Source organism: Canis lupus, chromosome 7 (assembly GCF_048164855.1).
Source record: "Canis lupus baileyi chromosome 7, mCanLup2.hap1, whole genome shotgun sequence".
NCBI lineage: Eukaryota > Metazoa > Chordata > Mammalia > Carnivora > Canidae > Canis > Canis lupus.
In genome coordinates, this window is record NC_132844.1 from 1262161 (window position 1) to 1550518 (window position 288358).

At 37.2% G+C, this 288358-nt stretch overlaps 1 long non-coding RNA gene across 1 annotated transcript; it reads left to right on the top strand.

Moving 5' to 3' along the window:
- The first annotated feature begins 34369 nt into the window (after positions 1-34369).
- LOC140636199 (uncharacterized) lies at positions 34370-145067 on the top strand. Its single transcript, XR_012033495.1, has 5 exons — positions 34370-35112; positions 91229-91321; positions 109098-109253; positions 109381-109531; positions 144715-145067. It is a non-coding gene; the product is annotated as an uncharacterized lncRNA (long non-coding RNA).
- The last annotated feature ends 143291 nt before the right edge of the window (positions 145068-288358 follow it).

A 288358-nucleotide genomic window follows, 5' to 3' on the forward strand; every position in this document is an offset into this window, starting at 1 on the left:
TAACAGATGGCAACAATGTATTCTGGGTGACCACAATTTCATTATACTCCTGATTTTACCGTTTTATTCCACACTTAATTAAAGTCAGAAGTGGTTTTGTTGATCTGTTACTATTTTGTCTGAATAAAGCCATGTAAGGATTTCAACTTTTAAATACACTTATTAGTTCCATTCCTTATTGCACTCAACTATGTTAATCCCAACAATCTTTTTCCAATTTACATTAGAAGTGAAAAAATTACTGAAAATACTTTTTCTCCTGTAGAATAAAATAAACAATGCTGTCTACACACACACACACACGCACACACACGCACACATGCACCCACACACACAGAGAATCAGTGCTAAGAGATGATTCTGCGCGTTAGCAATCCTGAGAAGCAAACAACTTTCTAGCTCATACCTGGAAGGATGGTGATTATTTTTCCCATTGTATGATGTGGATTCTGTGGTGTTATCTCACAGATTTTTGCCCAGAGCTTTTTCCATTTTTTGAATACATGTCATTAGCATTATATCCAGTTTTATGAACATCTTATATATTTGCTACAGAAAGTGAGACTTTTAAAATTCTATGTTTACTCTTGAAGGACTAGGGGAATGTATTATGGGATGAGACAATTCAATTTTCAGAAATTAATCCTCTTATTTCCAATTTGCAATTTTGTTTTTGACTATCGAAAATAATCACCTTTTCAGACTTATTTGACCTAGCATCCATTGAATCATATTCTGTAATAAGCCTGGAGTCTTTCTATTTGTGTCCTTAGCGTTATTCTGAGTTTAAACATGTACTTTAATGACTTCATCATATGTTTTATTTCACTGAAATAACTTCAAGGCCTTTGAGTCATTTGGTGAAATCTGAATGTAGAACAGTATAACAGAAACACCACCGACAACAATAAATAACACACCAGTGATAGAAAATTGTTGGGTGGGCATACTGCACCCTATTAACTGATTTTGCACAGTTTGTGAAAAAAAATTAATCATATATCTCAGTCATTACAATATAGTGAGGTTTCTGTAGAAATACAGTAGTCCCTCATGATCAGCATTTTCTGCTGTTTCAGTTACTCATGGTCAACTATAGTCTGGAAACAGATGATTCTTTTCTAACATATAGTCTGAATGTCCCTAGTGACATAATTCAACTCCAGTTACCTCACTTCATCTCATCGCACAGGCTTTTACTCCTCTTACATCATCACAAGAAAAAGGGTGAGTACAGTACAGTAAGACATTTTGAAAGAGAGACCACATTCACATAGCTTTTATTACAGCATATTGTTACAGCTTTTCTACTTTATTATTAGTCATTGATCTCTTGCAGTGCCTAATTTATAAATTAAACTTTATCATAGGTATGTACATTTAGGAAAAAACATAGTGTGTATAGGGTTTAGTACTATGCTGTTTTCAGGCACCACTGGGAGTGTTGGCATATACCCCATGGATAAAGGGAAGCTACTATAGTAATTACTGGATTCCAAGAGTGTAAAACATATGTATAGTGGGTTGAGTCCTCCCCAAATTCTTGATCACTTGGGAGCTCAGAACATGATCCTATCTGAAAATAAGATCTTTGCACGTGTAATTGAGTTAAAATAAGTTCATACTGGATTGAAGTGGGCACTAAATCCTATGGCTGATGACTTTAGAAGATGGAAAGACACACAAAATAAAACACAGGGGGAGGGCCAGCTGGAGACAGTGGCAGGGGTGATGGACAGATGCAAGATTCCAAATATCTTTTAAAGGTAAAAGTGACAAATACTTTCAGATAAAAATGAGAGATGAAAAATAAAGGATGAAAGAATTGATCGCTAGCAGACTACATTTTAAGAAATGTGGAAAGAAGTTCTTCAGGTAGAAAGGATATTACATTAACATTAGATTTGGAAAAGTCACGCAGGTGAGAAATACGTATAAGGTTAAAAGGAAAAAAGATTTAAAATACGTTGTTTCTCTTAAACAGTTAAATATTTTAAAATATATTTGTTTAAAGCAAAAATAGCATGTAAGATAGGGATATATGCATAAGAAATAATGAATATAATTATAGAAAATGGAACATTAAATGAAATATGTTTATACATTTTATGTGTTCAATGAAGAAAACAAGTTCTAAACACATATTGTAATCCCCATTGTAACCATTAAATATACAAAATTATACAATCAAGATACAAGGAATAATAGATGACATTCCAAGAAATGAGTAAATAAATAAAATGAACACTGATTTTATCTTATTAGCCAAAAAGAAAAGAAAGGAAGAACAGAGAAACAAACGAAAAAAAAAACAAACAAACAAACCAAAAAAAAACAGGTGGGACTAAAATTAAATTAAAGATCAGTACAACTAACTTAAATAACTATTTTTAAATTAAAAATCTCTAAATAACATGATCAAGGAAGAAATCACACTCTCTTTGAAAGGTAAATTTAAACTTAACTGCTAATATTAGGAAAAATAAAAATCATTTAAAATCAATGATCTAAGCTTCTACAATAAGAAACTAAAAAAAAATTAACGTAATGAAGCAAATAAAATATTAAGTAGAAAAAGCAATAACAGTAAACGGATAAACGATAGAGAAGTTTAAAAAAAATCTCAATTTTTGTGTTTTAAAAGGTCAATATATTTGATAAGCCAATGTAGGATGACGGGGTGGGGGAGGAGAGAAAGAAACCACGGGGTCCCTGGGGCGCTTAGCAGTTGAACCTCTGCCTTTGGCTCAGGGCGTGACCCCAGGGTCCTGGGTCAAGTCCTGCATGGGGCTCCCGACGTGGAGCCTGCTTCTCCCTCTGCCTGTATCTCTGCCTCTCTCTCTGTGTCTCATGTCTCAAATAAAATCTTAAAAAAAAGATAAACCACAAATTAATAATAACAGGAAGGTTAGAGGGGATATCACTGTAGCTCCTAGAGGTATTATGAAGACAATCCTTTTGTCAATAAACGAAATCACTGATGAAAGTTACAGATTTATTGAATTAAATAAATTATTAAAAATAGCCAAAGCAGAACATCTACATAGCTCAATGCATGTTGAGTGCTTAAAAATACTATAAAATATTTTTTCCGGAAATATCCTAGATACAGATATCTTACTCATGAATTTTCTTTTTAAACCCTGAAATGGGCAGGGGCTCTGGGCAGGATCTTGGCCCCGCTCCAGCAAGTGGGCCCTGGGTGTGCAGACCCCTCCACCTCCGCCCCAGCCCCTGGGCTCTGGCTCTCTGTGCACCCTCAGCATTAGGTGCAGTTGGCTTCAACGGCTTTCCAACCAAATTGTTTTCTAAAGTTTGAGTGTTCTGACCCGAGTATTCGACATCGTTTGAGGGTCTGCTGTGTGCCAAGTTCCTGTTGGTGCAGCAAAGCACAGGGAAGCAAAGCACAGGGAAGCAGAAATGAGAGACAATATCCCAACCCCACATCCAGGATCAGTCAGCCTGGGGCCTCTTGAAGTAATTTAGCACTTGTAAAGCCTGAAAAAACCCAAGGCAGTAGAAGGTTACCTCACACAGATGGCAAGATATGGACACCCCACTGGGAACGTATCAGAACACGGTTTACTAGAGATCCTTCAAAAAGTAAGCCAACAGAGAAGAAAACCACAATTAAATTCAACAGAAGAAAACTCATGGACTGTGATGGAAAGGACTATTATTGAATTTAAGATGTTTAGAGATTGAAACTTCGTGGAAGAGTTCTAGGACAGATCATACTTGGTGCAAGTGAAGATCTGATTGACTATTTACCTTGTTTATTGTGTATATGCCTTGAAAAGTAAACTTCTTATGCAAAATAAAACCAACAAACACTGGAACTGATCTAAGAAACTATCAATAAGAAAATGAATTAATGGATCTTCGTATTTTTATATGTTTGAACATTATCCAGCAGTAAAAGGAATGAACTAATTGTGGAAGAGGCTCAAAAATGACCATGTTGACCGAAATAAACAAAATACAAAAGAATATATAATTTGTGATCCCATTTCTATGAATTTCAGGAACATATAAAGCTAATATTTGATGACAGATTTCAGAATGGTGGTTTTTTGTGGGGTTAGAGGTGGTCGAGGTGGAGATTGATTGGAAGTCGGCACAAATGGACTTTCCTGGTAGTTGCATAGTATAAACATTTATCAAAACTCACTGCTTTATATACTTAAGAGCTGTACATTGCACTGTATGTAATTTTTATCTCAAATAATAATTACATGAAGTGTCTCATAACCTGAGATTGCCTTCTAGGAAGGACTATATCTATGGAAGTAATAATATTAAAATAGTAGGAAACATCACTTTATTTTTCTAATAATCTAGTTTTAGACATAGGTCAAGGCATGTGTGGGTTAAATATATAGACTTTTAGGAACCATGCACATGACAATTAACAAACTCAAATTGTTGATTGAACTTTTAAAACAAAATATCAACGATCATTATATTTAAAGAATACAGACAAACACCCCTTGAAATCACTTAGGAAATATGTCTATAAAGTACCTTTGCGATCTTACCACACTAAAGAATGAAAGGTTATTTCCTATTGCTTTATTCCATTTTAAATGAGCATAGGTTAAGGTGATTCTTCAGATGATCAAGAATTTCCTTATCAAGGGAATCAATAATGCTTATTTGAAAGAGTGTTCTTTTCCCTCTGAATAGTGAGTGTAAGGTACTCATTTTTATTTCACCGATAATACCCGATTTGGGTTGCATTTAAGAGAGGTGGTAGGATTTACAGTATAAACCATTTTACAATTGAAGAGAAAAAGTTTTCTAGAGAACTTTTATGTATCATGATTTCATTCTTCAACATAACTATAAACATAAAAAGAAAAATAAAAACTTTCTGTACCAATGATACCATGTTGGAAGACTATTTCAACAAAAACCAGAATATAAAAATATCTCCTAAGTAAATGATTACCTCAAGCTTTGTAGTGAATTATAGTTATTTCCAAGAAAATGTTGAGTTATTGCTCAATTGGAATGAAGCATGTGATTTCTGTAGGAGACATATTTTGACGCCTTAAGAATTCTCATAATCTCTGTATATGATCAATCCTGAAAACACAACTTAGTGATAAAATTAGATGTTCCTTCATCTGTGTTCTTCACATGCCTTGTTGCCCATAACCCACACACATCTGAGAATCTGAAGTGTCATCTGAATTAAATCTCAAAAAAAAAAAAAAAAGAATTAAATCTCGAGGTTCGGCGGTGGTGATTATAATGATATGTATCAAGGGAATTATTTGCTTTATTTTATTTTAAAAACACTAAAATAACACGCATCAGTAATGCCAGAGTGCATCCTTCATATTATTAGTTTATATTTTTTTCCTGTGATGGAAACTTTTGAGATCTACTCTCTTAGCAACTTTTGAAATATATGCTACTTCATGAACGACAGAGTCACCACGCTGTACATTTCTCCCCCAGAATTTATTCACCTTATTACTGGAAGGTTGCACCATTTGACCACCTTCATCCATTTCCCCAACTCCCTCCCTCCCACCTCGGGGAGCATCCCATCTGTGTTTTATTCTTTGAGTTCATTTTTTAAAGATTTTCTATATAAGTGAGATTACATTCCTTGTCTTTCTGCTGACTTACTGAACTTAATATAATATAATGTCCTCAAGGTCCTTTACGTTGTCCCAAATGGCAGGATTTCCTTCTTTTTATGGCTAAATAACATTCCATTGTGTGTACATTCCATGTTTTCTTTATTTTTCCGTAGGTGGAAACCAGCTATTAGAGGTCTTGGCTATTGCAAATAATATGGCAATTAATGTAGGGCTGCAGGTATTTTTTTTTAATAGTGATGCTGTTTCCCTTGGATGTATATACATAAGGGGAATCGCCGGATCAAATAGAGGTTCCCTTCTTAATTTCTTGAGAAACTGTTTTCCATAGACGTTATACCAGTTTACACTCACACCAACAGTGCACAGAGGGTTTTCTTTACTTCACATCCTTGCCAACATTTAATATCTTTTGTCTTTTTAATGACCATCATTCTAACAGGTGTTAGGTGATATCTTATTGTAGCTTTGATTTACATTTCCCTGGTGATTAATAATGTCGAGTACCTTTTCATGTACCTGTTGGTCATTTTTATTCCTCTTTGGTAAAATTTCTATTGAGATCCTCTGTTTATTTTTTAATCAGATTGATTTTTTTATTTGTTTTTTTTTTAATACTCTTCAGTTGTATGAATTCTTCATCTATTTTGGACAGTAACCCTTTATCAGAGAGATAGTTTGCAAATATTTTATCCTATGCAGTACATTGCCTTTTAATATTTTTGATTGTTGGGATGCCTGGGTGGTTCCGTGGTGGAGCATCTGCCTTCGGCTCAGGGTGTGATCCTGGTCCTGGGATGGAGTCCCACATCGGGATCCCTGCATGGAGCCAGCTTCTCCCCCTGTTTATATTGCTGCCTCTCTCTCTCTGTCTCTCATGAATAAATAAATAAAATCTTAAAATATATTTTTTATTGTTTGCCTTTTAGTTTGATGTAGATTTTTGCTCTTTGTGACTTCACGTTTGTTGTCAAATCCAACAAACTAATGTCAAGACCAATGTTAAGGAGATTACTCTGTATATTTTCTTCTAAGAGTTTATGGTTTCAGGTCTTCTGTTCAAGTCTTTAGTCCATTTTGAGTTAATTTTTATATATGGTATCAGGGCTCCAGTTCATTCCTTTGCAGGGTGTGCCCAGTTTTCCCCACACCATTTATTTAAGAGACTGTGCTGAATAGCACCAGTTTTAAAAAATGACTTTTCAAAAGATGGCAAAGATTAACACCTACTGGCCAACCAGAAGCTTTTGGGCCATTTGGCTAGAATCTGATCTTTCACATCAGTAAAGATCTTCTTTCGAAAACTTTCTTTGTAATCTACATAACATAAAGCTTATAAAGATTTTGTTTGTTTTCTTATTTGGTATCATAGGCTTTAATCTCAGTGGCTGATAGATCATCTTAAAACTATCAGAACAAGAAATTATTGATCAAATTTAAAAAAATTGTGGCATTGGACCAGGGGACAACCATGTAAGTGTTTGAGATTTCCCCCTCACTTTACAGCATGTCTTATAAAATGGTGCACAGATAGTGAGAGTAGACTGTTCTGATATATCACATGTAAAAAGAGAGTCAGGAAGTATAGATTAAAAAAATGTATTTAGCTTAAAATATCAGGAAAACAACAATTTCTCTTGCCAAACATGAATAGTGACTTTGTTTTGATTGCTTCAGAAACTGCCTTCCTTTTTCTTGATAGTCTTTGTGGCTGCTTAAGTACGTTTATTCAAGATAGTAACTCTTATTTTCATCACTGTCAAGTGTACACCACAGTTAGATGGATCAATTGAGATGATAGAGAATGTTTCTTGGCCGGTTTCTATGAAAGACATCTCTAGTTGTGTATCCTCCTACTTGACTATCGATTGATTATATTCCAACTTCTCAATTGTCTTCACCTTCACTTTCTACCAAATGTTTTTCAAAACTCAACTTGGATGAGAAATATCACTCAAAAAATCGTTGGTGCTATTCAGTGAGACACATGGCTATCATCTGGGAGACAGGAGATGCCCACGTGCTTTTTGTTTTTTAGTAACCAGTGCTCACACGAATAGCCTGGTTTTCGAAATAATGATACAGCCTTTAGTTTTGTTCTGCAAATCAATCACGAGACTTTAGGATTTTCCTGACTCCTTCAAAGGAAAATATCTGTTTGCTATTTTACTCAGGATGCTGGACAGGAAACTTAAACTTCCCATTGTAGAGATTTTAGGAGAAAAAGAAACTGATCTGGGTTCAAATACTGATGACAATAACGGAAGCAAACACACGTATGTGCACTTTCTATGTGCCAGAGCCGAACTACATAACACATATATTATTAACACTCCCCCAAATCCTATCAGTATGAGCTAGAGCTCTCTCCATTTTAAAGATGAGAACATTGAGGCTCTGGTATGTAACTACAAAGGTGATTCAGAAGCTTTTCCAAAGTCTCACATCTACTAAATGTCAAAGATAAATTTGAACCTTGGTGGTCCGAGTCCAGAGCCTGTATTCTTAGCCACTAACATTTTTTTTTTTTTTTTTTGCCACTAACATTTTGTAAAATGTTCAATGGGGTGCCTAGGACACAGGTCATCATCGATACAAACATTTGTTCTCTTACTTTCTTCCACTTTTGGGAATTTATGCAATTCGTTCTTGTAAAGGTGCTTTTATTTATCACCCTTACTTATCATGTCCTTTGAAAGTTCTAATGAAGTTGGTCACATTCCTGAGGCTTGAACAAAATCTACCCTGTATCACCAATGAGTTCTCTGCAAAATAGAAAGAAATGCAACACACTAGAATTTCTATTTGCAAATCTTCTAGGCCATTGGTACATCAAAATCCTGAAGTGATGGTGTATGTGGAAGATTTGGCAGGATTTTCCCTTGAGGAAAAAGAAAATTGGTGGCTAAAAGAAAATATTTTGAATCCTCATTGAGACAAGAGAAATATAGAAAACTTTTCATTTTCAGGACCAAATTTCTCTCAAATGCATTTTTTTTTTGTGGTAAGGCACAAAATAACGTCCTAATTTCTTTCTCAGAAAATAATTATGAAGATGTAGGGACGGGAGAGAACTTGAATTACGTATCCACATTTTAGTAAATATTTAACTGCCTCTGAAATGCATTATTTTCATTCATTCATTAAACAAGGATTTCTTCAGGGCTGCTGGGTGTTAGAGTTGGTGTGGAGATAGAATAATAGCCAGTGTGCTACTGCTCTTAAGGGAGTATAGAATATTAGGGAAGACATTAAAGAAATATGAATAAATAGATAATGGGATAAAGGCCCTAGTCCATGCTGCGATTGCATAAAGAATGGACATCCTGCTTATCACCTTTAAGATGAATAGGAGGTAGTGAGCAGCGGGGAGAAGTGGCCCCGGGAGAGGGGACACCCTATGCAAAGTCCCTGAGTCCAGAAAGAGTTGAAAATCTAAGGCGTGTCAATAATTTCAGCTTCTGTGTGATGAGCTTTGGTTTTCTTTTCCAGTGGCTTAAGCAATATTTATCCAGTAGAACTTCATATTCAGAAAATGACTGACAATTTTTTTCTCCCTCTGTACAAGTTCACACCCTTACAGTAGTCTTTCCATTTCCAGATGTTATCCTCAGGATGGCTGTACTTGTTAACACTCAGTATTTCAGCACGTTTCCCTTCCTATCTATAATCTGGCATCCAGTTGGAAGCCATTAGTTAACATGTGAGTGCTATAATTAACTGAAAATGATTGAACCAGATTTTAAAATGTCCTTTAAAAACAGAGTGAAGCCTGCCAGGGTCACAATTGACAAAATATGCGGTGATAAAAGAGACATTTGGGTTGTACTTGGCAAATATATGATCTTTCATTTTCTGAAAACGAGATGGTTCTCTGTTACTTCTTTAGAACACAAATGCCTCATGTGCTACTTGACAACTATTAGAAATGGAAAAATCTTCTTTCCCACTCTTTACGTCAGGCCATAAGTACCGTGGCATTAAGACCCGAGTGGGTATTGAGTTAGATAGAGTTTCACCACCTGGCATTTGGGCTGCAGTACTTGACGCTGTGGATACTTGACCAATGAGCCCCTGGATGATTTAAAACAAAGTTTCTGAGCACTTTAAAAAGTTCATAACTTATCTGCCATAATAAAATTTTTGCTACAATTGCTTATTAAGCCATCAATTGATTTTTTTAAGGTGTATCTTTCTAGCCACGTAACATGGACTCTTCATGTACCTCACTTTTTCCTGAAGTGAATGATCCTGAAAGAGCTTTGCACTTTCTGTTTAATAGGACTGACTCGAATCTCGACCACTCTAATCTGCTTTTCTCTATGCTTTTTATATACTCATAATTTTCTCCTAATAGCATCTTGTCTTTTATTTGGCTTTCTGTTTGAACCTACTGCTTGGTTAGAGGCGCACCAGTCCTTACGATATTGCAAAGGAAGAGGTATGGAGATGCTAATATATAAGAGTGCTACAAAGCATTTTTAAGAAAAAAAAATCTCTTTGCTAGCAATTTAGAGACTTTTGCTCAACTTAACAAAAGCAAGGTCTTAAGCATGAGAGCTTTTTGTTTCCTGAAAGTTTTATCATTGTCACTTAATATTACATTTTTACCCCAAGTTTGGTTCTCTGGGGCTCCACCTGTTTCTCATACAGCTCCTTGAAAGCTGTGCTACTCTTACCCAAGACAGCACTGCCTCCGCTGTGACCTCTTTTGAGGGCAGCTCCCCAGCCTTGGTATAGTCCCACTGGGGGACATGCTACGTAGCACTTCTTTCCCCACAGTATTCTGTTTTTATTCTCCCTCTGAGTATGAGGGATGATTACTTGAGCTGAAGGGTTAGAGAGACTACTGGGTTCCTTTTTTTTTTTTTTTTTTTTTTTACCTATTATTTGTTTTCCTTTTCTTTCTTAATAACAGAATACTAATTTAATGGAGTGATGGTGAGGCACTGGGCTCCAAAACCATTTTATCCAGCCTCCCTTATATTTAGGGATGTCGCTAAGATGTGAGAGAAGTCCTTGTTTGAGGTTTTAGGAAACCCCCAATCCCTTTCCATTTTTCTGCCTGAGACACTAGACATGATAGAGTTCTAGAAGAAAGTTTTCATGTAACTTTGATGGAGGAAGCAATGCACTGCAACTTCAGAAGCAATGCACTAAGGGTAGCAGGGGAGAAAATAAAAAGGGGTCCAGGTCCCTGATGACTCTTCAGAACTTTTATATTAGCTTCAATGTCTCTAAATATGGACTTTTTCTAGAATAATACCCAAAGTTAAGATGTGGCATTCAAGTCTCTGCCAACCCCAAGGATACACAGCTTTAGTACTTCTAGAGCCAGGATTCAAATTTTGATGTCACCCCTCCAAAACTCTTGCCTTTTTGGCTTTGGTAAATAACCACACAAAATCATGATGTTTTTTTATTGTTTTTTCTTAATGCTTACATTATATGTCTTTATGCATATATATGATATCTAGTACATCATATATATGTATGTATGTAGCTCTAACAGAGTAGACCAAGTACATCAGAGCTCAACAAATTAGAAAGAATAGGGATTTCCACTTTTTATTTCTCAACAAGGTGGCAGCTTCTGCATCTCATTAGACCTAGTTATAAATCATAGCATCCCCACATGAACTGTAATAAAATTAGATGAGGAGAATCTCACTGAAGTGGAATAACAAGGACACCAGATGTGAAGCAACTGGAGGAATGAGTGAATGAACATCTTCTCCTTATTAGTCACACAACTCTAAATTTGTCAAGAAATAGGAGTTTTGAAAACATCAAGCAGAGTCTCCAACATTTTGCTCCTGAAATCACAGAAAACTGTTGATACTTAAAAAATATAAAAACCAGGTCCTATATTATCCTATATTGTCAGTACCGGCAAGGAAAAAAAAAAAAAAAAAAAAGAGCAAGGTCAGTAAGATACGCTGATTTGTGGCTAAAAGTATTCACCTTTGCCATTTGTGGGGCCTGTTCCAAAACTGGGGCAGACACAGCTCCACAGTTAAGGGTCATCTAATTAATCAGTTCCGCCGTTGTTTTCTTCTTTCTTTTTTGGAAGCAGATTGTATTTAATTTGCCTTAGACGCTGCAAAAGTGGAAAATGATTTAGTGGCTGCCCATGGGTGAGATAGGAAGCAACTCTGAAATCTTAATCATGCACCTTGAAATAGACTTATTAATAAACCCTAAAGGGCAAGGACTTAGGAGGAGTTACATCTAAATTTGAATCCTGGCTCTAGAAGTAAGAATTACAAGGGCCAAGAAGTGAAACAAGAATTAACTATAGGAATGGAGTGAAGATCCAAGTCACTTTGTTGTGTTTGCAATAGAGCTCAAACCTCACAATGTCCAATAATGCAGATGCAGCCCATAAAGCTTTAGATAAAAATGAGATGGAAGTGAGAGTGTTCCTTAAACAGGCTTATCTTTGCATCCCTGAAAAGTGGTTTCACAAGAAGACCATATTTTTAAGTAATTCATGTTTCTAACAGAGAAGAGACACTTTAGCTATTGAACAAGACAACTGCACTGACTCATCCCTGCCCCACAGAAACACCTTCTTTGTTGTCAGCCCAGGAGTGCCCGAGGAAAGGGAAAGAAATAGCATTCAACAAAAGGAAAAGAAATCGTTATTAAATTCTAAACCAAGATACTGAAAGTAAAGAGATGAAGATAAAATGAACAATATTCTAGTAGTTAAGTAAAACACTCCAAGAAAAGTTGCTCATAAAAAATGTGATGATTTTTACTTAATATTTAAAAAATAGCATTATAAATATTATAAGGCACAAATAAGAAGTTTTGAAATGATTTGACTAAATAATAGAAGGATATGAATCCAGAAATAAGGGACCTAGGGGTGCCTGCTTGGTTGATCGTTTAAGCATCTGTCTCTCGATCTCAAGCTCAGATCTTGATCACAGGGCAATGAGTTTTTAAAAAGGAAGAATGAAAAAAGAAAATTGAACAAAGAAACTTTAAAAAGCAACACTAAATAGCAATTTGAAGCAGACAGACATAAAAGAAATCATAGGGAGGGAATGAAAAGGAAATAAATAACAACAAAAAAAATAGTCAAGAATGGTTTGGAGAAAATGTAATAGATATAAAAGATATACAAAAAGATCCAATGTTTGTCTAACCGAGTGCCCAAAGAGGAAGTGCAACACAATTAAGCATAAGAAATAGTTATAACTGTGATTCTGAAAGCTTATTTGCACTAAAGAAAATTGGAATCTGAATTTTATAAAGATATACTATCTATCTTGGAAATTCTATTCAAAATAATAAAAACTAAGGCAATTCTTAGAACAACAATTAAACCTTAATAGAAACAAAATAATTTCTTGGGATCTGGAAAAAGAGTTAGCTAAGAGAAAAATGTCAGGATGGTATCGGATATAACTCTGATATCTTATTTCATTGAAGTTTTCAAGATATTCAAGAAAAGAAAATGCGAGCTAACTAGAAAGCCACAGGCAAATATTAATGAATTTTTTTTAACTTGAGAAATTTTGTTTGAATGAGCTTCTCTGGAGAACAAATTTCTGGTAACCTTAAAATGACCAACAAATGTTGATATATGTTTGGGGTGAACCAGTACATATGTTTATGAGTGGATTTAAAACTAAAATATAAGAATGAGGAAAAGATGGTAGAGTGTGTTGTCTTTTCTTTTAAAATAGACAAGATAATAATAGTGACTAAAATTAGAAAGGGAAGGATAAGGTGGGAGGGGAGAAGAATGCCTAGAGTAAAATGGTAATATATAGCATTTAAGGAAGGGTTGACTAAGGATTTTATATAGGGATGTTAGTATCAAAATGCACCTTGGAAAAATGAAAACTTATCCATCATAGAAAGTAGTCCCCCTCTAAAAAATTTTAAAAAGCACAGGAAAAAAAAATAAAGCATTATAAAGTTTTATATAAAGACCAAATACGTCGTGAAACAATATGACAAAATTAAAGAACAAACATAGTGTTTTTATAAAAAATGTAAATGAGAGTAACCAACCTAGAAGAAAAAAATCATATTCACAAACAAAGTAAAATACAAAAATGTGCTTTTTCCTAAATACACATCAAAACCAAGTGATTCCAAAAGCTGAAAAATGAATGTATGGGGAGGTGAGATGAGGTCAGAGCTCCCACTTTATACTTCAGTCACAGGCCAGAACAGGCACATTGGCAAAGCCTGGGATGACCAAGCAGGTACAGGCCTGCAGAACACTCACCCACTAGGGATGGATTGTTTGAAATGCAGAAACAAGTAGAAAAAGAGTTGTTGATCATAGAACAGCTTCTAAAGAAACTGAGAGAGGCTGCCTCTGTTTTCAATACACATATAAAGCATTTGGTTAAGACTAAAAGCCTAAATGACATGAAAATGAAGGGAAATTTATCCCCACACTCAACCAAATAGATAAGCTTACTGAAAATAATTGCTTACACAATATCCAGGAGCTATTTTCGTCCTTCCTACTACGATCACTAGTTGCTGTGAGAAATATTGCACTTGGTTAGCACTCCATCTCCCTCCCGAGGACAGAGCCCCAGGTGCCACTGTCTCTGAATGACTTCCTGTGAAAAGATCAGACTACCGGGCATCGATGTTGAAGGAAAGTCTAATCCATTGATTGTGCATATCAACCAGAAGCATGTTGATATGACTGCAGAGACCAAAAGTCAGAAGCTGAGCACAGATGGTTATGGGTGAGATTGCCTGAAAGTGGTGACATATCCAACATGAATAAGTAAAGTTCATACAGGGTCAGGTACAACAATCACTTCCAAGTCACTTTGAGAAGTGTTCAGAAAGGTCTAAAATATTACACCTAGAGTTACTTCCAGAAGAGGATGGTCCAAGAAACACCAGACAAATGCAAATAAAAGGCAAGCAATAGCCAAGAATTTGATATCAGACAAGATAGACAAGAGCAAAAACAATAAACAAGACAATGGATAACACTCTATAAGGTTGAAGTGTAAAATTCACGTCAAAAATTTGATATTAATTAATATCTATGGACCAAGCAGCGCATCAGAAACTTTTGTGAAGTAGAAACTGCAAGAAAAGCAAAGATAAATAGATATATTTTAGATACAAGGATTTTACACACCCTTCCAATACCTGGACACATGAAGTAAAAAATAATTCAGTAAAGATATTGAGATCTAACTGATATAAACAATAGGGTATCAATTTCTGCTCTCCAGTACGGATGTTATATTTTTCACATGCGTATGAGATATTTTATGGAAATTGATTGCTAAGCCACTGTAAGGCAAACAGCATTTCCCTGATCACAACTCAATAAAACCAATACTAAAGAACTTTTACATTTGGAAACCCAGGACTGCAGTGGTAAGCATACCTAGGATCAAAGGGGGAAATACAAAATTAAATTGCAGAGTTTTTAAAAAATAATGATCAAAATATATAGAATTCTTAAGATGTAGTAAAACAAGAAAATATAGCATTAAATATATTAATTACAATGAGGAAAAGAGCAAATAAATAAACACCAAACTTTAAAAGCTGGAAAAGGAATTAAAAAATTATAGGGCACCTGGGTGGCTCAGTTGGTTAAGCATCTGACTGGATCTCAGCTCAGGTCTTGATCTCAGCTGCATGTTTTATGCATGTGTGTGTGTGTGTGTGTGTGTGTGTGCGTGTGTGTGTGTTGGGTTCAAGCCCTGTGTTAGGCTCCATGCTGAGTGTGGAGCCTACTTAAAAAACAAACAAAAAAATCCAAGGATTAAAAAAGTTATCTGAAAGAAAGCAAAAAAGAAAGAAAAAAAATAATGAGTAAGAACTTAATGAAAACCTATTCATTTGAAAAATGAACAACATACAACAATAGTATTTATGCATTTCTAGGAAAATAAATTTGAAGATACATATAAAATAATCTACCAAACGTAATCTTAAGAAAGATGCATGTCTCAATATATACATTTTTATATTAAAAATAGAGAAAACTTTCAGAGATGCCCCATAAAAGAGAACCATGCCCAGATGTGTATAACAAATCTTTAAAAATCCAATAGTTCCAAATTTGCTGAAATTATTCTGGAGAATACTGAAAGAAGAAAAACTTTCAAATCCAATCTGAAAAAAAAGATTGAATCAAATATTACTAATGAAGATCAATGCCAAAATTTAGATGAAATACTAGATAATAAAATCCTACATTATATTTAAATATAATACATATTGTCCAAAGAGGCCTATTCATAATGGCAAGAAAATTGATCAACACTGACCAAGATAGCCTTCATGTTCTCCTCAGCTGACTAAAGGTTAGATTTCTTCCTGCTATACATCTCTGAGCTTCTTTTTCTCAGAGCATTTACTTCAGAAAATTTGTAATTGCAAATCCTTTCTCTGACCTTTTCAAGTATAGATAAATCTCCCAACCTCCTGCCAGTTTTACAGCCCAGCAATGTTTTTCTCAAGGACCTGGCAACCATCCCCTTGAAATGTAATCATCAAGAAAGATAGGTCTCCGATCTCCCGAGAAGGTAGAGGACCAACTTCCAAAAGTACCAAAAAGCAAACACAGATGGTCTAATGACATGGACCAAGCTCCCCCAGTGTCTTCCAGGACCTTTTCACTAACTTCACAGGGCTTAAAAATACCCCACGTTTTGTTTCAACTGAGTTGGATTCAACGTCTTCCCTATTACGTCAAGGAATTAAAGCCTTCCTTGACAATTTAACACCATCGGATGCAATTTTTCTTTGATGGATATGTTTCATAGTAAGATATTTAAAGAGACATATTAGATAGCTATTTCCATAGATGCCAATAAAAGAATTGCGTGATTCAACACAGATTCCTCGTAAAAGAACCACCAGATAAAAATGAATCTATGCATTTGCAGATGGACACATACACACATGCGCACACACACACATATCAGGCCATTAATGTAAATTGTGGAACAAAATGAGATGCTCACTACTGACAGTGAACAAAATAAATATTCAAGAAAAATGAACAAAAAGAAAAAAAGACAATAAACAACTTAAGCATAAAGATTGGTAACACAGGAGAATAAACGATAAAACTAGTAGAAACAATGAGATACTTTAAGGAGGCTGAGTCTTGAGCTGGTATACAGAAATTAGCAGCCTCATATTTACAGGCAATAGCCATTAAAAATTAAAATGGTAGGGACGCCTGGGTGGCTCAGTCAGTTAAGCATCTGACTTATTTTCGGCTCAGGCCATGATCTCAGGGTCCTGGGATCCAGTCCCCATCAGACTCTGTGCTCACCGAGGAGTCCGCCTGTGGATTTCTCTCCTTCTGCCCCTCCCTGGCTCCCACGCTCTCTTTCTCTCTCTCTAAAATAAATAAAGAAAAAAATGTTTAGAAATTTAAAAAATTAAAATGGTAGAGCATTTATAATAGTAAACATTTTGAAATGGCTAGAATAAACTTAGCAAGAAATATGCCAAGCCTGCCTAAGGAAAACATTAAAACATCTTTGAAAATTATAAAAGTAGACTCGAATAGAGAAGAATTTTATGTTTTTGGAAATCTCAATTTCATGAAGATCTGAATTCTCCCAAATTGATATACAAAATCAAAATGATCCAGCTAGAAATACCAGCAGCTCCTTTTTAAATTGAAGATATATACATTGGTCTTAAAGTTCATTAGACAATAATCAAGGTACAGTTTGTTGTAGTCTTTATATTGTTTATTTTTGCCTTTGTTGCATGTGATTTTGGTGTCCTTCCAATTGTGAAGACAAATGCCAAGGAACTTTCTACCTATGTTTTCTTCTAGTGCTTTTATTGTTTCAGGTCTTTCATTTAAGTCTTTAGTCCATTTCAAGTTAACTTTTGTGAGTGGTGTAAGGTAAGCATCCAGTTTCATTCTTTCACATATGGATATGTAGTTTTCCTGGAACAATTTATTGAAGAGATAATTCTTGATTCTTAAGTATTTTATTGTTTTATATTCTACTGTAATGAGATCAATTTCTTAATGTCTCGCTCAGTTTGTTGTTAGTGTATAGACACAACTGATTTTTGTGTACTGATTTCGTTCGTATCTTGCAACTTTACTGCATTCATTTATTAGTTCTAACAGTCTTGAAGAGTTTCTGCCTAAAAGAACTTACTGTCTGTAGACAATTTTACTTCTTTTCCAATTTGAGTGCCTTTTGTTTATTTTTTCCTACTTAATTTCTGTGACTAGAGGTTAGCTATGAGCTTGTCACATATGACACTTATTATGTTGAATTATATTTCTTCTATACCTGTTTATTGAGTGTCTTTATCATGAAAGCACATTAAATTTTGTCAAATGCTTTTTTTGCATTTATCGAAGTAATCATATAGTTTTATTCTTTATTCTGTTAATGTAGTGTATCACATTTATTGATTTTAGTATGTGAAACCATCTTGCATCTCAGAGATAAATTCCATTTGTTCATGGTGTATAATCCTTTAATATGCTGTTAAATTCAATTTGCTAATATTTTGTTGAGGATGTTTGCATCTATGCTCATCAAGGATATTAGCCTGTAATTTTCATTTCTTGTACTATCCTTGTCTGGTCTTGGTATCGGGATCATGCTGGCCCCTAAAATTATTTTGGAAGTATTTCTTTCTCTTCAGTTATTTGGAAGATTTGAAAAGAATTGGCATTAATTCTTCCTTAAGTGTTTGGCAGAGTTCACCAGTGAAGCCATCTGGTCCTTGGCTTTTCTTTGTTGGAAGACTTTTTATTACAAGTTCAATCTCCGTACTAGTTACATGTCTATTCATATTTATTATTTCTTTATGATCCAGAAAAAGCTGCACAGCAAAGGAAACAATCAACAAAGTGAAAAAATAACATACAGATTGGGAGAAAATATTTGCAAATCACATATCTAAAAAAAAGGTTAATATCTGAATATATGAGGAACTCATATAACTCAATAGCAAAAAACCCAAATAACCCAATTTAAAAAATAGTCAAAAGGGGCCTGGGTAGCTCAGTAGATTGTATCCAACTCTTGACTTCAGTTCAGGTCATGATCTCAGGATTGTGAGACTGAGCCCTCCATTGGGCTCCACACTGGGCATGGAGCCTGCTTGATTCTCTCCCTTTTCTTTGGTCCCTTCTCCATCTCTCTCTCTCTCTCTCTCTCTTTCAAAAAGAAAAAATAGTCAAAGGACCTGAATAGGCATTTTTTCCCCAAAAAGACATACAAATAACAACAGGTACATGAAAAGGTGCTCAACATCAATCATCAGTGAAATGCAACTCAAAACCACAATGAGATATCACTTCTCACATATTGGCAAGGAGATGGCGAAATATATACCCTTGTACTCTGTTGGTGAATGTAAATTGGTACAGCCGATATGGAAAACAGTGCAGAGGGACCCTTCAAAATTAAGAATAGGATTACCATATGACCCAGCAATCCAACTTTTGAATATCTATCTGAAGGGAGAAAAAACCCAAATCTACTACTCTGAAGAGGAATCTGCACCCCTGTGTTCATTGCAGCATTGTTCACAATAGCTAAGTTTCAGAAACAAGTGGTGTCTATGGATGCATAAATGGAGAAAGAAAATGTGTTCTACACACAATGGGGTATTATCTATAAAAAGAAGGAAGATATGGCATTTGCAACAACATGGATGAAACTGGAAGACATTATGCTAAGTGAAGTAAACCAGACAGGAAAAGACAAATACTGTATGATATCACTTACATGTGGAATCTAAAAGAAATGGAATTCATTGATGCAGGGAGTAGAATGGTGGTTGCCAGAGGCTGGTGGTGGGGAAAATGGGAGGTGTTGGCTAAATGTTACAAACTTTCAATTATTGGATGAATATAGACTAAGAATCTAATGTAAAAGATGATGACCATAGTTAATAACACTGTATCATATACTTGAAATTTGCTAAGATAGTAGATCTAAAGTGTTCTCATTACACACACACACACACACACACACCAGCTATGTAAGGTGATAGATGGGTTATTTAATTTTAGTGTGGCAAATATTTCACAGTGTATATGTATATGAAAGTATCACCTTGTAGTCTTTAAATATATACAGTTTTATTTGTCAACTATACCTCAATGAAGCTGGAAAAATTAGGCAAGTATATATAATTAAGAAACTTATTTTAAAAAGAAGCAAAGATATATATATATTATATATCTATATAATAGATTATTTATATATATCTATATAATCTATATCCACATATAATTATCTCTATATAATATATACTAAATATAATATATATAATAAGGCCTTTAAGGCTAAGGAAAATCTCAGAAATAGATCTCAGTGAATTTGATAATTTATGAAGACTTAACATAGAAAATCAGTGAGACAAGTTAATCTTTTAAATCATTGGATTAGTTATACAAGTACTAGAAGGAAGCATGGGTGAATTACTTTGTGCCTGTCTATAATAAAAACTTCCTTAATTATGATTCAGAATTGATAAGAAATAATAAAAAATAAAATATTTGATTAAATAAACATAAAAATTTGAATTAAAAATGTCAAAAGACATGGGAAACCAAGAAATAGCAATTTATATCACAAAGAACTACTATCTCAAATGCAAACAACTTCTTAAATGAAAAGAAAATAAAATCAGCAGCTTAATATGAAATCTAATTATGAATAATTTAGAGAAAATAGCACACAATTATCCATTAAATACATGAAGGAATGTTTTAGTTGACTCATAAAAATAGTAGTAGATAAAACACCACTGAGATACCATTTCTTACACACAGATTGGAAAACAAAATGAAACAAAAGAAAAAGTCTTACAATATACAATGTTGGTGAGTATGTAGTAAAATAGTCACTCTCATATATTGCTAACAAGACTGCAAAGTGTTACAACTCCCACAGAGAAGATTTTGGCAAAATTTAGCAAAGTTATATCAAAGACGGAGCCATGCAATTTCACTTCTAGATATCCATCCCACCATCCTTATATATAATATTATTCGTTAAAATTATGTATAACAGTGAAAGGGTAGGAATAACCATATTCTATTAGTAGGGAATGGCTTGAATAAATTATGGTATTACCATAGTGAACTATGAATCTGCAAAAAAAAATTAAACAGATGTCTGCCCACTGGTATGGAGTGATGTTCCGTGTCTATGTGTGCAGCCGTGTGCATAGCTTGGTATACTTTGTGTAGGACATGGATGGGAATCAAAATAAGGACACTTCATTTGCTTAAATTTGGAAAGAGAAACAATGAAAAACTAAAACAAAAAAATGAATGAAAAGATTACCCATCGGAGAAGAAAAAGGAGGAAAATGGAAGTAAGAAGAATAAGACTGAGATTAGAAGTGTATCTAATTTATAGTTTATCTTCGAAGTCATGTGAGGTTTTATATAATAAAACAACAAAACCAAATAAAACTTTAAAAATCTCTAAGAATTAAAAAGACAAATCTAAATGTTTATCAGTTTCGTGACGTAAGTACTCATAGCAAAGTGTTGCTCCTGCTAAATTTAGAACACAGCACTTTTACGATGAATACTAACAGGCTTTTACTCTAAAGAAAAAATGAACTATAAAGAAAACTTAGCTGTATGCAGTCATCTTACTATTAGTGATAATATTGATATAGTTATTAAGACATAATTACATGTGTATTGTAAGAGAGATTTAAAAAGTCGTTTTCAGGAGCAAAGATTTTCAGCATCAGAGATAAAGTGTTAAGTGAAAGCTCTCTAATCTTGAGGTTAAATTTGAAATATCAGTATGAACATTATTACTCTCTTTATGAAACTATTTCCTATCTTTATCCATTGGGGGAAAAATGCTAATGACAATGAATGAGCAATCCACTCCTAACAGGCAGACTGTGACTTTTAAATATCATTCTGAACCTTAAAAAGAAAAAAAAGATAAATATGTGCTTTGAATAAATGGTTTTTTATAATTATCGGTTAAAAATATATCAGATGAACCTAGAATGTAAAATAAAAAAGAAAGAGGTCATAAAGGCTAATGTAATATGTCCAAAGAACACATGGATAAACTTGAAATGCTCTGGCCAACATGGTGCAACTTGAAAACCAAAAAAGAAGAGCTATACTTTGTGAAAACAATAAACATTAAAAAAAACCCACAAGTCCATAATGATAAGGAGAAAGGAGAAATAAAACTTCCTGGACGCCACTGGGGATTACTAGAGCACCATCTCAGTACAATAAACACCAATAATTACAAGAAAAAAATCCCGCGTTCATTTTGATATCCAGTGTGAACTGTATTGGGGGTAATCAAATAGCTGAATGGGTCCGGGCAAGCCCTACACACCGTAATCCTGTCCAAAAAATGCGGAAGAAATGATAACACCGTTTTTACTCCTAATGAAAAATTGATCCAGGCGAGTCATCAATGGATCGTAAAACCATTAGGTGAAAGGTCAACTGGAAACTTTAGACCGACCGGGTCTTGCTGTCATTTTCTGAATTCATTAACCTACGTTAACGTCACTACAAACCACTAACATGCAGTGACAAAACCCAAACGTGTGTGTCTGCTGACGACAGGATGGAGGACCGAGTACCCTACAGATCCTGGCAGTGTTACGGCACCAAGGACACAAAATGAAAAGAACATGAACCAAATCCAACTGACAGTAAATTCTTGGGTGAAAGGGACAACTCAAAGGACGTGGGAAGGAGCGCTCGGCCAAGGACAAAATGTGGGCCAATCAGGGAAATACAGATCCACCCGGAGATCCCACCTCACCCCAGTGAGAATGGGGAACATTAGCAAGGCAGGAAACCACACATGTTGGAGAGGATGCGGAGAAAGGGGGACCCTCCTGCACTGTGGGTGGGAATGTGACCTGGGGCAGCCACTCTGGGAAACTGTGTGGAGGTTCCTCAAAGAGGTAAAAATAGAGCTGCCCTACGACCCAGCAACTGCACTGCTGGGGATTTACCCCAAAGATACAGATGCAATGAAATGCCGGGACACCTGCACCCCGATGTTTCTAGCAGCAATGGCCACAGTAGCCACACTGTGGAAGGAGCCTCGGTGTCCATCAAAGGATGATGGATAAAGAAGATGTGGTTTATGGATACAGTGGGATATTCCTCAGCCATTAGAAACGACAAATCCCCCATTTGCTTCAATGTGGATGGACCTGGAGGGTATGATGCTGAGTGAAGTAAGTCAATCGGAGAAGGACAAACATTATAGGGTCTCATTCATTTGGGGAATATAAAAAGTAGTGAAAGGGAATACAGGGGAAAGGAGAAAAAATGAGTGGGAAATATCAGAAAGGGAGACAGACCATGAGAGACCCCTAACTCTGGGAAACGAACTAGGGGTGGTGGAAGGGGAGGTGGGCAGGAGGTGGGGGTGACTGGGTGACCGGCACTGAGGGGGGCACTTGGTGGGATGAGCACTGGGTGTTATGCTATATGTGGGCAAATTGAACTCCGACAAAAAAATAAATAAAAATAAATAAATAAAATAAATAAATAATTCTGTCCCTGAAAAAAAAAAAGAAACAAACAAACAAAACCCAACAAAACAAAATGTGGGCCATTCCTCGAATGTCCAAGGTCATTTTCAAGAGAGTATCACCTACAAAAGTTACAAGGGATGAGCAAAACGGACCCCCCAAACCTGTTTTTAGCTCGATAGTCACTTAAAATGCTAACATGAGCCAAGAGCCAAGGGGGTGAGGCTCATCGGTCCGGCCTGAGTTGGGTGAACTGACCACACGGGGGGAGTTTTGTCCTCTGGGGTCACTCTGAAAGCTAAGAGTGAGACAATATCCGGGCACAGCACTGATTTTGTTCAATGCGATAAGGATGTTGGACCAGTTAGGAAAAGTTCTCTCTGTTCTGGGGGCACCTTTCCTGGACGTCACACCTGTCCATCCGCACCGTGAGGCAGAGGAAGCCCTGAGCTCACCTGTCCCGGAGCCGGGGACACCTGTCGCCGCTGAGCGCACAGGGGAGGCCGCGGAGGGCGAGGGAGGCCTGGGCGTCGGGGGGCACCTGCTGGATGCAGAGGGGGGGTGGCTGGGGGGAGGGGCCCTCCTGCTGCTCGCCCCCCCCCCCACCTGGCCTGCAGCTTAGCACCTGGGGGGGAGGGGCCCTGGGACCTGGCCTGCAGCTCCGGACCTGGGGGGTGGTTCTGGGGGAGCCCTGGGGGCTCGGTCCTCCACTGGGACCGCGGGCACAGCCAGGAGACCCCAGGGGACCCCGGGGGACCGCACAGCGCCTGGGACACGCGGCAGGGGAGCTGTCTACCAATCCACAGCTGGTCAGACGGACAGAGTCTCTGGAAGGTTCCTCCAGGAACAAGGCAGCGGGCAGGTGCCACTCCCCGGAGACGCGCAGGCCCCGGCTCAGGGCCCACGTTCACCCCAGGTCGCTCGCTCCGTCCCCGCCCAGCCCTGCAGGTGCACCCGTGGGGTGGCACAGACCCCTCCTAGGACCCGCCCAGGGGCGCCTCGGAGCATCCCTCGGCATCCGGGGCCCACAGGCAGCACCGGCGCCCCGCGGGGCCCTGCACACCCCGCCCTTGGGGGCTTCGCCCTCTGGCCCAAGCTGCCTGGCCGGGGGCAGCGTGTCCCCTCTGCCCAGGACGGCTTGTGGGGTCCTGCCCCCTCCAGCCCACGGGCGGCCGGAGCCCCTCAAACCAGGGCCCCGCGCCTGGCGGTGTGAGAGCAGCCCCCAGGGGCCGGCACCGCTGCAGAGTCCCGGGACCGGCGGGGAGGACCCCAGTGGGGAGGACCCCCGGACCCCAGCAGGGAGGACCCCCGGGGACCCTAGTGGGAGGACCCCCGGGACCCCAGCAGGGAGGACCTCCAGACCCCAGCAGGGAGGACCCTCGGGACCCTAGTGGGAGGACCCCTGGAACCCTAGTGGGAAGGATCCCCGGACCCCAGCAGGGAGGATCCCCCGGGACCCTAGTGGGGAGGAACCCCCCCCCCAACCCAACACAGGGAAGACCCCTGTGTCGCTCATGAATAGATAAATAAAAATCTTAAAATCTTAAGGGAACCTACATGCCAACAAATTAGACAGCCTACAAGAAATGAATAAACTCCTAGAAGCAAATAACCTAAATAACCAAAACCAAAGCAGGAGGAAATAGGCAATTTGAACACATCAATCAGCAGCAAGGAAATCAAGTCAGTAGTTAGAAAATCCCAACATACAAAAGTCCAGGACCAGGTGACAATAGAAGAGGAAGGAAAACTTCTCAATTCACCCTCTGTGGCCACAACTGCATAAAGAGGCCACCAGAGAGCGAGCGAGCGAGCTACAGGGCGATATCCGATGTTGAACATAGATATAAAAATCCTCAACAAGATACTAGCAAACCAAATCCAACGACACATTAAAACATTCGTTCATCATGATCAAGTGGAATTTATTCCCAGGATGCAAAGGAGGTTTAATATTCACAAATCAATCAACATGATGCATCGTATCAATAAGAGAAAGGATAAAAACCATTTGATCATTTTGATAGATGCCAAAAAACTTGATGGATGACATTAATTCAACATAATTTCAACACAATAAAGGCCACCCATGAAAGATCCACAGCCAACGTCATAGCCAATGGTGACAATCCGAGAGCCTTTGCCCTGGGACCGGGAAGGAGGCGGGCCGGGCCTCCCCCACTGCTCCTCCACCTGCCCTGGGAATCCAGCCTCAGCCGCGGCCGAGCCAAAGGGACAGAAGCGACCCACACCTGTAGGGAAGAAACCGAACTTCCACGGTTTGCAGATGACCTGATGCTATGCACAAAACCCCTGAAAGACTCCACCAAGCCAACAATCTACCAGGACTGATGAATGAATTTGGTAAACTCTCACTACTACGTTCTACAAAAAATCTAAAACATCCCAAAACTTACAGCTAATAATTTAATGATGCTTTTGTGTATGCTTAGATATTTTTCTCGATCATTTTAATTCCTTCATAGGCATCCAATCAACGATCTAGGTAATTCAAAGGTCATTTTGAAATATTTAATTGTTTCTGGATCCTCTTTCAAAGATGTTAAAAGCGCTTAAGCAAGGCTGTCCCAGAAACCTTTTGTCTGTCAGGGGTACTTAGGCCGAGGACACCAAGGAAGGCTTCTCGATCACACGAGTCCTGTAAGATGAGGCCACCTGAAACGTTTGGGATACAATGTGGAGAACACAGCACGATGGGCCAAGTGGTCTGTAGTGACAAGGGGATTGTCTAGCCCCAAACTGCCACGGTCTTACTACGCTGAGAGGCCAGAAGGTTTGCTTCCCAGCGCGCAGCTCCTGGAAGCCCCGCAGGCCCCGGTCCTGTCCCCAAAAGTGCGGGCCTTGCTAGGCGCCAAGTGTCCCGAGGGGTTCGTTCACCAACAATCGAGCTTCGTGACTTAGGAAAAACCCCTCTGCTCTTTCCATCTTCCTTTTTTTTTTTTTTTTTTTCCATCTTCCTTTTCAGATCTGCACCTTATGGGCTGTCAACACATTGCAGAGGTGAAATCTCATGATTGAATGTTTAGGGACGCCCACAGGATGTTAACTGTGGCTGGTCCCGGGGCCTTTTCCCGTGTGATTTAACAACCTAACACCTTGACATCACTTAGACCAAGTACCTGGGGGGGGGGTACTTTGTTCATGGAATTACTACACGATCAGGCTGTGTCCTGTGCTGAGTCATACGAGACACCCAGGATTATTTCACGAGCCGCTCACTGATAGCACCATGTAGAGCAAGCAGCGTGGGGGGAAATATGCCTTATATTTTTTATCCTTTACAGGAATAAAGTCTAGGAGTTGAGTTTTCTTAGTAGTACCACGAGTAGCTAAAACTTATTATGGGTCCCGTCCTGTAGGAAGACATGTCAGACATTATTTTGTGGAATAGTCACAAAAACCTTATAAACTGAGTACGATTACTGCCCTTTGCAGTACGTACAGCATCCAGAACATCACTGTTGGGTACAGTCTGTCAATAAGTAAATGAGTGCGCTGATGGATAGGGGAAAATCATATTTAGAAGGTTTCTGGAGGGATCCCTGGGTGGCGCAGCGGTTTGGCGCCTGCCTTTGGCCCAGGGCGCGATCCTGGAGACCCGGGATCGAGTCCCACGTCGGGCTCCCGGTGCATGGAGCCTGCTTCTCCCTCTGCCTGTGTCTCTGCCTCTCTCTCTCTCTGTGTGACTATCATAAATAAATAAAGATTTAAAAAAAAAAATAGAAGGTTTCTGGAAAATATTTTATCTTTTCTAAACAGCTTCTTTTATCCATTGGCTACGTTAGAAGCATAGGCTCCTAAGACAAGAACGCAGTAAAGCATGTTGCAGTTTTGTGTTTTTTTTTTTTAATTTTAGGTTTCTAAGTGTGAAATAACAATTGAATTGAATGAAACATAATCTTTGGCACTTTGGCAACTGACAGAAAAATGATAAGGTAAAATAAGGGACCTTGGCTCTGTTTTCGTAATGTTATTCTTAAAATCATAGTATTCTGGTTACATAGGGTGATGATGGGATCTATGCACTTGTGTTTGCTTCCATATTCCCTTTTTCTTTCTCTGTGGACACGAAGTTTTGGATTAAAATCACTAATTATTCTGCAATTGATAAGCTGAAATCTCTGAGGTTCAAACCATATATATAGTCTTGATCTGAAATTAAATTTTTTTACATTTATTTTTTTGTTTATTATTTATTTATTATTTATTTATTTATTTATTTATTTATTTATTTATTTATTGAAATTGAATTTCTTTTGGATTTGGTGATAAAATTGATCCAGCCCAGTTAAGTTAGGTAGATGATGCCTCTTTACTATCTGCCTCTGAGGCCGCTGCTCAGGTTTATTATTTCTCTTAATGTTATTTCAGCTCATGCAACTGGTTCTTTGTGTGGCATAGGTTAGGCTTAAATTCTATTCCAAATGCTGCTGAACAACCATCAGTATGTATGTAGCATTACTTTTTTTTTTCCTAGTTACAAAAGTAATATCTTCTCATTACAAAATGTCGTATTGCTTAAATTAAAATCACTATCATATTTGTGTGTGTGTGTGTGTGTAATTGCATTTATATGTGATCAGACTGTGGATATTATTGTTAAGATTTTGTTTTTTCCTGTTCAATGTCACGGACATTTTCTCTTGCCATTGGTATTATTCTCCAGCATAAACCTAATGGTCGTATAGGATTATGGAATTGAATTGTTTGGATATATAATCTGATTTTATACTGTTGGATTCCAGTTTTTTCACCATTTTACTTGTTTTAACAAAAGTCTGATGAACAGACTCTTATATTACCATGCTTAAAATATTTCTTTATTGGAAATAATTTTCTGGGTCAAAATACATTAAGGCTTTTGTAGGACCACCTTTAAATGTAGAAGTTTTTCCAATAGAGAATAATCCTAGACTTCTTCACAAACGTTTTGTATACATGAAGAGCTTCACGTGTTTGCATCAATGTATGGGCTTCCTCCTGGAATGTCACGTTTTATAGGAAATTTTTCATTCTTATTTTTCGTGTATGCCTTTGACTCCATTATTTGTAGAGTGATTCTCTCTGGAGATAGCCACCACAGTTTTTCAAGTTATCTTGTGACCTGATAAAAATTGCAATTCTTCTATCTTTACTGTCTCATCCCATTTATCTACCAGAATTTTTCTGGTAAACAGGGTACCTCACATTTTTCCAAGCAAATTATTATCTTTCAGGTATTTCCTGTGATAAGCTTAAAATAAAGCCTGACCTTGTCAATATAAACATCTTTCTGTAATATGCATTTCTTGCTTTGTAACCAAAATCAAATTTCCTTGTTTTACCTTTCTCTAGGAAAAATCAAGACTGCACCGCAGAAGTCACTGGTTCTGTACACTTCATAGCAAATGGTATTTTTGGCGAAACACTCCCGGTTAACAGCCTGGTCACTTGCTAAATCTTAAGCCGTGAATGCTGCAAATGTGTATGAACTGATTTATATGAACCAACTTGTGTGGGATAATTAATTATTTGATCAACATTCTCCAGGCCAAGTGAATCCAGCAACGAATTTCACAAGTTGTTTTCCAATGACTTAACAGATTTAGCCAGGGTTTTGCTGAGGTCTTCTTATGGATTGGGCACCAAACCGAGCATTCTCACTGAAGATATCTCACAGCATCCTAATAGGTAGTGGCAGGCAATTTTATACCCAAATTACTGATGAGGAAACTGATCTCAGGGAGGTTAATTAACTTGTTGAAGTCACAATCTATAAAGGTTAGCACCGGGGATGGAGCACAGATGCTTTAACCCAAAAGTTACTGCTTTTCCCATCACCCTCTGTACAAAGTATTTTGTTTTCCTGTGTTTCATTCTTAGGAAGTATGTACTGAATTTTAACTTCCTGCAGGCCCTGTGCTTAGTACTAGGCAACAAAAAAAGAGCGAAATTAATTAATTAATGAGTTGGCAGTATGTAAAGTATATGGATCTTAGGTTTTTAGGATGAACTGTGTAGTGGAGGGAGACAAATATTAATCAAATTCCTCAGAAAGAATGTGCATGACAAGTATTCCTCAGATCTACAGAAAGAAAGGAAGATTACCATAAAGGGAATAAGTGAAGGTAAAATAAAAACAAAAAAACTTTTATTTATTTTATTTTTAATTGGTCTAACACACAGTAATATGTCCAAAGCAATGACAGCAATGTGTTTGATTACGTATGTTTAATTGAATGACTACAATGACAGAAGGCATGGGAGAGGGATTAGCAATAGTTGGCTATAAAACAAGCACTACCTGTGAAGTGGTCTAGTGTTATTTGAAGGTGAACTTGGGTTAGTTGTAAATGTGTACTGCAAATTTTAGGGCAGTCCATAAAAAAAAAAAAGTTAAAAGAAGAAATATAATTGATATGCAGAAAAAATAAGAAAATTTTCAAACTACAAAAGGCAGAAAAAGAGTGGAAGATGAAAATAGACACAAAGAAGGATGACAAGTAGAAAACCAACATAGTGGTTTAGAAAATAATAGAAATAGAAATAATAATAGAAATAGAAAAATAGAAAACCACAGTAACCAATATAGTGACTACTAATCCAACTATAGCAATAATCAATTAAAACTTCAATAGTCTAGGTAAATGAATTAAAAGACTGAGATGTCAGAGTAGGTAAAAAAAAAAAAAAGACTCAACCATAGGCTGTCTATAAGGGACCCTACTCTAAATAAAGACACATACATAGAAATAGTTTGGGGAAAACTGGACAGTTACATGCAAATGAACGAAACCGCACCACATTCTTATACCTTAACCCTTAACCCTTAAAAGAAACCCAAAATGTATTACAGACCCGAATGGAGACCTGAAATCATAAAAATCCTAGGAGACAACCCGTCAGTAATTTCTCTGACGTCAGCTGTAGCAACACTTTCTTAGATACATCCCCCGAGGCAAAGGAAACAAAACAAAAATAAATGAGTGGGACTCCATCAAAATAAAAAGATTCTGCACAGCAAAGGGAATAATTAGCAAAACAAAAAGACAACCTATTGAATGAGAGAAGATATTTGCAAGTGGCAGATCCAATAAAGGGTTACTGTCCAAAATATATAGGGAATTTATACAGTGCAACACCAAAACCACAAATAACCCAGTTAAAAAATGGGCAGGAGGTACCTGGATGGGCTCAGTCAGTTAAGCATGTGACTCCTGATTTTGGCTAGGGTCATGACCTTGGGGTTGTGAGATCGAGCCCTACACTGGGCTCCACACCAGCATGGAGCCCGCTTGAGGTTTTCTCTCTTCCTTTCCCTCTGCTCCTCCCCTCCGCCACTTAAAAAACAAAGAACAAGCAGAAGACATGAACAGACATTTCTCCAAGGATACCATACGGACGCTCAAAAGATGCTCAACCAACAGCCAACAGACCCACGGAAAGACGCCCAGCATCACCTATCATCAGGGAAATGCAAATCGAAGCTGGAAGACTATAGGTCGATGCTAACAAAACTCTGGTGGAAAATAATTTCCAAGCAAATTTTGCATCTCGCTGAATTTCCACTCGAGTAAAGAAAGCATACGGATATTTGAAAGCATGGCATGTTGTTAAAATTTTGCTTCTTGTGTACTCTGGCTTAGAAACCTGGGGAAGACTGTGTTCTGTCTTTATGAAGGATAAACCAAGTGTGAGGAAAACACGGTATCCACAAAACAGGGAATTCAACACAAAAGACGATTCAACGCGAGAGAGGTAAAGCAATTCTGGGTAGGAGAGTGGGGGGGTTCCAGGCACAACAGTCGTGTGGCTGACGGCGAGGACCATCACTGGCAGACGCTTTCAAGAGGACGTTTTCTTTTTTTCCCCCAAAGTGCATGCATTCAGATGATTTGAAGAAATGAGAGCTTTATTTTGAAGTATTAGTATCACCCTTAAATCCTTGAACATTACACGATCCTTTGCATTATTTAACATCTATATAGCGCTTATTAAGTGTTTGCCCCTGTTTTGAGCTTTTTTTTATTGTTGATTCATGAAATCCATCTTAGTCCTCTGTTATACATATTATTATTATTATTATTTAATCCTGGGAATTTAGATCGCTGTTTAGTGGCAGAGTTAGGATTCGAACTTAGGAAGTCCTTCTCCAGATTCTGTGCAGGGAACCACCATCTATCTGCTTCTCATCCAGACACAGCTTGTCTTGAAATTTTCCCGGTTATAAGAATGTCGTCATTCTTTTTTCCTTTCTGATTTTGGTCTGCTAAATGGGTCTGAGCATTAAGATTGTGACTTTTGCTGCTTTATAAAAATGTAAAAATGGAGTCTTCTTGTTGGATTTTTAGCAGACGTGTTATATTACGTATTTTTTGCCTTCGATGTGAGAGAGAGGGAAATTAGTAAGTGCAGCCAACCTCCAGGGGTCGTTTCATAAAACAGCGGAATGCTTTATTGCTTCCCAACACTACATTTCAATGTTAAGCATTTAGCAGAGTCTTTATTATAGATGACGGTGGTTAGAACAAAGGCATTTTATATTTTGCTGTTGGGATTCAAGGTAGAATTATTTCATATTGGAGTCACAGAAGTCAGTGTTACGACGGAGCCCTGGTATCATAAACGTCTCCATCTGCAGTTAAATGAGTTGAGAGAACGCTCTTCGTCTATTAAAGAAGCCTTCCAAGAGTTTACCTCTGACACTAACTAGCTCTGTCAACTCTTGAGCCAAACCACTTGTTCGGTTTGTATTCCCTGGTTAACCAGCGTTTCTCTGCACCTGTGGGGTATGACTGGGATCAATAATAATAATGCTGTCCTCCAGGGTTGTTTTATGGTTTTCAAGAGGCTAAAAACACACATTGGTGAAGGATTCCACAGGGCATATAAATGAGTGCATACTATGTATTTATTTATTTTTTCTGGACCAAAAAAGGATGAGAAGTAATGCGGCAGGCAGGCTCCTAACGAGGATTATTCTTACTCTGGAGGAATTCACAGTTTCATGAGGGGAAAGAATGAAACGCAACTGCAAGGCGGTATGAGGATTCCTGAACTATCTACTGAACACAGAGACCAGAATCCCTGACTCAGTGGGTCCCTAGGCTACTGGTTTTCCCACTGTCCTAAACCAAAGCCACCACCTCAAATTTCCGACACCTGCTAACCCGCCCACTCGGTCAGCTGAGGAGCTGGCGTTTTTAGTCACTCTAAAACAAAGACAATGCCAAGGTGACGTCGTCTGCCAGCATCCGCATCCGGGTGCTCTGCGAGTGTGGCCGCTTTCATAGGGCAGCTACCCTGGCTCATACCTAAATCCCATTTCTATGTGGGCATTATGATCCCATCCCTTCTGGAATCAAAGAAGACATGATTTCAGCAGCATAAGATATATTGTCTTGTACTCATTTCTCCTCTCAGAAGCAAAACCTTTTCTTAAAGCCACTGGGCCCGATACCTACCGCTTGAGGTTTCTCCCTTTGTAGCAACGGTCCTCGGGAGTTACCTAACTTCGTGGTCTCTAAGCCCTATTCTCACGTTGTCTCTTCAACGAGCTCCAGCACCACAGCGTCCAAGCCCCCACTGAAACTGCGCTCCTTACTAGTGACTTACGTTCCGCTAAATCCAGTGGACAAATATCGGTCCTCCTCTTGCTTAACTGGTCAACAGCGTATGACACAGTAAGTCCTTCCTTCTTAAAATAACCTTCTTCACCTGGCGGGCAGCTGTTCTTCACACGTTCTCGTCATTGTCTCCTTCTCGCCTCTTGGCCCATTCCTCCTCGTCTCTCTTACCTCTTAACTTTGGAGCCCTCTCGCCTCCTCCTGGCTTAGCCCCCTCAAAGCCCTCTCCAAACTCATATCCACACCTTTATCGCCTCATTCCAACCACTTGTCTATCACCAATCCCACATTTGCATATCCACCCAGGACCTCTCACTTGACCTCCACGCCCAAAGGTGCATTATTTTAAAACTAAGGTTAAGCTTCGCTCCTCACTCGCATGAATTGCTCTCGGGGTTCTGGAAGGTGGTCTAGAAATGTGATCCTAGAAGTGTGATCCAACCATTTTCGTAAACTGCGCGAAACACTCTATGTAATGGCAACTTGTTATGATGCAGAGTCTTTCATGCCTCTCTTGCCGTGAGGAATTGAAACAACTATGGACTTTTTGCAGATATGAGAAGTGAGATTTCAAACAAGGAATGAGTTTCTAGTCATAATGCAAAGTGGGTTTTTTTTTTTTGTGTGTGTGTGTGTAGGGTACATATCTGTTGGAGTTCTATAAACAATGAATATATCCTTTGTGTTTCAGGTGTAGAAAAAAAAGGGGGAAGAATAAGGGGAAATGCAGGCATCTTGCATTCGCAAGAAATAAACTGAAAAGATAGTTTCAGCGACATGTCACAAAGGGATTTTTCTGTTAGTTTACGGCAAAAGGTAAATGATAGAAATGTTTCGAAAAATTCAGTAATTTGCTACAAACTGGACATTTATATCAGTGCTAGATGAATGAAGAGGCCCTTGTATTTCTGGCATGCAACCATCCTTCCATGACAGCTAAATACCTGGGAACACGCAACATTTGAGATACTTCAAAAGACATATTTTTACGTACAAATGATCAGTAAATAATGGGAACATACAGTATGGTCAACATATTCCTTGAAGTAGTTATGAATTCATTTAATCAATCATTAAAGAATTATTAATTTAGTGCCCACTATGTTCAGAGCACCATGCATATGAAGGAGTGTCCGTACATGTCTCTCAAGGAGTCTTATCAAGGAGTTTATAAATCTGTTCAGATAATAACATATAGACACGTAAACCTCTCACTAGACCTCTTCGTAAGAGTAACGTTATCATTAAGCCCTGTGTGGCAATCCCTCACGCACTGCTGTGATGCCCAGAGAAGACGCGGAGACCTGGAAGCCCAACTACTTCCTTAAAATAATTCAACTTTTTTATTTTTTAAGATGTATTTATTTAAGAGAGACAGAGAGAGAGGACATGTGAGTAGGGAGAGGGGCAGACGGAGAGAATCCTCAAGCAGACTCCCCACTGAGTGGGAAGCCTGACCTAAGGCTTTATCTTATGACCCATGAGACCATGACCGGGGCCGAAACCAAGAGTCGGACCCTTAACCAACTGACTAACTCAGGCACCCCCCAAATCATCCAACTTTTCAATGATCATCCAAAAGGCTTCCCTGTGGGAGTAGATAACAATGCTCCAGGCAGATGCGGCAGATCGGCATGTCCCTGCTAGGGGAAGCTGTAGTGCTGCGGGCAAGAACGTCACGGTTCACGAGGCCATCTGAGGGCATCTGCAGAATATCCCAGCTCTGGAGAAATGGTCGCTTCATATCCGAGGCATATGGGCTTTGTGTTCACCCAGAAGGACCTCACTGAGATCAGGGACATGCTGCTGGACAACAAGGTGCGAGCGCAGCTGTCCATGCTGGTGGCAAAGCCCACATGAAGTCACTGCACCAGCTTGGAGCAGCACATGGATCCAAAGAAGTCCTCTTCTTCCAGGCTTTGAAACCGCCCTTCCTCAACCCCCAGGAGAGCCCCTGAAATACTGGGTGATGTGCAACTGAGGAAGGTTGGAGACGAAGTGGAAGCTGGTAAAGCCATCCTGCTGAATACCTTCCCCTCTCCCTTGAGCTGATCACCCAGCAGGTGTTTGACCAGGGCAGCACCTATGACCCTGAAGGGCTTGGCCGCATTCTCCCTTCCTGGGAGAGCTTTGCCGCGGTGCTAGCGTCTATTTGCAGATTGGTCATCCCACTTTGCATCAGCACCCTGTTCTATGAGCAGGGGCTACAAGTGGGTTTCGCCTGTGTGGGAACTGATCACACGTGCTACTTGCTGAAAAGGTCAAGGCCCCCGTGTCTGATCCACCTACTCCTGCGGCCACGGCCACGGCCACTGCAGCTGCTCCAGGCAAGGTTGGGACAGAACAAGAGCCCGAGGAGTCAGGTGAGGATGCAGGAGTCGGTCTCTGATCACCAGAAAAACAACCAACTCAGCCAACTTTATTTAGGAGGCAAGGAAATAAAGGCTTACTTCTCTTTAAAAACTAAAGTATAGGTGTATGAGCACAAGGCAATGCATGAGGATAATTAGATAACAAGTTTAGGAACCGACATAGCAATCAAGCAAAGATGCTCTAGGGTAAAGTGGGCAACTGCTTAAAGTACAGAGTTGAAGAAGAAAGAGTAGTGGAGGGTTTTATTAACCGTTCAGGAAGGACAAGAGCCCACAGAACCTGGCAGAGTGATTAAAGGGATTTTTTTTTTTTTTTTCAGGGCGCCTGGGTGGCCCAGTCAGATAAGCATCGAACTCTTGATTTCAGCTCAGGTCATGATCTAAGTGTTGTGAGATCGAGCCCCGTGTTGGGCTCTGAGCTGGGCCTGGAGCCAGTTTACGATACTCTCTTTTTCCTTCTCCCTCTGCTCTTCCCTCACCCTTTTAATTTTTTTTAAAGGACTTTTTTTTTTCTTGAAGAAATAAACCTTCCTTAATAGTTGTGTAAGAAGATGCAATTTATTTTTCATTAAAATAGAAATATTTTCAAAAGTTAGATAACCAGAAAATTTACTTACCTAAAACAAGAAGCAGTTCACTTTAAATACCAAAAATTGTTGAAAAATATATCTGTTTAAAGAATAAGTAAAAGTGGCAGTTGAAAGCCACATGCTATGAAGAGGTTTTATATTTTTTTTCTTTACTATTTATAAGGGAAAAAAAGATAGACGAATGTTCCCAAGATGATAAGAATATTTTCCCATTGGGAAAAGAGAGAGAGGGGGCTTTGTTAAATTGTTTCTTCTACAGAAAATGGAAAGAGCAGAAGTTGAGTTGCTATTGAATTTTTTTCTCTAAAATGTGACTGTTACTCATCCCTCCATCCTGGCCGTGGGTAAAGAATTAAAGATCAGATACAATCTCATAGTCTCTGTTAATCAAAGTCCAGAAACTATTCAAATAAAAATTCAAGTAAACAACGAAATCGTATTTGTGTTTTGTAGAAGATTGTTCTGTCAAAGGGTCTCAGGCCAAGAGTAGAGGCAAGGATAGCAGTAAAACTTTGACCTAATTCATGGAGAAAATAAGAGGAATTTAAGACAGACAATTGCTTGAATAAAAACATTTAACATTATTAAAATCTTATTCTATTCAAAGAGAGTCTAAGTGAATTATAAATAATTTAGTCAAGTTCGACTATATCTAACAAAGCTGAGATTTGAACCCCTGCAGTCTGGCTCCAGAGCCTTTACTCCGAATCATTGAACTGAACTGTTTCTAAACATGGAGTGAATTGAAAGGGCTTTTAAAAAAATAAGAATTCCTATTAAAAATAAAAGTAGACAAAGTTTCATGATTAGAAATTTGAACTAAAAAAGCCTAGTGACTTTGGTACAATTATTGCCTTATGAGACATTTGTTTGAATTGCGGTATCTACTGTTTAAAATTCCTGCAGCCTTCTCCCAACTATTTAATTTTTAAATTTCTCTAACTGTCAGTCATATCATCAATAATACCTGGAATAATAATACCTATTTTGGTAGAGATGAGAGAGAGAGTATGTGTGAAGTATTAGCTCATGGTACACATGTATATGGCATGTGATGCCGCTGCTGATTGTTGATTCTAAGCCTGGAGAGCAAACTGAATCATGGCATTATTGTAGAATATATAAGACTAAGAAGGACAATGTGTGGGAGAAAAAGTCGTTGAGACTTTCACAGATATAATAAATTATTATTTCGTTTAATTGTGAAGAAATCCTTCTGTGTGAAAGAGGGGAAAAAACAAGAAAACACATAAAACAAAAAGAAATGAATGAAAGAAGAATTCAATCATTTTAAAGCACACTCCAATTTCTCATTTAACCTTAAAAATCTGGGGCCTGGGAAGGAGGAGAGGTGTTGTAAGATAGCGTTTGTTGATACTGGGACAGCTGTAAAGAATAAATCTTATAAAGTAAAAACTAGAAATAGCATTCTTTGTGAAACAGATAATATCTGATTCCTATTTAGTCTTAGGATTGAGTGAATTCTGTTGAGGCCAGTGTATCTGTCACCCCTAGAAATTACTTGTTAAATTGAATGACATGTCAGACCATGTAACCAGTTTTCATACATTTGCATTTACTGTACCAATAGATGTTAAAATGCTGAATGGATGGCTAATAAAAAGGTGAGAGAGAAAAGAAGTCATCAGTGGACATACTAATAATTGACGATTTGGTTTATGAGAGAGGATAATAGGGAGAATAAGGGATACCACTCCTGGTACAATTCCCTTGAAAAACAGAAATAATAGTTTTTAAAAAATGAGGAAGAAGGCCATGCTGTGAGAGGGGAAAGCAGAAAAGGACTGTCATTTTATCAAGGCCAGTAAGATAAGTGGGAATCCTAGTTGGAAAAGGAATATTGCAGAGTGGAACGCTGAGGGATTATATGTAGACTTTCCTTAAAGAATCTTATATTTCAGATTTGGCTTTGAAAACATGGAAATATCTTACATAATTAGGAAACAACCTCAAAGCAAAACAAGGCAAAGGAAACCACTTCTAAAAAAAATCGTAGCTAAATAAGGCAAGTAAACTTCGCTCTATGACATCAGTGGCTTAAATAGAGAACCTTTATTTAGAAATTTTTAATGAATTGTACACTCCTTGTGAGATTCATATCCCAAGGTCAAACTGCAAAAAACAAACAAAACCCCCCCAAAACCAACCAAAAAAAAAACAACAAAAAAACACTTAAACCGATTTTTGTAATCATATTGTTACTAATATTGGAACATTGACTTGTTGATTCTGAAAGCATGTGCTTGCACCTCTACACGTACACACATGGATAAGAAATCATCTTAATGTTATTAATATGTTAGCTTCTTACTACTGTTGCAACAAATGACCAAAAATTTAGAGGCTTAAAACCACAAAAATTTATCATCTTGCAGTTCTGGAGGTCAGAAGTCTAAAACAGTTTCATCAGGCTGCTTCCCTCTGGAGGCCTTCGGGGAGGATCTGGCTGTTGGCCTTTGTTAGTCCTGGAGGTCACCTACCTTCCCTGTTCACGGGTGCTGCTTCCGTATTCTAAGCCCACAGCATGAGAGCCCCGAGGCCCCTTTCTCTCTCTCCCCGTCCCTCTGCTGCCAGCATCGCGTTGTCTTCTGTGTGCGGGAGACTCTTTTGCCTCGTTCTTACAAGGATCCTTGTGATGGCAGTGGGCCCACCTGGCTAATCTAGAATAATCTTCCCATCTCAAGATCCTTAATCTCATCTGAAAAGTTCCTTTTTGCCGTATATGGTAATCTGTTCACAGGTTCCAGGGACTGGGAAAAACGTTATCAAGGGGGCATTTTTCAGTCTACCACAGCAGAGGACTAAGAGTTTTAATATATATGTAAATGCATGTAAATAAATAAATAAACAAAAATTAGGTTTATTGAGCTTGCTACATGAAGGGAAATGGTCTTCAGAGGATCTATGCAATTTCTTTTTCTTTCTTTTCTTTTCTTTTCTTTTTTTCTTCTTTCTTCTTTCTCTTTTTCTTTCTTCTTTCTCTTTCTCTTCTCTCTTCTCTCTCTCTTCTTTTTCTTTCTTTCTTCTTTCTTTTTTCTTTCTTCTTCTTTCTTCTTTCTTTCTTTCTTTCTTTCTTTCTTCTTTCTTTTCTTTCTCTTTCTTTCTTTCTTTCTTTCTTTCTTTCTTTTCTTTCTTTCTTCTTTCTTCTTTCTTCTCTCTCTTTCTTCTTTCTTTTTCTTTCTTTCTTTCTTCTTTCTTTCTTTCTTTCTTTCTTTCTTTCTTTCTTTCTTTCTTCTTTCTTTCTTTCTTCTTTCTTTTCTTTCTTTCTTCTTTCTTTCTTTCTTCTTTCTTTTCTTTCTTCTTTCTTTCTTCTTTCTTTCTTTCTTCTTTCTTTCTTTCTTTCTTTCTTTCTTTCTTTCTTTCTTTCTTTCTTTCTTTCTTTCTTTCTTCTTTCTTCTTCTTCTTTCCTTTCTTTTGCCTATGGCATATCTTAAAACAAGAGAAGTTACGTAAGATATATATAGTGTTTGGGAGCCTTAAGGAATCGTTGATAATTTGTAAACTAAGCAGGTGCTGGTGCATCCATATTATATGAAGTTACTGTTAGATCAATTTATCGGTAGCCTTAGTCTTAGGGCTGAGACTGAGCAAAAAATACATCTATTTGAGTTAAGATATTCTGTGCTATGCATCATGGTTGGGTTTCTTAAATATATCTCCTTTATTAGTCATAGCATAGTCCACTTTGCATATGTGGCTTCTGCTTTAATTATCAGCACCCTGCCTCCAGGTATTCTTCAGCCTGAGAAAACAAATAAATTATTATCTTCTTAGGACGTGATCAGTTCAAATTTATACTACTGTTTGATGGGTCTTGATTATTTGTTGAGTTTTTAAATGTAAGCCAAAAGATAGTGAAGCAATATCTTTAAAATACTGAAAGAAAGAAACTGTTAGCCTAGAATTCTGAACACAAGGAAAATATCTTTCAAAAATGAAGAGGAAATAAAGACATTTAAAGACATAAAAGTAAAACCAATTAAATAACACCAGACTAGCTCTACCAGAAATCTAAAAAGGAATCTCTTAGAAAAAAGAGAAATGACAACAAGTGGAAATTTGAATTTATGCAAAGAAATGGTATATAAGGTATAAAAGTAAGTAAATTAAAACAGCTTTTCCTTATTTTATAAATGTCTTTGAAAGATAAATTGGGATTAAAAAATAGATTAGGACTGCTGATTTCTGATCATTCAAGGATCTTAGAAGTTGTTACTCCATCCTAACAACAAGTTGAAAAAACTGAAAAATCAATAAGATTTTTAGTTCTATCAGAGATCTAAACTTCTGGTTCCAAAGTTGGAGAGACAGACAGGCAGACAGGTAATAATTTATTAGAACAGAAACCAAACTTTGTGGGAACACTACAAGGATGGGAAAAACCTGAAGTATAATCAACAACTTTCTGGAGTTTCAGTGTGGTCCACTCTGGGGCATAAAATCTCCAGGGGGATTCCAGTTTGGACAGGTTCTTGCACTTTTGCGAGTTTAATCTCCACTTTAGATCCCATGGATATTAACAGAATAAAAAAATGATAATATTATCAACTCTATGCCCACAGATTAGATAGCCTAGAGGTATGTAATGGACCAATTCCTCAAAAGACACAATCTGCTAAAATTCAAGAAACAGACAATCTGAATAGATCTATATCCATCAGAGAAATTGAATCAATGCTAATAATTTTCCAAAACAGGAAACTACAGGCTTAGATGGTGACTTCTACCAAATATTTAAATTTTTTTTACCAATCCTCTACGATCTCTTCCCAGAAGACAGAAGTAGGATTACTTCTTAACTCAGTCTACGAGGCTCTCATTACCCTAATACCAAAGCCACACAAAAATGTTAAAAGAAGTGAAATATTTAGATCCATATGTCTCATGAACATATATGCAAACATCCTCACCAAATACTTAGCAAATAGAATGCAACAATATGTAAAAACAAAGATATGCTACAAAAAAGCAGGATTATTCTAGATATGCAAGATTAGTTTGACATTTGAAAATCAGTTATGTAATCTATTATAGCCACAGAAGAAAAAACACATGATCATACCAATAAACACAGAAAAGACCCTGGACGAAATAGGATACCCACCCACGATAAAAACTTTCAGTACATTTGGAATAAAGGACGACTTCCTCAGTTTGGTGATGAACATCAACAAAACATTACACCTAGTATCATACTTCATATTTTGAAACTGAAACTCTCCTACTGATGTTAGGGACAATGCAAAGATGTTTCCTCTTCACTCTGCTTTTCAGCATTGTACTGGAAGCCCTGGCTAATACAGTAACGTAAAAAAGGGAAAAAGAAAAGATATACAGACTCTGAAGGAAGAAAGAAAACTATGTTTGTTGGCAGAGGACACAATCATCTATAAGAAAATCTGAAAGAATCACATAAAAAACCCTACTGGATCTAAAGAGCAGTCATAACAAGGTTTCAGAATATAAGGTTAATATACAAAAGTCAACCGCTGGGGTGCCTGGGTGGCTCAGTCGTTGGGTGTCTGTCTGCCTTTGGCTCAGGGTGTGACCCCAGGGTCCTGGGATCGAGTCCCACATTGGGCTCCCTGCATGGAGCCTGCTTCTCCCTCTGCCTGTGTCTCTGCCTCTCTCTTTGGGTCTCTCATAAGTAAATAAATACAATCTTAAAAAAAGAACGTCAAAAAAAAAAAAAAGAAAGAAAGAAAGAAAGAAAGAAAGAAAGTCAACCACTTATCTATATACCATCAGTGAAAGTGGAATTTGAAATTAAAACATACTATCATTTACATTAGCATTCTCGTCAAAATAAAATATTTAGGTACAAATATAGCAAAATATGCACAAGGTCTATGAGGAAAACTACAAAACTGGTAAATAATGGGAAAAGATCAGACATTTGTCCTTCCTTTTTGGTAAAAAGTTACCTTAGGATAACCAGAAGTCAGTAAGATTCTCTCTGGCTGTAAAAATTGTAACTAATAAAGAAGGAATAGCAGAATTAAGTGTTACGGTTATACCATTTATATATATATATATTTTAAATATTTTGTTTATTTATTCATGAGAGACACAGAGAGAGGCAGAGGCAAAGGTAGAGGGAGAAGCAAGTTCCTTGCAGGGAGCCCGACCTGGGACTCGATCCCGGGATCCTGGGGTCACAACCTGGGCCAAAGGCAGGCGCTCAAGCGCTGAGCCACCCAGATGTCACTATTAACTTGTTTTTAATGAACTAATGATATAATTAGAATAATTCTCTCTTTCTTCTTAAGCAAGTTTGAATTGGGTTTCTGTTACCTACTCTGTGCTATGCAGTGTGATGGGTGATACACAAATACTTCCTCAGGCATCACAGTGGGTATCCGGCAATATTTATTTTTTAGCAAGTCTCTGTAATAGAAGAGCCCAGTCATCCATACAAAACCTGGCTTAGGCTCAAAAAGACATTTTTGATAAATTGCCATTACTCCATTAAATGCACTATTAAGAACACAGTGGAAATCAGTGAAAGGGAATTCGCATCCTTGGGAGCTGTATCAATGAGAAAATAGAAAACAATATTAGACTGAAACAAAGTCTAACCTTTGACACAGACTTTAATATCCTATACTCTGTTTTGGAAAACAGTCCCTCCCATGTCACGATTATGGAACACCCAGTACATTTTAAGGGTCTTAGCCCATAAACAAAAGAGAATAAAATACCTAAAGGCAGTACTACGTTCCTCATATATTTCTACTCTTCAATTCTTTCTATCATTCTTTAATGACATAGTTTTCCGGATATTTTTGTATCCCTCTGTATGCATATTTTTGAGCACCTCACTCCCCAATTTGGCTCTTAGAATAGAACAAAATGCTCTAAGTATAATCTGATCAGTTACACCTTTGGGGGCTATTACATGGTTTCAAGCATCCTAAAGTAGAGTTTTCTAGTGTTGGTATCTGGTCACAGAAATTCAAGATCTGGGCAGGCATGGGAAATGAGATCACATAATTCTATTAAACCAGAAATACAAGGCTGCTAAATTTGGATTATTTTCTATTAGATTGATTTTTATTTAAATATTTTAAGTTTGTCAAATGCTCGGTAAATATTTTCCCCCAAATTATAATTTAATCTTTGACTTTGTTTGTGATACATTTTACTTTGTGTTAAAATTACTTATAAATAAGGAATCATGGCGCTCTTTTATTGTACAGCTTCCAAATTTCTAATCCTTATTAAGAAGAGCTTCCCAATCCCTGGATTATACATTTATTCTCCTAAGTCTTCTTTAAGATTTTGTAATTTTACTTTTACATGAAAAAATTCTTATTTTTGTTTATAGTGTGTAAAAAAAGGTCCAAAGGTCCTGCTTCATGAATAGCAACTTGAACCAGCATTGTTTAGTGTTTTTTTTTTGTTTGTTTGTTTTGGTTTGGTTTTGAATTGAGATAACTTTTTTATATGTTAAATTTGCATGTACCCTGGGCTTGAATTCTGGCCCCTATCTTCGTTTATATATTTTTCTTCTCCTGTGCTATTTCCAGAATATTTTTGTTATGTGAAATTATTGTATATGTTAAGCAATGTCCCCTTCTCAAAATAGTTGCCTTGGTTATTTTCAGATAGTTAAGTTCTCCTACACTTAAACTAATTTTAAAATGTAAAAACCAAGTTAGAATTTTACGTGGTATTATAATAAATTTATAAATTAATTTCGGGAATATCGAGATTTTTATGATATTCAATCTTTTTTATTTAAGGAAAAGAAATAGTCTTCCATTTACTCTTATTACTTCCATTTACTACATTTGAGATCTCATTTTATATCCTTCACTAAAATTCCATCATTCTCTTCCCATGCATTCTATAGTTTCCTTGTTCATTCTTTTTTTTTTTTTTTTTTTTTTTTATTTATTTATGATAGTCACAGAGAGAGAGAGAGGCAGAGACACAGGCAGAGGGAGAAGCAGGCTCCATGCACCGGGAGCCCGATGTGGGATTCGATCCTGGGTCTCCAGGATCGCGCCCTGGGCCAAAGGCAGGCGCCAAACCGCTGTGCCACCCAGGGATCCCTCCTTGTTCATTCTTGAGAGTTTTATAACTTTTATTGCTATTGTGAATTAAATATTTCCTTTTCTGTTTTTAAAATTTGTTTTACTGGTATATATTTTTATGAACCTACATTTCAAAGTTTTCTCATTAATAATAAACATATTATATAACACAATTATGTGTATATTACATGGCTTAAGACAACACAAATTTATTATCTTAGAGTTCTGGAGATCAGAAGTCTGAAACCTGTTTTCTTAGTCTAAAAATCAATATGTTGGCAGGACTGTGTTCTTTCTGGAGGATCTAGGAAGAAAACCCATTCTCTTGCCTCTTCCAGTACCTAGAAGCTATCTACACTCGTTGGCCTGTGGCATCCCACCACTCTGACTTCTTCTGTTGTCCCATCTTGTCTGACTCTGACTTTCCTGCCTCGTTCTTAGGAGGACATTTGTCACTGCAGGGAGCTCACCAGCTAATCCAGGATAGTTTCCTCATTTCAATGTCCATTACGTTAATCACATCTGGAAAGTCCCTCCTGAGTGTAAGGTAGCATAGTCATAGATTCCGGGGGTTAGGAGGAGGACATCTATGGGAGGCCATTTTACCAGCCTACCACGTGCCTGTGTGCATGACTTTCAGGACTCACCTTTTGGAACTCAGTCACTGCTGCTACCTCAGGCTCCAGGTACACCTGACAGTTACACCTGAGTGCTGGGAACCTCACCCTGGATCACGTTTAGCATCCGACCAGTGCTTCTGTTGCAGGACTGGATGGGCATAGAGGATACTGCTCACAGAGAGGTCAGATGCCTGCATCTTGTTCTATCCCTCAAGTTCTCTCTTTGACCCTCATGGTGCCTGATTACTTGAGTCTCTCCGGCTTGTGCTCATCTGGCTGTGACACAATTCTTTCTCGTAGGGCCTGCCAGCATGCCTGCCCCCTCGGCTAGGCTCCCAGTGGCTTGGAACAAGCCCTTCTTCCTTTTCCCTTCCTTCATACTGCCTGGCTTTGAGCATCCCACACCCTTCATTTCCAGGATGGATTCCTGGCCATGTTCCTCCAGACTGTCTTGTTCTCAAGTGTAAATGAGGAAGCCCTGATCATTGCCACAGGTTTGCTTTGTCTCCCTGAACTGAAATGTGCTCCAAAGTCATCCTTCCTTTGTTTTTGTTTTTTTTTTTCCAGCCTGTATGTACCTCTGCCCAGCTCTGAATGGGATCCTCTACTGCTTTTTGAGTCCACAGGTCCTAAGATCTGAGGCTCAGGGAGGGCACTGTGGCATTCAAACCATAGCTGGACCACCAAAGGTGGGCGCTCTGAGAGCAGGTGTGCAAGGGTCCCAAACATGAAGTTGAGGTGGTTGACTGCCAAGATCCTCTGGATCTATGGGTGGTGTAGTCCTTTCCTTGGCATCTTCCTGCTACAGATCTTCTTAGATAACCTTTGAGCTTGTAACCTTTGGTGAATGGGGCCTATTCAAGGTCTTGAATGGGGTCTATTCAAGTCCTTCTTTCCAGTTCTCTCAATTCCCACCCCTCCTCCACAGAAAGCTGGTTCTCATCTTGCTGTTCTCCTGCTACAATGACCCTCAAGGCCCCATTTGAGTGAATGGAATTACCCCTTAAGTTAGAGCCTCCAATGTTTAGTAACATAAAGTTGTCTTTCCCAAGCAGGGCCTGCTTGGTTGCTTAGAAGCATGATGCTCTGTTTTTTAAGCAGCAAGTAAACAAGTAGAATTTGGATATAAAAACAGATTGACTATTTTTTATCCTTCTATATAGATCCTACTTTCTCACCCTTATGCAAACAAGAATGATTGCCTATTCTTTACCACTTCCACACATTCTTAAATCTGTTTTTCATTTTACTTTTTAAAAATTTGCTCAAGCATTACTGAACCATCAGCTGAATATAGAGAAAATATTCACCCATGATATCACTGCCATCCCTGACAAATTAAACTATTTTTATTTGTTCCATATTCCCCTCCAGTTTTTGTCCCCATGAACATATAATTCAAATAGTCATAATCATAGTGTAGCTCTCATTTTTGTGTTTTGCATTTTTCTACTTGGTATTAATTATAAACATTTTTTCCATGTTGCTGCAGAGTCATGATAATTATCATTTTTAATGACTATAGGAGTTCATCAAGAGGGAAGTAGATTACTTAACCCTTGCTCTGTTATGGAGCCTTTTGTGACCCTTTCAGAGTTCTGCTTCTCCTTCAGGGTTGCCCTTGATGCCATGTCTCTCTTCTGTTCTCTGGATAAGGGAGGGGAGTTGAGCTAAGAGGTGGGGAATGGGACGAGGAAACACACACACACACACACACACACACACACACACACACAACCCAGGAGAAGCAAGCAGAGGAAATTGAAAGAAGCCTACTTTACACATATTCATAGTTAAGACTCCTAAAGAGGAGAGCTGGAAGGAAACAGGCCTTTACCTTTTAAGTTCCTTCACTAATGCGTATTTTTAAGAATGACTTTTCCCTTTACATTTTGGGATGACTTCCCAAATCTAGAGGAAAGACAGCTATAGGGAACTGATTGACAAAGCAAACAACCTATCAGTTTTAACTTTTCTTGCCATCAAAATTAATTCCCAAAGGCTAATTCTAAATACTAGTGATCTAGATATAATTTTTGTTAATCAAATATTTAGTACTGATTAGAGTTAACATAATAATTTGAGAGGATTTCAACTCAAGTGTTTTTTCAGTTTTACAAGCTCTAAGCCTACAAGATATTCCATAAGAGAAGGGTCCCTTGACAAAAAAACATTTGGGAAACAGTGATGCTGCATGTTAGATCCCTTTTTAGGGTATTTATGATACCCAGTAATATATACAATGTTCTTAAAAGTCCTGTAGGAAGGAAAACTGCTTAACTTTGATTGACTTGGTGTTTCCTAAGGCCGCTGGGCCCTTTTGTTGTATGGTACCTCTACTAGCCAGAGTTTAATAGAGGAAATGAAAATAAGCTAGAGAATTCAGAGAGGATTGACCACAGAGGCACATGTTAGGAAGTGCTGGGAAAGTCGAAGGAAACAAAAGGTGTTGTAACCTAGAGATTTGCAGCTACAGGAAGGACCTGCAACTCCAACAGGTGGACATGGTGTTCCCAGAAGTTTCTTGTCTGCAATCCTGGAAGTTCACAGACACAAAACGTGGTGGGATGCAGAGGGTGGTGGGACCACTGGGGAGATGATAAGCTTTGGTGCTGGATGATGGGCGTGGCATGAGCTGAGTGCTGGATCTATGGAAGGACCTGGAGCCCACAACTATTCCCTGGAGGGGTGCCGTCTTCTGTGATAAGCAAATGTCTCCATAATCTCTGTCCCCTGGCGTCATGCTCATGAACATGTCATGTTACACGGTGAAAGCGACTTTGTGGATGTCACCAAAGTTACTAACCAGTTGACTTTATGCCAGGGAGCTTACCCTGGACTCCCTGGAATGGTTCTTTATAACCTCATGAGCCCCTAAAAGTAGAAAAGGAAGGCAGAATTGGAATCAAAGAAATTCAAAACATGAGGAGAGTCAATGTGCCATTGCGGGCTTTGAAGATGGAGGGGGCCCTGGGCCAGGGAACATGAGCAAAAGCTGAGAACAACCACTGGCTGACAGCCAGCAAGAAAACCTCGGGGATCTCAGCCCCACAACTTTATGAAAGTGAATTTTTTTTTTTTTAGTCTTACTGAGAAATAATTGAAATACATCACTATATAAGCTTAAGGCATGCAGCATGATCGTTTGATTTACATATATTATGAAATGGTTATCATAATGGTTTCAACTAGCCACCATCTTTTCATATAGATACCAAAAAAAAAAAGAAAAAAATTATCTTTGTGATAAGAACTCTTGGTATTTATTCTCTTGATAACTTTCTTAAATATGACACCGCCGTGCTAACTATAGTCATCATGATGTGCTTTCTATCCCTAGGACTCATTTATCTTATAACTGGAAGTTTATGGCCTCTGACCATGTTTTTCTAATTCCTTCTGTCCCCACCCTCTGTCTCTGATAACCAGAAGTCTAATCTCGTTTTCTGTAAGTTTTTTGTTATTTTTGATTCCACATACAAGTGATCATACAGCGTTTGTCTTTGACTTGTTTCACTTAGCGTAATGCTTTTTAGGTCCATTTGTGTTGCCACAAGTGGTAAGATATTTTTCCTTTACTTAATAGCTGAATAATATTCCATTGTGTGTGTATGTGTGTGACAACTTCTTTAGCCACTCACCTGTAGGTGGTCACCTAGGGTTTTCTTTCCATGTCTTGGTTATTGTAAGCGATGCTATATGAGCATGGGTGTGCAGATATCTTTATGAGTTATTGTTTGTTTCCTTTGGAAATATTCCCTTCAGTGGAGTTGATAGATGATGTGGTAGTTCTGTTTTTAATTTTTTGAGGAACCTCCATACTGTTTTCCATAGTGGCTTTACCAATTTACAACCCACCAACAGTGGACAAGGCTTCCCTTTTCTTCACATCTGTATCCACATTTACCATCTGTTGTCTTTTTTATAAGGACCAATCTAACAGGCCTTAGGTGGTATCTCATTGTGGTTTTAATTTGCATTTACCTAAGGACTAGTGATGTTCAGCATCTTTTTGTGTCTTTTGGATTTTCGTATATATTTTTTGGAGAGTTGTCTATTTTGGTCCTTTGCACATTTTTTTAATTGGGATTTTTTTTTTTTTTTTTTTGCTTTTGAATGAATTCTTTACATATCTTTGATTTTTACATCTTATCAGCTATATGTTTTACAAATATTTTTCCCATTCCATAGGTTCTTTTCACTTTGTTGATGGGTTTTTTCTTTCTTTTTTAAATTTTATTTATTTTTTATGGTTTCTTTTTCTGTGCAGAAACTTTTAGTTTGTTTAGTTTATTTTTGATTTTGTGGTTTGCACATTAGGTGTCATATTAAAAAATATCATTACCAAGATCTATGTTAAAGAGCTTCATTCCATGTATTCTTCTAAGGAATTCCATAATTTCAGGTCCTACATTAAGTCTTTAATCCATTTTGTGAGTGATATAAGATATAGATCTAGTTTCATTCTTTTACATGTGAATATCTGATTATTCTAATACCATTTATTGAAAGGACTGTCTTCTTCATTGTATATTCTTGGCTCCCTTGACGAAATTACTTGATCCTATATGCTTAGATTTATTTCTGGGCTCTTGATTCTGTTCCACTAGTCTATGTGTCTATTTTTTATACCAGTTCTGTACTGTTTTGATGACTATAGCTTTATAATATAGCTTGAAATCGGAAAGTGTGATGCCTTTTCTTTTTAGGATTCCTTTGGCTATTTGGAGTCTTTTGTGGTTCCATACAAATTTTAGGAGTGTTCTTGGAATCCATGAGAGGGGATTTCAATTAATCTATAGATGGCTTGAAGTAGTGTTGACATTTTAACATTTAATAATATTATTCTTCTATTCCATAAACAAGATACCTTTATATTTATTTATATCTTTATTTCTATCTTTCTCAATTTCTTTCATCAATATGTTGTTGAAAGACAAGTTTTTCACCTCCTTGGTTACATATATTCCCAAGTATTTTATTGTTTTTGGTGCCATTGCAACCTTTTTTATTCAGAAAATTGATGGTTAGCGAGAAACACTACTAATTTTTTATGTATATTTTCATTGTATATTTTGTATATTCTGTATATGCCTTTTAGTTTCCTTTAATCTACAGTGTTGTTTAAATATGCTATTTCCTTATTGATTCTCTGTCTCTTTCCTGAATGATCTACCCTTTGTTGAGTCTGGGTATAAAAATCTCCAATTACTATTGTGTTATTGTTTATTTTTCCTTCTAGCTCTGTTAGTTTTTGCTTTATATATTTAGGTGCTCCAATGTTGGGTGCATAAATATTTACAATTGTTGTGTTTGCTTGATGTATTGAACTCTTTATCATTATATAATAACCTTCTCTGTCTCTTTTTTACCATTTTTAGTTTACAGTCTGTTTTGTCTAACGTAAGTATAGCTACTACACCTTTTTCTGTGGTTGTCATTACCATTTGCTTGAAATGTCTTTGTCCATTCCTTCACTTGTAGACTTTGTGTATTTTTAAGGCTATAGTGAGTTTCTTTAAAAAAAAAACAGATTTTATTTATTTATTCATGAGAGAGAGAGAGAGAGAGAGGCAGAAGAGGAGGGAGAGGCAGAGGGAGAAGCAGGCTCCCTGCAGGGAGCCTGATGTGGGACTTGATCCTGGGACTCCAGGATCACGCCCTGGGCCAAAGGCAGATGCTCAACCACTGAGCCACCCAGGCATCCCTACAGTGAGTTTCTTTTTGAATTGTTGGATTTTTTAAAAAAATCTGGTCAGACATTCTATGTCTTTGAATTAAATAATTTAATCCATTTACATTTAAAATAATTACTGATAGGTAAAGACTTATTATGCCATTTAATTGTTTTCTGGTTATTTCGTATAGGTTTTTTTTTTTTTCTGTTTTGATGTCTTTTGGTATCAGTGTATTTTGGCTTCTTAGCATGTTATATTGTTTAGTGAATACAATATTTTCCCTGTGGTTAGCATATGGCTTACATAAAATATCTTAAACTTATAGCACCATTTTAGAAACTGATAATAACTTAACTTAAATAGAATTCATAAACTTTACACTTTTATTTCTCCTCTGCCTCACAGTTTAGGTTATTGTTGTTATAATTTATATGTCTTCATACTATATAGCTAATAACAGTTATTATAGCCATGGTCATTTTTATTGCTTTTATTTTTTTTAACTTAGAGTTGTCAGTGATGCACTGTTATTACCATATTGCAGACTCTAACTATGACTACATATTTACTATTAATGATGAGATTCACACTACCTTTTTGTGTTATTATGATGTTAATGAGCCTTATTTACTTCTACTGTAAGAGCTTCCTTGACATTTTCTGTAAGGCAATATAGTGGTAATGAATTCCCTCAGCTTTTCTTTGTTTAGGAAAATTTATCCCTTCTTCATTTCTTGTTATTTTAAGATTTTATTTATTTATTTATTCATGAGACACATAGAAAGAGAGAGAGGCAGAGACACAGGCAGAGGGAGACACAGGCACAAGTATCCTGTATGTGGGACTTGATACCAGGACCACAGGATCACACCCTGAGCCGAAGGTAGATGCTTAACTTCTGAGCCACCCAGGTGTCCCTCCCTTCTTCATTTCTTTTTTTATTTGTAATTTTTTTTAAATTTTTATTTATTTATGATAGTCACAGAGAGAGAGAGAGAGAGGCAGAGACATAGGCAGAGGGAGAAGCAGGCTCCATGCACCGGGAGCCCGATGTAGGATTTGATTCCGTGTCTCCAGGATCACGCCCTGGACCAAAGGCAGGTGCTAAACCACTGCACCACCCAGGGATCCCTCCCTTCTTCATTTCTGAAGAAAGCTTCACTAGGTATAGAATTCTTGGTTGAGTTCTTTTCTTTCAGTATTTTGACTATATTATCCCTTTCCTGTCCTGAAAAGTTTAGGAACCTCCTGATAATCTTTAGTTTTCTTATGTGTAACTTCTCTTTTCTCTTGTTGCTCTTAAAATTCTTTTTTGTCTTTGATTTTGACAAATTAATTATAGTCAAAGTGCAGTTCTATACATGTTCAACTTATTTGGGGTCCATAGGGCAAATTCTAATAATTTTAATAGGATCTGTTGAATTTTCTCTTACTTTTCAAGAAAAAAATAAACATTTCTCTTCTATTTTCATTGATTGTTTAAATTTCTTATTGAAGCCCATATAATGTTAAATGCATTGCTCTGACTGAGAAATTTAAAAATATTTTGGAAAGTTTGCTCAGGAGATAACTGGTAGGATTGCTGCTGATTTTTGACTACCACTTTCTTTTTACTGCCTTGCTCTACCTCAAGTTCTGTGTCATATCACCTACAGGACTACCTTTACCAGTTCTTGACTGCATTTCACACCTTGGCAGCATCCTATAACCATATACTCACAAATAGGTGGTTTTAAAAATTAACTTCATGCCTCACTGTGAAGCCAGTTTATGTGCCTGGACTTCTGCCTCGATGTCCTCTTTCTCTGCTTCTACTGGGTATGATGGGGCCCTGAAGATCCCACCTGGCTGCTACAGCCTAACCATGCAGGAGGTTCCCGGTGATTAACAACTATATTCTCTACACCCAGTTCTAAATTAAAAAAAAATGAACAGGCAAATAATCCTTGGCTTGGCCCTATGCATCATCACTACTAATATACCCATAGATAGAGTCATGGTATAAGTCACACCTGAGTTTGCTAAATTCCACTAGATATAGTAAGTTGAAATACTGTCATTCAATCTCTTCCACTCTCTGGGGACTTTCTCCTAATTCCCATCTTACTCATTTTCCCATTCCCACTGGGCGACCACCGAACCACTAAACATCCTGTGAATCCATGTCAAGTACGGATAGATTTGGGGATTTACAGAATAAGTATATAAGATAATAATCATAATTAAAATAAAATGAATATTAATCCTACTGAATGATTATTATATGTTAGATATTTTCTAAATGCTTTACATTAACTAATTCATTTTATTCTCACAACCACCATAGGTACTACCCTAATTTCACAAATGAGGAATTAACTGACATATAGAATAGTGTTCTCCTCTTGAAAACCGGGTTTCCCTTTTCAATTTGTTATGTGTCATACATTTTAAGATACTAAAGAGTGTTTCCAAAATCAGCATAGTATGTGTATATCCTTTCTGCTCTCTCCAGTCATGGATTACTCTGGACTTTTAATTTTTCTTAGCACTTTATAATCTAGCCTTATCCAATTTGTGACAATATTTTCTGATATTCTTAACATTTTGTAATATTCCTTTCATTTATTCTATTTATGGCATTTTTTGTTTCTATAGCTTATTTATAACTATAAGCTATAAATTATTGATATACCTGGCATAGAAAGAAGATCCTAAGAGCTTCCAGAAAGAAAGGCAGTATGTAATTCTGGATATTGTCAATCATTTATCTCAAATTAGATTTCAAAATATATAAATAATACTGTGGCAAGAGCCTTTAAAAAATATGGCTTGAGATTGTAGAACCTACTAAATTTTTTTATTATGCAATTCACTGAAAGAAAAGAAAGGAAATCAAATTAGAGAAACCAGTGTGGATGCACAATAAGCTTATAACTCCAACTCATCTGTAAGCTTATTGTGCATCCACACTGGTTTCTCTAATTTGATATGTATATCAATAAAATGTGATTAGCTGTGGGTTATTTTTTGTTTATTGTACAGGGCTTTCAGTAAGTCCATTCAATCAGGAAACTTCAATCCTTCTGGTTGGGGAAAGTTGTCTTTTATTAGTAATACTATCACCACCCAATCTCTTTTGCTCTCTTTCTTTGAAATTCATATTAGTCAAATGCTTGCTATCTTGAGTAAATACTTTTATGTCAATCTTTTTTTTCTTTCTCTTGCTTCTGTTATCCTTCCCAGGGGTTTGGAAACACTCTGGTTTATGTTTCCTTTCAAGTATACACTGGAGAAGAAGTCACTTATCTAGTTGGTGTTGGGGAGGTAAGTGAGTGTTTAAGTGATCCTTACACAGGTATTCATACATGAGTCTCATTTTCAATCACTATTTCATCTCATATTTCTAGATTCCTGGCATATTTGGGAGCGTTCTCAAGGATGAATCATCGGGCAGTTCATTCAATTCTTTCTTTACCAACATTGAAGTTTGTCTTTCCCTTTTTTCTGATGAGTCATTGATAATCATTTAATCAATTTTCTTTCATTATATATTGTGTTTTGGATTTACAAATGTTTCCTCATTTGTTGATGATGGGATTAAGAAATATTTCTATTTCTTAATTTCTTTGAAATTTTAGAGTGACCTTTAAATCAAGATTGTCAAAATTATTAAAGAGGCACCACTTTCAGTTGACTATTTCATTTTTCTCTTTTTTTATCCCCGGACTTGGTACAGGCTATTCTTTCTTCAGGGAAAGACTTCTCTTACAGTGCTCTTTACTTTTCTGTCATAGCAAAGATCAGTCTCAACGGTTATTATCTAAATGCTTGTCTGAACACAAGCTTGTAGACCCCATGAGAACAAAACTAGGCTATATTTATGACTGTCTCCACTGGCAAGTGTCCCTCAATAAATATATGTTGAAAGGATAAATGTATTTTTTTGTGACCCTATCCTTCATCCTCATACGGACCAGTGGAAGTAGTGAGGAGCAAGGTTGATGACTCTGGGCAGACTTTCTGTCATGTCTTGGATTCACACTCCAGAAAAAACAGCATAAGAGCCAATTAGCCATGCCATCTATGCATATGGCTGTCACCATATGCCTCAGCAGAAAGTCACCAGACACAAACACACCATCATTTCTTCCTGGAATTACAGCAGTGTTCATGCATCTGTTATTGCTCACGTATTAAATTATTGTTTATTGCTATTTTGTAGAATGCCATAATTAACCCTCTAGAAGAACCTCATACATATTACGTCGTTTGGAAATTGTGTCTATTCTTGTCATCTAGCTACTCTTTCATTATCTTATTTTACTTGTCAACCTCTTCATGTTTCTGTTCATTTGTTTAAATTTTCCCTTGCTTCTTCAGAAACTTCTTTCCACCTTTACTCACCTTCCTGAAATATTTCTCCTGTCTAGTGTAAGAATTCTTCATTTTCCTTCAAGAAATCAGAGGATGGAAATGTTTCCTAAATGTTTTCCCCTTTTTAGCTAGTCAGGCCAGCCCCCATCTCTAGCATTTGGAACAGGTGATAGCCTTAGCAGGAAGCTGTATATAATACATCTTCTCGTTTCCAGAAACAGTTCCACCTGGGCCCATATGAGTCTTGCTGGCCATGACTATCCATAGGGAATATGTGGTCATGTGAGTACTAAGTTTTTAGGCCTTTCAGGCTTTCTCTCCCTGTCTCCCCACCCTTTCTTAAAGCATTAACGAATGTATGTCCATGTCGTAAGTCACTCTCATCAACAAATACACTAGCATGTACAACCTTGCAGATCTGCCCTAGCAAATTTGAAAAACCCTCTCTCACCTCTAACAGGCCTATTTGGTTGTACCTACTCACCAGGGCCTTCTAGCAGGTCACCTTTTCCTTCTACAAAATAAGGCTCTTGAAACTGTAAAAGCTCTCACCTTGCCACCTCTCTCATTTGAACTCAAACAGCTCTAAATTATCTGATTATTTTCACCTTTTGAAAGCTGAGTCTGAAAAATAGAAGGATTTACAATGGCTGTCTGTTGCTATTTCTTTGTCCTGAACCATTAAAAAATGAGGCTGTAACTCACAGGGATGCATGGATTTCCCCTTTGGCACATTCATCCGCTACAAGTCATCACTGAGTGAGAGTATGGGCAGGTGCTCTCTTCAACAATTTTCAACCTGCTGTTAGAGGGCTCACAAGTTGGCTTCTAAATAGACCCAGAGATGATTAAGGATTTATTCTTTGTAGCATTTTTCTCATTTATCCCAGCTAAACTAGAAATGAGTTGACAGAAAGAAAAAAAAAATTGATTAGCAAGATAAACAAGTGCTGTGTGTGTGTGTGTGTGTGTGTGTGCATATAGGGAAATCACCTTTGCTCCAAATGGTAATACCTTTGTTATTTAGAGAATGCAAAGAATGTATTTATTTATTCTTACACATCCTACAAATGAGAGCCCCAATCAACGTGGAGAATAAACTGTTTGAATCTTGCAAAACACCTTCAGATTAGGAAGCTGTGACACTTGCCCTTCCTCTTTAGAGCCTTTGCCCTTCATGGACATTAGCCAAACTGATGCTGATGCATTGGAAGGAGGCAAAGAAGCCCCAAGTGCCACCTTCTTTGCTTTGAGCCAATTGTCAAGTGGAACAAGGTTACAAAGGAAGAAATATCTTCCTGACCCCTACAGTGTTGAGCTTATTTCTGAAGCATGAGATTTGATTACTCTGATTTCTTCAAGTAAAATCACCTATAGAGGTTGTCAAAAAAAGAGTTGAGCTCTTTTTCTGTTTAAAGAAGCACACAAGATTTTTAAAGCTGTAAATTTCACAAGGAAATTCTTTTCTGGGTGGTAGAGAATTTTTTTTTCCTACCCGCTTTGCTTGCTGTTGCCTGTGTTGACTTACTTTGCTCTTATAGTATTGATCCACCTAAGCTTGCTTTTTAAAGCATTGTCTTGGGGGCCAGATTAGAAAGTGTGTATGTACAAGAAATGTGAAATAACATTTTGGACAACAAACTTTCTACTTCTTGTCCTATTATCAGCCATATGATATTAGAGATAGGAAAAATAGGCCTTAAAAAAATACTTTCTTTTTTTCCCATGAAAAGTGTGTATATAAATGGCTTTAACATGAAAAGTCTGTACATAAATGGCTTTGAAAATTGTAAAGTACCATACAAATACTCTGGCTCACTGGAATATGATTATATTATATTATATCATAAGTGTTAGTGCCTTCAATCAGCATTGTTATAATTGGTATTAAATGTGTACAATTGTCTTAACTGAGTGATTTGGAAATTTGGAAATGCATCGTGGGATTCTAACAAAACCTCACCCTTTTGGTAAACTCTTTCACCAGGAAAGGTACTTACAGTCACACACTAAATTCTTTCATAGCCATCCCTTCCAGGTTTTTATTTTTATTTTATTTTTTATTTATTTTATTTTATTTTTTATTTATTTTATTTTTATTTTTTTTTCCTTCCAGGTTTTTAATCCAGTTTCTCCCCAAATTCTTCCTAAGAGACGAAGCCTATTTTTTGAGGCAACCAGCAATATTGTTGATACATTAGCAGTCATTATTAGATTCTTTCATTCATTAAGCCAAATCTGCTTCACTTCCATTTCTACTCCAGCTTGAAATCCTATAAAATTATAAGTACCAAATTTCTCCGTCTCCCACAGTATGTTATTATATGCTCAGAACTGGATCAACTATTTTTCATACTATATTTGCCTAGCATGTTACAACGTACATAGTGCATTAAGGTAAATGATTTCATTTGACCTGCACAACAACCTTAGGAAGCCGACAGTATTATTATACTAGTTTGATAGGTAAGGAAACTGGATCTTAAAGGAACAAAATGGCTAGTCCAAAGCTGTTCAACTCTCATCAAGCAAAAAGTGTTCGAACCTAATCTTTCTGTCTCTACTTCTGGAGCTCTCTTTAGTCTGTAACACTGAAAGATTTCTAGACTCTTCATTAGTCCCGTCGGATATCTACCACTCTCACCTTCTAATTACATAGGTTACAAAATCAGTTAGGTGAGAGGTGTCTAGTGTAGAATTTAGTGAGATGATCACCGTTTTGCCTGAATTGAGAACAACATTGTTTAGCCAGTCCAAGGTCACATTATCTTCCTTAGGCTCCCTTTACATTGTTGACCCATGCTGAACCTGTAATTAATTTAGAGCTTGTTATAATAAGATCACTAATAATTCATGACTCCTTTTTGCTGGAAATGTATAATTACTTTTGAAATATAAATTGTCACCATAGTTTTTTATTTGTTCTCCCAATATTTCTAGATTTTTTTTTTTTAATTGGGCTCTGTTTTGGGTTTATGGTGCAACTGAAGTAACAAGTTTTTTGTTTGGCATCTAACAGAGCATTTTCCAATGGCTTACAGATTTATCTCCTCTTCTAATATTTAGTGTTCATCACCAGGGCTCAGTGAGCAAGAACAAATGACATGTTTTATTTTATCAAAAGCTTTCAATACCTCGTATTGAAAAAACATTTGGAAATTTTAGTTGCTTTAAGTACCCAATGATACAGATGTATTTGGTTAGTAATTCTCTTTAACAATACTTCTCAGTCTTCTATCTATTATGTTTATCCTTTCGATGCACAGAATGGCCTTATAGATAACAAAAAATAAATGAGAGAGATATGGACAAATATAAATTATAATTAAGGCAGCATCGAGTTATAATATATAAAAATAAATGTCTTACACATAAAAGAATTTATTATTGGATTCACATCTTGAAGGCAATCTGAATTATTTGGAAGGAGCCCTGTACTTGTTTTCAAAGCTAATAAGTAATATGAGATAGCTATGGTATAAAAAGAACAAACATGTTTTTCATTAAGTGAACTATTTTATGCTATCTTTTTAATTTTTTTCTTCTATTTCTTATTAAAATTATTTTTCAAAAATCCTGTTTTAGCTGTGCTAAGGGAAATTGGCTAATGGAAATATGGGCCTATTGGATGAGCACCCTTTCAGGATCTGGCCTAAGACAGGATGTGGGATATAGAAGTGAGCAACTAATAGGAAAACTGAAACTCAAGGGAGAGATGAGGCATTTGGACGATGACCTGTTTCCTCCTGGATAATCCCCTCTCAGAAGATATCCTGAAAACCTGGAAAGTCATGGGTTTAGCTTCATGAAGGAAGGGCATTTTCTATGTGAAATTAAATCACAAATACACCTTTGAGAAATCAGCATCATTCCTGAATAGTAGCTATGATTTAGAATTTAATCTGTGCTCATTTTTTTTTTTTTATCCTTTTATACTTCCTTTGTTTGGTTTCCGCAGGCTGGCTATGGTGAGCTTCCAGTAAGAATGGATTCTCAGCCTACTCGTCTTCTGAGTAGCGGTCATCATTTGCTACCTTGGTTTTAGTGCCAGGGGTCTTTTGTGTGGGTGTGTGTCTTGTCTAAATAGATAAACTCTAAGTGTGCAGATTTTTTTTTCTCTTTTTATTAACCCTTCTTAAAAAAGCTAAATGAATAGGTGACACATAAGAGGAACAACATATTCTGTGTAAAGTGTGAATCCTAAATAGGGGATTAATCCTGACAATTATTGCCTGGGGTTGTGTACAAGCTTTGGCAACACCCAAAACTTTGTTGATCAATAAGACTCCCTTAATGGATTCACTAATTATCAGAGTGGGAAGGCTCTCTATGCCAGCAGGGGAACACTGACTGGGCATATGGAGTATGTCAAGATGTTTGAAAGCAACATTTGCCCAAAATTCAGAAGATTTTGTCCAATAGGTGGCCAATGCTTTTACCTAGCCGCCCCAGAGTGACAGGGTGCCTCTAGCCCAGCTCCAAATCCACCAGTGATTTCTCCATTACATTTCTTGTAACAACTAAAATCCCAAAGGAAAACTTGACATATTAACCATGTGATGAATCATCCTAAACCTGAGATGTCATATCTATCTAAAAAGCTAAATACCATTTAATTCTCTACTGGACCGTTCATCAATTCTTAATCATTGTCATTGAGAGATTAGTTTCTAGAGAGTAGAAGGTATGAAATCACTTTAAAGCATATGAAGTAACTCCTATATCAGGAAAACTATTGTTATAAAGGAGATCATTCAGCTAGAGCCATCAGTTTTCTTTCAAGGTTGTGTCATGAAACTCATGCAAATGTGCATGTTGAATTGCAAACTGTGATAGCTGATAACTTTATGAATTGGCATCTTTTTTGTTTGTTGATCGATTTTGTAGAATTTGCAGCAGCAACAATAGCTTATTTTCATATATTTAGCATATACACATCTCTCAACCAAAGATAATGTAGTCGGAATAAATTGTAATTTCAAAAATGAGCTGGTGAATTTCGGAGTAACCATCCTTTAGATCAAACATGAATTTTCGATGTTATTATCTTTAACTCCTTACTTTTCTCAGTAAGTAAATCACCACAGAGTTTTGAAAGGACTATTCAGTTATGGAATCCATGAATAGAACAACTAGAACTTAAAAGAAGTTCTCTTAATTATTTACTGATCAGGTTGAAACCTCAAGAGGAGATGTCAGATACTCTGGTGGCATTTATATGGCAAATTGGTTTAAGAGCATGGGCTTTGGAGCCAGGCAGACTTGCTTTTGAATATTGCTCTTGTTACCTAGTAGATATATTATCTGGCAACTTTCTTAAACTATCTGAGCCTCAGTTTCTTCACATCTATATATTTTATAGATATAGAAATAGTAATGCACAGCCTAGGGTGATATTTCAGGAACTAAAGGAGAATGACTCAGTAGTACTTAGCTTCAGTTCATTTTTTTTTCACCTTACTTCTTTTCTTATTCCCAAGGCAAATATATTTCATAAATAAACACAACCCACATCCCAAGTTAACAATCTCTTTCAGAGATAAGTTTAATGCTTATTAATTTAGTCATTCATTCAACAATTATGTAATGATCATAAAGAGTGTGATCTGAGATGGAAAAGAAAAAAAGTCTCCTGCAAAAATAATTAGCTCTCAAAAAACAAAAACAAAAACAGGCTTTAAATGTGGTGCAGAAATTTTCCACCCTGGCAGCACACAGTATAAAGTTAGAGCTAAAAGCACTCCTGAATGCATGTGATGCATAGTTCAGCCACTCACCCGCTATGTAATCCCAGGTAATTACTCAGCTGTCTGGGCCTTAGGTGTGTTGACAGCAAGACTGTAAATAGTACCTGCAAGGTGGTGAGGCCATAATCATTGTTATATGCAATTTGCACGTATTAAACACAAATGCTTACTTGTAAGCATACGAATACTTGTATACTTACTATACATACTTTACTATATATTACAAGTATACTTACCATGCAAATAAAGTATTTTCTAGGCAATACTTCATAAACAACAAGTGCTTACTATTAATAATGTTATTATTACATGGAGATTAAAATGTGACTATGAGTGTATAAGAAGGTATGTGTGAGTGTGGGATATGTGTAGATGATCCCAGCCATCTGAGAGCAGAGAATAGGCATCCTTTGCGATTTACTCCACTGTATAGAGGTAACTTCAACACATCCCAAAGAAAGCATAAGATCAGAAGTAGGTAAAAGAAATGGGAGAGAGGTATGGAGAAGAGACTCATAATCAGGACTGGGGAATAGGAGTGGAATGATGTTTGACAAAAATAAATAAAAGTAAATTTAAAAATGTGCTTTGAAAAATATAAGATTAATTTTTTATTAATTTAAACTATGTAGAGGTAGGCCTATGCCACTTGTCATTCATTTGGCTATTGCTCTCATTGAACACATCTTTATCAAGGGCAGGATTATGAGGACGATGTCATATAAAAGGCAAGTGTGGCTTCTGCTCTTATGAAGCTTGTAGCCTAGTGGGAGTGCTACTTCTTAGCTCTTAACCCTAAATCATCCATTTATCTCCTCAGGCCCTTTAGTCCATGTTCCTGTGCTTTTCCAAAAAGAGAAAAAGGAAAAGACAAATTTCCTATATATGTCTAGGAGTAACTTATGATTACGTTGAATTTTCCTAAATTTGGTGTGTAATAACAATCATTAATTATATGCTATTGAATACAATTTAGTATGCATTTAAAATTAGAGAAATGGAAACATTCAAAATGAAATGTACTTACTTATAGTTTAGTTGAATGCCTAAATGCAGCTTTTTTTTTTTTTTTTTTGGAAGTGTTGATCAAAATGCTTTCATACAGTTTCTGAGAAAGTTCTATATGAAGATTTTACAAAAGAGTTTTAATATGTTTTATTATGAAGGTAACTAAAGATTTTCATGGATGTGAATTTATTTAGGAAAAAATATTTTGTGTTAATAAAATGAGATATTTGTATAAATTAACTGTCCCATAGGACAATTACACAGTTGTAGTTTGTGGTTGTTGATATTTATGGAAGTCATTAATGTAAACATTGGAAGAGAAAATAATCACTTTAAATAAGGCATTATAATGAGAATCATGATCAATATGTGCCAAAAAAATTGAAAAAACTTCTGGAAGTTTTATTGGAACTAGAAATTTTGATTATCACAGTTGCCCAATTACAAAGTAACTATAAAATTTAGAGAATCATAAGTGTTTTTATGCATATATATTCCCCTCCCTTTATATTCCTAAGATAGTGACAAAATCATGTTAAAAAATATCTTTAATACAGGAAATTTAAGGGATCCCTGGGTGGCGCAGCGGTTTAGCGCCTGCCTTTGGCCCAGGGCGCGATCCTGGAGACCCGGGATCGAATCCCACGTCGGGCTCCCGGTGCATGGAGCCTGCTTCTCCCTCTGCCTATGTCTCTACCTCTCTCTCTATCTCTGTATGACTATCATAAATAAATAAAAATTAAAAAAAAATACAGGAAATTTAATACAGGAAAATTTAACCTCAGATTTTCAACGCACCTGTGTTTCACAAGGAAACCAAAAACTACTTTTTGTGTTTCATGTCTGAAAACTTTTCTATTGCTTTTTCCTAGTAAAAATTAAAAAAAAATCCTTTAAATATATTCTAATTAAATTTCACTATATAATGTTATCAATTCTATCTTAAAACCTTACAGACACACAAAATTAATTTTTATCAATTAAATAATCACTTTGGAGTTAATTAGCTTTAGTTTCAAATTCCTGCTTCTTCAGGTGCTACTGCTGTGACCTTGGGAAAAAGACTAAATCTCTCTGAGCATCATTTTAATTTATTTAAAATGAGTTGATATTTAATAATATTGTTGTGGTGTTTAAACGATGAGAAGCATGATTTAAAGCTTAGTACAGTGCCTTGTACACAAAACAAGGTTAAGTAAATGGCAGTCATTAGCTCTTAAGTTTATTGTCAATAGCATATTTATAGGTCTACACTCCACTTATCTATAAAAACTACGAGTAAAGGAAAAGTCTGAGTATATAATATTCAGTCAACACGAGTTTCCTGTTCAATAGGGTGTTTGACTAGTGAACTCTGATGGAGCTTATCATTCATTATCTTCCACTGAAAAATGATCTGTGAACACAAAAAAGGAAAGGAAAATGCAGAGCACTGAAAAACTAAGAAAATACAATACTATAATATAGGAAGGTAGAATTGGAAGAGGGTAAGTCATTGATGATAAAATCAATGAAGTTTCATAAAGAATTGCAATCTATGCTTTGCCGCATGCTTTGATTGAGAACAGTACGTGGAATGTTTCATTCCTCTTCAATTTCCTATTTATCTTGGAGACACACTGTTTGTAGCCATCAAAAAGCTAAACAGAGTCTCTCCTGCTGTTTTGGTGTTGATATTGGAGACAGCCATAATACTGTTTTCATGAGCATCTCCTTTCTTTTTCATCATCCTTCTTTCTATACCACTTCTAATAACAAAATGCCTAGAAAATAAGTGGGCAATGAATAGATAGTTAGAATTTGGGCAGACTATTTGGACCACACAGCCATGCATGGTACTCCAGGATGATAGTTTATTTTCAAAATTATTATTTGTTATTAACAAAAACAGAAAATTAGTAATTTATGCAAGACTCTTTCACTGCCGGTAATGCATATTTTGCTTAAAGTTGTGGTAAAAATAATAGAACACAAGAGAAATGAGAAAAATCACAAATATTAGAGAGGAGAAAACATTATGGACAGATACTGGGGTTATATAATTAGAAAGTCCTATAGCAGCACTAATAGGACGACACTCTGCAGTGACAGAAAGATCCAGCAAGTGCCTGTCCAAAGCAGTAGCTATTAACCACATGTTGTTATTAAGCATCTGAAATGTGGCAAGTGTGACCAAGGAACTGAATATTTAATTTCATTTCATTTAATATTAATTAATTTAAATTTTATAACCAAATGTGGCAAGTGGCTACTATATTGAACATCACAGCCTGAGGGACTCAGTTACAATTCCAAATTAAAAGGAACATCCAACCCAAGTGGCAGCTACAATATCAGTATTTTTTACATGACTTTTTCCATACATTATCATTAAGCAATTCAAATTATAATTGGAAAATCCTTTCAATTCATTATTACATTAAAATATCCAACATTTATCTATTATAAACAGAATAAAATGAATAATTCTCTTACAACTATTAAAAGCATAGAAACTTAGCTGAGAGTTTTGAGGATGAGATTTAAATAAATGAAGAGAAATGTGTATCTGGATAAGAAAACTTGATATTGTGAAAATGCCAGTTCCTGTTAAATTAATTTATGGGTTTAGGATAATATCCATCAAAAGTGCAATGGAATCTCTCTTGAATTTAATTAAATTATTTAAAGTTGATTTAGTGTAGACTTGTACCTTGTGTTACATTGTGCCTTTCTCTGTAGGAAGGTAATAGATTTCCATTCTTTTGAATTCAGGCCTTGCCTTGTGACTGGATTTGGCCAATAAAGTGCAGGTACAGAAGGCATTCTAAGAGCCAGCTATTTCTTTTCCTTCAGCCCAATAGTGGAATCTGCAACGCTCCAAAGTGAAAACATTCAGAACTTCAGCCAACCCAGACAGACATGACACATGAGCAAGACGTAAACCTTGGCTGGTAAGCCTCTGAGATAAAGACACATCTATCAATATTTCCTTTGTGTTTCATTCATTTTAGTTCACATTAAAATGCATTCTAAAACTAAAGATATTATGACAATCTGGTATTGGTATAAGATGCAAAAGGCTGGTTATAGGAGCAGAATGTAGACCTTCAGTAGACCACAGAATAAACAGAAAAGGAATACTTTATCAGGTGCATAGTATTTACTATTAAGAATTTGGGAAAATATACCAATATATCAACACAAAAGAAAGCCTTTCAAAATAGAGCTACCTAAAAATATCTTAACTAAATAAAAATAAAATAGCTGAAATTAAGAGAAACACGACATTTTAGGAACATTTTTCTTGTAAATAATAGGCTAGACTTGATTTTTTTGTGTCTAAATAGATAGATGGATAAAGTAGATAAATAGATGATAGGTGATAATTTATTTCATTTATGTCAGTAAGAGAACACATTTTATATAACGATGTAAAAATGATATGAGCAATTTGTAAAAATGAAGAATGTATATAATATCTTAAGTATTTCTTTTCAATATTTCAAAGGGGGCTGGATTTTATTTGGAAGGTAATACTCAAAGCTGAGGATGGTTTATTGAATGAAGCACTCCCATGTAGTCAGGGTAGCAGTGTGAATTGGTGCATACTTTCTAAAGAGCAATTTTTCATAAATGTATTGATATTATTTGCAACACTAATTCCACTCCTAGAAATCTATCTCAAGAAAATGCTCATAATTTCGGAGTGCCTGGATGACTCAGTCAGTTAAGTGTCTGCCTTTGGCACAGGGGGCTCTCAGGTCATGATCCCAAGGTCCTGGGATCAAGCCCAGTGTCTGGGCCCCCTGCTCAGATGGGAGCCTGTTTCTTCCTCTCTTCCCTGCTCATGCTCTCTCTCACTATCTCTGTCTCTCCCTTTCAGATAAATAAAATCTAAAAAAAATTTGTTTTAAAGTTTAAAAAAAATGCACATACAGAATTTTTACAGAATCTTTTTTATAGTAAAGAATAAACAAGAAATAACTGAAATATATAATAGTGCAGCGTGCGTACGGTATCACCATTTCAGATAATATGAATCATTCATTAAAACCAGGGTTTTAAAGAATTCTTGAAACCCTAAACTTTTTACCATGAAATATATGATGAAAAAAGATTAATTCTTTATAATCTGAGCTTGGGAGAAGCATACATATATGGAAAAAGAAAATCAACTGGATTAAAAATATTTTTAAAATGTTTATTCCTGTGTTTATTTACTTGGAACTATTTGCCTTTCTTAATCACAGTTGCTTATACAAAGGTGAAATTGAATTTATGAGAACAGGATATTTAACAGATATTTCAATAATAAGACTAGTATTTACTTATTTATTTACTACAATAGTCAGAATAGATCTTGTGCCAAAAACCTGTTTTCTCAGTACCTTTTGAATTTAAACTTTGATGAGTGAATAAAATCTCTTTTATTGTATTATTTAGGTATGGTGGCTTCTAAGATGTTTGTTCAAACATCTGGTTGCATTGAATAGGGTGTTTATCTTTGGGTTGCTTATTATCATAATTATTGTAATGAAGTATGACCTATGCATTAGTACCTCTTTTGAGATTCTAATTAAAAATGGCCAAACCAACTGGGGACAGACAATAATAAGCATTTATCCTTCTTTTGGTTCTGAGTTGACTGAAAATGGATCTATATAACTTCCATAGGATTTACGTCAAGCATCTCAGGAAATTCTTGGTCTACAATGTGAGCAGAATTCTTTGTTTTTATGGAAGTAATGGTGGAAGGATAATACATTTTAATACAGGAGGAAGATAGAACAGATTTTACAACGTGTTGCTTCAGGGTTAAAGAATTTAAATGTAGAGCAGGAGAAGTCAAGTGAACACACACCTGACTTAAAGCTTCCATCTTAAATTTTGAGCTGTTCCCTTAGCTCTCTTCTGGAGGGAGCCAAGTTGATAGATGCCTGCTACTGAGTGTGTGTTGTGCTGCCACTACAGAGGACGGGCGTTGTACCTAGAAAAGCTATTAGACTTAGGAGACTGTGTTCTCCAGATTTTCCAGGTCAGTGGTTGTTCAAATGTCGTTACATTAACTCAGAAAATAGAAACTTTGCCATTGACCCTAGAGGATTCATGAGCTGGGAGTTGGGAATGGATGTTAGGGCGGGGGATGGGGAGGAGTAGAACTATACACATCAAGCTTTTTTTTGTTGTTGTTGTTTTTGTTTTTTTGTTTTTAGATCTGCCAGCAAGTTAGTTTCTTTTAACTTAAAAAATGAGATATCAATAATTATTGCTAGATCATTGTGTTCTGTATCTAATATGATTTGTCTATATAATAGTCAATGGTTATATTTTACTGGAAAACACATTTTTTGCTTAGGCTTTCTAAACTAGAACCTATTCCCCCTAATTTCTAAGTGGTTGCATAGAGGATTTTATTTTAACAAGATATTTCTGTTAGGCGGAGAGACAGACACTAACTAAGAAGCGTGAGCCCTCGCAACTGGTGAGAAATAGAGAAGGCCAAAAGAGCAGATTAATTAACCGGCTGTGATGGCTGGCCTTTGCAATGGCAGCCAGGCTATCTGGCACACAGCAGCAAACTTAGGTGTGGCTCAGCTTGTCATCCACAAAAATGTAATATGGTGAAAAAAGTACAAATAACATTCAAGACTTTAAATTCAACAGGGGGCAGGAATGAATTTTCAGGCCACCCATCCATTCAAAATAAGACCAATATTTAAGATGAAGACAGTAGAATCTACTCCCAAAAACAAAGGAATAAAAAAAGCTAGCCATGGTTCTGGTCATGTAGGTGTCGCTGTTCTGTGGGCAAAAGGAAATTGAAGTAATAGGCAAAGTAATGTAGGATAGTTAGAGTTAAGCTGGAAGAAAGACCCTGAAGATCAAATGATCAACCCCACAGACTTGCTGTCGTCTGGGACCCAGCCATACTGAGTACTTGGACTTTAGTGAACGAAAATAATGCTAGATAATAGGAGCTGGTAGGGTGAAGATACTAAAGGACTATGTCTTCATTACTTTCAGCTGAGGATGACAGGCCTCAACCTACAAAGATAGAATTGTTGGAGGGGAGGCTTTGACAAATGTTAATAATAAAAGGATGGAAAGAGGGAATAGGAAGGGAAAGAACTCAACATTTTCCAAATGTACTATAACTAGATGCTTGAACTGTATTAGTTCACTTAATGTTAGTGAATGATGGGTGTTATTATTTTCCTATTATAATTGATGGGATGAGATTCAGAATGTGAGCGGCATAAGTATTATTTGCTGCTCAGTGTGTCATCATGCTGACATACATATTTTTGGCCCCATATCATGATGTATCCACCTCCTGAGGCCAAAGGTAAATGTTCTTAGCATACGTGCACATACATGTCATTTGACTAAAGAGATTTGACATAAAGTTTATTGGAAAGTCTCTAGTGCTTTATGGAATTATAATGAGTAGATTCCAGAACCATTTTGTGTGGTCAGTCATGTAGATTCAGAGTATACTAGTCCATATTACATGCCCTTTAGAGAATTCAGAAAGAACTTCTTTGTCTTCAAGGAAGGAGGCAAGTAGGAAGAATGCCCAGAATGCCCTATAAACCTGTCCCCTTAAACATGCAAGATGCATTCATGGAATTAGGATTGAGACTGGTGGAATGAAGAAAATTAAAAGTTGGATATCCTTGAAAAGGAGCTTAAAAATCTGAGTTACAGTGAAACTATCCTTGACTCTTTGAAGGCATTAAGCTGAAGAAGCATATGCTGATAACCAGTGTGAAATGGGGACAACCAGAAGCATACAAGGAGATTAAAATGCCAGTTACAGGAACAAGTGACTTCAAAAGGGATTAAATTAAGATATCAAAAGTAGAGGGATTTGTGCAACCCAGGTTGTTGGCGCAAGTCATGAAAGTTTTCTTCACTAACTTGTCAGCCCGAATGTAGTTTAGGCCGCTACGGGCAAATTGGATACTAATAATCACCGTTCATTTGAGCTTTTACCTCAGATGTTTTACCTCAGTGGATGATTTCCAAATCTGTAAATACCATGGCAGCTCTCAAGTTCCATTCCCTCGTTGCCCTGAGAAAAGGTTGGCAAGTGGATGTTTCCTGTAGTTGCTACTTCGTATGCTTAGTATTCACACAAAGATTTGCCAAAGATTTTACCAGAAATACTCAAGCCAAACTGAAGCTATTGGGCTATAGAATAATTAAAGAGTCACTCCTTCCTGTTATTAATATTTATGGAATACTTACTGTATGCTAAACCCTAGAGTAATCACCAGGCAGCAATGGTCCATGCCCTCCCTCATCTTGCAGTCTAGTTTTATCAAATAACCACATTATCTAAATGTGAGTCTGCAACTATGGTGAGGACAACGAAGAAGAGTGCTTCTTTATTCCCTAGGAAAATGATGCTCATTCTTGGATCCTCTGAAGGATGATTGGTGTTAACTAGGTGGAAAAGGATGGAAAGAAGCATCCCATCAGGGTTCATAATCTGCGACGTTTCCCTGAGGCAGTGGGGAGCAAAATGAGTTTGCAAAAGTTAAAGGGGTGATTCAGAGACATCAAGAGGATGGAGGATTGGGTTTAGAAAATGGCTTGAGCAGTGGTAGAGACCACATGATGCAGCGGACATAGTTTTGAGCTATCGTGCTCAATCTGGATGCCACCGGATGATGTGATTGCTTAAATCTGGATTTAAAGGAATTAAAATCAAATAGAAGTAAGAATTTAATTCCTCAGATGAAGTAGCCACATTTCACATGCTCAACTGCCATTTGTGGGTGGTGGTTACTAGACTGGCAAATGCAGGGAACATTTCCATTATTGCAGAAAGTTCTGCTGGATAGAATTGTGTTAGATTTAGCTTCCTCCTAGGAGCAATGGGGAGTCACAGAGGGATTTTCTTCAACATTGAGGTGTGGAGGGATATGATCAGAAGGCGTATTTTGAGAAGAAATCGAAGGATATAGACTGGAGACCAGTTTACCTGGGGAAGAGCAAATTGCATATAAGTAGGCAACTTAAAAGGCTATGATAGCCTGTAACAAAAACGATAGTAATACATGGAGATGAGAGACGTGAACAGAGTTGCATGATTTTAGCAGCCAAAATGAACAAGATTTAGTGGTGGATTCAATTTGGGAATTAAAAGAGAGGTTTTGGGAGGGGGGTGCCTGGGTGGTTCAGTTGGTTAAGCATCGGACTCTTGATCCCAAGGTTGTGAGATTTAAGTCTCAGTGTTGGGCTCTGTGCTGGGCATGGAGCCTACTTAAAAAAAAAAAAAAAAAAAAAAAGAAAAAGAAAAAGAAAAAAAAACAAAGAGAAATTTTTAGTTTCCAAATTTTCTGGATGACGGTGTCGGTCATTAACAGGAGGAATACAGGAAAGGATGAGATCTGTAAAGGGAGGTGCTCTATTCGAGGTACCTGGACAATCCAAGATGTCAAGGAGCAGATGGATGCAAACTTTCCTTTTCTTCCTTTCTTCCGAACCAGCCACCCTACAACTTATCTCTTTTATCTGACTATGCAGCTTAGAGGAAGGCCCTGAGGTTTTGGTCACACTCCTTCTAATAAGATTCGGACATTTAACTGACCAGAAAGGTATCAGATGCAGACTCTGAGAGCTGAATGGGTCTCTAGAGATCCCACAATGCACTTGCATTACCTCCTGGATGTAAAGACCAAATGCTGGAGAGTTTCCATCTTTTCTCTCTTAATGGCAGAGACAGCTCTGCCTTTGCATACTGTTTTTCTTCCTACACTAGGTTACTTCCCCAGAGTGAGAAAAGTAAGTCTTTTCTGGGCCTAAAACTTCTGCAGTAAGCAGTTGTCTGAGAAGTATCTATGGAATTGCCTCGCCCAAAGGCAGGCGGCGTAGAATTCCGCTTGATAATGAAAGAGAGAAAGATGCTGGCTGGGTTTCTTGGCACAATTTTAAAGGCATAATTCTTCAACATTCCTTCATAGTATGGCAGTATATTTTGATGGTATCTGTGAGTTGCGCAGAGAATTTCAAAGTAGTTTTAAATTTCCTTAGCCACAAAAAGCTTGTCAAGGACTGCTGAACGACTATGAAAATGTGAAAACAAACACTCCTGGTGAATATAAAAAGCTTACTGATTTGGAACAGGTTTCAAAAGACAAAATCCAGCATTTCTTGTTGAGATAATATACTTTCTGCTGTTTCATTCTGTTCATTCGTTCTCTTGCTTTATTTATTATTTCCATCTGCCTAGATATGCTCTAAATTTCCATTGGGTTCCAATGTTTGGTTAGTGTGAGCATAAAATAAAAGTCAATTACCTGAGTAATTAATTAATTACAAATGTCATTGTGGAATGTTAATCTTACATAAAACAGATTTTTACAGATATTTTAAAGGAGAGAGATCTACACTTAATTTAAGGCAAATATTTTTCACTTTAAAATATCCTGTTTTTAAAAATTTCCTATCTTTATAAGAAAAGGACTCTGCATTGCATATTACAACAGAACAGAATGCAGATTAATCCTTTCATTTCGTTTATGTAAATACCCAAAGCATTTGGCATTTGTCCTAAATAATCTGCTTAAGAATCTGATGACATACAAAAACATGGCCACTCCTTTGTAAACACTAGGAAGGTAAAATGTGGGCAAAGTACATTGGCAATATCTCCTAAGAAATTAGTTGATAAAACCTAGAAGAGTTAATGGTTCCTGTTGAATATTGGCCTTAAGTTAAGCATAACTTTACAAATATATAGCTCTGCATCAGCACTGTAAATCTACTCATTTATGTCACTTCTACTAACTATTCTATAGTCATAAAGTTTTATTGACACTTAGGATTCTGGAAATAAATGATCAGTGTTAATGTTAACGTGATTAAGAGTGAACTCTATCCTTCAGTTGCTGACACACTGTGGTTCATTCCAAAACATTTTATCTATAACAAATATCAAGGCTAGAATACATATTTCTATTTTTTTTAAAGATTTTATTTCTTTATTTGAAAGAGGGAGGGTGAGAGAGAGTGTGAGCATGAGCAGAGAGGGGCAGAGGCAGAGGGAAAAGCCAAGGGAGCCTGAGGCAGGGCTCCTTCCCTGGACCCCAGGGATCATGACCTGAGCTGAAGGCAGATGCTTAACCAACTGAACCACTCAGGTGCCCCCATATTTTTGTTATAATGACTACATTAAAAGATAACATGAAATTTTCAGAAATTAAATTTAGGAAAAGCTGAGATATGTACTTACAACCTTATCAAGACAAGTAAATATAGAAATGATTGTTCTTTTTTTTTTTTTTTGAAATGATTGTTCTTATTTCTAATTTAAACCCCATATTATTTTTAGCATGGCAGATATTACAGATGACAAAAGAAAGAATTCAGTTATTGGAGTGCAGGGTAATAAATACTCTGCCCTGTTACTTTCATTATATATTTTTTTCAATTTCAAATGAGAAAAAAATGTAGTCATGGAAGTCACTTACTATTATATCAATTTTATACAGACTTGACCTTGACCAAAGAAACATGCTTTGAAAAGTAGAAATGTTCCCAGCTAAGTAATATACATTAGTCATTAACATTAACTCAATTTTCAGATAAATAATAAATCTCTTCTGATTTTATAGCTAGGAGTTAATCCAGTAGAGTGGTTATCATCAACTCCAAGCCTTTTGGGGTTTTTAATTGTTCTATTCAAATGAAAAGCTTTATGCCAGCTTTTGTTACCACCCAATTAATTTTCAAAACCAATTAAGATAAAATCATACATAATAATCTCCTACTTATTACTAAGTGTATAAAATTTGCCTCCATCACTTAGTGCTTTTGACCCACCATTGACAACTCCTGATTAGTGGAGCTTCAGTATTTTGCCTCTTTGCTTATTAACATTAACGGACATTTGAAAAAAGACACTCACTTCAATTTGTTAATTCAAATCGACATTGCACATTTTCTATAATTTGAATAGCTTCACAATTGTTTGTCTGAATATCTGACTTCACATTATCTGGCTTTTTAACATCGCTTCTGCTTGAGAACATCATGGCATGTGATTAACCTAGCTATTGACTGGTCATCGCTCTAGTTCATATAAATCTTCTGAGAATAAAAACCTAAATATTAGAAGTAACCTTTTATTTAGGTTTGTAAACTCAACGGTGTAAATTATATTTCTGATTAGTTTTGATTTGGGCAGTTAACTATTGTATTTCTTAAATTCTGGATACTATTCTATACATTTGAAATTTAACACCCTTTCAAGTAATGTTACTGTAAAGGATTAGAAAAAGATGCTCCGAATTGCATTTGATTATTGTATTCTTTCCATGAACATAATTTAACATTGTATAATTTGAAATGTATTACAACAATATTGTGAAATTTTGTTCTAAGATATTTTTTGCCATCTGGATTTTAAAGTAATTAGTCAAGTTTATATCAGGAAATTAACAGCATTCAAATGCATTTTTGTATTTCAACTATATAAATGAATTCAGTTAAAGTATTTTAAAGGAATATATATTTTAAAAACATAAAAAAGGGGCAGCTGGGTGCCTCAGTTAGTGAGCATCTGCCTTCGGCTCAGGTCGTGGTCCTGGGGTCCTGGGATCGAGTCCCACATTAGGTTCCCTCTGGGGAGCCTGCCTCTTTCTCTCTGCTTATGTCTCTCATAAATCCATCAATCAATCAATAAAATATTTTTTAAAAAGATATAAAAAATAATAAATTGGTATTCTTGCCCACTCTGGGATAAGCTTAAATGTTATTAGCTCCCTAAAATTAGTCTGCCTATACATCTAAAATGGTAATAAATTAATTCATTTTATGTCCATCTTTATAATGCTTCATTAATGGGATATTTCTCAATTCTCATTAAATGAGCATATAAAATATTTCATGTATCTGATATACTTTTTCTAGTGAGTGTAATAATCATCTACTAAGGCAGTGGTTTCCAACCATGATTTTAACAGGGAGTGGGGACATTTCTGCAATCTTGTGAAAGCAGTTGGTTAAGATGTACTATGGGAGGATCATAAAATAAAATAAACAAATATTTATCTTAACTTCAAAATGTGAATGGTTGGGAGAAAGGTGAATTAATAGGACATGCAGTTAAAGAATAAGTTAAAACAACAGAACTCACAAATGCAAAGCAGCTTCTATTTTCTCAAAGAATTAAAAAAGAAAGACAATTTGTTAGAAATGAGGATTTGGTCATGGTTGAAGGAGATGAGCATGGTAGGGCAGGATTTAAAATGTGGTTGTAGGGGGCACCTGGGGGGGCTCAGTCTGTTAAGCCTCTGCCTTAGGCTCAGGTCATGATCTCGGGGTCCCGGATGGAGCTCTGTGCAGGCTCCCTGCTCAGTGGGGAGTCTGCTTCTCCCTCTGCTCCTCCCCCCCATTCTCTCTTTCTCTCAAATAAATAAATACAATCATTAAATTTTTTTTTTTTAAATAAAATGTCATTGTGTGTGTTTGTGTGTGTACCATCTCACTCCCAGGTAATAAACTACTTTCTTCATTTCATGTGCACGGTGGTATACATTTTAAAAATGTATATTTTGCTAGACTGATGATTTCGTTTCATTTGGATAAATGGGAAGAAATGAGTCAGACTGTACTATTTTCCACTGAAACTGCCAGCTGCCCTCAAACAAAGTCTTAAATTGGCAAGTAGGAAGTTACACAGCTTAAAAGAAATTCAGGTAACATTTCTTAACACAAAGTAAAGATAAAATATAAAACAGCATGTCAACGATATCAACAGAAACAATGATCATAGGCCTGTTTGAGACACCTGGGAGTGCATCTGGAAGAGAAATCTGGAGCCCGAAGTGGCTAGGGAACACGATCCTAACAGGGACTTTTATCTATGTTTGACTTCACTTTGATCAACTTAGAAGAGACATCTTTTTCAAGTAAACTGTCTCTGTATTTGGAGCCACCTTTTTCCGTTGGAAGCATTTCGTCAGCAGAGGCACGAATACATTTCTTGAACAGCGTTTTGATAAGGAAATGGCCCTCGAGGCCTTATTTCCCCTAAAAAAGTAACAACACACACACTAACGCCTTTGTCAACAGTGCCATTTTTAAAGCTTCTTATTTAGTGGTGGAAATAAGGAAAATCTCTTTATATTGTGTGGTTCCACAGCTCTGATGCTTCGTTGCCCCCGGTTTGCCTAGTGGGGACTGAGAGTTCACTACTCAAAAGATGCTGGAAAAAAAAAATTCCTGTTGGTAATGCTACTTTACCTGTATTAGAGAAGTCCACTAGAGAGATGATACCCACCTCCTATAAGTTTTGAGTTACCAAAGAATTTTGATTCATGGAGTTACTACAGTTAGAATTTATATATTGATGTCATTTCTCCATTAGTGTTTGGCTTCCTCACTAGCCTGGGGGCAAGATATGTGTTTTGCTCATCATCATATCTTAAGATCCTGGTACAATGATTAATATATAATATATTATTTTAATGAATATTGGCAACTGAATGATTGGATAAATTAATGATCAATTAGAGGCATATTTTAAGATATGGCAAAAAATTCAGCCTACTTTTAAACTCATTTGTATATGTGATCATAAAGTCAAATATATATATATATTTGACTATTCATATATATATGAATATATATATGTCATATACATATGGAAGATAATGTTGAAAGTATTTTTTAATAAATGACTGGACAATGAAGAATATGGCTTATTGAAATGTCAAGAACTTTTTACCTTGTCTTCATTTGGGTTATACTTAAAAAAAATCAGGCTAATTAGAGAATATCTTAGATTTCATCATGAAGAAAAAAAATGATGCCAAGTTCCGTGAGATTCTATTATAGCTAAATTCAATAAGTGGTTTTAAGAAATTGCTCTAAAAAGTTTTTGAAAGGTTACCACATGGAAGCCAAAGAGTTGATGTAATAAAATACCATATACTATACAATAAAAATGTCTGTTTTGTTGACCTTCTTAAATCTATTACTCATGGAGTACTCAGCAAATCTTGTTAAAGCCTTGCTACTAAGGCCTTTGTGAGAGGAAACTTTCTTTTATAAATTCATTTACTAACAGCCTGTCCTAGTAGTAACCCAATAAAGATATTTCCTGGGAATTCAACTTAGACTAAATTGAAGAGGCTCTGGACCAAAGTCCGGCCTCCCCCACCAATGGCTCTGTGCCTGGGACAACGAGAAGAGGTTAAAGACTAGAAAATGTGTATTTCGTCTAGCTCTCGTGTCTGTATTATTGTTTGTTTTCGATGGAGATTTGGTTCTCTCTTCCATGTAAAGACAGAGATATGAACTCTTTGGACTGAAAACTCATAAACATCATCATATTTGGGAGCATGAAGACCTCATTGTACTCACAGTGGGTTCCAATTCAATATTTTCCATGTATAAAAATATTTCTAGTTTTTTGGACCAAATATTGGGGGCTAGGACAAATGCAGTTGAACCACTTCCTAGCTGTTACCTTTCACATCCGTGAAGAAGTGAAGATAGTGGTGCTAACCTCACAGGTTTGTGGCGAGGACCCCATGTGTTGATATTCATAAATCAATATATGTAACCACATCTGGCATTTAGTAAGAGCGCAAAGCATTTTAACTATTACCATTATTGTCATAGGATTTTGAAAAGATAAATCTATGCCCTTGAAAATCTCACAATATGTTTGGATAAGATTTTAAAAACACAAGGAAAATGATAGCAATTTCAAAATAACAGTTAACACATTAGTTGAAGAAAAGTCACAAGGCACATACAGTAAATTGCCAAATGAATCGACTTTTTTAATATTGTTGTAGGAGAACGGAGGTTGAAGAGACCACCCTGGCTGGGGTGGCCACCAAATATGTTTAGAAAGAAGATCAGTTTTGGCTGGGGCCTAGTAAAATTAGTAAATACTGGTCTCACCTTCAGTTAGAAATTTATACCAAATGTTTGCTTTTTTTTTTTTTAAGATTTTATTTATTTATTCATGAGAGACACAGAGACATAAACAGTGGGAGAAGAAGGTCCTCACAGGTTGCCCGATGTGGGACCCCATCCCAGACCCCAGAATCACACTCTGGGCCAAAGGTAGATGCTCAATCACTGAGCCACCCAGGTGTCCTGTGAATATTTGCTTTTAACTATATTTTAGCTTGCATCCTGCCTTGATCCAAAACTATTGGGACAATTCACATTAATAGATAAGAGCACATATGTACAAAGTGTGGTGAGAATACTCTAGAGGATCATCTAAATAAGCTATTACAAGAAAAGTCAAATGCCCATATTTCTGGGGTGGGTGAAGGGATCTAAAAATGACCAAAAGTCTGTTTCTCTAGAGTCCCTACCAACACTGGATTAGTCGTGTGAGCAGCCACCCGGCCACTCAGAAAATGGAAGACACGCACGGAGACCATTCTAGCACAGACCAGGACCAGAGCCAGACAGAAAGCATTGGCGGCACCATGTGTGGATTCCCCAGCCCACGATGCCCCTGTGGTCTTTCTTAGATCTGAACAGTCCAGCTCTAGGTTGCTCCCATGGAAAGAATCATAAAGAGAAATAAATGTCATGGGGTAGCCTCGATTCCTAGTGTCAAGAGAACCTTCTATGGGGAAGGAGAGACAGGTCTTTCCTCTCTTTGAAAATACCTCCCCAGACACTGGAGACTGAATCCTGCTAATCAGGCTCAAGGGTCTAAGCAGTTTCTGTTAAGACCAGTCCTGAGGGCCTCCGGGGGGTACTCAGCAGAGGGCCTTCCGCTGAGAGTCGCTTGTCTTAGCAAGAAGGTAGGCAGTAAAGTAACAATGGAAATAGTCACTGTTTTTTGAGGCCAAGACGCACAAACTCAACTCTCTTCACCTAATGGCAATGTAGGAATGGCTATGACCAAACTCATTCCCAATGTATGCTACTTAGTTCCAATGACAACGAAGGGGATATTTACCTCATACTGTGTTTGGGAAAAACTGAGTTAGAGGCACCTTATCATAGTCAAAAGGACTAGAGATAAGGAGGCCCAGGTTACAGACAGCTTAAAAACATTTAGTAACAGCTTATTTTAGAAGTCACTTCAAAAAATTACAATATTTGTAAATCATCTTTTCGTGAAGCTGAAATACTCAATATGACTCCAATTTTTCAGTATAAAATGAAGGAAACGGTAGAAAATTGCATTGTGGATGGATTCTCTACAAAAAGTCATTCTTCTTCTGGTCCTATTTTTGCTCTCCGCATCACGGACATGATTTTTTTAGTGTGTGTGAAATTATCAGATCTACCACCAAGTAGAAGGAAGCCCTGAGCATAAAGAAAACAACTGCCAAAATTTTGAGGGGGAAAAAAAATCCTCACGCACCTAGAAGAAATTAATTGCCCTGTCTAACTTGTTGATAACAGTGGCAAGAAAAAGATGCTACTCTCATCATTTATTCAAAGCTGCCAAAACGGTATTGGAGACATTGATAAAAAATAACTACATTTGCAATTTAAATAACATAAAATATTTCATTTTTAACTGCTCTCCTCCTTTTATTTCTTGGGCAAATTCATTCTTCTTTTCAGCTTGACTGGGCTGATTGCTCGCCTTCGTTATATACTGTTTGGAATGATTTAAGTTCATTTTTTTTTTTTTAACAGAAACAAAATTGAAAATGGAATTTTTTTTTAAAAGCCCACATACATTGGTATACTTTGACATACAATTCTTTTTTTTTTCTCCAAGACATGCAATTCTTTACTCAAATTTATTATAAGATTTTATTTCGAATCGTAAGCTTTAGAACTTGTACACGTGGAGAAGGGGAGAAAGGGAAGGATTTGACTTATAGCATGAAATAGGATGTCTCTCCTAGAAAAGTCTTCCTGGGTTTCATTTTAATTAACCTGCCTTCGTTTTTATTGTTGTATTATTCAGTTTCACTTTATGGTGCCATTTAGACAGTAAACTTTTCACACATCTGCAGGGACTGATAACAACGAGTTTAATTTAAATTAAAACTATCAGTACAATTTAAAGATACCAGTGCCACTAAGAATATTTTTCTACAATAGCATATATCAGTTCAACGATTTTTTTTTCAAGAAGCCTATAGAAATACTGGAGGTCATGCTGAGAATTTTTACCATTTTCCTTTTTTACACCAAACTGCTCATTTATATTAGGATTTGGAGATCTTTAAGAAACTAAATAGTTCTTGATTCTCAACTAATTTGTTCCAGCTTCTGTAGGACTAGATTAATCCTGAGTTCTAGAAGCTATACTGATTATTTGGGATTGTTAGTGTTTAATTGCACTCTTCATTGGAAAAAAAATAGGAATTTTAATTATGTCTTATAAATAGCATTATTTAAATGGCTTTGGGCAGCAAATATATAATCAAGAAGGTACTTAGTGAAACAAAGGAAATACATTTTTCAGCAAAATTGGGGGATAAAGAAATGAATAATATGAGGTAATAAAATACTTTATGGGAAAAAATAGTGTCTGATTGTGTTTCCACTACTTGGAATATTGTTTCACATAAATATGAATTTTAGACCATCCTCAAGTCTGCTAAAATCTCACCTCTGATTATACAACCGTATATTAACATTAGCTTTCTCCGGATTCCTTCACCCTTGCAATTTTAAGCATATTGTTGATTTAAATAACGTCTTGGTTTTCTTCAGATCGCCTATATTCCAGTGTAGGCAGGCATCATGGTTTTCACTGTTCCAGTGTTTTCAATGCTGCATTTGATGAATTGAAAAAAGTGAAGTAAACAGATTTTAATCCATGAATTTATTTTTAACTATACCCTGAAGGAAAATATTACCAGATATCAATGATAGGTGGAAAATATTCAAATAAGCAAAAAATTACCACCTGAGTAAATGAGTCAATAATAAATTTAAAGCCTATTTAACTGCAACACATACAGAGATAACAAATTTTAGCAACAAAAACATACGAAGTAATATATCACAACATTGTGCTGTGCACAGAATTGGGCATTTTCTAGCATTCCTTCACTCATTAAATGAATATTCACTGAGTATCCATTATGTTTTAGTCATTATTTTTAATGTTAATGAGTGCTTTCCTTTGTTTTGGTGGACATGTATGCGGAAGTAACAGAAATAAAAATAAAGCAGCATGAGGGCACAAGGAAAGTTGAGGAGTTGCAATTAATGAGTAAGGTTTTCGGGGAGGATCAAAATCATTTAAGCAGAAATCAGAATAAGGTCGAAGAGTGATCAAGGGGATGTCTGGAATATCAAAGAAAGTGTTCGTTATGCAGTGTGGAGGCAAAGCAAAACCTGTTAGAGATGGGAGTGTCTCTGTTAACAGTGACATTTCAGAGGGTTCTAGAAAGTAATAGGTCATGGATAAAGGAAGAGGAGAAGTAACTTTGCAAGGGGGAGGAAGTCCAGAGGGAGATGTAAGCTTGGCGGTGGGGTGGAGTGATGCTCAGTTGCCCCAGAGGTTCACTCAGTGATCAGGTCATTGCTGAAGACCCACAGGGAAAAACCGGAAGAGAGCGAGTCAAGTGGCAGACCCAGAACTCCTGGAAGAGCAAAGGAGGGTAAGAAGGGCCTCAGACGTACTTGTTGAGAAGCACCAACAGCCAAGAACACAAGGAGCTTGGAGCAGGTGGGAACCCTGGAGCTCTCCTAAGACAGCTTACTTGTCCTCCTCTCAGTGCTGAGAATCGTTCGGTCTCCGATGCTCTGTCAATTTCCTTTTTTTGAGATATTAAAAACAATTAAGTGTATAGATCAATGAAATTTTACATATGTACACATCCATGCCATTATTAATCGAATCCAGATGTGCAACGTTCCCAGCACCTTGCAGGCTCTATTATGTCTCTTCTGAACGCCCCCACACAGAAGCAACCACTTTGGGATCTTAGACTGCAGGTCAGTATGCCTGTTTTGAGGTCAGATGAATGGGATCACGTAACATTTACTTTTCTGAGTTTGGTCTTATCATGCAACATAATGCGTATAAGATCCGTCCCGTTGTTTTCATTTTAGTTTGATTTGATTCTATTTTATTCTTTTATTACTGTGCACTGTTCCACTGTGTGACCAAAACATGGTCTATTTTTTCCCATTTATTATTGAAAGGCATTTGGAATGTTTCCAAGTGTGGGTTATAATGAAAAATACCTGTAATAATCATCCTCATGCAAATCCTTTAGTGAACACAAGCACTTGTTTTTTGTTGGGCATATGCCCGGGTATGGCACTGCTGAGTCAAAGGGGTAGCATATGTTTAGTTTCAGTAGGTATCGCCAGTTTTCTCCAAGATGCTTGTGTAAATGTGTGCTCCTTTCAGCAACGAATGAGAGTTTGAACTGCTCCACATTCTTCATTGTCTATCTAATTTTAAACATTCTGCATTTAAACATTTAAAGACTCTGTGGTATCTCTTTGTGTCTTTAGTTTGCATTTCTCTGATGAAAAATGATGTCGAACACGTTTTTACGTTTGTTGGACATTTCGGTATCTTGTTTTGTGAACTGCCTGCTTGGGTTTTCAGCCCTCCCTTTACCATGGTGTGTGATTTTTCTTAGTAACTTGTAGAAGTGCTTTTTATATTCTGGGTATGGATGCTTTGTCAGGACTGATTAAAGTGTCCATTTTTAAATTGAAATTAATGTTTTTTAGATTGAGATGTAATTGACATATAACATCATATCAGTTTCAGTGTAGGACATGATTTGCTATGTTATATATTGTGAAATGACCACCGGGGTAAGTCTAATTAACATCCACCACCATGCATAGTTAAAATATCTTTTCTTATACCATTTATTGAAGAGACTGCTTAAATTTTTTTTTTTTTTAGATGAACTGCAGTGGTGATATTGCCATAAGCCAGGTGACACTATATGCATAAGTTTGTTCTCGTCTCTCTATTTTGTTCCATTTATTCTTGCCAGGATTGTTCCTTGCCAGTACTTTTAGTTTTCCAGCTTTGTTCATCTTTTATGTTGCCTTAGCTATTCTAGTTTCTTGGAGTTTTTTTTTTTGGAAAATTCAGAATCAGCATTTCAGTTTCTACAAAAAAATGAACACACACACAAACAAAAAGTACGCTCGGATTTTTATAGGCAATGCTTTGAATCTATAAATCACTTAGGAGAAGACTAATGTCTTAACGAGATTTAGGGTTCTAACCCATTAATATGCTATGTTCCTCCATTTTACTTAATTTTTTCTTTAAGTATTTTGCAGTTTTCAATGCAGAGGCCTCATCTTTCATTACATTTGCTCCTAAGAATGCAGTGCTGTTTAGTAATTTGTAAAAGGGGTTTGTTTTTATTATTTTCTTTGGAGCTATTTTTTGCTAGAACCTATTGTATATTGATCTTGCATTAGAATTACACTGACATATAAATAGTAATAATTAAATAATTTTGATTTTCTACATATAAGTCAATAGCATATAATAAAAGTTTGTTTCTTTTAATTATTTATATCTTTTATTTATTTATTGTTCTAATTGTTATACTGGGTAGTGAGTGCTTCCAATAGAATGTCAAATAAAAATGTCTTGTTTTCCATTTCAGGGTGTATTAAATTTTTCACAATTGCCTATAACATTTTCTTCAGAATTTTTTTTTAGTTATCTGTTGTCAAGTCAGAAAACTCCTTTTTATTCTTTGTTTGCTCATAGTTTCAACCATGAATGGATGTTAAATCTAACCAAATTACTTTTTTTTATTTATTGTGAAAATAATATTATTTTCCTTTCCATGAATGTATTGAATACATTGATTTTGTATGTTGCACCAAATTTGAATTATTGAAATGAACTCCATTTGATTATGACATATTATCCTTTTCATATATTTTTGGTTTTTATTTGTTTTAATCATGTTTAGGACTTTAAAAAAAATTATTTATTCAGGAGAGACACAGAGAGAGGCAGAGACACAGGCAGAGGGAGAAGCAGGCTCCCTGCAGGGAGCCCAAAGTGGGACTTGATCCTGAGACCCGGGATCACGCCTTGAGCCCAAGGCAGACACTCAACTGCTGAGCCCCCCAGGGGCCCCCCATGTTTAGGACTTTTGTCTAAGATAATGAGGAATATTGTTCTATAATTTTGTTTTTGGTGATGTCCTTATCAAGTTTTTATGATAAGGTATTTTGGTTTCATGAAATATATTGGGGAGCATTCTCTCTTGCTTTTTCTCTGAAATATTTTTGTAAAATTTATCTTCTTTCTTTCTTAAATAAATGTATAGAAGAATTCACCAGCACAGCTACCTGGACCTGGAATTTTATTTAGAGGAAGATTCTTTTTTATTAATTAAATTTCTTTAACAGTTTTAGAAACATTTATGTTTTTTGTTTCTTGTGTCATTTATGTGAATCTGTTTTGCAAGGAATATGTCCATTTCATCAACATTTTAAAATTTATTGGCATAGAGTAGCTTATAACCTTATTAATGGTTGAAAGATCAGTAGTGATATTCTCTCTTTTGTTTCTACTTTTGATGATTGGTTATTTTCACTTTTTTTTCTATTTATTACTAGAGTTGAATTTTTTTCATTTTTTCTCAACTAACTTCTGGCTTTATAGATTTTTCTTTCCTTTAAATTACATTTATTTCATTTATTTTTGTTTTATCTTGATTAATTTATTTATGCTAGCTGTTTGAGTTTACTTGGCTCTTCTCTTTTCTAGATTCTTGAGATTGAAGCTCAGACAGTTTATTTTTATTTTCCTTCTTTTCCAATATGCATTAAGAATAAGAATTTCCCCATAAATTTTGCTTTAGCTTTATCCAACAAACTCATTGCTTTGTCATTTTGATTACTAATGTAAACTCTGTGTGTCTTTAACCTATATTTGTCCTTGTTACTAATTCTGTAGCTTCCCTTCTAACACATTACTTCCTGCTTATAATTTCTATTTCCCGCTTTCTTTCTTAACATCTTTCAGCTTTGTAGTCTAACTACCAAACAGTTGCTCTCTATTCTCTGTTTTCTGTTCCAAATCTATGTGAGCAATTGTCACAGAAATTATCTGTTAACTACTGAACATTGGACACCTTATAATTTGTCTGCCTTTCTATCAGTGCATATCTCTGGTCTGAGTAGCCAGCATGGGTAGAGAAATCAAATAATGATTCCTGTCTGTATTGCTTGCCAGGCCTATGGCAATAAAATACCACAAAAGGGGTGTTTAACCAACAGAAATGTATTGTCTCACACTTTTGGAGGCTAGAAGTCAAAATGTCAGCAGGGTTAGATCCATCTGAAGGCTGTGAGTATGAGGAAGAATGACTCTCCCTTAGTTTTTGCGGTGTGCTGGCGACTTTGGCACTCCTTAGCTTATATGTATCTATCTTCATCCTCACGTGGTGTTTTCCCTATGTGTCCATCTGTGTCCAAATTTCCGCTTTTTATGAGGATGCCATTCATTCACCTGCAATGATCTAAATTCCAAATAAAGTCATATTCTGAAGAAGTGAAGGTCAGAAATTCAGCATATGAATTTGAGGAGTCGGGGGCACAAAGTCAACCAATAGCATCACCCACAGATGTTACTCCTGAGAAAAAAGGGTCATGAAGTGAATCCTAAATTATCATTACCATTATTAGTATTAAGCACTTATTTTGTACAAACATTTTAAGAAATAGCTCAATCATCAAAAGGAATGCATGAGGAATTGTGATTATCTTTCTCTTGTATCAACTTCAACTGTACCCTCTATACTCTGTGATCCTAGTGCTATGATTCTAAGAGCTACATTCCTCATACTCACTTGCCATTTGGCTTCCTGTTTGATTCTGCTAAGAAATCATTAAAGGAGGATTGGCATGTGGGATGTGTTACATGTTTAGTCCAGGCACATAAATAAAAGGGACTAAACCAAAGCAGAAAGTGCACGCTGAGGCATGTAAAACAAAATGGAATCTTCAGAAGAGGAAGAGAGTCACATGATGATGAGCTGGTGAGTAAGAAAAATGTGGCTATTATCTGAGAGGGTAAGAAGCCCAAAGAAAACTTGCAAAAATGAAAAATAAGTATGACCACATGTGGTACTGGTGACTGGGTGATGCTAGTTCGGTTGAACCATCGTCTCAGTGATGGAAATGGATGTGCCTGGAAATAAGGTGCTTCCATTATCCACTGAGTGGCTTTTCTTCTGTGCTAACTAATCAACTGAATCAATGTGTTAGATGGATGTGAGTGATAGGCCACAGTTTTTTATTTATTTATTTTTTTAATTTTAATTTTAATTTTAATTTTAATTTTAACTTTTAGGCCACAGTTTGAGTGCAGTATTGTTTACTAGCTGATAGTGAGATGGGGAAAAATCAAGTATCTAGCTTCTATTGTAGGTATCAATTAAATGTGGTCTTCTTTAAACTTTAGAGAATGACTCAGATGATGACAAAATCCAGTAAAGATCATTAAGATGATCAGAGTTCAAAGTAGGTATTTTTTGCTCCCAACCAGGGATGATATGTATCCCCAAAAAGCTGATGGTTTTGTTGTTGTCATTAGAAGTACAGAAACTTTAAATCTGTAAGTAAGTAAAGCCATTGATTTTACCCTCAGAAATTTGTTGGAAAATTTTCCTCTTCCAACAGATAAATGTTATTTCCATTTTCATAAACTCTCACAATTTGAGGTATAAAGTTCTCTTTTAGTTAATTGGCATGTGTTTTATTTTTTGATGTGCAGTGAAAATCCCCGTTAATTACTTTTTCTATTTAAATAATGAATCTCCCCATTGCCACTTGAGTAATTTACTTATATATATGATAATTCCTGGATCACATTGAATTTATTTATATTCTAGGGTGTGCTTCTGTCCTATAAGTCCTCTTACATTAATCCACCTTTCCATTTTTTTCTGGTACCAATGACTTTCCTTCCATAGATAATGTAGACAAAAACATATGAAAACAAGAAATCTCTAAAATATATTTTGACTCATAAGGCACATTTTAATAATGAAATTAGTATAGCAGAATGTATCAAAATTTATCTCAGAAACTAATGCACTTTTTATACTATTGTCCTTAAAAGTTGACAGTTTTACATATTATAAATGAAAGTGTGTATAATCGATTATCTCTTTTTAGGGATATGGAAAAGAAAATTAATAAATGCTCTAGTTTTTTTACCTGATTGTCTGGAGTGCAGGGATATGGCAGGAGATGGCCAGGGCAGACCCCAAAACTATTGTGCTTCAACCTAGAATATTGGGGGATTTGAGATTCTGGCAGAAAATTTTATGGAGTGGGACCTCACACCCCTCCCCAGCATGGTAGCGATTCCTCAAACCTATTTTTGCAAAAGCAAAATCAAGGAAAACAGAAACCCACTAATGAGCTTAGCTATTAATGAAGCCTCTGCTAAGGGAAAGGGAGAGTTCACACACCCCAGAAGAAAATGGAGAAGAAATCGTGTCACCCAGCGATTTCCCATAACTTTATCCCCCTACATCCCTGAGACGGGAAGCTCACCTAAATAAAACCATGGAGCTGCCAGATGTGACTGGGACACCTGAAAGATCTAGATATTTTGGCTTCATTTTCCTCATTGAATCCACAGCCTCCCACCACCTCCCACACTGCAGCAATGATTATAGCACTGAGGTACTGACAGTGATTTTCTAGAAGACTCAAGAGATCTCAGGGGAGGTACTAACACTAGGGTGCCAGTCACTGAACAATTGGAACACAATCTGCTTCTCATTTATCTCTCAGAAAAAGCAAGTTACTTAGGAAAAATCAAAAAGTCCTAAACCCAGTAAAAGGACCTCTATTTTCGAGGGCATTGCTCCTGAGATAGTTTTAATAAACCCACATCCGAGGGAGGGAGTAAGGAGGAGAGAGTTATTGGGGGTAGACTTTTCACACTCATTTATACGTTCATATTATGCAAAACTGAGGTAACAATCATTATTTATATGTGTTTGCATCAAAATTCCAGTCCTGAAAGAGTTTAAAGAATTATTCTCATTCAAATAAAGGCAGTGATTATTAAATTATCAACTGATTAAATGATTACAATATTTCAAATAACAGAAATATGACTCTTGACTCCCTTCATATTTAATATTCTATCTATAAAACCAAACTGCCTCATTGTTCATTATAAAGTAATAATGGTTCCTGGGTTGTAAATCCCTTGACCTGGTCAAGCTCATTTCCTACATTCTAAATTCTGTGTTCAAGAATTACTAACCTCCACAAATCTTCTAATCATAGTAATTATAATAGTAAAACTTTGACAAAATTAGATGATGGGCTTTATCAAATCAGAGAAAATTAGGCAATATAATACTGCAATCTTTATACGAGCAAATAGAACAACATAATATTCCTCTACAAGTTCTTGATTAGAAGAGATTTCTGGACTCCTCTTATAGGATTTTTAAGACAGTCAAATTGGAATGGAATATTGTTTAAGTGAAAATATGAATGTATGAAAACTAGTTTAGGATGAGTTTTTTTTCCAGTTTTTGTTTGAACAGCCAGATCTACAGCCTCCAATAGAATGCAGAACTTTTCATTAACTGCTTAGAACGTAATTATTCTCTGTCTTATCTAAATATTTAAGAAACTATTTAATGGGACCCACATATATTGTGTGTAGTGGGAGTGTGTGTGTTTATACATGATAAACATAGGTTTCTCAACTATCCAGGTACCTATTTTAGTCTTTTAAAACCATCTATTCATCCTAAACATTTAAACATATCCACTACATGTTAAGAACACAGAGCACATTTTGAAGTTTTGGTACAAGATCACCTTTTTGTTCTGAAACACTGTTGTCTCATTTCTAGCCTCATACTGTATGTTTTCTTTTCCTCATTTTATCTTTGGATAAGGATTGTTTCTGATTAAAACTTTGAGATAGGATAATTAGTGGGATAATAATTGGTATTCTTTCTTTCTTTCTTTCTTTCTTTCTTTCTTTCTTTCTTTCTTTCTTTCTTCTTCTCTTTCTCTTTCTTTTTTTTTTTTTTTATTTTGCCTTTTCCATTTTTAAGAAAGTGATCAAGACTTTTTGAGAACATTTTCCTTAAGGTAAGGCCAAAATGAGAATTTGTATACAAAAATCTGCCTTTTTGGATTTTTGCTTTATAAACTTTGGACTAACCAAAATCATAATTATAGGATATTTCAGAAAAGGAGGTGAAAAAAGGGTACAATTTAAAAAAGAGAGAGAAGATGGGGATTGATTCTGAGTCCTGGGAAGAGTTTGACTATGTTTCCCCAGAGTCTTAAACTTACAAGAACTCTATAATGCCCCATGGAACAATTTAGGAAGATGGCAGAAAACAAAATTACTATCCTTGGAAGAGAAATGAAAAGACGGTACATTTCAGGGGACCACTGTAAGATCAAACCCTGAAGATGTCAGGGTCAAAAACAATGTACTGGAGGCCAATAGAATACTTTTCTAGTGAAGATTGTAGACCCATTTTCTACTTTTCCACAGTCTTTTAGGTTGTGAACAGGACATAGATGAAACCCGACAATGACTATAGAATGGGTTATAATTTATTTAAAGGAAAATATTAAAAGAAGAATATTTCTGGCAGAAATTACTTTGGGTTCCAATTAATATACAATCCCAATTCATCTTCTGTAATTGAACTTAAAGAAACATTTATCTTTTTTTTTTTTTTAATTTTTGGTAAGGACTGATGTTGGTGTAATACAATATTAAGAAATATTTAGTGGGGAGGCACCTGGGTGGTCCAGTCAGTTAAGCGTCTGCCATCTGGTTAGGTCATGATCTCAGAGTCCTGGGATCGAGCCCCACATTGGATTCCGTACTCAGCGGGGAGTCTGCTTCTCTCTCTCCCTTTGCCTCTGCCCCCCACTCATGCTTGCTCTCTCTCTCTCTCAAATAAATATTTTTTTTAAAAGAAATGTTTAATGAGTTTGTCAAATGATCAAAGAAAATTCAGGACTGTAGCTATAGTTGTCCTGTGAATAAATTATATGGTAAGTCATTTTGTAGATATAGCTTAATATAATGTATAAGTATTTTAGTTTCATCTTAAAACTTCAGTTAAAAAGGGTCAAGTCTTTAAATGTTCTCTTTGAATGGTTGGTTTATAGTTAGGTACTATTTCAAATAATGTAACTCTTTTATTTCTTTACATTATTTACATACATCTCTAAAAATGTCATCCATCTTCTTATAATTTTGTATAAGAAAAAGTAAAAAAATGGGATCCCTGGGTGGCGCAGCGGTTTGGCGCCTGCCTTTGGCCCAGGGCGCGATCCTGGAGACCTGGGATCGAATCCCACATCAGGCTCCTGGTGCATGGAGCCTGCTTCTCCCTCTGCCTGTGTCTCTGCCTCTCTCTCTCTCTCTCTGTGACTACCATAAATAAATAAAAATTTAAAAAAATTAAAAAAAAATATTCTAAAAAAAAAAAAAAGAAAAAGTAAAAAAAAAAAAAATAGTAGCAAGAATGGACAAGAGTTGGGACTCCTGGGTGGCTCAGGGGTTGAGCATCTGCCTTCGGCTACGGTCATGACCCCAGTGTCCCGGGATTGAGGCCCACGTCGGGCTCCCCACAGGGAGCCTGCTTCTCCCTCTGCCTGTGTATCTGCCTCTCTTTGTGTCTTTCATGAATAAATAAATAGATAGATCTAAAAGAAAAAAAAAAGAATGAACAAGAGTTTTTCTTCTTTTTCCACTTATATCATTTACTCTGGTGCTTCACATCATTTTATAATTTCATCTTTTTAGTCTGTTCTTATCTCTTTAAAAATGTCTTTGCTATACATGTTGCTTCATTTTTGTCTCATGATTAAAGGTTTTACTAGAGAAAACTATCAGATTTGGTAAGCTTAGTCTAGTTCATTTGTTATACGTAAAAATATTTTTTGTAAGAATAAACACTCCACTATAGATAATTTTCATTAAGTGAAAAACTCTGAATAATGTCATGTTCTACGAATAGTTATGAAGATAAAGGAAACCTATAAATCATATCGGATGTAAACGTAAAATATATTTAGCATGATATGCAGCCTGAATCATAGTAAAATAGATCTAATTTTTATTTAATGGAAGTATTTAATATTTAATGGAAGTCAATTTCCCATAGAAAATATATTGCTTACCGTAAGTATTTTATAGTGCTTCCCTAGCCTATAAAATCTTGCCTTTGCTCTTCCAACTATTTGGAAGCTAGTTTTCTTCCATAATTTGTTTAATCTCTTTTTACAACAAAAACTTTTCCTGAGATGTTCGATTATATTGATCTCTTCCTTTCTTGAATTTCATTAATGCTGTCCATTTTATAGAATTTATCACTTAATACAATGCTAGGTGTATGCTTTGGAATTTTCTCTGCTATGTGGAATTTTAAGCAGTTCTTATTTCTAGAACTTTGTTTTTTCCTCTTAAATACAAAACAAAAGCAATATAATAAAATTGAAATAACTTATGTGTGTACAGAGATTTTCACCAAATTTAGTTGAAGAAAGTATGTAAAATTAAATATGTACAATTAATAAGAAAATATTTTTGTTGAAAATGGTCAGTGAGCAGATTTATTCATTTATTTATTCAAGTAAAATTTATTGAGGGCCTGTTATGTACCAACCACTGGATTAGTTTCTAGGGATTGATGATCTCTGCTTTCATGAACCATACTTTTCTATGGAAATACTGATAACTTAAAAATAAATAAAATTACATTAAATGGGATAAGTTCTATAAAGAAGCATTTACATTGTGCTATAAAGATCTAAGAGGAAGAGGGAGGAGACCAGGTAACATTAATAAGATCTACACAATGAAAAGATCAGGCAAGCATTCACAGAGCTTGAAAAAGCACATTTCATGTGGATTTATTAGAAAATAAAATTAATTATTCTAGAATTCTCGGAGGGTCAATGTAGTTAAGGCTTCATGAGCCAGCCAGATAGTGGTGGTACATGGAGTTGATCAGATAATGAAGGTTGTTGTGTCCAGGTAAGGAGTTCGAATTCCACATCAGTTACAGGAAACTTCTGATGGCTTTTTAAACAGGAAAATAGCATGAAGCCATATTCTTAAGGGATTCCTTTTGCTGCTTGAAAAGAATAAGTAGATAACTATTGCCATAGCCTAGGTAAAAACTTATGGCAACTGGGACTAGGAAGGTGTGTAGAAAGATGAATAAAAGTGAATATTAAAGTAAATTTTGGTTGTAGAAACATGAAAACTTGCTAAAAATTTGGATATGAGTAAGAAAGCAAATGGAAAAGTCAATGATTAGCCTAAGCTTTGTCTTTATCACATTAGTATAAATCGCAATTTACCAAGATGGCTACTTGTAAGGGTGGGGTTACGTTAGCGGATGGAATAATCAAAGGCATAGTTCTGGACAATCTAAATTTAAGATCTTAAAATCTTTTCTAAGTTAGAATATGAAATAAGCTGTTAAATATGTATAAAAGTAACTCAGGAAAGAGGTCTGGACAGAGCTCAATTTGAAAATTATAAGTCTAAAAAAAAGAAAATTATAAATCTATATATGGCCTTCAAGTAAGGGGACTATATAATATTAATTATATTTAATATTTATTAAGGGCTTACTCTTGCTAAACACTGTTACATTCATTGTATTTATCATCATATAGAATTCTCATAATTTTATCATATTTGTTCTATGCGCATTGTACAATGAAAAAAATCTTAGTTTTAAAGGGGACAAACCAAGGTACCTCTTAATGAAAATATTGGAAAATCTAGTTCCATCTGGATTAAACTACATAGAAAATGTAAAACTGGAGATAAACATGGCTTTATATGAGGATAGATATGCTATCTCAGTAATGTCACCAAGGACATTTTTTTCCCCACCATTCTATTATGTTTTTATATTAGGGGTTTCATTCTAATCCTGACTCACCTCGAGATTGAAAAGAACTGCCAGGAGCTCTAATCTTCCATGGTTTGTATCCAGGAGAGAAGGAGCATCTTTTTCCTAACTTTCACATCAAAATCCTAAAATTCATTTTGAGTCCACGTAGCTCAACCATATCTATCTTCAAATCAATCTCTGTTTTCTTGGACTTCAGGAGGACCCCAGGACAGCAAGAAGGAAGATGTGTGGCATCAGATGATTCTAAATTCCCTAGGACATCCTACTGGAGCTGCTGCTGAAATCAGAGGTGGGCTGAAGTTTTGGGGCTCAGGGTTCCAGAGACAGTTCGCTCTATAAATAGGAGAGAATTGGGGGAACATAGATAAGGACAGAAAATGGAACCAGGAATTAAGCCAGCATTACAAATGCACGTAACGAAACTCCTTTGATTTGTTAAAAGTTGTCTAACAATTGACAGGGAAAATAAAAATATAATCAGTTCCACAACTGCAGAAACCAATCATAAGACAAAATGAAGATAATTAATAATAAGAGGAACAGTTTTAAGTATTCAATACCCCTCTCCCAAATAAACTCAAGGTGCACCTAAAAGAAGGGTCTATGCAATGTTATGCGTGATATCCTCAATGATGCCTTGACAAAAATCTACTCGTAGGTTATATACAGAGTTCCCTGTACTGGACAATGGCATTGCACTAAAATTCAACTCGGGATAAGAAATCCGCAGATGCAGCTTGCTGATAATCAGAATTAATCTCAGGGTAGGTCATTAGTGTATCTGAAGAAATGGATGAGCTGAAGAGCCTTTAATATTTTAAAGCATTGTTTTCCTTAAAAAAAAATTATAACTTTTACAGGCCAAGATTTACATATTTTAAATATATATATTTTTATATTCACTCATGAGTGCTAAGAAACAATAAAACATACAAAGGGAGCAAACAGAGACGCTTGGTTGGCTCAGCATTTAGCACCTGTCTTCAGCCCAGGGCATGACCCCAGGGGGGTCCCAGGATGGAGTCCCACATCGGTCTCCCTACAAGGGGCCTGCTTCTCCCTCTGTCTGTGTCTCTGCCTCTCTCTCTCCATGTCTCTCATAAATAAATAAATAAAATCTTTAAAAAATAAATAAGTAAATAAACCTATTTAAAAAAAATAACAAAAGGGAGCAAACAGTTTTAAATTAACAATTAGCTCAATATGATTCTATACTGTAACTTGGATGGGAACAAAACTAAGCACGTAAACCTAGTGCAATGGTAAATTGCATTAACATAAGTAGGATGTCTGGACTGGTGATAGTCCCGTTCTGCTCGGAGCGTGTCTCAAACCATACCTGCATCACCGGTTCAAACTCTGGCTGCCTAAATTTTAGACAGATATTGGCTGACGAGCAGCTCAAGAGGCAAATCACAAGGGTGATTTCAAAGTGCTAACTGCATTTTACCAAACACGGTTAATATAATTGGGGAGGCTTAATTTTTGGTCACAGGATGATAGAACTTAAAAGCCAGTTTCCAAGATGTGTGAACTGAGACCGTAAAGAAGATTTGCCAGTTGTGTGAGTGACCTAAGAGGCCGAACTAGGGCCAGAGTGTGAATGTACAAGATAGAGTTCTACTAACTAGAGGGAAGGCCTACATAGTAGTCAGAAACTCCAAAAATGGGATAGACTTTATCAGAAAATAATGGATTCGTGTCCTTGAAGAAATGTCAGTAAGAAAAGATGTAGGTGAGAGATGGTCCATCTTTTGAATATATAGTAAGTGACAATAAGGTGCCTCAGAGCACTAAAAATCTGTCATTTGGGTCAGCATTCAAAGCTCTGCTTACTTATTAGTATTAATTTGGTCAACATTTTTTTTTCAATCAAATACTATATGCTTTGTTCATTTTTAAGCATTGGACGGTATAGCAATAAATAAGAAAGGGAAAGCTCCTCTGAGGCACACCCTATTTAGGAGGAGTTGGCGAATACAAATGAGCAATAAGCAAATATATAATTGGAAGAAAAAGGAAGTAGGAAAATGTGCAAAATCTCCATACCACTGGAGGAATTTTTAACAATTTTTTTGAGAAAGAGAGTGCCTGGGCTGGGGTGGGGGGTGGGCAGAGGAAGAGAGGGAACCATAAGCGGCCTCACACCCAGAGCAGAGCCCCATGTGGAACTCGCTCTCATGACCCTGGGCTGAAATCAAGGGTCGGATGCTTAACTGACTGAACCACCCGGCGCCCCTGGAGGAATGTTTTTGATGTGACAGTGGCTCCCCCCCCCCCACCCCCCCCCCCCACCCCCGGTTGTGAGGACTGTTGCATCCACCTTCTTCTCTAGTGGGTCCTGTCCGGGGATGTCTTGTGTCTCTCACTTCCTGCCATTGAATTCATCCTTATGGGGTTGTCTCTGCTGGTCTCTCTCATCTCTCATTTGTTTAGGTCTGAGTGCCGCGTAAGTCTCTATACTGATGGGATGAACACTGTAGTTACACGGACAGGTAATGGGATTACAGGTGGGACGTAGTAAAGCCCTGGACAAAGATAAATCAATCTGCCAATGATGGCTCCTCTGAGTAGAAACATCATTATATATTTTTTAAATTCAGTATCAAAGTTACTAAAGCTTTGGGTCTCAAAGCATGATCTGAAAGGCACCCACATAAGAATCACAAAAATACTTGTTTAAGGTCCAGATCCCTGCTCCTGTGAGTCACAGTTGAATGCTTGTAGAGAGAGGCTGTCAATCACTATTTGGAAGGTTTATTTATTTTAGAGGCAGAGAGAGAGAGTGCATGCGGGGGGAGGGGCAGCGGGACAGGGAGAGAAATCCTCCAGCAGACTCCTCGCTGAGCTCGGAGCCCGACTAGGGCCTCCACCCCAGGACCCTGACATCAGGACCAAAGATGAAATCAGGATCCGGATGCTTAACCAACCGAGTGCCCCTTTCAATCATTACTTTAGGCGACCTTTTCAGGGATATGCTAACATTTTAAAACCTCTGAATTAAGGAATAAGAACTCAATCAATTAAAAAAATAATAAAAAAATAATAAAAAAAAGATGAGTAGCTTAAAGGGAAACTTCTTAGAAATGTGAAAAATACAGAATTTCCATCTGCAAGAGCCAAAGAGAAGAAGATATGACCCTTGCAGGCCCATGGCTCTGGTACCTACAGTAAGTCAGGAGCCGTCTCAGCCTCCTCACAGTTATAAATAAGGCACAGAGACCATGCCTTCCCCTATTGGAGCCAGTAGGGGATGCCTCCCCAGAGAGGATTCTGTTGATATCTAATGACATAATATAAAAGATCAGACTAAAGCTAGAACTCATTTTCTAGAAAACAGAATCTTTCTATCGTGGCCTACAGGAATTTATGAAAAAAATTAAAAACGGCTTATTGATTCATTTGAAACCTGGCCATATTATGTGCTAATTGTCACACGCCTACTTACGCAAACTTCCTATCTATGTTGTGAGTTCCTCGAGGAAAACCTTCTTCAATAATCTTTCTTGTATGTAACTGAGAGAGCTTAAAAATACTCAGCACGTAGTGAATACTTAATAAATACTCAGTTTTGCCTGATGCCAAAGTCAGTGAAACCTCTGGACGGTTGGCCAAGTGAGGATTTTTCTAGGGTGATTCAGAAATGAAGACAAGGCTTTTATGTGTATTATAGTTAGACCTGTACAGAGAGTGAGATTGTCCTAAATGTCTCATTGTCCCTAAATGTCTTATATTGCGAGAGACAGAAGGAAAGAAAAAGACAGAGAAAGAAGGAAAGAGAGAGGGGAGGAAGGGAGGAGAGGCGGGGGGAGGGGAGAGGAGAGAAAGAAGGAGAAGGAGAGAGACATTTAAGGACTTGGTTTATTTACCATTAAAAAAAGAAAAAAAAACACAATAGTGGTAGATCATAAAAGTCCCCTTACCAATATGTTGAAGACAAGAGAGCTGCTGATTAAACTCTGCGTGACTTTTGAGAGAACACAGTGCGTTAGACTCACTGAAGATCTCCAGTGACACCGGGGCAGGCCTTGTAGATCAAGAGACGCGCTAGCCACGCTGTCCCTTGGTCTTCGCGGTTTTGATTCTGTAATTTATGACAAAACTAAGAATGAAGTGTGAGGATTCAGTACGGAGCAAAAAGCTAAGTGGCAGTTAGGTGAGTGAAGTGGAGTCTTTTTTGTTTGGAGGCAGAACTTCTCCAGTATTTTTCTCTGTATCTTTGAATCGAACTAGTCAGACTTGGCATAGCTCCGTGGTGCTGTAATCGGAACAACCCATCCTCGTGGACGCCTCTAATTACACTGTCATGGAAATTAGTTGTGGCTGATGGGTCGGACTCAGGTCAGGAATATTTTCTAATGCTTCTGCCACGGAGAGTCCAGCCAGGGCCTGATGCTGTTGAGGCCGCCCCCCGAGTCCATCCACATGTGCCAAAGCCCAGGGGACAGACCTTACTAACTCCGACTAGGACTCTGAGAGTCATTTGTGCGAAGCCCAGGAACGCAATATCTTGCAGGTTCAAAGGTAAAGTCTTAGAGAATCCTATAATGATGTTCAAAAAAAGGAATCAGGACGCTTTTGAGATATTGCAAGTCCTTAGGATGGACTACCACGGATCCACCGGGGAATCAGATTTACACCTAACGACTTCAAAGATCAATGCTTAAGGAAATATAGATATTGCTCTCAGTTTTAAAGTTCCTACTGGAGACATTAGCCATCGGAGATTAAGTTCATAAATTCAAACAGAGAGATTCAATTGCCAAATGTTTAAGAACCAGATTAAAAAGATTAGCAGGACTGAAGGATTTAGTGCGGGGCAGTGTGATCTTTTTCATGCATACGTCAACGACACAGCGCTTAGTGAGTTTTATGTCTCCAGCTATAGCAGGGGAAGGAATTATGAAACTGTGCAATTAGAACCTTTTTTTTTTTCCCTGTGATTGCATCCTCGGTCCTGCTTCTTAGGTCGAGGATGCTGTGTTGAAGAAAGCGGCAAGTGTCTGGCCTCGCCTAGCCGGCCTGTTGGGTTAGTATCGTCCATCTGCCCGTCTGTCTGCTAATGTCTGCATCTATCCGTCTACCCAGAAAAGATTTAGCTTGGTCCCTTGACGCTTTCTTCAGAAAATAGCAGACAAAATTTAGCAGTCTGTAAATTTGCATTGGGTTATAGTTTGCCAATCATAAAAGTAGTTGCATCCCAAGGAGGCCATATTTGATTGGGGAAAAAATTCAGATTACATAATATTGAGTGGTTAAGAGGCTTAGAGGGGATACACGGTATTTATTCCATGATCATAGCTAAAGAAGAAATCTGACTTAGTGAAAAAAGAGTGGGCCCACCGTGCCAGGCCAGTGCAGGGGGACTTCCGCCGGTTTTCCATCGCGGTGGTAGTGCCCTCACATCGCATTCCTCGCCCGCACTCTGAGCAGAATTTCCATTAACTCCCCTAATTGCTATTACATGTAGGACAAGGGTTTTCAACTCTCCAACAGTTTGTTTAACAATAATTCACTCAAAAAGTCATCCATGTGGAGGTCTCTATAACAATGTGGAGCTCTCCCTGGTGTGTAGCAGGTAATTATTTTCTTCAAGTTGAGTTGGACAATAATCTTTGTGTAAACAAGACATTCCTACGCCGTCTGTTGATGATCGTTAATTAATTTTTTGCCAATTGATGTAAACGCGGAATTTCATTTAGGGGCTGCGGATTGTATGAAATATTAATTACATTCTCGAGGTTTCAGAGCACCGCAGAATGATAACAAAAGTGGGCATTGATAAGCTTCTAATTGCAACCCATTCGCTTGAGCTATTATTTCCATAACCCCTTATTTTTCATTAGTTATCTGTCAGTTTATAATATAGTTGTTAATTGAAGTAGAAACAATGTGTGAACTCGGTTTTCCCAATCGTGTGCTTGAGTTACACGGAAAGACAGACGTTTGCGGAGCCACAGCTGCATCGCCTTCTGGAGGCCGCCGGAGCTACCCAGACAGAACCGAGAAGAGAAAACAGACGAGAGGACTTGCCCCGGTCCCAGGGAGCGTTTTGGCAGTTTTCCGTGAATAGGGAGGAAGAAGCCAGGTGACCCAACCCATACCAAGTAGAGGGAAACCTCAGATGAGTAAGACCGTTTTGTGTCCACCCACGATCAACATGTTGGAATGGAAAAGTGATGAACTGTTTTTGTTCGAGGATAAAATAAAACATGCAGAGGAAAAGAAGCTCTCTCCTCCATTCCAAAATTTAACCTTGAAAGAGCCTTCCTACCCTAACTACTTTTTAAATTAATTTTATTTTACTTTTTTTAAAAAAAGATTTTACTAATTTATTCATGAGTGACCCAGAGAGAGAGAGGCAGAGACACAGGCAGAGGGAGAAGCAGGCTCCATGCAGGGAGCCCGACGTGGGACTCGATCCCGGAACTCCGGAGTCACAGCCTGGGCCGAAGGCAGACGCCCAACCGCTGAGCCACGCAGGTGTCCCAAAACTACTTTTTTATTTAAAAAAGTGCTCATTTTCCCAAGCATTGTGGTACTAATTATCATAGTTTAAAATTCTGCAAAAAATAATACTCGATCGCTATCTTTGAAAACTAGAACTCTAGGAAATATCCCTTGGTTAGCTGTAATGGTTGCATGTCCCTTTCCTTCATATGACGGACAATGTAATGCTTTTATGTCTTATTAGAGTTTAAAAAAATAATTTGTTTTATGAAGCTAAAGAGGGCCTTTCTAAATCACCCGTAGGACTGTTTGCCTTCCAGCCCACACAGGGGCCGTTTAGCATGGTTAGTGAAATTGTGTTATTGTATTACTGTGAGATACAAAAGCTAAGCAATATGCATTTAAACACACACACAAACACACACACACACACACACACACACACACAACCATCCCATCTCATTCTCTCCTCACCTCATTCTCTTTCAGATATTTCCCTCGACGCTTCCACGAGCACATAAATAATGTATATTTTAAACACAAGTGGGATCAGATTATATAAGTTGCCCGACCCTTGCCTCTTTCAACTCACATTATGGCAGAGAGATCTATCTGTTTCCTAATGGACTCTCCCTTTTACGTGTTAAGAATGTACCATAGTTTACCTAACCGCTTCCTTACGGATGGGAATTTGGGTTGCTTTTCGGTATTTCCATATTACAATCACAGCTACGGAGGACAGTCTTGGACACGCGTCTTCGCGGGTGTGCGTGGACGTCTTGAGGGACGGCGGCCCCTAAGTCCTCTAATGCTCGGCATTATCATCAAGGCCGTGTTCCCTTTGACCTTACTTAACCTTCCGGATGCCTGTTTGCTGTCGGAGGAAATAAATACCAGTCACACTGCCACTGGCCCGCTTGGGAAGCAGCCAACAGGAACGTAGAGGAAGATGCCTTCTTTGCCAGCTCTCGCAAAACTCTTGTGTGATGCAGGACAGGCCAGCGGCCGAGCAGGGTGAGCGCCCCAGGGGCATCGGATGCGAGGGGCTGGTGCTCCGTTAGCAGTGCTCTCCTGCCGGGCCAGGTGGCCTCTCGCCCCTGAACGCACGTGCACCACAGGCCTTGTGGGGACCCTGGAGGCGTTTTGCTGGTCGCATGTGGGCGGGGGGTGCCACCTGCGGCAGTGGAACACCGCCCAGGCCGAGGTGACTGTGGGCTGGCCCCCCGCAGCCCAGGACAGCCTGGCCTGCCCCGGCCCGTCCTGGGGCTGAGACCGGAAAGGCGCATCCCTCTCTCCGGCTCTCATAACCCAGGCCCCCGACCTTGGCAAGCGGAGCCCCGGGTGGGTGCGGCCCCAACTCACACCTTGGACCTTGTGTGGGCACAGCCGGCGGCTCTGACGCCCTGACACGACGGGCACCCCCTCGCGAGCCCCAACCACTTGCAGGAAGGTGGTGCTTTCCAGTAGCTTCGAAAACACTACCCATATTTCACCAAGCACAGGTTGCAGCTCAACGGCCACCCCGAGTGCTGTCGGGGGACCCTGGATGCTGGCGGCCGCGGCCCGGCTGCTGCCATCGTGTCGACCAGGACCCGGCCCCTCGGCCGCTTGCAGAGCTGACGTCCTGTCGTCTACTCGGCCACCAGCGCTCGGCCCGGCCAGCGGGTTCAACCCTGGCCCTGCCTCTGGGAGCTGCCTACCTTGAGGTGTCCCCTCGGTGCCTCGGCCTCAGTATCTTAAGAAAAGGAAAGAATAGCAGCACGAACCTCACAGGCCCGTCGTGACAGTCGTGTCGCTTAACACGCCTAAAGTACTCAAGAGAGTGTCTGGCACCGGGTGCCCCTGCTCTGTGACAGCGGCGGTGGTGACAGTGCAGTGGGGGCCTCTGGCAGAACAGGCCGCGCCCGGGCTCCGGCTGCTGCTCCGTCTGGATTTCTTCGTGTTTCCTGCGGAGCAGCCTGCTGGGCGGCCCTGTCCCCGGGGGCTCCACGGGCCGGGCCTCGGGCCCCTGTCCTCTCAGCTCCCGGCCACCTGGAGCTCGCGGCACGTCAGTGTGCAGCAAGGAGGCTGCAGTGCGGCTCAGTCTGACCCGGCGACCCGCGCCCGGCACCTGCCCCCGCAGGCCGTGCACTCAGGACACCTGGCAGCTCAGGGCGCCCACGAAGGCCCGGCCCCTCGCTGTGGGCGCCCGCCGGGCCTCAGCCCCGAAGGCCACCCCGGATCCAGGGCGACGTCCCGGCCACTGGGGCCTCTAGGGAACAGGGGGGACTTCCAAGTTAAAGGGTCCCTCTCACGGGACACCTCAGGCCCTCTGGGACTTTGGTAGCCACTCGTGGCGGCGATGATGCTTGGAGGCCCGGCGCCGAGTGGAGAGGGCCTGAGCCCAAGCCATGCGATGGGCTCCTTCTTGTAAAATTCGAATTCACATTCTCTTTCCTCCCCTTTGTTTGGAAAAGAAACTAAAAGTGTTCCTCAGTAAGGGAGCTCTTCAGCAGGCTTCGCTGGGATGCAGCAGCGCAATAGGTGAGGGAAGGGAGGCACGTCGGGAGCTATCACGTTTGGAGCAGTGATGGCACGAAGCCGTTCATGCTTCCCTGCTCGTTTCGCTTGCTCGGGAAAATAGACGGATTCTGTTCAAGTGCATCCGGATCGTCTTTTAGGTAATAGCAGGTAATCTCACGGCTGATCGTTTGGGTTTTATTGTCTGAGTTGACTAGCATATCCCAAAAGCCAGTCATTTTGCCTACATTATGCTCACTGTGTACAGATTCTCTGGGCAATTTTCCATGTTCCACATGGTGAAATAAGTAGGAGTTGTTAAGTCTCTCTGTCTCCTTTTCTCTTTTTTTTTTCTTTTTTGTTTGTTTGTTTGTTTTTTTGGTCATGAACTCAAGTTTACTTTTAAAGATTGTATCTAAATAACTCAGTTGCCTCATATGTTGTTGCTCCAATAGGCCGAGGCATCGGGCTGAAGCAGTTTCATCACAGCAGTTGCACGTGCTCTTGTTGTCACTCTTCTTGCACACCCGTAATTGCAGCCAGTTCGTTTGCTATAATGTAAAGGAGCCAGAATGATCTTACTAAAACGAGAAAGAAACCAAAATTCAACTCTGTGTAAATATATGTGCTTAGGAGTGATGAAATTAGGGCGATATTAAAAGCAAATATTGATCTCTCTCTACGTATATTTATAGCTCTAAAAAGTTATTCTAAGGGTACGCTTATATATATATATCCTCTTAAACTGCCATTGTTCATAAATGGTCAGCCTTAACAATTGTGGTCATAGTAATGTGCAACATTTGATATAATAATTTGCTCATAGAGCTTTTTAAATTTTTATTTATTTATTTGAGAGAGAGAGAGAGAGAGGGAGTGCAAGCAGGGAGGGGGGCAGAGAGTGAGGGACGAGCAGATCCCCGCCGAGTGCAGAGCCCTATGGGGGCTCCAGGGGACGGCTTAATCCCGGGACCCTGAGATCATGACCCGAGAAAAGTCAGATGCTTAACCGAATGAGCCACCCAGGCGCCTGGCTCATTTAACTTTTTAAACTTGGGACCATAACTTCCAACATCAGTAATTAGTTTGAGGAACCAAAAGGCAAGTGGAAGCATAAAGGATTCTTCTTTCCTGTTCAGAAAATACAGCGCTAATATGATAATGGTCACTAATGAAGGCTGCATGCATCAATTTAATAAATTATTGGCTTGAAAAGAGACTTGTGGGAAAAGCATTATCTAAAAATGTCCTGATTTTTAATGGACAACCACCACTGTATTTACTTTCACATAGAATTCATTTGGGGTGGTGACTAATTTCAAACTAATGGGAAAAAATTAGAGATTAACAAATTGTTCTCTCCTTAAATGTCAAACAAAATGGCAGTTCATTTTACTGCTGAAATTGAATTTACATTTCAAAAGTCTTAGGATGTCAAATTTTACTTTATATTTCACAAACTGAATCTCTTCTGGTTGTTTTAAAGCAAAATTATATCCTTGTTCCTGGTATGAGGTAAAACAAAAAGTAATATACGCAGTTTATACACGACAAATATATGAATTATTTATAGATCAGTAAATGTCAATTGTTTTTCTGTGCTTTGTTTCCTAGTTGGTCCTCAGAATGTCAATGTGACTGTTTAATGTGGTTAATTCATATACTTATTTCATGATTTATCCTTCCTTTCTATGATTTACTTTTTCCAATAGGACTTTTTAGTTTATTCTATAAATATGGTCACTTCTCTAATCAGTAAAATATCTTCTAAGCTGCATAATTAGTGTCAAGTTTACATATTTTTCTCTCCTTTAAAAATATTATTTTAGTTTTAATTTTGTAATTTCAATTTGAATTGCCAAAATAATTTCTGTACATGGTTGAAGGTCAAATAATACAGGGTTTATAAGAACAAAAGAGCAGTCTTGTATCTCATCTTCCTGTCTCTAATATCTCCTCTCTATAGAGCAACCAATTTCGACTGTTTTTTCCTTGCAGTCACTGTTATTTTTCAAAATTAAAAATGTGTGGACATTTGTTGATTTTTCTGCTTTGATATGCTTTATTGACTTCCTGCATAAGGAATATAAGAATTTACACACACATACCGCACACGCAAATAAGTTCTTTTCTGTCCTTTCAATGCACTGATTTCACAATTTTTGTAAATCTATACTCATTTCAACTATAAATCAACGTTTAGCTCAATCACAGGTTATATCCTTACATTGTGCCTTTTTCTTTGCAACTTTTTCTCCTCTCGGGGAATCATAATGGGTTTGATTTTTCCGTTGTTGAGGTTTTGTTGTAGCTGTTGCTAATTAGCAAGCCATCTGACAGAATTGGATTCTCAAAGGGACCAAACACACCAGGTGATCTATCAGGTCCACTTTCTCCCTGGAAAATACCCTTTCTGTTGCCCCTGACATTCTGCACCAATCGGAACGGTCTGAGTAGGGAAGCAGCAGGATGACTCCCTGGGCTTTTCTTTCACCTTCCTGGAGATTTTTGTTGTTGTTGTTCTTTTCCAAAGTAAATCCCTTCTTCACGAAATTTCTTTCCTTTCTCTGTCTTATTTTTATGGCCTCATTTTGATGAAGCAAATCTTCCCATATCATCCCGGAAACGTACATAGATATACAATGCTTGAATCCTTGCATCCGATAATATCTTTATTTTTCTCTCATATGTGGTGAATGCTCAGCCCAGTTTAGAATTCCAGCTTGAAAATTATTTTCCTCAGAATTTTTAAGGCATTATTTCATTTTCATCCAGTTTCCAGTGTTATTGAAAAGCTCAAAGCTGTCTGAGGTCTCATCATTTCTATGTGATCTGTATATTCCTTTTCCTTTCTAAAAGACTTTGTGTTTGTTTTTCTTTATTTCTGATGAACTAAGTTTTTATAAGGCTGGGCATTATTATGAGTTGTGTGGGTCTTTTTTCCCCCCCAGAAGTAGCACTATTTATATATGAAGAAATGGAGACACAGAGAAGAGCAATAATTTGCCTAAAGTTACAAGGTAGTAAATAACAAAACTTAGATTAGAATCCAGGTAATCTAACTCTATAGTGCTCTCTCTTGACCACTAAGCTAGGAAGCGAAAAGCTTTTTGCAAATGTATCTTAGAATAAGTCTTTCTTGATTGGTCACGTTCTGTTGTATGTTGGGACTTCCCTAGAATGAGAATTTTGTGAATGCTTCATGGAAAATTATACAATTTTTACTAAAACATTACAATGATTAAATCATAATGACCCTCTTAATACATATATTCTCTTGGAATAAGTTGTTATAAATACCCTGTATACATATGAATCATCTTCTAAATAACTGGAACAGTTAATCTATATAATAGTTATAATTTTACACTTAATAATTAGTAACCACAAAGCAGAAATGATTGCTAACATAAGAATGATAATAAACCCATCAATTAACACAAACAAAAATACACTGAGGGTTCTTTTTTTAATAAAATAAACTGACTGTAAACTTCATGTGGAAAAAAAAAGCAAGCAAGAAAAAACAGGCAAATTTTGAAAACAGAGTAGTGATTGTAGGCTGTTATTTTAGATATTAAAGTTCACAAAGCTAAAAAAATTTAAATAATATACTTTTCAATGAATAATAGATTAATGTAATAGAATAGAAAATTTAGAAAAAAGATCAGATATTTTCAGGAATGCAATATGTGATAAATAAACAAAAGAGGAAAAATAGATTATTCTATAAGTAGTTTTCAGCCCTTCTGCCAGAAGTGAGAAAACAAGTCAGGAACATCTAAGGTACGTTGTAGTATTAAACAAGCACCACATATCAGTAACAAAAAAAAAAAAATTAAGAGGAAGATTTCCTTTTTATGCTACATGTGCATTGTAAGTTAGATGGGGCCCCTGCTCTGCATCGTATCAGGTACTCAACTGAATGAAGTTCCTTATTTATGTTTCCAAAATTGCCTGGAAGCTGCAGGAAAAGAAGAAGAAGAAGAGGAAGAAGAAGAAGAATAAGAAGAAGGAGAAGGAGAAGGAGAAGGAGAAGGAGAAGGAGAAGGAGAAGAAAAGGAGAAGGAGAAGAAGGCGGCAGCATATTATGCATTGGTTCTTAAAGCTTCTGAGCAAAGTGACAAACACATCATTTTGATTTTCATGTCTTGAGCCAAAGTAAGGTGCTATGCACTTGCTTTCAAGGTGGATATTAAGAAAATATAACCCTATTAAGTGCATGGAAGAGGAAAACTGTAAAGATTTGGTGAAAAGCACATTAAATCCTTCCTTATCTTTCTTCTCAACCATCTTCATCCACTCTCCCAAGAGTGAGTTCCCAATAGCACCTTCTAGTAATGTCATCAGCTGGAAACTTCAGGAGCTCTGGAGTATGCCCTGTTAAAGACTGGGTGTTTCTGCCCCCTCAAAATTCATATTTCGAGATCCTAACCCCCAAAGTAATGGCGTTAGGAGGTGGACCTTTGAAAGTTAGTTAAATCATGAGAATGGAGTGCTAGTGAATAGGATTAGTGCCACTCTAAGGGTCAAAAGAAGCCAGAGTTCTCCCCTTCAGCCATGAAAGGACACAACAAGAACATGGTCTACTATGAACCGGGAAGCAGATTCTTGCCAGATGTTGAGTTTGCTGGTGATTTGATCTTGGATTTTCCAGCCTCCAGGATTGTGTTATGTGAAATCTGATGTTTATAAGTCACCCGGTGTATGGTCTTCTGTGATAGCTGCTTGAGCTGATGAAAACATACCCTGTGGCCACTACAGCAGCTCGGGATGCAGTACCTATGAAGCTTAGTTTAATGCAGTTCATGGGCCACCCCACCAGATGAAAGAGACAAGTTATGTCCCCCTAATATATAGTAATGAAATGGGACGTGACAATGACAATGAGCACTCTTGTTTGGAAAGAGACATCTTCTAGACACACAGTAGACACAGGTGTTTATTTAGGCATTTCTGAAACTGCAAAAAAGATACTTTGAAGGATCTTTTATTCCATGATTGTGTCTTGATTTCACTCTGGAAGGAATGTCCTTCTCTATTGTTTTCCTCTGTCTCTACCTTTGCCTATGGTAACTGTCTTCGTTTTTTGCTGGCTTCTGTAGTGGGCATCTGGGAATATACTCTCCTTATAGACTGAGCAGAGTTTTTCTGTCTACCTGGTAGATGGTGTGGGACCAGTGATGTCCAACAATTGCAGATGCTTTTCCCTACAGGCTCAAAGCTCAAGGTTGCTTTAGCAATGGACTATTCTTAAAAACATAATAAGATTCTTATTTATGTAACACTAGTTAATTCCATATGCCAACACATTTGGCCTCATACCTTTCTCTCTTGAATGAACTGGGATGTTTTGCACTTATCTTCTTTGAAGGGGAGAGCCTATATCTCATTTTCTGGAGCCATTTATCTGAATGAATGGATTTACTGCCTGCCACACCTTTACTTTCATATACTTGCATTCATTCAGAGTTTCAACAGTGAACTTGACAGCTAAATCTCCATGATGAGGCTGAATTTGAATTTTCTTAAAATATTTCTCACATTTAACTTCTACTTTTTGAGGGTTGAGGAGTTGCCACTTTAAATCTTACAAGTCCCTGAGTTGTAGACTCTCTTCTCTTTAATTATTGATCGCAAACTGGTCATTTTAGTATTTTTATTTAATCTCAGCTCATTCTTGCAAATTTTGCCAAATGTAGTTAGCAATAAGCAAGGCACAGTTAAACATTTAGTAAACCAATGTCTTGCTGTGGGACTAAAAGTTCATTAGATGTATGATCTGCCTCCAAGAGCAACAATATTGCTAAGTGTTTGATCATATCATAACATGGTTCATCATGTCCCCAATCTCTGATAGAGTTTCCATGGCGGCCACTTCCAAGCTTATATAAGCAGTGCCACATGCTCTAAATGGTTTTAGGAGGGGAGGGGTGTGATGTAGTTCTCCACTTCTAGGTACCAATTGTTGTATTTAATGAGATCAGTTAGATTATGCTGTGGTATCCAACTAATCACAAGGGTCAATGGCTAAATATAACAAGTTTATTTCTTATTTATGCTACAGGGTCATTGTGGTTTGAATGGAGCTCTTTGCTCCATGGTATACTCACTCCCACTCTAGGTCCCTAGCTATCTGAACAGCTCCTCTCTATGGGTGGGGGGGGGGGGGGGGGATTTTGGTGGAAGGAAAAGAGATCCTATTGAATTATACACTGACTCTTAAAATTTCTATCTGGAAGGAAATGCATGACACTGTTCACATTTTTTTGGACAAAGCAAGTTCTATGACTACATCTGAATTCAAAGAAGCAGAGAAAAAAAACAAAAACAAACAAACAAAAAAAACAAAGAAGCAGAGAAATATAATCCTAGCCTGTGCCTCTAAGGAGACCTGAAAATATTAATAACTAGCACTAACAACTTCCATAGTTCCTATCTCATTGTAAGATAATACATTTATAATATTTCTATGATTTAAAGCTGAAAATATTCTATCAACATAAATACAATATTTTATATACTCTCAAAGTTGAAAGGACTTTTAGATAGGACATAAAACCAAAGATTCATAAAAATATACACTCATAAGTATTACTGCATGACATTGTAAAGACTGATAAAATGTAAAAGAAAATACCGTAAACAAAAATCAAAACACGAATGGCTGATAGGTAAATTATTTGTGACTCATTTGTAACTCAGAAAGAGAGAGAATTCCCTTAATGTAGGAAGAGTTCTTAGAAATCAATTACGTAATATTATGACTCAATTAAAAGTTGGATAAGGCATATAAAAAAAGAAAAGGAAACATAAATGGCTTGTTAGCATGTCAAGAATAGACTCCAATTTCTGACTAGCAGGTTGGCAGAGGTGAGAATGTTTGACAATGAACTGATTTTTAAGAGAAAGGTAGGGAGATAAAGAATTTTTATATAATGTTGATGGGAAAGGAAATTACTATAATACGTACGAAGAAAAATGTGACATTATTTGTTCAAGTCAAGCATGTAAGTACCTTTTGACTCAACCATTCCAATTCTAGATATTTATATTACAGGTGGGATGTGAAAAGAGGCGTGTAATAGGTAATATCAATTGCAATATTTTTATAGGAGTTTAAAAATATCAAAAGTTCCCATAAATATTGGAAATTGGTGAAAAATAATTCTTGGTACCTACATATAGTTGAATACTATGCAGTTATTCCATAAGCACTAACAGAGACATATTCCCAAGATATTCTTACTCAAAAAATAAAAATAAGTACAAAGGCAAGTTATGATAGGATATGCTACTGTTACTGTGAAAATAAGAGAATAAACAGATCTGAAGAACATCTAAAGTAGTAACGACAGTTACCTCTAGATGTCTGGTGACAGGAGAGTTTAAAGATTTTTATAAGCTATTTTCTATCTTCTGCAGTTTATGCCAGATGTTCTACTTATTCTGAAATAAATTGAATTGACAAAAATTATTTTGAAGGGATTTTGAACTGCCAACTATTTCTCTTTAAAATAATAGCTTAGGGATGCTAATGCACTTTTTGTTTGGTGAATTACGTTTAACTTTAATGGATATAATTTCACATGGACCCGGTAAATATTATTTACAGCAATGTTTTGTTTAATTACCCTACATATTTTAAAATTCACGTTTACATATGCAAGACATCTAACAGTGACAATATCCATACAACAATTATAATCACTGAATCCTATTAAACTAAGGTACTCATGCAAATTCACCAGTTTTTCATACACTTAGTATATGAAAGTTCTGTAAACAAAACATTTTTTTATTAAATACACCAATGTATCTGTTCTCTCTCCTCATTATTACATTTGTTTTCATATATTAACTTTAGTTCCAATACGATTACTCCTACTTTTACTTTTTTGAGTTTATTTAACACATATATGTTCTTCCTAAACAGAATTATTGATTTTTTTTATTTTTTTTATTTTATTTTTTATTTTTTTATTTTATTTATTTTTTATTTTTTTTATTTTTTAAAAATTTATTTTTTGTTTTTTGTAGATTGCTCTGAAAGTAATATGAGACAAACAAGCAATGGTATTTCCTATTCTTTTATCCATTACATGTTTATTCCTAAAGCCTGGGTGTGATCCGCAGATTTATATAACAACCAGGTATTTAGATTAACAAATGCTAATATGAATCGATCGTAACTTTCGCTATGCATTCTGCAGGAATACCTAACACGACAAGTAGGGCAAAGCAATTTAATAGTTTTGATAAAGTTTAGGAAAAATGGAATGTAATTTTGATTTAACGATGATTAGATAGAAGTTGAATCAGAGTTAATACGTCTTTTGCAAATGCATGACATTTAGATGAGCATTTGGATATTTATATCATATATATTAAATGATTTGAGATGGGTTCCCGTTCCACTTTCACTAACTTAAACAGCACATTTTCTATAAGACTGGGAGATAATGTAGATAGTGTAAAAGAGAAAGTATCAGTCACAGAGTTATTTACGTATCTGTATTTGAAAGGCAGAATTCACACTTGCACACTTGAAGCAAAGAAGACTACTTGGGAAATGACGACTAGACTATATTTACAGCTCTAGGTGCAGAATAGTCATTGGTTAATTTGTTTTATGCTTTTATTTTATGTTCTTACTTAAAGATAGCGGTAGACTCTATCCCTGATAGCAATAAAAGATGTATAACATTTTCACTTATTTGTGGAAGCAAATTAAAGCATATGATTTTGTAAATAATGAATATATTGTTGAAGTAAAATAAAATATATTGTAGTTTCCAAACAACCCAGCAAAATGTTTCAATACTGTATATTTTAATTTATCCATGATTTAATGGATTTTTGATTTTCTTCCTAGTGTCAGTATTACATGTTGACAAATCCATATTAGTCTTGTAGGTTCCTCTAATAATTAGGGTACAAGTTAAGTTGCTGTAGCAGAGTAAACCTAAACGACAGTGGTTTAATGAGGCTAAAAATGCATTTTTGCCCTAGGTATGGGTGTGTGATTCAGGGCTGCAAGAGTGGCTTCTTCATGTTTGGATGCAAAAATCCCCTCTATCTTGCTGAATTACCAAAACGCATCTTTTATTTCATAGTTCCAGATGCTCCTGTTCCCACCATTATGGCCTCACAGTTGCCAGGCAGATTAAGGCGACAGATCTCTTCTGTTTCCACTGCACGGGTTAGAACTGGGCTACGTGGCCACCGCCACCAGCAACACACGTTGAGAAATTCAGTCTTGACTTCGAATGGTATGTTCTCACCTAAAATTCAGAGGTTTGTGGTTAAAAGAAACAATGGATCTGGGGACTAGCAGTGTCTGTAAATCAAGTCTACAAAGTATATTTGCTTATCCCATCCCCATTGTTCTCTCGGCAGCCCCTGTTGGTGGTGGCAATTGAAAAAGCTATTAAGACGTAATGCTGTATTCAAATATAAGTAGCAAGAGCTGTGCTCCACCTCCACCTGCCCTAATTTTTGAAGATTGTCTCATGTTCATCATCTTCCAAACTTGTGAAAGAACAAATGAGTGAGTAAAACATTGTGAGTCCGTCATTCTGTGTTTACTTGACTGCGGATGTATGGGAATAGAAGATATTTGACAGTACTCAGTTCTATTCATTGAGCCCAGTTTTCTTTGTCTCAAGTGAGATTCCAAATAGTTTTAAGATGGAGAGGAGGTACACAGGGGCTGTGACCACGCTGATGGAAGGGGAGGCAGAGATGGTGTCGACGAAGACCATAAAGCAAAAGCAAACCCGTATGTAGCTCCTTCTGAAGATCAGCGGGGGGGACTCATGCATTGTAGCAATCCTGGAGACAGGGAGACAGTGCTTAATAAATACTGCAGGAAGAAGAGAGTGCTTCCCTGGGTGAATTAAGGTCTGTTCCCCATCACGCAACATGAGACATTTTGACTACATGAAAATTTCCACAATGGGTCGGAGAGGGAATTGATGAGAAACCAAGAAAATCATGTAGGGGAATGTCTTTACTTGTGTGCATTGAAGTTAAGAGGATCTTTGGACCCTCTTGTAATCTCCACACGTACTGCTAGAGGGGTGGGGAAGAACAATAAAGGTGGTAAGTCAACCAGTAAAGAATTCTCAAGCAAATTATTCCACTGGGAAACTCAGAGATGCACTGGTGAGCATCTGTCAGTTACTTCTGCTTCTCACTGGTTGGACACTGTCCCCCGCAGCATTAATTCCACCAGTACTTCTGGTTCCTGTACTGAGGCCAATCTGGCTCTGGCCTCTAGAGAAATCTCTCAGGAGAAGGACTGGGGAATTGGAAGCCATCCTAAGAGTGCACCCCCCAGGCAAGCTGAGCCATCATCCACAGTTTACACTGTCTGCTATTAGGGTATGAGAGTACCTGATGCCCCATTGGGGGTGCACAGTTGTACAGTTGAAAGTCTCTCAGGTTGCTATCTTTTGCGTTAAAAAAACAGAAAGACCCAAACCAAACCAAACAAACAAGCAGATTTCCAACATTTTAATTCCAGGGGTGCATGGGTGACTCAGTCGATTAAGTATCTACCTTTGGCTCAGTCATGATGCCAGGGTCCCTGGTTGAGCCCCATTTTGGCTCAATGCTCAGCCGGGAGCCTGCTGCTCCCTATACGCTTCACCCCACTCTCATGCTCTCTCTCAAATAAGTGAATAAGTAAATAAATAAATAAAACATTTTAATTTTAGAGATTTGGTGCTGGGATGGTCCTGAGGTTAGGAATAAAAGAAATTATGATGTTATTCTTTCCCTCTAGGAGGTTGTAGTCTACTGTAGTAAATCATATATATTATATTGTGTGATGGTAATTTGTGTGCTCCGGTTGGAAATATCGGACAGTATCATGACAGGTATCTTGTCAGTCCTGGTGTTCATCCAGTCCAGTATTTCTAGACCCAATAAAAGATCACATTTGATGTATCCTCCATATTCTTGTGGGTTGGTTCACTTGCCAACTTGCAAGGTTTGATGAAATGTAATTTTTCAGAATGGTTCTTCCACGAGACTGTGGTTTAGTTTAACAAGAAACCTGGGTATGTATGATGGCCCGTGTTCACTAATTAAAGATAATCGTCTCCTCAAACATTATCAAGTATTTATATTAAAAGAACAAAAACAGGGATCCCTGGGTGGCGCAGCGGTTTGGCGCCTGCCTTTGGCCCAGGGCCCGATCCGGGAGACCCTGGATCGATTCCCACGTCGGGCTCCCGGTGCATGGAGCCTGCTTCTCCCTCTGCCTGTGTCTCTGCCTCTCTCTCTCTCTCTCTCTCTGTGTGACTATCATAAATAAATAAAAATTTAAAAAAATTAAATCAAAGAACAAAAACAAAAATGAAGCTATGGAAATGCACTTTGGTAAAAAATACAAACAAACCAAAACCAACCAAATAAATATGCAATAAATAACTTAAATGTCCTTTTCAACATTAGTCTTTACTTATTTGTTTCATGCGTGAATATGTTTTTATAGCTCATTGCTTCCCAGGACTTCATCATGATTAATTTTTTTTCTATTCCTGCTTTTGAACATTGTCTGTGAGGAAGAAATGTTCAGTTTCCTTATATCCAAAAATGTCTTTATTTCAACCTGACATTTGGATAATAGTTTTTTTTTCACAAAACCTTAGATCCCAAGTTATGCTACCCTAGTATTTTGAAGGTAATGTAAGCATTGTTTTCTTGCAAACAATGCAATTAATTGTAGGTAATTTGGCAGCCTCACTCATTGAAAGTCATATATCCTTTCTCCGTGATAGCCTTGAGAATTTTATCTTTAACCCCAGTGTTCACAAAAGAAACTGTTATGTGCCTACATCTGGGTTTTTATTCTAGTATGTTCTGTCCAACAGAGACATTTCATCTGTATGGCCTGTTTCTTTATGTATTTCTGGGATATGCCATGAGATACTTTTTTAAAAATACTACATATTTCTATTCTCTTTATTCTTTCTTTCTGGAACTCCAAGTAAATGGGAATGGGGTTTCTGTAAGGATGTTATATGACTCTTAAAATTTCTTTCATACCTTTGGTTTCATTATGCTTTTATGCTATGTTCTGGAAGATTTCCCGAATTCAATTTTTTTAGCTCACTAATCTGCTCTACAGCTGTATCTGTATGCTATCTACTCATATTAGTTGTGCTGTCAAAGCCTTTTGATTTTGTAGTATATTGGACTGAATATATACAAGTATTGTAGTTTTAAAAATCCTAAATTAAATTGCTGATACACTTAAAATTCCGCTTAAGAAAGTATTACACTAGTAGTATCTTTGGAGTTCTCTCGCTTATCGATAAATAATTACATCCTCCGTCTTCCATATATACATACTTTTATTTATTTTTGAACGTCAGATAAATGTAATAATAATAATAATAATAATAATAATGAATACATTCTCCTGGGATTACTTCTTTATTCACTATTTTGTTTTAAAAACACTAGTATTTATTGTTTAGTCTAATATTAAAGGACTTTTAGCTTTATTAATTATTTTATATTATGAACAATGTTGCAATGAACTGCCTTGCCTATTTCTACAGGGGCACGTGTACAAGCGTTTTCCAGTATAATAGTGGAATTCCTCGTTTGTAGGGTATTTACATGTTTATATTCGTTACGTAATTCCTGAGCAGTTTTCTAAAAGGATTTCTCCTATTTGTTTCCACAAGTAATATGCAAGAAGCATTAGGCTTTATATGCTCACCAACTTCTGGTATTTTCTAACATTTAAATTGTGTCAGCAAAGTGTGTGTGTGTGTGTGTGTGTGTGAGAGAGAGAGAGAGAGATACAGTATTTTGTATTTTGTTTTGATTTACCTCATTGTCCAAGTAACTGCACTTTTTATAAGCAAACAGAACTTTTGTCTTTCCATCTTCCGGGAAACCCCCTTCTAGTCTTTGCCCAACATCCTATGGGTGGCTTGTTGATGTCTTTCTTATTTTTTTTGTGGGAATTGTTTTATTGTCTGCATACATAATACCCAAAGCCTATTTTTACTATAAAACATTGACTGTCTCCTGTAATTTATTGAATACTGTACTGAAAGTGAAGAGCAGAACGTTGTATGGGAACGGAAGGCTCGTCAGTGTTGCTGGTTTCCCCTGAGACCATGTGGCTGACTGCTGCTGCCCCGCGTCACCAGGGCAGAGTCCGCGGGTCGCTAGCCCAGGAAGAGATCAAGACTCAAAATCCAAAGCACAGTTTCTACTGAATGTGTGTGGCTTTCACATCATTGAAAGGTTAAAAGATTGTGAACAGAATCATCATAAATTGGGGACCATCTGTGTGCTCTTGCATTTGTTCTAAGTTTGAAAGTTGAGTTTGTCTCAGTCGAGTAAGGTCTTCATCTGTAAGACTTTGACTTGGCCTATGGGGCCCTCACTTCTCTTACACTCTCTAGTGTGCTGCTTCTTTGGTAGCATCTTGTCGTATTCATGGCTATCAGCTTCTCCAAATAACGTTGACTTTCAACATGAAGAATATACCGGATTTGTTGGGGTATGTGCTTCATACAAGTGTCAGTCTGAAACTGAGATCTTTCTATAGTGACGTCTTTCTATATTGAATCATCTTATCCAAGAGCATGATGTAGTTCTATGTTTGTTCATTTCTTTTTTTGTTTGTTTGTTCATTTCTTAAATTCTTTCAATAAGGTTGCTTGACTTTTCTCTTAATTAACTTACATTTTAGACAATAATCCACTTGGAAGACAATTCCTGGGTTACTTGTTTCCTTTTGTTAAAGTGTAATTTTAAATTCAATGTAAGTATCTTAACTGCAGTGCTTGATGAATTTTTACAAACTGTACTTGGCCCCTATCAATTCCAGATCAAGAAATCAGACTTTACCATCACCCCGAAACTCCTTCTCAGATTCCTTCCAGTAATAATCTTCCCCAAATAAAATTACCTTTCTGACTTCGAATAGCACAGACTAAATTCTCCTATTTTGTGTCTTATAGAAGTGGAATAGATAGTATGTTTTAAAAATTTAAATTCTAATTGTTCTTCATAGAGTTTTCTTTTTTTAAATTATGTTTTTTAAGATTTATTTATTTATGATAGACAGAGAGAGAGAGAGAGAGAGAGGCAGAGACACAGGCAGAGGGAGCAGCAGGGTCCATGCAGGGAGCCCGACGCGGGACTCGATCCTGGGACTCCAGGGTTGCGCCCTGGGCCAAAGGCAGGCGCTAAACCGCTGAACCACCCAGGGATCCCCTTCATAGAGTTTTCTAAGCAGATTTAATTATTCTCATAAATAGCCATACAAAAAAATTTCTGATTATGTTTAAAAATCTATAGATACTTTTAACATTTCTTTCTTGGGTATCATATCACATGCAAAGAAAAAAATTATCTTTCCTTTATGTTCCTTATTCTTGAATCAATCACTCAGTATTTTTTGTCTTACAGTTTAGTCTAGGATCTGTAAATATTAAATACAAACAATGAAAGTGAGTATCTTCATTTTGTTACTAATTTAAAGCAAATATATTTCACATTTTAGCTTTAAGAATGGCTTTTGCTGCATGCTTTCAGGATCTAAACTTTGTCAAAACCAGGATATATCCTTCTTATCCAAGCTTGCCAATTTTTTTTTAATCATAAACAAATTTGGGATCTTTTTGAAATGTTTCCACAACTATTATAATAATGGCATTCCTTTAATCTGATATTATGATCAGTATAGCCTGGTCATGATTCATTCTTTCAAATGCACTTGTAGATTCACTTCATAAATAGTGTATTTGGTACCTCTGCACATTTTTTTTTCTCCAAAATGATGTTAGGCTACAATTTCCCTTTATGATGCTGCCTTTGCCTGTTTTTGTTTGTTTGCTTTAGGTTTATGCCAGTTTTCTAGAATAAGTAGGGCACGTTTCCCCTCCCTTTTCTGTCAGGAAGGATTTGTACAGGACTGAAAGGTCATTCTGCCTTTAAATTTGATAACTTCTAGCTCATGACAATTTAGGTTGAATTTTTTTTGCTCTCAGAAAAATTTAAAATACCGACTCAACTTTATTGTTTGAAGATATTTCAGGCTTTCTGGAAGTTCTTTGTAATATATCTTATGTATTCATGTAGAGAGGCCTACCTACCTATTTCATTCTTGATACAATGTGATGCTCTTTTGTTTTCTCCTCAATCTCAATAAAAGTTTGCCTATTTTGTTAGTCATTTCAAAGTACCAACTTTGACTTTTGATACATCATTCTATTGTCATACAGCTCTAAATTCTAAGTGTTTTAACATTTCCATTGTATATTATTTCCTTGAATAATCGAATATTATTTTGAATATTTAAGTTATTTGGAACTGCTGTGATTTCCAATTGCGTATTATTATCATTTGTACTTCATGTACTGGTCTTTGCATAGGATGGCACTTCTTTTCAATATGTTAAAGTTATTCTAGTTTTAGTATGTATTACAAATACGATTAAGAGGTACTGGCTAAAATATGCCTGACACATAGTAGAAGTTCAGGAAATACATGTATAAATAAATAAATAATACTTAGATATTAGTTGTGTTTTTGATGTCTATTTAACCTTTTTTGGGGCCACCTCATCTATAAAATTGAAAGGGATAAATTGATAGTTCCCATATACGATGTAGGATTTGTAAACGTCTTTCCATATTTCTATCAGTTTTGTAAAATACAATTTGAGACATCAGAAGATCATAGGTTTAAATGTGTTTTGTCTTCTTGGTAAATTAAATTAAACCTTTTTTCTTAAGTAGCAACACTATTTTTTTTCATGTGTGGGTGTTGCTTCTATATTGAAGTCTATTTTTATTTGTCATTAATGCAATATTTTTGTTTTATTTTTGTTAGTTTCTGACTGATATATTTTCCCATATTTTTCCTTTCAGTCCTTTTTTTTAATTTTTTTTTTTTATTTATGATAGTTATACAGAGAGAGAGAGAGAGGCAGAGACACAGGCAGAGGGAGAAGCAGGCTCCATGCACTGGGAGCCCAACGTGGGATTCGATCCCGGGTCTCCAGGATCAGGTCCTGGGCCAAAGGCAGGAGCCAAACCGCTGCGCTACCCAGGGATCCCCTCTTTCAGTCCTTTATGGCTTTAGAGTTCATAATAACTCTTGAAAAAGATTATAGCTAGATTAAAAGAACTTTTTGACAATCTCTGCCTTTTAACTAGTAAGCTTAGTTCATTTGCCCTTACGATTACTAACAAACTAGTTTCCTTTTCACTATCATATGTTGTACTTTTAACATATCTTGCTTTTTCTTTGCTTCTTTTTCTTTTTTTCTGACTTTAGTTTTATATTTTAATTCACAAGTTTGTTTACTATTCTCATTTGTCTTCCATCTATTGGTTTAGAAGGTACACATTTATATGTGTTCAGTTAGTGTTTATCCTTGAAATTGTAAAATGCATATTTAAGATCACAATTAGTGAATCAACAACATGCTAACTGATCTACTCACATCCACAAACAATACAAAGACTTTAGAATATTTTGTCATAGATCAACCCTTAGCAGCTTGCATTATTGCTGTTTAATATTATGGTTCTGCCTTTATGTTAAATCTTATAAAAATTGTTATTCTTTTATAAAGATCTTTTAGACCTAACAAATATTTTCATCTTTGTTTTGCTTACCATTACATTATTGAATCTCAGATTTTCCACGTGGGGACATTTTTCCTCATTTTGGTTTATGACTACATATACCTTATAAGTCCCTTTAATGGAAGTTGGTTTGAGTTAAATTATTAATTTTTTTGTTTGTAAAGTTTTTTTTTTTTTAAATGTTTATTTATTTATGATAGTCACAGAGAGAGAAAGAGAGAGAGGCAGAGACACAGGCAGAGGGAGAAGCAGGCTCCATGCACCGGAAGCCCGATGTGGGATTCGATCCCGGGTCTCCAGGATCGCGCCCTGGGCCAAAGGCAGGCGCCAAACCGCTGCGCCACCCAGGGATCCCTGTAAAGTTTTTTGAATGTAAGATTTTATTTATTTATTTTCATTTAAAATATTTATTTATTTAATTACATTTTAAATTAATTTATTTATTTTAGAGAGAAGAGTGTAAAGGGAGGGACAGAAGAAGATAGAAAGAGAGAATTGCAAGCAGACTCTGCTGAGTGCAGAGCCCCATTTGGGGCTCCATCCTTTCCATCTCAAGACCCTGAGATCATGACCTGAGCCAAAATCAAGAGTCAGACACTTAACTGACTGAACCGCACAGGCACCCCTTTCTGTAAAGTTTTTATCAATAGTTTCTCTTCAAATATATTTTTAGGGGCACACCATTCTAGTCAACACTTCCCCCTCCCTTTTTTTTGTTACGTTTTTACTGCTTTGAGAATATTAATCATTTCTCTTTGTTTTTCTTTGTTGCTGCTAAGAAGTCAGTTATTGGTTTAATTGCGGTCTACTTGCGGTTCTCTGTTCTTTCCCACAGATTTCAAAACATCTCTGATATGTATCTAGGCATGAATCTCTTTCTATTTATTGTATTAATATCCATTGGGCTTTTTATCTTTTATCAATCTTCTAAAGTGTTTTTTCAAATATTTCCTCTTCGTCATGTTCTAGTCTTTTCTTCTAACATCCTAAATTTTCTCACTAGGGCTTCATGACTTGTAATATCGCTTCCATGTTCCCTATTACATTTTCTGGTCTGCAGTCTGAGTATTTCTTCAAGCACATCTTACAGTTTATCAAAGCCTTAAAGTCTCTTTTTAAACTGCTCTTTAATTATGTGTATTGATTGTTAATTACATTTTATGATTCTATAAGTTTCATTTAAATTTAAAAAAAATCTTGGTCTTTCAACATATATTTAATATTTTTTACAACCTAAAGCATAACATGTATTTTGTGTATGTTGCCTATAAGACTGGTGGCTTTTACCAGACAATTTTACTGCTTGTAGTCTAAGTAGGTCGCATTTTAGATTTTATTGTTTCTTAAGACTTTTTCTTAATATGTTTTTTTCTTTTTTTGTGTGTGTGCATGTATGTGAGTGTGTGTGTGTGTGTGTGTACTCATTTCCATAGGAAATATTTGAGACATGAGTTTAAGTACATAACTCCAAAGAAAATTTCTATTTTCTTTTTATCATATGTAGGACACTAGCAACTCTAGATCATGTTATATTTTTCTGTTTTTTATATTTTTTTTCAATTCTCACTGGGTCTGGCTTTGTAATTAAAATTTTTAATAGATTTTTTTTTTCCTTTTATACCAAGTGACATGGCTGAAACAAGCTAGCATGCAAGCCTTTCCTTCAAGGCATATTTTTTCCCCAATTCACTAAGCAATCTAAATATTTTGGGGCTTCTGTCTTTTTTCCGTGTGTCCCTGATCTTCTTTAATCTTGTTCAAACCCCAGACTTTACCTCCTGTTCCCCAGATTTGTATGTTTATTTAAAACCCAAGCTTTAGGTAAACACAGATTATCAAATCAAGTTCTAACTCCAGTGTTTTCTGACCCCCCGTGGATCTGAGCTATCTGATTTCTGGTTTGGAATTGTGTTATCTGCTACCTATTTGATCCACCATACTTTAAAAAAATATTTTCAAACATTATCCAGTATTTTTGGTGTTCTGAATCAGCAAGAACTTCTCTAAACATCAAACCTAAAATATTGTTAAAGATAAAAGTCCTCTCTTTAAAAGTTATGTTAGAGTTGTATTATTTTTATATCTAAACATCCCATTTGATTCTGTTTTTAAAAACTTGTTACCCTTCTTTTTTTTAAGTTTTTATTTTAATTCTAGTTGGTTAACATACAGTGTTATATTAGTTTCAAACGTGTAATACAGTGATCCAAGAATCCCATACATCACTTGCTGCTCATTACAACAAGTACACTCCTTTTGATTCCTTTTCATAAATACTTGCTCTTGTTTCTTAATTCCTATATTTGTTTTGTAGTTGTATTCTATCCTCTATCACTTCAAAATAGCAAATGCATTTATTTTTAAGGCACTTGTTTATTATTTTGTTATTTTCTTATGTAGATTTTTTTTCAGATCGTTGGGAATGGTGAGAGAAAAAAACCCGAATAGTAGGATAGTGAAATCATGCTTTGTTTTGCAAACTCCATGAGGGTTCACTGATCTTGAAACCATTTTGAATACTTAAAAAAAATAAAAGAGATACATAATGTAATCTTGGAATATGCTTCGTTATATCCAAGTGGAAATAACCCTAAACCATGTCTAAGAGGAAACCCAACACATCTTGTAATAGTTATAGTTACACTATAAAGAGATGCAGATTGAGTTAAACTTTCTTTAAGCTTGCCTGCAGTGCATCTATATCATCCATAAAGCTGCCAGTCCATCATCCTCATCTGTTCTGGGGCAACATGAGCTACTACAAGGCCTCCTGTGGGCAAAACCATCCCAGAGTGGCACACTGTCTTTGAAGAGCTCTCAGGAAGTGAGGAGGAAAACACAGGCTCTGTGGAGCAGAGAGGAAAGGTGACCTGGTAGCTGGTGCTAAGGAGATGATATGTGAATTATGTCCTCATCCTGCTGAGACCTCAAAACATCAACAATCAATATAAAGTGGGCAGAGCTCTAACTTCTCCCCTTTGAGGTGGTTTCTTTTCCTGTCAGGTATCCTTTGGTAGTGATTTTCTGATAATTTTATTTGTGCAAATATGATTTTGATAATGTGTGTGTGTTGTGTGTGTGCACATACGAATTCACAACCTTTTACCCCTGTGTGCATACCTCCTGCACACTCTCTTGAATCCACTGGTTAAGAGAATGGCGTCCTGACTACCTATTACACATACATATTTTAATCTTTTTGCTTTTAGAGAAAGGAATTTAGGATGCCCGATGGATGTGTGCACCACCGTTATTCTGGTTTATATCTCAGCATGTTCTATTTCTTTCAAACCTGTAGCTATAGAAACATTTATCATTTTTCTTGCTTTTCATGCAATAGGTGTACATAATGTTTCCTTTTATTCAGTGACATTTGGGGTATTAGATGGTAGAAATGAGCTCTATTTCTGAATGAAGGTTCAGACAAGCATTATAGTTCCTGAAAGTATCTGGAACTGCTAATCATCATGATAAATGGCCCACTGTGAGTTGGTGGAAGATGTACAATGGATTGTCACTAGCTGCTTTTGATATACAATTGCTTTTTATGATGTTAACAGTTACTTGACCAAATGCTGAAATGGAGACAATCAGAATGAAGAGGCTGTTATGCCTGGATCTTGCTTCATCTTGATTTGATATGGAATGCATAAAACATGCCAAAGTAAATTTATTTTGAAGTCAGCCCAATTTCAAATCATTCTAAACCTTTTCTTTCTTCTGAACAATGTGATATGAGTATCAATAGCCCATGAAAAGATTACAAATAGAGAAGACTTTTTTTTAAAATCTATGCCCAAGTGTACTACTGATGAATAACTCATGTAGAGAATAAGTAGTATGTTGGTGTAGATTTACTCTTGACAATAATTCTTTGAGGTAGAAAATGTTATTATCAGTTTATAAATGAGTAAACTGAGGTTAATAGAGATTTAAATAATGTTCATCCAAGCAGTAAAATATATATTTGTAAGTACACAATGTGTGCTAATTTTTTCCAATCAGCTCATCAGTTTGGAGATTCTATTTAGTTCTATCTCATGTGTTTGCAGACAGAGCAGAATTATGTGAATGCTATTTGGAAGACTGTTCTTACAGAAAGCATAACCAGATCCTCCTTATGGCCTCCTCACATTCTCTAATTCCAGTTTTTCAGATTTTGAACAGGTTTCTAGGCCACAAGTTGCTGTTTCATAACCAAATCTATTTGGGCACAAGCAGAAAAACAAAACAAAACTAATGTCAGCTTTTGCAAATGCACTAAAGTGCATATTCTTCAGTCAGGGGAAACCCTTTCAAAGTCTTACTTAAAATCATTTTACTTGTTTTCAAAATTCGCTGATTATCAGAATCACTTACATGAGAAATGTTCTCATGCAAACCCCAGGTCTCTGCTGGAGGGGGAGGAGTAAAACTCAGAGGGTGGAAGCCCAGAGCGACTCAGACTTACATTCCAAATCTATGTTCATTAGGTCTTAAAACTTCAATTTCTTCATCTGTATAAAAGGGTTTATAAACTGTAGGATACTTGCATACGGTTTGACGGAGTACCATCAACAGAGACCATAAAACTATGGCAGGCACACAGAAAGCTCTAAATACACGTTAGCTATTGATATTCTTTATGTTTTTAAAAATCTTAAAGGCTGGATTGTCAGGGAACCATTGTTCTAACTTACATGGAATTCAAATACGGCTTGGAGTGAAGACTTTCTCAATAAGATAAGGCTGCTGCCAGCAGAGATGGAAACCCATAAAGTTGGAGAAATACCACTGTCCCTCCTCTTACACACACACACACACACACACACACACACACACACACACACACACAGGATTATGCATATACACCTGTAGAAAGAAAGAAGGAAAATGATAGATTTGATGCCAGGATTATTAGCAGTTTTATTAGTAAAACTCTCAAGACTACAGATACTTTTATACATATTGAGGTATAATATACTGCAGATTGGCAGACAGAACAAGTGTTAGCAAGGTAGAGCCACGTGCTGTAGAGGCAGATAGTTTTTTATCCCTCTGAAGATCCTGAGTGGATCACTCTGTTCCTCTCTGCATAATACCATTGTATTCATAATGATTGTTACGTCAATGAGCAAAAGCAAATATATATCTACATTCAGAATTATCTCTTAAATGAGATAAATATCTGTTAATAGATTTTGAAAATACTATATCTAAAACATTTGTTTTTAAGACTTTTATGTTGAGACATTTATAAAACCAAGGTGTCTAGACTAAGATGCTTTGAATGAGCTGGTTGGCCAAGAATTTGTTGGCAATATAAGAGAAAAACACCTATATTTATATAAGTTACTCACTAATAGTTATTTATCTTTTGTTCAAGGACTGAGTATAATTAGGTTAAACATTAGACATTTATTGTTTTTCAAAATCTCCAAACAGCACATATTTCTTCCTCTATCCTCTAATTAAATGTTATTTCCTTCTCTACCTTCTAATTAAATGTTTGCATGTAATTAATTAAGGTTCTGAACACCCAACTTCAACTTTCACAGGTACAGATCTATAAAGGACTTGTCACTGAGCATGTCAGAAACAGGTATCGTTAGAGGTCTTTTAATATCCTGGTGGATGCACATGATGTACCTGTGAATAGAAGAACTCTGGGTACCAGTTGTTTCAACTCCTACATCTTTGTAATCTTGAGTCATGCTTTTCACTTTTTTATACTTGACTGACTCTAATGAGACACTGCATACAATTTCTTTGAAGGTGAAATCTCAGGATCAAAAAAAAAAAAGATATTTTGAGTTACATGAAAGTGCAAATATTTTCTGTGTGAGACAATTATATAAATTAATTTGTCAGTTTTTGCACCAAAATGATCCTGAAGATGCTGCTTTGTAATTTGGCCACAACTGTCTAAACTCCCAATTATCTCTCTGGTCAAACAATCTCCAACTTTATTGGCATGAGAAATAGAACAAGAGTATATTCAGGATAAGGATTTTGTAGCTTTACCTCAAACTTTGAAATAGAAGTAGATTTCCTGTGGAGTAAAGAAATCAATATTCTTCCTTTTGCCTCGAGTGATTCCGATGCTTAGGGCTTGTTGACCAAAAACAACCCTCTGAGGAGCCTGAGTTAGCCCTTTGGGAAGTTCCGTGTTGCTCAGGGTTGACAAAGCCTCCAGCTGCTCATTTTAATGTGAAAATTGAAAATTTTAAGCACCAAATTACTCTCTTATATTATAGGTTAGTTTAGTCAAAATTCCCATTATTTCTAAGAAACAATGGGGAGAAATGCACCACAAATTTAAGAAAGGCAAAAACCTAAATTAAAGCTTTAAAAAGTCTGTTCTGCACACCAAAAGCATGCAGATATGGAATCCTCAGGGAATTGGCATAAGAAGGAAAGTTCTACAAGCAATGATGCCCCTCAGGTAAAATAACTCTTTGCTAGTTCTTGTTTTACTCCTTCTCAGTACCTTATTTTAGGAGTATCAAAGTTATATCAGTGGTTCTCAAATTTTAGCATGTAGAATCATCCAAAAGGATTTTTAAGACACAAATTGCTGGAATCCAGAGTTCTGATTCAACAATCTGGGAGAGTACCCAAAATTTGCATTACTAAAAAGTTCACAATTGATACTGATGGTGCTGGTTTGGGGACCACACTTAAAGAACCACTGAGTTAGGTGACTATTAAGGAGGATGGTATGGACTGGGAGTTAGGTATGGCCTTTGGCCTCAGGCCACTGGAGCAGTGCTTACACAGCATTCAGACTGAAGACCAAGTCTGGTACATTGCTGTCAGCCCATTACTCAGCCCTTTTGTGACAGGGACAGCTTGTTGAGGGCACCTCTCATCCCTAAGATTCTGGGACTCAACAAAAAGCAGGAAGAACCTAAATGAGAATGGGCACAGGACAGGTATAGCCGTGATTCTCGTTAGAGCCAGACAAGAAATAGCAACCCCAAGTTATACTAAGGAGAAACTATTGTTTCAAATCTTTATCTATATTGGACTATAACTTTTGAAGCTGCACCATTTTTCAAAATCTCAAGGTAGCATCAGCAACATCTTTTTTTTTTTTTTTAATAAGACCATAGAATACAGAGATTGGAGATGAAACTAAGATATAACCTATAATAAATAGTGTGATTTGGCTTGGGCATATGAGCTTTTTGCAGGCTTTGAAAGTCAGGAAGTTTTATTCTTACACTCAGTGAAACAAAAAGTTAGTGGACTTCAATGTGATGACGCTGTAACTTGCAGTTCACTGACAAGCATGCTAAGTCTCAGGGGTTGGCGGGATTTCAGAAGGAAGGAATAAAATTCACAGGAAGATGAAAATACGTAAATGTTTGGTAAAGAAATGTTTGTTGGGCCATTCAAAAACAATGGGACTTAGAAAATACTTTGATTAAACAGGCTTTGCTATGCTCCTCCCTCGACTATACCTGGTTTATATTATAATGTAGTTATCTATGGTGATAGCTCTCTTTGCGAAACAGTTTTTCTATTTAAACTCTTCTATATGGTTTTGAGCAGAAGGGATCAAAGTTTCCTCCTCAGTCTTTGGGCCTTGATTGTTTTCAGCTTGAAATAATCCACCTGCCAAGGTGGCACATTTTTGGGCAGCCTGGTCTCAGCCCTTAAAATAGACAATTTAATATGTAAAAGGAAGAAATAGTAAATCATAAAATGCCTTGAGGATGCAAAACAAGGATATCAACCCAAATTAGGGTTCAGGGAATCAGGAAGACTTCACCTAGATTGAGGTAACCAGGCTAAAAAGAAGGCAAGCAGAGGGGCCCAAAAGGGCAAAAATGAAAGAGTGATACTTTTGAGGACTTCTCATTAGATTTGTTGGGCTTAAGAATTGAAGAAAGTTGAGAAGTGACAAGAATGCAGGAGAAATAAACTTGGAAGGATTATTTCTGGAAAAACAAAACGAAACAAAGAAATGAAAAACAAAAAACCTGAATGCCACATGAAAGAGTTAAAATTTTATTCACAAGGAAGGGAGAAAGTGAGGAATTTCAAGCAGGAGAGCGTAATCCTTAACTCACATTATAGGAATGTAACTCTCAGAGAGAATGGATGGATGCAGGTGAGATTGGGGACAGGTAAGCCGTTTAAGAAACTGCCCTGTACTTGCTCAGGCTGGGAAATAATGAAGTTCTTTGACGAGCTTTGCTAGAAAGGACGTAAGGGAGTGGAAGAGAGTGGGAAGCTGTAAGGATGAAAAACCAACAAGAATCAGTGATTTAAAGTGACAGCTTTGCTAGTTTGTGGGGCCACATGGAGGACAATAAATACATGAGGTCCGATTTCACTTATAAATATTTCAAGTTATTGTGAAAGTATACAGCAAAAAGCTCACTCCAAGAAGGAAAATGTCATGTTATGGAAGACCATGTGGTTTTGATTGTGTGTCAATTAAGGGAGAGGGTACTGCACTCTACAGTGGTCCCATAGGGCCCAGAACATCACTGCTGGTAGGTGTGGGCCAGGCGAAGCTATCTCTTGAGTGCAGGTTGTTAATTAGTCCATTATTTTCCATGTCTAACATTTATTTTCCCAAGTCAATCTACTGTGTATGTAACTGGGGCAATAAATATATACACATGTATCCAACTTACTTTTTATCACAAAAGTTTGGAAATACATTTGCTACAAAAGAAAACTCGTTTCTTGATTTTTAGCTATATAGAGGAAGAGGGAAACTTAGACAAGTTCCTTTTTTTCAAGATACAAAATAAAATGACCTCCCTACCACAGCCCAAATAACTAGTCTCTCTGTGAAACTATAATTCAGAAAAAGATTTTTTTAGCTACATTTTTATGGTTTGATCACCATTTTTATAATTTCCTTTCTCCTGCGAAATTCTGAACATATGTTTCCTTGCCTCCCAGATGAACAAGGAGTATGACTATTAGTAAATGTAAATGGGAATTTGTTCTCAAGTTTTTATATAAATAGAAATAAGAAAAAAATACTTCTAACCCATGAAATTCTGAAGGTTATTTAACAGTTCTTAAAGAAATAATATCAAACAATGTGTTGCCTGGACACTTCCAAATTGAATTACTATTTTAAGTTATAAAGTTGTAGCCCTTTAGAAACTTTGGACACCAAAGCACATCAAGAATTTTTAAAATGTCATATACTCAGTTCTAGGATTTTGGAGTCTTAAAGGTATAGAATTTACATATTTAAAAGTTGTTTTGTTCTATTTGGTTATATGTACCTATACATGATGTATATAATATTTGGATATGTGGATTTATATAACATATCTATAATGTATATAATATTGTTATTATAAAGAAATCTATAGATCAATGTGAATTTTACAAACTTATGGAAGCAGGATCTTCTTTTGCAAATAGGGGATGATATTTTGTTACTTAGCCAAATGTTCAATGAAATTAGAGATAAAACAGTAGAAACTTATAATGCTTATGTGATACTTTTTAATATTATGTATGTTTATCAATTCTCATATTCCTTTCAGAAAGAGCAGTGAGGTAGTAGCAGCAAATTGCAACAATTCCTCCCTCCAAAACCAATATGGGGTATATTACATACAGAACATGGAACCATTATTTATTAATAGAATTGCAGACATTGCAATTGTGAGTTATGCATGACACAAATGAGCTAAGTGAGTTATGCATGACACAAATATGAGCTATTCTTTTACAATTGTCAATATTCTGAAAATTTCCTAAATATCCTTGAAATACTTTACTATCATTTCACATTATTTAAAATAAATATGGGTTATTAAAACATTAATAATAGGGGACTTAAATAGGCCCACTTCATCTGCCATGGCGAAAAGTCACCCACATATCACAAAAACGGGGAATATACATTATAACTTCAATCTTTTCAGTTTTGTTGTCTTTTATTTCTCTCTCCAAAACTTTAATTTGCTTTTATTTTGCATCATATATGATGCAAAAATTAACCAGCTCAGATCATACTCCAGTCTTCAGTATCCATGTATCTTCTGGTGGGTCGGATAGCGCTTGGAGTGGGGCTAACATGATGTAGGTTCCAGTCCTTCCAGTAAATCTGAGTTTGGTCCTGAGTATCTCAGGCAGGTCTTTTGACTTCTTAGAGAGTTTCATAGTTTTTGGCTATAGAAAGAGAGCACTGGTTAGATGATATCATAGGGGACAAAGGCAGGCCACCTCAAGATGGGCCACTTTGGTATGAAGATTATTCTGAACTGAAGGCAACCCTGCAGGCTCAAGAGAAACTTGCCACTCTCTTAACTACGTAGAAGAATCCGAATTGGTGGTCCTTTCCAGAATAAGGGTTAATAGTGGAGATAAATTTTATCTGAGTGACCCATCTCTAGGGCAAGGCAAACGTCTCCTTAATTACCAAAAATCTGTTCTTCATATCACCCTGTGAATTACATTCCTTCCCTTTGAAGTCCCAGACACCTACTCCTTTCTCCTTCTTCAGGATGACATATATTCATATATATATATATATATATATATTCATTTTTTTCCTGTTTTAGGGATTTCTGTGTCTGTGTGGATTCTCTGTATGTATGAAATTAAAAATTAAATCTGCTTTTCTCCTGTTAATCTGTCTCATCTCGATTTAATTCTTAGTCCAGCTAGAGGGACCTAGAATGGGATAGGAAATTCTTGCTCCCTGGCATTTATATGTAGCCCCTTGTTAACCTTAACCATCAAAGATTCCATGATCCCAGGACTGTCTTTATGGTCTGTTTTCCTGGCTCACGTGAGTTATCCATCTTTTCATTGGTTAATTTAGACCCAGTTTTTAAAAGCAACAAACAAAAAAACCCACTGTTTCATAATTAATATTTCTCAATATTCTCTATAATAAATTTAATAAATTTGAAAGGTTATAGACAACTGTAGATTCTGTTAATACACATAAGCAGAAAAAAAAAACTGTGAAATAATGAGGTCCTATGAAATAAAAGTGCTGGTACATGCACGCATGTGTGCACTCCCAGGCACTGGGAGAGCCATATGGCTGGCAGGCTCTGTGGAGTGGAAACATTGAAGTCCTGCTGCTTTATGTCCTTCTTTTCAATTTCCAGTCCCTGCCCTCTCAGCAGCACAATGTGCAACAGAAGCCTGAAACACACAGGTGACATTGCCATTGTCTCCATGCTCTGATCACCTGCCCACAGAAAGCCAGAGAAGAAGCCAGTCAGCTGTATTAGTCATTAGATATGTACTTTCTAGTTTAAATAGGTCACGGTGATCTGGAGCAGAATGGACTGTGATGAAATTCAGAATATTAGGCTCCTTTCTTGCCTCTGCCTGGTGGGTAAAATCAGAGAAACAACTTACTTAGTTCCCACATGTTTCTTCTCTTTTTTTACTGTCTTCTCTACCCAATCCTGTTGACCCTCGCTGAATTAACAAATGAATTTGGTGTTCCTTTTACATACTTGAGAAGGATAATTCAGGTGTGAGAATTGCTCTATAAAAAAGGTGCTTTGCTCCAACAAAGCACTTAAAACTTTGCATACTAAAAACACTTGTCTTCCACTGGTATCAGTAGGAAGATTGCAGTTATTATGTCAAATACATTTTATATTTATTTGTAATTGGTTCAAATTGTGCAAGGGCAACAGGGAGACTCCATGTATGTTCACCTAATGCCAGAGAATAATTAGGTGAAAACCTAGAGTAATTTTAACTCATAAATTGTGTGTGTGTATTTGCATATATGATGCAAAAATTAACCAGCTCAGATGTTTCCTAGCCCTCTACCACTCCAGCCACCTGTTTGATTGAACAATTCTTGTTTGTGATTTTTTTTCCTTTTCTAAGACAGAAATCTAAACTTAATAAAAAAAATTTAAAAGGGACACTTTACCAATTTTTGATATAAACTTCATTTAAACTTTTATTATAAGCCAAAATAGGACTGGGGAGCTGTTTCCTTTGGTTTTATATAATCAAGTGTATTCAGTCACCATTCTTAATATGGTATTATTCCTTTCAACTAAAAATGTCACTTCTTTCTAATTAAACACTCTTTCACCTATACATCTACATAAATATCTAGTTGGTCATCAGGAAATCTGCTAGAAGATTTAATTATTTCAATTCTTTGCATGCTATACATTGCAGGAGATCCAGCATCTTCAACTTCTTCCCACTAAGTGCCCATTATATGATGACCAAAAATGCTCCTACAGATTTCCAAAACACTCCTTAGTGAATATTTTTTTCTCTACCAAGAACTGCTGTTGTAAACTCAGATGACAGAGCGCAGTTTTCCTAAGGGAGACTAGAGATGTATCGTATGGACTCTGAGAAGGAAGTACTCTTAGAGACAAGAGTAAGAGTGAGACTGACTTGAGCATGCAAGAAGGATTTTTTTTTTTTTAAAGGATTTGGTTTTCTATCTGTTTTTTTTTTTATTTTTTTATTTTTCTTAAATTGCCTGAGATGACATGGGGATGATAGGCATTCATAGTTAGCAAATATTAAATTTGTCCTTTTATATGAATAGTTTTCTTCAGTCAACTCAAACTTTGAATTAACTAGTAATAACCTAGTGGTTTTCATTCTCTTCCTCTCAATTAAGATGTACGTATATACATGGGTAACTGAGAGGTGTGGATAACTGAAAGGCCCTGTCTTTCCTGAGGCCCGAGAGTAGGTGGCTGCATCTTCTTGAGGGCTGACATTTCACTCCGTGACCAGCATGAAAGGAGAGGTGACTCTTTGGAGTTAGAAGTAAAGAAGAACACATGTTCAGAAAAGGAGCTCACAGGACTATGGGCATATGAGGACCAAAACTTTCCATCCCAAAGGTTCTATGTCCTGCTCTGTCCAATGTGGTAGCCACTGGCTACAAAGGCTTTGAACATTAAAATGTGATTGGCTCAAATTGAGACGTTTTTAAGTGTCAAACAGACACAAAATTTCAGAGACTAATTATATTATATATATTATATATATATTATGTATTATATATATTTAAATTTAAATTTTTAAATATAAAAATTTAAAGGGTGCCTGAGGGCCTCAGTCGGTTAAGCGTCAGACTCTTGATTTCAGCTCAGGTCATGGTCTCAAGGTCATGAGATTGAGCCCCATGTTGGGCTCCGCGTGGAGCCTGCTCAGGATTCTCTCTCCCTCTGCCCCTTCCCCAACTTGCTCTGTAAATACATACGTGCATACATAAATAAATGTAAGTAAGTTATCTCATTAATAATTGTCACTGATTTTATGTTAAAATAGCACTATGTTGATATGTTGGATTAAATAAAATCTATTATTAAAATAAGTTAATTCACTTAATGCTTTGTATGTTTCAATTGTGACCGCTAGAATGTGGCTCACATTGGACGATACCGATACAAATAAAGGGAGTTTTGAAAGAGGACAGGTTAATGCTTGGTTATAATTCTTTCCAAAAAAAGAAGAAAAAAATAGTCCAGTCAACAACTCTTAACTGAGCTTCTCTATGTCAGACACTGATTCAAGCGTTGGGTGAATAATGAGGAATGAAACACACATAGTTCCTGCCCTGCTGGTGTCAACAGTGCCCTTAGGGGGCAGAAGCTAAATAATTATAAAGTGATAAATTATGATAAAAATCATCAAGTAAAAGGAGTGGAAAGAGTACAACAAAGACTATTAGCTTAGGTCAGAAAGTCATGGAAGACCCGTGTGAGGAAATGCCACTTCCTGAGAACTGAAGGGTCCTTGAGCGTTAGCCAGGCCGAGCCCGGTAACAGGAAGCACTAGATACCCAGGGAGCACCTTGTGCAAAGATCCCGAGGCAAGAAAAAGATGGAAAGGACCAACGTGCTAAGGAGATGAAAAAGAAGGTAACTATAGATGGGCTGCACATAGGCACCGAGTGACTACGGTTGGAAGGGATTTAGGCAAGATAATTAAATGATTGGCTTCATAGTTTAGAAATGTTTCCCTGGCGTGGTGGAGAAGGCAGCACAGCAAGCAGCAGTGGGGGCGGAGGGGTCAGGAGACTCGTGCATTTGGCTGAGGCGAGAGACAAGGTATTGGATTCAAGCAGAGCGGCTGGTGCCGTTCTCTGCCCTAGAACATACTGCTTGCTTTTGTTAAATTAAGTCAGGTTATTTTCCTCCGTGGGTGGTGATCACTCTCTATTATTATACTTCTTTATGTCCATTTTCTATTACTTTTAGGAAATTACTGCTTTAGTTGCCCTGTTTGGATTTTCCTGAAGACAGAATGCAACTTTCTGATTCCTTTGCCTTATTCTATTTGATTAAGGCCTCTTTGCCTCATTTCAAAACAGTGACATGCAAAAGGAAGCATAGTTCCTCTGTTCTTGTCATGGCCAAAAATTATGTATTTCATGGATTCAGAATACCAGAGAACATTATTGCCAAGACTTGGCGTTAGCCCAAACCAGAGATTCTTTTATTGGTATTGAAAGTGCTTGGGAATATTTTTATTCCCTTAACACTGGATGGTGGAAACTTTTAAAATATGTCCCAAATGCATAATTAAAAATATATTAATTTAGCAGTTTATTAGGTGATATTCTACATGGTTAAAAAAAAATCTAGAAATTATAAAAGTCTTTAGAGAATAATTCTCTTTCTCTGCTTACTTCCTGACCCAGATCCTGAAACAGGTTAACATTGCTAATGGATCTTAGGCAACTTCCCAGAAATTATTATTTCACAAATATCACAAATATCCTTGTAGGATATTTGTCTAAAGAAGAAAACCTCTTCCTTTCCTTGTTTTCTTCAGACACGGAGAGCATATCATGACAATTTTTCTGCACAGTGCTTTTGTTTTTATTTTATTTGAGGTCTAATTTCCATATAGTCAAATACAAAGATCGTACGTGTAGCAGCTCACTGGGTTTGGGGAATTGTGTGGCCCAAGACCTACACAGTCCATCAGTAAGTTATCTCAACCCCACCTTCAAATCCTAGCTTGATTCCCACAAGTCACCACCTCCACTCTTACCTGGTCTAAGCTTCCATCATCTCTCACCTGGGGTGGAAATAACCTCTTAACCCACCTCTGGGTGCTCTCAGAACAGTTGCAACTCTAAGACATAAAGACTATGCAGACTTCCAGGGAATGTCTGTGAAACGAAGAGCCCTTACAATCCTGAATAACCTGCCCTCTCTTCCCTACCTGTGGGACTGGCTACATGATTTGCAGGGCTTGGTGCAAAATGAGAATGCATGGCCCCTTTTTCTGTTTTTCTAAATTCCATTAAAAGTACTAGAATATAGGGACGTCTGGTAGCTCAGCTGGTTGGGCGTCCGACTCTTGGTTTCAGCTCAGGTCATGATCTCATGGGTCATGAGATTGGGCCCCGTGTGGGGCTCCACACCCAGCAGGGAGTCTGTTAGAAGATCCTCCCTGTGCCCCTCCCCCTACTTACACACGTGCACACACTTTCTCTCCCTCACAAATAAATAAATAAATCTTCTTTTAAAAATACTAAAATATAAGGGTTTCTTTTCTTCCTTTCATGGTCTCTCTTGACCTGTCGTACTATTTTCAAATTTCTGTTTAATGCAATGCTCCCCTGGGAAGGTAAAGGTCCTCCCGGAATGTGTGCGGCACTCCCTGGGTCCTGGATTTCCTTTCCCTCCTCCTCACGAGCTGCACGACCCAGAGGCCAGGCCTTTGCTGGGAGCAGGGAAGTCCAGCTACGCAGGTCCACTTCCCACAAGCCCAAGGCCCCAACATATGGTTGGGAGGCAACTACCAAGGGTATCACAAACTCTGTCCCAACACGTCACAGGCCCATGTGTCCCAACACATCCAGAACGGGTGAGGCTTCCCCCGCTGAGTCGCCCAGGGAAGGCACAAGCCCTGCCAGCCCTGAACCAGGTGGCCACCACGTGCTCTGCGTTGAGAGATTAGCCCAGACCCTATCCATGCTCCACCCAGGCCCCACCAGGCCTTCAGGGTGTGAGGAACAGGAGGGTTAGTCAAGGAAGGCCTGGAAGGCGGGACTGTGCACGCACCGAGCCTCCAGGCTCTGGAGAACACTACACTGTCCTATCAGCACACACCTGCAGGGAACAAACTCAAAGACAAGTATTAATAATTTCGAGGAGGTGGTCGTGGAGCATTCAGCACCAGGCTCGGGGCCTTTCTGGGAATAGGGCCCCGTGTATGACTGGTCATGCACCCATCAGCCCGGGCCTGCCAGGCCTAACTCCGCTGTCTTCCTGTCTTCATCTTGCTCCTTCTTTCCTGGCTACCCCGGCTGTTCCTTAAGCTCCTCTGTTTTCCACCAGTCTACTCAAATTTCCCTTTCTCAAGGTGACCTTTTATAACTAATTAATTTATGATTGATACCCTCCAAGGACTATATTCCACTTTATTTTTTTTCAAAGCATTTATTACCTCCTAAAATCCTACAGAAGGTGATGCTTTACCGTGTGTGTGCTTATCATCTGCATCCCCTACTAAACGCTAAGCCCCATGAGGACAGGCGCCACTGTCTGCCTTGTGTCCTGGTCTGACCTAAGGGTTCATAATGCTGATGGGTATGCTTACTAAATTTTAGCTGATTAAATGAATATTAAAGGAATGGAAGATTTCTATCTGGAAATAAGTGAATAAAGTGATAGAAATCTCCCAAGAACCAACACTGCTGTGAGGGGGAGAGGGTCCTGGGAGGAGAGGAGGAAGGATGAGGATCAGTATTTCGGAAGAATGCATGGTTTAGGGGGAGAGGAGCTATTTGCAGTTAATCAACCACAGCGGGTCTTTTCCACTATATTGAAGGGAACGAGTCTCTGTAAAAGTCAATTGATAACTAATAGCTACTTTCACAAGGTCACATGAGTAGTAAATGGCAGAGCCAGGATGCAACAATAGATATATTTGACCCCAAACCCAGTATTTCATCTCCTCAGGGGTTATTTGTACTTAAAATGAGATGCGTGCTAGTTCACAGTGGATTTCTATAGGGCAGCAGGAGGGGGATGCTTCTAACGGGAGGATCTCCCGGGTTGTCTCCATCTCTTCCCTATTTCCACTCTGCTCCCTTCTTTTCCCACATTCCTATAGGAAGGATGCAGGTAAATAGACATGGAAAGGCTGCTGATCTGTGAGCTGCATGTGCTGCAAGGTATTGTTCAAGTTTTTTTTTTTTTTAATTAAAAAAATTAAAAAAATTTTTTTAAATTTTTTTATTGGAGTTAAATTTGCCAACTTATAGCATAACACCCAGTGCTCATCCCATCAAGTGCCCCCCTCAGTGCCCGTCACCCAGTCACCCCCACCCCCCACCCTCCTCCCCTTCCACCACCCCTAGTTCGTTTCCCAGAGTTAGGAGTCTCTCATGGTCTGTCTCCCTCTCTGATATTTCCCACTCATTTTCTCTCCTTTCCCCTTTATTCCTTTTCACTAATTTTTATATTCCCCAAATGAATGAGACCATATAATATTTGTCCTTCTCCGATTGACCTAGTTCACTCAGCATAAAACCCTCCAGGTCCACCCACGTCGAAGCAAATGGAGGATTTGTTGTTTCTAATGGCTGAGGAATATTCCACCGTATACACAGACCACAGCTTCTCTATCCATCATCTGTTGATGGACACCGAGGCTCCTTCCACAGTTTGGCTATTGTGGACATTGCTGCTAGAAACATCGGGGTGCAGGTGTCCTGGTGTTTCCCTGCATCTGTATCTTTGGGGTAAATCCCCAGCAGTGCAATTGCTGGGTCGTAGGGCAGGTCTATTTTTAACTCTTTGAGGAACCTCCACACAGTTTCCCAGAGTGGCTGCCCCAGGTCACATTCTCACCAATGTGCAGAGGGCTCCCCTTTCTCCACATCCTCCCCAACATTTGTTATTTCCTGACTTGTTAAAGCAAAAATGAATTATTGGGACTTCATCAAGATAAAGAGCTTCTGCACAGCAAAGGGAACAGTCAACAAAACTACAAGACAACCTACAGATGGGAGAAGAGATTTGCAAATGACCCATCAGATAAAGGGCTAGTATCCAAGATCTACAAAGAACCTATTAAACTCAAAAACAAAGAAACAAACAATCCAATCATGAAATGGTCAAAAGACATGAACAGAAATCTCACAGAGGAAGACATAGACATGGCCAACAAGCACATGAGAAAATGCTCCGCATCACTGGCCATCAGGGAAATACAAATCAAAACCACAATGAAATCCCACCTCACACCAGTGAGAATGGGGAAATTTTTTTTTATTTATTCATGAGAGACACACGCAGAGAGAGAGAGAGGCAGAGACTCAGGCAGAGGGAGAAGCAGGCTCCATGCAGGGAGCCCGATGTGGGACTCGATCCTCGGACCTGAACCATGACCTCAGGTCACGACCTGAGCCAAAGGCAGATGCTCAACCCCTGAGCCACCCAGTTGCCCCCCAAACAATAGCTCTTTAAAGTAGACTTGTACAATATATTTTCTAAGTGACAGCTAAAATATTCAATAAAAACTAATGATTCTTATTAACAACAACAAATACTTTTTTCTAACAGTTTTGTCTAAAATCATTTCATATGGAGTGGAGCAAAAATGCAATCTTTTTCCACAGTGTGTATTTCATACTAACAACATTCGGTTTATTGTTGATTCAGTATGTTTTTGCTCTACAAATTCCAATTATTAATGAGGGTTTATGTCAAATAGCATTTCCATGAGAAGTTCCGCTTACAGATGATCTTAAAATATTGAAACAAGCTTCAATAGCTCTAGGGGGAACAAAAATGAACACTTGGCCAACAAGACTGCTGGATCCATACATTAATATGCTGCCAATTCAAAACCAAACTCAAATATATAGATATTTACAGAGTCTCTATGGTAAATGCAAGAACTTCATGACCGGGTTACGACACAGAGTAATATTCTAACCCACTTTCATGAGATGACTGCAATTTAACTGACTGTGGGCCACCAGTTTTTAGCTTTATGCTAAATACGTTCCCCAATACTGGAATGTTGCTTTCTGCTCTCTGAGCTCTCATGGCAATCCTCCTCCTAATCCCCACCATGAAATCCCTTTGGTTATCCTTCTACCTCCTCTTGACAACCCTGCCCTAACTACCCCGAATCATGCTGGAATCACTACACTACCCCTCTCCAGCTCCACTTTTACCCCCATCAGCTGGTCCCAATGCAGCAGCCAGAAGTGTCTTAGGCTGCCAGGTGGCTCATGTTCCTCCTCTGCGCATATTCTCCTGTAAGCTTCCGATTTACCAAAAGGGGAAGTCAACGTCCTTACAAAGCCCTTGAGGCCTATGGGACCTCCCTTCCCATGGCCTCCCGGCTCCCTGCCCTTTACCAGCCTGCCATCCCTGCCCTCTTCCCACGAGCCAGCCGCCTGCCCTGCCCGGTCCCTCATTGCTCCTGTGCTGGAACCTTCTGTCCCTCAGGTCTGCACAGCTGGGCCTGACCATGCAGCTGACCTCGGTACTGAAACTTTACCCCCCTCACCCCCGCCAGCCTCCCTTTCCGTCAAAGCGCGTGGCACACCTGACACTCTGGGCCAAGTCTGGTTTACTGAGAGTCCCCGGGCATCCCCATCACAGTGAGATAGAGGTTTCATGGGGTCAGGGTTTCTATCTGTCTTATTCTCTGTTATATCACCATCACCTGGGGTAGTGCCCTTCAGAGGATGTGCTCAGTACATAGGACCCTTTTTTTTCCCTTTGGGATCATAGCAGAAGTTCAAAATAATGAGAAAGATTGAGGATCCTTATCAAAGTTTTCTTAGCTTCTCAGTGAATTTCTGTCTCGTACCCTAAATATTTTGTAAAGAATGTTACTTCGCTACCATGCTCGAAACTTCAGGCTGCTTTAAATAGTAGGAACACGTTGATGTGTGTAAACAGATAAAAGTAATAATTCATTTAAATGAACTGACGAGAATTGGACATATATTATGGATAAATGCATAAATAGGTGGTATTTTTATTTCTTTATTTTTATTTATTTTTTATTTCTTTTTTTAAATTTTTATTTATTTATGATAGTCACAGAGAGAGAGAGAGGCGCAGAGACACAGGGAGAGGGAGAAGCAGGCTCCATGCACCGGGAGCCCGATGTGGGATTCGATCCCGGGTCTCTAGGATCGCGCCCTGGGCCAAAGGCAGGCGCCAAACCGCTGCGCCACCCAGGGATCCCTATTTTTTTATTTCTTTACCCTCACTCAGAGAGCTAACTCATTTTAAAGATTTTGGCTATTATTTCTGTACAGACAGATCTCAAAACTTCATGGCTCTCTCCTTGACTTTTTTCTGATTTTCCTAGATGACTTAGTTTCAGGTTTACTGCATGGCTCCATAGAGATATCAAGCTTCCTAATTTCCTATTTATTATAGTGGCGTCAGTACATTTCTAGTTTCCCAAACACTGGAACACTGTAGTGAGTTACTTTTTATTCTAATTTAAATAAAAGAAAGGAAAAATGGTGCTTTTTATGCTAATAAGTTAATGAAAAATGCTTTATCAAGGATATGTTTTTCACCAAAATAAAATGATTGAAAGGATTCTGAAAAAAAAATTATTGAGGAGGGAAATAGCAATTAAATAAGATATTTGGGTCATCTGTTTAAGAATAAGATCTAGGAATAGGATTTTATAAAGTGAACTCGTGAGACAAGCAATGGACATGCAGTAAAATTTCCTTATTAAATTAAAGGGCATTTGGTGGGATGAACACTGGGTGTTATGCTGTATGTTGGCAAATTGAACTCCAATAAAAAAAATTAAAAAAAATAAAGGACAAAGACTTTGCCATATATTTATGCTCTCTTCCCAGTCACTGAAGAACCGAGGAATGGAAGAGGTTCTCAGACAATATGAGGCCAGAATATGGATCCTGGCACACGTGGAATGACACCTGTCATGTGTGCCCCCTTACTGATCTTCTAAGAGTTTAGTTAGACTTTCAACAATGAGTAAGATTAGGGTGTACAAGATGGCTCGGCCATCGGAGTGAAAGACATAATGAGAGCACACAGTTTTTGGAAAAATTAACCCACATTCTTATAATCCATTTATCAACTCTGCAAGGTATTGAGAGACAATGGCTCAGGATATGAAATATGCCTGAAAATATTTTTTTAGCTTTAAATAAACCCTCTCACAGTAAAAGAGAAAGAGAGAGAAAGAGAGACCAAGAAACAGCCTCTTCACTATAGAGAACGACGGGTAGTCACCAGAGGGAAGGTGGGCAGGGCGATGGGGGAAATGGGTAATGGGGGTTAAGAAGCAGACTTGGGATGAGTTTTGGGATGTCATTTGGGATGAGCACCGGATATTGTATGCAAGTGTTGAATCACTATATTATATACCTGAAAATAATACAACACTGTATGTAGACTATCCTGGAACTTATAATATAATTTAAAAAATAAATATTGAAAAACCAAATAAACCAAATAGAATAAAGTTTTGTTTGAACTTTGTAGAAATTGCAGCAGCAAGCTATTTTTGAAAATCAACCAGAGCACATTTCCCAGGTCTGACATTACTAGGTAAACACAAATCAAGGCGGTTTTAACCAGAATGCCTGAGCTGAGAAGATTTTAGGCTAAATGATATCTATTGTCTCTCAGGTCCTCAGGCTGCCATGGGTTCAGCCATGGAGCCACCATCTGTGGGCATTAGACAGTTGCCTTCCTTTTCAGAGTATTGCATTTTCCAGCATGAAAACAAGCCCCAGCTCTTTTTACAGAGGCTTTAAAAGCACAGAAATAGTTGAAATATATATAAACCACAACTCCCATTGCCTCTGCTATGATCACTTACCTGCAAAACAAATAACTCGCAAGCCTAGTGGTATAAAACAACCATTTATTACAATCATGGATTTGGCCTGTCAAGAATTTGGGTTGGGTGCAAGGATGGCTTCTCGTTCTGCTCCAGGAAGAGAAAGACTCCACAGGTAGGGGGTGAAATTATCCAAAGGTATGTGTACGTGCAAGAGAAGAAAAAAGAAAGAGAGACAGAGAAAAAGAGTGAAAACTCCAGGTACTGGCCATGTAGTCTTTACGACTTGGACTCAGAGTTATCCAGCATCTCTTTGGCCCCATTCTCTCTCTCTCTCTCTCTCTCTCTCTCTCTCTTTTAAATTAAACTTTTTTATTTAAATCCCAGTATAGTTAACATACAGTGTTACTGGCCTCATTCTCTTTATCACAAAGTCACAGAGGCCTGTGCAGGATCGAGGAAAGAAGAAACAGATTCCGGCACATGATAGCGAGTGGGAAGTTCCTCAAGAAGTGTGTTGGTCCAGAAATATTGCTGTGGCTTTTTTTTTAGGAAAATAGAATTGTCGCATCCTATTTCAAAATACATAAAAGGAGTAAAATTATTGTGGGTATTGTATGGATATGAATGGATATATGTCTCTCCTTCTCTATGTGTGATGATGTGTGTGAGGGCACACGTGAGATGATATCCCTCTATGGTGACAATTAGTTTATTCGAATGTCAGTTTAAGAGAAAGACACATAACTCAGGTGGTTTTTTTTTCTTCTGCAAAGCTGTAAACTTTGATGGCAACTAAGTCTGTTGACTTTCTCCAGTTGGAAATCTTTGGCAGGGTCTTCTATTTTTGCAGTGGTGCTTGCTTGAATAGGTTGTGGAAGATTGTGGTTGGAGACATTTTTGTGTATCAAGGACCCTACATCTACCATTTTGAGAAAAACATTTACCCAGACGTACACTGGGGGAGCAAAAACCTAAAAGGAGGATAATCAGAGCTGTTAGCGCATTGCCTTACAATATCCATGTCGCTCACCATCCTCCATCCACAGCACTCTCCATCCTTACTAGAAAAAAGGGAAGGTAACAAATAATAACTATTGGAATTCACTGCAGACCGCAGATCGTGGGAGGCACAGCTTTCGATATTTCTGCAAGGGGTATTATATTGAATTTAGTCTTCTTAAAGAATCATGTAGAGTCGCCCAGTCTAACTGCTAGTGTAAGAAACCTCATTTTAAATGCGTAAAGGACCCAGGGATGTGACTCAAGTACGAGTCTGGCCAAGTGAGAGAGAGACAGAGTGGTAGCACCTGCCACAGGCTGGAGGGGCCAGGAGTACCTGATGCAACTTGAGACAAATTTCTTCCCGACACTAGACCTCTCCTTGACTTCTCTTTTCTTAGAACATTTTCTTAAGAAAACTCATACTTGCGAATCCTTTCTCTGTCCCTTTGGGATATATGTAAATCTCCTAAAAAGGCTCTTGTCAGGTTTATAGCCCAGAACTGCCTTCCTCAAAGACCTGAAAACCATCCCTCTGAAATATGATGATCAAGGAAGATAGTATCTCCACCCCCTGGGGGGGGTAGAAGCCTCTCTTCAGTGGACACCAGTCAGCAAACACAGATGGTCTAATCGCAGAGAAAGCTATTTGCAAACTCAGGACTAAATCCATGTGCTCATCACATCTCACTGCCTACTCTCACCCTCGGGTCATCTCACATTTCTTCACTGGTTTATTTCTGGCCTTTCACACCCCCCCCCCCCGCATTGTTCCAGCAGAGCTGAGTTCCAATTTAGTTCAGATCTCACTCCTCGGCTGTAGCAACTTGAAGAAAAATTCCTTTTCCTCTCACTTTCTCCAGGGCAATCTTCGCTTTGCCACCTCACACCTCTCTGGATACAGTCTTCTCTATCTTCAGTGTCTGGTGCTTTTTTATTCACCAGAGAAATCAGCTTCTCATTTTTCTTCCCCCTTCAGTCTCTGTTCTTTGTTTCTTTTTGACTTTCCCCAACTCCAGGTCCGGTCATAGTTTTCCAGAGCCAACTGCTACAATTTGATGCTACAAAAATGTCATCAACACATAATCATAATGAGGGGAGATTTTCATAGAAGTTAATTTTTCTTTATACCTCATTGGAGGTGACAGCGAGAACTCATAGGTTAAATACTTTTAGCCGGATGATCTCGCTCTGCTAAGGTGATAACCATACTGTTATACACAGCATACAGAAAGTTGTTATATAGTGTTCCCACGGGGTTACATCCTGATAAACCCCTGCAAATGGAGAATGTCATAAATCAAAAATGCACGCGATACACCTAGGCTACCACACATCATAGCCCATGCTAACCATGCTCAGAACGCTCACTTACAGGTGGGCAAAATCGTATCACACAAAACCCTATTTTATTATGAAGTGTTGACTATGTCATGTAATGTATTGAATATTGTCTCAAAGTGGAACCCAGAATGGTTGTATGGGAACAGAACGCTTGTCAGTGGGTGGGTTGTTGATCCCCATGATCCCGTGATCCACGGGGAGCTCCATATAGCTGCCCTGCACCACCAGAGAGGATTGCATCCCATATTGCCATCCCAGGAAAAGATCAAAATTCAAAATGTGAAATGTAGCTTCTACTAAGTACCTATCGCTTCCACGCCATTGTCAAGTCGAAAAGTGAAAAGTCGAACTATTACAAGTCAGGGACTGTCCGTTTTCTTAAAATGGTTTCAGACTACTAAACGCGATGGGGCTTGTTCATGTACCGAAAGCAAAATACGGCACAGAGGTTTGGAGGCAAACTGCTCACCAGCCGGAGAGCTGTGTTGGGATGTGCTTTCTGTAGCCTGCGCCGAGCCAACAGCCCTGGCAACTGTCACTGGGCCTCAAGCCACCGCAGACTCGGCCTTTGCTGCCCTGCAGAAGGGGTTGACGGCGGCCCTTGCCTGGATTCAGGGTCTGCCCGTGGGGAGCTCTGTGCTGCTGGGAGATAAATGTCTCGCCTCCTAATTATGAGTCTGGCTCTCTTCCGCCTGCCCCGTGTCCAGTGTAAATACCTCGTCATAAGCAATTCTCTTTAAAACAGGATGTAATTCCCTGTCACAGCACCCCAGGCAAGTCCCGGAATTGTTTGCAAAGTCTTGTCTCCTCCAAAGAGAAAAGAGCAAACAAAAGAAGGAAGGAAAAATGCTACCAAAAATCAGAATGAAAGCACCGGAATCCAGAGTCTCCTGCCCATATCTTAGAAAGGCACTTTAAAGCCCTTGGAATGTTGCCATATGTGGGCTTCGAAGTGAGAGACTCCACGGGAATTCTCGTCCAGAACAACAAAACAAAACAAAACAAACAAGAAAATACACCTTGCAGGCAAAACCAAACGCCTGTGTCCAAATGAAGGCTACTTAACTGCATTACACACTTAATGGTTTATACTTTAAAGAAAATGTTCTTATTAATATAAAAAAAAGTTCCATGAGAACCAATCTGATGACGTATCAATTTGCTGATGTTGAAAATATATTCCGATAGGTATCAGCTCACCTCTCTCAGAGAGTACGTTACCGAGTACTATTGAGTAAGATGTTTTGGAGTATTTTATTATATGATCATATGATTACAAACTGGGTCGTAATTTATAAGATTGTGGTGACATAACCACCAGATCTTCTGGGTTCTAACAGTAATTTGAAATAATTGGTCAGGAAAAATAAAAAAAAAGATGGGCCAGCCGACGTATTGTCATAAAATGATCGAAATTTGATTCATAGAACTTTTTGTTTTGTAAGAAATAAAACAAAAAAAAAAGAAATAAAACATAATATAATTAAGTTATATATATATTTTTTTTGACTTAAGGACAAGATGATATGTAGCCTATAGACTGGTAACAATCACACCAAAAATATTAAATGGTTAAGGAAAGCTGCTTCGGTGGGCAATTTGAAACCATGCGCACTCGAGCCTGATGATTTCCAATTCCCTGGTTTTTGCAGCTGTGGTGCATTTTATAAAGAGAGTTTCTCATAATAATAATAAACAAAGTCACGTCTCACAGAGTTCTCATAATTCCTCATTTTAATGGGTTTTACGAGATATCCACGGAATACTCGTTCAGGCTTGAATAAATGTGGTTTCGTACCTGGGAAATGCGACTCTCAAGCGGAGCTAATGAAAGTGTGGTTTCTGGACCAGCAGCAGCGGCATCACGGGGAAACTAAGGCAGCCAAGATCCTTGGGCCCCACTCCAGGCTGACGGGCTCAGGAATTGTGGAGGTGCAGCACGGGATATGTCTTTGAACAAATCTCCAACGGATTCTCCGACGGGGGCTGGCTTGGGGCCCAGGAAAGAGGAGGCCCCCAGGCAGGACACGTGGGGGGCTCAGCGGTGAGGACCCGGCACTGGGGACCCTGGCTCAGGTCTCTACTGAAGACTCCCCAATGTCTGGGGCATTCCCACTGGATCCTGAAGTGATGCCATCAGGTTCTACGTTTACCCGCACATATTTCCGAGCCAGTCATATTCTTCTGTTGACCCCCAAACCCGAATTGATGTATCTGAAAGGCAAATTCTGTACTTGGGAGCCACAGGAAGATACCATGCACCTGGGCCTATAAAACTGGGCATAGGCTTTTCCTACCTTAAAAGTAGCTTCTGGTGGAAAGGCCTGGCCTGCGGACACAAGGGATTCAGGGGCATCAAACTTCACATTTCAGGGCAGTGGGGGCTGCAGGCAAGTCCCCGCCTTCTCTTTGGGGAGCAGAACATATCGTGCCATCTGGTGTGTGCACTGCAGGAGGCTGTGACCTGGCGTGCAGTTGGCTTTCCGTCCCTGTATCCATCTACGGGCCCTTCCACCCCAGGTGCGCTTGAGCATCTCTGCCTCCTCCTCATTGGCATCTATTGTCTGTTTTCCATTCAGTCTGTGATTCTCCTGGGTTTTGACGTGTGATTGTCCACGGAGGGCCGGGGATTTAGGGCAGCGGGTGGCAGGCCTGTGGCTGCAGCAGGCTCAGGGACAGGGGCCTTGCCAGGGCTGCAGGGGCCAGGCTCCCCAACAGCGTGTGCGCACCTGCAGGAGGCGGAGATCGTGCTGCAGCCCGACCTGAAGTTTTGCCCTTCCCTCGAGCTCCTCTGATCCTCCTTGTCAGGCAGGAAGAGAAGTAGCTGCTAATTATTCCTCCCCGGTGGTCCTCCCTGACTCCAGGGGTGCAGGGGGGCAAAGCTGGCCTCACTTTCACCTGCTGGTGGCAAGAGCGATGCCCCCTGCCAGGTGCCTGGTGTGACATCCTTGTGATGGAGAAGGGCATCTGGTCATCCCGGGGGGCCTGGCTCCATCCCTGACAGCATCACGGTGACAGGGTGGCCTCAGGGGCATGGAAACCTGGGGGGGGGCTGGGGGGGTCTGGGGAGGTAGGAATGGTTTCTCTGGAATGGTGACTGGGGGGCCGTGTCTGTGTCGTGCTGCCTGGTGTTGGCCTGCGGCTGACAGCACCCTGGATGGGGAGCTCTGGTTGGTTTGTGCCCGCTGGTGTGCTGGGATTCTCAGCTTTAGCTCCAGGTCGAGAGGCCAAAAGGAAACAAAAATCCCAGGGGACTCCGCACCCCGTTGCCACTAGAGTTCTGTTTCCTGGCTCCTGGGCCTCCGCTTGTGCCCCATTCCCAGCCTAGTGCTCCACCTGAAGGTGATGCCCAGGGCCTTTCACTGTACTTAGCTCCAGGACTAGGGGCTCCAGGACCCCTCTGTCTTCCCAGAAGCAAAAGTCCCCACTCTTCCATTTGTAAAAGTTGCGATTTTTAAAATATGGGTTTACATTTAAGATTTACTTAAAAAAAAATCAATTAAGTCTGATAGCGAGTTAAAGAGAATTGTGCTGCAATTTAAACAATAATATATTTGGACCATGGTTGTATAATTTAAATTCAACTAATTATTCTCAGGGTAGAGAGTTTTCAAATTTATGTGAAATTAGCAGAAACCCAGAACATTTATTTACATGAAAGCAATTTTTTTTTTTTTTTTTTTTAAGAACAGAAAAGATAATTGCCTGGTAAATCTCTACTTATTTAGTTGTGGTGCTGATGACACACGGCAGAAAATGCATGGAGTTAATTAAATTTCTGGTAGAAAGCCACTAAAATCCTGATCAGAAAATGCCAGAAATGCTTAAATAAGAAAAATATGCTTTTGGAAAATATCAAATTCTAGACTCGAGAGGAAATATACGGTGAAATAAAGCTTAGAGACCCTAAGAACAAATATCTATTAAGAGAAAATCTGTACTAGAGGGCAGCAAGCTTTCAGGCATCTCATTCTAAGTCATGCAACTGCATTCATTTATTTTCCAGGTATTCACCAAATCCTTGTAAAGGTTTCCTACGAGGCGCCTGCGTGGCCCAGGTGGTTGAGCATCCGACTCCTGGCTTCGGCTCAGGTCATGATCTCAGCGTCGGGCTCTGCTCCGGGCGCAGGCTGCTCGGGATCGTCTCTCTCCTCTCTTGCCCTCCCCCGCAAAAAACTAAGTGAGTAAATACAATCTTTCAAAAAAACAACAAAAACAAAAAAAATAAAAAATTTTCTTATAATCAAGAACATAGGAGTTTATAGCAGAATCTCGGAATCTTACACTTTTCACCTCATGAAACCTCTGTCTACCATACAACGTGATAGAAAACCCCAAATATTCATGCAAATTGGACATCGTGGATATTTCTAAGTGAATCATTTAATAAAATCTCTTAAATAATAATGAGCCTGCTTCAGATGTGTTTTCACTTGGATTTACAAGCTAAGTCATTAACAAGAAGATACATTTTCAAGGGAATTGGTAGCTTAGCTTTTTGTGTGTGTGGATAAATACAAAACCTAAAATTTACCATCGGAACCATTTTCAAGTCTACGGTTCAGTGGTGTTAAATACATTCACATTGTTGTGGGGCCCTCGCCTCGTCCATCACCCCTTTTTTCACCTTATAAAACTGGAACTCTCTATTCCATAAACTACATCTCCCCATCTTCCCCTCCTCCAGCCTTTGGCAGACACTGTTTCTTTTTTCTTTTTTTCTTTCTCTTTCTTTCTTTCTTTCTTTCTTTCTTTCTTTCTTTCTTTCTTTCTTTCTTTCTCTTTCTTTCTTTTTCTTTCTTTCTTTTCTTCTTTCTTTCTTTCTTTCACTGTTTCTTTCTTCTCTTTCTTTTTTCTTTCTTTCTTTCTTTCTTTCTTTCTTTCTTTCTTTCTTTCTTCTCTTTCTTTCTTTCTTTCACTCTTTCTTTCTTCTTTCTTCTTTCTTGCTTTTCTTTCTTTTTTTAAAGATTCTATTTATTTATTCAACAAACAAAGAGAATACAAGCAGAGGGGAGCTGCAGGCAGAGGGAGAGGGAGAAGTGGGCTCCCAATGGAGCAAGGAGGCCTGTGTAGGACTCGATCCCAGGAAGGGAGGCTCGGTCCTAGGACCCTGGAGTCAGACGCTTACCCCACTGAGCCACCCAGGTGCCCCTCTACTTTCTGTCTTTATGGTTCTGACTTCATGTGTCTCGTGTAAGTGGAACGATACAGTATTTTTCTGTGTGTGCAGCTGGCTTATTTTCACTTAGCATAATGTCCTGATGACTCCTCTGTGTGTAGCATTGTAGCTGATAATGTTTGTAGATTTGATTTTTTACTATGAGCCACCTTGGGGACAAGGAATGGGTCTTATTCATTACTGAGTTCTCAATCTCTGGTTAATGACAGAAAATGTATATTTATTGAAGAAATATATTAGTAAAAGTTTACTCATAAACATCCAGAAAGAATGATGTCCTGACAAAAGCGTGCAAGTATTTGGTCAAGAACTGAGACAGAAATAAGTAATTGAATACTTCTTACATGTTTCTACCAAATAGTCTAATAATAAAGAGCAATAGCAGATTCCTGAACCAGAAATATGGTTAGAACTGTTCGGTTGTATTATAAAGTTGCAAAAAATGTTTTGTTTTAAAATTTTATACTAATATTTGGGTTTTACTAATATATTTGTGGTCATTTTAACATAAAATAATGTATTTTTCATCTAAATCTTGGAATAAAATTAAAATTCCAGGACACACCATGCTGTTTTATTTTTGGCTCTATGTCTGTTGCCGTAGCTGAAGACAATATGGGGACATGCTTCCCGTTATTGTAGATAACCAATCATAATCTTAGCATCATTTAAACACTTTTTAATATTATTAAAGCCATGCCAGTTTATTAATATTTTCCATTGTCCTGAAATTTACAAAAGTTTTGATTTTTAATTTTATATATTAGGTTAAAAATCCAACACCTATTGTCCAGATATTTGCACTTGAATAATTTTTCAACATGTAAGGATGGACTTACACCAAAAGAATCAAATTTCTATATCTGAACTGTATAATTTGACCATGGATCACCAGGAAAAAAAATAGTTACTATTGAAATACTGTTTTGGGTATAATCTGTGTGCTTTCAAACAATAGCTATTTTTGTATGATTTCCACATGCTTAACCATACTTGTATCTTTTATAAAGCTTCCAATTAGATATGTCTAAGAAGATTTGATTTACATAAATCTGTTCTATTTACCTATCAGTAACTAGAAGCATTTTCATTACTCTTAAATATTGTGAAGAACTATCTTAATTAATAGTCTTTTTATAAAAAGGTTGTGTGCAATATAGACAGACTAAAAAAACTTTTAAAGTCTTTTATAATCTTTTGCAGTGCTTTCACAAGATTAACAAAACCTATGTTAGTTTAAGAGTATCACAGGTTAAGAATTAAGCTACTTTCTCACAGCATGGTTATTTTTCTTTTATAAGCACTGTCCTGATTCTGATTGAACAGATGGGTTTTATATCTATATTACATAGTAATACAGTATTTGAAATCATGAGGGGTGGGTTTGATTTCCTGAGAGCTTTACTAATGACTTTAGAGCTGATGGTACAAAGATCCACGGTAACTTTTATCATGTATTAGGAAAATGCACTTATTATACTTTTTAATAGTTCTGAAGGCCACACTAACTATTATGTTCAATTTGACGAAGTGGGAAATTTAATTTTGATTTTCATGAGAAAGTCATATTTAAATCACCTCCAGAAATACTAGCCAGAAAAATCAAAATTATAGTTTTGTTTTTACTTGGAGAAGTTAACTATGATTTAGTATATGGCCCTTAATGTTTATATAATTTAGCTTTTGTGTTAGTAATAAAAACAATTTCCTCTGCTTATATAACACTTATCACAGATCATACCAAAAGTATAAAATGGCAAAATTATGAGTAATAAGCAATAAATCAGGTAAAATTATGAAAAATGGTTTATTTTCATAATAAAATATCAGGTTTGGTTTGTTAAGAAATACACACACACACACAAGCAATTAAAGGGAAAATAATTATTTTCCATGAAAAGCAAACAGTTCTATTCCATGCCATTAATAGGAAATACTTTCTCTTAATCACATCATAATTTAACTTTTTCTATCAGGAATTGAGTTGCTTAGTATGAAGTAAATTTTGATTACTTTTGGAAGAATTTGTTGACATAAATGATAAAAAAAGCCTTATTTCATATTCCAATCATGTACACTTAAGGCATAGAGCACTTCCATTGCCACTGGTCTTAGTGCGTTAGAGATATTTACTCATTTAATGAGTAAAGACGTAAGGTGAGAGATATTATGATTATTATTTTCCATTACTAGGTCAGAAAACTGAAGCACAAAGAGTAACTTGTTTGAGACCACATAATGCTCTATATTGAAGTAATCTCACCCTACAGCCTGTGAACTTGACTACTACACTGAATTATTTCTATATCAAATAATTAAGCCAATGGTATAATACAGAACTTTTAAGTGCAAATTTATACATCTGAACTATATAAATTAACCATGGATTGGATGGCACCTTTGAGTTGTCCCCTAAATCTCAGAGTCCTATCTTAATTTGATTCTATCTATTACTATGGATAGCAATAGATATTTATATTCTGTTAAACAGTAATAAAACTAGTTTTAAGAAAAAGGGAACACCCAAAATGCTTAAAAATAATTGAACCGTTGCAAGTAAATATAATTTATTATGAAAATTTATCTTACATGATGAATATATGTATCTATTTGGATATGTACATGCATGTGTCCTGATCATTTTATGAATAATCAAGTTATACTTGCTCATTTATTTTGTTCATTCATTTTAAAAAAGCCTGTGGTTGGCTTTGAGTTAATACTTATGTGGCCAAATCCACACTTTAATGAGTAATACCATTTTTTATACTCTCAACCAAAGAAAAATATTTATTTTATTTTATTTATAATAACTTTTCCAACCTAAATGCTGTATACCTGCTTACAAACCAAGGTTAGTTATGATAAAATTATTTTTACATGATTCAAGAAATAGAGGCACTGGAAAATAAGGATTACTCTAAATAAGATGAAGTGAGCGGAGATATCAGTAGACAAAATGTATGGTAACTACATATTTCATTAGAAATGGATTATAAAATACAGGGTGATACCATCAGTAATATGATTCACAGTGTCCTTAAGAATCTCAGCTTTCCAAAGTATCAAACCTAAAAGAAATTTCTCTTGTAGGTTCACAGTACTGTGGAATTATAGTCATCACCTGTTTTGCAGAAATTTCAACATAGATATATTAGAGTTTTTTAATTAAAAATAAATGTTATTTATTTAAAACTGAATTAAAATTAAAATGCACATTACATCATTATATAATTTATTAAACTTTTTTGAAGTGCAGTTGACACAATATTACATTAGTTTCAGATGTACAAAGTAGTGATTCAACAAGTTTATATGTTATACTGTGCTCTTCATGGATGTAGCTGACATCTGTCACCATACCCCATTATTGCAATATACTATTGACTATATTCCCTTTGCTGTTCCTTTTATTCCCATAATTTATTCATTGCATCATTTTTATAAACAGTTGCTTTAAAAATCTATAATAATATATGATATGACATTATTAAATATGTTATATAATATATGTTTCATAAATTGTTGCTGCATTCCGGCAAAGACCACCAGAGATATATCCGTAGTTTTACCAACGTGGGTTCATTACTCACTGCAACAAGGGAGAACAAGTGCTATCGGAAACCAATATGGTGAACCATGTGTGTCTCAATAAAAAGGTGTTAGAAAGGACTTATTGTAGGAGTTGAGCAAAGTGATTTGGAGGAGGTCTCAGGTGAGCTGGGATATGTTCTGGATTGGAGGCTGTGAGGAAGCAGGTTCATTCTGTGACCAGGTATCTTGGTAAATTCAACCCAGAAGGAAGGAAAAACCTGGTGAGGCTAACAGTGTGAGTAAACTGCAGTCACTAAAGTAGGAAAGGAAAATGTTTAGCATTTGGTTTACACAGTGGCTTTGTTTGTGTCTGTGCTTAGACAAGACTAGGAAGCTACATTCTAGGTTGGTTGGTTGATTGGTTGGTTGGTTGGTTTGAGCCCACTTCATTAAAGTCACAAAACGATCTCATTGGATGTTCATGTTTCGTGAGATTGTCTGGATTTAATAGGATGGCACCATGGCTCTCATGAGGATGCCAGGGTAGCGCCTAACAACACCGGCATGCTGCTAAGATGAAGCCGGGCGTGCATGTCAGGCTCTACTCTACTCTCACTATCCCTCTTTCTATAATTCTGATATGTCATGAATATACATATTCATACTTGTTTACAAATAAAATTACAATATGGTAATGCATATAAAGACATGTATGTTTTTTACTTAACAATATGTTACTAAAACATTTCCACATCAACAAATACATTTTTAAATTCTCAGTTTTAATGGGAACTTGGTATTGATTATATTGATATACTTTGATTTATTGAACCTATATTTTGGTTCATCTAGTGTGTGAGGTAAACCTTCAAGTGCGTTTACCTTTTCTGACTTATGTGATTTTTTTTCCCTTGAAGATAAATTTCTAGAAATGCAGTGGAGAGTCAAATAATAGTGATATTTTTAAGACTTTTGATTGATGTGATAAGTGGTCTAAGTTACATCAGTTTATGCTTATGTCATTAGTGTATAAGATGGACCTTTTGTTCCTACAACCCCCTCAATATTAATGATTGTTGTGAAATTAAAAAAAATCATATCTAAAAAAATCATATCTAATTCAAAAAGGGATAAAATATAGTTGCTTTAATTTCCTCTAACTATAGTAATACTAAATTGATAGCATTCATTGACTATGTGCTAGGCACTATGCTAAATACAAATCTTAAGAAAAGGTGCATGAAATACACATGAGAGTTGAAAAACAAGTGGCTAGATGCTAATAAAGTTAGATATCACCAAAGCAGAATAATACTGACATTTCATTCAAAGAGATACAGCTAATTTTAGAATTTTACTTTATTATTTTGTTAACTACTAAAAAGCTCAGTAAACAAAATGCATTTGCCAGAAACAGTAATTTCTCAAAACTTTCAGCTGCTACATTGTTCCTATGATCACTAATTATAAAAATAATAAGATGTCTACTTTCGACTTGAGTGTTTAATAATATCACTAATTGTTTTGTACAGAGCAGAATTTATATCTGGAAAAAATGTATTTTTTAATTAGTACATTTATTTTAGAGAGAGAGCGTGAGCCGATGAGTGAGGGGAGGGGCAGAGGGAGAAAATTCAGGTAGACTCCGTGCTTAGTGTGGAGCCTGATGCAGGGCTTGGTTCCACCATCCTCATATCATGACCTGAGCCAAAACCAAGAGTCAGACGCTCAATCAACTGAGCCACCTAGAAAATATTTTTCAGTAACATTTTCTAGAAGGAATGTTGTTCTTAAGGTTCATAACGAGACAAATCCTTCTTTTCCAATTACAGAAAGTTGTCAGTGGTCTTAAGTATTTATTTAAAGGTGAAATTCTATTTAAATTTGTAGTTATTTTTAATTACTCCTCGCAATCTCAGGGCAGCTCTTTCCGCCCATGGATCTGGTCCCTGTGCTATAATAAAAGCACATATTTTCACTGAAAAAAAAAATCTTACATACTATAATGCAAAACTATAAGGAGTTATCTTAATGCAGCCTTGTATATGGGAAATAAAGATATTCTGTGCTCACGGGTTGGGAGCATCAATATTGTTAAAATGTACATACTACTCAAAGCAATCTATAGATTCAGTGCAATCCTATCAAAATTCCAATGACTTTTTTTTCAAAGAAAAAAACACAGGTGCTACTAGTAAAGCCATGAACAAAAATTACACAAAACGAAGCATTCACACCTACGTGGACCTTATATTTCAATATTTGTAATGATTTATTTAAGGCAAGTTTTCACACAAAGTCTTGAAGGTTTTTTAATTTAAAATGTTGAAATGATATATATTTGAAATACATATTTGAATGCTTCTTCAAGTATACAAGAAAGTCCCTAGCAGTAGACCAGTGCATATCTAAATTAAAAAATTTAAAGATTATTTCAATATCTTCTTTTAAAGAGCTTTATCAATTTATGCTTAAAGGAAATTCTTCAGACTTTATTGTGCTGCTCAGGTTTCTATTTCTACTTGAGTCAATTTGATTATTTATGTTTTCCTAAAATAGCACATATTTAATGGATACAATTAAATTCAATTGCAAAAAATTATATATATTCTATTATTCAAAAATATCCTAGTAGCTGTCTAGTTATTATCCCTTTTTATAATTCATGTCATGTTTTATTAAACTGATCATTACCTCTATATGTAATGAATTAGATGACAATGCAGTTATCAATTCTACCATTTTGTCCTTTAATGCCTTTTATCATTTTATGTCTCTCTCCAGAGCAATACAGAAAGATATTCAGAATATATTGCTAAGAAAAAGCAAAATGAAGAAAAATATATACAGCTTTCTACTCTTTGTATATGAATAAAGATGATACGTATATGTTTTTCTCTAAAAATCTGCCCTGATTATTAGAACAATTCTACTTACTGTAATTTAGGCACATACTATTTCTTTTCTCTTACCTAATTATTCTCTTTCTATGCAGGTTTATTAGGATAATATGGACATTTATATCTAGTTTGCTTTTTTCAAAATACTTCTTTGTTTTTATAGATTTTGTTTATTTATTTATGTGAGAGAGAAAGAGAAAGAGCATGAGCAAGGAGCAGGGGTTGGAACAAAGAGGGAGAATGAGGGAGGGGGACAGGATCTAGAGCAGACTCCATGCTGAGCACAAGCCCGGGTGGGGCTGGATCTCACCACCCTGAGACCAGGACCTGAGCCAACACCAAGACTCAGATGCCTGAACCCCTGAGCTACCCAGGCGAGCCTCAAATGACTTTTTACAAAAATATTTCTTTTAAGAAACATCGACATCTTAATATTCTCCTATAATTGTATTTACAGCAGTTTTCTAAAGCAACCCTTGGTTCTTTTGTTATTTTTTTTTTATTTATTTTTTTTTATTTTTTTTTTATTGGTGTTCAATTTACTAACATACAGAATAACACCCAGTGCCCGTCACCCATTCACTCCCACCCCCCGCCCTCCTCCCCTTCTACCACCCCTAGTTCGTTTCCCAGAGTTAGGAGTCTTTACGTTCTGTCTCCCTTTCTGATATTTCCCACACATTTCTTCTCCCTTCCCTTATTTTCCCTTTCACTATTATTTATATTCCCCAAATGAATGAGAACATATAATGTTTGTCCTTCTCCGACTGACTTACTTCACTCAGCGTAATACCCTCCAGTTCCATCCACGTTGAAGCAAATGGTGGGTATTTGTCATTTCTAATAGCTGAGTAATATTCCATTGTATACATAAACCACATCTTCTTTATCCATTCATCTTTCGTTGGACACCGAGGCTCCTTCCACAGTTTGGCTATAGTGGCCATTGCTGCTAGAAACATCGGGGTGCAGGTGTCCCGGCGTTTCATTGCATTTGTATCTTTGGGGTAAATCCCCAACAGTGCAATTGCTGGGTCGTAGGGCAGGTCTATTTTTAACTGTTTGAGGAACCTCCACACAGTTTTCCAGAGTGGCTGCACCAGTTCACATTCCCACCAACAGTGTAAGAGGGTTCCCTTTTCTCCGCATCCTCTCCAACATTTGTTGTTTCCTGCCTTGTTAATTTTCCCCATTCTCACTGGTGTGAGGTGGTATCTCATTGTAGTTTTGATTTGTATTTCCCTGATGGCAAGTGATGCAGAGCATTTTCTCATATGCATGTTGGCCATGTCTATGTCTTCCTCTGTGAGATTTCTGTTCATGTCTTTTGCCCATTTCATGATTGGATTGTTTGTTTCTTTGGTGTTGAGTTTAATAAGTTCTTGTTCTTGTTTGTTCCTAGTTTATCTGAACCTTTTAGAGTTCTTTCTTTCTTTCCTTTTTTTTTTTTTTTTTTTTTTTGGAAGACAAGCAAAAGACACTAAATTTAGAAGTTGGAATAAAAATATATTTCCTTGGGATGCCTGAGTGGCTCAGTGGTTGAGCGCCTGCCTTTGGCCCAGGGCTTGATCCTGGAGTCCCAGGATCGAGTCCCACATCGGGCTCCTGCATGGAGCCTGCCTCTTTCTGCCTATGTCTCTGCTGCTCGCTCTCTCTCTCTTCTTGTCTCTCATAAATAAAAATTTAAATTTAAATATATATATATATATACATATATATACATACATATATATATATTTCCTTTTGAACATATAAATATTATAGTTTGGAAATTGTGAGCATTAAACAATAAAGTCATGAGAGCTGCTGATTTAGGAAATCATATAGGAAAAAAGTGAAAAGCGATCATAGGGCTGATTACTGAAAAAATGACACTGAGGAAACAATGCAGAAGAGGAAAACTTGACATATTAGAGTGAGAAGGGACTCTTGGTTTTATATCATAATTTTTTTTTTCTGATTCTTAACCTGGATTTAACCTGTGACTTAATTCCCTCAATTTGACTAAATTTTAGACAAGCTTCTTCCAGACTATACGCCCTTTTCTTAGAGCATTTACCTTAGAAAACTTAACAATTGTTAAATTGTTGGCTCCTTTGAGATGTAAATCTTTTTAGGTCTCTCACCAGTTTTAAAACCCAGGAACATCTTTCTTTGAGATCTGGAACCCAGTGCTTTGGAAGGTAGGTGATTCTGGTCTCTGTGGGAGGAGAAGAGCCCCACTTCACCGGGTGCCTGCTTCTGAGTCGCACAGCTACCTCCCGCCATGAAGATACGAGGGCGGTTACATTTCCTTTGGGTTAGGCCAAGGAAGGAACACAGCCCTGCTTTGTGATGCCACCCATATTCTTAAATTCTGCTGACTCACAGGAAATAAAAGGATTCGATGGAGATTTTTTAAAAAGAGGTTTTAAGTTCATTTCGTCTTGGGTTTTCTCGGACTAGTGTTCACCCTTTTCTTTTTCCAAGGCCTGATCTTACGTGTAGGAAGAACCCCGTGTGCCAGAGTTCTGTTCTCTTCAATCTGACTTCATCTGCGTTTAAACTGCCAAATTCCTCAGTTTCTGGCTTGCTCTTGTCTCAGGCTTCCCAATCCAGAAGATGTTATTCTCCAAACTGTACATTTTCTAGGGGATTTCTTTGAGCAGTGAGGGAGTTTGAATCATATGTATCCTCAAGACGTCACCACTTTCCTGGAATTTGTCCTAGGAGCCAAGGAAATGACTTGAAAAGCAAATAGAAATAATAGACAAACTTTCAATTCATGTGTACTGGAATAACTCCTTGTATTTCTTCTTTAAAGCCAAGCCTTAGTCACGTCCTCCACTCTACCCCAACCCTGGGACTTTTTACAGCTTTATAGCTTGTGTCTGGGCAGACTTTTCTGCATAGTGGTTTCCTCGACCGATGCTTCCTAAACAATACTCAGTTGTCTTCAATCTGGTCCTTATTGGCCAGGGTAGCATGGATGACAGCACTGAGACTGACTTCCTTTTATGGTGACATCATGTTCATCCACATCTTTGGGCAAGACTTCATGGTTCTGAGGCATGTACTTTTATAATTTATAGAAGACATGCCTTATATTTCTTCTACTTTCTTCCTAGACTTGGACACAGATATTCAACTAGCTTGCTGAGTCATTTAGAAATCTGAGTGTGGCTGGAAGACCAATCTGGTGACCTTCTCTTGATATTTTTAGAACTTCTGATCTAACAGAATGAAAAATTCTTCAGAAAAATAGCTCCGAATTACACATTACATTGTGAACATGTGTGCTGATCATATTTAGACACGGATCCTTGCTTTGTCACTATTTTTTGTTAAACAAATTAACCTAAGTAAGTCCTCTTTCCTCATTTTTGACAATAAGAATCATTATAATTACCCTTGGGTTGTTATGAGGACTCATAATGCATAAAAGAGATCAGTTCAGGTATCAAAACTTATTGTGTGATCAATAAATAGTAGTTACTATGAGTATGATCATAATACTATTCATGTTGAAGAGATAAAAGGAGATTATGTGTAGAATTTTAGGTGCTCTTTACCTTCTCAGTGGAGAAATTTCTTTAACTTAGAATTGAAGCATTTGTTTGGGGATATGCAGTCAGAGACAGGCAAGGACACATTTTCCTAAATTCTATGTTTATGTACATTCAAGTTTCAAAGACATCTTTCCCCAAAATAAAATAGTAACAATCACTATTACCATGTCCAACTAGAGCAAGATTACCATTGCTAATGGCAAATTAAGAAGATAAGTAATAGTTTAGTAAGTTTTACACAATTAAGGCATATGAATCATTTAAGCCTCTTCTGGGTGTTAAACATCATGACCGACACAATAAATTCATGAATTAACACTAACCAATTTATAGAATAGTTGAGGAGACAATCAAATATATAAAACAAAAGCTTAAAAATATAAGCTAGAGGAGAGTTCTTGCTAAAGTAAATGGAGGCAATATTTATAAGATCATACACATTTACACTTATAAAGTGCTATAATATTAATTCTCTAAAGTAAATCGTATAATAAACAATAACTGTGAGGTAGACATACTATGTCAAAGTAACTAAGTGTTAGAGATATTGATTCATTTGCCAAAGTTCACATACATGAAAAGTTCTAGGGCTGAATAATCTCTAATCAAAGCTTTTGGATTATAAATTTACACATTTCATTAGCTTGGCTTCACAACAAATTATCAATATGACCCAGTCAGATTCACTTAGACTGCTTCTCGACCCTTTTTTTTTTTTTTTTTTTACTTTACAAAGTAGTTTTTGTACATCAGGCATTTTTTTTCTTTTGCCATGAAACTGTTTTATTGATTATTGCTAAGAAATAGTCTGTTTTTAATAATTATGATTCAAGCATTCTGCTGAGATTTTTTAAAATAGTTGCTAAAATCTAAAACCCTACTTTTAATCCACTTATCTTCATATATATTCATCTCATTTTGCTGTACTTGGAATAGGGCACATCCAAAGGGTTAAAAGTATTCCCTGTTTCTATATGGTTGTCATTGATAAGGAAACTTATTTCATATGGCACGTGCAAGTAGCAAATTAGGTTCAGCTCTCTGAAGGCCATTGTGATGAAGATTTATGATGTTTGAAGACACGTAGTTCCCAATTTAGAGGTCAAAACATCAGTGAAATTTTTACTAAAGTAGCAACAAACTCATTTCTTAAACCTTTGCTTTGAAAATCACTTCAAAGATACGTAACTTGGCAAAAGGTGGAGCGAGGACATTGTTTTATAGTTCAGGATATGATTAGGTTAATAATTATCATGTTGTAAAGAAAATAAAGAGAAAACAGACTCTTATGAAATTCTGCATAGCATTTGTTTTGTTTTTTCAGTTGTAGAGAAATGGCTACCAGTTGTTAATTGTGCTAAGGATTATTAAAAGTTTATATTCAACAGTATTTTATGCTAGTGTACTTGAATCCATTGATAAGCTTAGGGGTATATATTTTATAAAGTGGTTGAAAAGCAGTTATTTCCTAACCTTTTTCAGTCACTGCCTCCTGTGAGAGCTTAATGAAAGCTATGAATTCCTTTCCCCTAAAACTTACATGTGCACATAAAATTTTGTCTATATATAAAGATGCAATGCATAGAATCATCTGAAGCCCTGCCTTGGGCATATATGACACATCTGGGCATAAACCAAACAATCATTGAAGTCCTTCCTCTAAATAATTCAAAACATTTCTGACAATTATTTCTGACAGACTCAATATTATTTTGTGACAACTATTGGATGCATATGAATGCAGCTTAGAGTCAACTATGATGCTTGCATTTACTGAAGTGTTGCATTTACGGTCCCACACTCCAGCTGTTCTTTTTAGAAGCAATGGAGGCTAAATTCAAAGGTCACTTTAAACTCAAAGAAAAAATGCCAAATATAATGATGCCCCCAGTTACTTACCCATTTTGGCCTGTGTCTTTGATTTATTTGAAGGCTGTGTAGTGGCAGAGACCACTGCAGTTGACATAGAAAACATCAGTGCCCCAAAATAATGCAACTCTCTCTCCAGAATCATTCCAAGTTACTGTCTTTTAATGTCACTTCCCTTAATGTGGCTTCGCCTTTAACTTGTATACGGGCAGTTGTGGTTGGGAGGCCAAAGAAGCTAACTTATAAAACTCCAGGACGTTCTTTTTACAGACACATATACAGATAGCTAGGTCTGGGAAAGGCAAAATATTCACTCAGCTGACACAGACTTGTAATGATAATGTTAGGGATGGTGAAATAGTTAAACTTAAAATCCAAGGAAATCCGATAACTAAGAGTATGTTAACTATAAGCAACAACAATCCTGAGGGGAGGATAACAGCATTCAAGAATTTTGACCAGATAATTAGGTAGAGAAATCAAAACACATAAATAAATAGCCTCCTCTCATTTTCCATTTGTTCAAAGTGATGGACTTTAGTAATATCAAAATGTGTAACATTTGTCAAATACTAAATTCTAAACAAAGTTAATTTATTTGCTTTGTAATAACTTCTATTCATTCACTCACTCAAAAAAATATTTACTGAGAGCCCACCATATTCCAGGAATTATGACTGATGAAGGAGATAAAATAATAAATGATACACAGTCTCTGCCTCAAGTAGCCTCAGGCTTAGTGAGAAAAACAGACAGGCATATGGAAAAAATTTAATACTATGTGACAAGTGCTTTGATGGGGGAAAGTGCAGGTATCAGAAGGGCAGAGAGATCAACTAACTGCTACAAATAGGGTATTAATAAGACTTCAAATATCAATAAAAATACCCAGAAAATGATAGGAGTAAGAATAAAGGAGGGTATACCAGATGGAGAAAAGAACATATGAAAACCTCTGGAGACAAAAGAAGTGTAGGAGTTTATTGAAATGCTGGAGCTTGTAATTCAGGATGAGTATATTAGGTTTCTACTGCCAGTGTAACAAATTACTATAAACATAATACCTTAAAACAATGCAAAGTTATCATCTCACAGTCTATAGGTCAGGAGTCTGACCAAAGTTTCATGCGGTTAAAATCAAGATGCAGCAGGATTGCATTCCTTACTGGAGGCTTCGCAGAGAGAATCAGCTTTTAGGCTCATGAAGGTCGTTGGCAGAACTCAGTTGCTTCAGATGGTAGCTCTGAAGTGTCCATGTCTTTTGTGGGGTCAGCCTGGGGCTGCTATCACCTTCTAGAAACCACTCACATTATAGGGTTCAAAGGTCCCCTCATCTTCAAAGCCAGCAACGAGGGTTAAATCTTGCCCCTTCCTCCTCCCTCCTGCTTTCTTTTTGCCTCATCTCTCTAACTTCAGCTAGGGAAGGGTCTCTGCTTTGATGGACTCATATGATTAATTTGCACTCATTCAGAAAATATAGGATATTCTCCTCTTTCAAGATTTGTAAATTTGATTACCTCTATGAAGTCCCTTTTGCCATATGTATTATTCAGCTAAGCTACCATAAAAAAAAAGCACCATGGACTTGGTGGCTTAAACAATAGACATTTATCTTCTCACAGTTTTGGAGACTGAGAGGTCCAAGATCAAGGTGTGGCCAATGTGGTGTCTGGTGAAAACTCTTTTCCTGGATTGTAGATGGCCATCTTCTCACTATGCACTCATTTGGTCTTTCCTTGGTACTTGTATGCAGATAGAGACACATATCTTTTCTTAGAAGGTCATTAATCCTATCCTGAGGGCCCCGACCTCATGAACTAATCTAACTCTACTTAACTCCCTAAAATTTCATTTCCAAATACCATCACATTGAGGATTAGGGCTTCAACATATAAATTTGGGGGGACACAACCAGTTTATATGACCAGGCAATGTAATATATTCACAGGTTCTGAATATTAGGGTATGGGCAACTTTGCAAGGGAGGGCGTTATTCACCCTATTAAACTGGGCAAATATGGAGATGAGACTAGAGATGTAAATAGAAGGAAGATAATAATAATAAGCCTTATAGGGCAGGGTGGGAAGCAAGACTTGATTCTGAATGCAACAGGAAAATGCTGCAAAATTTTCCAGAAGATTGCAATGTAATCAGATTTACATTTAGATTGATCATGTTGGCTTCAATATTGAGACTGGACTGGAGAAGGATCTGAAATAGTGATGCTACTTATATGGTAAAACAGTGATACTATTCAGGAGACTTTGAAACATCTGGATAAAACAGTACTTGACAAATACAGAGGCAGTATTCTTAGGGAAAATAGAACTATGATATATGAAAGAGATAGAAAAAAATCAAACTTAATGATTGATTATGTATGGGAATGTGGAAGAAGAGAGAAATATTTAATACATAGATAGGAATTTCTCTAGTTTGGTAAAGATGAAAATAATAATTTATTGATATAGGAAAATCATGGAAGCAGGATTAGGGGAGAATGATTTTACACATTTTTAGATAAAAGTGCTTGTGAAAAATTCAATGTGTATATCAAGCAAGCAGCTAGATAATCCAAATTGGTTCTCAGAAGATTTATGAGAGTTGAAAATTCAGTTTAGAATGCTTACTTTCACTAATGGTCTGTGAATACAGGAGATACAGAGGCCATTTTGGGAAATAAGCAGAGAAGAATGCTGGGAATCATTGTTCTCTTAGGAATGGTCATAAACAAAGTGGGTCAAAGAGGAGATGAGGAATGGAGATAAAACAAGTTAGGGGAAACCCAGTAAGTATAATGTCATGGGAGCTTAGAGGAGGTAGATTTTTGTAGTAAATATATCAAGTAGTTTAAGTATTATCCATAATTCTGGCATCCAGAAGGGGGGTTTTAGAGAAAGCAGGTTTGATGAAATTATGTGGGAAGAGAGACAAAGTGCATTGGTGAGTAAATGAGAAGTGGGCTGTGAAGGCAGTAAGTAAACTAATCTTTTAAAATCCTGGAAAAAAGAGGGGCTGATAAAAATGGGTTTTTATTTGTTTGTTTTTGTCAGGTTAATTCATGTGAGATATGCCAGATATGTATTTTTCCCAACATTTTATTATAATTAGCTTTAAATATATTTAAAAAATTGAAAGAATTTTACAGCGAATATCCATACACCTGCCACTAACACATTGTTAATTATTATTCAATTAATATTTTACTACCTTTGCATTACCGCATCTATTCATCTATCCAGTCCTCTTTCCATTCATCGATCCAATTTATTTTTGATGCTTTGCTAAGTAATTTGTAGCTATCAATACATTTCCCCCCAAATATGCATATAGTTAAAGGAGCCAATGTTTATTTATGATTCTTTTAATTTTTGAGATAAAATTTACATAAAGTGAAATGCAAAAATCTTTTAAGTATACCTTAAGTATACATGGACTTGTGACAAATGCATGAGGATTTGCAATCAAAACCCCTCTCAAGAGACATAGCACTGGAATCAACATAGAAAGCTCCCACTTCCCACTTCCCAGCCAATCACTCTCCAGAGGCAATCAATATTCTGATATTTTGCACTTTGTATTGGTTTCACCTCTTTTAGAATTCATACAAATAGCAATTTACATTGTGAATCCTCTTTTAAAGACTACTTTAAATGAGCTTATTTTTTGATATGTCCATGTTATTGTATGTATTAGTAATTCATTTATTTTTATTACTATTGAATGAATGTACAACAGTGTATTTGATAGAAATGTAAGATGTTTCTGGCACTTATGAATAAAGACTTTCTCACATTGTTATAAAAGTTTCTTTGAGTGTATATGGTTTTATTTTTCTTGGGTGATTACCTAGGTGTAAGATCACATGCTTGTAGAGTATGTATTCATTTAGCGATACAAGAAGCTGTGAAAATGTTTTCCTAAAAGGCTCTCCAACAATGTAAGAGAGTTCCAGTTTCTCCACATACTCCTTAATATCTATGATTGACAATCTCTTCAATTGAATTCATTCAAGTGGAGACATAGAAGTATCTTGCAGTTTTAATTTGCATTTCTCTAATGACTAGTGATATTGGACAATTTCATGTGTTTACTGTCCTATTATATATATTCTTTTATGAAATATCTATTTGAATATTTGCCCATTTCTAATAGGGTTGTTTCTATTTTTATAAATGACTTAAAGAATTCTTAAAGCACCCAAAATACCAGTTTTTTGTCAAATGTTTATTTTACAAATATTTTATTTAACGTGTGGCTTGCCTGTTTACCTTTCTTATTAATCTATTTTGATGAGCAGATACTATTGATTTTCATAACTCCTCATTTTTCTTTAATGGTTACTGCTTTCTGTGTTTAAGAAATATATGCCTACCCCTTGATACGAAAATATTCCCCTATGTTATTTCCATAAAAATTCTAATATTTTTAGGTTAAGTAGTTAAGTTCATGATCAATCTCAAGTTAGTTTTTTTTGTGTTGAGTGAGGTAGTGGTTAAGTATCATTGCTTTTCATATTGATATCAGGTTGTTCTCTAACACCATTTGGTGAAAAGACATTTCTTTCCTCATTGGAATGCTTTGGAAGCTTTCTTAAAAATCAAATGACTATAAGTGTCATTTGTAACTACAAAAGTGTGTGACTACTTCTCAGTTCTCTGAATTATCTATTCTGGTCCATCATTCTGTGGTCTATTAGCTGTGCAATGCATTACATCTACAAAATGTACATATCTTAACTAAAAAAATATTTTATTGCTGAAAAATGCTAACCATCATCTGAACCTTCAACATGTCACAGTCTTTTTGCTGATGGAGGGTCTTGCTTGTGGAGGCTGCTGACTGATCAGGGTGATGGTTGTTGAAAGTTGGGGTGGCCATGACAATTTCTTAAAGAAGACAATGAAGACATTTGCCACATTGATTGACTCTTCCTCTCATGAATGATTTCTTGGCAGCATGTGATGCTGTTTGATAGCATTTTACCCACAGTAGGACTTCTTTCAAAATTACAGTCAATTCTTTCAAACCCTGCCAGTGCTTTGTCAACTAAGTTTCTAGTACAGTTTAAATACTTTGTTGTCATTTCAACAATCTTCATAGCATCTTTACCAAAAGTAGAATCTATCTCAAAAAACCACTTTCTTTATTCATCCATAAGAAGCAATTCCTCATTTGTTTATCAGGAATTTGGAGTATTTAAGTCATGTCTTTAGGCTCCACTTTTAATTCAAATTCTTGTTATTTCCACCATATCTGTAGTTACTTCCTCTACTAAAGTCTTGAGCCCCTAAGAGTCATCCAAGAAGACTGGAATCAACTTCTTCCAAATTCCTCTAAATGTTGATGTTTTGACCTTTTCCCATAAATCATGAATATTCTTTTTTTAAAGATTATTTATTCATGAGAGAAAGAGGCAGAGACACAGGGAGGGGAGAAGCAGTTTCCCTGCCATGAGCCCGAATGCAGAACTCGATCCCAGAACCCCGGGATCACGGCCTGAGCTGAAGGCAGATGCTCAACCACTGAACCACCCAGGCATTCCAATCATGAATAGTCTTAATGGTATCTAGAATGATGAATCCTTTCCAGATTTTCTTTTTTTTTTTTTTTTCCAGATTTTCAATTTACTCTGCCCAGATCCATCAGAGAAACACTATCTATGGCAGTTAAAGACTTTCAAAATATATTTCATTTTTAAAAGATTTTATTTATTTATTTATGAGAGAGAGAGAGAGAGAGAAATAGCAAGAGAGAGCAGGAGCAGGGTGAGGTGGGGGTCAGAGGGAGAGGGAGAAGCAGGCTCTCCAAGGTGTGGCTTGACCCCAGGACCCTGGGATCATGGCCTGAGCTGAAGGCAGATGCCCAACTGACTGAACCACTCAGGTGCCCTTCAAAATGTATCTCTTAAGTAGTAGGACATGAAAGTTGAAATGACTCCTTGATCCATGGATTAGCAGGCATGAAAACATTACTCTTGTTATATAGCTCCTTTTGAGCTCTTGGGCTATGAAGTACATTGTCAATAAGCAGTAATATTCCAAAAGGAATTTTTTTTGTCTAGTAAGTCTCAACAGTAGCTTAAAATATTCAGTAAACCATGTTATAAACAGATGTGCTGTCATCCAGGCTTTATTGTTTCACTTACAGAGCACAGGCAAAGCAGATTTAGAATTATTCTCAATGGTTTTAGGATTCTCAGGCTGCAAATGAGCACTGGCTTTAATTTGAAGTCACTAGCTGCATTAACCCCTGCAAGAGAGTCACCCTGTCCTTTGAAGCTTTGAAGCCAGGCATTGACTCCTCTCTAGCGATGAAAGTCTTCGATGTTATCTTCTTCCAAGGTAAGACTATTTTATCTATATTGAAAATCTATTGTGTAGTGTGGTCACCATCAATAATGATCTTAGCTAGATCATTGGATAACTTGCTGCAGCTTCTACTTGATGCTTCATCGTGCACTTTAATGTTATAAAGACAACACCTTTCCTTAAAGCTCATAAACCAACCCCAGCTAGCTTCAAACTTTTCTTCTGCCCCTTTCTCATTTCTCTTAGTCTTCGCAGAATTGAAGAGAATCCTTGCTCTAGATTAAGCTGTGGCTAAAGGGAATGTTGTGGCTGGTTTGATCTCTCTAGTGCTCCGAAACTTTCTTCATATCAACAATAAGGCCATTTCACTTTCTTATCATTTGTGTGTGCACGAGAGTAGCCTATTTCCTTCAAGAACTTTCCCTCTGCATTCACAACTTGCCTACTTGGCATAATGGGCTACTTTTCAGTCTATCTAGGCTTTTGACATGCTTTCCTCACTAAACTTAATCATTGCTAGCTTTCGATTTAAGTAAGAGATGTGTGACTCTTCCTTCCACTTGAACACTGAGAAGCCATTGCAGGGTTCTTAATTGGTCTATTTCAATATTGTTGTGTCTCAGGGAATAGAGAGGCCCAAGGCGAGAAGGAAGGATGAAGGAACAGCTGGTTGATGGAGCACTCAGAACACACACATTTATCAATTCACTTCACTGTCTTATAAAGGTGTGGTTTGCAGTGCCCTGAAATAATCACAATAATAACATCAAAGATCACTGCTCACAGATCACCATAACAAACACAGTAATAATGAAAATGCTTAAAATATTGTAAGAAATACCAAAATATGACACAGATACACAAAATTAGCAAATGCTGCTGGAAAAATGGTGCCAATAGACTTGTTCAACAAAAAGTCACCACAAACCTTCAATTAGTAAAAAAAAAAAAAAAAAAAAAATGGTATCTGTAAAGTGCAATAAAGACCCATAAAGCAAATCATGCCTGTAATTTTTTTAAGTAGGCCATGAACTTAGATGAACAAAAATTTGAAACTACCCTTTTCCTCTGCAGAACAGTAGCTCAAGTGTAAGTTCACTTTTTCCCCCCTCGTCAGCTGGTCATAATAAGCAGTTAAGAGAATGGGGTAGAGCCTAACATAGTGCCTCACCTCCCTCTCACTGGATGTCTTCTTTCTGAGATTCACATTTCAATTTCTAGCATTTATGCATTCAGTGAAATCTGCCTTCCATTTCTCCATGAAAGTAAAACATAGATTTCTCTCTGAGTTCCAGATACCCTCTAGTAGCCAACCTGACTTTGGCAGATCTTAGGTTAGAGCTTATAAAAAAGAAAACTGCTAAAAAAAAAAAAAAAGTAGGAAACTTACCCTAGAGCTCTTCTCTTGTCTAAATGTTAAGTCCTCTATATCAACCTGATTTTATTCACTATCCAGTATCTTCAGGTAGTTGTTTTACATATTTTTCTGAGTTTTGTTTTCATATGCCTAATGGTTAGGCATTAGGAATTTGCTCAATCATGATGAGGAAGGGAAACTTATTTGTTTTTAAGGTGGAGAGATTTGAAGCATTTAAAGGACTGTGATAAATAACCAGAAAAGAAGGAAACTTAACAGATGATGAAGAGACAGAGAAAAGTGATGGAGCTTGGGCACTAACAGAGAAAGAAAGAGACATCCAGCAAATAGATGTATGAGCCTTAGGAAGAGACAAGTAGCGAATGGAGAAATGGAAAGGATGTGTTATGAAGATAAAGTTTGTAAATAATTTCAAACACATTGAGTGCCTCTATCACATTTTCTATTATCTAAGGTGTAGAAAAGTCTAGCTATGGTGTATAGTTATGACTATTTTGGTAATATTATACAACCTTGTATTTAAAGAGAAAAAAATGACTGTAAATATTCCACCAACCATATTCTTATTTCCAACTCTCTAATTGAGCTTCCCAAAGCTTTCTACACCTGTACTTGGCTTCAGAATGGATTAGCCTGCCTACCTGTGTGAGGTGTTTCTTATTTGAAAAACTCAATGTTTTTGTTCACAAATTGGCTTTTAATAAGAAAACTAATATATGACAAAATAATAAATAAATAAAACAAGATGTAATAAAAGAACCATTAAGGACTAGAATACAAAAGACCGTAGAGGACCTTTAATTTCTTTTTAAAGAAAGCCTTATGAACTGATTTCCAGACTTATAATTCCTTCACAGTACAAAAGTGGGAACAAATTCCATGTCTTTCAGGCAGATGGATGAAAAGATGTGCCAAAAACAGTCACTTCACTGGGCCTAAAAGAGACCAGCCAAGCTATTGGTGATGATGGGGACAGATGGAAAAGATGGGAAAGACTGAAGTCTGCAGTATGCCCAAAATGTAACAGTTATTTGGGTTGGTATTATACCTATCTCTACTTACCCCAATTTTGCTGAAAAAATGGCAATAAAGTTATAAGTGAACAGAAAAATAATGTGGGCAGCTTCACTCAATTTCTCCATGTCTCAAATTGCTTCACCCAAAGGTAATACCTTGACTCAACAAGACTTGTGCTTTTACGCTAAAATACTGCTAAGATCATGAGACTGTGACCTCCCAGCAGCAGTGGCAGCATTGAATAAGAGTTGGGTTAACCTGGGATGCCTGAATGGCTCAGTGGTTGAGCATCTGCTTTTAGCCCAGGGCAGGATCCTGGAGACCTGGGATTGAGTCCCATGCTGGGCTCCCTGTGTGGAGCCTGCTTCTCCCTCTGCATGTGTCTCTACCTCTCTCTGTGTGTCTCTCATGAATGAATGGATGAATGAATGAATAAATAAATAAATAAATAAATAAATAAATAAATAAATAAATCTTAAAGAAATAAAGTTGGATTAACCAGAACGGAGGTCAGTCTTCTCAGCGCTATGGTTCAGTACCAGATGAACTGAATACCTGGCTGCTCAGTTTAAGTACAAGACACAGAAATAAGCTCATATTTTCTGGTGAATAAAAACCAAAATGTTACTACACCTGATTCATCATTGTTCTTCTATATAAAGTGTCCAGTACAATTTTTCTTTAAAGCATAGGAAATACAAAGATGCAAGTAATGGGACACATAACCAAGAATAAAATTAATAGAGATTAGCCTGCAGATGAGCCAGACACTGGAATTAGCAGACAAATACTGTATTTTTTTTTTCAGACAAAGACTCTAAAGAAGTTATTGGCAGTAAATTCACAAATATATGGAAAATATACAAATAATTGGTGAATATTGAAATCTCAGAAGAAACATGAAAGATATACAAAAGAACAAACTAGTGCTTCCTTAAAAAAAAAAAAACTAAAATCTCTGTAATACGTATATAGCAGAAATACAAGAAGATTCAAAAAGTAGAATGAAGACAAGAGACTATCTTGGGACATGATGATTTCTCTTGGGTTTTCTTTTTCATCTCATAAATCCCAAACATGGAGTTGAAGAAACTGACAACCCAGAAAGGTCAATAGGAATAGACAACAAAAGCTCTAACACTACTCCCTAGCTAACAAATCAGGAAATGGGCAATATGGCAAGATATAAAACTGTGTCCCCTACCCACCATACTAGCTAGAGCCAGGTGGGGAGCTAGACTTGTACCCTCATGAAGGTATACTGAGGCACTCCAAAGCCACTGTTATGATTGGTTCAGAGAAGGCCAAGAAGGGAATTGAGAACTTCATCCCTGTTAGCTAGTAATAAGGTCACCACCACTTCCCTGCCTCTGAGCTCCACCAGTCAGTGGAGACAACATGAGGAGCCGGACTTCCATCCCTGGCTAGAGCCCCTCCCCTGGGATAGTGTTGGAGAAGACGGAGTGGAATGCCCAGGGGTTAAGAGGCAATGTGCACTCTGGTGTCTTTAGAAATCACTTGGGACATCTGACCTCCTACTCCTGCCCAATAGCAATGAAGCACCCTTCAGGTGTCAACCTGGACTTTCATTATCACCTTAACATTAATAAAGGTGCACTCTGTCTTCCACTGACACAGCAGTATCAGAGAAAGCCAGCTAAAATCGAAAATTTACGTAGGATAAAATTTCCTAACATGTTACAAAAGTATCGAAGTTTCAATCAAAAATTGTCATACCAAGAACCAGGGAAATCTCAAAGTAAACAAAAAAAGATAAGCAATAGATGCTGGCACCAAGAAGATAGATACATTAGAAGTATCTGACAAATTTTAAAGTGATCATGATAAAATGCCTAAGTAAATAATTATGAACACACTTTGAGCAAATGAAAAATTAGAAAACTTCAACAAAGAGACTGCAAAAAATGGAATATACAAAAAAGAAAGAAATGACAATTTTTCAAACTAAAATACATAACTGAAATAAAAATCTCAACATAAAGATGAAAAGGTAGAAAAAAAAAGGGGACAGAGGAAAGTATTAATGAACCAGAAGATGGAATAGGAGACATTACCCAAGTTGAAATGAAATTTTCTAAACACAAAGGAAGCAATAAATGAATAAACTTTGGAATATTGGGAAGAAAGGAAGAAGACAGCAGGCAAAAATATGGTTAAGTAAAATTGACTTTTCTTCTTCTCTTGAATTTTATAAATTCTCTTTGATGATTGAAACAAAAATTATAGCGCTGTCTGATATGGTTATAAATTTATGTAAAGGAAATGTTTTCAATAACTGCATTATAAAAGCAAGCAGCTAAACTGGATAAAGTGCACTCCAGGTAAATAAAGTAACTAGAGACAGAGAGGGATAGTGCATTAAAAAATAAATTAAATCTACCAAGAGGACATAGCAACCCTAAATGTGTTTGCACAAACAACAGAGGTGAAAAATATGTGAAACAAAAAGTGATAGAACTTCACAGTAATTAAATTTCTTAATATTTAAAAAGTGAAAAGAGAAATAGACAAATCCACAATTATATTGGAGATACTGATAGCCTTCCCTCAACAGCTGATAGAATGGGATGGGAAATAAATGCGGACTTAGAAGATTCAGCACCATCAACAGAAGGATGTAGTCAATATTCTTAGAATACTGAGCTCAACATCAGCAGGACACACAAATTATTTTTTAAGCGCTCACAGAACAAATTTTGATACAGACTAAACCCTAGGCCATAACTCAGAACTTGAAAAATACAAAAGAAACGAAGTCATACAGAGCTTGTTCTCTGATCATAATGCAATTGCATACTGGAATTCAATGTGATTAATACAAAAAAGAAAATCTCCAAAGATTTTAAGACCAGAAAACATAATTCTAAGTAATCCAGTAATCAAAGAGCCACTCTCAGAGGAAAGAGCAAATAAATTCTCAAGGACCTAAATGTCCATGAGCAGAATAATGCATATACAGATTCTAATATATTCATACAATGGAAAACTACTCAGCAGTAAGAGGGAATGAACACTTGGCGACAAGAATTAACAAGAATTAATCTCAAAATCATGCTGAGAAAAAGAAGCCAGGCATGCACGTGAGACTTCAGTAACAAACCAAACTAACCCAAGGATATAGAAGTCAGAGGGGTGGTTCCATATGGCGGGTGAGGTGCAGCCAGACAGGAAGTGGGTGGAAGGGAATTTTCCAAGAAGATGGGAACGTACTATATCTTGATTACAGTGTGGATGACGGGGGCCCATGGGTGGCTCAGCGGTTGAGCATCGGCCTTCAGCTCAGGGCGTGACCCCGGGGTCCCGGGATCGAGTCCCTCATCGGGCTCCCTGCATGGAGCCTGCTTCTCCCTCTGCCTGTGTCTCTGCCTCTCTCTGTGTGTCTCTCATGAATAAATAAATAAAATCTTAAAAAAAAAAAGTGTGGATTACATAGATGTATATGGTTTTCAAAGCTCATCAAATCCTATACTTAATGTCTCAACATCATTTTAATGTCATATCACCTCATTAAAGATACAAAAAATAAATAAATAAAAGTAAAACAGGATAATTCTTAACAGTATCCCCCTTTTTCTTACATATTCTTACATATTGCCAAATGCTGTTGCTCTATCTGTTCTCTAGATGGTCTCTTAAAGTTGATGGTCTCCTCTTTAGCCTTGCTGTCACGGCCCTGGATTAGATCCTCTGTGGACCAGGATGATCCTCATAGTTCCACCCCTGCCTTCAGTCTTCTTAAACCATTGTCCTCAAAGTTCCCAACTGATTAAAAAAAAAAAAAAAAAAAAAAAAAAAAAAGTTAATTCCTCCCGTAGATAAGGTTCTGGTTCCTTGGCAGGCATACAAGGCACACCTTGACTTGGGTCAGTCAGTTCACCATTAAACTATGTGCTTTGTTCACAAAATAAGACAAATCCTTATTTTTTTAATATTCCTGGTGCCATGGACACTGCCTGGCTCATAATAAGTCTTTGTGAATGTTTGCTGAAAGTACAGATTAGTTGATGCTCCTCAACTGGCTACGTTCTGCTATGATTCTGAGGTCTTCTTTTGTCAAAGTGATTAAGATATCATTGTACAAATGTTGCAAAATTTTTACCAGAACAACGTGGCTTGAACCTATTTAAAAATTTGGCTTCTAGCCAGATATGAACTAAAATATTTTTTTCTAGTAATTATCATAAATTGCAATTGGTAAAGTGGTACAAAAAGTAGATATTGACACATAAAGAACAATTTCTGATTGGGATCTACACATTTGCAACACAAAAAATGTCCTAACAAATTCCTTCATATCTGATTTCTTTTCTTTTCATAAATATTGATTGAAAGGACTTCATAGGGGCCCCTGGGGGGCTCCGTGGTTGAGCACTTGCCTTCAGCTCAGGTCGTGATCCCGGGGTCCTGGGATCGAGTCCCGCATTCGGGCTCCCTGCATGGAGCCTGCTTCTCCCTCTGCCTGTGTCTCTGCCTCTCTCTGTGTGTCTCTCATGAATAAATAAATAAATAAATAAATAATCTTAAAAAAAAGACAAGGCTTCGTATTCACTGGGAAAAGTAGTCATTTAAGGAAATTAAACAAAGAAAATATATGCACTAATACCACATTAAGTAGAAATACAGCCCATAGCTTAAAACTAATTAGCATTCTTTAAAAACATCCTTCAAATGGTCAGGATTAAAAGTATTTTTACCCTAGGTATTAATTCTAAGTTCTCAAAAACATAAACCCACAAATATTTCAAAGTCTAAAGCATTTTGCCAGGTTCCTGATACTCCTTTTAAATTTATATTTTCATAAATAAAGATTAATATTAAGTCAAATCAATTACTTTGGACAGTTTGCTAATTCAACCCAAATTGCACTCAAGGTTTATTAATCTTTTGATAAACTCTACACCACTTGAAGTCTTTGAAGATAAATTGTCACAAGCCCAACAAGATTAACGATGCTCTTTCTCTGCTTCAAGAACATAAGAAAACACTGATGAATATGTGATTAAGTTATTCTTTCAACATCCTGTAGGATGGAACTGCAGTGCAAACATGAGGTCTATCTTTGGCCAAAAGCTTTATTCCTTTACCCTAAATAATACACTTGATGATAAATTTCTGGCAGGGAATAATGTGTCAAGAGGTCACACTTAGGAAGCTCCTGGGTTTCAAAAATCTAAGATTATGAAGGAAATGACCTTAAATGAAGTGTGTGGTATATTCCTGAGGTTCTTTGTCATCTAACTTGTCATTAAAAATAATTTAATAAGTTACTTCAGTAAGATGCAATGCCAGGAGTGAGAAAACCTGTGTCCTTGTTTTGGCTTTGCGACTGACTGAGGTCTGGACTCAAGCAAACCACTCCATTTATTGGAGTTGGCCTTTCAATGCTTGAACTATAATCACAACAACCTTTATTTTCTTTACCCTGAGGTTCTAAAAAGAAAGGGCCTCGCAGTCAGATGAACCTAGTTTTAAATCCTAGATGGGTCTGTGTATACACTGGAATATTCCTCAGCCATTAGAAACGACAAATATCCCCCATTTGCTTCGACGTGGATGGACCTGGAGGGTATGATGCTGAGTGAAGTAAGTCAATTGGAGAAGGACAATCATCATACGGTCTCACTGATACAGGGAATATAAGAAATAGTGAAGGGAATAAAGGGGAAAGGAGAGAAAATGAGTGGGAAATATCAGAAAGGGAGACAGAACATGAGAGACTCCTAACTCTGGGAAACGAACTAGGGGTGGTAGAAAGGGAGGTGGGCGAGGGGTGGGGGTGACCGGGTGACGGGCACTGAGGGGGGCACTTGACGGGATGAGCACTGGGTGTTATTCTATATGTTGGCAAATTGAACACCAATAAAAAATAAATTTATAAAAAAAAATTTAAAAAAATGTCCTGGAGGTTCTAGCGAGGTAGTAAGACAGTAAAAAAAGAAAATCAATTTTATAAAAAAATTCAAAAAATTTTAAAATCTAGAAATAATCTAAAATACTCCAAAACTATTAAAATTAAGATGTGAACTTTGCAAGATCACTGAATACACATTTGATATACAAAAATCAATTTTATTTTTATAATACCTGCAACAAACAATGCTGATAAAATTATTTAAAGAATGATACCACTTACAAAATGAAAGTAACGTATCTAGGGACCTATCTGGGGATGGTACAACTAGAAGATATATTTTATGCAAATCTAACCAAAGATGGGCACATTCTATACATAGAGGATGATATGATATTATTTAGGGAAATCAGTGAACATGTAAATACATGGCAAAATATAACACATTTAGGTTTCAGACTTGTATGGATTGAAAAATTGAAGAGATGATAATCCCTCCTAAAATGATCTGTAGTAAACATGAGAGACTCCTAACTCTGGGAAAAGAACTAGGGGTGGTGGGAGGGGAGGTGGGCGGGAGGTGGGGGTGAATGGGTGACGGGCACTGAGGGGGGCACTTGGTGGGATGAGCACTGGGTGTTATGCTATATGTGGGCAAATTGAGCTCCAATAAAAAAAAAATAAAAAAAAAATAAAAATAAATAAATAAATAAATAAATAAATCCTAGCTGTGCACTTGCTGCCACCAGTATGGCCTTAGGCCAGATAATTTCTCAAAATTTTGTTTCCTTGTGGTATGTAATAGGGATGAGTCTTTTTACAGTGAGTTGTTTTGAAGATTAAATGAAATATTGGCTCTTTAGTTGAAAGGTTCCTCCTGACATCTAGGTTCTTCAGGTGACAAGCGCTAGAGAGCCCAAACTGCTGCGCATGTGATACTGAGCAATATGACAGGAGGTCCAGTCCCCGGCTGTGTCCTTTCCACGCACTCTCCCAAGGTGATGTCTTACAACTCCCAGGTTCATACCGTCCTTGGTCTTGTCTGTATCTTCTGTGAACCTACTGATTGAGCTTGGACTCACCAGTGCCCTTGATCTCGAGGATGTCCCGATCATACCTCAAGCCGATGTTCCAAAACGATCGGGCTCGGTGTGCTGTGCTGCCACAACAGGAACCTGGCTTAGCTCTTGTAACACAAGCGGTTAAAAGAGGTCCCTGTTTACCGGGGCGGCTGCACCTGCTGCAGTAGCATGTGTCCCTCTCCATGTCATATGCAAACAAGGGAGATGGGTCGTCAACCTTATGGTCTATTTCCTGCCTGGGTGACTAGTAGAGTTCACTCGGGCCTGCATCGGGCCCGTAAGGTGCAAGGAGGGACCATCTTCTGTGTTCAATTCTGCCAAAGTTGAGGACACAGGGTAGCTCAGTGGTTGAGCGTCTGCCTTGGGCTCAGGTCGTGACCCCGGGGTCCTGGGATCAAGCCCCACATTGGGGACTTGCTTCTCCCTCTGCCTGTGTCTCTGCCTCTCTCTGTGTCTCTCATGAATAAATAAATAAAATCTTAAATTTTTTTTTTTTTGCCAAAGTTGAGCCAATGCCAAATTGGACAGAGTTTTCCAAACTACAGTTGTTTAAGAAATCCATCACCTTTCCTCTTAATCTCTCCTCTGGAACAATTGCTTTCTTTCAGGATGATGCCTTTGGGGAAGATTTGGTGTCTGAAAGGTGTCTGTGGCTCATCAGCTTTGAGCTTTCCCACCTCCAACCCCCCTACTCTCAGCAGACAATGGCTTTGAGAGACATCAGCTCTTCCTAAGGGGACAGAGTTCAGTAGCTTTGAATTTGTAGGGATGGTTTACCACTTTAGTCTCCCTTTCTTCCCAGAAGGTCCCTAGTTCCTTATACAAATTTGATTATATTGCCAAAAAAAACCCATACAAATTATGTAGAGTAGATGTTCTTTACCAAAAAAGAAGACCCCAATCGCATCCCATAAATAATGCAGATTTAGAGAAAATAGTGTAGCACATTCCATACTATAATAGAATATTTTTAACATCCCAAGTGATTTAGGTAATATCCGGATAAGCATGGGAAATACTTGAGAAATATGTTATTTTTCATAGACCCTTGGCCTTTTTCCTCTGTAATATCTTATTCAGAAATGTGCATAGTGTCCTTGAAATAACATTGATGACTTCACAATACTGAGAGACCAAGACCTTTTGAGGTTAAACTTTCCAATAAAATAAAAATGTTCCTAGACTTATCTTTTAACATCCTTGAATTCTGAATCTAAGATTATCATTGAATAACAGCCAGCTACTTTATAATTTAGAGCTTTAATATGTTCACCAAGATCTATGTTAAACTGAAATTTAGAATAAAATTCTGAAGGACAAAATGAATGCACGGAATTCCCTTTCTGAACTAACCATGCAACATATTTATTTAAAAATGAATATATTCTTGTTCAAATCACTGCAGAAACATTTTTTTAATGCTCGATCCTATTTTCCATCCATTGTACTTTCAAGCCACCGAAATAAACAATTTGGAATATGTTATTACAGGTCCGCATATACTCACCGACATTCGCCTGTGCGGTTAATTCTAAAGGTTATTATTCCAAAAATGTTTTAGAAATAGATATCAGATTACAAATGAAAGCATTTTAAAGTATGTGAAGCAAGTAATTTGTCAGGGTAAGAGATAGACATTTATTTTAAATGAAAAATGCAATGAGAATTTACAAGTGAGATCTAGTTTTTATGAATTGAGTGGGCATCCTGCTTACACACACTTTTTTTTTTTTTTAGAAATATTTGATAGATAACAGGACAAGTCCTCCTTGACTTATTAAACATAAAATCATCAGATGTGAAAATTCAAAACAAAATTAAACATGTAACGGTATATTCCTTAAGGCTATACCTGGAGTAGGTCTCTTTATGCTTCTAAAGATTGAACGATTCTTCATGTGGTCGGTCAGCCCGAAATTGCATCACAGCACATCATGATTTCAGTGACATCTGATGGTTGCTTTAAGGAAACGTAAAACTGATGACTATTCACATTCTACCCTTGACCTGTATTTGGCCACTGATTTTTTTTTTTTTCTGAAAATCATGTTTTCATTTTCTGACTCTCTTTGTCCCTCTGTATTTCTATTGGGCTGAGTAGAAACAAACAACTGCATGTGCCTGGATTTCCCTTGATACTTAGGATCCCAAATTCTAGAATGTTGACTTCCCTCTGTAAATGTACATATTTCTGAATGTGATCGTGAACAAATGAAAGACGTCATTCAAATGTATTTTACTGCAACATTGGGCATCAGTACCTCAACTCTGATGTTGACTGTATGATTTTGTACAGTTACTCATCCCCCCTCGTCAGTAAGATGGCATACCCTGCCCATTGTCACCCGATTTACCTTTCTATCTTCTGTTAAAAAAATCCCCATCCCTGCCCCATTGCCCTCTGCCGTGGTTGTGTGACTTACCTTGGCTGATGAGGAGTGAGCCAGCAGGACGTGCACCACGTCTGAGCAGGAGCCTTAAATACTATTGCATGGCTGGGCTCAGCGCTTGCTCTTCTCTACTGCAGAAATACTAACGTCCTACAAAGGGGCTACTCCTTCTATCACAGGATGCCCTAAGCCCCTGAGACAGGGAATGAGGAGGTCATCACACAGCCCGGCTGACTAATGCTATTGCAAACTTTGATAAATACATCTGACTAGCACAAATACTGAAGATAAACGAAATCAGATCCTTACCTACAAAGTACTTACTGGAAGTCCATAGTCCCTACATGGAAATGAGGGCTGGTCTGTGAGGTTTGGCCTGAAACCACCCCATTCTCTTCCCTGCACATCTGACTCAAGTGCAGCATAAATATGAATACACAACCCATCTTATAGCTAAAAAGTCAACAGTTCAAGACCATGGTCAACTTCCAAGACCGCAATCAAAGGTGCAACCAGAATATATTCTTTTGTCTTCTTATAAGATTACAAAAGCTAAAGATTCTTTAAAATCCTGAACAAATCGTTCCAAAGCCAATCACATTCGGGAATAACTAATAATAGTTTACCTAACAAAGCGATACTGGTAAATCTATTTTACCACCGTACATGACATTTGTGAAGAATCCCTGCCACGTGTTGAGATGTTGGAAGGGTTTTCCTGAACTCTGTTTGCACTTACAAACTATTAAGTGCACGATGCATAAGACAATGGCAGTTAGAAAACCCAAATGGGTTCTTTAAAACTATGGCTTCTTGATAGTCTATGTTGGCCATGACTGGCTTTTCAGTAGAGCCTGGTATCCCATTTCAGGATCTAAAAATTCGAATGCTGCCTTCATGTTGCTACTTCTCATGTATACAACCAGATGTTGCCATTTTAGTGCTAAAAAATTGCCGATTTTTTCACTGGCATCCTTTTATACGATGAAATAGCTCCTCTTAACACTGTGAGATGATGTCTTTACTCCCCTGACCCCCTGTGTGGGACCCTGTAAAGACTCATTTCTTTGGAAAAAACAAATGTATCTGTACAGATTTTTTTTTATTGTTCTCGAATTTTATTGAGTTCCAAAACAGGCTTCTCATGTTTGACACATACCTTTTAATTTTTGCTAAGTGGAAAACAGAAAGATGCTAATTCTCACACTGATGAATATTATGAATTAGTCGTTACAAAGTAGGGTCCTTACTACATATGTCAGTTTTTCTATTGCAACATAAAAAAAATGATCACAGACTTAGGGTCTTAAAACAACATCCATTTATTGTTATGCAGTGGTTTCTGTAGGGCAGGAGTTCGTGCATAGGGTACTGGGTTCTTTGCTCAGTCTCACAGGCTGGATTGGAGTGTTAATTGGGCTACATTTTTCATCTGGCACTTAGGTTCCTCTGCTAAGTTCATTCAGGCTGTTGGCAGAATTTAATTCTGAAGTTTTCAGTTTCTTTCTAGCTGTTGACTAGGGGTCGCTCTCAACTCCCAGAGGCTCCCTTTGGGTTATGGCCATGTGGCCTTTTCATAACATGGTAGCTTCCTACTTTAAAGCCTGTCAGAGAGTCTCTCTCATCTTGAGTCTCCTTAAAATCCTCTCCTGATTAGGTCAACCCCACCATGGATCATCTTTTTGATTAACTAAATTCAAGAAGGCCAATGAAATGTGACCTAAATCACATTTTTAAAATCTTTTTTGCCATATAACATGATATAATCATGGTAATGATATGTCATCATATTGATCAGCCCCACCCACCCTCAAAGGAAGGGGATTAGTTGTATAACAGTATAGGGAGAGTGACGGGGAGAGCCTGCATTTTATTCTAAAATCGAAGTTATCACTCTTACTGATACCGCCACTATTTAACAGGTGTGTGATTAATAATCTCATCCATTTTCTTAAGTACATTAATTTATCATGGGAAGTTCAGAATTAACCTACTTATTGACTTTTTTTTAATGAATTATATGTAACCCAATTGTTTACACAAGAAATACTATAACAGCCACCATGGTTCATGGGAAGAAGCATATATTCAAATGTCTACAGAGAGGAGAGGAGTAACATAAAATTGTGAATTGGGCCAAGGAGTCATGATCATGAGTGAACAGTCCATGCATCCCCCTTCCTCCAGGAAGTAAAGTAATTTTAATAAGATAAATAGTCTACCAGCCGTAAAGCCCATCTGCTTATTGTCCCTATTATGAGGTGACTTTCTGATCCTTAGAGAAAGAGATTAGGTCCTTGACATCCTCTCATCAGTGTATAGGAACAGAACAAACCATATGTCGTTCCTCCTTCAAATTCCTTCCTTGAATGTTCAGGAAGTTAATCATTACTGAAAAAAGATAAACAATAGAGTAAATTGGTAGCAACATGGACTAATTATAATCACCACCACACTGTCTGGATACATTCCTATGTTCCTCATAACTGTGAATCTCCTTATTTCTATTCAATCTTGCCTTCTACTTTGCAGGGAAATAAAAACAGTGCCCCAGTAGCTATCCCAAATGTCACCAAGGACCACCTCTTAGTAAAACCTTGACTTCTGGGTCTTTTTTTTTTTTTTTTTTTGACTTGAATTCTTGACAAAATATACTGCTAATTATATTCTCTTTAAAGAACTTTCTATCTCCAATATTTCTCAAATTTATCTTTTTTTTTTTTTTTTTTTTTTTTTTACCTTAATCTCTTCCCTAAGCTTTGGACCCAAATATTCATGACCTACAAAATTTGATGTTCTAACTCTCTTCTGTTCAAATTTAAAGTCAGGACCTAACTCATCACATAGGTTCTCTTCCTATGTTAGTAAACAGTGAGTGGATCCCATCCAGGGTGTGGTTCAACCAGAATCCTAACAGCCGTTCTTCTCTTTCCCCCTCTATCTGGTCCATGATTAAACCTCTCTACTTTCCCAAGATATCTCTGTTCTCTCTAGTGCACTCTCTCTGTACTTCTCCCCAGGACTGATCTGGGTGCTTTGGTTAGAAAGCTGAAGTCACCTACTGTACTTTGTAGGCTGTCTACAGTTAGGTCTGTTTTGAGGAAAAGTGATGAAAAAGAGAACAAGTAATAGAGACCCACTCCCCAACCCCACCATGCTTCTATCTCAGGGGCCTATTTCCTCAGTTTCTCCTGTCAGAAGGAGGCTATTTTTATCCATATTTTGGGGGCCACCGCTCCGCCCTGCTGTCATCCCTCCTTGGGCCCGTGGCTCCCTAAGACGGGTCTGCTCTGAGGCGGTGCCAAGACAAAGAAAACAAAGAGATTTCCTTCCACTCGCACACAGAAGTGGCCTTTCGAAGTTGGCGGACTTAAGAGAGTTTTTCTTGGAGATCTTTGTCTATACTCACTGAAAATTCCTATTCATGGGTTTTTGTTTTAATTCATGGGGCAGAGACTCTACTTTCCTTATCTTAACCTGACCCAGAAGTTGGGCTCTGTTATTCTGATTGTTAGAAGCACTGTCCTTACTATGCTTTCAGCCCACCTGGAAGGATATTACTCAAAGGTGCCTTTAAAAATCTCATCGCTCCGTTCACTGTAAAGATGGTCTTGGGGGTGCGTGTGCAGGACTGTGGAGTACTATTCCCTTTTTGAGAACTCCTAGGACATCTTCACTAGTCTTGGCATATGGCATAATTACACTATTTCTGTGTACCAAGTTCTTTTTTTTTTTAAATTATAGGTGATGTGCTTTTCGATTTGACCTTTTCATCTTTGTTTGGTTATTTAATTGCAAAGAAATCTATTTTTCTCCCACATTTGGCAAGTTTATTCACTAAATTTTATCTCACTTTTAACTTTACCATATCCTGTCTATTTTCTTTCTTTTTTTTTTTAACCACCTCATTCATTTGATTTAAAGTTTCTTTTATTTTAACATAGGGGTGCCTGAGCAGCTCAGTCGGTCAAGTGGCAGACTCATGACTGCAGCTCAGGTCATGGTCCTGACATCCAGCCCCATGTGGGGCTTGGGGTTCTCGCTCTCTCTTTGCCTCCATTCCCCACCACGCCCCCACCCTGCTCATGTATGCTCGCTCTCTCTCCAAATGAATAAATAAAATCTTTAAAGAAAGTCTATTTGAACATACTGTCTTCTAGGTATTTAAGGGAGGCAAACAATTCTCTAGAAAAAGAAAGGATATAAACAAATAAATCTATATACAATCATGACACTGCAGATCATACCTGAGAAGTCAACGTACATCATTGGAACAGAAAAAAAATATGTTAAAACTGAATGTTGTTTCGAATTGGATTAATTTAATAAGCACGGAATTACTTGAAGTTTACTCTTGCTTTAGGAAACTTTCATTAATGGATGATAGAGATTTATTTGGGGAAAATAAAATTCATTCAGAGGAATGTTTAGAAAAGATGGAATAAAAGTAGTCGACATATTCTTGAAGCTTATCAGAAGCTACAATTTAAAAAAAAATAGCTAATACTACTTTGTAAGCAAGGGATGACCAAGGCTTAAGTAGTCAGGGCTCCTCACAGGCAACATGTCATTAGTTTAATTAAAATTACTGCTTTTCAAAATTGTAACATTTATGAAAATAAAAATAATTTTCCATAAGTGAGATCTCCCATTCTCCTATCCATAGCTTTCTCTGACACATGCCCTGCCCACTCTTCCACATTGCAACCTGGGTATATATTTTTTCATGATGTCATTGAGCTTATAGGCACAAAAACTTGATTGCTAAATTTTGGAAAGAAACTAAGCAAACCAAGTTTTCTGGGAAAGGCAGTTCCATGCCTTCTGACTATAACCATGTCAAATCTTTTATGTATTTTATTCCTTAGTTTTTCTCCTTTGTAACCTGTTACTTTAATCTCTATCACAGAGGATCAGATTCTTTTTTTTTTTAGAACAGACTTTTTCCTTCTATCTAGACACACCTCTGTCTTATTGATGTGTGATGTTCTTAGTTGAAGGCGCTTAAAATACAATTGCTGTGTCACCCTTTCTCTGAGGCATGGAGTAAAAGCTTTTACTTTTCAGAATGGACAGCATTGTGTACCTTTGAGAATTTTATTGAGGTTTTTAAGTAATAAACATGAAATGCTGTCTTAGCTATAAACATGAACTGGGAATAAAGTGTAAACTAGTCATTATAAACTCATATTTAAAAATGTCCTATCAAAAAATTGTATTTCCGAGGTCGTATGCTGGACAGACAAGGCATCTCGTGTAGGGTCAATGTATAGTATGAGTTGGTAACGAAAGTGATATCACAAAACAAGAAGGATGACGTTATTTCTGATATGGACGACATTGGATTTGTAAACTGAGTCATCAGAGGTTCCCTATCTCTGACATACACACATACACACACACACACACACACACACACACATACATACTCACATACATAAAATGCCAAAGATAGAGGAACAAGATTGTTGTAATTTCTGCTAAAATTTGGCCCTACTGTTTAATTTTCTTTTGAATTATAAGAGCATGACAAAGTTGTTCCAAGTAGAGTTATTTTTAGTGACTCTAGGTTTTTTTTTTAATATCATATTATTTTATTTTTTTAAATAGGCTCCACACCCAGGGTGGAGCCCAACATGGGACTTGACTGCATAACCCTGAGGTTAAGACCTGAGCTGAGATTAAGAATCAAACTGTTAACTGACGGAGCCACCCAAACATCCCTTAATGAACCTGTTATTTTTTTGATTAAAAAAAAAAAAAGTGTGCATGTGTGTGGGGGGAGCTATAACCCTGCGTGATATCCCATATCCAGACTGGGGAAAGAAAAAGACTGGGGATCCCTGGGTGGCTCAGCGGTTTAGCTCCGCCTTCTGTCCAGGGCTTGACCCTGGGGTCGCAGGATCAAGTCCCACATCTGGCTCCCAATAGGGAGCCTGCTTCTCCCTCTGCCTGTGTCTCTGCCTCTCTCTCTCTCTGTGTTTTTCATGAATAAATAAATAAAATCTTTTAAAAAATGGATTTAAAATGATTAGCAAGAAGGATCCATTCAAAGTGGAAATGTAAATGATTATGGTGACCTGAGGTCCAGAGCCTAAATCAGTTTAGGGCTTTTCTTACAAACTCAGTCCCATTTAGGTTTTTCATCTGTGTGTTTTTTTTGTTTTGTTTTGTTTTTGCCAGCCCGCTATTCCTTGATCTTCACTGACCTAATGTATTATGTGCACAGCAGACTTTATTAAATGCTTCAGGGAGGCAGATATTTCCATTGCAGAAATATAAATAACTTAAGGTTGAATCTTCAATATTCTATTTCTTAAAAATTTTGGCTCTTTCTGCAGTTTGGGCACCATATTCTTATTTATTCATCCTTCTCTCTCCCTTTCCTTCCTGACTCCATATCTCCATATCTCCCTTTTTGTACTTCCATTTAGAACAAAAAATAAAATCCCACTGTATTAGTCAGCTTTCTCCAAAAAAAAAAAAAAAAAAAAAACAAAAAACAGAACCAGTAAGATATCTATCTATCTATCTATATCTATCTATCTATCTATCTACCTATCATCTATCATCTATCTATCATCTATCATTTATATATCTTCCATCTATCTATCTAGCCATCATCTTCTTTATACAACTATATAGAGTTTATATTCTATATATATATTATATATATATCTCTCTCTCATATATATATATATATATATGAGAGAGAGAGAGACACAGAGACAGAGAAATCAACAGATGAGAAGTCAACAGGTCAACTGTTAATTGTATCTGTAACACACTTTCACGACAACACCAAGATTATTGTTGCATGAAATAACGGGGTCCCACAGCCCTCCAAGTTGACACATGAAACTACCCATCACACCTTCCATTTTCCAATACTAAGCAATGTAGCTCTCTCTCTGTCCCCAACTCTGTTGTTGATAATGATATATCTAGGTATTTAAATTCTGTAATTGTAATTTGTAAAGACATGTTGCATTAATTTCATACACAGAGGTGTCTTCCTCTCTAATCTCTATCTAGGATAAAGGTGGATCGCATTACTTCTAGGAATATTTGTACTCCCCACGCTAGAAAAAAACAGTCTAAATATATATAGATATTCACCACTTTGTATTTTTGTCTCTTTTTGTTGGGTTAATAACCCAGATATTGGGTTAATATCTGACAAAAATTAATCAGCTTTCAGGTTAATTTTTCTGTGGTTCCTTTTTGGGGCAGCTAAATAATCAATCACACTCATTGACAACCTCACATGTTTAAAATTATATAGCCCAGAGGAAGTGGATGGTAGAGACTTGGAGTTGACGGAGAAAGTAAATGCACTAGGAGGACAGGACTAGCTTTGATATTATAGTCTCAAAGGAACTGTCTAAAGTGGAGATTTAAATATTCAGAATGCTATTTGCTGATAATTATTTCAGCAGCTCAAGTCACAATATGTTGAAAGAGAGAAACAAGAAGTTCAGGGAGCCCTTAGAATATGGGTCAACAAACTTTATTTGTAAAAAAGAATGATGAAGAAGTCTACAGCCTGGATTAGATTCTTAATTTGGCTAAAATTCAATTCTACCAAGGAGCAAATGTTTCCAGGGGGACAATGTGTTAGATATAAGCAGAAGTCCAAGGTTTAAGGATGAAAAGGATTGACTCACAGTAATAATGGGTGCAATTGCCTATGACTATGAAACTGTGAATACACATGTATAAGCATATGCATTATATATACGTGTGCATGTGTATACATATTTATATATTATTTTGTTATAAAGCTTCATACGCCTTTCATTTGCCTTCAATCCTTGTTTTCCCATCAGCTATACTATTTTTGGTGCGTGATTTTGCAGAATGGTTTTTATAAATGACTACTTTTTTGCAGTATTAAGAGAAATGCCTGTATCTGAATATTTTTCTGGAATGTTATCTAAAGAAAATGGAATAGACTAGTGTGTATTATCATGAAGTCTTATAACTCTGTACGGAAATATATGTGATTATTGAAATGCCAATGAATAATTAGTTTGCTGCTAGGCTGCCAATATGCTAAGAAAAATTGAGACATAGGGCTATAAGCCCCCACAAAGCTATGTTCTAAATGTATCTACAGTGCTAGTTCTTTCCAAGTGGATTAGCCTATTCAAACCCAATGTCCCTATATTACCTAGTGTATTATATTTTAACAATATTTGGATTCCCTTTGAATTCATTTTTATCCTCCCTTTACATAGATTATATACAGTAATTAAAATTATAGCCAAGAAAGAATTTTGCATTTAACTTATTTTGCATTTAAATGTTGATGATAGCCATAGAATACATTTGGGTTGTATTTTCTATGGAAAAGGAGCCAATGAAGTGAGAACTCATGCATACAAATCTTTCTCTTGATTCTGATATTTTATGAAAGTGGCTTCAGAAAAGAAATGTAATAGTTTGGGTTCTTTTGTCTGTGAGGGCAATATAGTCTTTTGGAAATGTCCTTTTTCTATTTTAAAAATAAACATCTTTTATAAAATGCTCGCATGTGTTTAAAACCTAAATTAGTAGTTTATGATAAAAATATGTTACAAAACACTGTTTTTCTCTTTGTCCTTGGAAAGCGAAAATAGAAATTACAAAAGAGTTCTATTTTTCCTTAGCTGTCATGCAACTATCTCTCAAGGTCAAGCTCAAGCTTCATTTTATTTTGGTGGCCTAAACTAGGAAATTCTTAACTTTCTTTGATCTTTTTAACAATTTTTGTCTTGACCAGACATTTAGATAATTTATTTGGTAATTAACTCTGTATGGCCTTGCTCTGGTGCTTGAATATATTTTTTTCCAGCTTTACTTGTCATATGCAAAATTCTTGGAATAGGCAGTATATCTTTTCCAAGCTCTTCAATATGGAGTTGTGTCACACACATAGTGTAGTTCATACATGCTTACCGAAGAGATGAGTGAATATAACCAAGTTATGGAGCCCAATTCCATCAAATCAACTGATTTCTCTTTATTTTTGTTTTGTATTTATTTCCATTTTATTTTTTCTTATTTATTAAAAGTCCAAATAAACGGTTTATAAAATTAAATATTCCAAAGGAGTTTAAGCATAGAGATATTAATTAGCCAGGAAGGAAAAAAAAAAGGAAAAGGTTAATATATTGAACCATTCAATTAGCTCAGAATTTAAAAACATACTATCACATTAAACCTCAGAGAAACACAGAAAAGTAATGACAAAGCCATTACCATCTACCTCGAACTATATTTGCTGATAGTAAAGATGCAAAGCTGAACCTGCAGCTCTTTATGATGTTTCTGGATCATTACTCTGTTTCATTTTCTCAACTACCTGTATTATCTTTCTGAAGCCTACATTTTATACCCAATTTGTGGTGGTTCATTAACAGGAAATATACTACCTTAATCTTATCTGTCTTTTTAATTTCTTCTCTGGGTAGGTATCACTTTGATAAGCTGCTCTTCTCTTAAAAAAATAAAATGTGTTCTGTTACATAACAATTTCTACATTTCAGATTGAAGTAGTAGCCAATTCAAAGAAATAATCATTTTTCTTCATAAAGTGCTTTTATTCCAATATAAATTTAAATCAAATGCATTTTAACAAATAACTATTGATTATGATGATTTGATTCCTTAAGAATACGATAAGTTAATGGACTTGATCCACAATTTTTAAATAAATGAAAAGTTTTATGGTATAGCTTGCACATTAAAATGTGCTTTGTTTAACTACCCAGATGATTGAATGTTGGCAAATGTATATGCTCATCTAACTACCATCACAGTCAAGACATAAAACATTTCTATTATCCTTCAAGAGATCTATCACACCACTTTGTAGTTACACCACCTCCACCCTAACCAGACAACCACTGCTCTGCTGTTGGTGAAAATCATTTAAAAAAATTGAATAGTGATCTGTATCTGATTTTAGTCACTTCTTTTTAAACAGTCAAAGTATAATAACTGCTTATTGACTATCGGTCTTTTTATATATGTTTCAAAATGGTTTACAAAAACCATTTTACAATATTGTAATCGTGTAGCAATGTGAAAATATGTAATGGACATCATCGCATCATGTTAGAGTCAATTTTCATTGTTTATTTTCTCTCTTGGAAACGAGTCATGTTTTCCTTATTTTTTGGAAGCCAAATAATTTTGGAGTGTATCCTAGACATTAGATGTTTTCAAATATTAAGGCAATCAGAAATACTTCAAAATAGCACAAAACCTTAGAGCTGATAGGTTCTCATTCTCATTGTCATTTAAAGCTCACACTCTCTCTTCACTAGGAAGCATTAAGTGCTTAAAAGATTTCATGGTATAGTAGCTTTTGAGCTATGATTAGTAAATTAACTGACATTTTTTTGAGTTATGATTAGTAAATTAACTGACATTTTTTTTCTTTACTATTGCTTTAGCGTCATTGCACAGGATTGATAAGGTCATCATGTAAACATCCTAAATTCAGTGTTTATCTTTTTAATACATTGCTAAAAGGATCACACAACTGTTCTCGATTATCCCATTGGACCTCTTCTCATAAAATATAAAATTCTTGCAGTCATACAGGTCCATTTGCCTCCCTTAGCTCCATCTTTTATGCTATAGTGCTACAGCATTTCATCCAAATGTATTATAAATTCACAGTAAGAAATTATAATTTTTGCTTTAATTTTATGTTTCATAAAACATAACAAAAAGTATCCTTTCATGTTCAGATATTTCTTAAAGATCTGAGTTTCCTTTATTTATTTATTTATTTATTTTGTGTGTTTCCTTTTTAATTCCTTTCAGTCTGAATAACTTCCTCTGTAGCATTTATTATAGTACAGGTTGACTAATGTTGAATTTTCTTGGTTTTATTTTATCTAAAAATGTCTATTCTCACCCTCATTGATGAAGGATATTTTCACCACATACAGAAATTTGTCTTGACTTTTTCTTTTAAACATTATTCTACTTTCCTATGGCCTCCCCTATTCCTGATGAGAAGTCAATTGACATTCATATTGTTATTTTCTTATGTGTGATGTGTGATTTTACTTTATTTACAAGATTTTTTTTTCCCCTGGGCTTTTATCAGTTTGAAAATAATGTCCTTTGTTAGGGTTTTCTTTTCATTTACCCAACTCAGGGGTCACTGAATTTCTCGAAACTATAAATCTATACTTTTCAACAATTTGCAATAATTTTTAAATATTCTTTGTTCAAATACCTTTTTGTCCTATTTTTTCTTTCTCCTTTCCTGGGATTAAAATTGCATGTATGTTAGATGTGTTCATTGTGTTCCACAGGTCACTGAGAAACTATTTTTTTTTCTCAGTGTTTTTTTTCTATTTTCCAGATTGGCAGAATTGGAGGCAGTGCTGTGAGAGAAGGCAACAAGACATCCAGGATATATTTCTGAGTAGACCAAGAAAACCACTACTCCTCTTATAGTGGAAGGAAGGCTGTACTTTGTAGTCAATGAGGACATATGAAGTGCTCTCCATCAATCTCTGCTCCTGGAAGGTTAAGCATTTTTTTTAGTGGAAGTAGCTGTATTAACCTTGGTGAGAGGGAACTCAAGCAGTTGGACACATGCATAACCTTCATCCTCGCCATCATGGTTGTGCCATTCATTGCTCCACGTACAAACATTAGAAGGGCTCGATAAAAAATTGTGGGTCACTTCCATATATCCTTCCTTCAGACTGGCTTGTTTCTGGTTTTCTAGGGTCCTTCTAGATTCTAACCATGATGAAGCCCTTTACCACTGCTGTAGTCCATTTCTCCTTCCGTTTCGACTATTTCCTGTAAATGTACTGGGACCCCCAAGGATGCAGTTCTTTTTCAAATGAGAAGCAGTTATCCCAGAAGCAAGCATGATGTTGTGTCTGAACCTTAGCGATCTGCACTACGCCTGACAGAGACCAGCCGCAAATTTGTTATCTACCACAGATAGAGTTAGTATAATTGCATTCGTTAGGTCAAATATTCTGAATGGGGCATCTGATTTTGTCACCTAAGCCCACAGCACAAGTTCTACCTTTTCCTAAGCCCTACTTGGAACTGGGATTCTTTTGAGTTAATCAAAAATTAGCTAGAATATCTTTTCATGCATATTGCCTCTTCCATCCAAAGAAATCCATCAAGCCCAGTGAATCTTTCTTAGTGGTAGAGACATAAGGCATATCCGTTTGTCATTTTCCTGAAAGAGGTTCTTTGGCATACCATTTGGTTCCGAAAAACATGAATAACATGGTTATCTCCAGTCTTCTGTCAGCCGTGTATCTTACTACCACATGAGCAATTAAATCCATTGAAATATCAGAAAAGTGAGTGACACAACTCCCATATCTTATTTTTTAAGTTATCTTTTTAAGGTCAATTTGGTACCAAACATCCCCAGAAAAGAGATCCTGAGGTAAAGACTTAAGTGATATGACTTTATTTGGAAATATCCCTGGAAATAAGAGTAAGGGAAAATATAAGTGATTAGGGGAAAGAAAAATACCATTATGTGGATGGTCTAGTAATCTGGTTGCCCCCTTGTGCCAAGTGTGACTGCTTGTGATATTGGTCATTCAGTCTTCGTCCATAGTTCCTGGCTCACAGATTCCAGGACCCTTCAGAATCTTCAGAGGATAAAAGCAACGGGAGCATCTTTTGTTATGGTGTTTGGTCTCTTGTCTTCACTTTCTAAAATTGCTTCAGAGCCATCAAAGTGAAATAGATGTCTTGGTGTTCATAGCAAGCCCTTTCTCTTGGGACCTTCCAGTCCCACCGCTCTGACCTCCAGGAACGGGGAAGGCACTAGAGGGTGAATTGATTACCAATGGCTAATGACTTAATCAATCATGCCTATGTAATGAGGTTCCATTAAAAACCCAAAACGAGAGAGTTTAAAGAGCTTCTTGGATGGTGAATAAGTGGACATTTGGGGAGAGTGGTGGACTCAGAGAGAGCATGGAAGTTCCATGCTCGTCCCTCCTCCCTTGGCCCATGCATCTCTGCCATCTGGCTGTCATTGAGTTATAGCCCTTTTATAACAAACTGGTAATCCAGTAAGTAGAATATTTCTTTGTGTTCCATGAGCCGCTCTGCAAATTAAATGAGTCCAAAGAAGAGGGGTCAGTGGAACCTCTGACGTATAGCCAAGTCAATCAGAAACACAAGTGATAACCTACACCTGCAACTGGTGGGGAGGAGGTAGGTGGGGGCGGGGAAGAATGGGAAGGTGGTCTGGTGGGACTAACCCCTTGATCCATGTAATCTGTTGCTATCTCCAGGTAAACAGTGTTGGAGCTGAGGTAACTTGTAGAACACCCACCTAGTATCCAAGAATTGCTTGTTGGCGGGGAAATTTCTTCTTCCCTTAGAATTGGGTTCAGACACTTTACAGCTTAATCTTGGGATAATGGTCTGACGGCTTGTAAAAGGCTTATAATGATTGCTCATGAGAACCATGTACCTAAGCAGAGGAAAGGAAGAGCAACATAGAACAAACTACTCACTGGGTCCTATCTCTTATTATTTAAAAATTTGCCTTGTGTCATCTTAGCCCCATTAAGATTCTGATTTGCACATGACTGGACACTGAGTGGGGATATGAGGGCGTCTGATGTCTCAACATCAGCTGGGAAGTTCTAGAGGAGTGTGTAGTGTGACCGGCAAGCAAGGCACCCTCAGCGTGTGTCTGCGTGTAAGTCAGAGACTACACACAGCTGGTGAACCCAGCAGTGGCTGCAAAAAGACAGATAAGGCTAAAGGGGCTTGAAGAAACGTGGCAAGTACTGATATCCACCCTGAGGGATGTGTAAGTCCTCTCTTACTGGTCGCATGTCTGCAACAGTTTTTTGAGTAGGATTACACTAAACTCGCACTCCCCTAGTAGGGGAGAGGCTAAAATAGAGAGGCTGCTCTTCGCATAGTAACTTCTCATTTACCCACATTGCGAAATCAGAACAATGAGATCAGTTAGAAGGAGCCCAAGTCATTGCATAACTGATCCTGCAGCCTGTGTGCCGGGAGTGATGCTGAGCCATGGTGGGAACCTGACCTACGGTGACAGATGCCAGGAAGGCTTGTGCTGTGGCAGTCATGCGAACAGGGTCCCTCGGTGGGAACTTGATCTCTTTCTAAAGTTCCAGCCCAGGAATTATTTAATTATTTTGCCTAATCTTCCTTTTTTTTTTTTTTTTCACAATCACTCTTGCATATATCCTATACTTCAATTACCTTTTCCCTAGATGGTCTCTGTCCTCAGGCAACTTTTCCCTCAACTCTCCCTGAGAGCTCCAGCTCCGCCGTCTTAGGAGGCAACATCTTCCTTGCCTAACAGCTACGCCCATAACAGCTATGGGCATTTCCTTCCTCCTTTCAACTTTGGGTAAGATTCTGCTGGAATATTTTTCATGTAATTCTGGCTTACGTTTGCTTTTCTGTTATACTCTATCATAAGTCAAACCAGACTTCCCATATGATTCATGATGCAACCAAATAAAGACATTTATAGACCCCAAAATGTATTTAGAAAAGTCACGTTAACTCCTGCCTGATTTTACTTTTGCATATTGCAATGTTTCTGTTGAAAATTCCTCTCATCTCATGCACTATCTAGAATTTCTTCACATAGTTAAATTTGTGAAATAAAACCCACTACCAGACTATGGCTTTCTGAGCCACTTGTTTTCATTCCTTCCTACCTATATTGAAGAGGCTAGTTTTCAAAATGTAATTAATTTTGCTACGCTCATATGGAATTTCTAAACTGTCTCCGACCTGGTGCAGTTCTGAACTCCATATTAATGGAGATTTTAATAAACTGCTTTTGTAATTCTATTTATGATCATTTGCTTAGCTATATATTTTTTGTATTGCTAACTCATATCAGACCTTATTTCTTCTACATCTCTACCACTTTTCCAGGGCCAACCACTGTGACTTCTCTTCTACCTAGTGTAGTTTCTGGCTCTTCATTCCACAATGGAGTGAATTTCCTTCTGACGACCGTGGCAATATACGTTTGTTCCTTAGTATAATTTATATTTAATATATGTCTGGCACTGTCTTAATCTCTGTAAGTGTATTACCTCATTTAATCTTCAAAACAACTCCTAAGGTTGAGAGCTATTTTTGGTCACATGTTGCCCACGAGGAAATGGCTTGTGTACACCATTAATAAGTCACAGATGTAGGATACCAACCTACATAGCTTGCATCCAGGCTGTTCATAATCTCCATTGAATCTAGATCAAAATGACCAACCTAGAAAGGAGTGGAATCAAATCCAGTAATGATAGCAGAGCTTTTAGACAAGGAGACTGACTACATGGGCATAGGGATGAGATCTTATAAAGGGCAAGAAGTCTGGCTCTCATTGACCCACAGTCTTGCAAGGTAAAGCTAGCCCAGAAAAGGGCTGATATTAGATGAGAAATAAATCTTCTTGTAGCAGGAATCTATTTTATAAATGCAGCCATAACTATATAAAAAATAAATATTTATTTTATAATTTGTGAAGGCCAAAGGGCATTGACACAGAGAATGTATGGAAGATAGAAATGATACTGGGTTTTTTAAATACCATATTAATGGTTATCATGGTAACTGAAGAATTAGTAGTGGTGGCTTCCTAAACAGTGGCTCTGGGAATGGAGGACGAGGGATACGCCGCTCAAGGTATGGAGGGCAGCAAGTAATAATAATGACCCTGCTAGAGAAGGATGTGTCCAAGGGGGCCCAGGGGGAGAGAGACATCTGTGATGATAACACAGGAGGACTGTTGGAGTGACCTTGGGGATTTGGGGACAGGGCAAAATTCTTGTTTTTTCTAATTCATTCTATTTATAATGAAGTATGTCCTTAAAAATATTCTCATTATAAAAAAGAAGTGCCATTCAATTTAGTTTATATTTTATTTACTTTTACTGAAAGTTAAATAACCTTCGGTTTTGCTAAGACCACTCTGTTCAAGTGACTACATGTCCAGGGTTCCAAATTATATAGGATGGTCTCCGAAAAATTCTTTTGAACCTTATTCTATTTCAGCCTCCAAATTCCCTACATAAGGACATTATTTATTATTTTCCTGCCATAAAATAAAAGCTGCCCTAGAAGGTTTTTTGATATAGAACCTTGGTTATTTTCAGGAAATTGCTAGTAAAAGATTTTAAATGGGTTTCCTAACGATTAAGGCATTCATTATGAGGCTTGCTAAAAGAAAAAAAAAAAATACTCCCTCAAGTCTGCATACTTCCCAGAAACAAAATCCTAAATCATTTTTGCATGGCTTGACAGAAAAATGCCAATACTGTTACAAAAGGTGAGTCATCTAGGGTTGTTACAAATCCCTTTGTTTTAAACAAAACACTTTTCCGCTGCACTTTTGCAAAGCACCAAAAACAACCCTTGCTCAGGCAAGATAGAAACTGATGCTTATGATTGTATAGTCAGAGGATGGCATTTGCCATGAATGCATTGATCACTGTTCAAAGCATGCACAGTATTTTAAAGTTCAATTTTAGAGGTAGAGACTTCTCAGCACACCAAGATTTTATGGCTTGTGTTGATTGATTACTCTATTTCTCATCTAATACACGTTGGTTACTAGCGTAGTTCTATCTTTCTATCAAAATATATGACATCCTGAATTTTATTTTCATTGGCCTAATAATTAGAAGTGTTCCTGGCTTTTCTGCCCAAAACAACAATAACAATAGATAATAATGCTTTGGCTGTCTTCAGGGTTGCAGTGTTTAATGTGGTCACACCTTTCAATTTGAAATCTCATGATTCAATGTGGGGCTTCAGCTCAAGCGGAGGTACTGAAAGTTGTTTGTTAGAATCACTTAGGGAGGCTTTGCAAGCCACATATACGGATTCACCCTTCCTTGTCCTCCTTTAGAGAATCCCCTTTGTAGAGGACCACTACTAATATATCCTTAGGAGTATTAAATCGGAAATAAATGTTAGCCACTAGTCAGTATGAAAACAGGAAAGTAACTTCTACCAATTTCCCAAAGTCAAGGCAAGTTTGAATATTTTTAGTCTAAATGGTTAAAAATGATTCTTCACTTGAACCTGCCCTCACTGCACAAGACAGTAATATTTGTTGACTTTTCACAGATTGCCTAGTTTAATTAATGATAGGACTGAGCAATAATTTCTGTTGGTATGGTGACAAACAGCAATGACAGGAGAGCTGCTCTTTTCCCATTATTTTGTTGTTGTTGATGGAGCAGTTAGTATATATGTGTATATATATGTGCATATATATATATATATGCACATATATATACTAGTATACTATATTTATTAATATATATTCATATATTAATATATATATATATTAAATGTATGTATTACCTAAGGATTTATCCTGGCCTTCAACTATTAAAAAAAATGAAAAGATACGATTAAATTCTGACCCTTTACCTGTAATTATGCAGATCTCATTTTTAAAAAGTAATTTTTGTTTGCTTTATTTTATTTTTGTTTCAATCATGCTGGACAATCAGTTTGACAGTTTACTTAAGGAGTTGTCACAATATTCTGTGAAATAAACCATTTAAGATACATTTTTTAAATCTTTAAGTAGTTCATAGTCTAAGAAAATTTATTGACAATGTAAGTTATGAAATTTTGTTCCATTACCATATATTTAAATGTGCCAGACTCCTCTCTAGCCATCTGCAATGACCGCAAGAATGCTGTTATGGGCTGAATGTCTGTGTACCCCCAAAATTCATATGTAGAAACCCTGACTCCCTTAATGAGGGTATTAGGGTATGGAGCCTTTAGGAGGTAATTAGGCTTATATTAGGTTATGAGAATGCTGCATATATGGTGGAATTCATGCTCTTATAAGAAAGGAAGACCAGAGAGCTCTCTGTCTCCATGTGCATGGAGAGAAAGGAAAGCCATAAGGAGAGCACACAGTGAGGTGGCAGGCATCTGCAAGCCAGGAGGAGAGCCCTCACCAAGAACCAAATCTGTCAATAGTTTGATCTTGGACATCTCAGCTTCCAGAATTGTGATAAATAAATGTCTTTTTTAAAGCCACCCCAACTGGGGAGGAGTTAAGCTGGTGACATACCAGGAGGACTTTACGCTTGCCTCATCCCTCAAACACAGCTAGATAAATATCAAATCGTTCTGAACACCCAGGAAATCAATCTGAGGATTGTGAGAACAAACCACAACTGGAAGTAGAAAAGAGGCCATACTGTGGAAGGTAGGAGGTGCAGAGATATGATCTGGGGGGAGAAAACGGTCCCTGGTGCTGCAGAGAGGAGGGAGCCCTCTTGAGAGAGAGAGAAGACAGAGAATGAACAGAGAACAGGGCTTGAACAAGAAAAATACTTCCCCAAAACCACTGACCAGGAAAAAGAGAGGGGCTTTTCCCTGAGGAAAGGGGCTCAAAGCCTGGAGTTTTCAATGTCCAAGCCCTCGCTGGGGTGGAGCCCGTGGGTGTAGTGGTGCTCCTGTGGAGAAGGAGGGCGGAGGCCTGGGAAAGGAGGCCTGGGAGAGACTGTTCCTGCTCTTAGAGGATCTGAGAGAGGTGGCACTGCCTCTCCAGGGGCAAAAGAGCTGGCAGGCGCTGTTGGGCTATCCTGTTCATTAGCATAGGAGCAGAGATGCCCCTGCTAGCCTGGACTCAGGCCTTTTGCTGTGTTCTAGCATAAAATCCAAGCACTTGCAAATTTGTAGGACTGCCTTTTGGGAACAAACTGGCCCTAACCACAGCAGGGTGAGTGAGACCCTACCTTAGAGGATCAATGAGATCCATGTTGCAGCAGGTCCCTAAAATTTGGAGTTTTGAAACCTAGACAGCATGCCTGAGATAAAACAAGAACACTATGCCATTGGGTGGGCACATGACTTGGACATAGACAGGGACGTGAGGGAAGTCTGAGACACATAATGAGAGATTGTTTGCTCTTCTGGGAGGGCTTCCTCAACAGTGGCTGGTGCAAACTGCACTCTCCAAGGACCAGGGCGCTGGCTGACACTGTTATTCCCACTGCTTACCAGCAGTGGAGGCCTGAGCCACCTACACCAAGCTCCACCCACCTGCACTCTACAGGTGCCTTCTTACCAGAGCAAGCTTTTGTGAGAGTCAGAGAAGCAGTGTGCGCCTTCTTTGAGACAGTCACAAACCCTCCACACCCACCAAGTCTACTGACTCTAGAGCCTTGCAAAGCTTCAGCTCTATGGGAAATAGGATCTAGTCTCTTTTAACAAACAGACCAAAACACACTTAGTTAAAACTCGCCATACACTGGACAAGGTCCAAGCACACTCCACTGCAGGCAAGGAGAAACTCTGTAGAGCACTGACCTGAGGATAAGAGCAGCCAAAACACAATAGTAGAGTGCATATAGCATATACCAGAAACACTTCCTGAAGCATTAAGCCCTGGACAGTATACAACCTCTTCTTAACATAGCCATTACCCTCAGGGGCAGAAAACATAACAGGCTTTCCTAATGCACAGAAGACAGAGGTCTAGACAAAATGCCAAGACAGAGCTATTCATCCCAAAAGAAAGAGCAAGACAAGGTCACAGCTAGAGATCTAATCAAAACAGATATAAGATATATACTAGAACAGATTTTTAAGCAACAGTCATAAGGATACTAGATGGACTTGAAAAAAGCACATAAGACACCAGGGAATTCCTCAGTGCAAAGATAAAAGATCTGAAAATTAGTCGTGTCAAAATAAAAAATACTATACCAAAATCCAAAACTGGCTGCATATAGTTACCACTAAAGGGGAAGAAGCAGAGGAGTGAATAAATGATACAGCAGATAAAATTAATAGAAAATAATGAATCTGGAAGAAGAGGAAAAGAAAAATATTGGATCATGAATGTAGACTCAGAGAACTCAGTGACTCCATTAACCATAATAATATTTGTATCATAAGAGTCCCAGAGAAAGATGGGGAAATGGGAACAGAAGGTTTATTTAAACAAATTATAGCTGAAAACTTCTCTATCTGGGGAAGGAAATAGTTATCCAATCCATAGGGTACGGAGAACTTCCCATCAAAATCAACAAAGCAGGCTAACACCAAGACATGTCACAGTAAAAATTATAAAATACAGAGATAAGGAAAGAATATTGAAAGCAGCAAGGGAAAAGAAATCCCTAACCTACAAGGGAAGACAAATAAAGTTAGCAACAGATCTATCCACAGAAACTTGGCAGGCCAGAAGAATGTGGCAGGATATATCCAATGAGCTGAATAGGAAAAATATGCAGCCAGGAATACTTTATCCAGCAAGGCTGTCATTTAGAATAGAAGGAGAGATAAAGAATTTCCCAGAAAACAAAAGCTAAAAGAGTTTGTGGGCACTAAACCAGCCCAGCAAGAAATATTAAAAGGGACTCTCTCCGTGGGAAAAAAGATGAAAAGGAACAAAAACTAGAAAGCAACAGAGAAAATCTCCAGAAACAATGACTTAACAGGTAATACAGTGCATTAAATTCATACCTTTCAATAATTACTCTGAATATAAATGGACTAACTGCTACTATCAGAAGACATAGGGCATCAGAATGGATAAAAACATAAGACCCATCTATGTGCTGCCTACAAGAAACTCATTTTAGACCTAAAGACACCTGCAGATTTAAAGAGAGGAGATGGAAAAACATTTATAATGCTAATGGGCATCAAAAGAAGCTGGAGTAGCCATACTTATATGAGTCAAATTAGATTTTAAACCAAAGAATATAACAAGAGAAAAAGAAGGGCATTATATCATGATAAAGAGGTCTGTCCAGCAAGAAGATCTAACAATTGTGAATATGTATGCCCCCAACTTGAGAGCACCCAAATATATAAATAATTTAATAACAAACATGAAGGAACATACTGATAATATAATACAATAATAGTAGGGGACTTTAATGCCTTACTTACAGCAATAGATCATATAACCAGAAAATCAACAAGGAAACAAGGGCTTTGAATGACATACTGGACCAGATGGACCTCACGGATATATTCAGAACATTTCATCCTAGAGCAACAGAATACATATTCTCGAGTGCACATGGGACATTCTCCAGAATAGATCACATACTGGGTCACAAATCAGGTGTCAACAAATACAGAAAGATTGAGATCACACTATGCATATTTTCAGACCACAGTTCTATGAAACTAAAAGTCAATAACAAGAAAAAAATTAGAAAGACCACAGGTACATGGGGGTTAAAGAATTTCCTACTAAAAAATGAGTGGGTTAACCTGGAAATCAAAGAAAAAAAAATAAAAAATACATGGAAACAAATGAAAATAAAACTGTGACAATCCAAAAGCTTTGGGATGCAGCAAAAGTAGTTCTGAAGAAGGAAGTAGATTGCGATACAGGCCGACCTCAAGAAGCAAGAAAATCCTCAAACACACAGCAAAACCTTACACATAAAGGGGCTAGAAATGGAACAGCAAATAAAGCCTAAAGGCAGCAGATGAAGGGAAATAATAAAGATTTGAGTAGGAACAAATGATATAGAAACAACTCAGTAGAACAGATCAATGAAACTAAGAAATTCCTAAAGAATTTGAAAGAAAATAATTCTTTCAAAAATTATTAAAATTGATAAACCCTAGGAAGACTTATAAAAAATATGCTTTCTGTTTTCTTTTTTCCAAATAGATAAACTCATCAATGAAAAAGGAGAGATCACAACCAACACCACAGAAATACAAACAGTTATAAGAGAATATTATGAAAAATTACTTGCCAACAAATTGGGCAATTTGAAAGAAATGGATAAATTCCTAGAAACATATAAATAATCAAAACTGAAACAGGAAGAGATTTTTTTAAAAAATTTTTAAACAGACTGATAACCACAAAGAAATTGAATCGGTAATCAAAAATCTCCCAACGAATAAAAGCCCAGGGCCAGTTTGCTTCCCAGGGGAATATACCAAACATTTAAAGAGTTAGTTCCTACTCTTCTCAAAATTTTCTAAAAATAGGAATGGAGGGAAAAGTTCCAAACTCATTCTTTCAAGCCAGCAGTACCTTGATTCCAAAATCAGACAATTCCACTAAAAAGGAGACTCACAGGCCAATACTTTTGATGAACATGGATGCAAAATTCCTCAACAAGATACTAGCAAATTGAATTCAACAATATGTTAAAAGAATTGTTTACCACTATCAAGTGAGATTTATTCCTGGCTGGAAGGGTAGTTCAATATTGGAAAATCAGTCAGGGTAATACACCACATTAATAAAAGAAAGGATAAGAACCATCGGATCTTCTCAATAGATGCAGAAAAAGCATTTGACATAGTACAGCACTCATTCTTGATAAAAGCCCTCAACAAAGTAGGGATAGAGGGAATATACCTCAACATGATAAAGGCCAGACATGAAAGACCTACAGCTAATACCATCTTCAATTAGGAAAAACTGAGAGTATTTCCTCTACGGTCAGGAACAAGACAAGGTGTTCACCCTCACTATTCTTATTTAACATAGTACTGGAAGTCCTAGCCTCAGAAACCAGACAACAAAAAGAAAAGCCATCCAAATCCCAAGAAGCATGATACTCTTTGTAGAAAACCCCAGAGACTCCATCAAAAATTGCTAGAACTGATAGACAAGTGAAGTCGTAGGGTACAAAAGACATACAGAAGTCTGTTGCACTTCTATACACCAGTAATGATGCAGCAGAAAGAGAAATGAAGGACTTGATCCCATTTGTAATTGTGCCAAAACCCCTAAGATACCTAGGAATAATCCTCACCAAAGAAGTAAAAGATCTGTGCTCAGAAAACTGTACAACACTGATGAAAGAAATTGAAGAGGACACAGAGAAATGGAAAAACATTCCATGCCCATGGATTAGAAGAACAAATATTGTTAAAATATCCATACCACTCAAAGCAATCTACACATTCAATGCAATTCCTATTAAAATATCACCAGCATTTTTCACAGACTAGAACAAACTATCATAAAATGTGTATAGAACCACAAAAGATCCAAATAGCCAAAGCAATCTTGCAATAGAAAAGCAAAGATGTAGGCATCATAATTTCAATAATTCCAGACATCAAGCTGTATTACAAAGCTGTAGTGATCAAGACAGTGTGGTCCTGGCACAAAAACAGACACATAGATCAATGGACCAGAATAGACAATCCAGATATTGACCCACAACTCTATAGTCAACCAATTTTGACAAAGCAGAAAAGAATATCCAATGGAAAAAAAAAAAAAAAAAAAAAAAGACAGTCTCTTCAAAAAAATGGTGCTGGGAAACCTAGACAGCAACACACAGAAGAATGAAACTGGACTACTTTCTTGTACCACATACAAAAATAAATTCAAAATGGATAAAAAACCTAAATGTGAGACAGGAAACTATCAAAATCCCAGAGGAGAACACAGGCAGCACCCTCTCTGACCTCAGTCATAGCAACTTCTTACTATGAGACTAGACATGTCTCTGGAGACAAAGGAAACAAAAGCAAAAATGAACTATTGGAACTTCATCAGGATAAAAATCTTCTGCACAGAGAAGGAAACAATCAAGAAATGAAAAGACAGCGTACGGAATGGAAGAAGATATTTGTAATTGACATATCTGAGAAAAGGTTAGTATCCAAAATCTATAAAGAACTAACCAACTCAATGCCCAAAGAACAAATAATCCAGTTAAGAAATGGGCAGAAGACATCCAGATGGCCAAGAAACACATGAAAAGATGCTGAACATCACTCATCATCAGGGAAGTGCAAATCAAAACCACGACGAGATACCACCTCACACCTGTCAGTGTGGTTAAAATTAATAACACAGGAAACAACAGATGCTGGCGAGGGCTGGTGGCAATGCAGGCTGGTGCAGCCACTCTGGGAGACAGTGAGGAGGTTCCTCAAGAAGTTAAAAATAGAAATACTCTATATCCAGCAATTGCACTCCTAGGTATTTAGGATATAAAAATACAGATGTGAAGGGTTATGTGCACCCTGATATTATTATTACTTATTATTATTAGCAGCTTTATCAGCAATAGCCAAATTATGGAAGAGCCCAAATGTCCATCAACTGATGCATGAATAAAGAAAATGTGATCTATATGTACATATAACAGAATATTACCGAGCCATCAGAAAGAATGAAATCTTGCCATTTTCAATGACGTGGATGGAGCTAGAGTGTATTATGCTAATCAAAACAAGTCAGTCAGAGAAAGACAAATACCATATGATTTCACTTATATGTAAAATTTAAGAAAGAAAACAGGTGAACAGAGGGGAAGTGGGGAGAAAAGGAGAGAGAGGCAAACTATGAGACTCTTAGCTGTAGAGCACAGACTGATGGTTGATGGAGGGGACGTGGGTAGGGGCAGGCTAACGAGTGATGGGTTTTAAGGAGGGCACTGGGTGTTACGTATAAGTGACGAATCACTAAATTCTACTCCTAACTGGAATTTCAATAAAAACGTGAAACAACTGCAAAAACTGTAAAACCATCCGATCTATAGTATTTTGCTATGGCAGCCCATATTGACTAGGACAATTTATTCCCTCAAGAGACAATGGGATGATTAATCAAACTTGTATAAACTTGCTTAAAACCCTCTAAGATACAAGAGGGCATAGAATAAAGCATCTGTGGCAGCGCAGACTTGGTCACGAATACTTCGTCCTCTGAGACAGAAGAGATGGGAGAAGAGATCTCAAAATCATGTAGATCGTGTCGTAGAAGATTTGATGAAATGTAGTAGGATTGAGGGACATGCGACTCAAGGAGAAAGACAGAGTGTGCCTCTCAGAATTCAGAAGGCTCTAATGTGGAGTAAAGAAGAGGTTTCTTTCCCATCATCCTCAAGTGCTAAACTAGGATCAATAAGTCGACTTGCCTGGAAGATAATTTAAATTTCATAATCACGTTGTTTGGAAGCTACTGCCTTTACAAAAATGAAGTGGTTCCTGAAAAAGGCATTTGAAGGAAGGTATTCCTGTTTCAGAAGGGAAAGCAGGGCTACAGCGACTCTAAGTTCTCTCCAAACTCTAAGTTATAAGTTTAAATTTGGGGATTTCACATTTTGATTTTAAGCACGGTATTACACATAAATCATATTTTATAGAATGAGCACCTATAAATCGTGGATTATGATGTTAAAACCACAACTAAAGCCCATTTCGTGTTTCTTTCTTTTAATGAAACTATCGGATTATGTTGGAGTCGGAGTGTATGTGTGTGCATGTGCGCGTTCGAGCACATTGTTGTTTTACGAACAAACATTTGAGATACAGCTTGTTAATAGAATGTAAAATGACCAACGGAAATTCCACTTCCCTTTGAAAAAAGTGCATGCTTCTTTTTTTCTGGAAGATTTTGTTTAGTCTTATTTTGCTGCATCCTTTTGTTGTTTGAAACATGGCCTTTATATTATTCGTTTTTACTTATGACCAGTGGCTTCCTGTCAACCATCACAACATGGAACATATTGCACTATGGCAATAGTGAGTGTAGGTGAGAACTTCACAAAGTAATTCGCCACGTGCGTTGAAAGTAATAATAATCAATGTGAACTACAATTATGAACAATGATTATGTAGATAAAATCATTTTCATAAACAAAATGCCCTAATTAGTCTGAATTCTTTCCTGATGAAACCTAAGAGCTCTAGATAATAACCTTTTCGATATCTTTAATTCACTGGAGCACCCCTAGTGTTGATAATAGTCTCAGAAATCTGTCACATGCAACTACTTTCCTTGGGAGATTAACATCTTTAGTGCTTTCTCTGTACCGACAAAATTAAGCTTTCAGTAGCCATCTTTTGGATGGTTGCCATTTCACTCTGTACTTCATGTAAGTTTTAGTCAATGTGTTTTTGTTAGTTCATTCATTCAAACAATATAAACGCGTACTGTAAGATATCTAGACATTAATAATATAGCAGTTTTCAAAAACAGAATTCCTTATCTTCATGAAACTTGCATGAACATATAATTTATTTTCTCTTCTCTTCTCTCTCTCTCTCTCTTTCTTTTAGAGACAGAGAGAGTGGGGAGGAGGGGCAGAGGAAGAAGGAGAGAGGAAATCTCAAGCAGGCTCCATGCCCAGGATGGAGACCAACCCTGGGCTCAATCTCATGCCTGGGAAACCATGACCTGAACCAAAATCAAGAGTAGGACCCTGAGCCAACTGAACCAACCAGGTGCCCCAATAGTAGATCAAATGTCAAAATATTTTTGTCAAGTTATTCAGTGCCAATAATTTTCTTCATTTAATATTTGGGATTCTGTTTAGCTATTTTTATCGTTAGAGTAGTGGATCAGCCATGGTAAGAAAAAACTTCTTTAAGCGTTTAAGCAAAAATGAACTTAATACCAATATATAAGTTCTGATGAAATCATTGACATAAAAAAGGCTGAGAATGAGTGTTGATTGGTTGCTAATTACCAGCACGAGTCATGAAATTGTGATATTATGTCACAATAAGTACATGACTAAATATTAGCATATTAAAAAAGTTGATAATTGCTTACCTCCTCAGACTCCTCTCTAAGAGAATGTCTCCCTTTCTTTCTTTTTCTTTCTTCTTTCTTCTTTCTTTCTTTCTTTCTTTCTTTCTTTCTTTCTTTCTTTCTTTCTTTCTTTCTTTTCTTTCTTTCTTCTTTCTTTCTTTCTTTCTTTCTTTTTTCTTTCTTTCTTTCTTTCTTTCTTTCTTTCTTTCTTTTCTTTCTCTTTCTTTCTTTCTCTCTTTCTTTCTTTTTCTTTCTTTTCTTTTTCTTTCTTTTCTTTTCTTTTCTTTTCTTTTCTTTTCTTTTCTTTTCTTTTCTTTTCTTTCTTTTCTTTTTTTTTTTTGAGAATCTCTTCCTTATCAGAAATCTGGCAACATTGATATAGCATCATGACTTAGATGCCCTGGACAATGTTGGACCAGGGCTAGACATTTGACCAAAGGTGAACCAACTTAGAGGCTGGAATGAACTCATTATATTTGATTCACTCTCTCAGTGCTTTGAATCATGAGATTTCATATCCTGAGTTATTTCATCAGGGAATATTCTTTAGGAACTACTGCAGTTGACAGCTTGATTGATATACTCCATGACTTCTGTTTGTTCATTTTGCTTGTTTTGCTTTATTCTTGGGTTTTTTGTCCTCCTGGTATTCTAAGATATGCATAATCTTACAGGGAATTTCTCCCCGCCCCACCTTACCTGAACAAATTTAAATAGATTTCCTTGAAACAAAATTGGTTCTGATTAATAAAACAAACCCTCAATTTGCATTTTTTGGATTATGTGTTTGACTTTTACAAGTGATAACTGTCATTGGGTTTTTATTATTCAGTATATTTCTACATAGATGTGAATTTGTATATTTTAAGAAATTTTGTGTAGATTTATTTAAAATCTCAAAATGATTTTGACAATAAACCAAGTTTTTTGTTTGTATGAGCAAAAGCCTTCCTTTGATTCATCTATTTCTATAGATATCTCCATGTATTTATTATTTATTGATCAAAATCCCCCCAAAAGCTGGGTTAAATAGATAGAAGTAAATTTATTACCCACTTAAAAGAAGCGAGATGAAGGTTACCCCGGGCTGGTGTAGTGACATGTGCATCTTTTACCTTACTGCTTTTACCATCTACATCTGCGTGTAGTGACACGCAGGCATCTTTTACCTTACTGCTTCTCCATCTTCAGCACATGACTTCCTCCTGATTCTTCTAGATGGCTGCTTCAGCTCAGGCATCGCATCCACGTTCCAGTAAGCAGGAAGAAGAAGAAGAGCCAAAAAGCACATTGGGAGTTTCCTGTAGGCTACCACACAGCACATTGACGTGGCTCTCATTGGTCAGAACTTATTCCCTGGACTCTATCCCACAACACAGAACACCATGAAAGACAGTCTTAATTTCCAATTTCTGAAAAAAAAAAAGGGATAATAAATATTTGTGCAAGTTGTTGTCTCTGCTACACTCACTTATACAACTCTTTAAAAATAAAAGAATTTATAGACATCTTATGCTGGATGAGTGGTTTTTGGTGGCCATGTTCAGAAAATATAGAGTTAGAGTGCTGGAAGGAAGGAATACAGAGCTGTATGAAAGGGACTCCAAAAATATGTTGAAAACACCTGAGCAAGAACTTTAGGAAGAGGAAGTTGAGTCATTCTACTTTCATAATTTACATTCTGAAATAATCTTCTTCTTATGATTAAATCACACATCTCTAGAGAACATGTTAGATATAATCAATTTTAATACCTTCAGAATATTAAGGTCAAAAGAGAAACACACAGTTTGTGTAAGAACAAAAATAATAACGGCCAGCATTTATAGACTACTTACCACATACCGGGAAGCCCTTTATGTATGTTATTGCATTTGGTCCTCACAACAACCCTAGGATATGGACACTTAAAGTATCCCTTTTTAGAGATGAGGAAACTGATGGGCAGAGAGGTTAATTACGTTGCTCATGCTCTCAGAGGCATAAGGATGCTGAGATAGGTCCTGAATCCTGCAACGGGATTCCAACTCTCATTCTTGACACCAAACATGCTTTCTCTCATCCTTTGGTACGTAACAGCATCCTGGATTAAAGCTCAGAGATGACCATCGTAAATCCGATTTCCTCTTCTGCCGTCTACTGTGACCTCATCAGGACGTTTAGAATTCCACCTGCTTGTCCCTCCAGGCTCCAACCTTTCCTCTTACGTTCAACATCACCATCCGGGAATTCCCAGGGCCATTCTTCTAACTTTTCAGGCTTCTCTCTGACTCTTGACCCTGAAGAGTACCTGTAAATAACTTTTCTGGAACCCTGGCTCTCATCTGCATTCCTCTCTTCTGCAAACTTCATTGCTTGTGTTAAAAACAAGACAACAGAGTCATTTGGTAAACTCTCCATCACCGAACCAAGGCTTAATTACAGTTTCATCTCTTCCAAAATCAAATCTTAAACCAGTCAGGAGTCGCTTGGTCAGCACTAGTTAGGTCATCTCCCTGAGAGACCTCTGCTATCCCCTAAAGGAAACTAACCTTGCAATAATAACCAACCAACTTTCTTGTGACCAGCACAACTTTCTTATTCCCATTTCCTTCCGGCTATCCAAATCTTTCATTTTATATAGCTCCTTGGAGCTCCTTTCTATTGGCTAGATTTGATGCTGCCAGATTTGAACGAATTTTTGTTTCAACAAACTCTTAAAATGCCTCAAAACTCCATTTTCCCAAACTTTTTCCAATTTCTTGCTTTCAGAGTTTCACCGCTGTGCTTCTGCATCCCATCTTTATCCCCTGAGTAATTGAACTCCTGCCAATGTCAGTGGCATCAATCCTTACTCTTTTTTCAACTTTATGTTAGAGCCAACTTGGCCTTGCAGGTCTTTCTGGGCAACGTGATTCTATCTCACCAGGGTCTTCACACTTGTTACTCCATCTCATGAAATATTCTTTACCCCTTCTCATTTATCATTTAATTCCTGCTTCTCCTTTAGGTCTCAATGATTTACTCATCATTTCTTAGAGAAGTTATTCCTGATCTCCCAAGTTTGGTAATTTTCCCTCTTGTGCATTCCGCAGCATCCAAACTCCTTGCTACTCAAAGTGAGGTCTGTAAGGCCAGCCTGCAGCATTGGAATTACTTGGAAGTTTGTTGGGAATACAAAACCTCAAGCTCCTGCCTCAGATTTACTGAACCAGAGTTTGCATTTTAATAAGATCCCCAGGTCATTCAGATGCACATTAAAGATAAGAAATCCTGTCCTTGAGGAACACTTCTCACAATTGTATGGCATGACCGGAATACATTGTTTAATACAGATCCCCCCTGATATATAAAAATGAGCTCCATGAGGGCAAGGGCCTGACCTGTACTTTTCACTGCTTTATTCACAGTTCCTAGTACAGTGCATTACCCACAAAAAAACAAAAACAAAACAAAAAAACAAAAACACTCAAAATAATGATTGAATGATCAGCAGATATTTGTATATCTTGTAAAGAGCAACATATGTATAAATCTAAATGATCAGAACAATCTAGAAAAGATGACCTTATCTATCACATTGCTTAAATTTGTCTTTTCTTCAAAGAATAAAATAGTGTAATCATTCTAGTACCTTACATAGAGCATACTAGTTTATGCTATATTTTAAGCTATCATGTAAAATGTAAATCTTAACTTTGACATATATTAGTTTTAAGAGTTCATAAAAATACCCAGTGGATGTACTATCAAATGACTGTACTTTAAAAATTGATACTAGATGGCATACACACAAAAATGGATCTTTTGATATGCTTTGTTTGTAGCTATGCTGGTAATATTGAAGTCAAAGGTTCTTTTTGTGTTTGTTTTGGCAGTGAAAGGCAATGCTATTTTTTTTCTTTCCTCTGAAAATACATTTATAGAGTAGGGGTGGAAAAAACTGAGCTTAAGGTAGAGTAAATTAGTGAGGAAATGACAAGGTTTTTTTTTTTTTTTTTTTTTTTTTTTTAGTCTTCTCAGACCTAAATTTCTTATTTCTGGTGGTAATGATATCTCTCTTCCTCCTGGTACAGGGAGGTTACCTTTCACATGGCAAATTCACTTCTTGCTTTCAGGTGGAAAAAGAAGGGTCAGAGTGTCCTTCTTGCAATGACTGTTTTGCAAGTAATTTTAATTCAAAATAGTCAATATGCCAAACCGGCATATTTGGGGTAGCACATTCTGCTGCCCTTCAATGAGAATGAGACTTTTATCTGTATTTGGGAGGCTGAAGTTTTACTAAAAACACTATAAGGAAATAAAAGTTTATTTGTCCATCAATTATAATGGAAACGACTTCTCCCTAATTGCTACCACTACCATGAAGCATAAAATTAAGCAATAACTCTATCGGATACTGTTAGAAGCATATCTAGTGGACTAAAGCAAGACGAATTTCCTCTCTAAGGTTATTGTCGCTATTAAATCAAAGCCTCCTGAACAGGATGAAAGTTGGGGTTGGTATTTCTTGCGTGTTATCTCCAGCTGGGTGTGATATGGATTTTAAGATGTTCTGAGTCAGTGACACTTACCCATCCAATCAACTTTGATGTAATAAGATAGTGTCCTTGCCTGAGCCCCTAGCTTGTCTTTGATTTTGTTTTTCTGAGCAAATCTTGGTGATTATATCCCTTACCTCATCCTGATGTTTCAGATGCCTGGGTGATTCAGTCCCTGGATCACTGACCAGGAACTTGATTAGAGTCCTGTCATTACCTGTTTGAATAAAAAGTCTTTCTCAATTTATAAATGAAGTCTTATGTGAAAAGTTCTCAGTAAAACATGTGTGGTAATTGGGAGTTTTTGACAACTTACAGTGAAGAGCATTGTTACTCTCGTAGGTCTCCTTCAGCTAACAGAGTTCTTGACTGAGCAATGAAGGAATTCCTTTTTTTTTTTTTTCACCCCAGGAAAAAATGAGAGGCCCTGAGAGGTCCAGCTTATCAGGGATATAGGCTTTAGGCCTCCAGGTAAGCCTCTGTGATTTGGAGGGAAGGCAGTACAAAATCTGTTCTATTAGCCGGAAATTTTGCTTTTCTTTTAAAAATGGATTCTACTATGTCAGCGTGTCTAAGTCATCCTTACGCAAAAAAACTGAATGAAATCATCACACAGTATGCCTTTTGTTGTCATTTATATCTCCTACTTCTCAGAATAATGTGAAACGTGCTTACAAATACCAGAAGTCAGGCACTTCTGAGCCATTTTATATTTTGTGCTATTCTACTTTATGTCATCTTCCTCTCACGGGCAGTCATCCTAATGTATCAGCCGAGTACTATTTCTAGTCATTTTTTCACTTGTATGTTCTTAAAACGCTTAGTTTGCCTTGATAATCTCCACAAATAATTGAAATATTGGTGCAAACTACTTTAATCAATGTGCAGCATCAAAGAATAGCTACAGAAGAAAAATACATACAACTACATCAAAGGTATGACTCCCTAATTTTAACAAGCACACCTGTTGGTGTCTTCCATTGCAGGCCCTGTTCTGGTTAGTCGTTCTGCAATATGTTTCATGTTTATGGCTTAGAAACTAGAAAAATATGGCTGTGCCAACCATCAGACAGACTAATTTCACTGAAGTGAAATGATTATTATCTTGTTTGACATGTGCTGCTGGGCTGTGTAGATGATTTCAATGATCTGCCGAACCTCAAGGTGCATGGGAGCAGAGCCCCAGCAAATGTTCAACCAACATGGCGGGTGGCTTCAATCCGTTGAGCTCTACTATGGAAACACTCCTTTAAAAATGATCTGAGTAAGATCTGCATTTTAGTAGAAAAAGAAAGCATTTATTCTTACAAATAGGACACCTAAAAATGCGTTGACTTTGGCGGCAGTGCTGCGCTCAGGTGTAATAAAATTGATGAGCCCATATAATAAAATTTATGGAACCAGAGTGAATTCAATTTATTTGAATATGCTCAGTTATGTTTTTGTTTATTCCCATAGCAGATGTTTAATTTACAAACCAGGCAATTACGACAGCTCTTCCAAACAAATAAGAGCAGATTAGTCAAACGTTCACATCAATTTTTATGTTTATCATTAGTTTTATGAGGTGTCATGAATATTCAGTGGTAAGAAAAACTGTCATTATGGTACCTGGAAAACCTCAAAATGATGTTTTGCATCTCTAAATGCTATTTCCCCCTTTTGATAAACCTATTAATGTGTGTTGTCTCTTATTATGAGTTGGGTTTACAGGCTGCAGTGGAAAAAGCCCTCATTCCCTCTCGGGATCTTGTACAGTCTAATCAATGTGCTGATGGCGTTTTTGTGGAAAGTGTGTGAAAATGCATAGATGATCGTATTTTGATTTTCACTATGCAGATAAAGACATCTTCGTCTATTCTGGAAAACTACCATGCAGATTTATAAAATTGTAATTGTACTAAAAAATAGCTCACTGCACTTTTTATTTCTAAGTGTCATTCGCTTCTTCTTCTTTGAAACACCTACTGTTCTATGAAGGCAAAGTTTTGCTTTTCCAGATGCCAGACCTGTTGTGTCTCTTAATGTGAACCTGCAGAGAGGAAGCCTTACCATGAAGCCATTTATGAGGGAGGTTCTCACACAGCAGTTTTATTTTTCTTTTCGGTGCTTAAACTGTCAAAATAAAAAGGCTGTGGCTCCATTATGAATCAGTAAAACTACATGGCATCATCCATAAACAAGGAAGAGATATTTCCAGCCTGGCTGCTTTTCAATGGATTGTACTTTGACAAGCTCTGCTCTAAAAGCAGTGAAACGTCCTCAATACCCTAACCGAATTCCCACAATGCATTTTCCCCAATCCACTGTAATGGCAGGTTTCCTCTCATTAATCAGCATTCAGACTGAAAAGGAAATTAGGAGATCTATGTGTTGAAATAGCTTCTGGAGGGAATAGCTTTAATAGAAATATTTTCGGTGTAAGTTATACCAAATGCTGAAACAGAACTTGGTGGAAAACATATTCTTAAAGATGCTTTGAACTGAACTCTAATGTATATTTTTTGCTGTTCTTCTTGTTGCTCTTACTAATGTACTTTTTTTTGACAACAACGCAAACATGCAAACATAATCTTCTTCTTCATCTGTTTCTTTGTTATTAGTTACAATTAGTTACAGGGGAAATTTTCCAGGAGTGTCAATTTTTAAAATTTATATATATATTTTTTAAATGTATATGTATATAATATAATGTTTTAAAAGCTAATGCACATACATATGACATATATCTCATAATGATACATAATTAATATATCGTGTTCCACATATGATAATTATGTGTTGTGAAATAGAGTGTAGGCCAGGTCAGAATATTATTGAGTGTACAGTCACCTCTTGGATTGTTACTGAAATTTCTAAAAGAATTAGTCACTTCGTATTCAATTTGGGTTTCATGCTCCTTTGATGTCTATCTGGAAGGTGACTTTTAACCTATAACTTATGCATGTTAACTTTTAACACACATATTCTTGATTTGGCTTATTTTAGCTAGATTATTCTATTTCCATCAATTGGGTGGAGGACAATAGACTAAAAGTTGTTATAAGGTATTTCTTTTTAATTTTGTTTTTTAGATCCACCAATAACCATGCTATAAGGGGGCTAGGGCTGAGGGCTCATAAGGCACAAAAGAAACACAAGTCTTCCACGAGAAAGCACACCGCAACAGATGGCTCGCAGCTCTGATTCCTGTTCCGTGAAGGCCGTGTCATTCCAAGGAAGTAGTGAAATCCCCCTCAGGAGGAAGGTAAGCCACATGGGCACGTGGAAGAGGCCACTGAAAAATAATCACACACAAGGGCATTACTCGCAGTACTCTCTTGGGACTCCTGGAGAGGCAAAAAATGATATGCCCCTCGTTCTCAGACTGCAGAGTTTTTACAAAGTATGAATTACCAGTGGGCTTTGCTTTACCCTTAACAGGATCACATCCTTTCAAACTGAAGGCCGGTGAGATTATCTGGTAATCCTCCTCACCGCCCTGTTACAACAAACAAAATGGTCTCTATAAGTGATAGAACAAGATTCTTTGCAAAACGCAAACCAAGCAGTTCACATCTACAGTTGCTATGCAGGTAATTCACCGCAACTGCGTCTTGTTTTTCACTTTCTGAATGGATTTCATGGTTTGCCACTAACTACTTTGGACCATTATATTTTATTTTATCATTGTTCTGCAGTGGCAAACTTCATAAATATTTCCATTCTACGAGACAAAAACTTTTAGACTTCCATTAAAAAATACAAAGCAAAATTCCACATCTTTTAAGGGTTTTCCTAATAACTCAACTGCTTTGAGCCTTGTTTCATTAGATGTGGAGTAAGAGGTGATGCTGGATATATCTGAGACATGTTCCAGATTTTTTATTTAATTTGTCCACTTTGGTTATTTTTCAAAGTTAAATAATCAATAACTTAATAATTAAGCACCATGTTTAGAATTTATATAAACTTAATATATGTATGTTTAATCCGTTTTGAATGTTATAAAATATATTCATAGTTCTCTAGCTGGAAGTTTGTAGCTTTTGACTACGTATCTTGCTCTCTCCCAACCCTCTACCTCTGGCAGCCACCAGTCTCTTCTCTGTATCTATGAGTTTATTAGATGTCACAGATTAACAAATTTTGATTTTCAAATTATGAAAATTAAAATTGAAGAAGAAGAAGACCACACAAGATCCAAAATGGGGTGATCACAATGAGATGTTTCTATTTACATATATTTTTACTCAGTTTCTGAATTCCTATAACGATATTTTGGACTACATCTGCTTCATGGTAGAAAACATTATGGTAAGATCTAAAAAATTATGACATATTTGCTGTCAACAATAGTTTTAAAGTATGAAATTGGTCTTTTTTTCCCATTTGCATACTCTTTCAGTTTTTTATGTACTTTTATTGACCTTCCATGAATTAGAGTCCCAAGCTCTCTTACTCTTCACCCTTGCTCCAGTTTTACGTAAATAAATGATGCATATATTTTAAAAGAATTATTTAAACTAGCTTATTAAAGTTGCTTCCCTCAACTTGACTCTTGAAAGGTCAAATAGCCACATGATATGGAAGTTGTAAAGGATTTCAGAGATCATCCGGAGTTATTCTCTTCTAAAAGGTTGCTGGAGGGCAGCAATCTCATTCTCTCTGAAATAATTTAGGTGAAAAGAACTCAGCCTTTTCACCGCGGGTCAGCTATAATTGCTAGAAAATGTTTCTTTGGCTTTACTAAAGTCTGCTTTGAGAGAGAAAAAGACAATGAATCATTGTCTTATTCCCCTTCTTCCAAATGTTAAAGTTAATAATAGCAGGCGGTGAGGAGAGCTGTCCCTGAGGCAGAGTGTCATAGGAGCCCCACGGGGGTGGGGGGGGTGGGAGGGATGGCCCCATGGGACGTCCACCTGAGGGCAGGGGACATCCCCGAGGCAGGGTATCACATCAACAAGACTTTGAAGAGAATGGGTAGGATTTAGAAAAGTCATATATATATATATATTTTTTAGAAAAGTCATATTTAAGGAAAAAACATTCCAGTTACAGAAAATGAAGGAAATAAGGCTTAAGAGGGTACCAATAAAGGGTTTTTAAAAAAATAATTAATGGGTTGCCTTGTCTGAGTGAGAGCAGCAGAACACATGTGAAGAAAAATGACATCAGAAAGGTAGATTTATGCCAGGTCGTAGATAATCGTAAGTGCTCACCAGTAATTCTTGATTCTGGTCTGTCCTCCTTCCCTCCCACCACAACCTCAGGTCCTCAAATTCCAAGCTAGTTTACTCTCAAAGGCAGGGACATTCAAGATTTGTCACTGTGTATCTCAACCAACTTCATCATCCTCATCAACTAAAACATTATATGAGAATTTATACTTCTATTTAGAAATTTTATAGCTCATGCTATAGGACAAGGATCCATCACTTACTAACTCAAATTCATTATTTAACCTCTTGGAGTACCAGTATTATCCCATTAAAATATTTTATGATAAAAACACTAACCTTATAGGGTTATTGGGGAGATTACACACACACAAACTGTGAACTATGACTAGCTTTAACTAGTAGTACTATTACTTGAATTAATTATCTTGAAATTTATAAAGCGAAATTTTATATATAAAATATTAAAATACAGTAAGTTCAAAACAAGACCAAAAAAGTGAGTAAATTCCTACTACACTAGAAACTAGCAAAGTCATTAAAGACTTTGAGTAGAAGCATAATATTCCCTTCCCTGGTTCGCCACTGAGACAAAAGAACATCCCATCGCTAAGGCTTCTAATTTACAGAATAAGATTGACTGGAAATGTTCTTACCAGCCCAACTGGATTTTAGCGGTTTCACACATGCACATGAAATAGGTGGAACATAGCAGTTATTTGGCAAATATGTGTTGAAAAAATAATTTAAAAACACTAAAATAGCCAGTGGTATGCTGAAAATGTTTAACAACCAGTGGGTGATTTGTAGCATTTACTGGCCAGATTCTAATTTTTGTGGTATGAAATTTACTGTGGCCAATACCAACCTACCTACGTAACACCAATGGACTCATGGTTCTGAAAATTCAACAATCGTATTAGCTTATAAACCAGATCCAGCTAAAATATGTATGAGTTTATTCTTGGTTAGATATTAAAAAAGCAAAAAAACAGCAAAACCCAGAAGCCATTATATTTATATATATATATATATATATATATATGCCATTATATACATATAATCAATTTATAATTGTAGAATCTTTTTCCAGATTATTAAACACATTTAAACAGCAAGTCACAATTTAAGGTATCACAAGTATTCTATAAATTTAAACTTAATTCCCATACCAAATTCCTGAGATATGCTCAATAGTTTAACCTATTTTACAGATGAGGAAATGGAGACCTAGAGTAGGGAAGTCAGTTGCTATAGGTCACAGAGCTAGTAAATGGCAGAACTGGAATTCTGTGCTTAGCAATTTGGCTCCAAAGCCTGAATCCTAATCGTCATGTTACGTGGTCTTTTCGATGATGAGAATGAGAAAATACAGGAACATGTTTCTTCTCAAACTCACACCCAACAGTAATAAGCGTTTGGGATTGATCAATCCCTTGTTGCTTTAGTCCTTCTCTCTGATTATTGACTTTTTTTTTTTTTTTTTTTTTTGATAAAGCATCTTAATAGGCAGTAGACAAAGCCAGGAGAAAAAACAAAACTAAACAAAGCAGCAATAAAAGCAGAGGTTGTGAACCCTTTGAAGATTCAGCTCTGAAATTGTTATAATAGTTATTTATTTATCTAGTGAAGAAGCGGGGTAAATATCTAGCAGCATAGCAAAATAGTACAAATTGCTTCCATACACCAACAATTCAAGTACACGACACAACAAATAATTGCTCTACTGCGTTTCCCTAGACACCAGAAAGTTCACACGTACTGGGAAGGTCTTTACTTCCATCCCTTAATACCTAGAGTAAAAAGAGGCTATAATAAATATTCCCCGGTTATGACTAAGAACTAAATTTGAAATTTCAAAATACACCCTTTATGAGGTCCTCAATGAGTGTCCCCTTTAGCCTAAAGGGGGAATTTTGGCTAATTTTTTTCACACATTAAATCTGCCCCAGATTTGCTCTTCTGTAGCAAATGTATTTTTTTCTTGATCTGCGAACAGTCCGAGAGAATTTGTTCTCCAAGCATGTCTAGACTGTTCTTCAAACAAGAGACCTCGGTCCTCTGGGAAATAGAGTAACTTGTGAAGAAACAGGCATCGACTTGCCTGCGGTTTCCCCAAGGCCCTTCTCTCCCTAACCTCCAGCACGTCTCCCTGCTGGTCCATCTGTCTTCACTACCTCAGGCCAATCATCCCAGAGCCTTTTTCCCACACCAGTAGCAATCTTGTGCCATGAAAGTCCTTCAGATAGGATTCCAAAATTACTGAAACGTCTTAATTAAAAGGTCTGTAGTATATTTGTTGTTATTATTATTGGAGCAGCAACTAGAGATTTACCCTAGAACCTCGGTGTGAGGGCCTTTCTCAAGATTGCAGCCGTAGCCCAAATCAGGTCCAACTGCTGCACGATGCTGCTCCTGAGGGCATCCTTGCATCCTCACCGCCGGACTCTTCTCTCCGGAGGGCTGGGGTGGGAGGGCAGCCCAGGTGGGCAATTCCAAGCTGAGGCCCCAGGCACCTGCAATTCCAATCTTGAATTGGATGCCAAGATTAAATAAAATCTGGATACAGACCTAAGACCAATAGGCCAAAGGATGAGTGAGAGGAGGGGGAGCCCAAAGAAGATGGAAACACAGAAGTGGAGAGCCAGTGAGCGAGAGGACAGCCCTGCAGCTGCCTGGGCCTCTCTGAGGGCCTCCCCTGTGGGGCGGCACATGCTCTGGGGATGCCTTAGATTCCTGGAAGGGGGTCGACACATGTCACTCACCCCCTCCTAGGAGCAAAGACCTGGAGAGAAGAGGAGAAGACATGCCTGAGTATTTCATTCCTCCCTTAGGAAAATGAGGGGAGAAGCTAAGCCTGCTCCTCACGCTTGTCAACCGGATAGAAGAGCCCAGGGCCCTGCAGCAGAGAAGGTGATGCGGGAATTAGCCGGGGGCTTTTATCAGGGCCTGAGAGAGGCCTGTGCCCATGCCTGTAATGTGGCCTGCTGACTCCTTTTGCTTCAGTACCAGTGTACACCATGAAATTTGGCACAATTTTTTTCTCTCTTGTAGTTTTGAGGTTTCTCAGATAGTAATTGTAAGTGAAAAAAACACTGTTTAATTATTATGTTAGACAGCTGGTGAAGATTATGGTAAAATATGGCATTGAGGGAAAGAACTCTCAGTATTCAGAGAGGTAAGAAAACCAAAAACCAAAACCAAAACCAAAACCAAAAAAAAAAAAAAAAACAACCCAAAACTGAGATTGTGTTCAAAATCAAGTCTGCTCAAACACTAAAACCTCACCAGAACCTCTGTCTTCGTCACTGGGTCCCAACACTGATATTTCATTACAAGTAGTGATCACGCCTCTTATCGCATGATCTCATCAAGTTGAGGACATCAGGTGTTATTCACTAATACACTGTTTTGATCCTTAAACGAGTAGATTTAACATGACCACAAATTTCCCACCCCTTAAGTACTTTAACATACAAAATGCAGTTTTATTATTATTATTTTTTTTTACATCAGAACACAAAATTAATTTATGTGAGGTTGCTTTCCGACAGGAACCCATCTCCATGTGCCTGGAATTGTTCAGACGAGGTTTCAATAAGAGGCAAATGGAAGAGTAAAATCTTTCAGGACGAATCATCCTACGTAAAAACTTATGCAGAAAAAAAGTGATTTCTGTGAAATCCACTACCTTCTAAGCCGCCTTGTCACTAAAGCAGTGTTATCTAGGGTCTTCTTCGAATCTACGTGTGGTCGGTACACCTCCAGACCTATTGTTCACCAGAAAATGAACTATCAATCTACAGGCCGTCTGGAGAGGCCCTGATGACGACTCGGAGCCCACGCCTCCCCTTCTTCAAGACCTGCTACGTCTGTTTTCCGTTGGGCTCCCCGTGGACACAGGGTCAGCTGCCCTAGTCCTGATGCGCGAGCTACTTGCTGCCTCCTTGGGTCCTGTCCCTGAGCCCTGTCTTCTCTCCCAGGTCCCTCTTAGGTGTTGATTCTCCTTTGCTGCATATGCACCACTTAGGCAGCTGTCATTGAACTTACTCAAGCATGCCATGCGGGCATAGAGACCATCGCACACCCAGACGAATCACTTAATTCTAGTATTCTTGAAACTTAATTGCATATAATGACTGTACCTGGCATTTTTATTTGGAGATGATTTCTTTTTTGAGCATTGGCTAAGAAAGAAAGAGTTTGCCTTCCTATGAGATTTACATTTCTTCTCTAAGGGAAAAGGTGCTGAAATTATTTATAATATAGATTTTCTGCAATTTTGCATAAATCCTTTGAGAATTACATTTCTCACAGATCTGCTTTCTGCTTGTAATTCCACATACGGTTGACACAGGGTTTATATTTGTGCTGAAAAGGCGGATTTCAAACTTTACTTTCTTTCCTGAAATATGAGCAAAATGCTATGTCCCGCACCAATTGGGATCATCGCAACAAGAGCTAACACTCATGAGACACTTAAAATAAACCCAAACTTGTGTTTGGTAATGTATATGCATTATCTTATCTAATATTAATAATACTTTGGTCAACTGAACAACTTACTTACAACTTACTTTGCTTATTCAGGGAAATTCAGTTTGGTAAGTATCAAAAATTAGACCCAAACACAGATCTTTCAACAAATGAACTTTTTTCTCTTAGACATTACACTAGAGTTGTCTAACATTGCTTTTGTGCTTCCTTTCCCAGTGCTTTCTCAAACATATAATTTATTAGTCAGAGGGGTCATTGTTTAAAATCACTGCAGTTCAAGATCTAGTATAGCCATTGGTTGTATTATGTCTAAAGAAAATGTATTAAAAAGCAGTAAACTGAACATTTGCCAATAAATGTAGGCACCAGAATGCTCTTAATCTTTTTTCTCAATCATCTAAAATCATTCATATAAATCCTAAAAGGAGTTGTTATTTTAGAATTTCCCTTAATTAATGGCCTATTTATTCTTTATCTTTGCTATAGTTGAGAATAATAGCAACTATTCCGAAAAAGGAGGAATAAAAGCAAAGCACTGATTTCTAAAATATAATGTTTAAATTCTAATAAACAAACAAACAAACAAGATGCTATAAAATGAAATGCTGGTTGTTATTTATGACATTATCTTTGTGAAAAAGAAAAGTTAACCTAACTCTGCTAACTTATATAACTGCTGTAGATTTGTTTCTACAATATACATGTTTTGAATACCATAGTGGCCTGAAAAAAATATTCCAAATGGGATCAATCTAAAGAAGAAGAAGGAGGAAGAGAAGGACAAAAGTTGCTCAGGAAAAATAGATGAGCCTATGGAATTATATTCATAATGCCAAATTTATTCATTTTATTTTTTTCATGCCCAAATTTCTGATAAAGGCAGGGGTAGTAAAGGTAACTTTTCATTAGATAATGCCTAGAAAGTACAGGCTATGAGATCTTGGTCACAGTCATTACATAATTAGGTTTTTTTTCTCTTTTTTCCCCCAAATACGAGTGAGTAATGAAAACACCTTAGCCTTGACACTTGCAATCCCCCTTCCATTTTTTTTTTTGGTCTATTTGTTCCTTATCATTTAATCACAATAAAATGTACATATTTTACGCATGCGTCTCATTAGTGTCTGTCTTCCCATTAGACTGAGAACAGGGATCAATGACTGATCGATCCAGTATCAGATCCCTAGCACCTGCAACAGTGCCCGGCCCAGGGGATGTGGCCAACAAACACCAATCGAGTGGATGAATACGCTCAAGTTGCTAAGAACACATTCTGTCAAGAGTAATAAAATCATAAATATGCCTTTAATACATATGAAAAAGTCAGAATAAAAGGATATCGTTTGTGTGGTTGTAGAGCTAGTAAAATATGGAATTATTTGACTCTGAAGAGGATTTACAAGTAAAAACAAAATCCTCGTTGATATAGCAGCACTTTGAGACCAATTTCTATGTAAAACCTAAGCGTTCCGCTGTCAGACATCCTGGGCAGCTCACACAGCTTCCCCGTGCATCACACTGTTCCCTCCCGACCACGGGGGGCCCACATATCAGCTGTTCTCCTCAGCAAGTGTGAATCAACAGCTCTTTCCTGCAAGGCACGTGCAGCTGAGATGTTTTCTTTTTTAATTTAAGAAATCTAAATTTAATCTGCATGAGGTAAAATATAGCTGTTCTGTTTACAAAATTCTAAATGCCAGGAGCCATCTATCATTCTAATTATCATTATCAGTGTTGTCATTGCAGCTTTTTCAGACGAAAAACAAGTTTTAAACATGGTGTGAATGTCCCCACTTCCTAGAAGGAGAAAGCACAAGGAGCATTTAGTTTGGGTTTTCTCTTCTCTTGTTACTTCTATTTTTTTTTTTTTTTTTTACTAGCCCATTGTCCAATCTCAATGTTGAACTTAAGGAGGCTTTTCATGTATATGAAGGTTAAGAGTCTGACTTTTAGGGGAAGAAAGAACTTCACTGAGTCCCAGCCATGCCACTTACTTCCACGCTGGGGAGCCAGCTCTGGTGGTCACTCGGCTGGTCCCCTTGCCCCTGCTCCGTGCCCCTGGAGCTCAGGCTGCCTTGCTCTCTGGATGCTGCGTCGGTTTAGCCAATGTGAGGCAGGAAATGGAGCCTAGAGAATGAAAGAAGGAGAATGTCGGGTGTTTGTTTCCCCTCACAGCAGCTCAGTCGCAGCCCCTACTTCTTAGGTTCTAGTGCTCACAGGATTCAACAGCACCATCCCCAACCCTTGCCCTTTTAGGTATAGGGTATGGTGGCTCCTGCTATCGCACCTGCCTGTGTTGAATCCTCTCTAATCCGTTCCCCTGACCCTTGCCCACCACGCTGTGAATAGTTTCTTCCATAGGGACTGACAGATATGGCCGTTGAAATATCAGTTCCTTTATCTGTAAACTGTAGGCAACGTCTACCTTTTGGGGTATCGGGGTGATGACATGGTATGACATATTGAAAGGACCTAACACAATGCTTGGCCTATGTTAGAATATCTTGGTGGTGATGGGGTTGGCAAGACTAGTAACTAGTGATGGTTGTTAGTTATTTTCTAGCCAGATCAGTAGTGATTGTCTCAGTCTCTGTGGTAATTGCATGCATTTCTCAAGTGCAGAATAAGAAGACCTCGATTAGATTCCAAAGGGAAAGAAACTGAGCCTCTTTTATAACCATTTTTTAAAAGATTTTATTTATTTATTCATGAGAGACACACTGAGAGAGGCAGAGACACAGGCAGAGGGAGAGGCAGGCTCCCTGCGGGGAGCCCGGTGCAGGACCCTGGGGTCACAACCCGAGCCGAAGGCAGATGCTCAACCGCTGAGCCCCCCGCCAGGTGCCCCTATAACCGTTTTGATAACAGTTTCTGTAACAAAAACAACAAACACATCTTTACAACTAGGAAGGACAATTCTATAATTGCACATCCGTGATGCCCCAAAAGTACATTTATGAGTTTAGTGATCATATTGAGGTTTCTTGTGAATTAGGTTTCTTTGAATTAGGACATTGACATATATCCATCAGAATCACTATTAAAATGATGCTCTATAAATTCACAGCAGTTAGAAAACTCTTGGGTCCATGGACTCAAGTAGTCAAAGTGTTGAGAAAGACAATTATTAACATGAGAGTTTAATTTTCAAATTAGACTATGATACCAAACCAATAAACTAAAATTTGAAAATATTTTTATGAATAGAAAATAATGTTAACATCAACTTTGTCACGAGCTTGAATTAGAATGAATTAAATAGGAATGATGTACTCATGAGAATTGATGCATTTGCAAAAAAATATATATATATATACAACATTAATGCAATAGGTAACTGCATCAAAAGGAAAATGAGTGAAATATAATGTTTAGATAAATATATTGGCGTTTTGTAATGGAGCTGATTATCACTTCAATCCAGTGTCTTGATACACAAAGACGGTGGTTTAGTTGTACAGAGAAAGCTACTTGGAAAAAGTAGACTCTAAAATTAGGTTCAAAACTCTTCCTTTCACTGCCAGACAAAAAGCAGAGTATATTTTAGGGAAGTTTGCTTTTCTATGTGAACAATTATTTGTGGTCACGTGAGATGAGAATTTTGCCATAATAATATATTAATTTTTCAAAGTTTTGCCACTGAAAAGAGGGAAAAACTAACATAGTAATTCAATATAAAAGTCACGTATCTTCAGCAGCAATATTCATTGAGGGTATTTACATTCTCTCATCATATGGCTGATTTTTCTTTCATTTCCTTGTTTCTGTGTTTCCAAAAGAGAGCTTAGTTTTATTTTGTTTGTTTGGTTTTTCTTTCCGTCAGCAAGGCATGACAGGCGGAGGTGAGAGAAACAAGACTAAATACTTTGTTGTCGTGTGTAAAGGCATACATGACTTGGGGAGTGAAATGCTTTTCCTTTTTCATAAAGGCAAGACACAAAGACATTTAAAATAAAATTTACACAATTTTGTGGATACGCCTTGCATCAGGTTTTTAATATCTAAAACGCAAATGCCGCTCAAACAGTTGGATGTAATATCAGTGAATATTCTTCATTTTTCTTCTGTTTTGCCAGAAACAATTTTAAATATCCCCACCTTAAAAAAAAAAAACAAAACTGAATCAAAGATCAAATGATGAAGAAAAAGATGAAATCATGGTAGGTGCCCTTTAGATAGTATTACTTTTGCTGCTTTGGAATTCTAGTGGAAAGTTGTGCTGAAGGAAAGGTCTTAAAGAAATCTGGTTCCAAGTCCTCTTAGAACAGTTGCAAGAACATTCAGAGCTATCAGGTCTAGTGGTGTTTGGTGAGAGTCATAACGCAAATGTTTCCCTTGCTTTCGTGTTCAATGGACTTACTGCATCTGTAAAAGAAGAACAGTGGAAACGTCCCGTTTCCAAAATGAACCACTGAAGCGCAGCTTGTACTTTATTTACTGGTTATTAGATGGTCATTCAACCTGAAACAGTGCTCAAAATCTGTATATGTGAGCCTTTGATCTCTCAGAGAAGGAAATCAAGGTTAGGAAGATTTTAATATGCTAATTCCTTCCGTGGTATGCCACAAGCCAATTTGTCCATGAATTTCTTTTTTAAATGCTGTTAATGGGATTCAGTGCATGAACCTCTATAGTAAATGGGTTGAGGAGTATCAACTATCTATTCACTAGTAATAATGTGTATCTTCAGCCTGGAAAGTTTGAAGGGCTTTTTCTTGGTTCTGTAGAATTTGCAATAGCATCTGACATGGACATAAAAAAAAAAAAAGAAGAAAAAAAAAAAGGCAGCCTTAAAGAACTGCACCATAAAGCTACAAAATTGATTTACCTGCTTCCACAATTTTCTAAAATGAAATCTAAAAATTTCATAAGAATATTTTGGCCAAAAAAAAAAAAAAAAAAAAAAAAAGAATATTTTGGCCATTTTAATAAATTGTAAGTCAGAACAAGATTTTTCTAATTGTGTTGACACAAATCAACACTCCAACCATTCCATTAATTTGAATTTGCAATTGCCAAACATGTTTATAAAACATGTTTTAAACATATAAAACCTGACTAAACTTTTCTTTTACAAACAAATATCATCAAGAAGCAATCTACTAGGTTGGATTATAATATTTTGCTCAATTTGGAGAAGTCACGATACCTGCATTTTTGAAGATTAGCAAACTCTCTCTTCTTTCACACAGGCATATGAAAAACCCCAACAGGGAGAAATGCCAAAAATGCCATCTTTTCTAATCTATTCCAATACTTTGCTTCTTGGGTGAAGTAGGTGGTTAGAGACAGGATTGGATAGGAGATTGTGACTGAATATGCTTATATATCTTCTGAAATTTAAATTATGTGAATACAGTGTCAATTCAAAAAGTCAAATTAAGATTTCAGAAGAGCAAGAGCATCCTCTCTCCTTAGCTCAGTTGTTACTTGTTTTCATGTGTACACTTTTGTGAAGAAGCTAATATATTATCAGTTTAAAATTAATAGACTAGGAATCGAATGTTAACCAGCTGTAGGCACATTTCTATGTACGTGGACGTAAAAAACTAGATAATACCTAATGTCATCTCTACCTAATGCTGAATCAGAGGTGAATGCTTTTGCTTCTCCCTGAGGAAGACAAATGCTGATACAAATCACAAACGCTTAGACCCAGGCAACACTTTTGGAAGGAATAATCTACCTTTAAGTTCAAATGACCACCTTCCCGCTGGCCTGTTTTGGGGCCTCTCCTCTTTGAATTCAGAACACAACGTCTGCCTGTTAGAAGACCCTTCCTTTAGTGACCTGGGCGCCAGATGAAAGCTGAGCTGACCAGTTGTCTGAATTTGAGTTTCATACATCAGAGAGGGTCACAGAATGATACCAAAATGATCCTTTTTCTGAGGAACACAGGATATTTTAGAGATTTTATTATTTAGTTAGTCTTTGCAGCATGTCCATAGGGCAGGTATGAGAACCTCCTCTTTATGGAAAAGAATAAGAAAAAAAAAAAAACTTAATTAAAAAAAAAAAAAGAAAGAAGTTAATTCCAGGAGCCATTTACCATAGAAAGCATACCCTACGTCCTGTTTCTGGATGATTTTATCAGAGTGATGCAAATGTCACATGGAGCTACAATGAGAAAACTCTCTAAGATGGAAGGGCTCTTTGGAGTGAACGGCTGGGGCCCTCTCCCCTTATTGATAAGGACAACAGGTCTCAATTTCCTACACGTAAACCGCATATTTTCCTCTTTAGGCCACACTCCTCATGTCGGTTCTCAGTAGGCAGAGTGTTTCTGAGATGTTTTCTTGTCCTTGTTAAATCCTGACCTGACTTCTTCCTTTGTCCGCGCGGTGCTTCAAGTGTGGCTTGCAAGCATCTGAGGGCCCTTGAGACCCTCTCATGAAATCGAAGAGCTCAGAAGTAGCTTCATAATATTCCGGAGGCATCATTTACCTTCTTCACTGTGTCAGCGTTTGGATCGACGGAGCAAAGGCAAGGGTGGGTAAGGATGCCAGCAGCTCAGGGTCACCGGGTCACAGCGTGCCCGGCTCCGCAGGCTCAGTGCGCGCTTCCCTGCCGGGCACTCACAGGAGCAGCAGGCAGTCACGCTTAAGAAAGTCCTCAGTGAAGCGGTAAAAACTGCTAATTTTATTAAATGTCTACTCTTAACTTACAAAACCTCACAGTCTGGGGTCTGACAAAATGAGAGGACGCCCGCGGAACCTCTGCGGCCTGCCCGAGGCTGACGTTTGTCTCTGGAAAGGCCTGTGTGATGGCTGGGACCCTGAACTGGTTGCTCTCCATTCAGATCACTCTTTTTATTTGAAACAAAAAATGGACAAGCTGTGGTTATTCGGATGTAGGTATTTGACAGACATTTTCTCAAAAGGGAACAGAGTCGACTGAAGCCTTCGAAGAAAATAACTGACAGCATTTGCTGCCAATAACAAAACTTGAGATGTCAAGTGCATATTAGAGTTTTGGAAATTGTACCCGCTGATATCATTTGGACAGCTTCTCGGTCTTTGAAGGCTTTTCTGATGAGATGGAGTTGGGTGGTGATATTAACTAACGGAAGTAACTGATATTGTATAAGGAGATGCGTCAAAACTCAAAAGATTTGTTTAAATAAATGAGCCAGTATTTTCCAAATGACCGGATGATGTTACACAATCACGAATGGGTAAGACCCTTTCAGAGTCTAAGACGGATCAGTGGATTTCACAGTAAAGGGTACAAAAACTTACTGGCGTGCTTTGTTTCCATACCACTTGTCAAATTTTGGTGTTGTAACAAAGAAAAACATATCCATAATTATCTGAAAAACCTGTCAATATATTCCTCCCTTTTCTAACTACATTCCTGTGTGGGATTGGATTGCTTTTGTAGGTAGCAAATAACACAATATGACTACAAAAGCAGAAATGAGACTCAGGTTATCTTCAATTAATTCAGATATTAAGGAGTATTTGAAAAATACAAATCATGACTGTTCTCACTATTGCTTTTGGGAAATATAATCTTTTAATAATAATATATTTATTTTATATATAATAGGATTATTTTAAGTTTTAAGTGAATTAGTAAAATATTTTATTTTGTTTTAGTTTTAATCTCTAGTGTGTATATATCAATATTTGAACCTATATAACCAAAGCTCCTTGAAGTTCTCATATATTTTAAACATCTCAAGAAGTCTTTTTTTTTGTTATATTTTTTATTGGAGTTCGATTTGCCCACATATAGCATAACACCCAGTGCTCATCCCGTCAAGTGCTCCCCTCAGTGCCCATCACCCAGTCACCCTCACCCCCCACCCACCTCCCTTTCCACCACCCCTTGTTCGTTTCCCAGAGTTAGGAGTCTCTCATGTTCTGTCTCCCTTTCTGATTTTCCCCACTCATTTTCTCTCCTTTCCCCTTTATACCCTTCACTATTTCTTATATTCCCTGTATCAGTGAGACCGTATGATGATTGTCCTTCTCCAATTGACTTACTTCACTCAGCATCATACCCTCCAGGTCCATCCATGTCGAAGCAAATGGTGGGTATTTGTCGTTTCTAATAGCTGAGGAATATTCCATTGTCCACATAGACCACAGCTTCTTTATCCATCATCTTTCGATGGACACCGAGGCTCCTTCCACAGTGTGGCTACTGTGGACATTGCTGCTAGAAACATCGGGGTGCAGGTGTCCCAGTGTTTCACTGCATCTGTATTTTTAGGGTAAATCCCCAGCAGTGCAGTTGCTGGGTCATAGGGCAGCTCTATTTTTACCTCTTTGAGGAACCTCCACACAGTTTCCCAGAGTGGCTACACCAGGTCACATTGCCACCCACAGTGCAGGAGGGTTCCCCTTCCTCCGCATCCTCTCCAACATTTGTGGTTTCCTGCCTTGTTAATTTTCCCCATTCTCACAGGGGTGAGGTGGGATCTCCTTGTGGTTTTGATTTGTATTTCCCTGATGGCAAGTGATGCAGAGCATTTTCTCATATGCATGTTGGCCATGTCTATGTCTTCCTCTGTGAGATTTCTCTTCATGTCTTTTGCCCATTTCATGATTGGATTGTTTGTTTCTTTGGTGTAGAGTTTAATAAGTTCTTTATAGATCTTCGATACTGGCCCTTTATCTGATAGGTCATTTGCAAATATCCTCTCCCATTCTGTAGGTTGTCTTTGAGTTTTGTTGACTGTATCCTTTGCTGTGCAAAAGCTTCTTATCTTGATGAAGTCCCAATAGTTCATTTTTGCTTTTGTTTCTCTTGCTTTCATGGATGTATCTTGCAAGGAGTTGCTGTGGCCGAGTTCAGAAAGGGTGTTGCCTGTGTTCTCCTCTAGGATTTTGATGGAATCTTGTCTCACATTTAGATCTTTCATCCATTTTGAGTTTATCTTTGGTCTGGTGTAAGAGAATGGTCTAGTTTCATTCTCTTGCATGTGGCTGTCCAATTTTCCCAGCACCAATTATTAAAGAGACTGTCCTTTTTTCAGTGGGTAGTCTTTCCTGCTTCATTGAATATTAGTTGACCATAGAGTTGAGGGTCCACTTCTGGATTCTCTATTCTGTTCCATTGATCTATGTGTCTGTTTTTGTGCCAGGACCACACTGTCTTGATGACCACAGCTTTGTAGTACAACCTGAAATCTGGCATTGTGATGCCCCCAGCTCTGGTTTTCTTTTTCAATATTCCCCTGGCTATTCGGGGTCTGTTCTGATTCCACACAAATCTTAAGGTGATGTGTTCCAACTCTCTGAAGAAAGTCCATGGTATTTTGATAGGGATTTCATTAAACGTGTACATTGCCCTGGGTAACATTGACATTTTCACAATATTAATTCTTCCAATCCATGAGCATGGAGTATTCCATCTCTTTGTGTCTTCCTCCATTATTTTCAGAAGTATTCTGTAGTTTTTAGGGTATAGATCCTTTACCTCTTTGGTTAGGTTTATTCCTAGGTATCTTATGCTTTTGGGTGCAATTGTAAATGGGATCGACTCCTTAATCTCTCTTTCTTCAGTCTCATTGTTAGTGTAGAGAAATGCCACTGACTTCTGGGCATTGATTTTGTATCCTGCCACACTGCTGAATTGCTGTATGAGTTCTAGCAATCTTAGGGTAGTCTTTTGGGTTTTCTATGTACAGTATCATGTCATCTGCGAAGAGGGAGAGTTTGACTCCTTCTTTGCCAATTTGAACGCCTTTTATTTCTTTTTGTTGTCTGATTGCTGAGGCTAGGACTTCCAGTACTATGTTGAATAGCAGTGGTGAGAGTGGACATCCCTGTCTCGTTCCTGATCTTAGGGGAAAGGCTCCCAGTGCTTCCCCATTGAGAATGATATTTGCTGTGGGCTTTTCGTAGATGGCTTTTAAGATGCTGAGGAATGTTCTCTCTATCCCTACACTCTGACGAGTTTTGATCAGGAATGGATGCTGTATTTTGCCAAATGCTTTCTCTGCATCTATTGAGAGGATCATATGGTTCTTATTTTTTTCTCTTGCTGATATGATGAATCACATTGATTGCTTTACGAGTGTTGAACCAGCCTTGCATCCCAGGGATACATCCCACTTGGTCATGGTGAATAATCTTCTTAATGTACTGTTGGATCCTATTGGCTAGTATCTTGTTGAGAATTTTTGCATCCATGTTCATCAGGGATATTGGGCTCTAATTCTCCTTTTTGGTGGGGTCTTTGTCTGGTTTTGGAATTAAGGTGATGCTGGCCTCACAGAACGAGTTTGGAAGTACTCCATCCCTTTCTATCTTTCGGAACAGCTTTAGTAGAATAGGTATGGTTTCTTCTTTAGAAGTTTAATAGAATTCCCCTGGGAAGCCATCTGGCCTTGGACGTTTGTGTCTTGGGAGGTTTTTGATGATGGCTTCAATTCCCCCCCCCAGTTATTGGCCTGTTCAGGTTTTCTATTTCTTCCTGTTTCAGTTTTGGTAGTTTGTGGTTTTCCAGAAATGCATCCATTTCTTCTAGATTGCCTAATTTATTGGCGTACAGGTGCTCATGATATGTTTTTAAAATTGATTGTATTTCCTTGGTATTGGTTGTGATCTCTCCTTTTTCATTCATGATTTTATTAATTAGCCATTTCTTTTTTGTTTTTAATAAAGCAGGCTAATGGTTTATCTATCTTATTAATTCTTTCAAAGAACCAACTCCTGGTTTTGTTGATCTGTTCCATAGTTCTTCTGGTCTCTATTTCATTGAGTTCTGCTCAAATCTTTATTAATTGTCTTCTGCTTGGTGTAGGTTTTATTTGCTGTTCTTTCTCCAGTTTCTTTAGGTGCAAGGTTAGCTTGTGTATTTGAGTTTTTTCCAATTTTTTGAGGGATGCTTGTATTGCAATGTATTTCCCTCTTAAGACTGCTTTTTGCTGTATCCCAAAAATTTTGAATGGTTGTATCTTCATTCTCATTAGTTTCCATGAATCTTTTTAATTCTTCTCTAATTTTCTGGTTAACCCATTCATCTTTTAGCAGGATGCTCTTTAAACCTCCATGTGTTTGAATTTCTTCATGTGCTTGAGTTCTAGTTTCAAAGCATTATGGTCTGAAAATATGCAAGGAACAGTCCCAATATTTTGGTATCGGTTAAGACCTGATTTGTGACCAGTATGTGGTCTATTCTGGAGGAAGTTCCATGTGCACTTGAGAAGAATGTGTATTCAGTTGCATTTGGATGTAAAGTTCTGTAAATATCTGTGAAATCCATCTGGTCCAGTGTATCGTTTAAAGCTCTTGTTTCTTTGGAGATGTTGTGCTTAGAAGATCTGTCATTTACAAAAAGCACCATGTTGAAGTCTCCCAGTATTAGTATTAGTGTATTATTATCTAAGTATGTCTTTACTTTGGTTATTAATTGATTGATATACTTGGTGGCTTCTACATTAGGGGCATAAATATTCATGATTGTTAGGTCCTTTTGTTGGATAGATCCTTTAAGTATGATATAGTGTCCCTCTTCATCTCTTACTATAGTCTTTGGGATAGTTTATCTGATATAAGGATGGCTACCCGCTTTCTTTTGAGGACCATTTGAATGGTAAATGGTTCTCCAACCTTTCATTTTCAGGCTGTAGGTGTCCTTAGGTCTAAAACAAGTCTCTTGCAGACAGCAAATAGATGGATCTTGCTTTTTTATCCAGTCTGAAACCCTGCGTCTTTTGATGGGATCATTACGCCCATTCACGTTCAGAGTTACTATTGCAAGATATGAATTTAGTGTCATCATAATACCTTTTCAGGCCCTGTTTTTGTGGATTATTTCTTTCTTCTTCCTCTTTTTTTTACAGAGTCTCCCTTAAAATTTCTTGCAGAGCTGGTTTGGTGGTCACATATTCTTTCAGTTTCTGCCTGTCTTGGAAGCTCTTTATCTCTCCTTCTATTCTAAATGAGAGCCTTGCTGGATAGAACCTTGCTACAGGTTCTTCTCATTTAGGACCCTGAATATATCCTGCCAGCCCTTCCTGGCCTGCCAGGTCTCTGTGGAGAGGTCTGCAGTTAATCTAATATTTCTCCCCATATAAGTTAGGGATCTCTTGTCTCTCCCTGCTTTAAGGATTCTTTCTTTATCTTTGGAATTTGCAAGTTTCACTATTAAATGTCGAGGTGTTGAATGGTTTTTATTGATTTTATGGAAGGATCTCTCTATCTCCTAGATCTGAATGCCTGTTCCCCTCCCCAAATTAGGGAAGTCTCAGCTATGATTTGTTCAAATATGCTTTCTGTCCCTCTGTCCATCTCTGTGCTCTCTAGAACCCCAATTAAACATAGATTTTTCCTTCTGGTCATTTATTTCCCTTTACCTTTCCTCACTGTCTTTTAATTGTTTCTCTCTCTCTCCCTCTCTCTCTCTCTCTCTTTTTTTTAACTCAGCTTCCCTCCTTGCCATTAGCTTGTCTTCTGTGTCACTCACTCTTTCTTCCACCCCATTAACCCTCATCATCAGGACCTCTAGTTGGGATTACATCTCATTTAATTGGTTTTTAATTTCGGCCTGATTAGATCTAAATTCTGCAGTCATGAAGTCTTTTAAATCTTTTATGCTTTTTTCCAGAGCCACCAATGGCTTTATAATTGTGCTTCTGAATTGGCTTTCTGACATGGAACTGTAACTCAAATTCTGTAACTCTGTGGCAAGTGTACTGTTTCTGATTCTTTTGTGATGAGTTCCTCCTTCCAGTTGTTTTGCTCATTGCAGAGTGGCTGTGTGAGTGGGCTGCATCAAGAATATCAACCACAACCTAAGTAAATTTCACCCTAGATGATTCTGACAAGGTCAGAGACCAGAAATTGAAAACAAAGATCAGAACAATATAAAACAAAAGGATCACTAAGGTGAAAAACAGATTTTAAAACAAAGTAGTAAAAAATAAAAGGCCAAGAATCCCAAAAAAGAAGAAAAAAGAAAAGAGAAAAAAAAAAAAGAAGAGAAAAAAAAGTAAAGAGGGAAAAAAAAGAAAATAAAAGAAAAAGGCAGGGGGACTGGGAGATGGTGGTGGTGGTGATGCAGTCATAGTGGAGGGAGAATGTAGTTTTCCTAGGGGTCCTAGAGGGTGATCCTCTTGGTTCTGAGTATATTAAGTTCAGTATGTTAGAAGATGCTCAGTCCCAAAGGTATATAAACCAGAAATACTTGTAGAGAGCCCCAAAATTGACCTCAGAAACATAAAGGAGATAAAAGAGGGGGGCAGAATGGGAATGAAGAGAGGATATAGTCTCACGGAATGAACCAGCACAGTGTTCCACTTGGTTCTGGGTGCATGCTGGTCATGTTTTAGAAGGTATTAACTTCCGCCACTGTAGAACAAAATGAGGCAAAGAAAACAAAAAAACACAAAACAAAATAAAAATATATCTTGTATACTTCTCAAAAATAAGTTGGGTATGTTGAAGGGAATCTAGAGGTGGAAGATATATCTAGGACCTGTAATTGTACAAATATGAAATTCAAAAAGGAAGACATTTAAAAATGAATAGTTGGCAAAATATTGTAGTTAAGGTGAGAAAAGAGAAAAAAAATGAACATTTTTAGTCTGATACGAAAACAAGTTGTACTGGAAAAAGGTGGGAAAAGGAGGGATCCCCTCTGGTTCTATATACTGTTAAGTCCCTCGGCTTCCCCTAGAGCTTCCCAGCGCTGCTCAGTCCAGAACTTGCTCCTCCCCTGTTCTTCCAGCTGGTCTGGGGGAGGGGCTGCTGTGCTGGTTCTCAGGTGTGTGCACCTGGGGGACCTGCCCCGCCCTGGGGTGCTGGGCTTAGTGGGAGCTGCTGACCCTACGAGGTCTCTGTTCCCTGGTGGCCCCGCTCCGTACCAGGCACAGGGTGACACCAGGAGGGACAATGACACAGGCGGCGGCATCTCTCCAGCCCTGGGGTCAGGTCCCCCAGTAAGCACCTGCAGCTCCCAGTCCGCAGGGGCCTGGATGCTCCAGGGCACAGGGGGTGCTGACCTGCGCAGCTCAGGGCAGCCGGGTGGCAGGAGGGTCCCTGCCGTCCTGGGCCCTCCCTGCCTCCTCCCGCCGTCCTGGACCCTTCCCCCTGCCCCTGGGGGGCCCCGCAGCAGGTACATCCTTGCCATCCTGGGCCGTCCCCCCTCTCCCCGCAGTCTTGGGCCCTTCCCCTTCCCCTGGGGACCCCCCGGCAGGTGCATCCCTGCCGTCCTGGGCCCTCCCCTCCCCATAGGAGCGCCCTGGCAGGTGCATCCTGGGCCCTCCACCCTCCCCCCGCTGTCCTGGGCCCTGTCCTTCTCTTGGGCCCCCCCCCCGGCAGGTGCATCCCCGCTGTCCTGGGCCCTCCCCCTCCCCTGGGGACGTCCCAGCAGGTGCATCCCCGCTGTCCTGGGCCCTCCCCCTCCCCCTGGGGACGCCCCGGCAGGTGCATCCTCGCTGTCCTGGGCCCTCCCCCTCCCCCCGCCATCCTGTGCCCTCCCCCCTCCCCCTGGGCCCCCCCGGCAGGTGCATCCCCGCCGTCCTGAGCCCTCCCCGCCGCCACCCATCCCGGGGGGCGCAGGATCCTGGGCTGTGTCCCTGAGCCGGGCTCCGGGGCCTGCGCTGCCGGAATCGCGCTCCCAGGACCGCGGCCCAAGTCAGCAGGACGCAGCCCCCTCCCCCGAGCCCCCCAGCTTCTACCAAGTGACCCCGGGCCTGGAGCCCCGCCCCGCCCTGCCTGGCCCCCAGAGGCCCCCTGAGCCCTTTCCCTCCGAGAGGAATGGGGGGAGGTGAAGTCCCCGGGTCCGGGGGCTCTCCTGTCCCCAGGCCCCCCACCCCCCGGCCGGATCCTCGGCCCCTCCCCCACTGGCTTCTTGTTTATTTTCCCGCCTTCCTACCTGGTGAGAAGCGAAAACCCATGTCCGTAGGGCCCGGCTGTCCTCTGTCTACACCTCAGGTGGGAGCGGCAGGTGTTCAGGATGGTTTGGAAGTCCTCCAGGTAGGCTGGGGGCGGGTGGGGTGAGGACCCTGCTCCCCCCATCCACCCCCCATCTGAAGTCTGGAAAAAATTGATGACTACTCTTCTCCAGGAATCCTCCGCTGGATACAGTGACAAGACTAATCAGACCACGTATTTGAGAATATCTATCAAATTGAGGTTATCCTAATAATGATCCAATCGCTGAACAGTAACTAGCAGTGAGCAAAACATCTCTGAAGGTCAGTTTGCTTAGATTATATGGAATGATGTACTACTGATTTCTTTACAAAGTCAAATAAAAAAAATACAAATAAATAAAAAGTCAAATGGCGTGGCTCCAATGTTGATCCAAGTTAGTTGAAAATAACCACCTTTCCAGATACGCAGAATGATTTAACAGTCTTCGGAGGTATTATTTACTGTGTTACATTATCAAGCTTTGTTGTTTTTGTCTAGAGCGTTAAATGAAAAGGAAATAGGTAATTTGCATGTTTGCATATATTTGCATATCGTGCTTTAAAACTTTAATCCTCAGTATGTAAACCAAAAGAAAAAAGAATGAATTAGGACGATTTACAAATGATTATATTCGTGGCCAATATTCTGGTATAAAGCACTTAAACTCTCATCAAATTGACTGATAATGATACAATTTGAAATTGAGAATAATAGACAAATATACAGGTAAATAGTGTAAAACATGTATAAAGAGCTCAATATAAGATGCAGATAACCTTGCGCAGGGTGATGGTGGAGGCGTAAAGTAAATCGAGAACAGAGACATAACAAGGCACTCTCATATGCCCCAGCTGTCCTGTTATACAGCATGTATCGTAAAAAAAAAAAAAAAAAAAAAAAAAAAAAAAAAAAAATTAATTTAAATTAAAAAAAAAACATCTATTGTAAATATTGATGACTGCCAATAAACTACTTATACATGTGTGTGTGTCATTTGCATACTCCTACTCTACAGGCTCTGGATTCATATCTTACAGTTCACCAGACAAAGACTTGGCGAGTTCTCGTGGGGCTACTGCCATCTTCGGCAGCACAGCTGTTGGTAATGTAATTACTTTAAAATTACTGTACATTTTGCTCTCATTATTTTTTTAAGATTAATGGAAACAATTTTTTTTTAATGGAAACAAATCTTAAAAGTCTGTTAGTGGAAGTACAATTGGGACAAAGGCACCGGTCGTTTTTTACATTAAAACCAACGGGTAGCTTTAAGTCAGCATTTGTCACCGCCCAGTATACAAGCCAAAGGTGAGCTCGTGTTTAACTCACATGTTGAAACCATTCCATACTCTTTCTTCTGGCCTGTTTTCTTAAAACTTGTGATTGGCATATCTTTGAAACCTATGTGATTTTAATTTGTTTCCTTTACAATATTTTCTTAGATAGAATCAGAGAACAACTTTTGTTGCATCGAACCTTATCTATACGTGCAGATGTAGTTGACACTTGGTCTCAATATTAAAACGGCTGGATTAGACAAACGTGCAAATGCTAGATCTACCACTATTGTACGGGGTCAGTAAGTCATCTCATGGTCAACATTGTTTTCCTTTCACGCAGATTTATTTACTTATTTATTCATGAGAGAGACAGAGAGAGAGGCAGAGACACAGGCATAGGGAGAAGCAGGCTCCCTGCGGGGACTCGATCCTGGGACCCCGGGATCACAACCTGAGCCAAAGGCAGACGCTCAACCACTGAGTCACCCAGATGCCCCTAGAAATAAGCTTTTTTTAGCTTGTCCTGCTTAATCTTTTTTTTTAAAATTTTTTTTTTGCTTTTTTTTTTTGCTTGCTTAATCTCTTTTAAAGTTAGAATAGACTATTTCTCCTCTGTACTGCATATATTCACTTACCTTTTCCAGTTAGATTGATCAAGTAAACTTGGTTTGTTTTTATAACATTTGTAAAAAAAAAAAAAAAATTCAATGGATAGCCTCTTAAGACATCCAGTAGATTCAAGCTTAGTGCGAGTATGGAAAAAGAAAGTAAAAAGAATGTATTGAACATGCTAGGATATATACACATACACACACATATGTACACACGATCTACACACTCATGTATGTGCATGTCCACATATACATATGAATACATGTGCATGTAGGTGTGTGTACAGGTATATGTCTACATGCACGTATGTATGCGTGTGTATGAATACAAGTGTATATACATGTGTAAACACACACACACACACACATACAATGAGGTGGTTAATAGAAGATATGATAGGATAAGATCCATAAGACATTTGTAAAGATAGAGCTTGGCTAGAGATTCAATTTAAGGAGATGGATACTCTTCAATTTTTTTTTCTTTCATTCTTTTTTTTTTTTTTTCAGGGTGGGGGTGGCATACATTTAAGAACATTTTAGACATGTCTTCCGTTCACAGTCCATCATCAAGGTATCAACCAGTGATCTTCTGAACTGCAGAGTGGATCAAGGTGAATTCTTCAAATACTACACTTGCACTAGGGTTAAAATTCAAACACTCTATGGTGGTATATAAGGCAAGGAACTCGTTTCTTTCCGACCACTCTGGCCTTGCGCACAACCACTCCCCCTCATCCGCTACACAGCGGCATGATGGGAATCACTCAGTTTTTGGCCTGGGCCATGCTTTTTCCAGCTTCAGAGTATTTTCCCAAGCACAATGCTTCCGTTGAAACCTCTATCCTCATCAGGTTTTTGCTGGTAGATAAATGCCTCCAATTGTCCTCCCCTCCCCCACAGTGCAACCTCTTTAACATACATTATTTCCTCTTATTTATGCTTTCCTAACTACCTGTGACTTTTTTTTTTCATAGTAAATGCCATGTTATGCAAGTGTACACAGTATTTATATGTGAAAATACAGTGTAATCTCTTTTTCCACTTTGGAGAATGTTTAAATTATATTCACTGTTGTATTCACAGGATCTTTCATGTATATAACTCTTAATAATCTGTTGAATGAATAAAAAGATGAAAGTCAGTATTACAATCTACGCCGAATTTCTTGCAGGATAACCCGTAAGATGCCTGGCTCGGTGCCCTGCAGAGTTACCATCGTGCCTTTTCCCACATGTCGCACTAGTTCTAATTAGGTATCTTGCAATATAATGTCTTTTGATTCTGACAATAAAAATGTTGCCTCAGTATTATGTGTGTCTGTGCTTTAAAGAAAAAGCTTTATTTAAATATGATTATTACATACAATTTAACCATTTGAGTTCTACAACTGTCACTATAATCTAATTTGGAGCATTTTCATCACTCTGAAGGGAGTTCCCATTACCTCTGCCCATGCTCCCTCCAGTCACAGGCAAGCCATTCATCTACTTTCTGCCTCTCTAAACTTATTCTGGACATTTCATATAAGTGAAATAATGTGATATGCGGTCTTTTGTGACTGGCTTCTGTTTTTTTTAACTCACTTTTCTCATCATTAATATTTATTTGCTTTTATAAAGATACCAAGCTGTGACTGACCAGGAATTTAAAAAGAGGTGGTTTGAGAAACAGTCTATTAGTAAGCGAGGATACGCTGTGCATGTAGTTGTTAGACAAATGGCCATTTATAGTGATTAGAAGTTTTAAATATGTTCAGTATAATGATTGAAAGCATTCTAACCACTCTCGTACATTTAAGTTTCAGACAAGTCTTCAGAAGCCCATGAGGGTGGAAAGCAGAGCACAGCCCCTAGGTGGGTGTGGGCTGGGTGACAGTGACCACTGAGGTAGCTTCTTTGAAATTTCCTCCACCAAATCTCTGATTCCTCAAAATCTTTATTTCAGATGCTTTCAAGTCTCTCTAACTTAGCACCGTGTACTATGGGGACCAATTGTAGGTTTTGTTTTTTTTTAAAGAATTTCTTTTGCACATGATAAAGTCTGCTTTTCCCACATATGTATATGTATTTGCATCTGTATATTATTTTTCAGACTTTATTTCCCCAAAATATTAAAAGGTTCACCCTTCATCCTGCAGGGGCCAGCTGCAAAGTTTGTGGTAGTGTGTTTGTATAAGATATGTTTGAATAAAGTGTGCATAGTGATGATATTCCCCAGAAAACTCAAGAAAGACTGATTTGCAGCAGAGGCTCATTTGTGAATTATATATATATATATACAATTTTATATAATTATATATAATAACTTATCTAAATGTGAAGAGAATGAGATAGAGATAGTCAATCTATAGAATCTAAAAGTTGCTGGGTTCTTATTTAGGATTGTTTTTATTTGAGTTGTTACTGATTCAACCAAAAGAATAAAAACAGGTGAAAATAATATTTCCCATTCCACATTTGATTAAAACTGTGCTTACCGTATGCCAAGGACTGTTCTGTCTTAAATATACCAAATGTTTTCATTTTTACAACTGCCTCATTTCTGTCGTTCCAATTCAAAATGGTGCCACACATCTACTAATTAGTGGAATGTGCTTCAGAACACTCAGAGTTTATGTTTTAATCATCATTCCCTATTTCTTTATTAATGCTGGGTTCCTCACACACAGGAGAGACAGAGAGAGAGCGTTCTGTACGTTTTTTACTGAGGTCACTGGCAAAGAAGAAAAACCTGGTGCAACTCAATCTCCTACCCCTTGGTTCCAGGGCAAAACACTTTGAGAACAAGGGTGTTCTCTTTAAGGATACGGACCCTAGTGAATGTTAATGAATGATTCTTCCTGGAGCCAGAGGCTTCTACTTTAGCCTACTTCTTTTTCTTTCTTTGTCTTTTTTCAAAGTGTAGCTGAAAGGTGATTAAAATCTTAGCTTATCATCCAAATGGAAGGGTGAGCACAGCTGCAGAAACTCCCTGTGGCCTAGGAGAATCACAACCCACTCCCTACTAAATCCCTAGATATCATCAGATGCAGAGTTTCCTGTTTTTGAATTTTTCACTCTCCAAACGATAAAAACAGTAGGCTTGCTTTTGGTTGGCTCACCAACTCCTGAGGCCAGCTCATTATAAGTGAGGTATAACAATTATTCATTCAACTGGTTTATTTGGCTCGATGAGACAAATTTTAATGATTATGGGTATTACAACATTTCTGCGACCGGGCCAGCACTTGCTGACCACTGCAAGGTTACTGCTTTTGCATTTCTTTTTAAATCACAACATCTACCATTAAAAAACCAACTTGACATTTGCTCTGTTTTTTTCCCTCCTATATAAGCCACGTAAACACAGAGAGTAGTTGTGGGATATTTCCTGTACATTTCTCTTCAGACAATGGATTATGAAATGAGTTCGTCCAAAAAACTGACTCAACTATATCTAGAACGCCTCTGGTGGACAACTGTATAACCAAATGTCTTCAATTAAACTCTTATTTGAAGATTCCTGTCATAACAAAGATTCTAAGTGATAATTTCTGAAATTGAGATTAGTATGTAATTTGGTCTTAAAGGACAAATAGTACAAGTCTCATAACTTCTGACCCGCCAAAATTATCCTTTGGATCACATTATTTCTATACGGGAAGCCAAGCCTGTTAAACCACTGTCAACTGTGCTTTAATGAAAAACAAAACAAAACCCAGCAAAAATATCTGTTGATGTAGAATTCTTGTTTTTGTTCTGAGAAAATCTTACTCCAGTGTTCTCCATATTTAAATTTGAAACATCTTGGGACGCTTGGGTGGCTCAGTGGTTGAGAGTCTACCTTTCGCTCAGGGTGTGATCCTGGGGTCCTGGGATCGGGTCCCACATCGGGCTCCCCGCGAGAAGCCTGCTTCTCCCTCTGCCTGAATCTCTGCCTCTCTCTGTGTGTCTCTTATGAATAAACAGACTTGAAACATATTTTATGAGAACCTAAATGTCCTACTGATATTTTCATATCTATGCTTCATCAATACCGACCAATTCTTATCAAAGAAAAAAATAAGAACATTTCAAACTGATAAATGTGTTTAACTCACAAGAAAACAAAGGAACACTGAATTTTTCCTATGGGAAAAGTATCCTTTCCATGAGATTTAAAAGCATGGATCTCCTGGACATATGAAGAAATTGGTAAAAACCGCAGCATTGGCTATTTTTATCAATAATTTGCTTTGATCATGCTAGTTGACTATTCTTGGTCTCAAGCTAAACCTTGCATAGTTAATTAAGTATATATTTGTAGGGCATGAGGTTTTATTTTCCTGGTTATTCTGGGATATTTTAGTCATTATTGAGTTGTGGCCTAAATGGCACCATTATTGTTTAGTTTAATAATTATGTTTTAATTATTTTTCAAGATTTGCAGTCCTTGGCAATACATGCTTCTAAATTTTACAAGACCATTACACTACCTGGTAGCTTTTCTGAAATCAAGAAAAATGAATTAATTATATATGCTATATCAGTTTTTGCACAAAATTAGCACATTTATGGCACATTTATACATAGATAGTCAAATTACTTGATCAATAGAACATTCCATAAAATGACTAGAATATATATCTGCTAAAGGAAAATACTGTTTATTAAGCTGGAAAAAGAGAATATTTCTTAATCAGTTTAGGAAAAGTAGAAATTCATATTCCATTGAATATTTTATTCTATGATCTTCTCTTGTCATTACAGCTATTATTTTCTTAGTTCTTAATTATCTATCAGAAATTTTTCAAGAGAGATTAAGCTTTGTCTTTAGTTCAGTTGCAAATACACAGGTAATAGCTCCCACTCCAAATATTCTCATTTACATTCATAAGATTTGAAGGAACAAAAAATTCGATCATCTATCTATCTATCTATCTATCTATCTATCTATCTATCTATCATCTATCTATTATTTATCTATCATCTATTTGTCTATTAACTATCATCTATGGGGATCCCTGGGTGGTGCAGCGGTTTATCGCCTGCCTTTGGCCCAGGGCGCGATCCTGGAGACCCGGGATCGAGTCCCACGTCGGGCTCCCGGTGCATGGAGCCTGCTTCTCCCTCTGCCTGTGTCTCTGCCTCTCTCTCTCTCTCTGTGTGACTATCATAAAAAAAAAAAAAAAATTTAAAAAAACTATCATCTATGCATGTATGTATGTATCTATCATCTATCTAATTATTGACATAGATCATGTACATATGTGAAATACAGAATAAGGGGTAAGACCTCCTTTCCTTTGTCCAATGTCCAGTTGGTGTCTTCACCTCTCTGCCTCCTCCACTAGAGCTGGATTTTAGATGCCCAGTTTCTTCCAGAGATATTAGAAATAAAGACCACTGCCATGTTATATGAAACTGAGAGCTATGGGTGAGGGCAACAGGTCATGACTACTATCACAGGAAGGGATAATATCTATAATGATAAAAAGGGGAAAGACATAGGATGAAACAAGATAAAATATATGTACTACTGCCCTTGATGTACAGCAAGTAAAATATTAATATTACTTATTATTTTGATCAATTGTGGAATCATTAGATCAACCTAATTTCCCTTTCCTTATTCTTTAGTTTCCTTAGCTGCAACCAAACAAGAAGCCTAGAAACCTTTGCTAGTAAATGTTTACCCACTTCTTTTTGTGTTTAGAATTATGGTTTTTGTTTTTTTTTTTTTTTGTTTGTTTGTTTGTTTTTTTTATCTATCATAGACAAGACCTTGTTCTGGTATTGAGTGTCAAACATATTTGGGGAAGATCAACATCATGCTCTTTTTACTCAAAGGCATCTGCCATGAGGTCAATATCATAACCTGACATTTTTTTTATTACCAAAGAATAACATGTTAGCTCATGTTGAAAAATAAATACATACAAAAGAAAAAATGAAAATTATACCCACCAGTCTCAAATTAGAATCAAAACAAAAGTCTATTTGCCATTGAATAAATAAACCTGTATCCATATAATGCTATACTGTTCAGCAAAGAGAATGAATGAAATATAGCTACATGCAATAACAATGACAAAATTGACAAAGTAATGTTGAACAAAGTATGCTGACTACAAAATAGTACATGATTTTTACTGGCATGCTTTCGGAATTTATTCAGTTATAAATAACACAAATTGGCAATGCTAAATTATATTAGCATTGGGCAACGGTAGCTATTGGGAAGAGCCATGAGAGGGTATCCTTGAGTACTAGGCTTGGTCTAAATCCTGACTTATATAATGTTTACAAAGGTATATTAGTTGATTGAAAATTCATTGCTTTTCTTTGTTCTTTTTAATATATATTATGATGCATCACACACACAGTCACCATTAACATAAGACAAACCTCTTAATCAAAAGTCCCTCATTTAAGATATGTATTGGGATTTAAAATATCGATATTTTAGAAAGTTAATGTAGTATATATATAATGTCAATGGGGTCCAAGGTAGCATTCAATTATCAACACCTTAATATCTGTGTACTAAGAGTATGAATATTCAAAACATGAGAAATACACAACGATGAGGAATAGATTCACAGAAATTTAGGCCAACATTTTCCACCAAATAAGTAATTTCAGGCCTATTGCTAGTTATTTCATGCACTATTAAATTTGATCAAATTATGTTTTCACAGTTATTAAAATAATTTTATGGGTGTTTTCCTTTTTGATGATTTATGTAGCTAAACGTGGCTTTGGATTTTTTTATGTTGAGTAAACTTCGTATCTTTAGGATGAACACTACTCAGGTATGGCCGTGAATTTTTGAAAATATTTATAAATTTCAATTGCTAATGTTTTATTTGGGATGTTTTGGTCTAATTTCCAAAATTGATATTTGTGGGTTTTTTGTGTGTGTTTGTATGTGTGCATAACCTATATGATAACTTAATACACTTTAAATAATTAGTTCTGTTTTTTATAATATATAATTATTCTCTGCTTTAATTTGTTCTATTAATAATATTTTTCTAATTACAGTTTCCTAAAGTTAAATCTTTTCTCATTTTTAAATTCTATTATTATTACAGTTTAAAAAAGTATTTTAAGAATGAATATTTCACTGAATATAGATTTTTATTCTTATCCCCCCAATTTATCTACCTGTGTTTATTAAATAGTCTATTTATTTTAAGTGAATTTTCTGTTTTAAATTGTATTGGTTAAAGTTCTTGGAAAAATATTGATTAAACTGGTCTTTATTCATTTCTGCCATTGATTCCCTATTTCTGTATTACATCTTTCTCATTAGAGATATCCTCAAGTTTAAGCCCAGTTTGGAGAAACACAATGCCAATGTTAGCATGTAAAACCTCAGAGTTTTGCCTCTCTCTCTGTGTCTCTCATGAATAAATAAATAAAATTGAAAAAAAAAAAACCCTCAGAGTTTTAATATCAATGTTTGCTTTTGAAAAACATAGCAATGGTTACATTGGTTCCAAAACTAGTGTGGGAAATAATAAGAGTGACCTTCATTTCTATTTACAAAATATAACTTTAAAAAAGCAAATTTTCTATCTACAAAAGGCAATTTTATAAGAAACAACTCAAAATGAATTAGAGATGCATGTACTCATCAGCTACAGTTCAATTAAAAAATGAAAAAGTATAGATAGGGGCGTCCGGGTGGCTGAGTCAGGTATGTGGCTGCCTTCAGCTCAGGGTCCTGATCTTGAGACCTGCATCAGGCTCTGAGCCTACCTGAGATTCTCTCTCTCCTCTCCTTTTGCCTCTCCCACCCCACCACTCTCTCTCAAGAAAAGAAAAAAAAAAGAAAAATAATAAAGCTTTGACTATTAGGACCTGAAACAATAAAACTCCTAAGAGTAAACAGGCTTCTTTTTTAAAAAGATGTTATTCATTTGAGAGAGAGAGTGAGAAGAAGCATGGGGGGAGTGGCAGGGGGAGGTGAAAAACGAGGCTCCCCCTTGAGCAAGGATCTCCACGTGGGGCTGGATCCCAGGACTCTGACATCATGACCTGAGCCAAAGGCAGATGTTTCACCAACTGAGCGATGCTGGTGCCCCTAAACTTGGGTTCTTAACATCAATCTTGACAAAGACTTTCTGCATTTCATACCAGAAAAAAGACGGTGGGGGGGGGGGGAAGGAGGAGGCAACAAAAGCAAAAATAAGCAAGTGGGAGGGACTACATCAAACTAAAAAGTTTCAGTGCAACAAAGGAAATCGGCAACAGAATAAAAAAGCAACCTGCAGAATGGAAGAAAATATCTGTAAACCAAACCCAATAAAAGATCAATATCCAGAATATCTAAGCAATTCATACAATCCATAGCAAATACAAACAATCTGATCTAAAAAAAAAATGGACAGATTAACTAAATAGACATTTTTCCGAAGAAAGCACGCAGATTGCCAACAGGCACGTGAAAAGATTATCAGCATCACTAACCGTCAGAGACATGCAAAGCAAAACCACGATGATGTAGCACCTTACACCTGTCAGAATGGTTTCATCAAAAGACGAGAGGTAAGTGTTGGTGAGAATGTGGAGAAAAGGGAACCCTTGTGCCCCGCTGGTGGGAATACAAATCGGTGCGGCCAATAGGGAAAGCAGTAGGGAGGTTCCTCAAAAAATTAAAAATAAAGCTGAGGTATGGTCCAGCCCTTCTACTTTTCAGTATTTATCTAAAGGAAATGAAAAGAGGATCTCAAAGACATATCTGAACTCCCATGTTCATTGCAACGTTCTTCACCATAGCCAAGATATGCAGACAACTAAGCACGCAGCGGCAGATGAATGAATAAAGATGGTGAGACATTATTCAATGGAACATTATTCATCCATGAAAAAGAAGAAAATCTTGACATTCAGGATGACATGGATGGACCTGAGAGGATTACGCTAACTGAAATAAGCCAGGCAAATAAAAATGGTGTATGGTGTCACAGGTGTAACCTTAACAACAACAACAACAACAACAACAACAGCAACAACAAGAAAAAGTAAAATTCATAGAAACACAGTGGAAAAGTAGTAGTAAGGGACTGGGTGGTGGAAGAGAGAGGGGGAAGTTAGTTAAAGGGCACAAACTTTCAGCTTTAGAGAAAGGGACCTTGTTTTCCATTTATCTTTTAATACTTCTACATTTATGTCTGGTACCAGTTTTGCATGTTAGTATTTCTAAAATAATGGACAGATTTCATTAGCTCCATTTAAGTTCACATTGGTACCATAATTTATTAAAATAAAATAGTTGAAACAAAAATTTTAAAGATATCCAGGCACGGCAGCAAAAGGAGGAATACTTATGGGATCCAACACTTATTGGATCAAGAAGACATGTCAGAGGGAAAATATAACTTATGGTTTCCTCACCCCTTAAGCATTTCAAGCTTCAGCTGAACCATTCAACGGGGCTGTCCTTGATGACACCCTCTACAGCTGTAAATATCCTCCTTCCCACCACACTGCTCAATTTTTTTCTCCGTAACATTGACCGGCTTCTGGTAGTTATATGACAATTCTCCATAAATGTGTCCTCTGTGGTTCTGCACATCCTGTAGGCAGAGAAACCTCCGGTTCTGGTTCTGCTGCACCTCTTCAATGGGGCTTCCATAGCGACCTTGGAAGACGGAGGTCGGCCTCCCCCTGGAACAGAGTCAGGCACACTCCTTGCTCATTATGAAAGACCCAGATTCCCAGAGTTAGGGGGTCTTGTCTGCTAATGCAACACTTTGTGTGTACAGATGTCACCTGCCTCCACTTCTTCCTGTGGAAATGGGGCTCAGAGAACTAGTGAAAGAAAATGGTGAAACCTGGCTATCACTAGCGCTTTGGGTAATAAAGTCCTGTGGCCTCTGACCCAAGAGTCTCATATCTTCTGGCAATATCCTTAAAACTGTGGCAGGCTACTTTATGAGCTTACAAGTAGAGTAGGATCCTACACACTTGACAGCTGTTGATACCGATCGAGGTTACATTTTACTTACTGATCTCTCACTGTCTCCTCACATCGTGTGACTTGCAAGTGCAAAGAGGACAATAACTTTGGGTGTTTTGTTCGCTGCTTTATCTCAAGTGGCCAACACATGTCTGGCACATAGAAGGCATGACAGATTCCTAATGAATCAATTAAGTCAGAATATATTTTTTAAGTTGTATACTGAGATGTCTGAAACACGGACTCTGTCTGAAATACTCTGCACTGTTAGTCGTGATCCATCTTGTGGGATCAACTTATACATTAATGGGGGTTTCTATTAGAATCAACAAATATTTTATTGTTGTTATTTTAAAAAAATATTTATTTATTTGAGAGAAAGAGAGGGGGCAGGGAGGGAAAGGAAGGGGGAGGGAAAGAAAGACCTAAGTAGACCACATGGCACAGAGAGCGTGAAGCCCAAACCGGGCTGGATTCCACAACCCCGAGATCACAACCTCAGTGGAAACCAAGAGTCGAAAGCCCAACTGACGGTGTCACCCAGTCATCTCTGATAAATATTTTAGAAAAGGGTAATTAAAAACATGAGATTACTGTTATGATAGGTGATTTTCACGACTTATGCAATTAAAAATAATAGTAACGTGGGAATACACCAGAATTCCCAGGCCTGGAGTTGGGATATGTGTGGCTGTGGCTCTGCGTCGTTCCTGTCTGGCCCTGACGGGGCCTCCGTTAGGTGGACCTGGTGTAAATAGGACCAGTAGGCAATGGACAAAGAGCAAAGCAATCACGGAGCAGGAGAAAGGAGGAAGATGATATCGCAGAGATAGTTTCACCCAAAAATCACTGCGTTAGAATCAGAAAATCTGCTGTTGGCAAGAGACTTTGATGGCCATTTATAGATAATGCCTAGTAAAAGTCAACTCTCTCCATTTACCTGTTAAACATATTAAGATTCACTGTAATGACCTATATGGGGGAGAGAAATTTGCAACGTTGGCTGTATTATATTATTACACGGAGCATTATAAGCAATTAACACAAAATGATGGAGATGTCATTAAATTGTAATTTCAGTTGAATTTTGCAGATGCTACAAAACAATCTGATCAATGCAGTTACGTGGGCAATGCTCTGAGAAAGGGGCAAGAAAGCAGAACTTGGCAGCGTCCACATGCAAAGGAGTGAGAGAGAGGAGCACGCCTAGATTTTGCTCTCTCCATCTTCACGGGTGATGATAACCAAGAGCAGAACCAGAACAAGCTCAAGTGACCCATGTCGTGATGCGTTGTTGGAACTGAAATATGTCATTGGAGGAGATGAATGGTTTAATTATTTGACAGATTTTGAGGGGTGTCATCAAGAGGATCCTATAATAGAAACATTGGATTCAGAACCACACGCCAAGGAGACTCGACGCAACTTGTCTCCATGATGCTGAATAGAATGCGAGCCTAGAAAACTAAGAGAATTAGCTCAACAGCAGAGAGTTAAATGAAAAATTGAGGGGAAAATCGGTGATGCTAAAATACAGTTAAGTCCAAATTCTTCATTAGTGGGAAAGTCTGAGGCAAGAAAACAAAAACAAAAATAGAAATAAAAATATCTTGTCCTTTGCTCATGCCAGGATTATCCTACATGATGATAATCCCCACCAGCCTGTTTCAAATCACATAGGCAGAAATATTAGGATGCTGAATTTTAAACCAAGTGCAATGAATTCAAAGCCAAGAAAGGATTATATCACCACACAAGGCTTTGCCCGAAAAATACGGCAAAGGGCTTCTGGAGGATGATACTGCAAGAAAGCAAGCAGGGGATTGTCGTGGGGAAGAGTAGATATGTCAATTCCTGTCCTGACAGGTGTGCTCAAAAAAACATGTCATCACACATTAGGAGCATCACAGACAGGACTGCTCATGATTAGATATAAGGAGAATTTTAGCTTCAAGTTTGAACAAGCCCTACTCTGGAGAAATACAGTTTCTGGCAATATCGCTTTCGGACCTGGCTGGAATAGAGGGCCCGGTGGCCCCGTGGTGTGCTGGACTCCTTGGGAAGTGTCCACCATAACCAAGATGGCCTATGAACGTGGGGCCACGATGACTCACTGATGGGCTGGGATTGGCCAGACAAGACGATTCACTGTGATTAACGTCTTTAGTGACATCATCAGAATATTATGGCATTGACGTCCAAAGAGCTTTCAGTCGGCGTGGTCCTGTTTTTCCGAAAAGAAATAATCTGTATAACAAGCACAAGGTTATGTCGTTCAGAATTTTGTTCTAAATTGGAGAAGCAGCTTTACTGCTGCCAATATTCTGTGATATAAAGACTTATTACTTACCTACAAGTTGTTTACCAGACTTCGCTTATCAAAGGTACAGAACATCGAAGCGGTGCCTTCTTCCACAGTTCAGAGGTCACACGGTTATCACAGCATATGGGAGCTCATCAGATGACAGTGTGAAGCGGCCTCGTGTTGAATACATTGCTATAGTAACCTGACTTCCTCAGATGATTTTGTTTTTATGATTTCATAATTTCTCATATGTATATGATTCTGCTTGAGGTCCCTCTTTACTTTCCCCAGTCCATCGTCTTTTTCCTTTATCACCATCTCACAGAGATAGTGCACACACTGGCCGTCGTCTAGCTCCTGATTAGAGAACCTTGGGGGAGGCCTGGTAGTGGTAGAAAGACAGGTGCTGCAGCTTACGTCTGCATTCGTATTTGCATCGAGGCAGAGATCTTATTCTCTCTGCAAGAAGCTGCTGCAAGGAATCTAGTCCAGTCTCGTTCGAGGAAAAGTTCCTTTCTGGCTTTCCCTTCCAGCAGAACTCCTATTAATTACAAGTGCGAAGATTGCATATCCATGGACTTCGTTCTCTCCTTGGGGTCTATTGGGGAATGGCCATTTGAGGCCATCGAAGTGTCTGTTTTTAAGTATTTTTTGAAAACACGTTCTTGCACATTTTTATAGAAAAGGGAGCTGTCTTTCTTCCTCTGTCTCTGTCAATCACTAGTTTCTAAGCATATGCAATATTCTATTTTAGTGCAGAAATTAACTTGGTTTGTAAATACTTTTTTAGAACACTTCCTTCAGCTTAGAAATATTTAAATATACTTTGTCTTTCATAAATAAAATGTATTTTGTGTTAGCTTTTTCACTAAAAAAAGCCATATTTAAAATTATAATATGCAACAATTAATAAATGCTGGCTGCTCAGATATTTGTTTTTAGGAAGTATGAATTGTGTAAAATACCATTCATCTAAAAAATAAATAAAATATAAAATAAAATATAAAATAAAATAATAAAATAAAATAATAAAATAAAATAAAATAAAATAAAATAAAAAATAAAAAAATACCATTCATCTACATTATGAAGAGTATAACAGGTTCTTCCTCATGGTGAGTTAAGGGCTTTTACCACTTCAAGTAGTGCCCATGAACCCACAAAGCGTTGATCTTTTCAACAACTATAGTAGACACAAAACAAAACCTTTTTTTCTTCAACTTTAGTAACTGTGACTATTTTATGAAAAATTTGCTAAACCTAAATATGTAATTGTTTTTAAATTGCCAAGATAACTTTCTCTAGTGTGTTTCTTTTCTTTTCTTGGAGAAAAATGCTACTAGCCCTGGTGTATCTTCAAAAAAAAAACAAAAACAAAAACAAAAACAAAAAACAAACAAAAAAAAACTCTACTGAAATCACATTGAAATACATTTGAAGTTCTGTGCCCAGATTTTATTGGTTTATAGGATTAAAACTCCAACTTTGCTTCAAAAAGCATAGCATCAGCAAAACCCCTCTGGTTTGCATCAATTTATGCATTTAATTGAACCACCTGGTTTTACAATAGCAAAACCATTTCCACACAATTCATAAGCCCCGTCGAGGAGGAATAGATTTGTGAAACCAGGTGTAGGAGCCCCACTGTTTCTACCAACTTCATTTAAATGTATGATCTGACTGGAATGACTGAAAGGAGAGGATTGATGCAGCATCACAACAGGTAAGCCTGGGCCCCAGTGATGATTCGCTGTTTGTTTTGTAAAGGCTGAATGACTAATAAGGTGCCATATTGATGAAAATATTTAGGCTCTTTGACAACTTTATTCAATATCTCTACTTCCAGTCATATCACCCATCTGCTTGGAATATGGCATGTCTCCAGGTGAAAGATTGTTTCAATAATTCTTCTGGTTGTTTGCTTATTTTTTGAGTATGCTTCCAGATTTTTAAATTGTATTTTTAGATCAGGTTAGTTAGGCTATTGGTTATTGTCATAAAAGTACTTTGCTTGTATTTTTGTTCTGTTTACCCTAGAATGATTGAAATAAAACTGAAACATGTCACTGCCCTGTGCCAAAACACAATCCCCGCATAAGCTAACAAAGTCGTCTCTCAATATGTATTAATATGTAAGATATGCAAATGAAAATATCGATCCTTTTATATGTCTTTTGCTAAGTATTAATTTTAAAGGTATGCAAATATGAGAAAGAAAATGCTTATATTTTCATTCCCCCATGAGGAAAATTTAGCAGTTATTCGTAACTATTTTATCAATGTTGTTCTTTTAAGTACTATTTTTTAAAAGTAACACTGTGTGTTTTATTAAATGTCTCTGATTTCTCCTTTATTCAATAAATGTGAGTCATTTTCTTCAGAAGGAAATAAGACATGTTAAGATCCAACTTGAAATAAATCCTAGTACTGAAGAAAGAATTATAATGACGCTTCAACTTTACCCATCGTACTTTCTAGGATGGAATGGATGGTATGATTTCTACCTTAAAACTATAAAATAACAAACCCAAGATACATTTTTTTGAGGGGGAAAAAAAAACAGGTGTTCCAAGGTTCTCCTGGCTTTTTGTGATCTCTTTTTTGAAGAAGGAATAGAAGAAGGAGAAAGATTATAATCTGATTTACTTCAAAAACTAAAGGTTCACTAAATAATATATTCTCAATATCCATTGTAGGTTTCATATATTTTTTAAAAGATTTTATTTATTTATTCATGAGAGACACAGAGAGAGAGAGAGAAAGAGAGAGAGAGAGAGAGAGGCAGAGACCCAGGCAGAGGGAGAAGCAGGCTCCATGCAGGGAGCCCGAGGTGGGACTCGATCCCGGGACTCCAGGACCACGCCCTGGGCTGAAGGCAGGCACTCAACTACTGAGCCATCCAGGGATCCCCAGATTTCATATATTTTATAATAATTCCAAAACTGTAACACATTTCCTGCTTTTTACAATAAAAGCCCAGAATCCAATTCTCAGTGGTGTGTTTCAATGCAATTCCCATTCAATTTAGCAAATTCCTTTCCAATCAGGATGTTTGTGCAGCATTCACTAGAAGCCTAGCTTACGAGACATAAAAATGTCCATCCAATTCACTTAAAAGTTTGATTAGATTTTGTTTGTTGCAATGGGTAGGAAAAACTTTAGCAGACTTACTGACTTTCTGGACTGTTTCGGTTAGGTCTGTTTTGCTCTTCTGGCAACAATACCCTGTGAGGACTTCCTCTGTCATGGGTGTGGCTGCAACGCTTAGGCTCTAGGACAGGATAGTCTTCCCATTGAAAGACCCATCATGACCACCATCAAGGTCTCAAACCACTCATTCAAATGGAAGCCTGTTGCCTTATTACTTGTATCTGTTGTTACCCCTCTAGTCGTCATAGCCCAAACTAGAAGATGCAAAAATAAAAATTATAGATTCTTAGAAACTTGAGGGGCAACTACCACTGTACTGATGTAATTCACATAAAAACCATATATTCCTATTTAAAACAACTACCAATGCTTCTACAGAATAGGAATCTGGAGGAAAAGAAATATGTCCTTTTGGCTGGCTTCAAAGAGGAAAATATCTCATTCTCTTCCATGCAATGCATTTTACTGCACCACATTTTGACTTTCAACAACAAACAAGAATATTTAAAAGACCTCACTCTTTCTTCAAATCATCGCACCGAAACTGAATTGACTGTTAAAAGTAAGATAACTTGTACTCTCAGATCTTATCTAATTTATTCAGCTTTTCATTGTCACTTTTCTAGTGCTCTCGTATCAAAATATATAATTTTTCTTTGAATGGCTGAAGGAAATGTTTCATGTGTGCTCCCGGAACATGTATTGATATAGTTTTTAAAATAGCTCTTCCTCATCCCTCTTCTTATTTTGTTTCAATGGGAATATTTCTTATACATGAGTAAATGGAAATTGAATTAACCTGTGACCCACCAAGGTCAGTTTTAAACATCGTTATTCACTAAGTTGCACACATCAAAAAATGATTAAGTGCTTCATCAGAAAAGCGATGGCATATAATGGGCTAAATAACAAAGTTGGAATTTATAATTTTCCCCTCTAGCCTTAAATTTAACCAATTTCTAGACAAACACCGGCTACAATAAAAAGTTTAGAAACATATACATCCCAAAAATCAAAGAAAAGACTGAACCTTCCAATTTATCCAAACCAGGAACGTTAGTAATCTCCTAATTCTCTCTCTCTTTTTTCTTTTTTCTTTTCTTTTCTTTTTTTTTTTTTTGTGAGAAATAAAAAATGTAGGTAACGAGAGGAGGGGGATGGGATCGGAGTTATTTTATGGTTGTCATCTACTCTCTCCTTTCAAGAAACATAATTTCCTCCTGGAAGGAAGCAGATTTCATGCCTCAGGCTGGGCATAAATCAAACAGAAATGCTCTAGCATAGACTGTAATTTTATAAACTATCATGTTGTGGAAAATAGAGTTAAGCTATAATCTATGATGCAGTTACCATCCCTCTAAGGAATAATTGAGTAATGGGCAAGCAGCTCTAAGGAGCTTCGGGTGTTGTGATCCTTTGGCACCTCTACAGAATGGCTAGGCTCCTTCAGGTAAATGATTTGGGGGAAGTTTTCATAGTGTCTTTTATACTAAAAGGTTTCTTACGCAGATTTCGGTAAAGCCATGAGCACCTCTTTCACAAAATGAGCAAATTTTTCATAACATGATTAAATTGTTAGGCTCTTTACAAATAGCATCCCCCCGCCCTCCCCAATACTACTTATTTGAAGAGCTCTGCAAAACGACGAAGCATTTCCTATAAGTTTACACTGAGAAAGAGAGAGAGAGAAGGAGGGAGGAGAAAACTTCCATCACAAGCTTCTAGAACAGAATTAATTTTAATGACGTAGGATCGATATGTAAAATTTGGTAAAGTTTCTGAATATCATAGTTTAGAATAATGTGAATCTGGTAGGTCGCTGTGAATCGGCTCCAGCAAAACTGATCAGCAGAGACAAACGGTGAGATATTAAACAGTGATTTTTAGCATTTATCTTGCAATTCCCATATTCAAAGAATCATCAAGCTTCAACCGTCCGGTGTGCTAATGGCTCATAGCTTTTACTTTTTCGTCCATTCTCTGCAGCCTGCCTTCTGGGTACTTCACCAGTCATTAGGCATCTCCATGGCAGACTAGCCAGAGATACAGGAACGGAAATGCTTTTAAATCCGTCAGTTTCATTGTTCATTCTTGTACGTTTATTTTTTTAACAGACCAGTGGAGGATAGTTTGAAATCATTGTCCAAACTCAAATATTACATTAGCGTCATCTGTCTCTTATCCACATTGTGTCACTTGAAATTACAAATATTCTTCACTTTTGACAACTCGAGTACAGAATGTAGATTCTTAAAGATGTATTTTCATGTTTTGTGCAGAGTATGAGATAATTTTGAAACATTTGGCAAATTCTTGCCTGCTTACTCTGTCTTAACCTCTATGTGATATTTTAACTACAAAATTAATGTATGTTTATAAGGAACCAAATCATAATATGGGATATTCATTTTTTTCCCTATTTCTATTCCCTAGAGGAATTATAGTGAACATACATTAACACATATCCTTCCAGACTTTTTTTTTTTTTCTTTTTATTTCTTTTTCCCTTTTTTAAATAGGTGATAGTTTGCATTTTGTTTTTAACCTCAGTAATCTCCAAACTAAATAATAATAATAAATGGTTTTTTCATATTGAGTTATATAAATCAATTAATAGATATTATTGTATTATTTACATATACAAACATTCATTCAACCAGTCTAAAATAAAAAGACATTTGGGTCACAATTTTTTTCAAGTTTGTGAACCATACCACATTAATGTCTATATCTACCTTTCTCTCCTATCTATTATTTACTTATCCATCCATCCACCCATCAACAATGTGTGAGTGTATCTGTTGAATAAATTCCTAGAAGTGAAAAATACTGAGTCAAAGGTCATAATATTTAAAATTTGCATAGATATAATCAAGTTGTTCTTTTTTCCTTTCTTTCTTTCCTTTTATTATTTATTTATTTATTTAGAGAGGGATAAAGACAGAGAGGTGGAGCAGAAGGAGAGAGGGAGAGAGAGAATCCTAAGCACGCTCCACACCCCGCATGGAGACTGGTGCAGGGATGGATTTCAGGGCCCTGATATCATGACCTAGGCTGAAATCAAGTGTGGATGGGATGCTTAAGCAACTTCAACACCCAGGAGCCCCATGTTGTCCTTTAAATAGCTAAATTTACTTTTTCAAATATTTGCTATATTGTTTCATAGAAATGTAATGATGAAAATAAGAGCTGGAAGGGGTAACCTTGCAGTAAATGAATGCAAAAGTGAGCATTCAAGTAAGTAAATTTTTATTTGTATCAATTCAACTCACCAGAATAAAAGCATATAGACACCATCAAAAGTTTTTCATATGTATCCTCAAGTGCCCCTCTTTGTTCTCTCTCTCTCTGATATATATATATATATATATATATATATATATATATATATATATAATTATTGGTAAAGAATAAACTTCTAAATGCTCAAAGTTCCATGACTGAATCGACTCAGCTAGTATATAAAAACAAATTACAATTTAAAAACATCTACCAAACAGTGTTGAATCTGTGGAAATGGACAATAACCATACATACTCCTTAAATAATAGAGACAAATGATCCGGTGGTCCAAATTTCATACACTGGCCGAGAAAAATGAATTAAAAAATCCCAGATCCTGGATATTATAGTTCATGTCTAATATTACCAATAATAATAATGCCCTTATTTCAGTATTTATTTGTTCAAGCATTTGCCAAGTATCAGCTTGATATGTGTTAGATTCTTGTGAAATAATTCATACCAAACTTATCCTCAAAAAGTACAAATTTAAAAGAACTTATATAAATAAATTACAGCAGTCATTAAAGTATGGCCACAGAGATCTGGAGCCTAGAAGAGAAGTAAGCCAGCGATTACTTTGGTTTGTTAAATATAGTAGTGATATTGATTTTCAACGTTCCCGACAGACCAAAGCTAATGTATCAGTGTTATGGCTTGTTCTTCACAAGATTAGGAATCGTCTCTAAAGATTCGATGCCTTTCTTTTTAGCTCTGACTTATTCTCAGCTTATTTTTTCCCAGCTTATTTTTCATTATACTACTGCCATCCTCTCCGCTTCATGGAGTTTAATCACTGTAAGCTTAATCAACACCAGGTCGCTTCCTCTTTCTCTCTCTCTCTTTTTGAGAAAGAGAGAGGAGGGAAGCAGAGGGAGAGAGGGGATACTAAGCAGATTCCCTGCTCAGCATAGAGCCCCATGAGGGGCCCAATCTTATGACCTGAGATCATGACTTGAGCTGAAATCAAGTCTGATGCTTACCTGACTGAGCCTCCCGGGCACCTCCCGGCTGCTTCCTCTTTAATGAACATAACTTCCATTATGCCTCAGTTACTCCTGCCTCTTTGTAGGTGCATCCCCGTGTCAACCTTCTGGGATTCAACCTTTCAGGCCAGACCTATGGCCCCCAAATCTCCCTTGGCACTTTATCCATGCTTCTTTACGTGGCTTTCACCAGAATTTAATATTTATTTTTAGTATAACAGACAAGTCTGCCTTAGGCTCAAGTTTTTGACTGAATAAAGAACACATGATTGTATATTATTCTCGTGTTATATGTACATGATACACCTCTGTGTTCTTTATTTGTCATCTCTCTGTTTAGTACATAACTATAGAATGGTTTTAAAATAGCAGCGTAAGATCAACTCTACTCCACAAGTGTTTTTTTGTTTTGTTGTTGTTTGTTTTATTTTTGTTTTTGTTTTTGTTTTTGTTTTTGTTTCAGGATATTGAATTTATAAAATTGACTCAACATAGGGTTTGGTCTGTAAAAGTTTACAGACTCTTCAGACAGGCTCTTCAGTTTTCCCAATTCACTTAGGAACCTAGAACACAGGAAGCATTGAAGAAAAAAATAATATTTCCATTGACCACCATCATCTAATATATCCTCTAATGCAATGGGTCTCAACTTTATCATTCTCAGTGTTTTGCTTGTGAAATAATACATATAGATAATACAACCAACACATAATAAATATCATGCCCCTCCATAATCAATGTAATGTTGACCATGATATAAAGAAGACACCTATCAATATGTAAATGCTCAGGTATTTACTGCAGTGGAAAATATAATTAAGTAGTTAGATATTTGCATTTATATATATATATGAATACAGTGACGACAATTACACATCGATACAAGTTGATTTGGCAGCGATATTGCCAGCGAGGCCCAAGAAGTGGAGAATTCTTGGTCATGTGCTGTGTTAATACCAAATACAATCTTTGATTTACACAGTAGTTGTGTTTCTCCCTTAAAAATGTGCTTGCAAATAGGTTGTGTTTGTAAGCAAACTAGAGCTTAATCGTAGACCAGAAATGCTGTAAAGCGTGTTTTTACACATACAAGAGTTGTCTGATAGGACATTTAGAAGTCATGCAGAACCAGAAATGATAGGTAAATAGTCTTCCACGGAGAGTATTTGTGGCTCTCTATCTTACTAAAAAGGCTCTCCCGATATTCTCCACAAATTTCAAAAACTCTCCATCAGGGCAGTATTCCTACCCCTTTTAAAAATAATGTTCTAAATGGGTATGATTCACCCTTATCATTCTAGTTATTATAATCGTGTCATTCAATTTAATTTTTTTCCAGGTCTACCTGCGAGAACATTCATTATCACGAATTGAAATTGAGGAAACTGTTAAAAGTAAGAAACAGGATCAACATTAAAAATGATCAGTGGTTATCTTTCTTTTTGCATGTATTAGTTTCTCAAGGTTCCGCTGAAAATCAGCATCCTGACGTGTGTATATCATTCAATGCCTTCCCCAAATAGTTTTTCTTTCTACATATGTATTACTATAATACTACAATATACTGTATAACACTTATCTGTTTTGCAGATTTTGAGTTTTATCATAATAAACTGTCAATATGTAGACTTTTTCAACTTGCTTTTTTCATTTGGTGTTATTTTCAAAGATACACTCATATTTGTGTAGTTACAGTGCACTTATTTTGATTGCTGTGTAACATTTATTTTGATGATGATATTCTAATCAATTCACAATTATATTATTATTTATACAATGCCCTATTAATGAGCATTTGAATTTTGTCTGGTTTGCTTATTTGTTTATAATGCTATTACAGGCAACATCAACAGCGTTTTAATCCATGTATCTGGGGCATTTATTCAGGATACACACAAACACACATCAAGAATTTCCAGTTTTAGGGTCATAGGTGTATAATAGTCAACTTCTCTAGATAATGCCAAATTATTTCCCTATATGTCATAGCTATTTTTACTCTCCTGGAAATTTTATGAATCCTATTTATTTACTCATTCTCCCAACAATTACTAATTGAATTTCACTATGTTATAAGAACTATTCAAAGAATCTCATTTATCTTGACATCAGTATCTGTGCATCTGACGAGTGTGTAAGGGTATTATTGCATTTGGTCTTATGTTGCATTTCCCTAATTACCAATAAAGCTGAGCACCTATTCATAAGTTTATTGCTCATTCTTATTTCTCTTTCTGAGAAAAATCTGCTCATATTTTTTTCTGATTTTTCTATATCTATTTTTCCTACGGATTTTTAGGAATTATTAATTCATGCCAAATACTAATTTTTCATCAATAACATGTTTTGTTAATATTGTCTGTAACTTACCTCTTGATTCTCCTTTTAATAGAGATTTTTAATTTCCATGCAGACAAATATGCCTGTTATTTCTCTAATTATAAAGATTTTTAATGGCTTCTTTAAACATTTGTTTATGGATCATGATTTTAAAGATATATTTTTATATTTTAGTCTAATTTTTAAATATTTATCTTTTATCAATCTGAATTGATTGTTCTGTATAATATCTCAAAAGAAACAAATCTATTTTTTTTTAGTATGAATGGACCAAAGTCCTTTTATTCAAGTTTTGCCATGCCATATCGATTATTTAATAAGTCCACGCATGTATATGGATCTGCTCGGAGCTCTGTATTGCTTTATTGGTCCATTTGTTTATTCCTATACCTGTGACTAGCACACACTTCATAATTATTTTAAGTTATGATACCTAATAACTCCCAGAGGCCATTTCCTTTTATTTTAAATTTATGAAAAACAGCATTTAAATGGTGAATTTCTGACATATAATTAACAAGAGCTTCTAAAAATTTGGAAAGAATTCTGAAGATAGGTGATAGTAAGGAAAAATTGAAAGAATAAAAAAACACAGTAAGCTTCCTTACAATGAGGGAGAAGGTAAATCATAAGATACAAATATAGTTTATGCAACATGGAAGACAACTAATCCTACTTAATTACCTGATGAGATTGCTATATTATAACTCATAATCACTGGCATTTATGCTCTGTTTCCTCTAATGAACACCTTTTAATTAATTGTGCTTTCTTAACACAAAGAAACTATGGAGGCAAATTCAAGCCACAATTTGACTTAGCAGGCCCTAGTAAAAGTGTTTCTAAGCCCCTGTTCCTTTAGTCACGATGTCATGAACAAAATGAGAAGCACATCTTTCAGATTCTTGGGGTTCCTTAGGTTTTTCCATGCACAAAATTGACCTTCCCTTGAAAATAAATAAATACTCCCTTTGCAGGGAAAACAAGACAAAGGAAATCTTATGATATTGTTTCATTTTCTATCTGGATCTCCAAATATGTTTGGGAACTCAGTTCAGTTCCATCCTTTTCCTACATTTGGGACACAGCCAGTCACTGGAGTCTATGAGACCCTTGGACAAAGTGAGAGACGAATGCCACTCACAAAGAATGCTTCCTTTTTCCAAATGTAACGGAAGTTTTACAATCTTATTTGAAAAATGACTACGACTTTTGTTAACATTTCCTGTCAGAGTGCACACCCTCGTGTAAGTGGCTTTGCCTTGGAAGACACTTTAGGAAGTGTCCTTTCTAGATGGTTGAGGAATCTAAAGGCAAGAAAGGAGCCAAGCAACATGGGGACTTTGCGTAAGAATTTGAAGTTTCTTGCTCATAAAGCATAAAGTTATTCACCCGACTAGCATCTCTAGATTGCATAGTTCTTGACTTTCCACATGATGCCAATCTCATTATTGAAATGTTTTCTTGTCTTACTTCAGCTCTTCAGATGTTCAAAATCTTCCATAGGCCCAAACAGATTTTAGTTCCGCAGGGAGAAAGCTTGGATGAGCTCGCTATAAAAAGACATGAGAAAGGAAATCTTCCTCATTTGGGAGAGTTTGAAGAGATGACTTAAGAAGAATCTGCAAGAAGCATTTTGGCAGCTAACTGGAGATATTGGACATGGGAGGGAGGTAGTACAGAATTGGGCGGGGGGAGAACAAGTTAAAAACAAATCCAAAGGGTTTACTGTGGGGGCACTTTAATTCAAGGGAGAGAAAAGATAGAATGTTTTAGAAGGAAATTTTAAAAACTACCTTAGAACCATATAAAAGAGGGAATGTATTTGAATATTGACAAAATACACTTTGAATATGACATCTAGTTCTGCCAGCTGATGCATTAGTATAAGAAACCCACATAAAACAGTAATCTTAACTGATATGTCTCCAATTTAAATGAATTCCTTGACCCATTTGTGTGAAAATTACCAGCGCATCTTCTTGATCTGCAACAAATTCTAACAATAAAAGTAGTTAAAATGTTCCAAAATCACGAGATGATGTAAAAACTACATCTGTGACATGTTAAAATGAGGTGAAATAAAATCTAGTTTAATCATGTTGGCTTATAGATCTACAACCCTCATCTGTGATTTAGAATAAAAAAAAAAGGAACTGAAAATTACTGGGTTTTTTTTCTTTTTCTTTCTTTTTTTTTTTCTAAATAATTTGGCTAGAAAATCTGACCTTCATTCATTTAGTGGCAAAAGTTGAACCTAAATTATCATGAAGCTAGTTTTTTAGATTCTATTGCATTTTGTGTAAATATCCCTATATTTGGCTGCAGATAATATTAGCATGTTTGATTAGGTAGGATTATCTTTGGTCATGTTGGGTTATCACATAATAAATAGTATATGTGTCATATCAGCCTTTTAAAATACAAAAAAAAAAGTTTTTGAATTCCAAAATATCTGGCTACAAAAGTAGATAAAAGATTGTGTAAAGGTGACACTTCTTCCTGCATATATTTTTTCTTTACTTATTTTAACTTAATCATTACACAGCCAAGAATTTTTATTACATGCTATTTTAATGTCTTTTCATTTTTAGTAAAACACACATTTGGAATAAGATCATACAGTACTAAAGGATTTATAAACAAAACAAGTTGCAATTCCCTACATTCCCCAGTTCTGACATCTTCTCTTTAGAGGTAACCATTTTTTATGATATTTTGTCTCTTTTTAAAAACTTTTTTGAAAAAAAAAACATTTTTGAGCTATAATTCACATACCATTCAACAAACCGATTTAAAACACACAATTCGATAGATTTTATTAGATTCACAGCTATATGCAACCATCATCACCATCAATTCTAGAACATTTTTGTGACATCAGACAACAAATCCCATCACCCTCCAGTCATAACCAAACCTAATCTACTGTTCTCCACAGCAGCTGTACTATTTTGCATTCCCACCAACAGTGCTCAAGGGTTTCAATTTCCCCACATTCCACTAACACTTGGGGTTTTTTTGTTGTTGTTGTTCCTTTGTTTTATTGATAGTAGCTATGTTAATGGGGTTGAAGTGATATCTTAATGTAGTTGTGATTTTCATTTTCCTAATGATTGGTAATTTGGGGCTTCTTTTCATGTGTTTATTGGCCATTTGTATATCTTCCTTGGAAAATTGTCTATTCAGATCCTTGGCTTATATTATACAATTGCATAATTACCTTTCCTGTGCTCTTTTTTTTTTCCATATAGATTCAAATTACCACTTGTGGTCATTTGCTTTCAGCCTAAAGAACTTTATTATTATTGTGGTTCTCCTAGCAACAAATTCTTTCAGTTTTTTACTTACCTGGGAAAGTCTACTTCATTTTCATTTTTGAAAGGAGTTTTGCTGGACTTAGGGTTAATGGTTGACAGTTTTCTATTTGAATAGTTTGCATGTATTATTGCACTGCCTCTGGCCTCCATTGTTTCTGATAAAAGTCAATTCCAGATCTTATAAGGGTTCCCTTGTAAGTGACTAGATATTGATACTTCCAAATTCTCTGCTTGTCTTCAGCTTTCAGCCTTTTTCTATGATAATTCTGGGGTTTTGTACCTTTTTACTTATCCTACTTTGAGTGTGTGGAGTTTTCTGTATGTGTAAAGTTAATTTTTTTCAATAAATCTTGAGTTCTCAGCTTTATTTCTTCCAAATTTTATTTTTTTCTTTTTTTATCCCCCTTTCCTTCTGGTTCTCCTATTATATGCATGTTGGTGCACTTAATGGTGTCCCATATTTCTCTAAGGATCTCTGTTTATTTTTCCTCATTCATTAGTCCTTGTATTCTGTGGGTTGCATATTTGTTAATCTTCTTCAAGTTTATTAATTCTTTGTTCTGCTAGTCTCAAATCTACTTCCAAATTCCTCTAGTGAATGTTGCATTCAATTATTGCTCTATTGAACTTCAGCATTTCCATTTGGTGCTTTTAAAACATTTCTATCTCTTTATTATGTTGTCTATTTAATTCAGGATTGTCATTATACCTTCTTTTGCTTTGTTAACCATGGTTGAATTTAGTTCTTAGAATATATTTACAATGGATACTTGGAAATTTTGGTGTGATCGCTGACTTTTGGCCACTCTCAAAGGCAGTTTGTTTCCTGCTTTGTCTCTGGTGTATGGGTCATACTTTCCAGGGTTTGTCCTCTGTTTTTGGTTTGATCTGTTTTGTTTTGTCTTGCATGTTTCATAATTTTTTGTTGGAAACTGGACACTTTAGATAATATATTGTGGCAAATCTGGGTACTATCTTTCTTCGGGCCTGTTATTTTTATTTGATTACACATTGCAGACTATTACCCCCTAAATCCCCTGACACTGGCAGCTCTCAGTTTCTGATGTTGCTCCTCAGTGGGAAACAGCCTTGAGTAAGCTCAGAGTCACCATGGAGAGACCATCATTTGGGCAGGGCTTCCTTTGACTGTTTCCTTGACCACAAACCTATTAAGTAAGCTCCACCAATTTACCAGCTGATCAGTTTATTGTTTTCACTAGTGCACTGGGGCATACATTGCTTTGCAGAATAATCAAATGAATTTGAGTTCCGAAGCAAAAATGCCCAGGTCAGTGTCTTGAGATTTGTTGTGCCTCCAGAGGACTCCTTCCTGCTGTCTCTCTCCCCAGCTCTCACAGTTGAACCAACTTGTCAACAGTGTAGCTTATATTTCCAGTGATTCCACCGGTTTTCTCCAAATTGCCTTTCACCAAATCGCCATTGTTTTTGAGAGCATCTATAGGCTTAAACTTTTCCACATATTCTTACTAATAAGTCAGTTACCCTGGGAAGAAATTAGGAGTTTTATGCTTTATGGTCTGCTTCTCCCTCAGGGAAAAAACTCCAAGCCAGGGCTCTGGAGTTGAGGATAAGAACAATGAGTACATTTCTTTCTGAATAATATTTCTTTTTTTCACAGATTTTATTTATTTATTTGAAAGAGAGAGAGAGGGGGAGGCAGAGAGAGAGGGAGAAGTAGGCTCCCCACTGAGCAGGGAGCCCAATGTGGGACTCCATCCGAGGACTTGGGATCATGTCCTGTGCAGAAGGTAGGTGCTCAACCAATGGAGCCACCCAGGTGTCCCCAAATAATGTCTACCTTAGGAACTGAGCCTTCAGTGCAAGTGGTGAAGAGGATGGGATATAGCAGCTTCATATCTCCTCATCCTGCTTTTCCAGTATAAAACCATCACCTTCCATGCTGGTACAATGGTGGTTTGGTTCTAGTGTTCTCAGCAGTGCTGTGCCCTAGTTAGAACCTCCGCCTCACCAAAGGTGGCTAGGTGAAAGAAGAAAGCCTCACCTCTTGTCCATACTCACCCAGAACTTACTTTCAGCAGCAAATAACTAGGGCAGGATAAGAAATGCTCATATCTTATTTTTCCTAGAAGACAGACTTCCACCTAAGAAGATTGACCTCCACAGGGAAGGGAGCCCTGTGTTCTAGCTACAACAGTCGGGAGTAGTTTCCACCATGTTGAGTTGGGAGAGAGGAAGGAGAGAATGGGGCTTCATTCGACACAGACTCTTCTGCTCCTATGGCGTTCTCTTTGTAGAGTAATATTTGAGTTTGTATGACCTGACCATTTACAAAGAGTTCAAGTGGTTGTCCTTTTATACTTTCTATGAGTTTCAGATGAGTGGGTCTGTGGAGTTCCTCCTGCTGTCATAGCAAAACTAGAATTTTCCACTTTTGTTGCTTTAAAAATTTTTTTGACATATAAATCTAAGTCTCTAAATAATTAACTTACTAGGGTGTCCTTGATATATTAGTCTCGAACCTTATTTATTTAATTCTTATTATGAATGACAAGGATTTGGTAAAATTAACAAATATTGCTCCCCCCCCCCCATATACCTCCTTCATTCCTCTCAATATTGTTACCTCAAAATATTTGGTCAGAGGTTTCTGGTTTTGATAAAGTTGCTTGGTTTAAATTAACTATCTTAAAAATTTTTTTAAAAATAATTAACTATCTTATGGAAAATAACTATAAAAACAGATATTGACATGAAGAAATAGACAATGAAATGGAAGATCTTAAAGAAGTAACACATCCCTGTTTAACTTATGTTAACTTCAAAGAAACAGAACTGGTAAGATATGTATATATAGAGAAAGTCTTATTATAAGGAATTGGTTTATGCAACTGTTCTGTTTTGTTTTGCATGTTTCATAATTTTTTGTTGGAAACTGGACACTTTAGATAATATATTGAAGCAGATCAAATGAATCAAATATAATAAAGCTTAACAAGCCCAAATCTGCAATGTGAACCAACAGACTCAACATCCTGGAGAACCAATGTAACAGAGGAAGTCTGAAGGCAGCGTCCTGGAGAATGCCCTTTAGTTCTGCTCTTTTTGTTTTATTCGGGGTTTCAGCTGATTTGATGAGGCCCACTCACCTTACGGAGGACAATCTACTCACTCAGAGTTTACTGATTTAAAGGTTAAGGCAAAGACATCCTCCAATTTGACACACAAAATTCATATCACAATCGCAAAAGAGATACCACAGTGTAGTCGCCACCACACTGTTGTTTTCAAAAGAATATTCTTTTCAAAATGCGATGCTATATCGATTGCATATTCAAATGGCAACTGTTTTCTGATTCTCAGCTCACGTGATACGCATACACACATACACAAACTCCAGAAGGATTGCAGATCAAAATGTGAAGAAAAATATTAATAAAGGTTTTACAAGTACATTTTAATAGCCTCAGAATAGGAAGAGATTTGTCAAACACACAAAATAATTAACCATAAGAGGAAAATCAAGAAAGTGGACCAAATTAAAATCAAGGACTTCTATTTATTGGAAAAACAAAACAAAACACTAAAAGAGTAGAAAGGCAATCCACAACACTGGGGATGATATTCAAATAAAAATGCTCAATGAAGGATTCATATGAATATAAAATGATTTATAGAAATTGAAAAGGGAAAAGTCAAATAACTTGAAAGGTCATTTCATGAAACAGAATGGACAAATGGTCCATAAGCATATGAAACGATGCTTAACATCATTACTCATAAGGGAAATGTAAATTAAAAGCACAGCATAATAGCATTTTTATACCTACTAGAATGGTTAGAGTTTAGAAGCTTGACAAAACCAAGTGGACAAAAATGTGTAGAAAACATAACCTTCATACATTGCTGCCTGGGGTATAAGCCAAGGAAAAGCCTCTGGGAATAGCTGATAAGGCTAAATATATGCTTTTTATAACATCCAGAAATTCTATTCATAGGTATATACTCAAGAGCAACAGGGGCTTATAACCAAGAAAGACATTATGGGATGATGTTTACCAGTTGTTTTATTCATAGAAGAAGAAAAATCTGGAAATCCCAAATGCCTGTGAACAGCATAATGAAAAATTGGTGGACAAAGAATGATAATAAATCACACGTTGACATAAGCACATGTACAAATCTCACATACTTAGTGAAAAGAAGCTAGACATACAAAAGTACATGGTATCTTCATTTCCGTGAAGTTTCGTAACAAGCAAAACTCATCTGTGGTGGTAGCAGAATTGAGAACATTGGTTACTTCCGGGGAAAGCAATTCTGACTTGAAGGAGGCATGAGGAAGCCTCCACGAACACAGTCTACCTTGATCTGAATCGTGTCCCATGAGTGCATGCACACTACATAACCATTTATATCTGTGGGTACCTGCACACGCAAGTGATCATCCATGTGTATACTGAAGATTTGCTCACTTTATTGCGTGTCTGTTGTGTCTCCCCAGAAAAAAAAAATCTTGAAACTAAGCAATACATTGGCTATTTCAATAGACTCAACAGGAAGGGAAAACATCTAAGGAAGAGAAAAATACTCACCCAAAGCAAAGTACGTATTGAAATACAAAGAGGGAACAAAAGCTACTTCGTAATTGCCAAGTCTTGAAATCCACAGGTACTTAGTGATGGAAATGATCCCATGTCTATGAAACTCCATCGCCATGGAAATCACTACACCCTCAACTGCTTCCTAGGCAGCCAACTTTGTCGCGACACATCTCTTAACCGCCAAGACCTTTTGTCGCTTTCTTAAATGTCACAAGATCTTTAGTACAGAGCAGTATAGATGGCCTAAGTTTCTTTCTTTTTCTGGGGGCAGAAGCCAAACCTCAATTACACTCGTGCAGGTGTGGAAAGGAAAAACGAGGTTGTTAACTGGTGATGTTGAGTTGTGGCAGGCCCAGCAGCAGGACTGAAATGTTTCCCCGATGCCACATCACCGGCTGCATGGGGCACTGGGAGCACTTTTATTGGACCTTCCCCGCTTAACCATTAGCTCCGTCTAATACAATCTTAAGCATGTGAAAGACTCATTTTTGGAGACTAGCTTCAAACAGAGTGTGACAGAAAGATAAAATATCTTCTTTCCTAATTTTAACTTGATTCTCTGGACTTCCTCTAGTTTACAGCAGGTGTGATTGATAGCGTGTAGGCTTCTCGGGATCGTAGACAAATTGAGATATTTCACATTGAACCACCCCATTCAATTTTCAGATCTTTAGTTTAATCTTGTCCTGGGGAATAGACACACACATTTTTATCACCATCATATCATTTTCTGGTCCTTTCCTTTGGTTGGCTTTCCCCTGTAAACTTTAAACGGCTTCAATTTAATCCCCTTTAGGCTTTCATAAAGAATCCGTCCTTTTTGAAATGCTAACTTCAGATTCTGACAGCTATTTCCCATGGTGATTTTTTTTTTTTTTCCACCCAGGGAATGTTATTGGGATGGATGTAGAGCCTTGTTCTCATACTAATTATAGTTCTTATGATGTTATAAGAAACTGAAGGTTCAATGCAAAGTATATTGATTTCCATTAGCCTAGCCTTGTCTAGGACTATGAGAGAGTGGGCTCTCACAGGACAAATGTCACTGTGAATGAGGGTGCCCTGGGATCGGGATCAAGGAGGATGACCGCTGTGTCCCAGCACTAACGTGCTAGGGTTTTGCGGAGTTGTATGAAATATGAGCCAAGTAGAAGACCGCCCGTTCAACTACACCTAGCAGTCCTGGTGATCTCTAGTCAACTGTCAGAAGCTAAATCCGTAATCTAGGAAATCAATGACAGAAACAACAACAAAAACCCTGCCGTTCTTAAGCGTCTCATTCTCTCTCTGCATTACATTGCTCTTCTTTGCGAGTTGCTGTTACCCGAAAGCTACTTAAATTTCTCATCCCCTGGGACCCCTGGGTGGCTCAGCGCTGGAGCGCCTGCCTCCGGCCCAGGCCGTGACCCCGGGGTCCTGGGATCGAGTCTCGCATCGGGCTCCCTGCGTGGAGCCTGCTTCCCCCTCTGCCTCTCTCTCTGGGTCTCTCATGAATCAATAAATAAAATATTTCAAAAAGTAGAAAAATAAATAAAAATAAATTTCTCACCCCGGGGCTGTCCAATTCTTGTCGTTCTTCTATTTGCGCCTTTCGTTCCTCTGTAATCTCATCCATCCTCAAAGTTTTACCTCACATCTCTATTCTAATAACTTAAATATATGAATGTTTGCTTCTCCTACACTTTTAATAGGAATACCCTGACTTCTAGACACTTGGGGTTTCTCACCGAGACCACAAGGAAGTGTACAGTTGTAATCCACCGATCTCTGTGAGAAGTGCGTGTTTTATTTAATTATACATTTTTAATAACTCTGTGAGATATCTGACCTTGTCCTTCTTGTATTTTTATCTTTTAAAATTTCTTTTAGATGCGGCTGTTCATGTTTATGGATATTGATGTTCATTCCAATTCAAAGAATTCTAGTGCTTATAACAGCTTTTTGTCTGCTAAAGCAGTTTTCAAATGGGGATGGTTTTACCCCAAGGGGACAGGTGGCACTGCCTAGGGACATTTTTGTTTGTCACAACTTGTAGGGAGGGAGTGACTACTGATAAATAGGGCGTAAAGGCCAGGAATGCTGCTAAACATCCTACAGTGTACGGGACAGCCCCCCCACAACAAAGACGTCCTGCCCCAAACCCCGCACAGTAGAAGAACAAGGCATCTGGGGGCTATTATCTAAAGGGCCTCAGAATTCGGTGAGATAGTTTTAAAATGAAGCTTCCGGGACACTAGGAAATCGGCTTTCTTCTCAATCTGTGGTAACGACAATATTTCAAGAGACTTAAGACCCTACAAGGTAGAGGTATACTGGAGTGTCTCTAAGTTTGTCCTTACAGATTCCATCGAAGTATCCCATCCTCCTCGTTCAAGGAAGGTGGGGGCAGGGGCAGCCTTTATCTTTGCTGGAGCCCCAAGGCCTGAGCCAGAACAGGCTCCCAGATATTCTTTTAATGAGTGAACGAGGGAAGCAGATTACTAACTGGACTTCGCTCTCCAAAATAGCAAGGTCCTGGGAGCCAGTGGTGTTAGAAATTACCAAGTAATTTCTAGACACAGTATCCCTCACATCCTCTTTAAGAAGTTGGGCTAAAAAAAAAAAAAAAAAGAAGAAGAAGAAGAAGAAGAAGAAGTTGGGCTACATACTGCTGCTCCTAATCCCAAAGCTTAAATTCCTGCATCACCCGTTGTCGGGCAGGATGATTCCTTGTATCCTGATCAAGACTAGCAGCGGGAGACTCAAGCTGTCGAGCTGGATCTTGCAGCCGTTCGGCTAATACTCGCCTGTGACTCCAAACTTGATAGTGTTGGGCTGATCCTCAATTGCTGCAGTGATGTGGCTCATTTTCTCACGTGGATCCGTTCGAGGTGACCCTAAGAGGACCCTCCGAAAATGCCACACTGTGTGATGGGCTGCACCTCACTCAATAGCATCTCTGGTCAGTTTAAAAGCTCCTTCACCTCTTTCATCACGCTGCAGAAGGGCCCAGAAATAACCATAAACATATCTATGTTTTTCACTAAGAATGGCCTGGCCCAGTGGGTTGGGGCCATCGCTGCGCACCTGCATCCCTGTCTGCCGGGCTGCTCTGGGTCTGTCCAGGACACAGCTGGGCAAGTCCAGGCTCAGCGGCCAGGGCTTCCTCCTGCTGCTGCTGGGGCCTGGGGGCCCCCGCCCTCCCGGCCCCCTCCGTGGCCTCCATCTCACCCCGTCATTGTCCTTTTTTTGCAGAAGAGAAAACAGAAGCAGAAAAGGGAACTAGATTGTGTCAGTCATGAAGCTGGTAAGTGGCCCATCTGGTCTGTGTAACTCCACAAATAACGCAGCCTGCACCATAGCATCACGTGGCCTCCTGAAAATGTCCATAAGGAACACATCGGTGTCCACTCAAGGCCCGCTCCTGTTCCATTTTGCCATAATGGCTAATGGTATATAGTGTTTTAAATTGGCTTCATCTCCCTATTTCCATTTCCCTAAGCCAGGTCCTCATCATCTTAAAAGCAACTCTTGTAATGACCTTGAGACCATGCTTGACTTCCTCGAATATCTCTCCAAGCAGCGAGCAGAATGCTTTATATAAAGTGCAAATCAGATTGTGTAGTCCGCTTTTAAAAATATTGTAGCCGACCTTCCATTACCTGTAAGGTAGAAACCACACTCTAGGGCACGGCATTTCCCATTTGCCACGACATAGCTTTTGCCTACTTTTCTTTACCTCCATTTCTGTTCCCATAATATTTGTTCACACCATGTTTAGTTCCTTGTACTACTAACTACATACACAATTGCATAACTTTCTTCTTATTTTACTTCTTTTATTCAATAAATGCTTATCGTGCATCTACTAAATGCTAGGCATATCTCGGCGCTTGAAGTCCATCAACAGTAATGACTAAGATTCTTGCCTTCACGGACCTTATGGTGTAGAAGTGAGAGGTTCACAGCTCATGTCTAAGAGGTATTTTAATGTTTTATAATCCTAGGACAAAGCATGTCCTGTGCGATTAATAATGTTCCTTGGGAACCATGCCTGAAGTCTTAGATCTTTCTGATATTTGTCTGTGTTTTCTTTTTCTTTTTTTTTTTTAAGATTTATTTCTTTATTTGAGAAAGAGAGAGAGAGAGAGAGCACCAAAGGTAAGGGAAAGAAAAGTCTGAAGCTGACTCCACACTGAGCATGGAGCCCAACGTTGGGCTCAATCTCACAACCTGAAATCACTACCTGAGGTGAAATCAAGTTGGAAGCTCCACTGACTGTGCCACCAGGGAGCCGCTCTCTGTGTTTTCTTTGTTTGTGGTTCTTTTCAATTATATGGCCCTGCAGAATTGCTGCACGGAGCATAAAAGAAAGTCAAGCACTGCTACAGGATTTTGGTCTGAGCAATTGGAGTTGCCATAAACCTACCAGAGAAAGCTTCAGTAAAGATTTGGTGGTAAAGGGTCAGTTCAGGAGCTTCATTTTGGACATGTTGAATGTGGGACATTTATTAGACACCCAAGTCGATATACTGAGTCTATCCACAATAAGATAAACATATCTGAAGTTTACAGGAAAGGTCTGGACTGGAAATATAAATTTATAATTTATCAGAATACAGAGGGTATTTAAAGCCATGTTGCTTATATATTTTATGGAAAATTCTTTTTTTTTTCTCATTTTCATCTGGTAACCTTTATGCTGCATAAAGACCTTGGAAACTTTTTCTGAAATTTTCCAGGTTGGACTAAGTGTCCTTTTTTTTTTTTTTTTTTTTTTTTAAATGCTCCTATGTAATACATGATATATAAATATCATTGAATTTAGCACTAGGAAAAAATTCTTCACTATATCTCCTCAACTAGATGAAAAGCTTTATTTTAAGGTAGAACAATGCATTGCTCATCTTCATATTTCCAGTCCTTAAAACAGTGCTCTGGACTGAAAACTATGCCTGGTAACAGTTCTGCAGGACAGGCCTCATTGCTTCCTTGACTTCAGAATTATCATGACCCTGAACGGGGAGGTGATCCCTTGGAAAAGTAGAGATGGTGAGACTGTCATCACTGAAGCCTAGGAGACGTTTGTGAAGCCATGTGCTCCGGGCCTACGGAGAAGAGAAGCAACCATGTACACGTAGGTTCTGAGAACTGAGATCTTGAGATCACTAGCCCAAATCAAGTTAGCATCTGGTGTCTCCTGTTAGGAAGCCATATGAAGTTGGTGTTTCCTCTAATCATATCTGGGATAGATCCTTCTGGTAGGCATGGGGTATCCTTAAAATCTAGCCAGCCTCTTGAAGCATGGAAAAGGAAGCAGTTCTTATTCAAATAAAGGAGTTTCTTGACTTGGAACTGTGTGCCGGGGGGCTACTACCAGCGACTCTAGAGACATGGAGTAGTCTCAAAAGTCACCCAGGTACCTAGAATCCTGGACTATCAGGTGGAAAAATGTCTTTTGAAATCTCCTATATGTGTTATGTTCCTCTTTCTCTTCCCATATGTCACAACTATGCATTATCATATTTATTCCACGAAGGAATACATGCCACTTACACTGGTTCTAGGCTTGGGTACCACCGGTCCCTTCTATGAAAATCAAAGACTCTGAAAAGCCGTCATACTTATGAAGAGCTTTTCATTTATTTGACATATTAAAAAAAAAAAAAACAGTAGGGAGGGAGTTAAGAAATGTTACATAATGAAAACATTAGGGAAAAAAGAGTATAATGGACTCCCATGGGCCCAGGACCCAACTTCAGCAGTTGATGGACTTGTGACATCTCCAACTAAGTGCATTTCCTCCCCCTCCACTAGACAATTTTGAAGTCAATCCTTGATTCCATATCATTTTATCCTTAAATATTTCAGTATGCACTGCCTATCAATAAAAAGATAATTTTTTTCACATCTAACCATAAAAGCCACCTTTAAACATTGACATAAAATGACTTGTAATAAAGTTTTAATACAATCAATTATCAAGATGACACTCAAATTCCCTCAGTTACTTCACAGTTATATTTTTAAATTTGGTTTATTTCAACAATAATGCTTGGAGAATATTCAAACTAAATTCATTTTATTTAGAGTTTTATTGATATGTTTAGTATCTCTTCCTTTGATATATATATATATATATATATATATATATATATATACACATATATTTTTTTTTCTTTTCTTCCTTCTATTTACTTAAGAAATCTGGTTGTTTTATATTCTGGATTTTCATGCTTGCATCTGTAGGGTCTTGTTTAAATGTGTTTTTCTTTCATCTGTATTCTTTTAAAATGGGGGTTAGAGGGCAGCCCGGGTGGCTCAGTGGTTTAGTGCCACCTTCAACCCAGGGTGTGATCCTGGAGATGCGGGATCGAGTCTCACATCGGGCTCCCTGCAGGGAGCCTGTTTTTCCCTCTGCCTGTGTTTCTCTTTCTCTCTGTGTCTCTCATGAGTAAATAAATAAGATCTTTAAAAAATAATAATAAAATAAAATAAAATGGGGGTTAGATAAAGAGGCTGGATTTAGTTCAGGCTTGACATTTCTGGCTAAAAAATAAGTGATGGTTTGTGCTGTGTACTTTTAATTAATTAATTTATTTATTTGAGAGACAGTGAACAAGAGGGAGAGACAGGAGTGGGGGGAGGGGTGCAGGGAGAGGGAGAAGCAGACTCTCCACTGAGCAGGGAGCCTGATGTGGAGCATGACCCTGGAATCCGGGATCATGACCTGAGCCGAAGGCAGATGCTCAACGGAGTGAGCCACCCAGGATCCCTGCACTGTACACTTTTATCAAACAAAATAAAATGTGTCTTCTTTTTGTTTGTGTGTGTATGATTTAATTGCTGTCTTACAATGTTAGCTATTACCTAGATCCATTACCATTACCTAGATCCATCCATTAAAGATGTACAGAATGTCAATATTTTAATTCTACCATTTTTTCTCCATTGATTAGCTAAAATGATTCTCTGAAAAGAAACACAACAATTTGCTTATCTTAAGGTATTGTTAGTATGGGAAAAGCAAAATTGATGAATTATTATTTCTCTTTATTGAGCATTTTGAAAATTATGAGTTTAATGCCTAGCATTTTAGGGTGCTTCTTTTTCCTCTAGCAGCTTATTGGGGATACATGGATACTAGTATCTTTGATGTGTTTTGAGTCATTGTAATTATTATTCACATTAATGCTCCAGTGTCCCATTTTGTTAGTGGTACCCTTCGCAAGTTGATCCCTGATTCCTTTTGACATTACCTCACACTTTAATTGTTCATTTATTTTTGTTTGTTGGTTCAAGCTTTCTGGCTTGATTCTGTGGCCTAGGTTCTACTGTATGACCTCCTGCCAGTCAGGAATCAGTCACAATTCCAAATGATCTTAATTCTCTTTATGCAAAATGATATTTAGAGGCTATACTCTGGGCTATGTGATTAAATGTTTCTACTGAGTTAGTCATTGTTGTCATTGTTTTCAGATGTTTACATCTACAGAGCTGGGAAATGTATTAATTTTAAGAGGTAAGGTCAGTATGTTAGAAGTCTAAAGTTTTACTTAACTTTTTAAATTTTCTATTTGCATCTTTTTTCCCTAACACTGAAAATCTTGGATCTTAATTCCATCACAGTTTACTATAAACATACACTACTATGTGTGGGTGTCTATGTATGCATATATAAAATTTATAAATCATAAAATATGATTACCATGATGAGATAATTGGGACTTGCTTTATCCTCTCTCCTTAAACAATTTTTAAAAAATAAGGCAATATATTTGAAACAATTTTTTAAAAGTCAGATAAAATATGTAACTATAAGGGGGTGCAGGGCAGTATCTTAGGATAAGGAAAACATAAAACCTAAGTGAGTCAAATGATTTCCATAGTTTACGGTGTGGACTGCAGAGGAGAGAGTGAACCCAAAGAGCCTGGCAGTGTTGCTGAGAAGAGAAAGTAGCACGCAGAACTTGGTGAGCAAAGAAGGCAAGAAAGGCAGGATGCCAGAGAGAAGAGCAATGCCAAAGAACTGAAGAGAGTTCTTCTCAAGTCTAGTATTGATCCACATATGTGCTTAAGGAATCTATCAAAGCCAGAGGAAAAAATGATGGGTAAGCAAAAGGCTCGCCAGAGTGCAAAGACCTCCTGATGCATGAATAGAGTCTTATGAGGATATTGTCTTAGGAGGGGGAATTTTTTCTACAATAAAGACTAATTTTGATTTGATAAAATGGCTTAAAAGCAAGAATTAGGAGGATTACACTTTTTTTCTAAATAAGTTTATTACCTCACAAGAATAAGCCAAAAATAAAAAGAAAGTAATAATACCAATAATAGTAAGTAGCAGACCTACTAATCTAAGGTTCACAATGTCTGGAATCCAATAAAAAATTACCAGGATGCAGGAATGTGATACCTAGAACAAAGAGAAAAAAATATCAATTTGTGCCAGAAATGGCACAAGTAATCAAATTACTAGTAAAGGATATTTAAACAGGCATTATAAATTTACTCTGTGTTTTAGAAAGTAGAGGAAAGTAAGATCATGATAAAGAAAGTAGGCAGATATAAAAAGCACTCAAGTGGAACTTTCAGAAATAAAACCTAAAATATCTGAGTGTAAAAATATTCTAGCTAGAATTAATAGCAGAATAGACACTGCATAAGAAAAGATTAATAAACTAAATACATACAATAGAAATGATCCAAAATAAAACAACACGAAGACTGGAAAAAAAAAAAGAACGAACGAACGAAAGGAAAGAAAAAAAAAGAACAGAGCATCAGTGAATTTTGAAACTCTATCAAATAGACTAACATATGTGTAATTGGAGTCTTTGGAGGCGATAGAGTTGAAGGACAATCTTTGAAGGTATATGCCCCCCCCAATGTCCAATTTGATTAAATTGGAAATAATTTTTTTATGTAATATTTGCTGCCAACTTTATACCAGGCTTGATTTGCTTTTATTTTAAACACTTTATTTTAAATTTGATATAATTCTATTTTAAAATTTTGTATACAATTTTTATAATCCCAATGTTAAATCTTTGAAGCAAAGTGCATTCTGAGAAGTCTATCTTCTATCCCTGTTCCTTCCAACTAGTTTCTTCAATTCCTAACAACAATCTTTAAAACATGTTATAATTTATGCTTTCAATTGTTATAAATAAGTACATATGAAGGGATGTGTACATGTGTGTGTATGTGTGCGTGTGTGTGTGTATCTTTAGAGAGGCATAGAGATATACAGATTTATTTGTATCTATTCTTTATAAGAAATACCATACACTTTTTTGCACCTTGCTTTTTCACTTAACAATTTATCCTGGAGAAGATTCTATTTTAATTTATGGGCAGAGTCTTCATTCTTTGTTATAGTTGCTCAGCTGCCCAGTATCCTGTTGCTTATCCTTAAACTAGTCTTCTATGGACAGGAATGTGGGGGATTTGTCTTTAGTTATTATAATAGTGCTGCTACAGTGAATAGGTTGTACATAGATCTTTTTATATTTTTCTGATCACTTTTATTACTTATTTCCTTCTTTTTGCTATCTCTTAAAATACTGGTAAGAATGTCAGTTAAATCAAGTAGCTATATAGGGGATCTACTAACCATCTTCTGTGATATGCTTATAACTGATGGAATTTATACTATAAATGAAGATTATATAACCATTTATCCCCATATATCTATCAAAACTTTTTATGTAATTGATCTTGGGTACTTGCTGATTCATTTGTAATCATTTTAGGGAACAGATGATTTTATGTGGGAAAAACTCAAGGACTCAATGATTATGTTGATTCTATATTTTCACTTTGGTGAGCTACCATTGCTCTCCACATGAGAAGGATAAGGGGGACAGAGGACCAAAGTAAAAAGTATTCTCTGTACTATAAATAAATATGTGTGAAGTGCTTTATAATATCCAAAATGCTTTCACATCTATTATTAATTTATTTGATTTAGATAATTTTTTATTTTAATTCCAGTATAGTTACTATAACGTGTGTGTGTGTGTGTGTGTGTGTGTGTGTGTTAAATCATTTCATTACATTTCCAATTTTCCAATTTGGGGAATTAATTTTGGGAAAAAAAATTCAACAGAAATGAAATTAAAATTTATCATAACATTTCTTACTTACTTCTGTGCCTATGATGATAACAGCAACACAAATGGAAAAAAAAAGCCTAAGTGCCATTCAGGATAGTTTATTATTACATACCAACATGATGTAATATGCATGGATAATGATACCATTTGTTTCTCACACACACCTGTCCTCCAAGAGAGACTTCGGAAAGTAGTACCATGCTTGATAGAAGCATTCCAGACTTTTCCTCATCTTTTTAGGAGTGATGCTGTGGGCAGAGGGGGAAAACTGTGAAATAAAATGACATATGCTATTGCCTGCACTTATTTTTCCAGAATGAGAAGGAAATACAGGTCAGAAGGACCCAGGGACTACTTGGAAATGGCCAGCTCAAGTGAATCCTTTCATATAGTCCTAAAATTTTGCCCTTCTAGGCATTATATCTTGTGTGAGGCAACTGCTCCCTTCCCCCAATTTCTTCTCAGTCCTCTTCTATTAAATCCTCCCGCTAATTGTTACTTAGTTCATCTGAACGTGTTTTTATTTTTTATTTATTTATTTATTTATTTATTTATTTATTTATTTATTTATTTATTTTATCCTCCTCATCATAAAAATACCAAAACTAGAAGATGGCATTCTTTTTACCAAGAGAATTCAGGATGAATTGGGCCTGGTTTTGCCTTAATTCTGATTTTCTAATCTGTTGGGTCTGAGATGTTCTTGGCTTCCTTCACTTTTGAAGTTAAAAGCATGACAACCATTTCACACGTCTGTGTGTATTCTGGTCTTGTTCTCTTTCTCTCCCTCTCAGTTTTACTGATCTGGAATAGTTTGTTCTGAATTCACTGTGCTAATTCCATTTATATGTACTATCTAAACTTAATCCACGCTCTTCCTTTTGAGTGATTGAGTACCTTGTTTAAATTCTTCCTCTAGTTAATAAAGTCTATTCAGAAATTAAAATAATGAAGAAGACTTTACATTTTGAGAACAATATATTAATTAAAATAGAAGTTAATTGAGTGAATGGAACCTGTTATTTTAATTTCAGAAACTATTTATACTTATGAACAAAGGCTAGAAGGCATCTGTAAAGTTAAAATTGTATTTGTATGTGGAACATGAGATTTTGTGTGCGTTTTAAAATATATACACTAATATTATCTATAATTATTGTTTCAATTTTTAGAAACACTTAAAAATTCAACTAAAATAAAATATTGAGTTTTTATGTGACATAAATTTATTTTTTTAAATATAAATATGTGATGATTTAAAAAAAGCATAGAGTTTTTGAAATTAGTGAATAGTATTTAAATAGAGTATACTCCCTTCAAAAGGCAATTTTAGAAAGGACGATCTTCTTGTTCTAGAGTCTGACAATCCACTAACCTGGTTTTAAAACAGAACAGCTACTAAAACAGATATGATGAATTTTTAAGTTGAAGATAACAGCAGGGAAGAAGATTGATTCCACATTCTCTCTTCATCTCTCCATGCTTCTTCCTTGGACTTCACATAGACACTCCCTACAACATGCCTGGGAAATTTCCCATTGGACTTCTGGGCAAGGAACATATGCCCAACTTTTCACCACCAAATCCTCCTTCCTTTCCCTTGCGTGGAGAACTTGCAGAGGGTTTTCCTGTACGTTAGGAATGATGCTAGTCCAACATCTAGTAAACTGTCCTTTCCTTTTAAAGACATTTATTAAAATTGCCTTCCTGCTCAGTGCTGTAAGTTAAGCCTATCCTTCACATCATGCTCTCCTTGCCTTTCAGGAAGTTTTGTAACATTTGTTGAAAGTGAAAAGGCATATTGGGGAATAGAACTAAGGAAAATAGATCTTTAGTATGACAATTTATGTTATTGAACTGGGCCGTATTTTAATGTTTATTGTAGCTAAAGGTAGAGCCTTAAAATTCTTCTAGTGTTCTTATTTTTTTTCTGCCACCTTCCGTTTAGGTCTTCTTGCCCTGGCACCACTGCTTAGAGAGGGCCTGCACATTTCAGCTCTCACAGTCTTGCTGCTGGAGTCCAAGGCTGTTATCCCGGAGCTTCCTTAGTGTAGTGGTGGACCGAGGAGGCATTCTGGGGTCTTGCAATTGAGTCTGTAAGATGGCCTATATTTTGGATCTGGAGTCTTCACTAGTCTTTCAGGCTCTCTCTTTGGCATAACATATTTTCCCCTGCTTCCTCCACTAGTTTCAGCCTTCCCAATCAATGTCCTCAAAGCCCTGTCCCCTGCTGACTATTTCTCCCTTCTTAGGTGAGAGACGAAGACTGGAGGAGATGGAATGAAGGAATTCTATTGTCCCTGGTGGGTAAGGTTTCTGAATAGTGCCTGGCAAAGAGGTCCTTTGCTGAGGAGAAACTATAGGATTGGTTCACAAAGGGTCCAAGAAGAATCATTATGGTTTTGTTTTGTTTTGAAAGATTTTATTTTTTTATTCATGAAAGACACAGAGACAGCGGTAGAGACACAAGCAGAGAGCCAGATTCCTCGCGGGAAGCCCAATGCGAGACTCGATCCCAGGACCCCAGGATCATGACTTGAGCCGAGCCAAAGGCAGACGCTCAACCACTGAGCCACCCAAATGCCCCAAATCATTATATTTTAATTTATCCAGCTGTTTCTTATTATAGGGATGGGAATGATGATTACCAAAATCTTTACATATAAGAAATTTGAAGACCCTACATATATTTTTAACCAAAATCATTAATATTAATTTCCTTAAATTTAACAGTATAAAAATAATAGTTGAATTAATAAATCCATTAGCTTTATTAAGGTAGGAAAAATATTATGAAACACATTTTAATGTAAGAGTGATTATTTTATGCCACATGGAACCACTTCATATTATAGACTACTAATTTGAGAAACTTAGGAAATGAATACTTGTCAACTATGCCCCAATATTTTCTATTTCTTTTAATGTGCCTTTCATTTTGACAGTGGTCTTACTATTTTTTCCTCTATTTCTTTCCTAATTTCTGCCATTGTGCTATTCATCTCCTATAATTTATAATGTCTTCTTTGGATCTATTTCTGGAAATATCATACCATTGCCAACTTCTTTGATTCTATGATAAAATAATTATCTGTATTCTTCCACAGTACTCCTAGATAATTCCTCTTGTGATGTATGTACTTCATGTGCCTTTATTCATCTGTCTTATCTTCTTTTGGGGGGACAAAAAGTCAATCGTTATGCATAGCTTCTCTCTTGATTTCTTTCAGATTATCTTTCATCTTTGAATGGTTTAGATATATGTTTGAGAAAAACAGAAGTGAGGAAGAGAGGAAGGTAAAGATCTAATAATTTACACTGCTGACTTCAGCTTAATGCATTTTACCTAATCTATCATTTCTTTGCCCAGGGACAAAGTCTCTTCCAAAGCTTACGGCATTTAGGGAGTCAGCATGGCTCACGGCAAAATGCTGTAGTTCAAAGTTTCTCTTCATCATGTTCACTACCTGCCTGGCCTTCTTCTATGACATTTACTCCCAGCAACTTCCTTTGGCTGAGGGGTTAGATTATCAAAAAAAAAAAAAAATAGCTTGACAGCACAAAGTAGTTTTTCACCTTCAAGCCCATTGCTGTTCTGAATTGTCACAGAGGATCACTAGAGGGAACATTCCCACTTTTGCCCCAGCCCACCCAAACTTACTGCTTTCATTTTAATAAAAGAATCAATAGAGATTTTTTTTTCCCTAAATGCCAATCTTAATATTAGAGAAAACTGCTTCCAGCTGGGTGAGAGAGGATTGTTGGTCACCTTGAAGCTTTCTTTGGGCAACATTCCTAGCATCTGGCAAAATATCATCCATAGATTCTGACTGGAGTTATGTCATTTTTTTTTTCTTGGCGCTGTTTTGAAATGTCATTTTCTGATCTCAGAAATAATATTGATTTACCAGTGAAATAATACTGCCAGGGAAAATACCAAAAGCATAATGACTACTACTCTTTTCTTTTTTTTCATTATGCTTATGAATTTTCTGAATAGCGACCTGTAGATATTTTGGCTCTGAATTGGGCTATGAAATATTTTGGGCAAATTTTGTGATTAATTTGATGTATTTTTGTCAGATCGGAAATTAGCAACAAGAGCCTTTTGGTGGTCAACTTTCATCTCCAGAACTTATTCTTTGTAGATCTTTATGAAGTTCTAGGATATCAGATCTCAACACAGGAGCAGATTTGTTACCAGAGCAACTTGAAAGGCCTGAAAACTTGAATATAAATAAGCTCTCAGAGTGTCGGGATTTTTCCTTCCTTCTACAATATTATCTTGAGAGCTATTGGAATTCCTTTTGCATTACTATTTCCATTTTTATATATCCTCCCAGAGGAATACACTTTAGCATGAGCTCCAGAATAGAATAAAGAAAAAAAGTTTCTTTCTGAGATAAATATGTGTATAGGAGCTAATATATAAGACGGATTTTTTTGATTATTAATTTCCTTTATCTTATTAGACATTTTAAACAGTTAATGAGAGAAGCAATCATCTTTTTTTGTTCCAGAGTATACATACAAAAATAGAATTACTGTTACAAAGGTAAATAACATCATTTCTTGGAAGTGCTTCCTGTAGAGGCACAAGTTTATTCCAATTCTGTTGAGATCTAGTGTGTATATTGCATTTAGGTTGTCTAAGCGCTCCCTGAGCACACTTGTGCAAAGGTAATGAAGATTAATAGTTCCTCCATATCTACCCTGAAGAAAAGCCAGCCAGTTTTTTTTTTTTTTTATGTAATTAGAATCTCACAATATGTTTACTGCTCTTTGTTATTACCTTGCTTATCTGAAAAAGTGCCTAAGGCCATTTTTTACTGTTAACTGAATATTGTTTAATCTCATAGCAATTTCCCATAAAATTTAAAATGACAAAGTCAGGCTGCTAAAACAGTGAATCAGAATACAGAAAATAAATTTAAATTCCATTAACTCTTGGAAACTCTGGAGCTCCAGCTTTCTGCATTAAGAAAAATAATTAAGAAATTTTTATTTGTAGGTAAAACTCTGTAAAGTGTTATGTGAGGTGCTTTTAATATAGTAAATGTCACATGTGCTATATTATGTTAAATTCGTATTTTGAAATTTGAATACATTGCTTCTATTGTGTTAGGACGTGCATTAGACTCTAGTATAAAACTGCAAAAAAAAATGGCCTTCCAACTACTAAGTAGGGTAAAATCAAGGAGGAACAGCATAGATAATGGACAATTTCCTTTTTAAAGCATCATTTTTTAAATGATCACAAATATATGATTTTCCAGTTCTACATACATTTAGTTAAACCTTGCACTAGGAGTCAGGGTATCTTGTCATATAGCATTGGCACACATTAGGAAAGTGTTGTGTTCAAAGTATCAAATTACTATCATGTAACAACTTTGTCAACTTGACAATTAAGTGTTCTATAGCATACTTTTTTTGAAATGAAGAAGAAAGACAAGAAGAAGAGGAAGAAAGAAGAAGGAGAAGAAGAAGAAGAAAAGAAGAAGAAGAAGAAGAAGAAGAAGAAGAAGAAGAAGAAGAAGAAGAAGAAAGAAGAAGAAGAAAGAAGAAGAAGAAGAAGAAGAAGAAGAAGAAGAAGAAGAAGAAGAAGAAGAAAGGGGAGGAGGAAGGAGGAGACGGAGACAGAGAAGGAGAAGGAGAAGTTAGCACTCCTTGTTTTGGTTCGAAACCAAACAGAAAACAAACTTAAAAAAAAAAATCATTCCTGATAGAAACAATTTTAAATAATTTCAATTGTAAAAGAGAAGGTCTAAAAAATGTGCCTAGAGATCCAGATATAATAACAGTACCCATGTAATACCAACTTGTGATTACTGGTAGCAAACAAAGCTGAAGAATTCGTTGTCTAATACTTTAGGAAACAATTCAAATATCCTAAGGATAATGTAGGATTCTTTCCATCTATAGTGGATGAGCATTCTTCCAATTTGTACTAATAATCTCACGTGTGTCGAGCTCCTTGAACTGGAATAATAGTGTGACAGGGCAAGCTGTGAGGACTGCAGCACACCATGACCTCTCCTCCTCATAAAATCAGGTGCAATTTTATGTTCATTCCCGTCACAAATTTATTAAATTTGAACCCTTCGTACATACATTTCCATGAGATTTCTTACAAATTCCACACTCTTCTAGAATAGAATACATATTCTTTCATTTTTCTTTTCTAGGAAAATAAAATAAGTTTTTCCTGGTGACAATTTACAGTCCTCAGAAAATCATGGTTTTAAATTTCTGGAAATGTCATTTTAACTCCAACCCTATTCTAAAGTTTATTCATTTTCACCAGTGGAGTCTTCTGAGATGACTGAGGTGTCTTGGTGTTTCTTCTTGAACCACCCAACAGAATAGTGAGCTAAATGAAAAGTTTGGTTTTTTAAGTCAGTAAGTTGTTGGTTACTTTGTTACTTTGAAATACGTAACAGAAATACCATTCTATCTTCTCTGTTAATTATGGTCTTCACATATATTATTTAACTGACCACAATAACCCTGTAGTATTAGAGGAGATTGAGTGGGTTACCTAAGATCACATAGTTGGTAAATGATAGTATAGAAATCTCGACTCAGTTCACAATCCTACTAAGTTACCACAATTACAAGTACAAATTTCTTACATTAGTGTCATGGTATAAAGAAGGATAAAAAAGACATCAGTGTTAGCATGGAGAAGTCTTGGATATATATGGATAAAATAACAGAATAATTGTTAACTTTTTAGAAAACAGCTTTATTGAGATATAATTCACATACCATACAATTCACATTTAAAGTGTATAATTCAATGTTTTTTTAGTACATTCAAAGATATGTGCAACCATCGTGATAGTTGATTTTAGGTCATTTTCATGACCAAAAAATAAGAAAAAAAAAGAAAAATATTGTATCCTTAAACTATCCTCCCTCTAACCCCTTATTTTTCCTAGTCTAAAAAAAAAGCACTCATCCACTATTTATCTCTCTAGATTTAACTCTTCTGGACATTTCATATAAATGGAATTATGTGATATATGGTATTTTGTCTTTGGATTGTTTCAGGAGCATATGTTGTTTCAATAGCATCATCTATATTATAGCAGGAATCAGTGCTTCATTCCTTTGAATGGCTGAATAATACTCCATTATATGTATGTAGCATGATTTGTTCATCCATTTGTCTGTTAATGGACCTTTTCACTACTGTTATTATTACTGCTATGAAAATTATGGTACAAATTGAACATCTGTTTCTAATTATTTTGGTTATGTTTTTAAGAAAGGAATTCTGGGTCATGTTAAATCTATGTTTAACTTGTCAAGGAATCACCCAACTGTTTCCCACAGCTGCTACATCATTTTCCATTCTCACCAGCAACATGCAAGGGTTCTAATTTCTTCACATCCTTGAAAATTATAAAAAATATACATTTTAATAGCTATTCAGTAGATGTGAAGAGTTATTTTGTTGTGGACTTGATTTGCAATTATCTAATGACTAATAATGTTGAATATTTTTTCAAGTGGTTGTTGACAACTTATACATCTCTTTTTGGAAAAAAATGTTTATTAAAATGTCTTAGCTATTTTAAAGTCAGTTCTGTGTTCTTTGTTTTTGAGTTATAAGAATGTTTTTTATATTCTGGATACTAGACCAGATATATATGATTTGTATATATTTTCTCCCACTCTGTCGGTTGTCTTTTCACTTTCCTGATTGTGTCCTTTGAGAGATGGGCGTTTTTAATTTTTATATTTTTTTATAGTTTTAGCTCTTACATTTAAGTCTTCATTTTGAGTTAATTTTTATAAATGGTGTAAAAATCCATCTTCATTCTTTTGCATGCTGCTACCCAGTTGGTTGGTGATTAACTTGATTAAATTTCATGATAAGTTTTGCATATCAGTCTTTGCAAACAAGTTGTGGGGGTTACAGAGGATTCTATATTATTTTATATTTGCATTCTTAGTGTCTATCATGTTGCCTAGGAGATGAGAGTAGTATTTCATTCAAATGAGTAAAATCAATTTAAAAAATTATTCAATATTAAGGAAGAACAATTTTTGGTATATATCATACCCTATGTATCATGTGGAAAAATTAATTATATAGATATTTTAAAAATATAATGGTGATACTTTTACTTAACCAGTTTTCATCAATTATTTCAATAAAGGACAAAATAATAATACTAAAGTACATGTTTTTAGCCATAAAAAACTTATATGTTCTTCTGATTTTCAGTTTCATAGGTAGTTAAGAATTGGTATTATATCTCTTTTATGTATATGTAAACTAATGGGAAAGTTTGCCCAAGGTCGGTAGCAACAATATGATATGGTTAAAAAAGTATCAGTCATATCTTTTGTCTCAAATCCATATTCCTTTCTTGCCATCATAACTGCCTCTCCCTTGAATTAGATCTTTAAGTAATTTGTTGGTCCACTTAAAATAAATATGTTCAAAATCGATCTTTCCCAAAATTTGGTGAAATTCTCATGTCAAATCAAATCAGAAGCCTTATTATAATACAGCTGTGTCAAATCTAAGTTCTTTTTCCCCCTTCTGCCTAGCTTTTCTCTCTGGTGGTCCACTACAATTTGCTCATCACAGAACCATATTAACTGCTATTGAGTATCCTAGAAGTTAATATATTTCAGAAGGCAGTGATGAGTACTTGTTATAGGTGATTGATTGCTAGGAGAAGCAGATAGAGATGTTTTAAATCTTCAAAAGTAGGAGACAAGTATTCCAAAGAACTTAATAAAACTTAATGCTCATTTTCCTTTTTCAATAATTATCTTTAAACAGAAGTCAAGAGAGTGCAGAATGGGAAATCATACACCATAAGAAGAGAAATTTGATTATTAAGATAACTATTTTCCATGTGTTTAAGGCATTAGAAAAAGATTCACAAGTATACAAAGGCTCAGAATGTATACCATCCACGTAAACTTTCTTGCTCCTCCCCACCCCCCCAGATTACTTGAGAATGTGATTTAACCAACTGGGAAATGAAAAAAAAAAAAAAAAAAAGAAGGAACCTAATAATGGGAGAAAGTTGGCATAAACTATTAGTATAATGTTAATATAATATTAGTATAATGTTCACCGGATGCTTTTAAATACTACTGACTCTGTCATTTTTGTAATTTTTATATGATTATAAAACAAGTTGAACGTCATAATAAACCATGAAAGAAAATATGCCTAATAACAAAACTAACTAAAAAATAATAAACTTGTTTAGAAATTATGATTCAACAATAGAAATTAGACATGAAAAGGGAAGGTGATGGGGAAAATGCTTTGTGTTACTTTTCTCATTTTACCTGAGAGTACTCAATAGACACACTCTAAAGCTTTGCCACTTTTGTTTTGTTTTGTTTTGCTCTGTTTTTAAAATATATATATTTATTTATTTATTAATGACAGACACAGAGAGAGAGAGAGAGAGAGGCAGAGACACAGGCAGAGGGAGAAGCAGGCTCCATGCAGGGAGCCCGATGCGGGACTCGATCCCGAGTCTCCAGGACCATGACCTGGGCTGAAGGCAGCACTAAACAGCTGAGCCACTGGGCTGCCCTTTGTCATTGTTATGTATAGAGTATATCTTCAAGTATACATTTAAAACAACCCTCGAATATATCCAACAGTAGGATTTAAAGCATGATATATATCTTTCAAAATTGCGGGAAAAAATGTTTTGATGTTTCATGTTTTCATGTAAAAAAAAATGTAGAAATCAGAGGAACTTATTCCAGATGAGAGACGGGAAAAGAAAATGAACATATAAATGAGCTAGCAAACTACTTCCTATGGGCTAAATCTGGCCCAGTGCCAGTTATCTGTAAAATAATAATAATAATAAAAAAATAAAACAAAATCTACTATTGGAATACACTCACTCCATGCATTTACATATTACACATGGCTGTTTTCATGCTTCAGCAGCAGAGTTGAGTAGTTGTAACAAAAATGGTAAGGCCCCCAAAGCCTAAACTATTCACAATCTGGTAATATTTGTGAATATTACAAGTTTTTCCAACCCTTGATCTGTAGTAACAAACATATAGGCCTCTTTCAAATACCCTTAAACTAATGGGGTAAGAGAAAAAAACTAGTAATATGAAAAATGTTAAAAGGAAATTCACAAAATGTGACAAGAATAACTCTTTGAGCACACTCATCCTCAAATTCCTTCCTTTTCAAGCAGGGGAGTGATGAGAGCGCATCACAGGGCATGTGTTATTTCTGTTGGATCTTGAAACTGAATTATGGGTTTTCAAGCAGAGGACAGAAAAGGGACCTGAGCCTGAGAAAATATCATGTGAAGAAGGCATGAGGGTGGACAGTAGATGGACGTTTGGGAGGCAGAGGGAAGCCATCAAGCAGAAGAGAGTGACCTCTGCAGGTCTTTGCACTCCTTATTCCTTCCCCCGGATCTCCCTGAAGCATCCGGCACTTTCCAAATCGGTCTTACATGCTCATTAATACAGTTGCCATCTCCCTTCAGAAGGTGAGCTCCGTAAGTACTCGTTGAATGAATGAGTGAACGAATGACTTGACCAGATCAACACAAGGCCTAGTCCATTAAGCACAAAAGACTGCCGAGGAGTCCTGGAGGTCAAACAGCATCATGGCCTACTCCCACTGACCGGGTTTGGTAACGTGGCTAAATCGCCACCCCCAGTAAATTTCCTCTGAGCCTTGCTTGCCCTACTCCTTGTCTACACAGCATCATCTTTCTTTTCTTTCTGGTGAAAGCAGAAGAGTAGTTGAATACTCAACTTCCCCTCAGATAGTCACTTTTGGTCAATGCACTTCTTGTGTCTACAAATAGAGTTAAAAGTCCTTTTCTGTCATTTTTGTCTGGAGTTCTTATAACATGTTTGCTCCAACCTGCCCCCAACTGCTTGCCCTGCTGTGTAGACGGGTGGGGCCTATTATTTCGGTCTGAGCCTGTGGCTGGCAAGAGCAAAGTTAGCCATCCAAAATGTCTGTGGTCCAGTTAACTGAAGTCTGTTCCATGTCACAAACTCAAGCTCTACGACAGTCCTGAGAAGTGCTGGCTCCTCGAATTGAGAGACCAGGTGAGAGTCAGTGGACAAACTTTTGTCAATTTATCCTTAATCTGGAGATGACAGCTTTCTGCACAGGCCCAATTATCAGTCAATTGTCATCACTCTGATACATCTATAGAATTAGCTTAAAAAGCTAATGCCTTATTTTCTTTCAAAAATAGGATAGCTAGAAACTTTATATACTGGATAGTTAAGTCATAGTAAGTGACTTAATTTTTATGACATTTTAAGGATTACATAGAGTAACAATAATAATATATCCAGAGAGTCTATTTCTAACTTTAGATGAACTGTTAAATGCATATTCATCCCTTACTTAATAGGATTATCACTTTAAAATAAATAACAACCGAATTTTATTTTTGTCAAGGGAGCAATTTTCCAAGTTCCATCTGCCTGCTAATATTACTTAACAAAACTAGTTACTATTTGCATATGCAGTGAGCAAGTGACACTCTTCCATGAAACAATAACCCTTTCTCGTGTTTCCTAGCCTTGATGGGAGAAAAAAAAAAGTGACAATTTTGTGTTATGGGGAAACAGTCACATAAATGGGCTGTAATTTTCATTTTCAAATAAGATTGTTCCTTCCAAAACTGGAGGAATCAAATTCCATTTCAAATTACATGACTGGCTATATTAGGGCACGCTTGGTTACTCACCTATGCAAACCCACAAACCCTTGTGCCAGATGAAACAATCCTGGATGTAGGATTCTGAAGATTTGCAGAGGTAACCCAATTATTTGGGAGGTGTTTTGCTTTGAGATTATTCAAAGCTTTAGAGGAGGAAGAAATATGATCACAGGGTTTAGAATTTAAAATCCAGGATGACAATAACTCAAAATAAATCATGAGGCTTTGCTGAGTGGTTTGATATCCTTACACTTCTGAGAAAATGAGAGAATTGTAGATATTGTGAAATAAAGACGGGGCCGAAATTAAAAGACAAAAAAAATCTAGCTGAGTATAAATCATTACCCAAACATTTGTATATCCACAGATGGCTTATCTTTGTGTTTTCCTCTATGTTTTCTATTCTAAAATCTCTGTTCAGATTCAAATTTTTAAATTCAGATTAGAAATTTTAAATACACTGTTCCTGAGAGTATTTGCAGATCACACAACTGTGCACTAGACATTATCACACTCATTTTTCGTAGTCTAGGTCGGTGGGGGGAGATGTGGCTGCAAATGAATGAGCAGTGGATTTGTTGTGTTTTATATGTGAAAATAAGTTTATCAAATTGTTTACATTATTGAATATTTCTGAGCCTCACAAACATGTCGCTAATACATTTTTCTCGTTAGGAAGTGGATATTCTGAACTGAATTGGAATACAAAGCAAACTAGTTTCAAAGACCATCACTCATTTTAAGAGGACATTCTGAGTTATGAGCGATAGACTGATATTTTTAAAGCTCTTATTTCCCAAAATGACTTTCTGCAAGGAACGAAATAATATTTCTCCCATTGAGATTCCAAATTCTTTCCCTATGCCCTTTATTATAGAATGTATATGTTATACATCTTCTGCACTTTTTTTTTCCTACTGACAAATCCAATGTCTGGTATAGAACAATCATTCGGCATTTGCCAGTGACCAGTAGGATTCCATGGCTTCACATTCATTTTTTACTTTTATTTTTGGAAGAGTCACTGTAATTAAGCAAAGATGGCAGAGTAGATCACAGATACAAATATCCCAAGCTAAATATAACTTTTGGCTAAAATATTCACAGTTGATCAACAATCCATTAATAGATTATTTGGGAACAAGCCAGGGACTTCTCTAGAGGATACACTCTGTGTAAGGTGGCTTCAGAGAGAGAACTTTTGGGACAAATTGAGTTTTTTTTTAATAAGACACTGTCATTCTTGGGCCGACCACATGATCCTAATTGGCCTAGTTGCCTGTAGCACTTAATTGTTCAGGATCTTCATTCTGAAATGTAATATCCTCATGATTACCTTTATTTGTTTGTTTAAATGTGCATAATTGGGCAGATTTCATCCTGGAAATGTGTTTGTTTAATACCGCACAGAATAATTTCTAAGTACACTAAGAAACTTATAAAAGGCATTTTTATCAATTCAAACTGTTTTCATATACTGTTATGGTGTGAAATAAAATGAGAACTATTTAGCGAGTCTTTACCCTTCAGTCATTTCCTCACACGGGTACAGGACCCTGTTTACACCTACACGGCTTTTCCATGGAAGGTCTCATTTCTCTGCTCTGTATAAAGTAATTACGTGGCAGTTTCATTCCTGTGAGAAATTTCCAGATGCCATCAAGATGCGAGAGCTGAAGTCGCATCGCTGTAGGCAGCAGACAAAGGCAAACAGTTAATCAAACTGTGACCGTGATTAGCTGGATAAAAAGTGACAGTTCCTAGCCGTTTTGCAGCACCTGCATTTCTTCAGAATGGAGCTCTGAAGCAAGTATGGTCGGCTCAGCAAATTCCAATATCACAATTAAGAAATAATGTAGAGCATTTTAGAGAAGAAGATTAACAGAGGCACGAAATGCAGACTGCAAGAAAAACAGTGTTTAAAAAAATTGTGTAAACTTATAATTTTGGACATAAGATGGAGAAATGTCTGTAAAAAGCTCAGGAAATCATCCTTAGACTGTGGGGAAGATAGGAATTTGAAAACCATGGTAATGGTGACAATCTAGCAGAAGGAACTACCTGCTAAGGAAAGGGAGGGGGTAAGGAATGCCTATAACGCAACTGAAGAAAATTAAATCTGGACTAAGGTTGTATTAACATGAAGAAATAACCACTCAGGCTTGAAAAATGAATATTGCCTTTTCACTGCTTCTAATAATTATGTCATCTAGCAGTAGGCAGTTGCTTGTTTGCATTTTACATACCCAACATTGCAATGCGTGTTATCTTTATGTCCAAAATGTGAAAGCTAGAATATAAGGGCATTCACTGCAAGTTTTGCACGGGAGACTTTGAAAGTCTGCAGAACTCTTAAGAAATTCAAATGATCAAGATTTTGATAAAGAGTTGAAGTTATTCATTATCTGCATATTTGAACAAAGCAATGGGGGTGTGCAAAAAATCATAAAAATGTAAATCCAAGTCTATGATGTAAAATTCTTGACTACAAAACTACCAATGTTTTAACTTTTCTTCATTCACCCATAAATGAACATTCTGAATTTTAACATGTGTTCAAATTTCAAGCACTGAGTTGGCCTAACAGAGGGATTTAGATATATTCCACTGCCCTGATCTGTCAACCATACAGGTTTAGCAGAGCTTCAGGCCCTCTAAGAGGTTCACAATAGAGCAAGTATTTTGCACAAACAGCACCTATACGATCGTCGATGCCCCAGGGGTCCACAAAGCTAAGAGTCTTAGGCCTATAGTCCAACAATTCTAGAAAAAAGTAAAAGTTTCTTTGAGGTAGGAGATCAGTCAGTCCAAAAGACCTCTGGGAATGGAGGTTAGACAACTTTGGGTCCAGACTCATGGAGACAGGAGTCCGTGCCAGTGAACTGAAGTTAATGCAACTCACCCACCTGAGTCTCTGGGCTTTTCAGACCAAACTTGCTTAGAATAAATTCAACTGAGTTTAGTAATAATGTTGACTTATAAGAAAAAATTCACCAAACCACACTCTACCCCTACTTTCTGGAAAACAAACAAACAAAAAACCACAACAGTGAAAAAACAGTTAAGAAGAAACCATAAAGATGTAAAGATGTGAAAAACAAGACCAAGACACGGAGGATGAAGCACACCTAAACCACTATGACCACTTAATAACAACAACGTTTTCTTCAATCATCCCATCCAGAAAATGAAGTCGACATGGGCCTTTTTATCGGAAATTCCAACATCAAGAATAAGAAAAATGAAATGAGCTGGCGTCACTGATGGAGGTGAGATAAAGACAAGGATCTGTTACTCTGTTTCATCAAAATAAAATTTAGGGGCCCCTGGGGGGCTCAGTGGTTGGGTGTCTGCCTTCGGCTCAGGTTGTGATCCCGGGATCCTGGGATCGAGTC